Source organism: Bacidia gigantensis (assembly GCF_019456465.1).
Source record: "Bacidia gigantensis strain McMullin 20006 chromosome Unknown contig_245, whole genome shotgun sequence".
NCBI classification, from domain to species: Eukaryota; Fungi; Ascomycota; class Lecanoromycetes; order Lecanorales; family Ramalinaceae; genus Bacidia; species Bacidia gigantensis.
The window spans coordinates 411705-661548 of record NW_025408601.1 but is presented as its reverse complement, the minus strand read 5'-3'; the positions used below and the strand labels follow the sequence as shown (position 1 = coordinate 661548).

At 36.2% G+C, this 249844-nt stretch overlaps 53 protein-coding genes across 53 annotated transcripts; 29 read left to right on the top strand and 24 right to left on the bottom strand.

The window, feature by feature from the left end:
* Nucleotides 1-499: 499 nt before the first annotated feature.
* Nucleotides 500-1631, top strand: KY384_005278 (uncharacterized protein; the record flags this gene model as incomplete). Its single annotated transcript, XM_044813779.1, has 4 exons — nucleotides 500-541; nucleotides 749-838; nucleotides 895-1155; nucleotides 1224-1631. The coding sequence occupies 4 exons, from the start codon at nucleotides 500-502 to the stop codon at nucleotides 1629-1631; spliced, it is 801 nt and encodes a 266-aa protein (XP_044669080.1).
* Nucleotides 1632-7364: 5733 nt separating this feature from the next.
* On the bottom strand, nucleotides 7365-8610 carry KY384_005277 (uncharacterized protein; the record flags this gene model as incomplete). Its single annotated transcript, XM_044813778.1, has 3 exons — nucleotides 7365-7516; nucleotides 7578-8105; nucleotides 8154-8610. The coding sequence occupies 3 exons, from the start codon at nucleotides 8608-8610 to the stop codon at nucleotides 7365-7367; spliced, it is 1137 nt and encodes a 378-aa protein (XP_044669079.1).
* A 78807-nt stretch (nucleotides 8611-87417) lies between these two features.
* On the bottom strand, nucleotides 87418-88956 carry HAT2 (Histone acetyltransferase type B subunit 2; the record flags this gene model as incomplete). Its single annotated transcript, XM_044813777.1, has 5 exons — nucleotides 87418-87595; nucleotides 87649-88134; nucleotides 88186-88653; nucleotides 88707-88881; nucleotides 88926-88956. 5 exons carry the CDS (start codon nucleotides 88954-88956, stop codon nucleotides 87418-87420), a joined length of 1338 nt encoding a protein of 445 aa, XP_044669078.1.
* Nucleotides 88957-97355: 8399 nt separating this feature from the next.
* Nucleotides 97356-101607, top strand: KY384_005275 (uncharacterized protein; the record flags this gene model as incomplete). Its single annotated transcript, XM_044813776.1, has 3 exons — nucleotides 97356-97599; nucleotides 97650-98957; nucleotides 99008-101607. 3 exons carry the CDS (start codon nucleotides 97356-97358, stop codon nucleotides 101605-101607), a joined length of 4152 nt encoding a protein of 1383 aa, XP_044669077.1.
* Nucleotides 101608-102440: 833 nt separating this feature from the next.
* On the top strand, nucleotides 102441-103305 carry KY384_005274 (uncharacterized protein; the record flags this gene model as incomplete). Its single annotated transcript, XM_044813775.1, has 3 exons — nucleotides 102441-102589; nucleotides 102641-102714; nucleotides 102767-103305. The coding sequence occupies 3 exons, from the start codon at nucleotides 102441-102443 to the stop codon at nucleotides 103303-103305; spliced, it is 762 nt and encodes a 253-aa protein (XP_044669076.1).
* Nucleotides 103306-103516: 211 nt separating this feature from the next.
* KY384_005273 (uncharacterized protein) lies at nucleotides 103517-105457 on the top strand (the record flags this gene model as incomplete). The annotated part of the gene is made up of 8 exons (XM_044813774.1): nucleotides 103517-103610; nucleotides 103717-103990; nucleotides 104062-104253; nucleotides 104313-104499; nucleotides 104547-104558; nucleotides 104725-104909; nucleotides 104957-104984; nucleotides 105188-105457. 8 exons carry the CDS (start codon nucleotides 103517-103519, stop codon nucleotides 105455-105457), a joined length of 1242 nt encoding a protein of 413 aa, XP_044669075.1.
* Nucleotides 105458-105832: 375 nt separating this feature from the next.
* KY384_005272 (uncharacterized protein) lies at nucleotides 105833-107000 on the top strand (the record flags this gene model as incomplete). The annotated part of the gene is made up of 3 exons (XM_044813773.1): nucleotides 105833-106148; nucleotides 106201-106533; nucleotides 106903-107000. The coding sequence occupies 3 exons, from the start codon at nucleotides 105833-105835 to the stop codon at nucleotides 106998-107000; spliced, it is 747 nt and encodes a 248-aa protein (XP_044669074.1).
* Nucleotides 107001-107261: 261 nt separating this feature from the next.
* KY384_005271 (uncharacterized protein) lies at nucleotides 107262-108812 on the top strand (the record flags this gene model as incomplete). Its single annotated transcript, XM_044813772.1, has 1 exon — nucleotides 107262-108812. The coding sequence occupies one exon, from the start codon at nucleotides 107262-107264 to the stop codon at nucleotides 108810-108812; it is 1551 nt and encodes a 516-aa protein (XP_044669073.1).
* Nucleotides 108813-113379: 4567 nt separating this feature from the next.
* Nucleotides 113380-113901, bottom strand: KY384_005270 (uncharacterized protein; the record flags this gene model as incomplete). The annotated part of the gene is made up of 1 exon (XM_044813771.1): nucleotides 113380-113901. The coding sequence occupies one exon, from the start codon at nucleotides 113899-113901 to the stop codon at nucleotides 113380-113382; it is 522 nt and encodes a 173-aa protein (XP_044669072.1).
* Nucleotides 113902-118159: 4258 nt separating this feature from the next.
* KY384_005269 (uncharacterized protein) lies at nucleotides 118160-120258 on the top strand (the record flags this gene model as incomplete). Its single annotated transcript, XM_044813770.1, has 2 exons — nucleotides 118160-119988; nucleotides 120042-120258. The coding sequence occupies 2 exons, from the start codon at nucleotides 118160-118162 to the stop codon at nucleotides 120256-120258; spliced, it is 2046 nt and encodes a 681-aa protein (XP_044669071.1).
* A 932-nt stretch (nucleotides 120259-121190) lies between these two features.
* KY384_005268 (uncharacterized protein) lies at nucleotides 121191-126206 on the bottom strand (the record flags this gene model as incomplete). The annotated part of the gene is made up of 5 exons (XM_044813769.1): nucleotides 121191-124229; nucleotides 124295-124475; nucleotides 124530-124629; nucleotides 125108-125897; nucleotides 125946-126206. 5 exons carry the CDS (start codon nucleotides 126204-126206, stop codon nucleotides 121191-121193), a joined length of 4371 nt encoding a protein of 1456 aa, XP_044669070.1.
* Nucleotides 126207-126813: 607 nt separating this feature from the next.
* Nucleotides 126814-130798, top strand: KY384_005267 (uncharacterized protein; the record flags this gene model as incomplete). Its single annotated transcript, XM_044813768.1, has 9 exons — nucleotides 126814-126822; nucleotides 126914-127037; nucleotides 127084-127218; nucleotides 127313-127706; nucleotides 127756-127864; nucleotides 127914-128859; nucleotides 128912-130431; nucleotides 130504-130633; nucleotides 130689-130798. The coding sequence occupies 9 exons, from the start codon at nucleotides 126814-126816 to the stop codon at nucleotides 130796-130798; spliced, it is 3477 nt and encodes a 1158-aa protein (XP_044669069.1).
* Nucleotides 130799-133339: 2541 nt separating this feature from the next.
* On the top strand, nucleotides 133340-134486 carry KY384_005266 (uncharacterized protein; the record flags this gene model as incomplete). Its single annotated transcript, XM_044813767.1, has 2 exons — nucleotides 133340-134267; nucleotides 134320-134486. The coding sequence occupies 2 exons, from the start codon at nucleotides 133340-133342 to the stop codon at nucleotides 134484-134486; spliced, it is 1095 nt and encodes a 364-aa protein (XP_044669068.1).
* Nucleotides 134487-134604: 118 nt separating this feature from the next.
* On the bottom strand, nucleotides 134605-135250 carry KY384_005265 (uncharacterized protein; the record flags this gene model as incomplete). Its single annotated transcript, XM_044813766.1, has 2 exons — nucleotides 134605-134723; nucleotides 135001-135250. The coding sequence occupies 2 exons, from the start codon at nucleotides 135248-135250 to the stop codon at nucleotides 134605-134607; spliced, it is 369 nt and encodes a 122-aa protein (XP_044669067.1).
* A 522-nt stretch (nucleotides 135251-135772) lies between these two features.
* KY384_005264 (uncharacterized protein) lies at nucleotides 135773-137225 on the top strand (the record flags this gene model as incomplete). Its single annotated transcript, XM_044813765.1, has 3 exons — nucleotides 135773-135887; nucleotides 135933-136962; nucleotides 137021-137225. 3 exons carry the CDS (start codon nucleotides 135773-135775, stop codon nucleotides 137223-137225), a joined length of 1350 nt encoding a protein of 449 aa, XP_044669066.1.
* Nucleotides 137226-137484: 259 nt separating this feature from the next.
* On the top strand, nucleotides 137485-139676 carry KY384_005263 (uncharacterized protein; the record flags this gene model as incomplete). The annotated part of the gene is made up of 3 exons (XM_044813764.1): nucleotides 137485-137602; nucleotides 137628-138773; nucleotides 139129-139676. The coding sequence occupies 3 exons, from the start codon at nucleotides 137485-137487 to the stop codon at nucleotides 139674-139676; spliced, it is 1812 nt and encodes a 603-aa protein (XP_044669065.1).
* A 325-nt stretch (nucleotides 139677-140001) lies between these two features.
* Nucleotides 140002-143352, bottom strand: KY384_005262 (uncharacterized protein; the record flags this gene model as incomplete). Its single annotated transcript, XM_044813763.1, has 1 exon — nucleotides 140002-143352. One exon carries the CDS (start codon nucleotides 143350-143352, stop codon nucleotides 140002-140004), a length of 3351 nt encoding a protein of 1116 aa, XP_044669064.1.
* A 781-nt stretch (nucleotides 143353-144133) lies between these two features.
* Nucleotides 144134-144791, top strand: KY384_005261 (uncharacterized protein; the record flags this gene model as incomplete). Its single annotated transcript, XM_044813762.1, has 2 exons — nucleotides 144134-144593; nucleotides 144676-144791. 2 exons carry the CDS (start codon nucleotides 144134-144136, stop codon nucleotides 144789-144791), a joined length of 576 nt encoding a protein of 191 aa, XP_044669063.1.
* A 2396-nt stretch (nucleotides 144792-147187) lies between these two features.
* Nucleotides 147188-152397, bottom strand: KY384_005260 (uncharacterized protein; the record flags this gene model as incomplete). The annotated part of the gene is made up of 2 exons (XM_044813761.1): nucleotides 147188-148280; nucleotides 148331-152397. The coding sequence occupies 2 exons, from the start codon at nucleotides 152395-152397 to the stop codon at nucleotides 147188-147190; spliced, it is 5160 nt and encodes a 1719-aa protein (XP_044669062.1).
* An 852-nt stretch (nucleotides 152398-153249) lies between these two features.
* KY384_005259 (uncharacterized protein) lies at nucleotides 153250-154359 on the top strand (the record flags this gene model as incomplete). Its single annotated transcript, XM_044813760.1, has 1 exon — nucleotides 153250-154359. One exon carries the CDS (start codon nucleotides 153250-153252, stop codon nucleotides 154357-154359), a length of 1110 nt encoding a protein of 369 aa, XP_044669061.1.
* Nucleotides 154360-154503: 144 nt separating this feature from the next.
* On the bottom strand, nucleotides 154504-155084 carry KY384_005258 (uncharacterized protein; the record flags this gene model as incomplete). The annotated part of the gene is given in 2 exon segments (XM_044813759.1): nucleotides 154504-154904; nucleotides 154919-155084. The coding sequence occupies 2 exon segments, from the start codon at nucleotides 155082-155084 to the stop codon at nucleotides 154504-154506; spliced, it is 567 nt and encodes a 188-aa protein (XP_044669060.1).
* Nucleotides 155085-158792: 3708 nt separating this feature from the next.
* Nucleotides 158793-159611, bottom strand: NDK1 (nucleoside diphosphate kinase; the record flags this gene model as incomplete). The annotated part of the gene is made up of 4 exons (XM_044813758.1): nucleotides 158793-158924; nucleotides 158978-159033; nucleotides 159214-159392; nucleotides 159460-159611. 4 exons carry the CDS (start codon nucleotides 159609-159611, stop codon nucleotides 158793-158795), a joined length of 519 nt encoding a protein of 172 aa, XP_044669059.1.
* A 228-nt stretch (nucleotides 159612-159839) lies between these two features.
* Nucleotides 159840-162889, top strand: KY384_005256 (uncharacterized protein; the record flags this gene model as incomplete). Its single annotated transcript, XM_044813757.1, has 4 exons — nucleotides 159840-159912; nucleotides 159968-160772; nucleotides 160823-161952; nucleotides 162000-162889. 4 exons carry the CDS (start codon nucleotides 159840-159842, stop codon nucleotides 162887-162889), a joined length of 2898 nt encoding a protein of 965 aa, XP_044669058.1.
* A 417-nt stretch (nucleotides 162890-163306) lies between these two features.
* Nucleotides 163307-169528, bottom strand: KY384_005255 (uncharacterized protein; the record flags this gene model as incomplete). The annotated part of the gene is made up of 5 exons (XM_044813756.1): nucleotides 163307-165584; nucleotides 165637-167139; nucleotides 167195-167309; nucleotides 168380-169374; nucleotides 169452-169528. The coding sequence occupies 5 exons, from the start codon at nucleotides 169526-169528 to the stop codon at nucleotides 163307-163309; spliced, it is 4968 nt and encodes a 1655-aa protein (XP_044669057.1).
* A 267-nt stretch (nucleotides 169529-169795) lies between these two features.
* KY384_005254 (uncharacterized protein) lies at nucleotides 169796-173918 on the top strand (the record flags this gene model as incomplete). The annotated part of the gene is made up of 2 exons (XM_044813755.1): nucleotides 169796-170155; nucleotides 170205-173918. The coding sequence occupies 2 exons, from the start codon at nucleotides 169796-169798 to the stop codon at nucleotides 173916-173918; spliced, it is 4074 nt and encodes a 1357-aa protein (XP_044669056.1).
* Nucleotides 173919-175314: 1396 nt separating this feature from the next.
* On the bottom strand, nucleotides 175315-179398 carry KY384_005253 (uncharacterized protein; the record flags this gene model as incomplete). The annotated part of the gene is made up of 4 exons (XM_044813754.1): nucleotides 175315-176268; nucleotides 176321-179044; nucleotides 179156-179266; nucleotides 179327-179398. 4 exons carry the CDS (start codon nucleotides 179396-179398, stop codon nucleotides 175315-175317), a joined length of 3861 nt encoding a protein of 1286 aa, XP_044669055.1.
* A 469-nt stretch (nucleotides 179399-179867) lies between these two features.
* KY384_005252 (uncharacterized protein) lies at nucleotides 179868-181027 on the bottom strand (the record flags this gene model as incomplete). The annotated part of the gene is made up of 3 exons (XM_044813753.1): nucleotides 179868-180081; nucleotides 180134-180943; nucleotides 180999-181027. 3 exons carry the CDS (start codon nucleotides 181025-181027, stop codon nucleotides 179868-179870), a joined length of 1053 nt encoding a protein of 350 aa, XP_044669054.1.
* Nucleotides 181028-182044: 1017 nt separating this feature from the next.
* Nucleotides 182045-183625, bottom strand: KY384_005251 (uncharacterized protein; the record flags this gene model as incomplete). The annotated part of the gene is made up of 4 exons (XM_044813752.1): nucleotides 182045-182219; nucleotides 182523-182654; nucleotides 183126-183229; nucleotides 183314-183625. The coding sequence occupies 4 exons, from the start codon at nucleotides 183623-183625 to the stop codon at nucleotides 182045-182047; spliced, it is 723 nt and encodes a 240-aa protein (XP_044669053.1).
* Nucleotides 183626-185019: 1394 nt separating this feature from the next.
* Nucleotides 185020-189730, bottom strand: KY384_005250 (uncharacterized protein; the record flags this gene model as incomplete). The annotated part of the gene is made up of 4 exons (XM_044813751.1): nucleotides 185020-186449; nucleotides 186911-187208; nucleotides 187271-187459; nucleotides 188648-189730. 4 exons carry the CDS (start codon nucleotides 189728-189730, stop codon nucleotides 185020-185022), a joined length of 3000 nt encoding a protein of 999 aa, XP_044669052.1.
* Nucleotides 189731-190262: 532 nt separating this feature from the next.
* KY384_005249 (uncharacterized protein) lies at nucleotides 190263-191600 on the top strand (the record flags this gene model as incomplete). The annotated part of the gene is made up of 2 exons (XM_044813750.1): nucleotides 190263-190377; nucleotides 190447-191600. 2 exons carry the CDS (start codon nucleotides 190263-190265, stop codon nucleotides 191598-191600), a joined length of 1269 nt encoding a protein of 422 aa, XP_044669051.1.
* Nucleotides 191601-191782: 182 nt separating this feature from the next.
* KY384_005248 (uncharacterized protein) lies at nucleotides 191783-192742 on the top strand (the record flags this gene model as incomplete). Its single annotated transcript, XM_044813749.1, has 1 exon — nucleotides 191783-192742. The coding sequence occupies one exon, from the start codon at nucleotides 191783-191785 to the stop codon at nucleotides 192740-192742; it is 960 nt and encodes a 319-aa protein (XP_044669050.1).
* Nucleotides 192743-193410: 668 nt separating this feature from the next.
* KY384_005247 (uncharacterized protein) lies at nucleotides 193411-193645 on the bottom strand (the record flags this gene model as incomplete). Its single annotated transcript, XM_044813748.1, has 2 exons — nucleotides 193411-193550; nucleotides 193612-193645. The coding sequence occupies 2 exons, from the start codon at nucleotides 193643-193645 to the stop codon at nucleotides 193411-193413; spliced, it is 174 nt and encodes a 57-aa protein (XP_044669049.1).
* Nucleotides 193646-193865: 220 nt separating this feature from the next.
* Nucleotides 193866-195631, top strand: KY384_005246 (uncharacterized protein; the record flags this gene model as incomplete). The annotated part of the gene is made up of 3 exons (XM_044813747.1): nucleotides 193866-194083; nucleotides 194175-194481; nucleotides 194534-195631. 3 exons carry the CDS (start codon nucleotides 193866-193868, stop codon nucleotides 195629-195631), a joined length of 1623 nt encoding a protein of 540 aa, XP_044669048.1.
* Nucleotides 195632-196236: 605 nt separating this feature from the next.
* Nucleotides 196237-197775, bottom strand: KY384_005245 (uncharacterized protein; the record flags this gene model as incomplete). The annotated part of the gene is made up of 1 exon (XM_044813746.1): nucleotides 196237-197775. One exon carries the CDS (start codon nucleotides 197773-197775, stop codon nucleotides 196237-196239), a length of 1539 nt encoding a protein of 512 aa, XP_044669047.1.
* A 451-nt stretch (nucleotides 197776-198226) lies between these two features.
* Nucleotides 198227-199093, top strand: KY384_005244 (uncharacterized protein; the record flags this gene model as incomplete). The annotated part of the gene is made up of 1 exon (XM_044813745.1): nucleotides 198227-199093. The coding sequence occupies one exon, from the start codon at nucleotides 198227-198229 to the stop codon at nucleotides 199091-199093; it is 867 nt and encodes a 288-aa protein (XP_044669046.1).
* A 66-nt stretch (nucleotides 199094-199159) lies between these two features.
* On the bottom strand, nucleotides 199160-200251 carry KY384_005243 (uncharacterized protein; the record flags this gene model as incomplete). The annotated part of the gene is made up of 2 exons (XM_044813744.1): nucleotides 199160-199618; nucleotides 199673-200251. The coding sequence occupies 2 exons, from the start codon at nucleotides 200249-200251 to the stop codon at nucleotides 199160-199162; spliced, it is 1038 nt and encodes a 345-aa protein (XP_044669045.1).
* A 198-nt stretch (nucleotides 200252-200449) lies between these two features.
* Nucleotides 200450-201356, top strand: KY384_005242 (uncharacterized protein; the record flags this gene model as incomplete). Its single annotated transcript, XM_044813743.1, has 2 exons — nucleotides 200450-200467; nucleotides 200532-201356. 2 exons carry the CDS (start codon nucleotides 200450-200452, stop codon nucleotides 201354-201356), a joined length of 843 nt encoding a protein of 280 aa, XP_044669044.1.
* Nucleotides 201357-201501: 145 nt separating this feature from the next.
* Nucleotides 201502-202209, bottom strand: KY384_005241 (uncharacterized protein; the record flags this gene model as incomplete). Its single annotated transcript, XM_044813742.1, has 2 exons — nucleotides 201502-202126; nucleotides 202181-202209. The coding sequence occupies 2 exons, from the start codon at nucleotides 202207-202209 to the stop codon at nucleotides 201502-201504; spliced, it is 654 nt and encodes a 217-aa protein (XP_044669043.1).
* A 327-nt stretch (nucleotides 202210-202536) lies between these two features.
* Nucleotides 202537-204860, top strand: KY384_005240 (uncharacterized protein; the record flags this gene model as incomplete). Its single annotated transcript, XM_044813741.1, has 3 exons — nucleotides 202537-202794; nucleotides 202844-203229; nucleotides 203279-204860. 3 exons carry the CDS (start codon nucleotides 202537-202539, stop codon nucleotides 204858-204860), a joined length of 2226 nt encoding a protein of 741 aa, XP_044669042.1.
* Nucleotides 204861-205585: 725 nt separating this feature from the next.
* Nucleotides 205586-206362, top strand: KY384_005239 (uncharacterized protein; the record flags this gene model as incomplete). Its single annotated transcript, XM_044813740.1, has 1 exon — nucleotides 205586-206362. One exon carries the CDS (start codon nucleotides 205586-205588, stop codon nucleotides 206360-206362), a length of 777 nt encoding a protein of 258 aa, XP_044669041.1.
* Nucleotides 206363-206693: 331 nt separating this feature from the next.
* KY384_005238 (uncharacterized protein) lies at nucleotides 206694-208067 on the top strand (the record flags this gene model as incomplete). Its single annotated transcript, XM_044813739.1, has 1 exon — nucleotides 206694-208067. One exon carries the CDS (start codon nucleotides 206694-206696, stop codon nucleotides 208065-208067), a length of 1374 nt encoding a protein of 457 aa, XP_044669040.1.
* A 3808-nt stretch (nucleotides 208068-211875) lies between these two features.
* Nucleotides 211876-212784, top strand: KY384_005237 (uncharacterized protein; the record flags this gene model as incomplete). The annotated part of the gene is made up of 1 exon (XM_044813738.1): nucleotides 211876-212784. One exon carries the CDS (start codon nucleotides 211876-211878, stop codon nucleotides 212782-212784), a length of 909 nt encoding a protein of 302 aa, XP_044669039.1.
* Nucleotides 212785-213417: 633 nt separating this feature from the next.
* On the top strand, nucleotides 213418-214271 carry KY384_005236 (uncharacterized protein; the record flags this gene model as incomplete). The annotated part of the gene is made up of 2 exons (XM_044813737.1): nucleotides 213418-213615; nucleotides 213792-214271. 2 exons carry the CDS (start codon nucleotides 213418-213420, stop codon nucleotides 214269-214271), a joined length of 678 nt encoding a protein of 225 aa, XP_044669038.1.
* Nucleotides 214272-216367: 2096 nt separating this feature from the next.
* Nucleotides 216368-216832, top strand: KY384_005235 (uncharacterized protein; the record flags this gene model as incomplete). Its single annotated transcript, XM_044813736.1, has 1 exon — nucleotides 216368-216832. One exon carries the CDS (start codon nucleotides 216368-216370, stop codon nucleotides 216830-216832), a length of 465 nt encoding a protein of 154 aa, XP_044669037.1.
* Nucleotides 216833-217562: 730 nt separating this feature from the next.
* On the bottom strand, nucleotides 217563-218006 carry KY384_005234 (uncharacterized protein; the record flags this gene model as incomplete). Its single annotated transcript, XM_044813735.1, has 1 exon — nucleotides 217563-218006. The coding sequence occupies one exon, from the start codon at nucleotides 218004-218006 to the stop codon at nucleotides 217563-217565; it is 444 nt and encodes a 147-aa protein (XP_044669036.1).
* A 557-nt stretch (nucleotides 218007-218563) lies between these two features.
* Nucleotides 218564-219552, top strand: UBX1 (UBX domain-containing protein 1; the record flags this gene model as incomplete). Its single annotated transcript, XM_044813734.1, has 2 exons — nucleotides 218564-218751; nucleotides 218802-219552. The coding sequence occupies 2 exons, from the start codon at nucleotides 218564-218566 to the stop codon at nucleotides 219550-219552; spliced, it is 939 nt and encodes a 312-aa protein (XP_044669035.1).
* Nucleotides 219553-220240: 688 nt separating this feature from the next.
* KY384_005232 (uncharacterized protein) lies at nucleotides 220241-224764 on the bottom strand (the record flags this gene model as incomplete). The annotated part of the gene is made up of 8 exons (XM_044813733.1): nucleotides 220241-220852; nucleotides 221632-221744; nucleotides 221806-221882; nucleotides 221938-222362; nucleotides 222408-222956; nucleotides 223199-223260; nucleotides 223437-223818; nucleotides 224588-224764. The coding sequence occupies 8 exons, from the start codon at nucleotides 224762-224764 to the stop codon at nucleotides 220241-220243; spliced, it is 2397 nt and encodes a 798-aa protein (XP_044669034.1).
* A 1018-nt stretch (nucleotides 224765-225782) lies between these two features.
* KY384_005231 (uncharacterized protein) lies at nucleotides 225783-227232 on the top strand (the record flags this gene model as incomplete). Its single annotated transcript, XM_044813732.1, has 3 exons — nucleotides 225783-226075; nucleotides 226129-226597; nucleotides 226648-227232. 3 exons carry the CDS (start codon nucleotides 225783-225785, stop codon nucleotides 227230-227232), a joined length of 1347 nt encoding a protein of 448 aa, XP_044669033.1.
* Nucleotides 227233-229689: 2457 nt separating this feature from the next.
* On the bottom strand, nucleotides 229690-230334 carry UBC7 (Ubiquitin-conjugating enzyme E2 7; the record flags this gene model as incomplete). Its single annotated transcript, XM_044813731.1, has 2 exons — nucleotides 229690-229943; nucleotides 230088-230334. 2 exons carry the CDS (start codon nucleotides 230332-230334, stop codon nucleotides 229690-229692), a joined length of 501 nt encoding a protein of 166 aa, XP_044669032.1.
* A 424-nt stretch (nucleotides 230335-230758) lies between these two features.
* On the bottom strand, nucleotides 230759-232458 carry KY384_005229 (uncharacterized protein; the record flags this gene model as incomplete). Its single annotated transcript, XM_044813730.1, has 2 exons — nucleotides 230759-231841; nucleotides 231898-232458. 2 exons carry the CDS (start codon nucleotides 232456-232458, stop codon nucleotides 230759-230761), a joined length of 1644 nt encoding a protein of 547 aa, XP_044669031.1.
* Nucleotides 232459-235041: 2583 nt separating this feature from the next.
* Nucleotides 235042-235493, bottom strand: KY384_005228 (uncharacterized protein; the record flags this gene model as incomplete). The annotated part of the gene is made up of 2 exons (XM_044813729.1): nucleotides 235042-235088; nucleotides 235139-235493. The coding sequence occupies 2 exons, from the start codon at nucleotides 235491-235493 to the stop codon at nucleotides 235042-235044; spliced, it is 402 nt and encodes a 133-aa protein (XP_044669030.1).
* Nucleotides 235494-237791: 2298 nt separating this feature from the next.
* Nucleotides 237792-239173, top strand: KY384_005227 (uncharacterized protein; the record flags this gene model as incomplete). Its single annotated transcript, XM_044813728.1, has 4 exons — nucleotides 237792-238136; nucleotides 238163-238308; nucleotides 238359-238828; nucleotides 238887-239173. 4 exons carry the CDS (start codon nucleotides 237792-237794, stop codon nucleotides 239171-239173), a joined length of 1248 nt encoding a protein of 415 aa, XP_044669029.1.
* Nucleotides 239174-240289: 1116 nt separating this feature from the next.
* On the bottom strand, nucleotides 240290-241682 carry KY384_005226 (uncharacterized protein; the record flags this gene model as incomplete). The annotated part of the gene is made up of 2 exons (XM_044813727.1): nucleotides 240290-240844; nucleotides 240894-241682. The coding sequence occupies 2 exons, from the start codon at nucleotides 241680-241682 to the stop codon at nucleotides 240290-240292; spliced, it is 1344 nt and encodes a 447-aa protein (XP_044669028.1).
* Nucleotides 241683-249844: the final 8162 nt, after the last annotated feature.

The following is a 249844-nucleotide window of genomic DNA, read 5'->3' as shown; positions in this document are numbered from 1 at the left end:
TAGACGATCGGCATCACGTGTTCCAAACCAAAAACTTTGGAGCAATCATCGCCGAGCACTAATGCATTCATCATACACAAGGTACGACTCGCTCCATTATCACCCTGCAAGAATTACGGCTACTTATTCTTGATTTGACAGATCAAATAGGAAAGCTTAAAGCTCGCATCTGGTTAGGTATACGATGTTTTGCTTGGCTCAAGTCGAGAGTGAAGCAGACAAGGCTGAAGCTAAATGGTAGTGGTGCGCTCTGGAGGGATGGCTGCCGGCCCTAGCCTTCCCAGTACGGCGGAAAGGGCGTTTCAGTGAAAGTATGCGTCCAAAGATTACTGAATGAATTCGCCGCGGTTGCTGAGAAGAATAAGAGCCAGCTGCCTCCAGGCACGGCTTTGGTTGCTATGAAGTAAGTTGTTGAAACATAAAACGGCCGAAAAGGTCAGTTCCGTCGCTGGATACAAGAGCAGGGAGTCGACGTAACAAAGCAAGAACGATGAGCGCAATGTCCAACAGAAAGTCAAATGAGGCTGAAGCGGTGTACTGGGTGGGGACTGTCCACGTTTCCCCACTCCACATATGGAATCCTATTGGAGAACACGGTCCTCAATCCGGGTGCAAAAAGGCTTTCCATCGGTCACATAAGAGGCGACGTCTTGCTTGAAGGGGAATTAAGAGAATCTTTCTGCGATTGCTATAGATCGTTCTTGAAGAATCGACTACTCAATTGTACTCTGTTGATAATGGCTTCTAGACAAGACAGCCACCTTGGGGATCCAACCCTCCTGGCGAAGATGGACAAATTGCGTGGGAGAGGAATAAGCGAGTATATACGGCTTCCGAAGTGAGGCTTCCTGGCTTCAAATAACGTCGTGCACGATGCTTATTCTTTTGTTCTAGCTCATTGTCGTTGGGGATCAATCCAGTGGGAAGTCCTCGGTCCTGGAAGGTCTCACCGAGCTACCGTTTCCTCGCGATAGTACCCTGTGTACACGCTTTGCGACGCAGATAATTTTTCGCAGGGCCGAGCAGGAAAGTGTAACAGTCTCCATTATCCCATCTCCATCGACCGACGCTGCACGAGAGGCAAAATTGAAAGCTTTCACAGATGATAGCATGAAGGTTTTCTCGGCGGATGATTTCAAACGCCTGCTTGCGAAGGTACGTCGCTCCAGTCACTACGGGCACTGCCTTGATATTTGGACTGAGGAAATTGAAGGCTAGCGAAGCTATGGGCATCCCTACTCCTGAGTGAAATACTCGATATGGCAGCAGAAGTCGACCCGTCCGGCCAGCGGACACTGGGAATTCTCACCAAGCCAGACCTGGTGGATAAAGAAGCGGAACAAGACATCATAGATTTGGTCCGAGGCCGGAAGAAGAAGCTAAAGCTCGGATACTGTGTTGTTCGAAATCGAGGCAAGCAGGAACGAAATCTCACCTCGGCCGAACGCAACCGCGGTCCCACTAAACAGACGTCTGAGCAGCAGCGGAGATATCTCTTGGGAATCGCTACGAAATTTCAGGAAATCACGACCTTTGCGGTAGAGGCTCAGTACGGACGGCACCAATTTTTGAAGGAGAATAAAACTGGGGCTGGCGACACTCATCATCGATTTCAACGCGGCGTTCTCTGAAAGCCTGGAGCAAAGAGGGCACGCGGTGAATTGTCTCACATTTTCTCCCAGTAAGAGTCCCTGAAAGATCAAAACGATGCGGTCTCGCAAGCTGAAGCTCAAAGGATGTTCTTCCAAGTGGTCTGGAGAAGAGAAGCTTGTGGACGGTAAGGATGACAGGTCCATGACGATCGAACCTCTCGAGTATCCTGAGCTAATGAACATTTTGCCCGCTGTGTCGACTCCCCGTCCTCCACTCTCGGAGAGCATATTGGAGTGGATTGAGCGGGAATACAAGTCGTCCAGAGGCTTCGAGCTCGGCACCTTTAATCCGTCGATCTTCCCGACTCTTTTCCAAGAACTCTCAATGAAATGGGGAGACCTTGCAGGGGCATACGTCACCAATGTCATAGCAACGGTTCACTATTTCTGCAACACCATCTTGACACGTCTCTGCCCGGAAGAACGAGTCATGACTGCACTTTGGTCCTTGTTGATCGATGAGCTCCTTCAGATATATCGCAAAGTGGTGGAGCATATCCAGTTTCTCCTGCGGACGGAGCGTTCCGGCAACCTGTTAACGACAAATCACTACTTCAGTGAGACCTACGCGCTGGGGGTGTACGCCACAGAGGTTCCTTCCACAAATTGAGGCAGGGCGTACGCGCTGGGGGAGTACGCCACTGGGGCGTACACCCCAGGGAGTACGTGAAAGACGGCACCATAAAGGCCGGTACCATGAAAGCAGGCACCATAAAAGCCGGCACCTGTGAGAGATGGTACTGTGAAAGACGGCACCGTAAAGGCCGGTACTGTGAAAGCAGGCACCATAAAAACCGGCACAGTGAGAGACGGTACTGTGAAAGCAGGTACCGCGAAAGAGGGTACCGTGAAAGCCGCATCTACAAATATACCCGGGGCGTACGCCCACCGTGTAAGGGGCGATCGAAGCTTCAAGTTCTTGCGAAGGATGCCTGAGGCAGTGTGAGAAATATCCATTTAAGTGCCCCGACTGTGATACCCTCCTTTGTGAACCTTGCAAGACTAAATTATTGTTGTAGGGGGCAAAGAACCTTGCATAATTAGATTATAAGACCTATTAGATAGAGTATAGCTTAAAAACATTATTCCCTAATATGTCGAAATAATAGACATTAAACACTTATATAAACCTATATATATATAAGTACTAGAAATATCTTTATTATAAATTATAAATTTTATAACCCTTTATATCTCTAGTCTCGACGAGCTATATAAAGCGTAAAAAAAGTTTATTAAAGTAAAGCTTTATCCCTATTCCTATACTATTAATAGATCTTTTTTTAGAGGTACTTTTTTATTATATCTTTATCTTATAATCTAATTACTTTAGAGTATAACTATAGCAATAAAAGTATATCTAGAAGTATTAAAAAGGAGATTTAAAGCCTATTTACTAGTAATACTATTAAAATATACTTATACTTAATAGACTTTTAAAAAAGATATTTATATTTATAGAATTAAACTTGCTTATTTAGAAAACCTAAGTCTATTATAATCTAGTATATATTCTATAATTTCCTTTAAAGTACTATATAAATATTAATTATTATAATATATATATTAGTATATTTTTTCTATTCTAATATTTCTGCTTAACCTAGGGTTTTCTAGTACTAGTTAAAAACCAAAATAAATAGTATATAAATTTTTCTCTAGAATAAATAATACTATACTATTAACTATATTAGCGGCTATAAAGGGTTCTCTACTATAATAAAGCTATCTATATCTAGGCTATATAGGCGACTATTTAGAAGCTAAAAGCTAATTATACTAACTTAAAAGATTATATTAATATATAGATTTATATATAAATTTTTAGATAGTACTTCACTATCTATTAATATATAGCTAGGTTATAAAATTAGTATATATAAAGGGCGGACTAGTAAACTAATAAACAATTTAATTGCAAAGAAGTCTATAAGATAACTAAATAGTTACTTAGTTTTATACCTTATAATATAGTAATTAAAATACTATACTAAATTAAGTAGAAGATAATAAATATTAAAATTAGTAACAACTTATATAAATAAAAGAGAGAGAGAGTATTTAAGAAATAAGAATAGGAGGCTATTATTGCAATTCATAAGCTATAAGAGGTCTTATAAGAAGATATCTTAGGAAAGATCTAATACTGCTAAGATGCTATTTATATATAAGGCTAGCTCCCTTTGCCCTATAATAATAATAGACTAAGTAATTTAAATTAGTATCTTATTAGAAAGTTAGAACTAGCTTTAAAATTCAGCATTCTACTCTTACTTAAGTTCTATTACTTTCCTTTTAATTATTATTACTAGAGTTGTAGTTATCTTTAGTCCCTATTATTTAACTTGACCTATATAGAAAATTATAGCTATTTATTTGCTATTTATAGATGTCTTACTAGATTTTTATAATAGATAAAGTATATTATAGCTAAGGTTAGCTGCTTTTACTATATAGAAGATATAAGGCTTAAAGTATTTTTAAATTAGCTTTTTAAGGAGAAAATTATACTTAGTCTAGTAAGAATAAGGAACTAAATAATAAAAGCTAATAACTTATATTTTTTAATATCTTTAATATATTTTATTGTATTATAGTAAGAAAGTCCTTAATACTATAGCTATCTTTTTATATATCTATATTTTTAAATATAACTAAATAAGGTTTAAAAATAAAAGTTTCTAGCTTTATTAACTTTATTATAATTAATCTAAAGCTATAAATATTATTTTTCTTATTATTAAGGTTAAGTTTTTTATTTCTAATAATAGACTCGCTAATATTAGCTAGAGCTTGTTAGCAACATTAATATCCTTTTATAGTACTAACTAATTTTCACTCTTCTATTAAAGTTAAGAAGTACTATACTATAGCTTAGTACTCTATAATAATGCTTAAGTTCTTTATAAAAGTATAAAAGTCTTTTTAATAGTTATTTAATTAATATAAGTAGCCCTTAAGCAATATAATTAAAGATAGCTAACCTCCTTATAGATTATAATAATTTAAAAAGCTTTTAATAGACTTAGTAATATACTAGTAAGCTGTTAGAAAGTAATATCTATAGTTTTAAATACTATAATAATATTATTACTATCTTTAAATATATCTTTAATCTATATAAAATAGTTACTAGTAAATAATATTATTTAATTAATATAGCTTTTGTTATTTTTTTTAACTTTTTTAATTACTACTAAATCTAGGTCCTTACTATTCTCTAATTTAATTATAGTTAGCTTAGCTAAATTAAGCGCTATAAATTCATTAAATAGTCCTTTTAGAATATTTTTAATAAGCTACTTAATATCTTTGTTATTAAACTTTAAAGTACTATTCTTCTTAAAAGATCTAAATTTAGAAAGGGTTCTAAGTTAATCTTTAGGAATAATCTTATTCAGTAAGTAAGTCTTTAGCGGCTTTAATAAGTCCTTTTAGGATAGAATACTCTTCTATATATAGAGGTTTAGCAGCGTTATTACTAAATTATTTTGTAATAGATCGTTGGCAACAGTAGGGCGAAAAGCCTAAAGCTAGGTAATAGGCCTTCTCTATTTATATATGCTTTGCTTGCCTATTACTAGGTGTATAAAAAATTATATAGCACTAAAGACCTCTTAGAATCTACCCTAGAGCATCTATATAGCTAAAAAATAGATATAAAAGCAGCTTAAATATATAGGCGCAGATAGCCAAAACTTGATAGGGAGTAGCTAAAATTAAATTACGCCTTTAAGTATAAAATACTAGTTTAAGCTTAATTTAGGAAAGCTATTTACTTAAAGATTTTTAGAGTAGTTATTTTATCTATAAGACTAGGTAAAAGGCTACTAGCTTTGTCTCCTCTTAGCTAGCTAGTAATTAAGTTCTAGCAGTTTTATATTAATATATAAATATACTTAAATAAAATCTTGCAAATAGTTTTAGATTTATTAATTTACTAAGATTAAACTAATAGTTAATTTTATACTACGTTTAGAAATAATATAAAAATTACTTATAATTAAAATATTTCCTTTATCTTTTTCTAAATATATCTCCAATTAATCCTATAAGAAACTTCCCAAGTCTATTGCACTATTATAGTAGAGAATATAGCAATACTTTCCGGTATACTATAGGTTGGGAGCTAATCTTCTATTTCTAAAGAACAACTATACTTAGAGTATTTAATAATGCTATATTAATTTAATTTAGAAAGCACTTCTTATATATTAAATATTTATATAACTATAGTCTAAAGTATCTTCCTTTAAAGCTCTATTAAGCAATTTAATAGTAGGTTTTTTATTACTTGCTACGTTAAATATCTTCTATTATAAAAGGATTTTATATACTCACCTAGATTAGTTAACTGCTATACTAAATAGATAATATATATATAAACCTGCAATTGGTTGAATCCTTGTATTAGCTCTTTTAGGAAAAGCAATTATACCGCGATCCTAAACCCGGTAGCTACTATAAAAACTTTTCCATAATCGCTAATAAGTACACCTAAGCAGTACAGCCTACTAAAGAGAGCTATGCGGAGATCGGACAGCCCTGAACTATCTTCGCTGTTTCTCGCTTTACTAAAAGGTCTTTTGTCTATGTTACTGGCTTTTGATTAAGGTTTATAGCCTTCTTCCATTCCCTTTAAAGAAACGCTTCCTTTTTCGTATTCGGGGGCGCGGTTAAACAGCTTCTGTGTAAAACTATCCCTCGGCTCTATCAAAAAATCTAGACTAGGTTTTCCGCCCTCACTCTAGGACGCAACAGTAAAAGGATAGCTTTGCAAGAAAGACTACAAACTGACGGACGGGATCTAAACGTTGATGTGTTGCCCTGCCTTCACTTTCTAAGATCGTAAAAAGAAAACTATCATTCTCACCGCGCCATTTTGTCTCGCAATCAAAGCTCTGGAGCAGCCGCGGTGGAGACTGAAATTTCTATACACAATGGCGAAGATCTGCATCACAATTTATGGTCGAGCTATCAGACGAGCGGCTGGAAGCAGTGGCCGGAGAAGACATCACATCCATCCAGCAACGTAAGAGCGTGGAGAAGGAGGTCGAGAGCTTGACGGAAGGGAGGAGAATACTTATAGCTTAGAAGTCTCCCTTAAACCATTTGCAGCGAGCTGTTGATGGCAGACTCAGTGTTCAGATAGACGTCTTCTTAGGAATCCTATCACTTTTCACATCAAGTCCATTGAAGCCTGCCGCGCTCACCGTCAAGCTAAGCACGCAAAAAATGGGAAGTGGCCTCTGCAGGGCTGAGTGCCAGTTCGTCTCATGGAAAGGTAGGTATACAGCACCTATGGGCGGCTCCGAAGAAAATGTAGAGGCGATGGAGGTAGGGGAAAGGAGCAAGTAGAAATTGGGTAGGAGAGGGCTGGGGAGGGGGGGAGGCAGGGGGGCAAGGATATAAGGGGTGGGAAAGGAAGGGGAGGTGAAGAACAAAGTAGGCCGAGATCTTGTGGCCACCGAAGTCAGGCTGTTCTCGAAACTACAACATCCAAGGCTCTGGCAAGGCGTGTTACGTTGAAGCTTGACGTTCTTCCCTCTTTCCGCGAGCGCTTCTTCTTTTCCTTCCACATATGCTCTTCCTTTTACCCCTCGTACGGCCCTGCTTGGCCCGATACGTTGCGATGGCGCCCCGAAGAACGGGGAGATCTTCCTCAGCCAGCTATGCCTCGGCTTGGACCTTGAGGACCCGCCCCTCGCCCGACTATTCATCTCCGGCAATCTTAGTGACCTCCCAGACGGCGTTACCTACCGTAATCGCAGTTCGGCTGCGACAAGGTCTACCACGACCTCTGCCGGCCATGGGGGAGGTGAGGAGTGCACTGGAACTTGAGGGACTTGGGCGTCGGACGGGTCCTGCTCTTCTGGAACTGCAGCGTCAGCTCTAATACGTAGAAGGCATGAGGGTCACACCAACCTTCAACATCGCCGCTAACGCCAGCCCTGTGACCGCCCTTGCTCTGGGACCCATCGCTGTACACCTCAATGCCATCCATCTCTGGATCCGTGATGGCATCTTCCCTACCATGCTCTACCCCATCCTCATCCTCAGCTCTATTAGCATGGTGGTCCATCTCTCGGGAACCGTCTTCAGCCTGACCGTCCTTGGCACTATCAGATCGTAAATTATCCTCGAGGTCTCCCAATTTTTGGCATTTGTCCTCAGCTGCACGGTCCTCAAACCTCAGATCAGTGTCAGGAAACTGGTCGACGTCTAGCCAGCTGCTGTCTTGATGCTCTTGAAGGTTCAGTGCAACAGTAACAGGCCCTTCCGCGCCCCTACCGCCAGTCACGGTCTTCTTTATCTTGTCCTTATCTAAACTGCTGACGCTAGGCGATACGGCGCAGGTAGGGGTGGTAGCGGACGAGGTTTCGTGTCCGATATTGCTGCCCGAATCGTCTGAAGAAGAGGAGTCATCGCCGCTGTCCACCTCGATCAGGTCACCTACCGATGGTCAGTGCCAGCCTTGAGATGTGGTTTCAGCCTACTCACATGCGGTTTTCCCGGCTATGGGCTTGCCGAGGATCCTAGATTTGCAGGGCGGCCCTGGAGGGTGATGGAAGCGGGAGCGATCATCGCCTCTGACGGCGCGTTCACCGGGCGTACTCGTATCTTGTTTGTCCGCCTCGGTGCTGTTGCTTGAACTTCCCCTTAGCGGTCCCGTGCCCCATCCAGGGGGCATCTTGAAAACTGGTGTCGAGTCACCCCTCCAGCCCTCAACACCAGAATCGTTCTCAACGCGCAGAGACACCGGTATACTATTGTCCGAACTCCATAAAGTGTATGCTCCAGGCTTTTTCGCAGATGTCAGAGCTTGGCGGCTCTCGCACTGTTCGTTAACAGTGGGAACGTTGCCGTTGTGTGCTGGAGGCCGCTTATCCCCACACGGACCTGACTTGGATGGGGGTTTCTCGTAGAAATTGATGGCACCCAAATCAACAAAGGCCATTCTGAGATACAACGTGCGAAGGGGATCAGGCGATTTAGACGGATCGATTCGCTTGAGCTGAGGAGGTCTGGGTGGGAATTCGAAATAGAGAGCAAATCGAGGGGAGGAGGGTCATTTATGCTGAGAGGTGCAAGTATCACCCCCGAGCACCTTCCCAGCGCCCAAAATTCGCACCTTCCCTCCGTCACCCTAAGGTACTCGATCGCCGATCGCTCGTCAGTCCTCATATCAGCTGGTATACACTGGCAAAGCTCTCGGCCGTTGCAACCTCGTATTCGACCCAACCGCTCGCGCAGCTAGACAGGGGCGTCCACATCTCTGGATCCACCTGGAGCAAATGGATCTTCGAGCTGAGCCTTCCCGTGACGCATCGGCTGTGTCACTCCTCCACGATCCTCAGCGCAAAGCGGATCGATGTCTCAAAGCCTCCACTCACGTACCCTGCATGCAGCAATCGCGGGACACAGCTACAGCAATCTCCTTCTCCAAGCTCCTTCATCATCCAACCAGCACTCCCCTAGGTTTCACAGGAGACAGGTTCTCTTGGGGTCATGTCTCATCTTCGACCAGCTGACCTTCCGCAGCCGTCTCATCCGTGAAGTTGCTGCCTGAAAGGTCCATGACGCTCGATTCCGAGGAGGTCTCGAACTTGGGAGGACAAGGATATGGCTCAAACGAGCCAGCTTGATTCGTTACGCATGAAGGACGCCGGTTTGAGTCGCGTACGCCTCCTCGGAGGTATTCCTTGATCCAGGCAATGCTTGTGAAGCAGTCGCCTCTCCGGAAAAACGAATCTGCCTCATGAAACTCAAGCGAGCTGAGCTGGACCAGCGCAGCCCAGTCAATCCTTACCGGATTCGATGTAGGAAGGTCAGCAGACTGCCTGACAGCTCAACTTCGAGCTATGCATCGGTGGCGCAGCAAAAGTTTGCTCAGAGGCGTGAGGCATTTCTTCGATTGGCTGTCGCCGCGACAAGGGCAGCACAGACCCGAGATCGTGTACACCAACGATTCCCTCATCCCCACACCGATCGCTCAGCTCACCGCAGGGGTGCGGCAGTGGTTGGCTCCTGCTCATCACCAGTGTTTTAGCTTCAGAACTTAGCCTTTCAGAGGCAGGTCATCTGATCCTCGCCAAAGCAGAATCTGGTGTAGACGCAGCCAGGTAGAGATGTAGAAAGGCTGAGCACTCGTGATGAGGTGTGAGGCATTTTCTTCACTGGTCGTGTTGTGGCCGTCCGGCAATGCCACTGTCTCTCAGCCGTGAGATCGTCGCTTCAAGCTGAAGCTCTTGACTAGTGCCGTTACAGAAACAACAGTCGGTTGAGCAAGGGTGAGACGGTGGCTGGCGAAGGTAGACAGGGTACGACGGTGCAGAACTGCTAAGATTGGCACTTTCCAGCTCCCCCCGCCACCCCCAAAATGGCATCATCACCACGTTCGAGCTGGTCTGGGGCAGTAACGTAGAGACAGGCGGAGGCCAAAGTAGAAAGTGCAGCCCCATCACCAGCTCCGGATGTAGATCACCCTGACCGAAGTGGGAGGGCCAAGGTAGAGATTGAGCGCCGACGATCGATACGAAGATGTCGCATGCCAGGTGGAGGCATGACGATCGGCGATGGTCGGCAGAAAGGGGGGCGTAGATCCCTGAAAGAGCGAAAGGATGGTCGGTATGGGCAGAAAGATGAAGGAGAGTGGGAGCACCGCGAGAGGTGGAGGGTCTTTATACCTCGAGAAAGCGGCGTGCGAGCCAAGGCGCAGCGCTTGACCCGAAGCGGGCGCGCCAAACCCGAAGGGGCGCGCACCAGGCCGGACGCAGGAACGGGCGCCCCTTTCACTAGGACGGATATTATTTTTTATTATAAATTATTAAATATAATAATTTTAAATTATAAAAAATAATTTATTTTTAATTTATAGAAATTAATATACAAAAAGTTAAAAATTAATAATAAGTTTTTAATAGCTTATTACTTAAAAACTAATAAATAAATAAAATAAATAAATTAAAAGATTAAAACTTACTTTTAAATATTTATTAATATTTACTAAGATAATTAAGTTAATTTCTTATTTATAATAAGGTTTATTTATATTAATATAAATTCTATAACTATAAGTATATTATTATTTTTTATTTTAAATATTTTCTATTTATAAATAAGCTTTTTTTAAAATAATATTAAATATATTAACTTTTATAAATACTTATAAATAGCCTATATAAAAGATATTTTAATAAAAATAGAAGCTATTATTAAAAAATATTAAAATTATATTATTAAAACTTAAAAATAAATAATAATTTAAATTAATTACTATAAATAAAATATAAAATATAAAATAAGTAATTATATTTAATTAAAAATAAATAATCTTAAAACTATATAAATAAATAAGAAACTAGATTATAAATAAATTAGTTTTTTTAAAATACTTTATAAAATTAAATATTTATATAAACTAGATTTACCCCTTTTAATAAAATATAATAAAGTATTTTATATAAAACTTTTAAAAAAAATCTTAATATTCTATTTTTTAAATAGATTAACTTAAAGCTTAAACCTATTATTATTAATAATAAAAAGGAATATAGTATAAAATATATATTATAGTCTTATTATAGTTATAATATATTATAATATTATATTAAATAAAAAAATATTAAATATAATAATTAATAGTATAATATATATAGTTTTAATTATTTATTTAAGCTAGTAATAGAATTTTATTATTATTACTTTATAGCTATAAATAATTTTAATAAATTACCTTACTATTATATAAAATATTTTTAAAAATTATAATATTCTAATTTATACTATTTTAATTATATATATATATTATTTACTTTATTAATACTTTTTATTAATAATATTATAATATAATAAAAAAAATTAAAAAAAAAGAAAATAATTTTATTAAGATTTAAACTTAAAGTTTCTTTTTAAAAAGTAGGTAGCTAAGGTAATAGCTACTTACTATTAGTATAAACTAGTTTTTAACTTAGCTTAAATTACTTTTTTTTAAAAAGTATATTATTATTATATTATAAAACTTATAAAAAAAATTTATAAAAAATAAGCTTATAAATAATAAAAATAGCTTTATTAAGATTTATTCTTAGAATTTATAAGTTCTATAGAACTAGAATAATAACTATTTATTATTAGTATAAATTAGCTTCCTATTAAGTCTAAGTTTTAGAATTATATATATATTATTTATTATATTATAAAGCTTATTATTATAAAAAACTATAAAAAAAAATTTATAAAATAACTTTTAAACTTAAAGTATAAAAGTATTTAATATATATATTAATAAAGGTTTAATTTAATAATAATTATAATAAAGTTTATATTATAGTTTTGCTTTTCTAAACTAAAAAAAGTAAAATCTTAATTATAAAAGTATATAAATTAAAAAACTTAATAGCTATATAATAATAATAATAAAATCTTAATATTTTTTACTTATTATAATTATAAGTTTATTATTTAATAACTTTTTAATATAATTTTTAATTATTTTTAATTAATTTAAATATTTTTTTTATTAAAATAAAAATATAAAAAAAATATTAAAATAAAAAAAAGCTATAATTAACTTAGTTTTAAATTAATTTTTTTTAATAAAAAATTAATTAAAAAACTAAGTTATAGCTATTTCTAATACTAATTTTAAGTTAAATTACTTATTTTTTATTATTAATAAAAAAGCTAATACTATAGGATAAAACTTATTAATTTTATTAAAATTTAAATTTAATTTTTTAATCCTAACTATATAAAATACTAATTAATAAGTATTCTACTTATAAAACTAGAATATAATTAACTATACTATAGGATTGCTTAACAAAACTAAAAACTATTAAAAAAATATTTAAGTTAAATAGAAAAATATAATAAAACTAAAAAAGGATTATTTATTAAAATACTTAAATATAATTCTTATTTTAGTTTAAATTTTTTAGAAATATAGTTTCTATACTTAATAATAAAGCTATTTAGTTATTTTATAAAAAAATTAAAATATAAGAATAAAATATATAATTATTAAATTTTTAATAACTATTAAAAAGTTTAACTTTTTAATTAATATAAAATTTTACCTATACTTTAGACTATTTATAACTAATATAAAAATATATTTTAATAGAAAGAGGGGGTATTATTATAATTTAGATTATATTTTTTTTAATTATATAAAAATAGTAATATTAAAAGCTTAATAAGTATTATAAACTATTCTTATATAAGGGTAAATATATATAAACTAAAAAGTTAATATATAGTAATATTTATTAGATATATAAGTAGGGTTTCTACTTAAGATAGAGCTAGTTCTCTATCTTAGTTCTTTTTATCTTTCCTAAGCCTTAAAAGCTAGTTTTTACCTCTAAGTAAACTCTTAACAAGTTTATTAATAATAATATTATCTTTTCTTAATATATAATTAATTTAGAATTTATATTATATTAATAACTTTATTTATCTTATTTATTATTAATTTAGTTATTTTATTATTATAAAGTATATTAAGTTTTTATAATCTATAAATATTTTAATATTTTTTACTTTTTCTATATATATTCTTTAATATTAAAATATATTAACTATTACTATTAACTCTTTATTATAAATATTATAGTTTTATTTTATATTTATTATTTTATATAAATAATATATTATAAAATACTATTTATTATCTATTTTCTATTATAAATATACTTTTATTATTATATTTAATATATTAATTTTAATTTAAATTATTTTTCTTAATTAAAAAGTTCTTAATATTAAAGTTTTTATATATTTCTTTTTTAACTAATTAAATATTTATTATTATTTTTTAATTTAATTATATTTTATTTCTTTTTTTATTAACTTTATTAAAAGTAATATAATTTATAAAAACTTTTGTATAAATTTTTTATTAAAGTTAATTATTTTAAAAAATAATTAAAATTCTTTAACTATTATTAGTTTTAACTAATCTAGTATTATTTATATTTTCTTTAAATTTATTATTAAGCTTTTAATATTTATAATATATTTTAAAAAAAATACTTTTTTTTATAAAATTTATATTTTTTTAGTTTAAGTTTAAGGTTTACTTTAGTTAAATATATAAATTATTTTTTTAATATCTTTTATATATTATTATATTACTTTTAAAAATATTAATATATTATTTAAATATATAATAATATATTAGTTTAATAAGTTCCTTAAAATATTATTAATTAGTTTCTAATATAATATTAATATATTAATTAAATTTAAAAAGTATAATTATATATTTATATAATTTATACTTTATTTTAAAAGCTATTTTCTATTTATAGCCTTTAACTAATTATATTAAATTATATACTTTATATATATTAAGTTTTAAAAACTATTCTATTTTTTATAATTAATTTCTAAGTTTATTTATATTTAATAATAAGTATTAATTTTTTATTATAATTTTATTAAGTTTTTTATAATTTATATATAGTTGTAATTTATTATTTTTTTTTAAAATAAAAAATTAAATATTTAGTTAAAGAAAATAATAATTTTATAAATTTTTTTATAAAGTTTTTTTTAAATATTTATTTAAAGCTTTAAGTTTTATTTTTAATAATTAATATATAAATTTAAATATTAGCTACTTATTATTAATTAATTTAATTTAATAATTTTAAAGTTAATATAATAATAATATTTCTTTTCTTTATTTTTTTTAAAAAAGTATATTTATTTTTTATATTTTAATAGTATAAGAGCTTTATTAATAGTCTTTTTTCTAGCTTTATAATTAGTTAACTTTTCTTTTATATTTACTAAAGTTAATATATTATTTAGCTATTTATTTTTTAAGATTTAAGATATATAAGTACTTATAATATTTTATTAGATTCTTTTATCTAAAGTTATAATTATAGATTATTTAAGTTTCTAAACTTTAATAATAAACTTATTTTTAAATCTTAATTTTTTAAATAGCTAATTAATAATTAGGTTGTAGCGGTTACATTATTGCAAAGTAAAAAAAGACTAAAAGTAAAAACAGACTATATTAAAAGTAATTCTTTATATTATTATTATATTGTCTTAAGGAAAGTCTCTCTAAGTTCTACCTTAAGTAAAGATTACTTTTATTATATAATAGGTACCCCTATTATAAAGATTAATATGTCCTTATAATCTACCCTTAGTAGTATTCCCTTATAATTAACTATTATTTATAATAACCTATATAATACTTTACTTTAAGTAATTGTAACTAAGTAGCAACTTCTTTAATCTCCTCCTCTTTAGCGCCTTCTTTATTAGAGTCTTCTTTTAACTTTTCTTTATTAAATTAGTTTAAAATATCTATAGCCTATATTTATTATTATATTATAAGCCCTATACTTAGATTAAATTTATTATTTATTACTATAATATCCTTTATAGTTAAAGATAATATTTTCTAAGCGCTAGCTTAGTTTATATCCTTAAATATATTTAGACTTTAGAATATATTTATTAATAAATTTAGTTATATTATCTTTTTTCTTATCTAGTTCTTTTTTATATTATTTAATTTTACTTAGTATAATATTAATTTTATCTAAGACTTAAAGTTTAGCTTAAGCCTTTTTATTACTACTAGCTTATTTATATACTTATTTATATCTGCTAGCCTCTTTAATATACTTTGCTCCTTATCGCTTTTAATAGCTAAATAAATAGTATAAATAAAAGTAGCTTTTATTCTTTATTAGTATTTATAATTTTTTACTATAATCCTCATTTCTATATCTATTTTAGATCCTATATTATCTACTATTATTTTTTACTTATACTTGTTTTATTTCTTAGCTAAAGTATCTTCTTTATTAATTTATTTTTAAGTCTTAATAAGTACTATAATACTAGAATATAGGCTAGATTTTAATATTTTTTTTTAATACTAGCTCTTAGGGTTTAGAGTATAATATATTAAAGCCTAATTATAACGCTAGCACTTTTTACTCTAAATTACCTTTAATACTTATACCTTTATATATTATAAATTTAAAAAGTTTTACTTTTTTAGTTTAAGTAACTTTTAGTTTTTAGTTAACTAGCTGCTAAGAATTCTTTACTAAACTAAGTACTAGTAATATTAAAATTATTTTAAATAAAAACCTACTTTTATTTTTTTCTAGCTTAGAAGCTAAATACTATTTCTTAAGTTTTTTTATTTATTGCCTTATAATTATTTAAATTTTTTATTTTTTTAAAATACTGTAATACTAATTCATCCTTATATTAGATTTTTTCCTAAGCTACTTACTCCTTATTCTTTATTATAAATAATTATAAATTATATTTAAATACTATTATTCTCTACTAGTTAATTATATTATAAAGTATTTTTATTTTATACTTAATTATTTAATTATTAGTTATTAGTAATTTAAAATCTTATATAAAATAGCTTTTATTAATTTATTCTATATTTTCTATAAAGAATTTTTTTTAAAAAAGTTTTATTTTAATTATAAGTTTTATTTTAGCCTTTAACTAATCTTAATATTCTTTTATACTTTTAAACTTTTTATTAATTAAAGTTAAAAAATTAAAAATATTATTATCTTATAATAGATTTCCTAGCTCCTTTATTACTAACTAGATATATATATCTCTTAAGTTCTTGCTCTAGTTTAAGTTAATTATTCCTCTTCTATTATCTAAAACCTTATAGTTAGGTTAAAGGCTAATAAAGTTCTTATACTATGCCTAAGCTTTTATTAAATCCTATATTAAATAAAATTTATATATATAATATTAAATACCCTTACTAGGCATATAAACTAGCTTTTAACTATTGTAATAAATACTGCTAATAAATATTTCTTTTATTTCTTTTTATTTATTTATAAAAATAAATAAATAATAATATAATTAGCTTTAAATAAATTTATTTAAAGAAATTAATCTTTAATTCTAATAGTAGTTTCTAATTAATATAGTTTTAAAAACAATATTTTCTTTGCTAAGCCTTAATTAATCTTCTATAAAGATAGTAATAGTTCTTTTTTAAAAGCTATAAAAGCTAAGCTTTTACTACTTTTATTAAACTCTACTATAGGCGGCGATAACTCCCTTTTAAAAGCTAAATTTACTATAAGTATATTTCCTATAGGTAAATCTATTTTTATTATTACTCTTATAGAGATATTAGAAGATATAACTTCTATTTTATTTTACTTGCTATCCAATTTAGTTCTAATATCTACTAGTAATTTTTTTTTCTTTCTCTTATCTACCTTTAATTTATATATATTTATCTATAAAGTAGTATTATAAGTATTATATATTAAGTTATTCTTACTATTTAGATTAATAGGGTTATCTATTAATACCCTAGCTATATAATCTATATTATCTTTATAATGCTAAACTTTATCTATTTTAGCTTTAGCGAAATTATATAAGTTATATCTTTTTAAAACTTTAAGTCTTTAGCCTAGGATATACTTAATACTTTAGGTTTTAGTTTTTATTAGGAAAAAAATATCTAAAGTAAACTTTTTATATAAAGCTCTATATATTATATATATACTATTTACTATTATAAACCTTATTAGTTTACCTATTATTATCTAAATAAAATCTTAACTATATAAATAGTAATAAGCTTTTAGCCCCTTTTTTTACTTAAAAACTATTAAATATTAATTAAAAAAATCTACTTTATTAATATTATTTACTTAAAAGGTAACTACCTATTATAATAAAAAATAGAAACCCTTAAGTAACTATATCTTTTTATTCTTTAAGTTAAAGCTAGGGATATTATTATCCTAACATTATAAAATTTACTTTAGTAAATCTTTATTAAATACTAAGTTACTTAGGTTAGTTAATATTTTTTTATCTTTTAGGTAATACTTTATAGGCGAATTATTAATATAATATAAATACTAGCTAATAATACCTTAAGCTATATTTAAATATTAATGTAACTCTTCCTTTATATTTTAATTATTAGCTAAAAATTCATCTATAAGCTATTCTAAGTCTTTTTTTTTTAAACTAAATATTTTAAAAGTCTTTATTATTTAGGTTAAAGAAAGTAAAAGTAATATTAAAGTTCTTAACTATAGAAAATCTAACTTAAGAAGTGCCTACTACCTATAATATATTGTTTACTAATACTAAAGGCTAATAAGTTATAAAATAAAATAATATTTTAACTATTATATATAAAGTATTATAGGATAGGGATCCCGCTAACTTTTATATAAATTAAATATTATTATTATTAATTAACAGTAAATAAAATTCTAAATAACTTATATTAACTTATTAAATATTAATAAATAAAAGCTAAATTAATAATACTAAATAAATAAATACTTATTTATAGTTTTAAGCTTAACTATAGGAATTAATTTTTAATAGTTAACTTATAGTTAGCTTTAAATTCTAATTATAATTACTTACTAAATTTCTTAATATAGTTATTAATAAGTTTTTTTATACTCCCTAAGTTATTTTTATTATATTATATATTATATATAGGGCTAAACCCCTTCTATTTTATAAAGTACTATATATGCTTTTTATTTCTTTTTCTTTAGCTTTAAGATCCTATAACCTTTTAGTTAAAAAAAACTTTGTATTTATTTAAATAGGTCTTTACCTAGGGGCGCTAGCTCTAATATTATTATTAAAATAACGAAGTATATTTTTTAAATTAAAAGTAGCTTTAGTTTATAGGCATTTTTACTTATAATTTAAATAATTTTAAATAGTCTTACTTACTAGTTAGCGAATTTTCTATTCTTAACTTTTTTAAAATTATATTTAAAGTATAACTTAATAAAAGCTTTTTTACTAATATTTATTTAAAGTAGCTTATAGCTTTTATTATAATAAAGCTTAATTTATATAGCTATAAATATAATTATATTTACTACTTCTTTATATATTTTAGCTTTAGTATTTATAATATTTATCTAAAGTATATTATTATTTAAAATCTATAACTTTTTATTTAATTTTATATTATAAATAATTTTATTAAAAGATTTCCCTATTATAGCGCTTAAAAAATTATTAGCTAAGCTAATTATTAGTTTATAGTTTTAATTTTATTTAGCATTAGAGTTAATAGTTAAATAATAATATAAAGCTATTTTTAATAATTAATTTATTTATTTAAATTAGTTATTTATTTATAAGTAGTAGCTAATTAAAATAAATATCTTTATATTTAGGATTTTAAAGATTAATATTAAAAGTATAACTATAAATTTAGAATTATAATTAGTTATTATAGTAATTAATATTCCCTAGTCTATAAAAGATAGAAATAATACTTTTACCTATTCTTTTATTATTTAAATATCTTTTCTAAGTATACTTTTAATTACTTTTATAAATTTATAGGTTATAGATAAAAGTTAATTAAAACTATTTAATAGAATTAGTAGCTTTTATATAAAATTAATTATAATTATATAAAACATATATAATAGTATTAATATAAGCTATTAATTAACTATATAATATATACTTTTTAGTCTAGTTTAATTAATATTAAAGGTAATATATAATATATAGTTTTAGTTATTATAAGAAATATTTAATACAATATATTTTAATAATTTATTTATAGCTACAAGTAAACCTATAATAATAATATTAATTATAAACTTAATTATATATTTTTTTAAGCTTTAAAGAATATATAGTCTTAGTCTATTATTGCCTAAGTTTTAATAATTAAATCCTTCTTTATTTAAAACTATAATAACTTTTTTTAAGTTTTTTATTTTTCTTTAATTTAAAAGAATTATATATTTTGCTTTAGCCTAAGTCTTTCCTATATACTTTAATTAGTTTAGCTTTAAATTCTAGAGCTATTTTTATATAAGTTATTATATAAATAAAAACATTATTTAAAACTCTATTTGCTTTATTATTTTTAAGTACTAAACTCTTATTTTGCACTAAGTATAAAAGCGTATCTAAAATAATATTTAATCTACTAAAATATTAGTATATATCTAATTTATATTATCTAATATATTGCTTAGCTTTTATAAAATAAAGATTAAGCTTATCTATAGATAATAAAATTAAAGTAGTTGCTTAGCAAATTCCTAATATAGCTATATAGTTTATATAAATAATAGGCGGCTTATTTTTATTTTATTTTATAATATAGTTAGTTTTTCTTAGTATCTATACTAAGTAAGTAACTTCAAGTTCTATAGGCTAATATTATTTTTCTACTTTATTAAAAAGCTTAAATAGAAATAATATAAGTTAAATATTAGCTTTAATAAAAGTATTACTATCTAGGTTACTTTTTATATAATATAATATTACTATAAACCTATATTGTTTTAATGCATTAATATTTATATATAACTAATATATATAAATTTTATACTATAGATATTCTTTTAAAGTTATAGCTTACTATAGTATTTTAAATAAAATTTATTCTCTTTTTATACTTTAATATTTTATTTTTTTAAGTAAGTTTTTCTTTCCCTACCCCCTTTTATAAAGTATTTTTTAAATAGCTTAGTCTTATATTTAGTAAGCGGTTTTACTATTTTAGAAAACTATATAATATTCTATTATAAAAAATTAGTAAAGCTACAATATAACTTAAATAATTCTAGAATATTAAAGAAAGCTATATTTTTAATAACTTTAATATACTCTTCTATTATATATAGACTAAAACTCTTAATTAATAATTTTAAAAATATTATAGAAAAGTATTTAATAAAAGATTTTTTAAAACTAAAAAATATATATAACTTAGTAAATAAAGAAAATATTAATTTAAAATATTTTAAATACTTTAATAAAGTCTTTAAGAAAATAATAATATTATTAATATAATATTTTATAAAATCTTACTATAGTTATAGCTAATTATTTATCTTCTTTTAAATATATAAAATAGATCTTTTATAACCTATAAAAGCTATATTAAAATACTTTAATCCTTTATAGGAAACTATTATTATTTTATATTATTTAGAAATTTTAAGTTAAAATAAATAGAATATACTAATAGCTTTATAGTAAATATATAATTTCTTTTTACTATAGGAAAAGGTAGCTATTAATAAAAGCAATCTTATTAAGCTTTTAAATATCTATAATAATTTTACCTTTCTAAATTAGCCTTTTCTCTAGCCCCTTATAGACTATTTTCTATATTATAAAGACTAGGGAGCTAAAAGGTATAAAATATTTAGTTTAAAATATTTTACTTTTTTAATATATTTTATTATATTTTTTATTAATTAAAGCTTCAAACTTTATATTCTATAAATAGACTTTATAGCCTATTTTAGCTAATAATACTTTTTAATCTTTAATAAAAAGTATTTTTATTTATTTATTTTTTAAAATATTAATAATATTACCTATATTTTTAAAAATATATAGAAATATCTTAATTACTACTAATAACTGCTTAGCAGTATTACTATCTTTATAAATAGTAATATTATTATCTAATTTTATTTTAAGCCTAGTATTTACTTTATTTTTTATAAAACTACTTTTTAAAATATAATAGTTGTCCTTCCTACTTTCTATATTATTTTAGACTTATTTTTCTAGGATTTTTATATTAACTAAGTATACCTTCTAATCTTTATATTTAACTATATATCTAACTTTTCCCTAGGCGGGGATAACTATAGGCTTATTTATACTATTATATACTATAATAAAGTTTACCTCTAAATCTATAAAATAATAGAAAGCTCCTTATATTATAAGTTTAAAAAAAAATCTTAATTTAAAAAAATAGCTTTCTTTTTTAAAGCTATTAAAATATAACCTATAGTATATAGGGGAATAATTTACTTTTATTCTAAGTATAGGGTTCTATATACTTTAATATTATTATAAGCTATAGAATATATATCCGTTATTATCCTTTAATAAGTATTAAAAATAATATACTATTCTAGTACTTTAATTATAGCTTGTTTAAGACTTAAAAAATCTATCCCTAGGAATATATTTACTTTAAAATTATCTACTAAATAAAAAATCTTTAAAAATTTAATATAGACTTTATTTCTTTTTAGTACTCTTTTAATAAAAAATAAAAATAAAATATCATTACTAGTAAAATAGTAATTAGAACTAATACCTTTTAAAGTTACTAAATACTTATACTTTAAAATTTTTAAATTAAATATATAGAATTTAATAAAATAGTAGTTTATTAAGCTTATCCTATAGCCTATATCGATATATACTTAGTTACTATTCCTATTAAGAGCAAAATAAATAGTAGCTATAAAGTAGTACTAAATTCTAAAAGCTAGTTTATTACTATAGACTTAAAAAGCTATAAACTCTATAATTTTTAAAGCTAAGTTAAAGTTTACCTCCTTTTACCCCTCTTTTATAAGAATTATTTATAGCTAAGCTTTAATTTTTTTTAAATCTTAACCTTCTATTTTTATAAAACTTAAACTAAATTTAAATTTCTTAATATATTTAGTCTTATGTTAGTGCTTTTTATCTTTAATATAGATATATAAAGTATTATTAAACCTAAATTCAAAGTTATATTATCTATATCTTAGCTTATATTTAAATTTGCCTATATTCTAAATAATTTTACTTATAAAGTTTATTAAAAATAGAATTAATAACCTTTTAGTTGTTTTTTTAAGCTAATAGATTTAAGCTTAATTTAGCTTATAAATCTTTTACTAATTATTAATAAAAAGAATTTTTATTTATTATTCTTAAAAAATTCTAACCTAATATCCTATATTTTTAAATAAAAATTTATAATTTTTAATAATACTTTGTATTTATAATATTATATTGTCTTCACTATAAATTATAATATTAAATTCTAAATAAGATTTTAGTTTTAAAATTTTAAAATTTTTTTTAAATAATATAAAATTAATTTTAAAATTATTAAAATATAATAATAAAGTAAACTAAATTAAAAGATTTAATATAATAATAAGTATTTTAATTATATATAATATTAATACTATAGCTAAAACTCCTTTTAATAAAATTTTTTTTTAAGATTTATATTTTTTTTTAAATACAAGTGGTTTAAAATTTGCTATAGTAGTAAATATACTATTTATTTCTATATTATTAATAAAATTAAGTTTTATATTCTTAGAAATTATAATTAATAATAATATAAAATTTTAAGTAGAAATACTTATAGTTAAAGTATTTATTAAAGATATAAATAATATAATAATAATATTTATAAGCTTAAATAATATATTTTATTTTCTAAAATTAAGATTTTTATTAAAACTAAATATTATAAATATAGTTTTTATTTAATAAGTTCTAATTTAATTTTTATATTTAAATTTTTAGTTAAAATAACTATTTTATTTAATAAGTTTAGAATTTAGCTTTTAGGAAAAAAAATATCTAAACCTAGTAATATATTTATATTTAAGTTATTTATAATATATATCTCTTTTTAAAAATAAATAATTAAGCTATTTATAGTTAGAAAGAAAAAGTTAAATTCTATTTATTAATTTATAATATAAAGTCATTTATTTATACTTTTAACTTTTATAGGCATAAATATAGTTTTAATTTCTAAAGTAAAAAAATAATATTTAAAAAACTTCCTATTAATAAATAATATTATATACTTATTATTAATATATATAGTAACTAGTAAATTTTATATATTATAAATTAATATAATAGCTATAATATAAGTATAACTTTTAAAGCTATATTTAAAAGCGTAGCTACTTATAAAAGCTAATAATAAAATAATTAAAAGTAAGAAAGTATTAATTTTAATAGTAAATAGATTTTTTATTAAATTTTTTTTTTAAATTTTTAAAAATCTTAAAATAGCAAAATAGTTTAATAATTTTAATTTCTTTATTTTAATAAAATTATAAAACTATCTATTATAGTAATAAACTATAAATTTAATATTTTTTAATAATAATACTCAGTAAGAGTATTTTATCTAGTTTATTTATTTAGAAGTTTTTAAAAGAATTAGATTTAAAAATTTTAAAAAAATTAAAAAAGATAAAATTTTAATTAAATTTCTTTAAGCTTTTATATAAAATAGAAGATAATTTCTTTTAAATAATAATAAGAAAAAGTACTTCCTCCTTTATTTAATAGTTTTTAGAATAGGTAAAAGAAGATTTATTTTAATAAAAATAAAACTTAAAATATTTATATAATTTATTACTAGATAAGAATCTAGTATTATATTTCTAGTATAACTAAGCTAGAATACTACTAAGTTTTTTAGGCTATAAAAGTCTAGTATTTTTTATATTATTAATAATTATAAAAAAATAATTTAAAATTTTATCTTTTTTAGAAAATAGGATATCTAGATTATTAGTAAGATTCTTGTTCTTATAAAATATTTTATAATAATAATCTAGATTCTAAATATTATTATTATTTTTAATAAAGTTTTTATTATTTTTAAGATTATTTTTTTTTTCTATTAATATAGAATAAATACTTTATTTATTTTTTATTAGTATTATATCTTCCTTTATTAGATTTACTTTAATTTTTTAATATAAATATAGCTTAATCTCAATATAATATACTAGGAGATTACTATACTATATATAGTGTAAAAGCTTTTTTTAAAAGAAATATTATAAAAGCTAAGTAGCAAAGGGGGAAGAGGCTTAAAAAATATTCCTAAGCAAAAATAGCTTAAAAATAGTGGTAAAATAGCAGGGAAAAGGAGTATATAGCTGTGCAGCAATATAAAGTATTTATAAGCCTATTTCTTAGGCTAAATTAGGCTTAAAAATAGTGAGGAAAAAGCTATATAGCTAGCTAGCGATATAAGCTGCTTGCAAAGCAGTTTCCCTAGCTAAATTAGGCTTAAATTAGGCTTAAAAACAGTGGGGAGGGAGCTATATAAGTATATATTACTATAAGCTATTTGTAAGCCTGTTTCTTAGGCTAAATTAAGCTTAAAAATAGTAGGGAAAAAGCTATATAAGTATATATTATTATAAGCTATTTATAAGCCTATTTCTTAGGCTAAATTAGGCTTAAAAGCAGCTAGGAAAAGTATATTTTATAAGCTATTTATAAGCTTTTTTACAAAATATTTATAAGGCTATTTTCTATATATTTAAGCTCTTTTCTAATTAGCTAAGGGACTATTTAAACCTATTAGTAGCTATATATATACTTAGTAAGCTTATTTATATAGGAGTAAAAATAGGAGTAAAAATAGGAATAAAAAGAAAAATAGGAAAAGAAACTTAAATAAAAATAATGATAGCGGCTTTAATTCCGTACCGCTTAGTACTTACTATAAACTATTAAAAGATAATTCTACTTATTAATTAGTAATAAATAGTTAGAATTATATATAAATATATATATAAGTTTAATAAAGCTTTATAATAAAGTACTAAAAATTTTAAGCTAATATAAGTAATATTGAAAATATTATAAAACTATTAAGATTTAATAGTTAAATATTGCTAGAAGCTAAAATTAAAAGCTAATTAGCTTTGCGTAAATCTTTTTCAACTAATTAAGGCTATTTGTTGCCGACTAATTAGAAGTATTAGAAAACTTAATAATAGTATATATTAGATATTAATAGCTTTCTTTTAACTTACTTTTTTCCTATTTAATAAGTTTATTAGAGTTATTATATAAGAATATAAAAATAGATTTATAATTTTTTATAATTTATTTACTATTAGATATTAGTTATTTAAATAAATTAAAATAAAATTTTAATAAACTAAATTATCTATTTCTATTCTATTTACTATAAAAATTTAATAAAGTATAGCTACTATAAAAGTTTAACTTAAAAAATAGTTTATAAAAATTAAACTAGTTAGTTTTTATTAATTAAATTTATTAAAATAAATTAAAAATTATAAAGGTAAATATTAACTATTATAGTAATAAGATTTATAGCTATATATTTATATAGTTATATATTATTATAATTTAAGTATATTCTAAAGTTACTATTCTAGAATTTCTATTATTAAGGATAATTTATTAAAGATAATTTTTTAAATCTTTATAATTTTAAATATTAATAATTATATATTTTATTAATTTTAAGTAAATAAGTATAATATTAAAAGGATTATAAAATTGTTTTTCTAGTTCAAAGTATTAAAGTTTTATAGAAGTTTATAAACTAGTATAAGCTATATTTAATAATTTTTTAGTATATTATTTTTTAGTTTTTCCTTAAAAATATTAATTTAAATTTTAAGTAATTATTATTATATTATTACTTATAGCTTTAATTCTTATCTTTAAAGTAAAAAAGAAAATATTATAATATATAGTTTTTTTATTTAATAACTCTACTAAAAAAATATTATTTATAAGCTTAAATAAATTAATATTATAAATATAAAATTAATTAGATTTTTAGAAACTTAAAAAAAAAGTAAAATACTTAGGAGGTATAGGTTAAAATAATATTAAAAGTTATTAAAATTAATTATTAATAAAAACTATTTAATTTAAAAGTTTTTAATTTTTTATAATAAAAAGTATAATTATAAAAGGAATTTATACTATAATTATTTTTAAAGCTTATTGCTTAGGAATTAAAAGCTAATATAAAAAAAGGTATAAACTTCTTTTTCTATATTTTAAATATTAGTTTTTTTAAAACTAATTTAAATTTAGCTAACTTTAAAGGTAAAATTCTTATTAGCTAGAATAGAAGCTTATTGCCTAAAGTTTAGTAATAATTTAAATAAAATTTAAAGTAAAGATTTAATATTAAACTTAAATATTTCAATAGTAAAATTAAAATTAAATTTATTTATATTTTAAGCTTTTAAATAAGAAAGCTAAAAAAGAGGAGTTTCTATTTAAAATTTATAAAAATAAGGTAGTCTAAAGCCTTATTTCTTAATAAGTTATATAATTAGATTTTTAGTATTATTATTAACTTTTCTTTTAAATAAATATTTTAAAAATATAAAATCCTAAAAATTAAAAGCTAAAAAAATAATATATTTAACTTCTAAAGGTATTAATATTTTAATCTTTTTCTCTAAATTAAAAAGGTTAAAATCCTAATATATTTTATAGTTATAAAAAAAGGTTATAGTAAAAAGCTAATAGCTAGGAAAAATAAAGTTAGAAAAAATAGCAGATTTTAAAAGTAAAAAACTTTCTTAGAAAGTAAAGAATAAAAATAAAAGTTAAGTATATATATAGTATAGGGCATTCTTACTATATATTATAATTATATAAAGTGACTTTTAACTATTACTTTATTAGTTTATTTTATTTCTAAAAAGGAAGGTATACTATTAATAAAATTAAGAATTCTTAAAATCTTAAAATCTTAAAATTTAAAAAGAAATAACTAAGTAGAAAAAAACGAATTATAATAAGTTTCTTTTCTTTAGGAGGAGCTGTAGCGGAAGTTTAAAAGAAAGTATTAGAATATAATTAAATCTTTCTAAATTATAGCAGGATTATAATAAAATAGGCTAGAACTAAAATATTATTTTCTAAGCTTAAAAATATAAATATATATTAATTTTACTTTTTAGATATATAAAAGTTATAATAAAAATATATATAAGTATTATAATAAAATAATATTCTAGTATAAAAGCTAAAGAGCTTTTCTAGTTTAATAGTAAAAAAGTAAGTTTTTCCTTAGTTAAAACTTTAGTAGCTAATATATTATTTCAAGAATAAGATATAAATATAATAATAGTTTTTAAAATTATATAGCAATATTACTACTAAATTATAAGTATTTATTTATAATATATAATAATTATTTATTAATTTAGAAGATATATGCCCTAAAGCGCAACGCGCTAAGATAGCGCTAGCCTAATAGGGCTAGCCCTTAGCCTAGCTAACAGGCGAGTTAAAAGGCAAGTAGCTAATATATATATATAAGAAAAATACTCTAATATATATTATAAACTATATTATAACTTTTAGTTTTTAGTTAAAAAGAAGAGTAATAAGTATTAGATTATAAATATAATAACTTATATTAATATAATAACTATATATTTACTACTAAATATAGAAAAATTTATAAAGGAATATATAAGAATATAGCTTACTTCTTTAATTAATTTCTTTTTAAGATATAACTAAATAAAGCTAGCTTAATAATTATAAAATTTAATAGTAATATAGATATTACTTAGCCTATTATATATAATTTAGCTTCTATAAAAAGTGACTAACTTAATTATATAATTTATCTATATTATAATATATATTTTAATCTATATTATAATATACATTTTAAAGAATTTAATTTTATATATTATATAATAATTTATTAATAATATTAGTATAAAAGGTTCTTATATATAATATAATAAAGAAGAAGCTATATTTAGTATTTATTATTTTATTATAAAATATATAAAATATATTAAAAATCTTAATTAAGTATTATTAAATATTAAATACTTTAATATAATTATTTCTAATAAAAAATTATAGTTCTATATAAATAGAGTTAAGGTTATTAATTATATATATAATATAAATAGGAAATCCCTTAATATAGTAAAGATTATTAAGATTTTATAATAGTTAAATTACTTTAATACTATAAATATATATATGTTTTTAAGAGTCTATATTTACTACTAAATATAAATAGAAAGCTTCTTTTTAATTACTAACTTAATTTATATATTATTATAAAAAGATATTTTATTTATTTAGAAAATAGAGTAATAAAAGGTAATAAATTATTTTAAAAAAGCTTTAACTAGTATGATTACTTTTGAACTACTTAACTATACCTTAGTAATAATATAAATAAGATTATTTTAGCTTTAAATACTAACCTAAAAGGCTAGGGAGGTATACTTATATAAGTAGATAAAGATAATAAAAAATATTATCTTTTATAATATAAAAGTAGCTTATAAACTAATATTAAAATAAAGTATAATACTAGTAAATATAAATATTATAGCCTACTTAAGATATTAAAATAAATATAATTTTAGTTATATAATATAAAATTTATTATTAAAATTAATATAAATATATTAATTATATAATTAAATTATATAGCTATAGATTTACTAAAAGCCTTTATAACTAAACAGCTTATATAGATTTAATTATTTAAATTTAATATTTATTGTGTATCTAGATTAAAATATATTATAATTAATAGTTTATTTTAAAAACTAGTTATTATAGAAGATAAAAAAAAGCTAATAAAAGAGGAAAATATTAATAATTTTATTATTAAAAAACTATAATATATCTATATTTATTTTATATATATTAAGTTAGCTTTACCTCTATTAATAAATAATTATAAAGAAATATATTAAAAATTTATATAATATTTAATAACTTTAAAGTAATTATTAAGCCTAAAGAATAAGAATAGATTTTAACGCTTTAAATTAGATACCTTTTAGTATATACTATTTTAAAGAGTAAGAAAAAATATACCTTTATAATAAGTAGTTAATTTATATAAAAAGTAGCTAAAGATCTTAAAAAAGCTATATAATTAAAGTAGTTACTAGGGATATAAAGGCACTTACTATTATATTATAGATAAGTATTAATAGCTAGATTTATTTTAAAATATCTTAAAGTATATTATATTTTATAATACTTATTAGAAATATACTTTAAACTATATATATAAAAAGCTTTATCTTATATAGACTACTAATATATAATTATTATATATAATAATTTTAGTAGTTAAGCTAAAAATAAAGTAATTAATAGTAATAATTTAAAAATTATTATTAAGTTTTTTTATAGAAAAGTAATAATATAGTATAGCTATATAAAAATACTTATTCATAATAAAAAACTAGAAAATAGAAGTTATATAAATAAGCTTATAGTATATTTTAATATTAAGTATAAATTTATTATATTATAAATAAATAGAATAATTAAATATAATTATAAACTAATTATTAATATATTTATAAAAATAAATAAAAGTAATTTCTATTAATAAGTATAGTATCTATTAGTAGTACTATAGGCGGATTATATAATTATTTAAGTAAATACTAGGATAACTTTATTTTATATTTTATATAATATTAAATGAATATTACTAATTAAGCTTATTAAGCTAACTTAATATATTTTTTATTAAAGTAAAATTACTTTATAAAAAGAATTACTTATAATATATACTAGATAATTTAAATAATAATAGAAAAATTTAAATAAAGCAGTACTTTATCTTTATTATATATAGAAGAATAATAAGTATTTATTTAATAAAATATATATAGTTTATTTTATATTATTAATATAATAGATAGTTGTAATATATATAAGATTATAGAACTTAATAAAACTTTTTTCTCTACTATTATTATTAATTACTATTTAAAGAAAATTATTTAATATAAAAAGCTAAATATTCCTAATTAAGCTAAAAATAATATATTAAATTATAATATAAATTTAAATAATAAAAGTAATTAAGATAAAGCTATATTAAAAACTATATTAAAACTAAAGTAAATAATAGTAAAGAAAGCTATTATAGTTATATAAGAAATATAGTAAGCAATAGCGGAGTATATAAGCTAAAATAAAGCTTTATATATAATAGAATTAGCTAATTATACTATTAATTATTTAAGAAATAATTATATTACTATTAGTATAAATACTTCTAAAAACCTAAAAAATTAATATCCTTTAATATAACCTTCTAAATTATAAGTATAAGTACTTATATTAATAGATAAGAATATAAATTATATTTACTTAAGTAATTAAATATAAATTAATTCTATTTATATAATAAATATATATAGTATTAGCCTAAAACTTTAGCTTCTATAATAATAAAATAGCCCTATTTATATTACTACTTAAGTAATAAGTATTAAGAGTATATCTATTCTATAAATATATAAATAAATACTTATTATATTATATTTTATATATAATATAATAAAAGTATAATATAGTAAAATAGTTAGAGAAATATAAAAAAATCTTTTATAATATATAGATTTTTTTATATATTATAGAAGATATATATACTTACTAAGAATTAAACTTAGGTTTTAATATTATTAGGGACTAGATACTAATTATTATTATTAGAGGACAGATTATACTTAAATAGAAGGAATTAAGGTTTTTTAATAAAATTAAGTTTTAGAAAAATGTTGGAGCTAGCCTAATTAGGATATATAGTTTAAAACTTATATTATAGGTAGGGGTAATAGTTTAGGGCGTATATTTGAAATCTTAGATAATTGTATTAAAAGACAATTAAGTAATATTAAATTAATTAATTTTTTAAGGAGGGAGGACCTCCTTATTTATAGATAAAAAACTATCTAAGGATTTATAATCTTTATATTTCTAATTATAGATTATAAATATAATTACTAATATTACTATACGCTTATATTATAAATCTAAGGGATTTATAATAAAAGCTTATAATCTTATATTAGATTTAAGGCTTATACTTATATTTAAAATTAGTTTTACTACTAGTTTCTTATAATAGCAATTTAATTCTAAATATATTTATTAATAGTTTTAATTACTAAGCTTATATAATATATATTTTATTATATATATTTATGTTTTTTAGCTTAATTATATAATTAACTTATTTTAAGTTAATAAGTAATTACTATTTTAATAAAGCTCTTTAATTCTTTTTAAAAGTAGGTAAGTAACTTAGTTAATTATAATATAACTAGCTACAATTATAAAAATAATCTCTACTAAAGCGCTAGGGTATAAGTAGCCTAGTATTTTAGCTTTAATACTCTTATTTAATTACTATATATATTATAACTTATTATATTATTTATATTTAAAGTAATTAAAAATATAATTTAAATTATTATTATATTTTTTTATATATATAGAATTAGTCTTGTATTTTATAGAAGTAAATATTAATTTTTATTAAAATATAGTTTTTTAAAAAAAAAATTTATAGCTTAGTATTTATAGTAAAATATATTTAAATAGCTTATATAAGGTATAAATAACTTTAAGGTATTTAGTTTAAAGCTAAGCCCCCTATAGCCTTTATAGCTTTTAAAAACAAAGTAATTTAACTTAAAATAAGCTTATTTTATTTTAAAATATAAACTAGTTTTAAAGCTAAAATATATAATCTAAGTAGCTAAATATTAGGAGGATAGGCTTTTATTATAAATAAAATAACTATAGATAGCTTTTAAGCCTAGCTTCTTTAAAGTAGGTAAGAATTAATAAAAAAAAATAAAAATAAAAATAAATCTAGTAACTATTAAAGTTAAATATATTTAAAATTATTTAAGCTAAAAGCTCCTATTAAAACTATATATAAGTACTATTTAAATAAGTTATATTATAATAAATATAATAATAAAAAGGCTATAGAGTTAAATTTTAGTTTAATTTAAAAATTTTAAGTAAAATTATACTTAGGTATTCCCTATTAATAATAAAATAATAAATAAAGTAAACTTTTTATAAGTAATAAAAAAGCTAGACTTTATAGAGTAGACTATTTAAATTTTTAAATAATAAATTAAGAAATTATATTTTATATAATAACTATAATATAAAAGTAAAATAAACTTTTTATTAATAATAATAAAGCTATTTCTAAAGCAGTTTTAATATTAAAATAATTAGATATTAAATTATAAAACTACTAGAAAATCGCTATACTATATATAGTGTATATAGATTTTTTTAAAATATTTTTATTTTTAAAGTTTTTATTTTTATAATAAAAATTAAAATAGTTAAATATATATAATAATATAATTTTTTATTTAATTTTTATATATAATATTAAATAAATATTTATTTAAAGATTTCAAAAGTTTTAAAAGTAATATATAAATTAATATTTATTTTTATTATTAAAATTAAAATTTTATATTAAAAAGTTATTTAAATAATTAATATATATATATTTATATATTAAATTTTATATAACTTAAATAGAAGTCTAATAAAAAGTAATATTAATAAAATTTATAAAACTTTAAAAATAATATAAAAAATAATATTTTATATTATTATTATTTAGTTTTAATTTTTAAAATACTATTATATAAAAGTTAAATAGAATTTAATAATATTTAATATATATATTTTAGTTTTTTAATATATTTACATTATATAGCTTAAGCTTTTTAAATAATAATATAATAAACTTTAAATTTAAAAGAATTTACTTAATATAGTTTAGTACCTACGTTTTTTTAAGTATATAAGTCTATTTCTAGCCTAAAATAACCTAATTAAGAATATTTTACTTTAGTATATATATATTTAAGAATTATTAATTTTTAGATATAATTATAGCCTAAAACTTATTTGCTATTAAATATTTAATATTTAATTAAGGTTTTTAGTACTATTTATTACTTAACTTTAAATATTTATAAACTAGTTATATTTTAGTAATATTTAATTTTATTATTAATTTATAAATTATTATTTAAGGCTATTAGCTTTAAATTAAAAAGATTTAAAACTAACTTATATTTTTTATAGGTTTTCTTATATTATATTTAATTATACCTAAATTTAAACTTTTATTAATTTTTCTTTTTTTCTTATCTCTATAATTAAAGCTAATTTAGCTTTAGTTAGAAGCTCTTAGAAATCTATATTAAAAAAAGCTTCCTTTAAGCTTAGCTTTAAAACTACTTTATTTGCTTCTAGCTCTAATTTAAAAACCTTTAAATTTAATAATATAAACTTATTTATCTTTAAAATAAATTAATTATAGTAAAAAATAGTATATTTTTTATATATTAGTACTAATTACTAGCTTAATAGGATAAAAAAAAACTTATTATTAATTAAAGCTAAATATAAAGTATTAAGTATATTTAAATATAAAAAAAAAACTTTTTAGAAAAATATAGATTTGCTTACTAGTATTAATTAGACTTGTAATATACCTATTTAATAGTTGAAATCTTTTAATAAAATAATAAAAATAGTTTATATTAAATTACCTATATTTTTATTTTAATAGCTACTAATTAAATATATTTAAAACTAGGACTATAGTTATTAGTTTTAATTAACTTTAACTTTAAACTTAAAAATATTTAAAGTTAAAAAAAAGCTATATACTAGCTATTTAAACTAGATAAATCTAAGTAGCCTTTAAATAAAGTATAAATCCTATAATATATTTATAAAAGCTTATTTTAGCTATAAATATAATAAAAATTATAAATAATATTCTTTTTATTTAAAATATAGTTAGTATTTAGTTATTTATATTTAATCCTATTAACTAAGCTTAAATTAAAAGTTAAAAAATATATAATAAAAAAAGTTAAAAGTAAAAAAAAATATAGTAAAAAATTAAAAGTAAAAAAGGTTATTTTAAAGTATATTTCTAAGTTAAAAAAAGAAAAATATAAGTATTATTAATTTATTAAAATTTAAAGCTAATTAGGTTAGATTTACTTAAAAATATTAGTAAGTATTATTAAAAGCTTTATAATACCTTTAAATATAGCTTAAAAAAACTTAATTAATATTATTTTAATATTATTAAAAACTTAGAAGTATTAACAAATAATAAATTAGAAGTTAATTCAAATGTATTTAATAGCAGTTTAGTATTTAAATTAGTAGTAGATAATAATAGTAGCAACTCTTAAGTTAATTTTAGCTATATTTTTAGGGAAGCTTTTTAAAAGTAGATTTTATTTTTAGCTATATTTTTAAAGGCCTTTTAAAAGTAGATTTGTATATATAATAATTATTTTTATTAAAATAGGTAAAATTAAATATAAATACCTTTAAACTTTTCTAATTTAATTATTATTATTTTTTATTTAATTTTATAATAATAAATTAATAATTAAATAGATATTTATAGTTTATAAGCTATATTTTATTATATAACTATATAACTTTATATACTAATAAGTAATAAATTCTTTATATTATATATTTTATATATTAATTTAATATATTAAACAATTAATAATAATATTAATAATAAATATAAAATAAAGATAATAATAATAATTATTAATAATATATATATATATATAAAATTAATATTAAATAATATAGTTTTTAACTTATATTTAAATAGTTTATTTAATAATTAAAATTTTATATTTTTAATACTTATTTTAAAGCTATATTTTAAATATATATTAAATTTATATTTAAATATTATATTAAAAAATTATATTAAGAAAGAATATTTTAAATTTATATTTAAAGCTTATATTTATAGTTTATATTTAAAATTTATATTTAATATTTATATTAATAACTTTAAATTTAAAAGCTATATTTAAAAGCTATATTTAATAATTATATTTAAAAACTATATAGAAAAACTATATTTAAAAACTATATTAAAAAACTATATTTTAAATTTATATTTAAAACTTATATTTTAAACTTATATTTAAGACTTTTATTTTAAAATTATATATAAAACTTATATTTAAAACTTATATTTAAAACTTATATTTAAAACCTATCTTTAAAACTTATAACTAAAACCTATATTTAAAGCCTATATTTAAAATTAATAAAAGAACTTATATATAAAACCTATAGTTAAGATTTATATTTAAACCCTATCTATAAGTCTATATTTAAAAACTATATTTAAAATTTAAATTAGAAACCTAAGATTTTAATCTATAATAAAAATTTATATTTAAGAACTATATTTAAAGCTTATATTTAAGATCTATATTTAAAACTTATATATAAAGCCTATATATAAAGCTAAAACTTAAAGACTATATTTAAAGACTATATTTAAGGACTATATTTAAAGACTATATTTAAGGCTTATATTTAAGACTTATATTTAAGACTTCTACTTAAGAACTATATTTAAAATCTATATTTAAAACTTATACTTAAGAACTATATTTAAAATCTATATTTAAAACTTATATTTAAAGCTTATATTTAAGGACTATATTTAAAACTTATATTAAAAACTTATCTTTTAAAATTATATATTAAATCTATATTTAAAAGTTATATTTCAAGTCTTTATTAAAGTCTATATTTAAAGCTTATATTTAAAATTTAAATTAAGAATATATATCCTAAATCTATATTTTAAACTTATATTTAAAGCCTATATTTAAGGTCTATATTTAAAGCCTATTATTAAAACTTATATTTAAAATTTATATTTTAAACTTAGATTTTAAATTAATAAAAAAAAATTATACTTAAAATCTTTATTTAAAACCTCTATTTAAAACTTTTATATAAAACTTTTATTTAAAATCTATATTTAAAACCTTTATTTATAATCTCTATTTAAAACTTTTATTTAAAATCTATATTCAAGACTTATATTTCTAGGCTTATATTTAAAGCTTATATTTAAAATTTATATTTTAAATTAATATATAAAACTTATATTTAAAAGCTATATTTAAGACTTTTATTTAAAACTTTTATTTGAAATCTAAATTTTAAAGCCTTTATTTAAAACTTATACTAAAAGCTTATTTATTAACTTTATATTAAAAAGCTATATTTAAAATTTATATTTAAAACTTATATTTAAGATTTATTTTTTTAACTTTATATTAAAAAACTATATTAAAAAGCTATATTAAAAAGCTATATTAAAAAGCTATATATAAAAGCTATATATAAAAGCTATATTTAAAAACTATATTTAAAAACTATTTAAAAAGACTATATTTAAAAACTATATTAAAAAGCTATATTTTAAATCTATATTTAAAACTTATATTTTAAACTTATATTTAAGACCTTTATTTTAAATTTATATATAAAATTTATATTTTAAATTTATATATAAAATCAATATTTAAAATTTATAGTTAAAATCTATATTTAAAGCCTATATTTAAGATTAATAAAAAAAACTTATATATAAAACCTATAATTAAGATTTATATTTAAATTTTATTTATAAGCCCATATTTAAAAACTATACTTTAAATTTAAATTAAAAACTTATAATTTTAACTTATAATTTTAATTTATATTTAAAAACTATATTTAAAGCTTATATTTAAGATCTATACCCTAAACTTATATATAAAGCCTATATATAAAGCCTATATTTAAAGACTATATTTAAGACCTATATATAAAGCCTATATTTAAAGACTATATTTAAAGACTATATTTAAAGACTATATTTAAAGACTATACTTAAGGACTATATTTAAAAACTATATTTAAGGCATATATTAAAGACTAGATTTTTAGGCTTATATTTAAGACTTATATTTAAGAACTATATTTAGAATCTATGTTTAAGGCTTATATTTAAGACTTATATTTAAAGACTATATTTAAGATCTATATTTAAGATCTATATATAAAATTTATATTTAAGATTTATATTTTAAACTAATATATAAAATTTATATATAAAATTTACAATTAAAATCTATATTTAAACCCTAACTATAAGCCTATATTTAAAAACTATATTTAAAGACTATATTTAAGAATTATATTTAAAAACTTTAGCTTATATTTAAGATCTATATTTTAGATTTATAATTAAGATATATATTTTAAATTAATATTTAAAAATATATTTAAAATCTATATTTTTAATTAATATATAAAATTTATATTTAAAATCTATATTTTTAATTAATATATAAAATTTATATTTAAAACTTACCTTTAAAATTAATATTTAAACCTTAACTATAAGCCTATATTTAAGAACTATATTTAAAGCTTATATTTAAAACTAATATTAAAACTTATATTTAAAATCTATATTTAAGACTTATATTAAAACTTATATTTTAAAGTTATATATAGAATTTATATTTAAAACCTATATTTTAAGTCTCTATAAAAGTTTATATTTAAAGCTTATATTTAAAACTTATATTAATAATATATATTTTAAATCTATATTTTAAACTTATATTTAAAGCTTATATTTAAAGTCTATATATAAAGCCTATTTTTAAGACTTATATTTAAAATTTATATTTTAAGTTTAGATTTTTTAAAACTTTTATTGAAAATCTTTATTTAAAACCTTTATTTAAAATCTCTATTTAAAACTTTTATTGAAAATCTATATTTAAAATATATTTTTAAGCTTATATTTAAGGCTTATATTTAAAATTTATATTTTAAATTAATATATAAAACTTATATTTATAAACTATATTAAAAAATTGTATTAAAAAGCTATATTAAAAAGCTATATTAAAAAGCTATATTAAAAAGCTATATAAGAAAACTATATTAAAAAGCTATATTAAAAAGCTATATATAAAAAAAACTTTAATAAAAAAATAAATATTTAATTAATTAATATTTTTAAATATATAATATTTATAGTATAACCTTAATTACCTTTATTAAAAAGAATACTTAGCTAAAATATATCTATAACCTTAGATAAAGTAATATATAATTAGCTATAACTAAAATAATTTATATATAGATTAACTTTAACTATACTAAATATTTATTTTTAAGCTTTATTAACTATTATTATAAAATAGAGCTAAATTAAGAACTAAATATATTAAAAAATATAAAGAAAGTTTCTTTTATTTAAAGTTAGTTTTATTTAGAATAAAAGACAATATTAACTATTAAACCAACCCTTTAAAATCTAGCTTTTAATATAATTATAATAAAGGTAAGTTACTATTAAATAAGTCTTATTATAAAGGCTTTTTTTTAAATAAAGATTTTTTAATAATATAATTAAGGCTCTAAGTTTTAAATATAAAGCTAATAAAGGTAATATAGTATAGTTTTAGCTCTAAAGAACTTTAATAGCTATTTAATAAGCTATATTTTTATTGTTTAGAATTTTATTAATAAAGTATATAACTTGTTTAGTTCTATTTATATAGTTGAAAATATATTAATTAAAGTTTAAAATAATATTATTCTTAAAAGCTAGGATAGCGCGCTGCTAAAAGAAATTAAAAGTATTATAAGCTTATACTAGCTCTATATTAAAATAAATATTCTAAATAAAATAGTTTAAATTATAATATTAATAATAGATTTAAAATAATAAATTTATTATTTTAAATAGTTTTAGATTATAGAATATATAATTAATCTATTAAGTAAAAGCTTAATTATTAAAGCTTAAATAAATATATATATTTTAATAGAGCTAAAGTATATAAAATAAGGGCTATAAATCTAAATTTTATAAATTAATATTAATCTAAAACACTTAATTACTTCTTTTAATTATAAAGATTATTTAAGTAAAATTACCTTTAAATATAACTAGTATATTACTAAAAAGAAACTTATTAATATTTATAATATTATATTTATAATATATTAAAACTTTATCTTAAATAATTAATTTAGCTTTTTAAATTATAGCTATAAGCTAGCTATTTATAGAGATATTATAAATATTAATAGCTAAATAAAAAAAAAGATTTTAAATTAAAAATAAGATATTTGCCTACTAAAGAATAATAGGGCTATAATATTAAAAGATATTATATATAGAATAATATTATTTTTAATATAGTAATAATAATAAAAAATAATATAAATAAAAGTTTTATTAATACTAGCTAGCCCCTATAAAAAAATATATATATTTATAAAGTTTTAATTAATAGTATCTATAATTATTTTAAAAATAATATATTATTTAAAGTTAAACTAAGCAATCTAAATATTTAATTAATTAAGTTTATTAATAATATTATAGATTATTTTAATATTAATTAAAAAGTTTATAAAAAGCTTTTACCTTTATTAATTAATAAGCTTTAAAAGTTTAAACCCTATAAAATCCTAATTTAAATTTATAAAAATCTTTTATAAGAAATATAAGCTATAATTATATTTAAAGTTAGGAATATTAATTTAAAATAAAAGTTTAAAAATATATAAAAGTAAATTATTAGTAAACTAGCCTTAAAATTTTATCTAGAGAATTAAAAAATCTATAATATTACTATAAATTAAAGCTATTATAAATAATCTTTATAAACTTAAGTTACTTGTAAAAGTAATAGCTTTTTAAAAATAAAGAAACTAATATTTTAAAAAAGGTTTAAAGCAAAATAAGCTTATTTAAAAATTAAATATATAGTATCTTCTATAATATAAATATTTTTAAACCTAATAGGCCCTTATATAATAATAAATAATAAATAAAAATAATAATACTTCCCTGCGGTTATACTAATGAAATATATATATTTAATAGAAAAGTCTTACTACTATATAGCCTAGAATTTATAGTTTTTTATATTTTTAAAAATAAAATATTATAGGAAATTATAATATAAATATATTTAAGTTTTAAAATATTTTAAATTATATTTAAAAAAAGTAATTAAAGTTAATCTAAACTTTTTAAGCTTATTTTATAATTTATTAAGTAATAGATTATTAGAAAAATATATTAATTAATTACTTTTAAAGTAGATAATAAGTACTTAAATTATAAGTAAATACTTTTATATTAGATTTTTAAATATGTATTATAATACTTATTATAGCTTAATATAGTAGCTATTTAAATATTAAATAATCTTATTATTTTTATTTTAGAGTTTAATAGTAATTTAATCTTTTTTTTATATATATATTTATAAATATATTTAATTATTTTAACTAAAATATAAACTTTAATATTAATATATATATTATATTTTAAAGTTAGGTAAAAACTATATAATATAATTTAGTAGTTATTTATTAAAATATTATAGCTATAAATTTTCTTTAAAAATAATTAATTATTATTTTAACGCTAGTAAATAAAGTATTTACTATTATTTATAATTATTTTAAAATTAAAAAATTTTAAAAAGTATTTTAAATAAATATATATAGCTTTATTTCTAAGTATTAAGTTGTTAATTATATATAAAATAATAAAATTTAAAAGCTTATATAAACTATAAATTATCTAATACTATATAATACTAGTTAAATATTTATTAAAATTAATCTCTTTAAAAAATAATTCTATAAAAATAAAATTATTAATATAAGTTTAATTAAGCTAATTAATTTTTTAAATAATAAAAATTAATATATAAATATAAAATAAACTATATTTCTAAAATTTTAATATTTAAATATAGCTAAAAAAATAGCTAAATATTTCTTAAATATTTTTAAATAATATTTTATATTTAATTTTAAAAATATAAATAATTATATTAAAATAATTTTATAATTAATATCCTTAAAATTCTATAATTATTTTTAACTATTAAAGATTTATAATAAAAATAATAAATAAAGTTAATTAGCTAAAATATTAAATAATAATTATACTATCCTAATATAGCTATTTTATATAATAATTATTTTTAATAAAAAATAATAATAAAATAATATAGTAACTAATCTTTATTAATTAAATATTACTAGCGCTAAAAGTATCCTAGGCATTATTATATAGCTTTATATAAAGCTTTTTCTAAAATATATAAACTTAACTAAGCTGTTACTAATTAAAAATAATATAATAATTAATTATATATTATTAAAAAAGCTATTAACTTTTAAAAATAATATTAAATCTTTTTAAATAAAAAAAGAAATAATAATAAAACTATTTATATTATATAATATAATTTTATTAATAGTATTTAAGATTATTATAAAATTATAATAACTAATTTTAATTTATTTTACTTTAAAAGAAAAGAAAAACATAATATAATAATATATATATAAAGTTAAAATAATTAATTTTATAAAAATAAAATTAATTAAAATTTATGTAATATTATATAATAATAATATCTTAGATTTTAAGCTTTAAACTTTTATTAAAAATAATAACTAATAATTTAATAGAAATTAAAAAATTTATATAGCGCTAATTAGCGCTTTATTTAAAAATAAATTTTATTTAAAAATTAAATATTATTTAAATAGCCTCCTAAGACTATTTATAAAACTTTAAATATTTTTATATAATTTTATAAAATTAAATAAAAAGATTTTTATATAAATAAATTATATTTAAAAGCTATTAAAATAAAGGCTATTAAAATTAAAAAAATTAAAAAAAATAATATATAAAAGCTACTAAAAGATTATAGAAATAAAGCTAAGTAAATAATAATAATTAGCTTTAAATAATAGTAAATAAGCTTTAAAAATAATATAATTTATTTTTAATTTAAAAAAAATATATCCTTTTAATATTAGCTAGCTATTTATTAAAAGTATATATATATAAAATAAATATTAATATATTATTATAAATTATAATATTTATTAAGAAATAATAAAACTTAGCTATATTATTACTAAGTAGGCTTTATAATAAAAGTAGGGGGTTATTAAACCTATTTAATATATTATTACTTTTATTATAATAAATAGAAAATATCTAATTTATAAATATTATTATATTAAAGTTAATCTGCTTTATAGTTTAATAAGCAGTATTATACTAGCTATAAAGGTATACTATTATCTTTATATTATAGGGTTTAACTTCTAATAGATACTAAATATATATATAATAAAAAAAAATAAGTTAATAATTTTAATTAAGTTCTAAAAAAATAAGATTAGTAGTAGGCTAGGCTTATTTAAAATATTTTTAAATAATATAAATAATTAAAAAAAAACAATATATATTCAAAAGTAATTTATACTTAGTCTTAGGGTAGAAAAGGTATTTAAAGCTATAGAATATTAAAAGAAGAAAAGGGAGGCTAAAAGATTTAATTCTAGGGTTAAACTTATATATAAATTATTAAATAAGTTTAATTATATTAGAGTATATTAAAAGAGGAAAAAAATAAAAAATACTTAATATATTTAAAGCTAATAAGGGGATGAATATATAGTTATTTATATAATTAGCCTCACTAAAGCCTTTAAATATTAAAATTAAGATTACTTAATAGTATTTAACTAAATTAATATATTAAGTAAATATAAAAAGCGTTTTAACTATTAAGTTTAAAAATATAAAAGTATTTTAAAGGTTTTTATACTATAAATAAACCTATATTAAAGGTATAATATAATATAAAAGAAGATAAATTTTTTTAAGGGAGAATTTTTATAAATAATATATAATTTAAAAGAGAATAAAGGTAAATAATAGTAATAGAAATTATTCCGCTTTAAATAGTGTATTTAATATAGTCCCTTTTATTTCTTTACTATTATAGGCTAGATTTATATATAAATTAATATATAATTTAATTTAATTAAAATTAAAAATATTTAAAAATTTTAAGCTAATATAAGTAGTATTAAGGGTATTATAAAACTATTAAGATTTAGTAGTTAAATACTATTAAAAGCTAAAATTAAAAACTAATTAAGTTATTATAAACCTTTTTTAACTAATTAAGGCTATTTGTTGCCAACTAATTAAGGCTATTTAAATCCATAATATTAATATATATTAAATATAAAAAGTATTAAATTTTTATAGCCTAGAAAACCTAGTAGTATTTTAGCTTAGTTATACTAGAAATATAATACTAGATTCTTATCTAGTAATAAGTTATATAGATATTTTAAGTTTTATTTTTATTAAAATAAATTTTTTTCTACTTATTTTAAAAACTATTAAATAGAGGAGGAAATACTTCCTCCTACTATTATTTAAAAGAAATTATTTTTTATTTTATATAAAAGCTTAAAAAATTTTAATTAAGATTTTATTTCCTTTAATTTTTTTAGAATTTTTAAATCTAATTCTTTTAAAAACTTTTAAATAAATAAACTAGATAAAATAACCCTATTAAATATTATTATTAAAGAATTATTAGATTTATAGTTTACTATTATAGTAGATAGTTTTATAATTTTATTAAAATAAAGAAATTAAGAATATTAAGCTATTTTAGGATTTTAGGATTTTTAAGAATTTAAAAAAAAAAATTTAATAAAAAATTTATTTATTATTAAAACTAATACCTTTTTACTTTTAATTATTTTATTATTAGCTCCTATAAGTAGTTATACTTTTAAATATAGTTTTAAAGGTTATACTTATACTATAGCTATTATATTAATTTAGAGTATATAAAACTTATAAGTTATTATATATACTAATAATAAGTATATAATATTACTTATTAATAAAAAGTTTCTTAAATATTATTTTCCTATCTTAGAAATTAAAACTATGCTTATACTTATAAAAATTAGAGGAATAGGTAATTAACTCTATATTATAAACTAATAAATAGAATTTAATTTCTTTTTTCTAACTATAAATAGTTTAATTACTTATTTTAAAAAAGAAATATATATTATAAATAATTTAAATATAAATATATTATTAAATTTAGATATTTTCTTTCTTAAAAGCTAGATTTTTAATCTATTAAATAAAATAGCTATTTTAACTTAAAATCTAGATATAAGAATTAAACTAGAAGTTATTAAGCAAGGACTATATTCATAATATATAATTTTTTTAAAAAATAAAATAATTATTTCTTTTTATAGTTAGAAATTAATATTAATATCTAGTCCTAATAAAAATCTTAATTTTAGAAAATAAAATATACTATTTAAGCTTATAAATACTATTATTATATTATTTATATATTTAATAAATGCTTTAGCTATAAATATTCTTATTTAGAATTTTATATTATTATTAATTATAATTTTAAGAATATAAAACTTAGTTTTAGATAATATATTTACTATTATAATAGATTTTAAACTATTTATATTTAAAAGAAAATATAATTTTAAAAAAAAAATATTAAAAGGAGCCTTAACTATAATATTAGTATTATATATAATTAAAGTACTTATCGCTATATTAAATTTTTTAATTTAATTTACTTTATTATTATATTTTAATAATTTTAAAATTAATTCTATATTATTTAAAAAAAATTCTAGAATTTTAAAACTAAAATCTTATTTAAAATTTAATATTATAATTTATAATAAAGATAATATAATATTATAAATATAAAGTATTATTAAAAGTTATAAATTTTAATTTAAAAATATAAAATATTAGGCTAAAGTTTTTTAAAAATAATAAATAAATTTTTTTTATTAATAATTAATAAAAAATCTATAAGCTAAGTTAAGCTTAAATCTATTAGCTTAAAAAAACAACTAAAAAGTTATTAATTCTACTTTTAATAAACTTTATAAGTAAAATTTTTAAAAATAGATAAAAACTTATATTTTATTTTTATTTCTATATTTTATTATATAGAAAAATATATTAAATAGCTATAAAAGCTAAATAGTAATTAATATTAAAGCTTTAAATTAGATTATAGTTTTTAATACTTACTTTATACTTATATAATTAAATATTCTTATAATAGTTTCTAAATATAAATATATTTTAATAATAGATTATATTAGTTTCTTTTATTAGTTTCTTATTTAAAAAAGATTATTAATTTAAGTTTATAATTTTATTTTATTATAAATAAAAAACTTTTAAATATACTTTAATAGGATATAGAAATTTACTAACTTATATTTAATATATAATTAATTATATATTATATACTTAATATATATACTAAAGCTTATATAAATAATATTATAATATTTTTTAATTCCTTAGAAAAATATAAAGATTATCTTTAAAATATTTTTAAAAAATTATTAAATTTTAATATTTTATTATTAGCTAAAAAGTTATTTTTTAAATACTTATTTATATAATTATTAAGTTAATATATAAATGCTTTTAGCCTTGCCTTTAATAAAGATAAACTAGCTATAATTATAAAAATTATATTTTTAAAATTTTTTTATTATTTAAATTATTATTTAAAACTAACTAGATATTTATATTAATATATTCTATTCTATACTAATATTATAATACTTTTTTAAAATTAAAAAATAATACTTTATTAAGTCTTATATAAAAAATATATATAAAATAATATTAAGAAAAAAGAAATAGTAAGAACTTAAATACTTAAGTTAATAAAATTAAAGTTTAATTTATTTAAAACTTTATAGAAACTATTTATATATTTAGAAATTTTTATATATTTTAATCCCTATAGAATTTTATTTATTAATATTAATTTTAGTATTTTTATTTATTATATTAAAAACTTTAATTTTTATAAAAAAGTAACTATTATTAAATAAATATTACTAGAATTTATTATATTTCTTTTTAAATTATTAACTTAAGCTAAATTAAAATATTAGTTAACTAAATTAAAAGTTATATATTTAATATAAATAGTTAAAAAGTTATAGTACTTAAATAAAGTATTATATTAATTTATTATTATTTTTATAAATTATTAGGTAATAGTAAATATAGTAAAATAAAGTTTTTTAAATATAATTTTTATTATAAAGTTAAATCTATATTATATTTAATTATTAAAATACTTTATATATTTTTATTTTAATATTTATTATAAAATAGAAAAGATAAATATTATTTTTAATATACTATTAAAACTTTTTATTATTAATAATATATATAATTATTTAAAAACTAGATCTAAGTAGATTATTAAGGTATATTTTATTATAGTTATTAAAATATTTTTAGAATTTAAAACTTAAATTAAAATTAATTATTAAAATAATATAAAATATATATATATTTTAAACTTTTTAAAAGTAAATAATATTAAAAATTAAAATATAATATATTTTTTATTTAAACTTTTAGACAACTTTATTTATAATAATAATAAAATTAAAAGACTTTATCTTATTCTGCTTTTAAGTTTAGAATAAGAAATCTTTAAAGTAGTATATAATAATTAAAGGCATCTAAGTTTTAATTATATATATAAAAATTTTATAAAAAAAATTTATTTTTTTAATATAACTAAGTATTTAAAAAGATACTTATTTTATTATACTTTATATTTAAATAATAAAACGCTATATTATATTCTTTTTAAAGCTTTATAATTTATTTTTTTATTTTTTTATCTTTTTAATACTTTAATTATTAATTTTATTCTTATTTTATTTATATTAATATTAAATAATTTTAATTATATAATATTAATTATAAATAAATTTTTAAAAGTAATTATAATAATAGCTAGGAAAATTATATAAGTAGGCGAATAGTAAATTATTATATTTATTAAAAAGTTATATTTTATTTTATAAAGTATTTTACTTATAATAATTTTAAATTAAAATAGAAAATTTATTATAAATCTTTAGAAAATTATTATATTTTAGCTAGGAGTTAAGCTTATATTTATTACCACTTAGTATTTTTAAGCTAATAGTTAGTTAAAACAATCTAATTAAATAATAAAAATTGCTTTTTAATATATAATTACCTCTTTAAAAGATATTAAATTATAGCTTTTTATTTTTAGCTAGTTTTCTATTTTAGTTTATAATTCTACTTCTTAAGTAATAGGAATTATACTAACTTAAGTTTTATTTAGCTATTATATTTATAAAGTCTTAGATTTAATATAAGTTCTACCTTTATTTTAAATACTTAAAATTAAAGAATTAAATTCTATAGTTTTAGCTTTTTTATTTTCTATTAAGGAAGGATCTTTTTATTATTATATATATATAAATATATAAGATATTATTGCTTTTACTATAATAATAATAAAAAAGTAATATAATAATTACTATTTTTAAAAGTTTTTTAAAGTAAGTAACTAAGTATTATTATATTTATATTATAGTTATAAATTATTTAGCTTAAAAAACTAGAATATAAAAATTAAATAATAGTTTACTAGCTTTTATAAAATTATTAAAAAGATTAATTTAGTTTCCTATTATTTATAACTTTTACTTTTATTAAGTTAAATTTATTTAATAATTTTTATTATTTATTTTAAGCTAGCTCTACTTTTATTATCTAATCTATATTACTAGAATTTAATAATACTTATTTTAATAGTAAAAAAAAATCTTATATATTAGTTTTTAGTTATTTTATAAAAACATATATAATATTATTATAGTAGTAAGTCTTTTATTTAATATTTTATATAATTTAAAAGATTAGAAAATAGTTATAATTAATAATTTTATTTAAAGAATATATTAAAATTATTAAAATTATAATTTAATTTAATTTATAATAAAAATAAAATTATTAAAATATAATAAAATTTAATATAATATTTTTTTAAAAGTATTTTTTATTTTTACTTTAGCTTTTAAAAAATATTTATTTATTCTTTTAAAACTATATTAAATTATACTAAATTATTATAAGATTTTATTAAAATTTTTTTAAATTTAACTTTTCCTTTTCTTAATTTATATTTATAGTTATACTTTTCCCTTTTTCTTTTTATAAAAGTAGTATAATTATAAGTTATATTATATTATAATTTAAGTATATTATATATAAGAATAAGATAGAAATTTTAATATTATAATTTAAAAATAATTTAAAATATAGTTTTTAGCTTTAGCTTAGGCTATACCCCTTTAATATATAAAGTTTTTATATATATAATACCTAGTATTAGCTTTCTTTTATTTTTTAATAAAGTAAGCTTCTATAAGTATAAATATTTTTTTTAAGAATAGTAAATTATTAGAGTATTTTTTTATATATATATATATTAGCTACCTACCTTTTAGCTTACCTATTAGCTAGGCTAGGGGCTAGCCCTATTAGATTAGTACTATCTTAGTATATTATACCTTAGGGTATATATTTTCTAGATTAATAAATAATTATTATATATTATAAATAAATATTTATATTACTTATTAATTAAGTATTTTTATTTTTATAAATTAATATTATAATCTATAAATTTTAGCTAATTAAAGTTTATAATATTAATATAGCTATATATATTTTTTTAAAATTATATTATATTTAACTTCTATATTAAAAGCTAAAATATTAATAGTCTTATAATAGTATATATTATAAGAGATTTTTACTTTATTAATAATTTTAAAGCTAAAATACTTATTAAAATAAATATATTAAAACCTAAAAAAATAGTTATTAATATTAATAGGCTTTAGCTAGAAATTAAAAGCTATAATATAATTATACTTCTTTATATTATTCCTAAAAGCTAATAAGTTAAATATATTATTTATTTATTAATTAAAATAATTATATTAACTTATTTATATTTAATAATCTTTATTAAAATTTAAGGCTTTATACTTCTTTATAACTATAATTATAGCTTTTAGTTTTACTCTTTTATACATTTACTACTTAGAGAAAAAAGAAGTATTATCTAATATATACTAATATTGCGCCTAATCCCTGTCGGCCCTTACCGCCCCTGATTGGTCCAAAATGTTTTACGAAAACCTAATTGGCTCCTGATTCTTGGCGCTCAGCGGTGTTCAATCACCATCCTAACAGTTTTGCGACACCCTTAATATTGCTTACATCAGCTTGAAACTCTCAATACTTTGTCGCAAGGCCCTATTAAGCTTATATATGAATTTGCATACGATTCTAAGCGTTCGTTGCTGATCAAGAAGGGGGATCATCTTTTGGTGGCCTGCACCAGCTGGCCAAGGAGCGCGGAATCAAAGCCGCTATTATTGTTTTGATTTAAGCTCCTACTCCTCCTACTCCTACTCCTACTCCTACGTAAGCTCCTACGTAAGCTCCTACGTAAGCAAGCCTACCAATCATATGCAGCTGCTAACAGGTCTAAACAGCCCCTCAGCCAATCAGAAAAGAGCTTGGATACATAGAAAACGGCCCTGCAAACGGTTTGCAGGAGGGTTTGCAGGAGGGCTTGCAAACAGCTTACAAAACGCGCTTTTTCCCAGCTATTTTTAAGCCTGATTTGGCCTGAGAAACAGGCTTGCAAACAGCTTGCAGTGATGTATGCTTGCAGGGCTCCCTCCCCACCGTTTTTGGGCCTGATCTGGCCTGAGAAACAGGCTTGCAAACAGCTTGCATCGCCAGCTGGCTGCATGGCTCCCTCCCCACCGTTTTTGAGCCTGATTTGAGCCTGATTTGGCTGGAGAAACTGCTTTGCAAATAGCTTGCAATGCTGCACAGCTGCATGCTCCCTTTCCCCGCTGTTTCACTATGGGTTTTAAGCTGTTTTTGCTTGGGAATATTTTTCAAGCCTCTTCCCCCTTCGCTGCCCGGCTTTTAAGATATTTTTTAAAAATAAAGCTTTTAAGCTGTATATAGCGTGGCGATCTCCTAGTAATATATATATTATAGATATTAATATTGCTACTATCTAAATAATAAATACTATTAATAATATTATTATAATCCTTTAAAACTTTAAATTAAGCTATATTAAAAATTATAAGGAATAAGGATATTACTATATTAATATTTTAAATACCCCTCTTACTATATATTCTATAACTATATTAAAGCTTTAAGAAAGCTAGCTTTAAAAGTACTTTTAAAATATTATAACTAATATAGTAGCTTTAATTAATTTTTAAAAAGGATTAATTATTAAAAATATTAATACTCTTAGTATTAGTAATAAAGATTTTAATATAGTCTTTCTTTCTAAAATAATAATCTATAGGAATATATTATTAGTTAAATAACTTACTATTACTATAGATACTTATCTTATAATCTAGTAATTATTAAATAGAATAGTAAATATTTTAAAAAATAATTAAATATTTATTAATATTATTTTTAATACTAAAGTAGACTTTATAAAAGTTTACCTAGCTAATATATAAAATTAAAAAGAAATTAATAGTATTTTTAATAAGCTATATACTTAAAATAAAATATTATAAACTATTAAACTAATATTTTATACTTATCTAGTCTTTATTATTTAAAGAACTCTATATACTTTAAATAAAAATTCTATTTATAAAGCTTATATAGTTATTAATATATATAACTTTAATAAAATAATAATTATTAATATATATTTAGTACCTCTATAATTTAATATTATTACTACTATATTTAGCTTAAAGTATATTAGTATTTTTAACTATATAAGCTTTTTTTATTAATAGTTTATAAAATATAATAATTATAATAAGTTTATAGTTATTAGCTATTATAGATTAAAATAATTTAATATAATAGTAATAAGTTTTTAAAATAGTCTACTTTATATTTAATAGTCTATAGATTTATTTTTATACTTATATTATACTTTTATATAAAAATATATAAATAATATTATTATTTTTAATAATATACTTAATAAGTATATTAAATATTTTTATTATATTTTCTTACTATATTATAAAAAAAATATTAGTTTAAAGCCTTTTAAAACTTTTTTTAGCTATTTTACTATAATACTACTAAGCTAAAAAGTTAATAGCTTTAGAATAATTATTATAGTAGATAAGCTTTAAGTAATTTAGTTTATTACTTTTCTAAAGAATTTTAAAGCTTTTAATATTTATTTTAAATTAATAAAATAATTAAAAAACTATATTCTATATTATATTTAGATTTTAGAACCTTTATAGCTATATAAAATAATTATATTCTATTTAATACTAAAAAAAAGTTAATTTTAAAAATACTTTTTAAAAAGAAGCTATATTAATATTCTTATTAATTATAAAATTATATTATTTAAAAAATAATAAAAGCTTTTTTATTACTTTTCTTTATTAGTTTATTACGACTTAACCAAGCTTTTATTTACTAATATAAATGCCTTTAAATATAGTTTTAGCGCTATAGTCTATTATATTAAAACTAATTTTTAATTATTTTCTAAAAATAATATATAATTAATTATATATTTATCTAAATACTTATCTATAGCTAAAAAGAACTATTAGCCTATTAAGCTAGAAACTACTAGTATTATTTAGCTTATAAAAAAAATTAAATATATATTATAAGTAATAAATATATTATCTATTATTAAGCTCTATATTCTATTAATATAAATTATAATATATATTAATTACTTAGCTATAATAAGAATTATTAAATAAACTAAGCTAACTATAACTTTTATAGACTATTAAAACTAATATCTAATATATATATTTATATTTTTTTTAATTTAATATTAATATTTATTATAAGTTTAAAAAGCTATATATAGTCCTAGATACCCTATTATGCCTATAAACTACTATACTACCTCCCTTTAAATATAATAGTATTCTTAATATATTAATAGCCTTGCTAGGCTATATTTAGCTTATTAAGCTACTTTTTATCTATTATATAATACTTATATAAATATTTAATAATTTTAAATTAAAACTTAAAAAAGTATACTATACTAGTAAGAAATATTTATAAATACTTAATCTCTTTAGCTTTAATAATATTAATATACTAAGTTATTAAAGTTTTTAATTTATTTACTATAATAGCTTTATCTATTATATTAATAACCTTAATAGCTATAAAAAGCTATATATTTTTAGTTAAATAGCAAAAATACTTTTTAACTTAGTTTATAATGAATAAGGCTATAGAGGTTTAATTTAAACCTATAATTACCTAGTTTTATTTATTTATATATATAAAATATCTTATTAGTTAAAAGACTATATTTATTACTGCTAAGCTTATTAGCTTAACTAGACTATATAATACCTAATATATAGTTTATTAAAGTCTATTCTTATATTTAATATTTTTTATTATATTATTATTATTAATTTTATTTTAGTATTATTATTATTTTATAAAAAAAATATAATATCTTTTCTACTATTAGCTGCAAATTTTTCAAGAAAATTGCCTTAATACTTAGTATAAATATATAAGGTGCTAAAAAATAGGCTATAGAACTTATTAAAGTTTTTCTTTTATTTAATTAAGGTTTTTTTTACTTAATTATTAATAATAAAAATTATAAATTTATATTTAATTTTTAGAAGACTATTTTTAAGAAACTTAAAATAGAAATACTAACTTTAACTACTTATTATCTTTAAATAAATAGATAATTAGAATAAATAAACTAAGCTATAAAAATCGCTTTATATTATTACTTTATAGATCCTAAAAACGATTTTATTACTATTATTCCCTATTTATAATTTATACTTAATAATATTATTAGCTCTATTATAAGTATATTTCTTAATAAGGTTATATCTAGTTTAAAAGTAAGTATTAGTTTTAACTTACTATTTAATATTAAAAACCTTAATATTCTTAAGATTAAAGAAATAAAGTAGGTATAAGCTAAAAAAATAATAGTATAAGTTAATATAGTTTATAAATAGTATTATAATATAATATATTATATATTAAATTTTAATATAGATAATAAAGTTCTTATATATTTATATTATAGATATATTTTTTTTAGTCTAGTAAATTATAAACTATTATATTAATATACTAGCTTATTTATTATATTAAAGAAAATTAATAAATTTATATATTATTTTAAACTACTTTTTATAATAAAAATTTATATTATTATTTTTATTATTTATTTTAAGCTAGCCCTTAGTAGTAATAATTTTTTTAATTAATTCATTAATAATAATTTTATTCTTAATATTAAAATAAATAATAATAATAATTAAGTTTATAAAATTAAATAGTTATTTAGAAAATATTTTATCTAAAGAAAATTAGAATACCTTATTAAATAGATTAAGTATAGCTATTATTATAATACTTAATACTTTATTAAAGAACTTAAAAATATTTCTACTAAGTTTATTACCAACTATAAAAGGCTTTATACTAGTAGTTTTCTTCGCTATAGTTAGCCTTATTATTAACAATCGCTTAGCCCTATTGTTAGCAATTGCTTAGTCCTATTGTTAATAATTGCTTAGCCAATTTAGCCCTATTATTAAAAGTACTTTTAGAAGTATAAGATAAGGGTGTTTTAGTATAATTCTAGAGCAATAGATATTATTATAATTGTTATAATTATTATAATTAACTTATATATAATAAGATACTTAATAAAAGTAGGATAGCGTTTAATATAGGTAGGACTTATATCCTACTTAAGCGCTTCTATAGCTTTAGATTCTATAAGCAATTATATTACTATTATTAAAAGTTCTTTTCTAGTTCCTTATTATTTAGATTATTATACTTAGCTTAAGCTATTATTAAAAATACTTAATCTATATAGCTATATTCTTAATAAGTATTTACTTTTAATTATAAAAAATAAATATCTTAATAATAATATTTTTAAAATTAAAACCCTTATTAACTATTAGATTATACTTATTAATATTATTTAATATTTAATTAAATAAAAGATATATAAATATAAAAATAATTTATAATATAGATAAGAGCAACTTTTAGAGTCTAAGGACCTTATTAACATTTATAATTTATATTATTTATTATTAAAAGTAAAAATAAAATATATTATTACTTAGGAGGAATAATAATATATATTATATTCCTAAGATAATCTTATTAAAAGCAATCTTAGCCTTTAATAAAATAATAAAAACTTAGTTAAAACTAAAAAGTTAGCTTAAGTCGCTAGTAGCTTTAATTAATTAATATTTAAAATACTTTAATAGTTTAATTAATTATATATCTAAAGCTAGGAAGTTATAATAAGCTAATTACTATAGGCTATTTTTATAATAAATATTAATTAGTATTAATAAATAATAATTATAATATATAATATAATAATAAGATACTTATATATTAATAGTATAAAGAGTAAGGACGCTCTCTTTTTTCTCTTTTAGTAAGTACCTATTAAAGGAGTATAGTAAAGCTAAAGCTTAGTAGCTTTGTATATAACTTCTATATAGATAAGAGAAAATCTTCCTCTTATCTATATAAATAATTATAGAATTAAAGAATATCTCCTCTACTGAGCGCATCTCCTCTTCTAGTTATTACTTTCTATTATATTTTATTTACTTTTATTATTACTATTAGTAAAAGTACTAAAGCTTTTTTATATAATTAAATAATAAGTATTCTTTTAATTCTTATATATTTTCTTCTTTTAAATAGTTTTTCTATTTAATAAAATATTATCTATTATGTTTTTCTAGTATTTTTTTAACTTTAAAAGTATTATTTTCTTTAGGTTTATACTTAAATAATATTAATATTAATTTAATATCTTTTACTTTTTTAAAAAGTAATATATAAAATACTAAGTATATTTTAATATTATTTAATAGTTCTAGTTTATAGTTAATAAGTCTTTTCTATTTTTAAAATTTAAATAAGCTAACTTATAAGTAATCTAGTTTTTTACTTAGTTATTTTATATTCATTTTCTTTTTTTTTATCTTAATTTATACTTTTTCTAAAAAATTTATAATATCTTTATATATTTCTTTAAGTCCTAATATATATTTAATAGTTTTTTATAATCTTAGTAATTCTTTTAATATATTATTTATATTTAAATTTCTTTTATAGCTTATATAGAATAGTATTATTTTTATAGTACTTAATATTAAATTATTTAATATTAGTTTTATTATAAATAAAAGCTTTACTTAATTATTTTAATTCTAATTAATATAATATTATAAATATATTTTTAATATTTAATTTATTCTTCCTATTTAACTATTTATCTCTAGGTAATATATTATAAAAAGCTTTAGTTTTATTTTAGTTTTTATTATAATTATTTTCTAAAATAAAGATATAAATAGTTTATCTTTATTTAAAATTATTTCTTTAAAAAATTATTTAATTTTAATTATTTTATCTAGAAATATATATACTAATTATATTATATTATATTATATATTAAATAATATTATTATAGTATATTTTATATATTTATTAATTATAACTATTATAGTATTATATATCTTTTTAGTTCTTAGGTTTTATAATAATAATAATTTTATTATAAAATCTATTATAATATATTGCTATAGAAACTTTAATAAATATATTTTCTATAGATAACTATATTTCTTATAGTTTTTAGCTTTATTTCTTTTATATAAATTTTTTTTTTTAATATATTTATTAATTACTATTTTTATATTTAATAAAATTTAATTTTATTTAATAAATTTATATATTTTAACTATTTTTAAATATTTATATTTTAAGTTATTATAATATTTTTATATTAATTTTTATAGGAGTTTTTTAAATATATAATATTATTATTAATATTTTAATAACTTTTTCTATTTTAATTTAATTTATTTTTAGGCTATTTTATTATTTAAATATATTTTTTATACTTAGTTAAGAAAATTATTTTTTATTAATATATTAACTTATATTAAATATAATATTTTATTATTACTTTATTTATATATTATTACTAAGTATTTATATTTTTATTAGTATAAATCTAGTTATTTATTTAGTTTATCAATAATAATATTAATTTTTTTAATATATAATTAATTTAGAATTTATATTATATTAATAATTTTATTTATTTAGTTTATTATTAGTTTAATTATTTTATTATTATAAAGTATATTAAATTTTTATAGTTTATAAATACTTTAATATTTTTTATTTTTTTTATATATACTTTTTATTATTAAAATATATTAACTATTATTATTAATTCTGTATTATAGATATTATAGTTTTATTTTATATCTATTATTTTATATAAATAGTATACTATAAATATATTTTTATTACTATATTTATTATATTAGTTTTAATTTAAATTATTTTTTTAATTAAAAAGTTTTTAATATTAAAGGTTTTATATATTCCTTCTTTAGCTAATTAAATATTTATTATTATTTTTTAATTTAGTTATATTTTATATTTTTTTAATTAGCTTTATTAAAAGTAATATAATTTATAAAAAATTTTATATAAATTTTTAATCAAAGTTAATTACTTTAAAAAATAATTATAATTTTTTAATTATTATTAATTTTAGCTAATTTAATATTACTTATATTTTTTCTAAATTTATTACTAACTTTTTAATATTTATAATATATTTTAAAAAAGATACTTTTTTTTATAAAACTTATATTTTTCTAATTTAAATTTAAGGTTTATTTTTATTAAATATATAAATATTTTTTTAATATTTTTTATATATTATAATATTATTTTTAAAAATATTAATATATTATTTAAATATATAATAATATATTAATTTAATAAATTTCTTAATATATTATTAATTAGTTCTTAGTATAATATTAATATATTAATTAATTTAAAAAATATAATTATATATTTATAAAATTTATATTTTATTTTAAAAGCTATTTTTTATTTATAGCTTTTAGCTATTTATATTAAGTTATATACTTTATATATATTAAATTTTAAAAATTATTTTATTTTTTATAATTAATTTCTAAATTTATTTATATTTAATAATAAATATTAATTTTTTATTATAATTTTATTAAATTTTATTAAATTTATATATAATTATAATTTATTATTTTTTTTAAAAATAAAAAGAATTAAATATTTAGTTAAAAAAAATAATAACTTTATAAATCTTTTTATAAGGTTTTCTTTTAAATATATATTTAAAGTTTTAAATTTTATTTTTAATAATTAATATATAAGTTTAAATATTAGTTATTTATTATTAATTAATTTAATTTAATAATTTTAAAATTAATATAATAAATTTTTTTTTTTTTTTTTTTAAAGAAATATATTTATTTTTTATATTTTAATAATATAAAAATTTTATTAAAATTTTTTCTTTTAACTTTATAATTAATTAACTTTTTTCTTATATTTATTAAAGTTAATATATTAATTAGCTACTTATTTTTTAAAATCTAAAATATATAAATATTTATAATATTCAATTAAATTTTTTTATTTAAAGTTATAGTTATAGATTATTTAAGTTTTTAAGCTTTAATAATAAGCTTATCTTTAAACCTTAGTTTTCTAAATAGCTAGTTAATAATTAAGTTCTATTTCTTTAACTAAAGTATTTTTAATATAATATTATAAGTAACTATTTTAAGTATATTAAATATTATATTCTTATTATATTATTAAATAGCTATTATTATTTATATAGTTTTTTTATAATTAGGTTAGTTTTTATTATATTTTTTATAGCTATTATAATTATATATAGTTTATTTATTATTTATATTTTAATTTATATTTCTTATACTTTTTATTTTAAAATATAGTTTCTTTTTACTTTTATATTTATAAATATAGTTATTAATATATTATTAAGCTATATATTTATTATAATATATAAGTTAAGTTTTTTAATATTTTATATTTTATTAAAACTATTAATTATTATTTTAAATAATATTCTTTATTATAGTTTTTTATTTTAATATATTTTATATAATATACTTTTATAATATTACTATATAAAGCTTTATTACTATATTAAAAGCTAATTTTCTTTTTATAAAATATATAGTAAGTATATTTTATTTTTTAATTCTTTTATTAGAAATTAATAATATAAACTATATTACTTATTTTTATATTTTTATATTTTTATATTTTTATATTTTTATATTTTTATATTTTTATATTTTTATATTTTTATATTTTTATATTTTTATATTTTTATATTTTTATATTTTTATATTTATTAACTAAATAAGATATATATTAGTTAATTATATAATTAGTTTAAGTAGTTTTTTTATAAGGTTCTTAATAGATAATGTATTATATTACTATTTTAAAAACTTTATTTTCTAGTATATATATAATATTATTTATCTAATATCTAAGTTAAAAATTAATATATAAGTATAGTATCTTTTTAAAAAGTTATTTATTATTATCTTTTAATTCTATATTTCTATACTATTTTAATTTATTAAAAAGATTTTATCGTTTGTTTTTAAAATAGTTTTATTTATAATTATATTATTTATATATTTATTATTTTTATTTAAGCTATTCTATTATTTTATTAAAGTTTATATTAAATAATTTATATATTTCTTCTATATATTATAGAGTATTATTTATTATATTAATTTGTTTTTACTTTTTATATTTAATTAGTATTTATTTTTAAGTATTATTATCTATTATTATAAAGGATAATATATTTAAATTTATATTACTTATTAAGCTTTTAGCTTCTTTATTATTAATTAATAATAAATATAATAATAAAAGTTTTTATAAAATATTTAATTATTTTTATTCTTAGTTTTTTAACTAATAGTTATATAAAATATATTTTATTTTATTATATTTATAATACTTTTTTTAATTAAGTTTCCTATAATTATTTTTATTATTATATTATAATATTAATATATCTAGTTTTATAGGGTTACTTTATAGATTAATACTTCTTAGCTATTTTATTTTATAGTTATAGTGTTTTTAGTATTTTATTATATTATTATTATATTTTATAATAACTTATCTTATATACTATCTTTATTATTTATTTTACCTTATATATTATTAATATAGCTTATTATTAATTTTAATTACTACTTTTATAAAATTGTTAACATTTTTAATTTCTTTATTATAATATATAAGCTTGTTTTAAATATTGTTTTTTAATTTTTATTTAAATATATATATTTAAGTTTTATTTTTCTATTCTATTATTACTATATAATATTAGAAAATAATTATATAATTAGCTACTTTTTTAGTTTATTATAGTCGTTTTATTACTAATTTAGTATACTATTTTTTATCAGTAGGTCTAAATATTTATTAGATTTGTTTTTAAATTTAAAATAGTTTTTAATCTATTTACAAGTTTCTATACTAGTAATTTTATCTATATATTTTTTAAAGTTTAAATTAATTTATAATAGTATTTTATCTTTTATATATATTGCTATAAAAGCTATTTTAATTTTACCTTTAATATTAAATATTAATTTAAAATAGCAATTTAACTAAAATAACTAATTATTAAGCTTATTTTTTTCTTTATAAAAAAAATTAAGCTTTAAAGGTTTAATTTTATTCCTTTTAGTAGTATTTAATATATTATAACCTTAGTATTTAAATTAATAAATAACATTAACTAATTTAATTATAAATTAATAAATTAATTCTCCTAGAATATAAATAGTAGTTTAAAAATAAATAAAAATAAAATAGTAAAATAGAATTAAATTATAATTATTTTAAATCTTATAATAAAAAATAAAACTTATATTAAATATAAAAAAACCTATTTAAAAAAAAATAAAAGATTTTATATATATAACTTTATTTAACTTACTTAATAATATTCAACCCTTAATTACTTTAAATTTATTTAATTTAGAGGTTACTTAGTACTTTTAACGCTTAAGTATATTTAAATATTTTAGCTATTTTTTCCTTCTTTTAGTTATTTTTCTTTATAACTTAGTATAGCTATAGTCTCTATTCTATAGCGGTTACCTAGTTATATTTATTATATAAGATTATAATAAAAGGCTTAGTCTTTTTAGAAAATAAATATAAATATATAAAAGTTTAATATTATATTAAATTATATATATTTCTACTAGATTTTATTAGATTTTTCTATATATAAATTTATTACTAAGTTAAATTATTAGGTTTCTAAATTTAACCTAATCATAGTTAAGTTAAGTTAAAGCCTCTATAACCTAACCTAATAATTTAACCTAATCCTACTAGTTTAAGTTAAATTACTAAGTTAAACCACACTAATCTAAAGCGTATTTATTAGTATAATAAATATAAATAAGTTAAAAAATAAGAAAGCCTTATAGGCGCTTTAATAGTAAAGCTTAAAAAAGATTTAATAGAGGTAAAGTTAGTAATTTATATCTAAGGCTAAATAGATTAATAAGGCGATAAACGCCTTATTAAGGCCTTAGTCGACCTAGGGGCCTACTTAAATCTAATTACTTAAAGCTTTATAATTTAATAGGATTTAAGACTTATTATTACTACCTTATTAATACTAGAATATTTAAATAGTAGAGATATATATTATTATAAAGTATATAAACTTTATTATTATCTAGTTAATAGCTAGGGGTAAAGTAAAAAGTACTATACCCTTTTCTATATTATTAATACTATTAAAATAAATCTTATATTTAGAATACTAATATTAAATTAATATTAAATACTAATAGATTACTAGACTTTAAAGTAGCGATTTAAAGTTAATATTAGCTGCTTTAAAATTACTAACTTTAAAACCTTTATAAAAGAGATTAACTTAAACTATAATATCTTTATAGTTGTTTACGCTAGCTCTTTACTAGTATTTAAAAATAATTAGTTTTAAGTTCTATTAGAGCTTAAATAGTACTTTAACCTATTTAATAATAATAAAGTTAGTATATTATTATAATTTAAATATAGTAATTATGTTATTAAACTAGATAGTTAGGAGCCTCTATATAGCCCTTTATATAACTTATTAAAGATAAAGTTATTAAAGCTATAGTAGTACTTAGATAATATTCTTATTTATAAGTTAATTTAGTATTTAACTTCTTCTACTAGTACTTTAATACTATTTATCTTAAAGAAGGATAAAGGGCTATAACTTTATATAGATTACTATAGTTTAAATAATATAATTATTAAAAACTATTACTTATTATTATTAATTATAAAGACTTTAAACTACTTAAATAGGTTTTAATAGTTTATAAAGTTAAACTTTAAAAATACTTATTACTATATTTATATTAAGCTTAATAATGAATAAAAGATAGTATTTTATATATAGTATAGTTAATTTAAGTATAAAGTTATACTTTTTAGTTTAGCAAATACTTTAGTAGTATTTTAAGCCTATATTAATAAGGCTTTAGCTAGCTTAATAGATATTATATATATTATTAATTTAAATAATATTTTAATTTTCTTATAAAAGCTAATAGACTATTAGTAATATATATAAAAAGTTTTAAAATATTTATAAAACTTTTAATTATATATTAATTTAAAGAAATATTAATTTAATATAACTAAAGTTAAGTTTTTAAGGTTTATTATTAATATTAAAGGTATTTAGATAAATAAGTTCTAAATAAAAATTATTTAAAAATAACTACTACTAAAGAGCTATTAAAATATTTAAATATTTTTAAGCTTTATTAACTTTTATTACTATTTTATTTATTAATACTTAAAGATTATTATACTCTTTACTAGCCTACTAAAAAATAATAAGGATAGTAAGAAAGCAGGACTATTCAATTAGATTAAAAAGATTAAACTAGTTTTCTACTAGCTTAAAGAAATCTTTACTTTTATTTTATTATTCTAATATTATAACCTAGAGTAAAAGTATAAAATAGAGACTAATATATTATAATTTATTATAATAAATATCTTTAGCTAATAAAATAAAGATAACTATTAGTATTTAATAGTATTCTAATTATAAAAAATAATTTTAATAAAATAAAACTATTAAATATATAATTAAAAACTTTTTATTATTATAGTAATATTTAAATAGTAGCGCTACTATCTATAAAGTAGCTAATATATTATTTAAATATATTATAATTATAATAACCTTAAAAGGGTTTTAAAATAAAAAAAGTTAATTAGATAGTAAATATATTAGGCTTTAAAGCTAGCTATTTATAATTTTAAAATTTTTTATTACCTAGGGAGAACTAATTCTATTAATATTTTATTAAAGTATTTTAACTATAAAAAGGCTTTACTATTAAATATATCCTTACTGCCTACTTTATAGAATAAGTTAGCTTTATAGAAAGAAAGCTTTAAATTAAAGAACAGAAAAGCTATTAGCAAAGTATTTACTTTAGATTTTTTAATTATAAAAGTATAAATAGTTATTTTAAAGAAAGAAGTTAATAGCTTAACTAATCCTACTTATAAAAATATATAGTAACTAATAAAATCTTTAATTAATAAACTTTAAATTGAAAATATTTAAATAAAGAAATTTAAAGCTAGTTAAAATATATTATTATAGCGCTATTAAATTAATATTATATAGGCTTTAAACTTTAAAAGTTTATTAAAATATAATAGGTACTTTTATATTCCTAGGGATAATATTATATAAAATTAACTTATTAATAAATATTATAATAATTTTTTAATAAAATATTTTAAAACTAATAAGATAAAAGAGTTACCAGCTAGAAAATATTATTAAAAAAGCTTAGTAGCTTAAATTAATAAATATATAAAGTTCTATAATATCTATCAGTATATTAAAGTATTATACTATTATCTTTATAATATACTTTAACCTTTCTTAAAACTTTATAATTTATAAAAAAAAATATTATAGATTTTATTATTAGCTTGCTTTTTAGTAAATATAGAAATAGTATTTATAATACTATTTTAATAATAATAAACTATTATACTAAATATATATTAATAATAAAGAAGATTAATAATATATTATTAATAAAAGTTCTTTTTAAAAAAGTTATTTTATAATATAATATATTTAATAAAATAATAAATAATTATAGCTCTTTATTTATAAGTGTATTCTAGTTATCTCTATACTATATAGTAAAGATTTATAAATAGCTTAGTACTACTTTCTACTTATAGATAAATAAATAAATAAAATATTAAAATTAAATACTAAAATATTATTTAAAGAGTTTTATTAATAAAAAATATAATAATTAAGTAAAACTACTTTTTATAACTAAGTATATATATATAAATAGCTATTATAATAGTATAAATATAATACTTTTTAAATTTATATATAGCTATTACTTTAAAATATACTAAGAAATTAAAGATAATTCTTTTAAAAGGAAAGTACTTATTATAAATAAGTATATTAAATATTTATAATTATTATAAAATTAAATAGTTAAGTACTAGTATACTATTAATAAAAGCTAAGCTACATACTATAATTAGAAGTATATTTTAAAAAAGTACTATATAAGGGATTTAATTATATTAAATATTAAAAACTTTAAGTAGAAACATTTAAGTAAAAAGCTTTATTTAAAGTTTATTAAATTATTTAAAATTAAAATTAAAAATAAAATATAAATATATTGCTTAACTTTACCCTTAATATACTAAATCTATTCTATATTCTATATATTATTATTTAAATCTTATACTTATTAAGATAGCGCTAAGACAGTATTTATATAAAGATTAAAGCTAGTTAATAATAAAGAAATATAAAAGATTAAAAAGGTAGTAAACAAAGTTAAAAATAAGGATAGGGTCTAGTATAAAGTAAAATAAATAGGTTAAAGTACTAATTATAACTAATAGCTATTAAATAAAGAATTAAATAAGGTACTATAGAAAATCTTTAAAAAAGTTTTAAAAGTAAATAATATATAAATAAAAGTAATATTTTATAAGCTAGCTAGGGTGTATAATATATATTTAGCTAAGCTTTTATACTTAATTACTATTCTTTATTTATTTTACTTCTTGTTCTATTTATAAGATATTATTTTTATTTATAGCTATTCTACTAGTATTGTTAGCTAAAAAGAAGGTAGAGGTAATAAATTAAAAAATGCTTCTTAACCTATAGATTAAAAGACGCCTATAGTAGCTTATAGTTAAAGAAGGAAGAAAAAAGAAGGATAAATAAAAAATACTTATATTTAAAAAATAATATTACTTTTAAATTAAACTAGTATATTAATAGTAGAAGTAATAGAAAGTAATTAAATTATTAATAATTAAATATAGTTAAATACTATCCTTTTAAACTAGTTAATAAGGATATATTAAGCTAATACTTAAGTATTACTATTAAACTAAAGCTTAATATAGATTAGAAAGTACTTTAATATATAAGTTAAAAATTCTAATTCTTAATACTATTTATAATTATATATTAAGATTAGCTTAATAAAAGATAATTTCTAATTACTAATAATATATTAATATAAGTACTTTATTAATAAAATTATTTTATTACTATTTTAAACTTTTAATACTTATTTTATAAGTAATATAACTAATAAGCTTATACTATTAAAAATATTAATATATATAAACCTAGAAGAAAAGGCTTATTTACTAGCTTATTATTATTTTCTTTTTCCTTACTCTCTTTATTACTAGTACTATTACTACTATCTAAATTAAAGCTTAATATTATCTTATTTATTAGTACTAGTAAAGAGCTAGTAAATATAATTTACTTTATTCTCCTTATATACTATAATACCCTTTATATTTTCTATATTTTTTATTATTATTATCTCCTCCTTTAGCAGCTATTAACTTTATACTAGCGCTATTATCTATCCTATAATTAATTATAAACTTATAGTCTTTTTCCTTTTAAATATATAAGTACTAGTATAGTAATAGTAATAGGGGTAACTTATATTTTAATATTATATAAGGTAGTATTATATAAAGTTATACTTATATATAATTATCTTTAACCTTTCTTTTATTAACCTTACTTTTTTTATTAACTCTTTAATTTCCTCCTATTAATATACTTAGAATATTATTACTATTACTAAAATAAAGTTCTTAGCCTTTTACTAGGCTTAATACTTTTTAAAAACTTTATTAATATAGTATTAAAGCCTTTTTTAAAAGTAACTAGTAATATGCTAGTAGTTTATTATATTTTAAACTTAGTTTTAAAACTTTTTAATAAACTATATTTATTAGCGCTAATAGTATATTAGTGCCTAGAGGGACTCTATATTATTGTAATATAGAGTCTTAGAGATATAGAGAAATTAATCTAAAATTTCTATATTTAGACTTATATATATTACTTTCTTATAGAAGTCTAAAGGCATTAAATATAGTAGTATAATATATTAAAAAACTATAGCCTTTTATAGAAATATATATAGCCTAGGCAAAATATATATATCCTTAAATATAAATAAAAAAAATATATATTTAAATTACTTATTAAATATTAATAGGCTAAACTGCTAAAATATAAATCTATTTTCTTTATTATACTAGTATAGCTAGTTTAATATAAACCCAAAAAAATACTAGTAAATATATTAATATATATCTAAAACTTTTAAAAAAAAAGAAAAATACTTAGCAGCTATAAAAAGACTATAATAAAGATTAATAAAAAAATAATAATTAAACTTTTTATATAGTTAGCTATTAAATAAATTTAAATTATATTTTAATTATATAATTAAACTATTTATAAAAGATATAAAACCTTATAAATAGATATTCCTCTTTTTAAAATTTAAATATCTAAATTTATTTTAAAATTATACTTAGTTCCTATAATATTTGCTTTAATAATATTTATAGAACTTAAAATATAAAAAAAAGGATAAAAAATATTAAAGAACTAACCTTTCTAGATAATTTAAATATTAAAGATAAATAACTTATTAAAATCTTTTTAAATTAAGCTTAATAAAGAAAAATAGAAAATATATATTAAATTACTATTTAAATAATAAATTAAAATAATTTAATAATATTATAATTATAATAAGAAAAATAGTACCCTCCCTAAACTTTAAAAGTTAAGTATAAAAAATAGAAGCTTAAAAAGAGTCCTAAGAGGCTAAAGCTTCCTAAAAGGCTAAAAAAATAAAAAAATAGAATATAAAAAAGAAAAAGAAGCTATTAAAAACAGAAATAGCAAAGGCGGTAAGTAAAAAACCGACTAAGCTATATAAATATTATAATAATAAATACTAGTTAAAAGACTATTTAAACTATAACTATAAGAAAGATATATAATTAAAAAAGGTAAAAAATAAAAAGAAAAAAGATAAAAAAAAAGAAAAATTAAAAGAAAAAAAAAAGAAAAGCCCCCCTTTAAACCCTATTTCCTTTTTTTCTAACCTGTATTAATAAAATAAATATTATTAAGAACTAGCAGCTTTAAAGTTAGTAAAAAAGCTTTAAGCTATATACTTTAAGAATATATTAAAGTCCTTTTCGCCTAGTAATATTATATTATATAAAATACCTTAGTAGCTAGTAGCTTTAATAAAGAAAATATAATAAAAAAAGTAAAAAAAACTAAAAGACCTATAGCCTTTTATAAAAAATATATAAATAAGATATATTTTTATCTTTAGATAAATACTTAGCTTAAGTAAAAGCTAAGCTTAAAAATAATAATTAAAGCTTTAATAAAAATTTTTAAGCCCTTTAAGATCTTAATTATAAAGTTATATAATAATTACTTTTAAGTAGCTTATATATTAATAGCTAAGTAAGTAAAAAAAGTTAAAGAATATAGTTATTAGATTATAATATTAAATAAAAAAGTAAAAATAAACTTCTATTTATTAAAAAGCTTAATAGCTTTCTTTTATAAAAATTATAATTTTATTATAGGGAAAAATAGCGAGCTAGCCGCCGCAATAGCTAGTAAAAAAATATAATTTTAGCTCCTATATATTTATATAATAGCTGCCTAAGGGTTAAAAATTTTTATTATTTTTAAATAAGCTTTTAGTAATAAAGACTTTATAATCCTTATTAGTATAGTTAGCCTAAAGTATAAAAAATTATAATAAATAAAGTTTATAGCAGTAGACTAAATAAAGAATTATATAATATACTTTAATAAAAGTGAATATAAATACTATATTATTAATTATATTATTATAAAGATAATTCTTTTATTTAGTAGCTTTAAGGTACTTATATTTAAAAGCTGCCTAAAATATTTAAATAATAATAAATAAAGTTAATAGATTTAAGATAGTTTTGCTTAATATATAATTAATAATAAATTTTATTAGGTTTAAAGCTATATATAATATAATATAGACTTTAAATATTAATATTTTCCTAATATAAGAGGCAAACTTATCTAAAAAAATAATTTTATTTTATAAAAATTAATACTTACTAATTACTATTATTATAAGCTATTTATAAAGTAATAATATTAACTTAAATGCCCTTAAAGTAGGGGTAGCTATTATTATTAATCTATAAATAGCTATTTAAAGTAAGGGGATAAATAAGTATATTATATATAAAATTAAAAAAATTATTATTTATTATATTAGGATTTATAATAAAGAGGTTATAATAAGCTATATTTATATCCTAGCTAAAGCTAATTTTTAAGGGCTTTAATTAAAAAAATTAAATAAAATACTAAAGCTAAATTTATTATATTTTTATTTTATAATATAGTTAAAAGCAACTAAAATTTAATACTATAACTAATAAATAAATAATCTCTCCTCCCCTTTAAATTAAGATAATAGAGGTATATAAGACTTTTTTATAATATTTAATTAAAGGAAATTAAGAAATAATTAATAGCTAGAGGGTAAAATACTTTACTCTAAAAATTTTATATTTTATAGTAATATTATTACTATAAAAATCCTAATCTTAAGAATTAACTAACTATTAGATTAAATAGAAAAAATATATAAATAGACTATAAGCCTTTTTAACCTTAAAATAAACTATAAAGTAATTATAATTTATATTAATCTACTAAGTAAAATCTATAGAAGCCTAGGGAGGTAGAAACTAAAACTTATAATTCTTAAATATAAAGCAATTAAATACAACTATATAGACTTACTAAAAGAACTCTTAAATAAAAACCTATTATAAAAATAGACTACTTATAAAATTACTATAAAATAATATTTAATAAATAAACTATTTATTGCCTATAAAGTAGATATAAAACTTAAATAGAACTTATATAAGTAGAAAATAAAGCTATATAAGAAATAGAAGGTTTAAGCTTTAAGCTTTAAATTAGAAGCTAGAAAGCTTAATTATTAATATTAAAATATATAAAGAATACTTAGTAGAAGCTAAGAAATTTAAATATATATAGCGCCCTAGCGAAATACTTATTATTTAATAAGAAACTAACTAAATAGTTCTATATTAAAGTAAAATAAATATTAACTATATATATTAAAGCTTTAATAAATAGCTATAGAAATTTATATATAGAACCTAAAGCTTTATTAGAAATAGTATTTATATTCTATAAAGACTTATACTCTATAAAATAATTAAATTTAAAAGTAAAAACAAAGCTTTTAAGCTATTTTAAAATACCTATCTCCTTTATAGTAATTATAAATCTTAAGAAAAATATAATAGTTAAGGAAGTAAATACTATAATAAAAAAAATAGCCTTAGGGAAGTTGCTTAATATTAATGATATTTCTAGTAAATACTATAAAGCATTTTTTAGACTTAAGAAGAAAAATAAAAAATAACTACTATCTATATTTATTAAAAGTCTAATTCTCTTCTATAACTAGCTAATAGCTATAGGTAACTTATTTTAGAATTAAATTAATAGTATCTTAACTATTTTATATAAGAAAAAAAATAAAATATAAATAAATAATTATTATCTTTTATTTATTATAAATATTAATTATAAGATCTTTATAAATATCTTTATATAATAGTTAATTAAAGTACTAAAAAAAGTTATTAATATCTATTAATTAGCCTTCTTACTAAAAAGGCTAATTAATAATAATATCTATATAATTTAGTATTTAATTACAAAGTATAAAGTAAAGGTTGTTTCTCAATAATAAAGAATAAGCTTAGCAAATTTTTTTTTAATTAAAAAAAAATATATAATTATATTAGCTATATATTCTTTTAAAAAGTACTAGCAACCCTAGGAATCCTTATTAATTTTATAGGCTAAGTATATATATTATATAAAAAAGTAAAAATAAAAATATATATAAATAGCTATATAAGGAGAGAAATATTAATATTAAGCAGTATCCGCTAAAACGACCTAATTAATTATCTTTTATTTATTATAATAATAAAAGTCCTAGTATAAATACTCCTTTAAACCTTAGAACTATTTAAAGTAAAGGTAGGTACTTATATAATTAAAATAATAATATATATAGATAATATTATAATAATTTTTTATAACTAAGATAAAGCGAATCTAGTAGGGTAAATACTTATAACTTATTATATAATATTAAGAACTAAAGTAAACTAGGGCAAATTATATTTATTATAATTTAAATTAAATATTAAAGTTCTTAAAACTTAATTTATCTTTTTATAAGTATTTTATAAATACTTAAGTATACTTATAGGGCTAAATATTAAAAAGCAAATAGCAACCTTCTAAGATAATATATTATGAAAAATAAAATAAATTAAATTAAATTAGGTTAAATACTATTTATTATTTAATTTTTTTATAATATTTAAAACTAGATATACAATTCGCTTCTTATTAATACTAGTATAAGTTAAACGCGATTTAGACTAGGCTTACTATTAAATAATCTAGGATAATAAAATAAAAAATATAATTAAAGACTTTTATACCTACTATATAATTAAGAATAATAATATAAGAAACTTTAACTTAGATATTATTATTAAAGTTACTATAATTATAATAATAGTTAGGGCTAAACACTAATACAACAAGCTCTTATAAGTATTTTTATTTAAAAAAGCTCTCCTAAATAGCTACTAATTATACCTACTATACAAGGAGGCTATTAGGCGACTATAGCTATTAAAATTTAATATTTTAAATTAATTCCTATTAGAACTATAATTTTTATAGAAAAACTAGTAAGACTTATAATTAAAGAAAATCATAATTTTCCTCCCCCTAAGAATTTTATAAAACTAATATAGATACTATTATAATATAACCCTTAAATAAGATATAGTATAGAAAAAAACGTAAAGAAGTTTAATTTAAAAATCTAAATTTAAACTTAATAATATAGAGTTAAAACTATTAGCTATATTTAAGATTTAATAATTAATATCCTATACTTTCTTTTTAATAGTAACCTTTATCTAAAAAAGCAAAGTAAAAAATATAATAAAATAGCTTAAAGTAGAATCTTTATTTAAGTTATAAATATAATCGCTAGTAGAACTAACTTCCTATAAGAATAGTATATTATTTTTTAATTAAATAAACTATATTTATTTATTAATTATATTAAGCCTAAGTAACTTCTAATAATAAAAAGCCTATAAACTTAATAAACCCTTTTTATAAAGATATTATTTAAGTAAGCCTACTTATATTTATTATATTAATATTTTAAAAGTATAAACTTTATAAATTATATTATAAAATTAATTATAACTTATAGGATATAGGTAGGCCTATAATAAAGAACTAAAAACTTTTAAAAAATAGCTTAAAACTAGTTTAGAATATTTAAAACTAGCAACTTACTTTAAAAACTTTTTTACTAAAAAATATAAACTAGAAGTAATTTAATATAAATATAAAATAAATCTTTAAAAATTTATTTTATTTATCTAAAATATATATATAGATTAAATATTTAATAGCGAAAATAGTTTAAAATTTTTTTTCTAGAATTTAAATATATATGTCTAAGTTTAAATACTTATTAATTAATAAGATAATTATATATATCGTTTTAAGCTAAAAACTATAAAAGTTAAAAAGGAGGAAATTTCTTTTTATATATTAAATTATAGTTTAGTACCTATAGAAGGCTTATTTATTATATTCTTTTAAGTACTTAATAAAGTACTAATAGCCTAAAGCTGCTGCGAATTACTATTAGATTATACTATAAAATATTATAATAATAGAGTATATAGCCTATCTTTATAAACAATATTAAGGAAAGTACTTTAACAATACTATGTTCTAATTAATATAGCTTAAAAGCCCTATATAAGTAAATATTTATAAAGGATCCTAGTATTTTATATCTAATAAAGCGAATAAATTAAAATTATTTATAAATAGTAATAATAATAAAAATATAAATATAAATAATAAAGATCCCTTTAAACTAGATAATTCTTTATTAAGCTTTAGGTTTAATAGGTTGCTAAAATCGTTAGAGTAATAGGAGTTTATTAATAGTTAAATAAATATTTTTATTTTTAATTCTTTTTAATATAAGATAATTCTAATAGGCTGGGCTAAATAAACTACTTTTTTATAATAATTATTACTTTTTATAGTAGCTTAAATAGAATAGGAAAAATAGTAAATAAATTTAAGTCCTTATAAGTTTCTAGGCAGTATACCTCCTACCCTTATTATATATTTAAGTATATAATATAGATAAGTAAAATAACTTTAAAGCTAAATAGTATATTAGTACTTAATACTTATTATTAAGTAATAACTATTACTATAATAGCTATATTTATATATAGTATAGGTACTAAAATTATAGTTATAATTAAAGCTATTATTATTAATTAAATAAATAGTATATAGAAAGTTATAGTATTTTATCTTTATTAGACTTATACTAGCGCTAAGCTAGTATAATTTATAATTATAAAGGTAGATATAATAGGTAATAATAATATTAGTTATAATATAGTTATTTTTATAAATAATTAAAATAAAGTACTAGCTATAAGCTAGTAAAATAATAATTTATAAAATAAAATCTTTAAAAATATTAAATTTATATTAGTAGTTAGTTAGTAATTATACTTATAATAATAAAACCTATAAAAAATAGCTATTAAAACTATTAAAAAAAGAAAATAAATATAATAATAATTCTTTATTATAATAGTAATAGTACTAGCTACTTAATAGTAAAATATTATTTTATAGTTCTATTAACTTAACTTCCTACTATTTATATAATAATAAGAGAATTAGGCATATAATACTACTATTACTCTATATTAATATTTATACTATAATTGTATATAATAATAGAAGACTTTTTTTTCCCTTTTATTTTTTAATAAGCTTCTGCCCTTATATACTAAAAACTAGTATATAAAAAAAGAGGCAACTATTAGCTACTAGCTCCTTATAGGCGCTAAGAGGGCCTATAGAAGCTAAGGTAAAAAGGGCTTAGTAAGTTAAGCTTATTAGAAAAATTTTTATTTACCTTAGTAAGTAAGGTAAAACTTTTTATAAAAAGTATTAGCCCTTATAAATAGTTCTATAGTAATTAGTTTTTATATATTACTATAAGCCTATTTATACTCTATATCTTCTATTATAATCGCTAGCGAGAAGCTAGTATATTAGTCTTATAATTAATATATTAATTTTAATACTACTCTTTTTAATTTAATACTTAATTTTAAAATTATAGTTTATAAATATTTTAACTTATTTAGCTTATTTTTAGGATAGCTTCTTATTAACTATAAAATACTTTAAATTTTTATAATTAATAAGGATTTTAATTAAGATTTTTATTCCTTTTAGTTTAAGTTTTTAAAACTTAAATACTTTAATAATAGCTATTAATTCTTTATTATAAATATTATAATTATATTTAGCTAAATTAAAGTTCTTATTATAGAATACTATTAAATAGATATAATTATTAATATTCTTTTATAAAAGAATTTCTTTATTAATATAATTTAAGGAATTAATTTTAATAATTAATTCTAAATTTAGGTTAAAATATTATAATATTAAAGCTTTTATAATTTATTTCTTAAGTTTATTAAAAGCTTTATTTTTAAGCTTTATTTATTTAAACTTTAAATCCTTTTTTATTAATATATTTAAAGCTTAAGCTATTTTATTAAAATTTTATATAAAATATTAATAGAAATTATAAAAGCTTAAAAAGCTTTAAACTTATTTAATAATTATAAAAGTTACCTACTTTTAAATAATAGTGATTTTATTAAGATCTATATAAATATTATTATTATTAATAATAATATTAAAAAATTTAGTTTCTTTTATATTAAATTTATATTTATTAATATTTACTTATAAACTAGCAGTATTTAATTTTATAAAAATACTTTAAATATACTTTTTATATTTTTTTAAAGTTTTATTATAAATAAAAATTTTATTTATATATACTTAATAAAAGTTTATTAAATATTTTAATAAAATATTATTAATATAGTTTTATTAAATAGCTAGTCTATTAAATAGTCTAAAAAGAAGTATTTTATATTTATATATTCTAAGATAAATTATAAAAAAAATATAGTTTTTACTATCTAAATTTATATATATTTTATTAAAAGCTAATATAATATTAATCTTTATAAAATATTTATATTTAACTACTTTAGCTATTATCTTATTAATTAAAAAAAATAAATAAATTTTTTTTAATAATTTTATTTAACTTTTAGTAATTAATATATATCTTTAATAATTTATCTTTTTTTAGTATAAATAAGATTAATAATATATAAAATACGTTTAAAAATATAATAAATCTTTTTATAAAGTATATTTAAATATATTCTTTTAATTTTTTTCATTTTAAATAACCTAGGTTATAAAGCTTATTTTTAAAAAGTTTTTTAATAAAGCTTATTAATTTAATCTTATAATTATAACTCTAATAAGATAGAAGCTAGCTAGCTTTTTTTTTATTAAAGATTTTTAATATATTATATAACTATTCTAATATTTTAGCTTTAAGCTCTTCTTTTATTAAAGTAAAAGCTATTTTATCTAAATTTATTAAAGTCTTTAAATATAATTTTATTATTTTAATTAAATAATTAATATTTAATATAAAGATTTTATAATATTTATTATCCCTTTTTTTATTTTTTATTTTAATTAAAAAAAATAATAATATTACCTTAATTATTTCAATATTAAAGCTATCTTTAGGTATTATATCTTTTTTTATTATTAATTATTTTAAGATTAATTTTAGTTATAATATTATTTTTAATAATATAAAAATCTTTATAATTATAAACTTTTAATTATTTCTTTTTTATAAATCTTTTAAATACTTTTTTAGTTTTAATAAAAATACTATAGAAGAAGTTTTTTAATAGTAAGAAATTATTATTATATTAATACTTTATTAATAGTTAGCTATTTTATTCTTTTTAATAAAAATTATATTTTATTTTTAAAATAATTTATAAATACTTAATTTATTTTTATTTATTAGAATCTAATAATTAAAAAGTAATTACTAAGCTCTATAATTAAAAATAATACTAAGAGGGATATTTTTCTTTAAATTATAAATAATAAGTATAATTTATATATAATAAGTTTCTTATTTATTCTATTAAAAGCTTTTATTAATTTTAATTTAAATAATAAAATAGTAATAATTAAAAACTAATCTATTAGTTCTTATATAAAATGTAAATTAATAAAAGTATAGCTTAATATATTAGTATTTATTAACTTATTATATTTAACTTTATTTTATATAATACTTAGTATATAAACTTCTATAAATAGTTTAAGTATAAAAGGATTAAAATACTAATATAAAAGACTAACTAATAATAAAATTATAATTTCTTTACCTTTATTTATATCTTTAAAGGAAGCTTTTAATTTTCTATTTATTTAAGCTTATTATCCTTTTCTTCTTTAAATATTTTTTAATATTTTTTATTTTTTAAGTTAATTTCCTAAATTTTAATAATAGGATTATAAAGGGATCCTTTTTATTTATATTCTTTAATAGTTTAACTAGGCTTATAATAAAAAAAATAGTTTTTAATATCTTTATCTTATTTAGCTTAAGTTACTTAAGAAGGATCCTACTTTATAGTAATAATATATAATTCTGTTTTAATAAATAACTTTAAGAAATTAACTACTAGTTTAGAAGGGTGATTATAAAATATATGTTTTTATAATAATAAAATATAAATCTTAACTAGGAAGCGTTTATTACGCTTATATATCTTATTATCTATTTTCTTAAGAAAAATTATTATTTCTTTAAGTAAGTATAAGGAAACATAGTGCGTAGAGACCTTAATAAGTAATATATATAATATAGTTAGTTAATAATAGATTAATTATAAGCTATTTAATAAGCTATAGTAGGAGTAGGGCCTTATACTAAGCTAGATAAAGCTAAGCTAAGCCTAATTAAGATATTCCTATTTTACTTATATTATAATCTATAATAATATACTATTAAAAATAATAAAAAATAACATCTTTATTATTAATATAGCCTTATCTTTATCTATATATATCCTAGCTTTTAAAAGAAGTTATCTTAGCTTAATTTAGTTAAAATTTAATTAAGTTTTAGCTAAGATTTAATTTTATTATATTAAAGAAAGTTTTCGTCTAAAACTATAATAATAATAAGGTTAAGCTAATTAGGTTAAGGATTACGTTAAAAAAGTATTTTAATATATAGAAGGAATAATAGTAAGTAGAAGCTAATTAATTAAAAAGAGTATTAAAAATTAAAAATTAAATAAAATTAAATTTAAAAGTTATAAGATTATAAAATAACTATATAACTAAAAAACTATAGCTTAAATTATTTAGAAATAGTAGAAAAGTAATTAATAAGCTAGGAGCTATATAAACTATTAACTATTATTATAATAATAAGTATAGTCTATATAATTATAGTAATAATTATTTCTTATAGTAAACTAGGCGTCTATAAATATATATTCTTTATTATTATATATATTTCCTATATTATATAGTATATAATTAGAACTATAAGCTAGAAGACTAGTTATATTAATATATATATTTATAATTAAATTATATTCCTATTCTTACCTAAATTTATTAATAAAATAAATAATAATAGATAATATTCTTTCCTTTATATTTATATAGTAAGCTAGCTATATTTATTAATATAGTAGCACTAATTAGTATTATTAATACTAAGGCTAAAAATTTTAATTTTAAGGAAGAGGATAATTTTATAATTATATTTAATTTTAACTAAAATAAGTAGGAAAAGTAAGAAGAGCTTTTATTAACTAATTCTATTACTATAGTAGATAGTAAAGAAGCTAGTTACTAAGAGGACTAGATTATTATTATTACTTATATATATAGATATTATACTAAATTAGCTAAAGACAAATTAACTCCTTTAAGAAATTAGTATAGTTTACATAAGAATATAGAAGTTAGAGGCTAATTTTTAGCTTATTATTAAAGCGATTATAAGCTATTATAATAGTATTATAATTTAGGAGTTTTAAGTACTTAATAATAATTATAAAGGAGTTAGTCTACTTAATAGCATTCTTATTACTAGTGGTATCCTATTTTATATAATAATTTTTTAGTAAATTATTTAAAAGCTAGCTCTTAGTCTATTTAAAACATTTTTATAAATCTTTAACTAAAATACTTAAATTATTTATATTTAAAACCTAGTATCTATATTTATTAATAAGTTTATATTACTATTAAATATAAGCTTTATTTAAGCTACTTATTAAAGGATCTTTACCTAAGAATAAAATTATAATATAATCTAATATTACTTTTAATTCTTTAACTTTTACTATAGCTTTAATATATTTAATAAAGCTATAGATATTATTATAATTATTTCTATTAAAATAGCTAATATCTAATTAGCGAAAGCAGTCTATTAATAATATAACTATTTTCTTTATCTTTTTTATATATATTTAGTTTTAAGAAAACATATTTTAAAGTAATAAGCTTAGAGGAGGAAGAATAATTATAGCTATTTTCTTTGTCTCTTTTTAGCCTATTTAACCCTAGGAATTATATTTAAATAATAGCTTATATAATCTATACTTTAAAACCTTTATATCTAGCTTTTATAGCTTATTTTTAATTAGTCTAAGCTATTTTAATATTATTACTTCCTATTTATTTAACTTAATATTTATTACTTTTATTACTTTTAAAAGCTAAGTATTTATTATTATAAAAGCTTCTAATTAGTTGTCTTCTAGTTACTATAAACGTATTATTATTACTCTCTATATTAGTTTTAAAGCTATATTAGAATAGCTATTTTTTTCTATTATTTTTAAGCCAACTAGCCTAGTAAAAAGGTTAGGGAAAAAGCGGTTTTTTAATAGTAGTCTACTAAAATACTAGGGCTACTTCTAGATACTAATATTTAGTAAGATAATAATAATATTTAATCTTTTAGTGTTGCTACTATTTATAAGGAAACGTAGTATATAAAGACCTTAATAAATAATATATATAATATAGTTAGTTAATAATAGATTAATTATAAGCTATTTAATAAGCTATAGTAAAAATAAGGCCTTATACTAAGCTAAGTAGGGCTAAGCTAAGCCTAATTAAAATATTCCTATTTTACTTATATTATAATTTATAATAATAAGCCTAAATAATTAATAACTAATATATTTATATGTTATAATAATAAATACTCCTTTAAATTATCTTTTTATTAATTTAATATTTTTTTTTAATTTCTATACTATTTATTTAAATTCTATATAAAAAGCTTAAAAAAATAAATACCTTATTTAAAAGCAATATATTTTTATTTTATAATATTAATATAATTATAATTATAATATAAGTTATTAAAATGCTTAAGTAATTTTATTAATATAATAAAAAAAATAGAATTATTATATTTATTATTTAAAAGAATAATAATATAGTTAAATATATTATTACTTGACTAACTTTTAATATACTTAATTTAATTATCTATATTAAAGTAATTATCTATATTATAAATAAGCTTATTTAATAATAAGCTTTTTTATAATTAATAAGTGACTTTATTATTTAATATTACTATAAAATATTTAAAATTAATAATTTTTCTATAATAACTTAATATAATTTTAGCTATTATTATTTTATATTTTATTTTTTATTTAAATGTAGTTTTATATTAAGGATTTAACTTAAGCTTTAAAAAACTTCCTTTATTTTAAATAAAAGTTTATAAATTATTAATTTTTTATTTTATTTCTTTTAACTCTTTTTAAGTTTCTTCTAGCTATTTAATAATTTCTATAATATTAAGTATTATTTTTTTATACTTTTTAAAAGAAAGATTAATTAATATAGATATTTTTTAGAAGAATTTATATTTAATATAAAGCTTAATATTATATTTTATATTTTTAATAAAATTATTTTATTATTTAAGAATATTAATATTTTAAATATTAAGTTCTTTTAATTCCTTTTAAATTATACTTTAATAAAGAATATCTTTAATTTCTTTTTATTTAGTTTAAATATCTTATATACTTATTTATAAATAATATTAGCTTCCTACCTTTTATAATTATATTTTATTTAATTATTTTATTTATTTAGTCTTTTTATTAATTAATATATTAAATATTTATTAAGCTTAAAAACTTTATTTATTTTTACTTAAGTTTATTATTTAATTACTATTTCTTTTAGATATAACTATTATCTTTTTTTATTTTTTTTTAAATATATAAGAATTATTTATAACTATTTCTTTATTTAGCTATATAATAGTAACTAAGGTTAAAAATAGGAACTAATTATTATTTAGCCTCTAGTAAAGTTTAATTTTATAATATTATTACCTAGATATTATGATAATACTAATAATTTTAGTTTTAATATTAAAAATTTATTTAAAGGTAAAAATTAGCTCCTAAGGCTTAGGAAAAATAAAGAGAATTAAGATAGAAAATTAGCTTTATTTTAGGCAGAAACCTTATTTATATATTTAATAAATATTACTATATATTAACCTTCTAGTCTATATATATTTACTCTTATATAAGCGTAATTTACAATACTTGCTAAGCTTTTAATATTACTATTTCTATATAACTAGAAGAGATATAATCTAGATTATAATAGTTAAGAGCCTTATTTTAAATATTATTAAAAAGGTATTCTTAGTTTATATAGCTTAATTAATTTCTTTATATATTAATATATAATATATATATATATTTTTATTAATAATAATTTATAAATAATATATATAATTAAAATATTTAATATATATATAAGATAAGTTTAATAAATATAAAATATATAAACTTTTTTAAAACTTCTATACTTAGCTAGTATTTAATCTTATATCTTATTTTAACTTAATTTATAATATATTATATTTAAAGTATTTAAAGATAGAATAATATATATTTCTTTTTTTTCTTTTTTCTTATAAATTTTTAAAAGTTTTTAATAAAATATAACTAAAAAATATAAATAATTTAAATTAAATTTTAAGGTTATATACTTAAGTTTCTAAACTATATTATATTTATTTATATTATAATCTAGATTATATCCCTCCTAGTTATATAGAAATAATAGTATTAAGAGCTTAGTAAGTATTATAAATTAATCTTATATAATAGTAAATATATTTAGACTAGAAGGTTAATATATAATAACTTTTATTAAGTATATAAGTAGGCTTTCTACCTAAGATAGAGCTAGTTCTCTATCTTAATTCTCCTTATTATTTCTAGGTCTTAGAAGCTAGTTTTTACTATTAAATAAATTCTTAATAATTTATATAAATTAATATATAAATATAAAACTTTTAATAATAATTTATTATAATAGCTATAGGCCTAGCTTAGCGCAAGTATTCGCTTAGAGCGGGCGCTAAGCCTAATTAGGCTTAGTATATATATTTATTTATATTTTTATCTAATTCTTAGATAAACTTCTACTTATAGTTAGAATTCTATTAATCTTTTAAACTATTGTTCTAAAACTTTAATATAATTCTAACTATTACTTATATAAAAGACTTAATACTTTTACTTATAATAATAGTAATAGAAACGCTATTTAAATACAATAGAAATATATAAAAAATTATATTATAATATTTTCTAAATATTATATAACCTAATAAAGCTATTAGTATCTATATACTTAAAATATTTAAGCGTAATAACTTATAAACTAAATAAAGAAAAAAATATATAAAAAACTATTAAAAAGACTATAAATATTATATACTTTATAATCTATAGTTTTAGCAATACCCTATTTTTAAGTAGCTACCTTTTTTATATTTTATTTAATATTAATAAAACTTTTAAATAATTCTTTAAAAATAATTTTAATATAAAAAATAAATATAACTTTAATTATATTATTATAGAAAATAAAACTTTATAAAAACTAATTATAGTTATATATTAATTTAAAATATAAAAGGTAGATATTATAAAAAATAAAAAAAATTATAATAAAATTTAAAGAATTATAAATTAAGTTAAAAGTATATTAATAATATTATTAAAATATAAAATTATAAAGAAAACTTATTTTACTTTTAATTTAAAATAAAATAATATTATCTACTTAAGCGAAATAAATAAAAATATTATAACTTATATATATAATATAATAAAGTTAATAAAAAGTATTAAAAATAAGCCTATTATATAGTATAATATTATTATTAATATAATTTCTATAATATATAATTTTAAATGTAAAAATCAACTATTAATAACTAATAAGTTAGATATAAAATTAGCTTTAATATAAAAAAAAGAAAAAAGCTAGAAGCTAAAAGCTTTAATATTTTAAATAAATAAAATATTTTATAATAATAAAAAAATTATAATTATAGTTAATACTTAAAAAAAAAAGTTAATTAATAGCTAAAAATAGTACTTTAAAACCTTATTAAAGTCTAAGCTACTTATAAACTATATTATAATAATATAAATAATATATTATATTAAGTTAAAGCTTTAGGAAAAAAGGTATAATATTTTTAAGTTAATATAAAGAAAGTTATATTTATACTTAATAAAAACTATAACTTAAAGCTTAATAAAAAAAGTAACTTTATACCCTAATAAGTAACTTATAGAGTAAATATATATTTATATACTAAAAATATATTTTCTTTAAATAATAATAAATATTATTTTAATTTAAATAAGTTTAAAAAAATAAATAATTATAAATAATATAAAGCTTAGTAATTATAATACTTTTTTAAACTTTTTTATAGTATAGTATTATACCTTTTTAAATACTATAAGATTAATTTTATTTATAATTACTATAAAGAACTAGTATTTAGTATTATTAAATTTTATATACTTACTAGTATAGTAAGCTTTTATTTTATTATTAATAAAATATAATAAAACTTAGATAACATATTTAGAGAAACTAATAAAATAATTAAAGCTAATACCCTACTATATAATTCTAAGTTTCCTATAAATTTAAATTTAAATAAAAATAAAAATTTTAATAAATTCTATATTTATTTTATTATTACTATTATTTTTTTAAAGTTTAATAATTTCTTTAAGGTTTAAGACTTAAAAAAATAATTATAAAAAAGTTTTACTATAAGCTAATAGATAGTATAATAACTAATAATTACTATAAATATATAGAATAGTATAAGCGTTATAATATTAAAATATATTAAATTAATAATAATCTAAATAGTAAGTTTAATAAAAAAAGCTTATTTTGCTTTATATTTAAAAGTATTAATACTTTAAAGTCTAATATAAATTTAAATATAAATATATATTACTTTTAATTTATAATCTAATAATTAAATAAAAAAAATACTACTAAAAGTATAAAAAAGTAGAATATATTACTAGAGATAAAAATATATTATATAAGAAAAATAAATAGCTTATTAATAAAGAGGTAGTTATATAATTAAAATTCATTAAATTCATTAAAATTATTAAATTTAATATAAATTATAAAGAATTATTAAATTAAATATTTCTAAGAAAAAATACTTTTAAAAGCTAAAGTAAATATAAAAAAGAATTAAAAAGTTAAAATAATAAATAGAGTTATAAAGTAAGCTAGCTATTATTAAACTTTCCTTTAGCTATATTAACTTTAATTAACTTTTATAATATAGTTAATAGTTTAACTTTAAGGGGGAACTTTTTATAAAAATAAATAGTACTTTAATTAAGTACTTAACTAATACTAAAGTATTTATTTTAAGTTTTATAAATTCTATATTAGTTAAAAAATATAAATTAAATATTATACTTTTAATAAAGTTTTATAAGCTTAAGCTAGCTAATAGTAAGCTAGCGTTAAATATTATTTATATAGCCTATATAATATTCTAGTTAAAAGATTATTTAGATAAAATATAGTATATAATAATAATTTTAAAAAGCTTTAATATAATTTTAAATATACTATAGCTAAAGCTATATAATTTAGATATTAAGTTTTTTATTTAATATTTAATATTTAATTATTATATATTATACTATTTAAAATACTATAAACTAGTAATAATATTAAGTATAAAATATATTTAAAATATAATAAATACTATTTAATATAATATTATTAAAATCTTAGTTAATACTTTTATTAAAATATTTATAAATTTTAAAAATAAAGTTATAGCTATATAACCTAAGTACTTTAAATAATTAAATATTAATAAGAAAATATATACTATATTTATTATTAATATAATAGCTATTACTATTAAAAACTATAAAAAGTTTTTTAATAAAATTAAAAAAAAATTTTAATTAAAGAAAAATTATAAAGTAGGATTCTAGCTAAGTATTATAACTAGTTAAAAGTTTAGAATCTAAAAAAAATTAATAAGTTACTTTTATAGTAATTAATAAATTATTATATTAATTTAAAAAAAAAAGTAATACTTTTTTTAAAAAAGTATATAATATATTTTATAAATAAATACTAATTATAAAGAAGTATATAAATAATATATTAGGGAAAGGCTATATCTACCTAAGTACCTTTTTATATACTATATTAATATTAATTATAAAAAAACCTAATAATAGCCTATATATATATATATTAATTATTAAGTATTAAATATCTTAATAATAAAAAATTAAAATACTTTACTATTAATTAAGGAAACTTTTATAAAACTATATTAAATAAAAGTCTTTATAAAGTTTAATATTATTATTATATTTAATAAGATTTAAATTAAAAAGGGCTATAAGGAAAAAACTATTTTCTTTATAAAATATAGTTTTTATAAATATAATATTATACTATTTAACTTATATAATACTCTAAATATATTCTAAGCTCTAATTAATAATATTTTTTAAAATATTTTAATAAGTTTTATATAGTATATTTAAATAGTATTTTAATTTATAATAATAATAAATAAAAGTATATTAAATATATTAAAGTAATTCTTATAAAGTTGTATACTATTTATTTGTTTTTAAATATAAATAAATATAAATTTTATATAATAGAAGTTAAGTATTTAAGCTTAATTATTATAATTAAAAAACTATATATAAATTTTAAGAAAATAGAAGTAATTTTAAGATAAAAAACTCTAAGATATATAAAAAATATATAAGTGTTTTTAAGTTTTATAAACTTTTATTATTACTTGATATTTAGCTACTCTAAAGTTATAATACTTTTAATAGTCTTAATTAAATTATTATAATAAAAGGATTTTAAATATTTATAATTTTTAAATAAGTTAAAATAAAAAACTTTTAAAGACTTAAAGTATACTTTTATTATAATATTTATTTTTATATATTTTAATTTTAATAAAAAGTTATAGCTTAAAATAAATACTTTTAATTATATAGTAATAGTAGTTTTATTATAAAAAAAATAGTACTAGAGTCTTATAACTAGTTATATTCTTATTAAAAAAAATAACTTTATAAGAATATAACTATAAAATTTATAATAAAGAATTCTTAATTATTATAAAAGTATTTAATAAATAATATCTAGAGTTAGCTAGTATATTAATTATAAAAATTTAAAATACTTTATAATAATAAAGTAACTAAATTATAAATAGATATAATAAGCTAAATTTCTTTCTAAATTTAATTTTTAAATTATTTATAAACTAAGTAAATAAAGTATAAAGCTTAATAACTTAATATACTGCTTTAACAATATATTAATAAATAATACTAATTAAAAGTATTAGTATTAAAATTAAATTATTATTAAGTATAAATAAGTAGACTTTAAGCTAAAAATTAACTTAATATATTTCCTATTAAATAAATTAAAAGAAATAATTATAGATCTAGCTATACTAATATACTATTTAAATAAAAAAGAATTAAAAAGGGGCAAAGAATTATTAGAAAATTTATAACTTAATAAATCTAAACTAGCTATAGGTAATAAAAAGTTAGAAAAAGAATTATTACTTAAAGCTAAAAGTAAGGCACTTAATAAGGAGTTTTAAGAAGAATTACTAAATAAAAAACCTACTTTATTTAAGGAAGAATTAATATATAGGATTTATAATATATATATATTAAATAGGGTAATTTAAGTAATTATATATATAAAATAAACTAATACTTATTAAATACCTTTAGATTTAAAAAAAACTAAGTTATTAAAACTTAATTTAAAATCCTATAAAATTAAAAACTATTTATTATATATTAATAGTTAATTTTTTTTACTAAATAATAAAAAGTATTTTTATATTTATATTACAAAATAAGCTTATAACTTATTAATAAAAAGTTATTTTATATAATATTAATATATAATTATATAAATAAAGAGTACTATTAGCTTAGAATAATAGATACTATTATAAGGTTTATAAGAAGTTATTATATATATAATAAGTTTAAAAGTTATTATAAAGGAAAGTAAAACTTACTTAAGCTATTACCTATACTTAAATACTATTAAATAAATATATTTATTAATTTTATTATTTTATTCTTAATATATATCTATTATAGACACTTTTTTAAATATATTATAGTAGTTATAAACTAGCTATTTAAAAAATATAAGTTTATTTCTTTTAATTTAATTAAAGTTAAAGCTATTATATAAATATTATATAAATAAATTTAATGTAAAGAAAATTATTTATTAAATATCTTATCTAATAAAGGGATATAATTTATATTATATTTTTAGAAGTATTTATATAAAAGAATTAATATATAATTAAAATTATTATTAGTATTTTACTTTGAAATAAATAAATAAATTAAAAATATAAATATAGATTTAAAATAATATTTAAAAGCTTATATTAGCTATAACTAGAATAACTAAATAAACTTTCTAGTTATTACTAAGTTTAAAGCTAATTTAGATATTAACTATTTAATAAAACTATTATTATTCTTAGCTATTAAAAGTTATTTACTTTATTTAAGCTTAAAAGCTTTAAAAGAGATACTTAATAGTATATTATATTTATAAAGAAATAAAGTTAGAGCAGTAGACTAGCTAATATATAAACTAGATAAAATATATAAATATTTATAAAAAGAGCTAAAATAGGCTTAAGTAATATAAGAAAAATATACTAATTATTACTATTAACTATACTTAGAGTTTAAAGTTAATAATAAAATAATATTAAATATCTAGAATATTAAAATAATAAGGCTATTACTATTACTAAACTATAAAAACTTAAATTTATTTAAAATTATCTAAGTTATTAATAATATAGTATATAAATTAGAGCTTCTATAATTAATAAAAAATATTTTCTTAATATTCTACTTATAGTTGCTCTACTTAAATTGCTATAATCCCCTACCTAATTAAGTTATACTGCTTCTACTACTAGTCTTTATAAGTAAAAGGTTTAAAGATAATAAAGTGCTAAAAATAGTTAACTTTTATATTAATTAATATATAAATAACTTTATTATTAAAAGAAAAAATTGTTTATAGTATTATATTTATTATTATAAATATTTAGAATAAAATATAAACCTAGAATAGTAGGTATAAATAGATACTACTAACTATTTATAGTTTATAGTTAACTTTTATTATAAATATTTAAAGAAAACTAAACTATATAAGTTATTTAAAGCTTTAAATAATTAGAGCCCTATATTTACTAAATTATTAGCTAACTATAATAGTTATAAGTTTTAATTTATAAGCTATATTACTAAATTTACTTGCTTAAAGAAGTATTTTATACGCTATAGTTAGTATACTAAGTTATAAATAGTAATAATAGCTTAATAAAGCTTACTTTTAAAAAGAGGGTTATATAATAGCTATAAGCCTAGCTTAGTATAGGTATTCGCTTAAAGTAGGCGCTAAACCTAATTAGGCTTAGTATATATACTTATCTGTACTTTTATTTAATTCTTAAATAGACTTCTACTTATAGTTAGAATTCTATTAATCTTTTAAACTACTATTTTAAGACCCTAATATTTATTATTAAAAGAATAATAGAACTTTAATAAAATATTAAAAATAATATTTTTTAAAAAAGAAATAACTATTATATTATAATTTATTATATATATAAAAGTATAGATTAGTAATTTAATTTATTAAAAAGTAAGAAAATATTTTAAAAACTAATTATTAAAAATAAAGAAATTTATATTAAATAATAAAATTTTTTACTTTTTTATAATAAAAGTTAATTCTTTTTTTATAATTTTAATAAAATATTTAATATATTATAACTTTAGTATTTAAATTAATAATTTTTATTAATTAATTTAATTTATAAACTATATAAATTAGTTTTTTTAAATTATAATAAAAATAAATATAATAATAATAATATAATAAAATTATAAATATTTTAAATTTTATAATAAGAATTAAAATTTATATTAAATATAAAAAAATTTATTTAAAAAATAAAATTAAAAAAGTTAATATATAATAGTTTTACTAGCTTTACTAGTCTTATTAGTTTTAATTTTTAAAATTATTAAGAAATTCTTTTACTAGTTTCAATATTCGAGAATGTCGAGATTTCCTTAATTAGTTGTTCCTACTTATTTAGCACTGCTTCCGAGCTTGTACTAGCAGTCTCAAACTGGTTAGTTATCGTGGTCTCAACATACGCGTCCAAGTCTTAACAGGGGGGTATTGGGAGGGCTCCAGTGCAAAAGCCGCTTACAACGGCGTTGAAGTAGGCTAGAAACGGCCACCATCTCGCCTGGACTGAGAAAAAGAGTCATGAATTATCTGGAATTCTGTTGACTTTCGCAACTTGACTTTATTTTTTCTATGGAGTACGCGTGTATTTTCCAATTGATCAACAAGACTCAAGCTCTGGCCGTTGATTCATTCAATGTATTCTCTCTACGGACAAAAGCCTTTCGATCTTGATTTTCCAGCTCGGGTCTGTTATCACACTTAGCGAATTGCAGCTGTGCCATCATTTCCGGTGATCTTACGTGTCTTCGTCAACTATTGACCCAGCTAAAAATTTGCAGCGCGAACCTTGCAATCAGCTTTTGAGGTGTCTTTAGATGGCTTGCTACAGCTTATCAAAGTCCTCTTGTACCATCGTTAGGGTTAGCAAAGCTCAGTGATTATGAAGTGTGCCTGTAGTCATTCAAGGCAGAGTCAATGAGTATGTATCAGCGTTCTTCCAGTTCCTCTATGGGTACATCCTCCACGTCCTTTCCCACGATAGCGTTCGCGACCTTCCATACCTGAATCAAGTTATCTTCGGCTGCGCTACACAGCACCCATGGATCATTCATATTCCACGAGAAATCCGAAATTCGGTTGGTATGCCCGCCGTGCATAAAGAGTCTGTCACGACCGTAAGCACTAGATCGATAGAAGAAAACATCGTCACCGCTTACAGTTCCGGTGGTCCGTCTTCTGCATCATCTGGTGTTTGTTCCTCACCAACACGACTTAAGTCCCAGAAGCAGACTCGCCGGTCGTAACTTGAGCTGCCAAGAACTGCTTCTTCGAAAGGGTGCCATGAAAGAGATGTAACGGCATCGTTGTGTCCAATAAGGGCATGTAATTTGACGTTGAGGTTTCGTAAATCCCAGACTCCTATCGTCTTATCTGCTGATCCTGTCGCGAGGACATACTCTGATGCGGGGTTGAAAGAAAGGGCATTAATTGCGTCGCTGTGACCATGAAATGATGACACAGCCGCTTTAGTAGTGGAAGAAGACCTGAGATCTAGCACTTGAAGCGTGAGATCGTCTGATACAGTGCCAATTAAAGAAGCGTGTAATGGATGATATTGTACATCGTTGACGATGGCTGCGTGATGTGTATACGTTCGATTGGGATGGATAGCTTTGTTGTTATTGGTGAATTGGGTTATATCCCTAGGTGGTCAGCATCTGCAGCTACAGTGAAGATTTCGGAGATCCACTCACCAGATTCTGACTGTCATATCCTCACTTCCAGTCGCCAGATGTCCAAAATGATGCGGGCTCCAGCTCAGCCCATAACCCTCCCCTTCGTGCCCAAGGAGCTCCATCTGAGGGTTGATTGATCCAGTCGGAGCGCTTGGGTGTTTTGTTCTGTCAAAAATCAACACTCGACCGTCTGTGCACATTGTCGCTACTAAATTGGGATTTTGCGGTTGGTATCGCGCCTTATTGACTTCCCCAGGGTGATCTATCTTTTGCATAATCTCAAACTTCACCTCCGCCGGTGGTAATTTTTTGGGTCCTCCACCACCATAACCACCAATCTCTTCCCGCTCTTCGTCATAATCTGCTGTTTCTGGTGTGACTGGTTTTGGGAGCTGAACGTGCGCTATCTGTAGATAGTTTTGGGCTTCATTCGAGGTGTGTGTGCCCAATAAAAGTCGATGTGTAGAGTAGTCTTTGTCTGGCATACTGCAGGACAACATTCTCAGCAAATATCAAGCTTGAACGAGGCTTCAACACACTCCTGTTTGTCCGGAAACCATTGTGTTGTCAATGTCGGCCATTCTAGTGCCGTACTGAGCATCAAATCGTAAAGAAAGGGCGCATTTTTCTTCCATGTTTTGTATTCCTCGTTGATGATTTTCTCGTCCATAATTTCATCTTCGCGTTCATCATCAACGGTCACTGCACCAGCAGCTATTTAGGACACAATCATGTGCTATGCAAGGTCTCCAACTCACCACCCAATTCGTGGTCCCCTCCATTTTCCATAGTGTGAGCTTTCTGACCGACCAATTTTGTTTCAAAGATCTATATGACCAACAAGTCTGCCTTGCTGGTCGAGTAAAGGGAAATGAATTGAATAGCGGTGTCACTTTATCGTTTCATTAAAAACCGCTCAAAGCAAACGCGGGTCGCGTCGCCGCCGCTTCGGCACAATTCCGTTCTGCCTTCAGAAAAGCAAGACAACTTGATTGGACGAAGGATGGTGTTTTGTCTAACTGCTACTACGGCTAAAATATCCCTTGTCCGTTAAGCTTTTTAGCTCCTATCTACACGACCATAAAGAAACAACAGGAGCCCCAACGCCCTTTATACTACAGATAAGAGCAAAAACCGCCCTAGGGTATTATATAGACTAAATATAGAAGACTATCTAAAAAAGCTTTTTCCCGCCGACTATTTCTACTACGTTTAAAACCGATTATATATTCCTATAACTATATAAAAAGTCTAAATAATAGCGAAAAATACTAAAAGAAAATACCAACGAAAGTAAAAACTAATAATATATATTATTATAGAAATAAAAAAGCTTAGATAAGAGATTTTCCGCTATATAGAAGTTCTAGACAATATGCTAATAAGTCGGAAAGCGGTTTACGGTTTTCTATATATAGACCTCCTTAGAAAGGGTTAAAAAAAGAAAAAACTAAGTACTTTAATTTCTTTAATTATAATAAAGGTTCTATATATAGTAAGGTTGGAAAAGTATTAAGAACTATCTATAAAGTAAAAGTAAAACTAGCTATTAAAAAAAGGAAATAGTTAACTATATTTTAAAAACTAAATAGAATATATATTAAAGTAAATAATAGAAAAGGTTATAGTTTAGGCAGTTTTATTAGTCGGATAGTCTATTTTAATAATAGTAAAAAGTTGTTTTTTAAATATCCTATTTTAAGCTTAAAAAGCTTAAAGAAATCTTTATAAAAATATTTATAAATTTTTTTCCTATTTATTTAGACTAAAGTAAAGGAAATTCCTTTTTTTCTTTTATATTTTGCAATCTAAAAAGGTCCTTTTTAAGTAGGTTTTAGCTTTTTAACGTTTTTCTAGTATTGCTATAGTATAACTAAACCTCCTATTTAATAGTAAATATATTTAACTTTTTTATTATACTAATATATTTGTTTTAGCTTTTTTTTATTTAACTTTTAAATAACTAAATTATAGAGTTAGGCCTAATAAATATAATATTACTATATTACTAAACAATAAATATTAAAATAAAGTAAAAGACTAATCTATTAGATAATAAACTATCCTAGTAGAATAAAAAGTATTAAAGTTACTACTAATATAGGGTATATATTACTAAATATAATATTATATAAGGAAGTATTAAGATAAGCAATAGATTATTTATTAATATAAAATATAAAACTAGGTAATTTTTTATTTTACTTATTTATATTAATTATAAAGCCGCTAACAACTTTAGTTAGAGCTTACTTCTATAAAACTTTTTCTAGTATTCGATTATAAATTTCTATTATTTTAATAATATATTTTGCTTTAAATAGTAAGTACTTTTAAACGATTTTATAAGCTTTAAAGAATTTTTTAAAATTGAAATTATTAAAGTGCTAGCCTAGATTAAAGTAAAAAGCTTGCAATTTTCAGTAACTAATAAAAAAATCTATTAAATAAAGAATAATATTATTAACTATATAGTCTTTAGTAGCGTAAGCTTTAAGAAACTATATTAAATAGTAAACTATATTTAAAATATAGTAGTTCCTAGAAATTATAGTTTCTAAAAAACTAATAAAGTTTATATTTATAAGCTAAAAAGAATAAATAACTTAAATCGGGTAAAAAGGTTGCGAGCGGGTTGCAGGGTTATATTTTATGCATTTAAAATAGCTTAGAATATACTATTCTATATTATAAGTTTATTTAAACTAATAATACTAACCGCGGAAGCAAGTTATAGTTCCTACTTTAGCCTAATAGCCGCTTTTATTATAAACCTTAATAAAAATACTCTAGAGTTTTACTTTAGGTATATAAAAGAGATAAATACTTTTGTAATAATATTAAAAAACTTTACTTTAAATATAGTACTTAAAAAACTAGTATAAAAAGTTAAAGGAAAAAAGTAATAAATTATCTATTATTAGAAGAGTATAAATATTTTTAAACTAAGCTAAAATCTAATAAGTATTTACCTAAAACTAAAAATTGTTAGAAAAGAAAAAAAAATTACTTTAGTAAGAACTAAATATAAAAATAGCTTAGAAGTTGAAAACTAATATACTACTTAAGCTATTTTAGTTAATTACTTTATTTTATTGCTTAAATAAAAAAGATTTTAAAAACTAGTTAAAGCCGCTAGCATTATTTTTCTATACTTATTAAGGACTATAATTTTCGATTTTTTTTTTAAAAGTTCTACAACTAGTATAATTGTATAATTTTAATTAAAAATAGTCTTTAAAAAACTATTAGCAACTTTATTCTAAAGGCTAAGTATATATTTAATCTAAATATTTAATTTTCTAAGCGAATCTACTTAGTAACTATAAATACTTTTATAAAAATTAGACTTAAGAAAATAGGTAAGAAAACAATAATTAGTCTAGACAATTATAAAGATATATAAATACTTATATAAGTAATTATACTTTTTAGTGTATTTTATTATAGTATAAAGCTTTTTCTTATAAGTTAGATACTTAATTTAAGTAGCGTTGAAAACGAAAAAATTATAAAGGATTAGAAATTTTTTAGGCTTTTTTTTATAAATATTTTTACTTTTTACTAATAGATAATCTATTACTTAGTTAAGTACTGCTTAAGTAATTGTAAAACTAGTATTATAATAAAATGTATTAGTATATATAAATATTTAAAGGCTAATATTAATTTTATATATAGATATTCTAGTTATATATTTGATTTTTAAGATATTAAATAAAAGCTTTTCTGCTAGTAACTATTTCTATTTAGCGTTTTTACTTATAAATTTAAATAATAGTTTAGTAATTTCTATAAAGTTTTTAACCTAGCGATAAGTAATTTTAATTGTTTTTAGAAAAGCTTTAACTATAGTATAATCCTTTAATATAAGTTATTACGTAATTTTTTTAATTTTATATTTTAGAATTTTAATTTTTCTTTTAATAAAATAGGTAATATTAAGTATATTAATAGTATTTATAAAAAGCTATAGCTTTTTAAATAATAAAAACAACTTTACTTACTTTACTTTTAGTAAAAAATAGTACTTAAGAAAATAGAATTAATTTTTAAAAGATTTAAAACTAGTAAAGAAATTATTTATATAAAAGGTTAAAAGCGGCAGCGCATCAAAACTAGAGTATAATAAAGATAGCTTAAAGCAAAGAGGCAGAATAAAACTAAAAGCTCTATAAATATATTTAGTTATAGTAAAACTAACTAATTAAAAACTTTATTAAACTTAAGTAAACTAGTATTAACTAATTCCTAGAACTAAAAAAGCGAAAAAGTATTTATTATCTATATAAAGGGGAATAGTAAAATAAATATACTTTAAATTAGCTAAAAATAAACTTTTATACTAAGGATTAAATAGGTAATTATAGACTTTTAAGCTAAGTTCGAAATAGTAGCTAAAAAGTAACTTATTTATTTTAAAATAGTTTATTATTATTTAAAGCTTATTCTTAGGAATAGGATTTTTAATTTTATCTATTATTTAAAGTTAAATATTCTACTCTAAAAGCTAGCTAATTATAGGTTCTATTAGTTTATAAATATTACTATATAAGTTTTAAAGTATAAAATAGTATATCTAGTTCTAAATATAAAATAGCTAATAGCGTTAACGCCTTATAGTAAAAGGTTTTATTTTAGGAATAATTTTAATATAATATATAATAAAATTAGTATATAGAAAATTAATTAAGTTTTTTTTATTTAAGTATTAATATTAATATAAAAATTATAAAATTTATATCCGATTTTTATAAGTAAAGATAAAAAAACTAATAACTTTATTAAGGCCTTTAATAATTGCCTACTTTTTAAGCTATACTAGGGTAAGATTTTATTTTACTTTTTTTAGGCAGAAAATTTTTTTAAAAAGAAATAACTTAGTAAAACTAGTTTATAGCTAAAAAGTTCTTAATATATTTAAATAAGCTATTAACTATCTAGGTTTAAAAACTAATTTTAATTTAAATAAAACTACTTTAATATATAATAAAGTTAGAATAAATAATATATTTCTAGTACTAGCGCTAGTATAATTATAGTTAAGTAAAAATTTAACTAGGCTAGTTAGTTTTAAGTCCTATTAAGAACTTAGTAAAAAACTAAATTAGGGATATTATTTATATTATTGCTTTTATTACTTTTAAATTTAATATTACTATTAGTACTACTAGAATTTAATTTTTTTATTATTAGAATAAAACCTACTAAGCTACTAAGTATAGCTAATATAAATTTAAAGTATATAAGTAAATTATAGTTATAATAAAAAACTATTTTTAGTTTTTTTACCTTATAAAGTTTTTTTTTTAAAAATTTATTATTAATTAAAATAAAAGATTCTTTAATAGATAAAAAAGTATTAATAGAATAAAGTTATAGAATACTTAATAGGAAAGAAATATACTTAACCCTATTTTCTTAGTTTATAGTAGTAAGTTCTAGAGTAACTAGGCAGCAGATATTACGCCGAATTTTTTTAACTTCTATTATAAGCTATATATAATACTAAAATAAATTTTTTTTATAGTCTACAACCTATATAAATAGTTTAAAAAAACTAATATTAAATAATAAGCTAAAATAAAAGCTTAGCTAGCGAGCTAAACTAGCAGAAAAAATATTTATATTATTGCTTTAATTAGTTTAAACTATAGACCTATTTAATAAAGTTATAATTCTATTTGCTTTCTTAATAATATAAGGAATTTAAAAAGCTTTTCCTTTTTTTAGAATATAACTAAAGAATTAAGTATAACGTTTAATAAAAACCTAAGTAGGTTTTAATCTTAAAATATATAGTATATTAACTTAGCTAACCTCTTTTAACTAAATAAGCTAGTCGACGGCAACAGGGTATAATAGTATTATAATATTCTAAAATAGATTTATTTATAGAATATTTTGCTAAAATTAAACTAGAATTAATTAAAATTAAAAAGGAATTTATTGCAGTAGAATAGGAACTATTTATAAAAGTAAATAAGTTATTAGAAGCTAGATAATAGGATTAAATAAAACTTAAAATTTTTAATTTAAAATAAATTTTTTTTTTTCTTTGCCTTAGATTTATTGTATTTTTTAACTATTTAAGTTAAAAAACGCTTTACTTTAATATAAGCCGCTAGAGACTAAGTAAAAAGATTTATAGTAGTTATATTATATTTTTCTAGTATTTTATAGACATTTAAAGCTTTATTATATAATAAAAATATAGAATTATATATTTTAATTAAAGGTTATAGTTTAGCTTTCTTTTTATAGTGCTTCTAGCTTTTTTTTTTCTTGCGGTTATCGGCTTTAAATAAAGGTAGAAATAATAAAAACTTTACTAGAAAAATAAATAGTATTGCAAAACATTCTTTTTTATTTATATAAAGGCGTTTCCTAGCTATAAATCCGTTTTTATAGAAAATTTCCTTTATTTTAGTATAAAAAACTACAAGCAATATATTATCTATTAATAGATTTAAGCCTAAACTAGCAACTCTAAAAAAAATAAATTAGATATTAAATAAAGCGGTTTCTAACTTATTACTATATAGCTTTAAAGTACTATTATAAAAACTATATAAAGTTTCGATAAAAACTACTTTAAAGTTGTTATTAAAAATAATTTCCCTTAAGTAATATACTCTTATATTAGTAAAATAAGTTTAAAGTAATTTTTTAATATATAACTAAGTTTATTATATTTAATATATAAAGCTTTTATAATAATATTCTAGATTTTTAAGCTATTAATAAAATTTTTTTAAAAGCTAACTTTTCTAGAATCTTTTTAATTAGAGGAATAAGCTTTTAATATAAGTTATAAAAAGGATAAATATTTCTGAAATTTAGATTCGAAAACAATAAACTATATAATAATTCTATAGCTTAAAGTAGCGGAGCTTTAATATATCTAGTATAGCGAAAAAAAATAGACTAATTTTACTTTAATATATAGTTATTTATATTAATATAGATTAGCTAACGAAAATTAGTCTATAGGGCAAATCTAAACTTTAAAAATTAATAGTTAGCTAATAGTACTTTAACTTTATATTTTAGTAAAGACTAATTAGAAAAGTTTTAAAAAAACTTAAACTAGTAGTAATATTATTCTTTATTAACTAGCTTTTTTAACTTAATATTAGTAAAGTAAGCTATTTAAATAAAAATATAAATTCCTTTAAGTAATTTTTTAGCGGCAATAGAACTGTATATAGCTTCTTTTTTAAAATTAGGATTAACAAAACCTTTAATAAAGCTATAGATAGTAGTATCTAGAATAGCTAATTCTAATAAACTTAGAAGTAAAGTTCTAGGAACTAAAAACTAATTTCGACCGCTATAGCGTTATATAATAGTTATAACTTTTTAGTAAAAAGTTAATAAAAGCTTATTTTTCCTTTAATAAAAAGCGGCTAAGTCTATATTAAAAAATACTAATAAAAAGTCAATAACTTTTAATAGAAACTAATTAATAAATAAGCTTTTAAAACTTTTAACTAAGTTTTAAGTTAGTTCTAATAAAATTAAAAGCTATATAATATTTAAATTATTATTATACTAATCTCTAGCTTTTTTAATTAATAGCATTTATAAGTCTTCTAAATATAAATAAACTAGAATTTATTTATATATATTATAGTATTTTTTTATTTTATATTTAAATTTCCTAAACTATCTAATAGCTAGTTCTTTCTTATTACCTATAAAAGTACTATAAAAAATAAATATAGGTCTAGTTTATTTATATTTAGGCTTAGATATAATAAATAATAATAGACTATATATTAGTATTATAGGTAATAGTGTTTCGTTAAAAAAAATAAAAAACTATTAAAATTAGTAGAAAATAATAAATACTAAAATTTACTAAAAAAAGGTAAATATTGAAATAGTAATTATAATAGTAAAAAAGCACTAAATTATAAAATAAATAATAATATAAAAATAAAGTTAAAAAGCGTTACTAGGCTATTAGTTACTAAGGTAAAAAATGCTAGTAAGCTAAGTATTTTTTCTATAGCTAAAAGTTGCTTTTTTTTGTCCTAAAAGGGGGTTTAGTAAAAAGTAGCAATAGAACTTTTAAATATAATAAAAAAAATAATAACTAGTTTTTTATAGAAAAGTTTAGATTATAGTAAACTAGCTTTTAAAATAAGTATAAGTTTAAGTAAAACCTAACCTAAGTTTCTAGCTAGCTAGTAGCGGTTTTTAGCTAACTACTATATAGTTTTAAATATAATATTTTTTTAATATAGTATTAGTTTTTAATTTTTTATATTCTAGTAAAAGACTTTTAAATTAACTTAGATTTCCGAGTATAGTAATACTTTATAGCTTTTAACTTTATGCTTTTTTAATATTAAAGCTGAAAGTGCTTAAGTAGGGGAATTAAAGACTTCAAGTAGGGGACTTTTATTCCGGAACAAACAGTATATTTGAAAAAGGAAACAGCTTTAATAATAAAAAATCTAGAATAGGTATGTCCAAATACTTAGACAACAAATAAATTTATAGTTGAGTAGGTTTAGACGGAAAGGTTAGTCTTTAGTAGTAAAGTACAGAAAATCGGGCGTCTAAGGGCGATAAGGATGGAATTTGACGGGGTATAGAGAACTGGAATAAGCAAACAACAACTAACGATTATAACGCCTGGGATCCCGTGCAGGTTCACCAGAAAAGCAAGATAACTTGATTGGACGAAGGATAATGTTTTGTCTAACTGCTACTACGGCTAAAATATCCCTTGTCCGCCAAGCTTTTTAGCTCCTGTCCACACCTTCTGTCTTTCAAGCTCGAAGACATCTACCACTCGTCGACTTGGGACTTGATCCGGAACATTTTTGTCGCAGGTGAAATCACACTGAAGTAAACTTTAAGTGAAGCTTATGTAAGGTCTTGGCTCAGGAGACCGAGTTTGATTCACACTACGAGGCCTTTATTCGAGCTGGAAACGTTCATTTTGATTTCTCTCCGTCAAGATGGGTGTTCCCAAATTCTTTCGCTGGCTGAGCGAGAGATATCCAGCAATCTCTCAACTGATAGCTGAAAATCGCATACCGGAATTTGACTGTCTATACTTGGATATGAGTGGGGAAGCAGCACCTGTATGTGAATGGCAAGACTAACCTCGCCTTGCAGATGGTATCATACATAATTGCACCCACAAGGACTCCGATTCGCCCACTTTTCGAATGACTGAGGAGAAAATGTTCATCAACATTTTCAATTACATTGAGCATTTGTACGGCAAGATAAGGCCAAAGAAACTTTTTTTCATGGCGATCGACGGAGTGGCACCACGAGCAAAGATGAATCAACAACGAGCACGACGGTTCAGGACTGCACTGGACGCAGAAAGAGCAAGAGAGAAGGCAGTCCGTGAAGGTGTCGAGATGCCTTCGGAAGACGCATTTGACAGCAATTGCATTACCCCCGGTAAATGAGGCTGCACGTCGACAGCCGGATGAGATTGCTTATGAAGCTAGGGACTGAGTTCATGGCAAAGCTGACCAAGCAATTGAAATATTTTATTAACAAAAAGATCTCAGAAGATGCGGATTGGCAAGGTGTTGACATTGTGCTGTCTGGCCACGAAGTACCAGGCGAAGGGGAGCACAAGATCATGGAATACATCAGACTAGCCAAAGCTCAGCCTGACTATGACGCTAATATCCGTCACTGCCTGTACGGGCTCGATGCCGACCTTATCATGCTTGGTCTGTTGAGCCATGATCCTCATTTCTGTCTCCTTCGGGAAGAAGTCAGCTTTGGCAACCGGAACAAGGAAAAGAAATCGAAAGAGTTGGAGCATCAGAACTTCTATCTTCTGCACCTTTGCATCGTCCGAGAGTACTTGGAGTTGGAATTCCAAGGGCTTAAAGCGCCTGGCATAATGAAATGCACATTTGACATGGAACGCATTATTGATGATTTCATACTTATGGCGTTCTTCGTCGGAAACGACTTCCTGCCTAATCTCCCTCACCTGCATATAAATGAAGGCGCTCTAGCGCTCATGTTCAAGATCTACCAGACTGTACTGCCAAAAGCTGGTGGCTACATTAATGAACGTGGCGTTATCAATTTAGAGCGCCTGGGCATTCTCCTAGATGAACTTTCCCGCGTTGAATATCGCTTTTTCGAGGCGGAAAATGCGGACGCTAGCTGGTTCAAAGGAAAGCAGATTGGCAAGGCCGATGTGATGGAAAAAGAAGTTAAGAACAAGAGTGGACCTCTTACTTTCTCCACGGCTCAAAGGGACATTTACAGGAAGGTAAAGCAGTATATCAAATCCCATTCTCATGACCCATCCGCTGCCAGGGATTCGCTAGATCTCTCTCCAAATATGAATGCAGCAGATCGCAAATTTACTCAAGATCTTGTTGGCGCTCTGCATCTTGAATGGAAAACCGAGATAAATGAAGACGGTGATCGGCGCCTGAAGCTTTGGTTTCCAGCGAGACTCGAAGGCGATGACGAGGAAGAAGGAGAGGATGAAGAAGCATCCATCGCTTTGAGGAGAGTTCTGAAGCACTACGACAATGCGACAATAACTGATGTATCAGCCCAAGACACCAAATTTCAGTTGGAAAAGAAGTACGAGGAGAAATTTTCGAAGTGGAAGGATGTCTATTACAAAAGCAAGTTTGAGTGGGGTCTCGACAACGAGGAAGAAATGCGCAAGTTGACGGAGAACTACGTACAGGGTCTGCAATGGGTGCTGTACTATTACTACCGCGGTGTCGCATCTTGGCCCTGGTTTTATGGTTATCATTACTCGCCTATGATCTCCGGTAAGTATATCACCAGGTCTGACGGTAGACAAAACACTGATGTGCTGCAGACGTAAAGCAAGGCCTCAGAGCTGATATGAATTTTGAACTTGGCCAGCCATTTCGACCCTTTCAACAACTGATGGGTGTTCTGCCAGATCGGAGCAAAAAGATTGTCCCAACGCCTTACCATGAACTGATGACAAGCTCCGATTCCCCTATTTACGATTTCTATCCACGTGACTTTGAGCTCGACATGAACGGCAAGAAAATGGATTGGGAAGCGGTTGTGAAAATCCCTTTCATTGATGAAACCCGCTTGCTTCGCGCAATGAGCAGCAAACATCATATGCTGTCCGAGGACGAGAATGAGCGAAATGATTTTGGGGTCTCTCTTAAGTTTACATACGGGCCTGACGTAGAGTATGTGTATGGCTCTTCTTTGGTCGGCATTTTTCCAGACATCCCGCGCTCGCATTGTGTCGAGAACATCTTCGATTTGCCGACCATGGAAGGGCTTGATTATCATGTTGGCCTAATGCGAGGAGTCATGCTTGGCGAGTCTGCGCTTTATGGGTTCCCAAGTCTGAATTCTCTCCCTTTCTTTGGGAGTTTGGATTTCCACGGCGTGAGTGTCTTCCAACAGGACAGCCGCAATGAGAGTATGATAATCACCCTACTGGAAACAGAGGCCCGCACAACAATCACATGTGCCAAGAGGCTCCTAGGTCGAAAAGTGCATGTCGGCTACCCGTATCTGTCCGAAGCTAAGGTCATGAGTGTATCTGACGAAATGTTTAACTATAGCCTGCCACCAAACGGACAAGGTCCACCAATCGCTGCTCCACATGGTCCGCAGGAGCTTCAAATGTGGCATAAGAAGGCCACAAGGATTGAAAACACCTATAGCAAGAGATTGGGCACAATCATTGGCGACGTGCAATCACTGGTGCACGTCGATACTCTGAAAGGTTTGAAAAAGACCGACGACGGAGCCACTATCAAGGAATATGCACAAATCCCAGGAATTGAGACGGACTACGCTGCCCAAGCTGTTGTTGAAAATGTCCCTCATGAAGACCAACGTTTCATCGAAAAGGCTGCATTGCCTGTAGAAGAAGAGTTTCCGATCGGCTCTAGGGCTTTCTTCTTGGGTGATTACAATTATGGGCGACCGTTAGAGGTTGTAGGTCATACTGGTGACAAGATTGATATATGGGTATCGACTGCGGCCGCTAAAGTACCAGAATTTGGTCGCAAAGTCGCAGCAGATGCCGATAATCACTCGCCATACACGCCATCATATGCAGTCGCAAGAGTTCTTGGCCTAAATCCTTTAGTGCTAAGTAAGATCACTTCATCCTTCTCCGTGGTGGTCGAAAAGGACCGGGTGAACCTCGGTCTGAATTTGAAATTTGAGGCAAAGAAATTGAAGGTGCTGGGCTACTCGCGGCGGAACACATCAGGCTGGGAGTTCAGTGAGAAAGCAATCGAACTCGTGAGACTCTACATGATGAAGTTTCCCGAATTCATTGCCGGTATTCAGCGAAAGCCCCAAGGCGACTTGTTCGAACCCACCGACTTTTATCCAGCTTCAGAAGCCTATTTAAAGATTAAACAAATCCAAACCTGGTTGAAAGAGATCTCATCCAAAAATTTCGAAAAAGTGCCATTGGATGCCGAGCAACTTGATTCGGTTGTAGTCCACAGGCTTGAGGAAGAAGCTGACAAAGCCTTCCAATTGGATCCACCGGGCAAAGGCGTAAACAAGAAGATCAAAGGAGCACCTCGCAACGCTCTCATGAGGCCTTCTGACGCAGAACAGCGGCTCAATCACCAAAGGTTCTCGCTGGGAGATCGTGTTGTGTACGTGCAGGACTCCGGTCGAGTGCCGATTGCAACAAGGGGAACCGTGATTGGTAAAACACGCACAACACGGACAACACTCTTGGATGTAGTTTTTGACGTCACGTTCATGAGTGGAACTTCACTTGATGATCGATGCTCCCCTTTCCGTGGATCTACGGTTCCGTTGCACACTGTCTTAAATCTCACTGACCGCCAACTGACTGCCGGATCTAAAGCAGAGGACAGCCATCGGCGTCAACCCCAGAGTCAGCCTCTGAGTACTTCTGGATTTCCTGCTCCGGCGGGGATGCACGGTCAAGGTCAATTGAAGCCTGCGGCCGCCCCTCTACCCCTCCGCGGTTCGTTCCGAAGGGCGGTGGCTGGTACCAGAGGCATGTCTCAGGCTGGAGTGAGAGGCGACTTTGGTCACGCAAACAGTCAATCTGCACATCATAGCCTTCCCATTCGAAGCGGGCTTCAGGGGACAGACGTACAAGGCCAAAGTACATCACAGACCGAGGGAGTACTGCCGCGGGGAAGAGGAGCGCAGCAGTTGAACGTGATGTCTTCACGAGGTCGCGGAAACTCGGCCCTGACACGAGGAGGATACCACCGAATTGATGACGGTTTATTGGATTGGAGGCCGCAGAACAACCCGAGCTTCAGGCCCAAATCATACTCGAATGTTCCACCCCCCGCAATGCTCGAATCTCGTGGCAGAGGAAACCGTGGTGGTAGAGGAAGTCCCTCGCGTGGGATTGCACCAAGAGGGAGCAGTGGACCACAGAGCAGAGCGATCGCTGTCGTCGTTCAACAACAGTGACGGTTTTACGAATAATCACGCATAGCGAGGGTTTGTACATAACTATCTACGTAGACTCATGACCATAAGAGCTTAAGGGCGCCCGTAGTATACAGCAGCGAGTAGAGGGTTACACGGTCCTAGAAGCGGTTACCGCCAGCTCGGGTCTAGAGGGCGTAATTTGTAGGACATCACCCTCGTCAGTCAGACAATCCGAGCTAGCGGTGATCCGTTCTAGAACGGTGTGGCCCATAGGACTATGAACCCTTCTACTAAGAGCCTCTTTAGATAAGTTATATTTCCAATAAATCTAAACATTTAAGAATCTTTTTTTAATATTATAGTATAGTAATCAAATATATATAGAATCTCTTAAATATTTAAAAATTATTTATTATTTATATTAAGAATATTAAATATATAAGTTTTTAAATTATTTAAATTATTTATAATAATACTTCTCTTTATATCTCTATAAACTAAGATATTTAACTTATTATAGAAGTAAATCCTTTTTCTTAAAGCTTTTTAAAATAAATTATATTTCTAATAAATTTATATATTAAAAATCTTTATCTTTATTAAAATAAAATTATCAAGTAAAGTACTTATATATAAAATATATTTTTTAAAACTTATTTATTATATTAAGAATATAAGATAAATAAAGTTTCTACTTAAGTATTGTTTAAGGATTGAACTAATAAACCTATTTCAAGCCTCTCCTAAAAAAGTTAGAAATATGATTCATCTAGAAAGCCCTGAGTAGCGCCAAGTCCTCGGGAGATGTGTCCACCTAGTCGAGGATCGTGACTTCGCTTTATTGTTAATTTGAACGTCAATCCGGTGACAAGATGCACTCCACGGTTGTCAGGATACAAAACTCCTTTGGATTCTTCACTACAGTCGCGTTCTTTACAGCACTCTCTGCAGCAGTCTCTGTCCTTTTTATCCCGCAGACCCCTTCAGCTAAGCTTGAGCCAGTACTTCGAAATCTTCAAGTGTGAGCTGTCAGATAAGAGGCTTCCTTGGGCGCAGTGCTCACGAGAGACAGTGTTAAGGGACGACCAAATTATTATTCCCCAAAGAGAGAGGAGTATGCGCACATAAAATTTGACCTGGATGCTGGTACGATGGAACCTTTTGTGAAAGACGTGTTTAGCTTACCTAAAAGTTGCAGACTTCACATCGCTGTTCAATTGGAATACTAAGCAAATCTTTGTATGGATCACAGCTACGTACCCTGTGGCGGGGAAGCTATATGAAGCACCCTTCTCGCAAGCAGTTATTTGGGATACTATCATTAAGTCGCAAAGCCAATTGCAGCCTTTCAACCCCTTGACATACCTCAAGAAGCAGCCTCTAAAATCGAGGAAAAGCAAGTCTCAAAAGGGCATCAGAAAGGAGGAGCCGAGATTGGACACGGGCATCATCAGACTGAAGAATTCCAAACCCAAGTACCAGATTACAGATATTAGCGGCATCATCTCAGAACGCCAGAATGTCACGCTTGAGATAGGATGGAACGTTCAACCCTGGGTTGGAGCACTACTCTGGACTATGGAAGATGGTCAGGTGCTCTGGAAATGGAAAGGCGTACAGGGTGGAATGAGCAAGAGCTTTGACATGCCGGCTTTAAAAGGAAAGTCAGCTTCCTCCGAGACAGTCATTGGGTCGGGGGGGACTCCTCAGGCTGCAACAGCATCTCCAGTGGTATAGATCAACTGCAAAGATCAATTGAGGCCCAATGACAAGTTGCCCACCTGGAAACTGCACGTCTTACTCTGGCAGGGGCTGACAAATCAGCTTTAGCCTCGCTCGGCTAAGATGTCATTGGAGGGCCTCTAGTCATCCTTTGTTCGAACAATGCACTGTAGACGCCGTCAATTCCCTTCGTGGAGACAGGTGGTTGCGCATTTTTACCTTGAGTATGCCGCAACCGAAAGTACCAGAGCCTGCTTATGCTGAAATTGACTCCATGCTGTCGAGCAAATTTGGAAGAGAAGTCGCCAACTATTTCAGCGGTAAATGAAACGTCTGACCTTACAATGAATATGATTATTGATCTGGAAAGGCTCCCTCTCAATCGAGTATCATTCCTACGTACCAATCATTCATTCCTTTCCGCAGCTCTAAATCACCCGTCGACGAGGTTCCTGCTTCTTGATAACCTGGCGCCTCTTGCAAAAGATCCTACTTGCCTTGAATATGCCTCGCATGAAGATGTGGTTTCGCTCACTGGAGACAATCCTTATAAGAAGACAGAAGAGGAGCTGGTGGCGGATTATAACTCCTCTACCGCAATACCTCAACTGGTCTTTCTCGGACTTTACGAGCAGCAAAATTCAGATTTCGAATGGCATATGTACCGTGGATCTCCGTACTTTGCACTTGATATCACGCCGTAGGTTCAAATGCAGACCACTTGTTGCTTCTCTGCATAGAAGATTGATATTCATTTGCGATTTTGTATAGAAAAGGTAGTACTGCTTCTACCGCAGAAGCGCTTATCAACTCCATGAAGTCGAAGGGTCTACAATTCGTCCAGGGCCGTATGCATATGTCACTGCCCGCAACCCAGGCTGCAATTTATGCCCAAGCAAGAGCGCTGGTCGATTGGAATGCGCGAAATCCATATTGTGGGCAATGCGGCCAGCCAACACTATCGTAAGTACTGTTTTGTCGTCCATCAACGACTGCTTTGATGCACTTATTGAAGCGAACAGCTTCCGTGCAAGACTTGTTTCTGACGCTCAAATTAGGATCAATGCGGGGACCAAAAGGACTTGTCCACCTAAAGACAAGGCCCTTTTTATAGGCAGCTCAGCAACAGGGTCAATGGTGGACCGCAAGCTAGTAGATCGTCCCAGCTGTGCTACGCGAAAAGGCATTAGCAACCTCTCCTTTCCCCGGGTAAGCCTCAATGAGTCCTTTGCCTCTATGGTGCTGATTGACAATAGACCGACCCTACGGTGTGTGTTTCTGTTTCTGGCTCTTAAACTTTTATGAAACACTCGCCGTCGATTCATGTATTGGCCTCTACGGCTCTGACACTTCTTTGTTCCCTCGCATTGTCCTCTAGAGGGAACCGAGGTGGGGGCAAAATTGCCCAAGAAAAAGTCTGATAATTTTCCTTAGGTGATAATGGCGGTGGTTTCTGCAGACGGCGAGCGAGTCCTTCTCGGTAGTGATCCAAGCTATGTGCCTGTTTCTTTCACTAAATCTTCTCAGGTCGCCAGAAGAGGTGGCCACCCTACTGGTACAGTACCCTCGCCGGTTTTGTTGAGCCCGCCGAATCCGTCGAAGAAGCTGTCAGACGAGAAGTTTGGGAGGAGAGTGGGGTCACCCTGGGACGAGTGGTGATTCATAGCACCCAACCTTGGCCATATCCCGCAAATGTGAGTCGGTTCAGAATTGATCCGTGCAGGCTTCCTCGACGTGTTCAACATTAACTTACCACTTCTTCGTTCTTGCGCCGGACTTGATAGCCATGGGATTCCTTCACATCTCCCATTGACTGAGCCTCTTCATTTTGAGCATTACCTTTGAGTTTCGGGTTTCCTGCTTCATGAGAGTCACTGCTGACATCTGAGCCCGTCAGTTAATGATTGGGGCTATTGCACAGTGCGTCCCCAACAAAGAGAAGATTGTTTTAGAACACGATCCGGAGTTGGAGGACGCGAAATGGGTCAACCTCAAGGAGGTCGAGGATGCGTTGGTCGTTGGAACAAGTGGCCTTGGAGAAGATGCACCTCTCGGCTACCAAGAAGGTGGTCTAAGGTTGCCGCCCAAAACAGCGATTGCGAACCAGCTTCTCACTGCCGTTACGTCCGGCTTCTTACATAGTTCAATCAGCGGAAGTAAAATGTAGATCATAGAGGACAATAGTGTGCATGGACTGAAAGTAATCATTGGATCCAAAATTTGATAAGATACTCGGGTCCTCCAAGAATGGTCTCCTTTTTCAGGCATTCAAAACTCTGGCCATCGGGCCGGTTCCTATTTTGTCCTCAAAGGAGCAAAATGACATCCTCTAAGTGCAGCGACGTCCAGCGTCCCAGGGTCCGAGTTTGGATCTCTAAACATCATGGATTTTTGGGCTGATCGTTGCCTCACCTGACCTTGATTGCAATCCCCGGGTTGGTGGACCAGCTTACTCTTGAATCTCGATGTGTAAAACGGCGCCACTCCCCGTGTAATTGCATTCATGAATAACGCAACTGACCCTCCATTACCCTGGGCCACGATGCCAGCTCCCCTCCTCAACGGCAAATCTCATAAAGCCCAAATTAGCTCCCCTCTGCGCAGAGCCTCAGTGAATACCAAAGAACGAGAGGAGCTCGCGGCGTCCATCAAATTATCAACAACGCGGCGGCAGCCTGTCGTATTTGATGGCGAAGACGATTTGTCTGACGGGCAGAACCATGCTAGGGAAGTAAATGGAACAACGAAAAGTCTCGTGAATCATGCCTTGGGTCGAGATATCGAAGAAAGTACATCGAGACCTGCAAGTCCGATAACACAGAACCCCCCAATCGACTTCGACGGTCTGAGTTGGCCGAGTACGTCAAGTCAGTCTATTGGAGGGCGCGGGTGAGCTGACTCTAAGTACAGGCTTGGGTACGAGAGAAAGACGAGAGGCTACAGAGGCACAATCCCTGCAGCGGCTACAGAAGCTGCAGGGTGCCATCACGACAATATTCGAGTGCATTGGCGAAGATCCAGACCGAGAAGGTCTACGAGGAACGCCAGAACGGTATGCAAAAGCTATGCTTTTCTTCACGAAAGGCTACGAGGAAAATGTAAAGGACTTGGTCAATGGTGCTGTATTCCACGAAGATCACAATGAGTTGGTGATAGTGCGAGATATCGAGATCTTTTCGCTGTGTGAGCATCATCTGGTGCCGTTCACGGGAAAGGTGGGCAATGTTGCTTTTCATCTGCTGGGTTCGCCTACGGCTAATTGGATTTTTAGATGCACATTGGCTATATACCTAATAGTAAATTCCCATACCACTGGATCTCTTACAACGGCTGACAAAGGATAGAGCGAGTTCTGGGTCTTTCCAAGCTTGCTCGACTAGCAGAAATGTTCGCTCGCAGGTTACAAGTTCAGGAAAGACTGACAAAACAAGTAGCACTCGCAATCACAGAGGTGCTGCAGCCGCAAGGTGTTGCCGTTGTCATGGAATCAAGTCATCTTTGCATGGTTATGAGAGGGGTCCAGAAATCGGGCGCCACAGCAACGACGAGCTGCATGCTGGGTTGCATGCGGTCGAGTGCGAAAACGAGGGATGAATTTTTGACATTGATCAGCCGGAGATGAAACGGGTCTGATTTCCGTTGAATTGGAGAAGTTCCAGTCGTCAGGTTTGGAGTACATCTGCGAACGGCACATTAAATTGGGATTCTAAAGTGGGGATCAAGAGCAATCTATGTAATGCCGTTTTTCACCTGGCAAAGAGTCGGGTAAAATCTCCACCATCATAATTGTACACTATCGACATGAAATTGCCACAGATGCTGTTGACTCCCGAACTAGGTTAGGTTGCAGCCTTCACGTGTCGTTCTTCGCAATCATCCCCTTGCGACGTTGTCCAATCGAAATGATTATTCACGCTTTGTTGACATGCACAGTTCAATAGAAACCTTTAGTCTTGCCTGTAAAGACCGCCATGGCCTGCTCGCTGAATAGCGTACTAAATCCGACGGATCGCTCACCTCGACTAGCAGGAACAAAGCCTGCTATCGCTCCAAATGCGACTGAACGGGATGACTATGGGCAACAAGCTCCTATTGTACCCCGGAAGCGCAGAAGGATTCCATCACGTATGGGATTGGAGCCAGATCATGCGCCTTGCGACGATGCTACCACGCGGGATCCTCGAAAGCGGAGGAAACGACCGTCATCACTACCCTATCGGCCGCAAGAAGACCTACCGTTCAGTATCAACGGGGATCGAACATTCCATCGAGAATATCTCCCAATCAATTCATTGGAACGATCACCTATTGGCACTTCATCATCACGTTCTCTTTCTCAAACAAACCTCAACCACTTCAGCATCTTCAACGCCCTCCTCACTCATCCAGAACTCCTCTACGAAATGACCAAGCAACTTGAGATCGACGACCTTGTTTCCCTCTATTCCATCAGCCGCGACTTCCACTTCCTCGCCAACGGGCGCTTAACCGCTCTGATCCTGGGACAGTCCGTCACGAAAGCGCCGGAGTCTTCTCGAATCTTTGTCCACCGCTGCTACCGCAATCTTTGTATGCGAGATCCAGCTGGGCGCTTGAATGAGAGTGTACCAGGGGAGGTGCGCTGGGTTCCCAGTTTTCGGTGGTTAAGAATGGTGCTCTTCAGGGAGGAGGCTGTTAATGATATCATTGATGCTTTGGCTTATAAAGGGCATAGGATGCCGCCCCGTGCTAGCCTAGTCATTAAGAAGCTGTGGTTTACACTGGATATCCCTGATAATAGGCGTCGGATTTACCTCTTTCACAATGAAAGTTTCTGGACCGAGAATGATATCTTCGTTCTGCACCTCTTCATTCTGAAATTGGACATGCGGCTCACAAATCCGAGCACGGGAAATTATGGAGAGACACGCTTTCGGACGATGTTATTGAACCAGCGGAGTTTAAGCGTTTTGAGAGGAGTATTGAAACGGGAGCACATGCTGCATCAGAAACATGTATTAGAAATGTTTGTGCGGTACGCTTATGTGCATCCTTACTGGCCGCCGTTGAACCCAATCATGGGCATTCCGCCGGGAGAAGTTGGGAGGCTAAAGTATGAAGGATGGGGTGCTGGACATACGCCGTTTGTGCCGGTAGATAATCTAGCGCAGAGGGAGGCATTCAGAAGAGGGCTTGGATTGCAGGATTATTACTATGATATGTGCCTTTTTGGGTATATTGATAGGGAGACGATGAAGGATATTTTGACGGCAGTGGCGCCTGAAGGGTTTTTTGGTTATGAGAAGGTTGTCAAATCGGTGGAGGAGCTTGAGCGGATGGGCTCGGAGGTAGACTTTGAAGAGAATGACTCCGAGGGGTATGGGAGTCAGGAAAGCGACATTGAAGACTGGGCTTTAGGCAACGACGAGATGGAGTCAGGCAGTGAAGAGACCTCACTTAGTGACAAGGAAGGAGAAGGTCGGGTGACTGAGTACAATGGTGAAAGTGAGCTTGAAGATGAGTGCGAAGAGAGAGGTGGTTGATAGCATGGATTATGACGGAGAAAGGAGCGGCAACGGAGAGGTAAGGGGTTGAAAGATACGAGGGAAGTCAGTTGAAGGCGTTCAGTCATGTTGGACCGAGTTTGGAATCGTGAGTGACAGGATAAATCCAGCGACTATCGAGCAGCAGTCGCATCTGATATTAGATTTTCGTAGCTTTAATGCAATAGGAAATACTCCCTCGCTTCCAAAGTCGCAGTGCTCCACATCTTGACCGGCTGCGTGAGCCATAGGTGGATCCTGAATGCATCTTGAGTATGTTATCAAGGCCACAGATTCTCGCATTTAGAGATCAGCAAGAGCGTCCAAACGAGCCACGAGAGGAAGGTACAGCTGCCCGGTCGTTGTGACGAATTATTGAATGGGACGCCCTCAATATCGTGAGGACTCCCTCCCGATACTTCGATTGAGAACACGGCCCTTTGCGAAATACGAGTTCCTACATATGCGCTGGCAGGCGGAGCGCCACCCTACTCGCAATGATTTGTCCCCAGAGTCCAGGCTTGAGCATCAGAGGGCACCAAGACCCTAAACCCATAAGCAAATTGCGATTGTAAGCAGAACAAGGGAACTGAGAAGCCAAGATGCTGATTTATTAATTGCTCCCAGCCAAGACTTTTCAGGGGAAGTTTATATATGCGCTGCGCGTGGGCTATCAGGGACAATCATGGTTCTTGCCTCCGTATGTCAATATATATACAGGTTGGGTGAATGCCTGGTATTTTCCCGCTTTGGTTAGAATTTAAAGAACATAATAATGGCGAGAAGCCGAGGGTCAGCGGTTTGAAGGAGGGGGAACGGTGCAGGTGGAGATTGCACCAAGCTACACTACTACTACCTTACCTTTACTCGGTACATTCGAAGTAGTAGTGAAAGAAGTTAGAGTAGAGTAAAGAGAAGGCAAATCTACTCGGGAGATCCAGATCAGCCCGGCCGGCCCACTCCAGCCAGCGGCGCAGTAATCAGTGGCCGTAAAGGCCCTGCAGGACCTCCAACGGTGCATTGTTATTAATGCAGGTACCAACGGTCTGCCATTTTTTGACAGATGATCAGGTCATCACAGCCAATCTGCACAGGAAGAGAAAGTCTAGGCCGAGTGTGTACACTCACCAGAGTCACCACACTGTGAGCAGGATCGCGATTCACATCACGCCATGCTTGCTCGGAGTTGCAGCCCCCATCATGCAAACAGGACTTGCAGATGATTGGCACCACTTGCAAGGATTCTGTTAGCTGGTATCTTGGGTAGTTAGGGTTACCTGATCAGGCCTGAAAAGGACGGCCCCCTGTGGAAGGAGCAGGGACCGTCTTGCACCGTCCAATTGTTCCCGCACCATCGCCGACGCCTCAGCCGCACGCGCGGTTCGGCAATGCTCTCAACCTCTCAAAATGTGATTGTAATCCTCGTATACCAGCCATCAGACATTTCCCCTTTCATTCGACTCCAATCTATGATTTGTGCGACGCGGCCCCTTGGCCCGCCAGGCTTGCTGTTCATCATGATATCTCACGCTTGCTCATCATGGGCTGACAGACGTTGAAATCCATGGGACATGCAACAAGCCATGCGATGCTGCTCGTAGTTATTAGCTCGTCGTGGCTTTGAATGATGGTATCATCAGGCCTTATGCAAAGGAGCAGTGAGTCACTGTAGCCTTCATCCTAGACCTTGTCACCTGGGTCGCGAACACGTCTATCTTGTCAGCAAAGCCCCACAGAAGATGGCCGGCAAACGCTGCCAAGGGAGCCACTACAGCCTTATCACATTTTCATGAGATGAATTGAAAGCACGACAGGGCGTCTATCTTAAAATCATGGCTCGTGCGCCATCTGTCAAGGTTGTATTCATTTCGGATCCTGGCCCGAATACAAACGAACATCCCAAAGGGGGTGCTTGGGAAATTACGCTACCTCTTGTAGTATAGGTCGTATCTGAATTCGGAGAATTCAATGACCATCACCCTTTCCGCTAGTCTAGTCGGTCCATGGCATTCTGCCATACTAGCGTCTCTACCACGAGGAAGATGCTACGGCCAAAATTGGCATAGAGAGCCTGGCCAGGAAACAAGGCGTTCCTGTTATCGAACGCGTCGTTCCCCACCTATCCTCCTATTACTCGCACCCTTCTCCTTTGTTTCTTGTATTCTTTATATCTCAGTCGCTTGCTTGTTTGTCGTTTTCCTCTTCCGCAGCACGCTCGTTTGGCTCTCTATGCCATTGTCTGTCGTTTCTGACTTTTCTTAATATTAATACATATTTAATCATATAAATCTATAATTCTAATACTTCGCTCTCTGAGTGTCGCAACATCACCTCTATCACACTCGGTATCAATCAAAGATGTTGGCTAGATTTGGGCTTCTGGCCCTTGGTTCTGCAACCGTTATCTCGGCTCACACTTGCTCTGACGCTTTGTCGCAACACCCAGAGCAAGCCTTAGCTCTCTGCCACAAATTTGAGGAATCTCAGCAGCCATCGTCGTCATCTGCGGCTGGCTCTTGCCCATCAGCAGGTTCTCAATGCGTCTGCCCACCCTCCACTCCTTTCGCCTACCCCGAATTCGCAAGCCCATGCTTCGAGCACCCGAATTACGTAACGGTGCTTGAATATGCTTGCGAGTCTCTGAAAAACTCGCCAGGCGGATCCTCGGGAAGTAACTCGGGCAGCGGATCCCAAGGTCCTGGTTCAAGCAGTGGCTCTGGCGAACAAGGTGGACAGAATGGGGGCAACGGTGGGTCAGGTGCCTCACCAACCGAAGGCGGCTCCTCTGGCTCTTCCCCAAGCTCGGGACCGATAACGACTACGAGTGTTGTGACAACGGAGATAGTTTACACAACAGTCACAACATGCCCAGTCACCAATACATTTACCGCGGGCCCGTCGTCCGGACAGGCTGAGACAACGACTACAGTTTCAACGGTCACAAGTACTGCGACTATTACAATCTGCACACAATGTGCTGGTCCAGGGCAAGGGGGTCAAACTGCCCAGCCATCGACTGGTGCTACCCACGGTGGAGCCTCTGCCACTGCTAGTTCTACAGGTAGACTTGGCCCTGCGCCCAGCCAATCTCACAAGACCGCGCCTTATCCCATCTCGGGCGGCTCAAGCTACCCAGCAGGCACAGGTACCGGGACAGCTCCCGCTTCAGGTCAAACAGGTCAGACTGGCCCAAGCGGTAGTGCACCATCAGGGGGCCAGGGTACTACTGTCCAAATTGGCTCAGGGACTGGCAAACCAATTTCGCCCTCCGGTGCGAAACCTACCTACAGCTCTGGAACCGCGACACCAATCTCACCCTCTGGAACTAAGCCTGTTTACAGTTCTTCAGGAACGTCCGCTCCACATGGTTCTGGCACCGGCACTCCCATTTTGCCATCTGGAACGAAACCTGTCTATAGCTCAGGCACAGGAACGTCAGCTCCCCACGGCTCTGGAACAGGCAAGCCTATCTCTCCTTCAGGCACGAAGCCAACCTACTCCGCTACCGGTACATCATCTCGAGGTACGGCAGCTCCCAGTGGCTCTGGAACCGGCAAGCCTATCTCTCCTTCAGGCACGAAGCCAACCTACTCCGCTACCGGTACATCATCTCGAGGTACGGCAGCTCCCAATGGCTCTGGGACCGGCAAGCCTATCTCTCCTTCTGGCACGAAGCCAACCTACTCCGCTACCGGTACATCATCTCGAGGTACGGCAGCTCCTAGTGGCTCGGGAACTGGAAGACCTCCCATCAGCCCCAGTGGAACCAACCCAGTTTATTCAGCAACTGGCTCTGTCTCTTCCAAGCCATCTGGCACAGCCACCGGTACCGCACCCGCCGGAACTGGCAAATCCTCTTCGGTTTCTGGAGCTCCTCACCCGAGTGGTACCGGTGCCTTCCCAAACAGTGGGACAGGCACAGCGCCTCACCCATCTGGGACAGCCTCTTCGGGTTTCGCCCAGCCTACCCTGCCCCATCTTCGATATAGGGACGCTCCCATATTGAGGCGGGCAAATCGTCAGCGTCGAGTGGCTGAGTGAAGGAATAGAGGGTAATGACATAGAACTTTGGCTTGGCTTGCAAACTTAGCACGGCGAACGACATTATAGACGGACGGACAATGTAGTTGGATTTGTTACTTCTGAACCATGGCAAGCCCATGACAACATTCGGCTTCGTGCCAACAATAATCATAATGTTAGCTCATAATTGAAAGCTTGTCGACAATCGAAATAATTTGTCACAACGTCCTGATGTGTTTCGTGCTCTTTTCTCCGTCTTTTATGAGTACTCCCTACCTCTGCTACCCTTGACTGATTTAAATTGCTCGGCCTCCCGTCCTGCCAATGCGATATTCTCAAAGCATGAAACCTGTCATCAATTGAGTAAGCAATGATTTAAGTGCCCGCCTTGGAGTGTTCTTTCATGGCTGTTAGCTCTGTCTTGTCATCTGACACTAATAAACTTTCAACAAGGAGAACGAGAGCATTGCAACCCAAAGTCGAAGCATTCCAAAATACTAGGAGACCTATGCCTTCAAAATTTTTACCACACCCATACAAAGTTCTAAGAGACAGCTCCAGGTACACTAGGAAACGAGTTCGTTTCCCCATCTTTCAACACTAACGCCCCCCAGAACAAGAATCCCCCATATGGACCACCAAACTCATCAACGGCGAAACATGCTCTGGCTTCGGATTCGCCCAATGGCCACGTCGTAGGCCTCAGCGCATACCACCCCGCATCCTGCTTACAATCCTTATCCTTGAAAAGGCCGAGACTCCTCATCTGTTGGGCCCCGCCATCTTCACCCTTCTTGCTTCCCCAGTTTATGCCAATAAACTCGCCGGAAAACTTGGTGGCGTCCAGGCAGGTAGGGACAGCACTAAGCGTGTTTGGGGCGTATGTGCCTGCGTCCCACCCGCCCACGGGGTCACCGCTGCAATTAGGGTTGCTAAAGGTGCCTATAACTTGGTCGAAGGCGAAGCCGGGATTTACTTGCTCGGTTTTTCCCGCTGAGCCAGGGAGAGCGGCGGCATCGAGGAAGTGGATGGTCGAAAGGAAGAGGAGGAGCGGCTTAAGGGCCATCGTGATTAATTGGAAAGCTTGTTCGTCTGTTGGGCCGGGATCTTGGTGATTGACTGAGTTGGGTTATTGAGATATGTTTGCGGAAATCGACGTGCTAGTCGGGTATGATTTGAGAATTGGCTGTTACTGATGGACGTTTTCGATGTCGTATAGAGGTATTATGACTGTGGAAGAGTCTCATTTGCGATAATACTAAGAGGGAATTTGAAAGGGCCATAGACAGTACGACAAGAGAATATTTGGAACAAAGGCTTCATATCAATGGGTGGCTTCGAGTCCTACGCTCTGGTTGGATTCTTGAAACAAGGCATTGAAATGGCCTTTGTGCAAGATTTTCAGCCAAATTCAATGCTATTGAAAGGCTTCCTTTCTACGGACGATGAAAGATGGAAAAGCACGCCTGGAGGTGAAGGAGGCAGCGGGCAAGCGTTGTGCTCTTACCACCCAGCCTGAGCTCTAGGGACCTTCTTCATCGATTAGAAATGACAAGTACGGAAGAGTGGCAAACGTTTTAGGAAAGAGTTCTTGACTCATTCGCAAGTCGTATAGGAGCAGCGTTGAAAGAGTGGTTTTGCAAGCTGTATGCCATTAACCGTCGGCATGCTGGTTTGAATGTGATTTTTGCCCATGGGACTAGCTCTTCGGAGTCCTATTACCTTGTTTAGGTAGTTAGATAGAGCATATCTATGTTTCGGGAGCATGTCTTAGAAGTCAACATTGTGTGATTACTCTCAAGACATCTTAAAACAGTAAAAAGAACTCGGAAAAGACAGTCATAGGACTTCGAGACTTCGAGCCCAAAGCACACTCTTGCATGCTGCGATATCTTCCATTGGCGGAGACATTGCAGTTGAACCAATCATTTGAAGCTTGCTGTAGCGGCAATCACGTCGCGCAATGAAATCAATTAATTGGCATTCGAACAAAATTACAGCGGGGGACAAAGTTGATAGAGGCAAAAGGCTTGTTCTATGACGTCATAGCTCGGCGGTTACTCGAGCGCTTTTTCTGCCGCCTGCTCGATTCTCATGTTATTTGAACACTTCACTTACCATCTTTCATTCTGAACTCTGCAGGAGACTGGAAGGAATTCGAAAACTCGTTGAAATTTACGACCGTGCAAGATGGCAGGAAGCAGCCCTGTGTCTGCTCTTCTCATTGTCCTCATTACTATCATCTGTAATTTTTCTGTTGCTTGACGGGGCGTAAAAGCTAAAGCTTCGACTAGTACCTCCTGTTGGCGTCTTTATGATATCAGGTTGGTCTGTTGACCTATTCATTAATATTTGCTTGACGATCCTTGGGTCAGTGTTCACGAAGCGCCTTTGGTGTCAACGAACTGCCGCTGATCAGCCGTAAAAGCTACCTGCCAGGTCACATACATGCGTGAGTAACATTACCCAGCTTTTCTTTAGACAACATGGACGAGCATTTATTTCCACCTCTAGCTTTTACCTTGAATTTGTTTATTTCGAAAGGAGAGACAGCAGTTCACAGCGGCCAGCACCGGGTGTGTACTCAGAAGACATTCAAAGAGGGTACGTATAGAGCTCTCAGCCCTTTACCATTTGAACGAAGCCGATTCTGATAATCATGCAAGTGGACGGACGCAATATGGTACCGTCGACAACTGAGGCCCCCGCCCTATTCCGGTTTAAGACCAGAGATACCTGGCTCAAGCGTGTCTGTCCGAGGTGTGCGAACACACGAGAACCTCATGCTCACAGATATGGAGAAAGTGGTTCGCGTTTCTATGCTCAAAATCACCACTTACGGCATCATGAGAACGCTGAAACTATCACGATAATGTGTAGCATATGGCCCCGGGGGAGGCCTTGGTACACAAGTGGCATGTAAATCTGTAGAGCCCTGAGCATACATGACTCCTTACGGCCTTCGAGTAGAATACAAAGAAAAGACCTTTTGCTCGCGCCATGCTTCCTGATTGCAGACGGGTATGGTAAAATGTGAGGGATGTTATCTATTGTTCCACTAAGGCGTATCATTGCAAGCGCGGTAATTTCGACGCTCCACTTCACTTTGTCCTAACGTCTTCCCTACCATCATTTATGATCGCCCCACCTAATCCCCTCGCAAGCCTAACATGCCTTCTAACACATCAATCCACATAGTTATCCGTAGACCTGACTTACCGCTGATATCATCTTGACCGATGGAGATTCGATGGATGAGGTTGGCTTGACATCACGGTCATGGGACTTCGGAATTAGCAGAACTTTTTTGGGCGGTGATTTCGTGAGGCTTTGTCCTGCTGCTAGCATTGGAGTTTTGGCCTCCAGCATTCTGGATATCTTGGCTTGATAGTGTTTGTTTGAGCGATTGCGACAACATGGCTCTGGAGCATAAGAAGCTTGCCCAGTCGTGGAATACCTCACGTCAATTTTCAAGCAGAAATTCAACCAACCTGTTGGAGGGCCTGTTCATCTAGTATGTTTCGCACCATGTTATGGATTGGAGGGCAAGCGAACAAGGCTCACCGACGGAAGCTGTCCAAGATCTGGTCGAAGGACGAGAAGTTCGTTCAATTCTACAGTACTACGCAACGGAAGCAACGTATCGAAGGACAAATGTTACTTTGTAGCGTCGAGACGAGCCTGCAGTGCCAGTTGACTAGCGACCGAGCGCCTTTAGGCTGAACGATGGCAAAACTAAAATATCGTGGTGTGACAGCCGGTCGTGAAGCGAGGGAGTATCCATTCTCATGAAAAACTTCCTGTTCGCGAGGTTTTCGCTTGATGGATGGATCGAGAGGAGTCAGTTCTCGAAGGGGTAGGGCTTTGTTGGGCTGAAAACAGAGTGTTTCTACAAACGAGGATTTGCGGATGTCTTGAGCCGTTTTCCAATGTGACACTGACCCAGGAAGTATCACTTTGGTCTCGTAGATAGCCACTTAAAGTGGAGGATACCTCTCAGGGAGAAAGGAAGTTAGAAGCGGAAGGGACCGAGTGAAAAGTGCGCGCATCGTAGAATCAAGCGTCTATCCGGACGAGATCTGGAGAGGTCATCGATATATCCATGAGGAGCAGACTACGGAGTAAGGTAAGCCGATATCCCCCTTCTCCCTCAGGCTCACTGGAAGCTCGCACTTTCCGTGATGCGGAACGGCTAAACATACATAAAGTCTTGGCAGTCCCGCCCAAATTGAACGGGATGAAATTTTGCGATGGCACACACAGCTTTCTGACCAAATGACTGCGATCAATACATGGCTGGGTCGCGACGGAGCCCATTGATGAGAGACTATTGGAGGGCCAGCGACGATTCCAGTGTTCGCCCCAACGACAGAGTCATTGAAAAACGACCCAAATCTCCATCAGGTTCAAAGAAGAGAGATCGCTCTAGCGAGGGTCTCCGCATTAGAGGCAGAGCAGACAAGCCATCAGCACTTTTGTCCGAAGATACAAGATTGGAGAAGAATCGGGAGCCTAGAGCGGGGCAGGAGGCCGCAAGAGACAAGAGCCCTGCTACCCGGCAACGGAGGGGTGACGAGCGATTCCTACCTGCGCGAGGCACAAGCAGTGACCGAATCAGGGGGAGGAGCAGAGGAAGAGCAGGGGAAGACCACACAAGGCACGGGCGCAGCAGCCATAGTAGATCTCGTCTTGGTATCTTTGATTTCCGTGATAGGGACGCAAGACGACTGCCTCCTAGCCCAGTCTTGAGTCGCTTTGAGAGGGGCCCTCGTCCAAGTAGCAGACGCCGAGAGCATATCCGTTCGCCACCCAGAGCCACTCACCGGAATCGCTACCCATCTAACAGCCGATTCAACGACTCATATATTCCCTCGACAAGACGCCACTCTCGTTCGCCTGTGCCAAGAGACCGTCGCTATCGCGAAAGAAGCCCCGTCCGAGGGCGTTCAAGATCTCGGGAAAGGGCAAGCAAATACCAAAAAGCTTCACTAACATTTCCACGTCGCTCATCACATCGGCGCACGGGTCGCAGTCCCATTAGAGACGTCGACCGCGCCTCTACCTACCGACCTAGACAGCGATCGCGAGAATCTCGAAAGGGTTCCCCTTCAAGGCCACGTGCTAATAAATCTCCATTAAGAGGAAAATCCTCTTCATCCCCATCTCGTAAAAGACGCAGGCGGGATAATTCTCGTGACACTGAAATGCAGCATCCGCCCTCCTCATCCCCCCACAATTTTGTTCCACCAAACCAGCATTCTACTTCAGTCAATTACCCACTGCATGGAATGAGAGCGAACGAAGGCCGTGGTTCACATCGCCCAATGCGACCGCCTCGTGTTGATACACGCCTCCAATATTCTAGCTCACCTCAGTGGACTCCAACATCATCACACCATGGATCCCCTCATTCCGCTTCCCCCTATGGACCTAATCGAGGAGGCTGGAATACGAATGCCTACTCTCCACCACATCGACACAACAGCTATCCTCCACAGCAAAGCCCTCAGGCTTCGTACTACCCAAGTGGTCAACAAAGTCCGTATGGCCCACCTCAACAACAACAGCAAACTCACCATCATCACCAACAAACCTTCCACCCAAATGGCTTTAGAGGCGGTCATAACACTTATCGTGGGAACGCTCCAAACAACCCATCTGATCGTCGCTCCTCTGGCCCCGGACCTACAGCTCAACGTGGTGGCCGTGGCCGACCTGGATTTTACAATCTACAATGGACTGCGAACAGCCGTCTGCGTGATGATGAAGTCGTCCAAGAAGTGAAGACCACCCCTCTTGACGACGACGATAACCCTTTTCGTCCATCAAAAGATCTTCGGGTCGATGACGAGACGGAAGTGAAGTCAAAGGACCTACTGAGTGAGCCATCAAAGGAAAGCTCTAAAATCAGCTTTGCCTTCAAGGCAAAGGCTTCAACAGCAGGGTCAACCAAGCCTCCTCCAGATCTAGCCTCCAGGATCAAAGACCCTGCTCGCAAAGCAAATCTTCCGGATAACAGGACGAAACGACCGGATAAGAAGGGTACAGATGACCGGGCTGGTCGAAACATCCACGAGAAGTATCCCACCAGAGACGATCGACATAGCCTTGACACTCGCCACGAACGGGATCGAGGTCGCGATCGAGCCCGAGAGCGTTCGCCACAATTGAAAGTAGAAAAACAGACGATCAGGAGAACGAAGCCGAAGCGAACGCTTTCCCCGGATCTTGCCGAGTCTACGTCCGTCTATTATCGCAAGCCTGGCAACGAGTCGGTCATCGGCTCTGGTACCTATGGGAAAGTTTTTCGAGCCGTCCATGTGTACACCAAAAACATGGTAGCCCTAAAAAAGATCCGCATGGATGGAGAGAAAGATGGCTTTCCGGTCACTGCAGTACGGGAAATCAAACTGCTCCAATCTTTAAGACACGAGAATGTTGTCTCTCTACAGGAGGTCATGGTGGAGCACAACGACTGCTATATGGTCTTTGAGTATCTTTCTCACGATTTGACAGGCCTTCTGAACCACCCAACATTCAAGCTTGAAGCATCACACAAGAAACACTTAGCCAAGCAACTGTTTGAAGGACTCTCCTGCCTGCATCGCCGAGGTGTCTTACATAGGGATATAAAAGCTGCGAATATCCTCATAAGCAGCGAGGGCCAACTTAAGCTAGCGGATTTTGGACTTGCTCGATTCTACTCGAAGCGTGGAAAGCCTGACTACACTAACCGTGTGATCACCATTTGGTATCGGTCGCCTGAATTGCTTCTTGGCGAAACTCAGTACGGTCCTGCTGTTGACATTTGGAGTGCTGCTTGCGTCATGGTTGAAATCTTCACTCGACACGCAATCTTTCCAGGCGATGGAGGCGAAATCAATCAGCTTGACAAAATATACAACGTTCTTGGGACTCCATCGCGCTCTGATTGGCCTGGTCTGCTTGACATGGCCTGGTTCGAGCTTCTACGTCCGACGGACAAGAGGCCCACCACATTTGCCAACAAGTACCAAGAAAAACTAACGCCTGCCGCATTTGAGCTGCTCACTGCGATGTTCGCTTACAACCCAGACAATAGGCCTGCAGCAGCCGATGTACTAGAGCATCCATACTTCACAGCGGAGGAGCCGGCACCGAGGCAGGCTTTTGAGTAAGCTTCTTATCTACAAGCAAGTCTATTCCTTGACTGACAAAACCCTCTAGGCTCAAAGACCTCCAAGGTGATTGGCATGAGTTTGAATCGAAAGCACTCCGCAAAGAAAACGAGCGTAAGCATCAGGAAGCAAAACGGGCAGCGCGAAATGAAGAGCACGAGCGGGAGAGAGCCAAAAGACGGGCAAGCGGTGGGGCTGCTGACAGAGAAAGGGAGCCTAAAAGGCAACGGCCTGACTCTAGTCACGGTGCTAACGGATCTAAATGATACGTGGAGGAGATACGCAACCCTGTAAATGATGTAGTGATCATGTTGTGGTCCCCGTGGGAAGACATGTCTGCATTGTATGGTTGATTTGCAAATTACTGTACATATTTCAAACAAGAGAAAGGAACAAATCATCCTGAGCCTCACAAACGCATAAGATGTCTGTCGGTATTTGAACATAGATGCCCGTGACCTTTCACCATCTTCTTTCAAAAATGTATAAGGCGGCATCATTTCAACATCAAATAATGCGGATACCGCGTGGATAGCGTCAGTTCTATAACCTTCTAATATCAAACATGAATGTCATTGACTAAACGATGCTGGAAATAGACCAGGGCGAAGTGAACATTGAGAAATTATATTTGGAGCAGCCTGATAATTATGGTTCCCTTTTGATATCTGCATTTTGATGAGTACTATGTCTGATCAGTGCAAGTCTGCTTGACTATTGACGGGCTGTCAATGGATCTGGTTGCCCTTGGTAAAGTGGATTTGCTTGAAAGGGGTCGTCAAACCAAATGGTTGGCAGGGCCTCATGTAGCAGGAGTAAAACCTAGAGCAAGATAAGTCGAGGCAGGCGTAGGTAGTTATGATGATTCAATAGCAGTCACGACTTTCCACTGGAGCATTTCAATTGTCCAACCCATCTAGTTTCGGTTAACAACGAAGTTATACTATGAGGAAAGATCATAGCATTTAATTTGGTTACAAAAGTGATTTGACTCGTAGACCCTTAACCGCAGTTTTTACTAGCCCTCTTTAAAGTAATCATAGCGGATTGAAGAACGTATACGCAATTGATATACACTGAATGAACGATAATCAAGCTTTTCCCGTGGACGGTCTCCATTTTCATTTTGTTGTCCCAGCTTATCCCTATTCACCTTCTCCACACCTTTTGAATTTCCCTCTTTCCTCCCTGACGCCGTTCATCTACCTACCCTGAGACCGCCTGCTCTTGCCTCAACCTCCTGTGCTGGAGTCATCTTCACGACCCTCTCGACGTCGGAATGCGGCCAGGTCCATCCGTCTTGAGCTGTCTTCACGGCCGGCTCCTTCACAGCGCCTAGGATACTTGAAGTGACGGAAGGACGCTCATCAGCGGTTGTAGAAGAAGCTTCATCGAAGCTGGTGGGGTCACTGCCGTTATCTAGAAAGATATCGTCGTATGTACTCGGAATGCCGGATTTCGTCATTTTTCTCTCGAGTTCCTCTTGCAAACTCTTCTTCTTGGCTTGTTCAATTTCCCATTCTTCGTTGTCGTAACCATGCTTGCAGTCGAACTCACCTTCATGATCGAAAGCACCAACACCGTCTCCTTGCTGTCCATGTCCTAACTCTGCTTGACGACGATACAAATCGAATTGGCTTCGTTGAAGAGGGTCATCCGACAATACTAAGAATCCGGTACGCCCAGCGCCACAGGCAAGGTCTTCCTGGAGAGATGCCATTTTTGGCTGGCGCAGATGAGGATGGAATCTCTCCGCATACTTTGAGAACTCTTTTGCCAATTCATTACCATACGGATCGTCGCGATAGGCTTCTCCGGATTCAACATCAGACTCGTGTTCCGACTCTTCACGTTCTGAATAAGACTCGAAGACTTGGTCGTTGAGGGTTACAGAATAGTCAACCATTGGCGGAGCGACTACTTTTAGGGCTGATACCATTGATTTTGTACCGCGCTCGAGTGGCCACTCCTCTTGCTTCAGAGCATCACTTGCGAATGCACTTGAATAGCAGGGATTGAGCATGTCATCATCGGAGATGTCTTGGTAAGAAGCCTGGACTATGCTCTGACATCTACTATGTAGAATTTTAGCGTCCTCGTCTGACAATTCTCTCGGAGTGAGCAGCCCCTTGACATGAGATGCCCTAGCAGTAACACTCTTTGGCAGTCTCGCGCTTTGAGCTGGCTGCCTCACAGGTGATGGGCTTGATTTTGCAGGCTTTCGGGTGCTGGTGTCGGAGCTAGCAATAGAATCCAGATCGCTAGCCTCTGATTCTGGGACAATGTCGTCGCTTTGGTAGCCCGCGAAAAATTGAGGGGAAGTCTTAAAGTTCATCGTCGAGTCTTCGTCTTTTGGTTTCCCGATGGTTCCTTCGCATTGAGCACCGTCTCCCCAGAGCAGCTCATTTTTAAATGAAATATCTAGACAACAAAGAAAATCCCCAAGAGGATTATCAATCTTCAGGTCGCGCGTTCGCGGCATCTGCAGCTCCCACCGAGGAGACTCTTGGGATTGCCATCCTGATGTCGATGGCCACTGGCTTGACTTAGCAGCGCGCAAAGCATCGGCCAATTCAGTATGCTTCTGAGCCATTTGCGTCAGTTTTTCGGACAATTTCTCATGCCTGTCAGATAATTGCTCGAAGATGAAACGAGGCTTCGGCCCTAATGGATGTCGTGGAGCAAACTTGTCAATGACTGCGTTGTAGATAAACTGGAATGGTCGGGGGTAAAGCATATCTAAGCATTTATCAATCGTAGCTGGATAGAGCTTGTCCACTTCAAAGCCAGCGGCAGCTTTGATGGTAGGCCAGTCCTCCACTGGGAGCCGGTGAAGGGTGAGATTGCTGCCTATTTTGGGTTGTGTGACATCAAGTCGAATTCTAGTGTAGATTGTTCTCTCAAAGCCTGGATAATTCTCATTCTTTGAAGCGTCCCCAGCCCGCACCAACATTACAGTTTCAATTTCAAATTCCATCGGGTAAGACTTATGTTCGGAAATCGAGCCTTTGTGCTCTCCGTGCTCTTCCTGCAATTTCTCTAGGGCAGGAACCCGACCCGTGAAGCATTTCGATTTACTATCCCAGCTAAGCCAAGATGTATTCTGGGTACTCCTGATACACATTTGCCGATCTTTCGACAAGAACGGAGAGTAGCACTGAAACTGAGGCATAATCCTGAGTTCCTCACCAGGGGCAGGCTTAGTATTAAACCCATTGAACGTAATATGATCGGCAACCCACGAAGTCTGGATACGTGGTTTGGCTGAATAATTGGCCTTGTTGGATGTGATCGTGATGTCTATGGCCATTTCACCCTCATTCAAGGTTCTATAGAAAAAATCGGTCGACGCAAGATATACTGCGAGCAAGCCACTGGGTGTCATTTTCACATCCTGGTTAGAAAATTGTCCGTGAAGCGTTTGTATAACAGTGTCTGTAAATTGTTGGCAATCTATGATAAGCTGATGCTCGCTGACGCGAGCAAGGGCCCCATCCAAGCTGCTTGCGTATCGAGTTGGACCTTCGTGCACAAGATCGCTCAGGTATTGCATTCGGGTTTTGATGACTGTTTCTAGGCTGCCGATGACACACTGGTGGATGAAGTATAGCCGCTCGACCATAGAGGGATTTAGATCCCTCCAAATAGTCGTAGATGAAATGTGCTGCACCGGACCACGCCTGACAATCGGTGTCGCGGCCACATGGGAATCCAACGTTCTTTCTTTTGTGTAACACTGAGTGATAGGCATACAGAAGTCTTCCGCTCTTTGGATGTCACAGCTCATTCCAGAGATGATGAGATGTCCCATGGACTGAAGACAGTGGGGGCCCATTTGAGATTCTGATAAAGGATCGGTTTCTGGTGCCTTTGGTTTCTTCATTTCGACGTTCTCAGGAGGTACTATTGCGGAATTCTGCCACCGGGTGGTGAGTTTAGTTGTATGTTGTGCAGAATGTTCGAGGCTGTGTGCCATTGGGTTGGCTTTTACCACCTTCGGCAGTGGCGTCGAGTTGAGATGGGAGGGGGTGCGATCTTCCAACTTTTCTTTCCAATCCCGTTCGGCCAGACGAAAAGTCGAATTGACAGGTGTCTGTGTAGAAAGATTCCCACTAACAACTCTAGAAGATGCTGCAGGGAAATGGTGGACCCAAAGCCGTGGTTCCGAGGAAGGACTTTCGCCTAAGGAGAGCTTATGGTCATTGCGTCTAGTAGATGAAGGGAAAGCTGAAGCCCCCTATCAGCGAAAGTTCTTGCTTTTGTCTTGCCTGCCTGAGCGTTCGGTAGCCTCATATTTGCTACTGTCTCGCGACGGCGTAGCGGCTTTTGAGGCGTTGTTACAAATTCTTTGGATGGCATTGTCTGTTCGCTCTTGTAGGAACGAAGAAGGGTTTCCTTGGCTGACGTGCTTTCTGGACCTGGGGAAGACGGCAAGTGAGCTCTTTGGCCGTTAGAGATATTCCTCATTGGCTTCCTTAAGACTCTGTAGAAACGTCAGAATCTTTCCGACTTTGATGGCTTGTAATGCATGTCCTACGAGGATTTGCCGGTAGGCTTCGGCGGAGGTCCGATGAGGACCATGACTGCAATTTCCTCTCGCACGGGGGTCTTCTTAGTGTGCATGAAATTATGTATACCTAACACGATGGACTGAAAGCATATGACTCAGAATGCAAGTCTGTCTGGGAACAATGCAGAGTTGTAGAAAGAAACAGTTGGCGAGGACCTGACTAAGAAAAAGAAGGGTTGCTCTGCACACAATCTGAAATTTTTTAAAAGACAGAAGTCGCAACGAGTCACTGGACGTGATTACCACAATGTAAGATGACAAAATGTACGTACGTGCTGGCAATCCATATTGTACTCTTTGCAGATTTCATTTTGCAGCGACCGTACAGTTCAGTGAGTGCTCTTCGGCAAGCCTTTTTTGGGAGTTTGCGTGAGGCCACACGACAATTTGACCCTTGTGCATTTGAGCATACGACGGGCAGCTATATTAGCCAATGGATTGACCTCTTTCATGCGAAAACCCAAATACGGATGAATTCTTGGTCCTGCATGGGGGGGTTTACAAGCCAGCTTACTCTCTTGTAAACTTCTAAACCGAGTCCATACTTGCTCTGGTCGTCAGTTGTTCATTTTTGTTGCCCAACTTGGAGATTTGTAAAAACGCATCTACACCGTAGCCATCCAGACTATGAAGCTCAAGACTCCCAGCCCAGTACTCAGCATACGCCCTGCTCGTGGGTAGACCCATTCCAAGCCTCAGGTTTGGTGGCCTAGTGGTCAAAGAGCTTAGCGACGCGTCCTGATTTGCGTTGGGTTTACCGTGGACTTCATCTAACGGTTCGAGACAAGGTTCCTTGACTTCTTGCATTGTTGCTGCCATTTTGGGCACCTGAGAAAGATTTTCGAGATGCGTCTGACTCCGAGCGCCCTTGCTGAAGGACCACAAACGGGGCATGACCTCTGTAGGGATTCCACCACCCTGATCCGAGATTCTGATGATCACGTGTTGAGATGCCTCGCATACAAGGACTTGGATGGGTGGGGGCTTCAAATGGGGTGCTTGTTGCACCTCAACCACAGCCTGAAGAGCATTGCGCAATAATTCGGCGATGATATATTGAAGATGCGTCAGGATGTAAGGAAATGTTGCTTCCAAATTCCCTTCAAGCATTAAATCTGGCAAAGCACATTCAGCGCCGTAGGCAATTTTAGCAAGGGCGACAACTCTGTCCCAACAGCTTTGTACGACCTCCCGAGCGTTGCAGCGGAGAAATACCTCCCCAATGAAGTCGGCATTGGAGTCAATGTCCGCTTTAGCATCTGGAAAATGCCACGGCGCATTGAACATCTCAGTCAATGCTAGGTGCTGCTCAGCGATGACTCGACGGGAAATGCGCTAAGAATCAGTGAGTAGTTGAACGTGCAACAGCATTGTCAGATATACAGATTTGAGTAATGTGTGCATGAATTTATCAATCTCCGTGGGCTGCAACAAATCTCGACATTCGAGAATGCCCATGGTGAGCCTCGGAAGCACAGTTAGGTGCTCTCTCAAAGTACCTCTGATGATCTTGCAATATTGTTCGTTGTCCTCGGTAGTAACAACCTCACGGACTTTCCTCAGCTTCTCGAAGGCATCGTAATACAACTCGTAGACGTGTAGCATGTTTTTATTCGTCACTACTGCGTAGGGTAAAGTCTGCATGTCTCTGAGACGGTGTGCAAGCCGCGTTGGCAGCTCCGTGCGGACATAATTGGCAGATTCTAGCAACCTCCTTTCGGTCAAAGTCCGACCAAAGAATGTCAGCTGTCGTAGACTGATGGGCCTGGCTTCTTTCCGAACCCAATCATCCAGTGCTATTGGTTGTCGCCATGTTGTGGTCGCAAAGCAGCGGCGCGAGCTGTGTCGAGTCCAACTTCCCCGAGGCATTGCCGGCAACCGCTGGGGTTGAGAGGCAACATGACCCATCCACCATGTACATTCAAGGTCTGACCCTTTTCCCTAGCCCATTAAGGAAGGGAAAAGGCTTGCTCATGCATTGATTGTTGACTAGAGCGGCGTTGTAGCGAAGAACTTGTCGTGTGGGTTGAAGGGAGGGGGAAGGGAATGTCAGAGGGTCTTGGCGTTTTGAAACTTGCCTGGTGATGAAAGAGGGCAGCTTTTGCTGGAACCAGCAATCGCACTTTGACGAGTGCGCCACCATATCTGTGCACTGTGCAGACTTGCACACTTCATATTTACCTCAACCCTTGCCTGATGTAACATCAGCTCTTCCATCTCCTTCCGTTCTCACATCCCTATCGACCGCATCATGGACCCTGTAAGCTAATTACCCCATCTTTCTCACTTGCAATGCGGCGCGTTTGATGAGGACTCCCCTCTGACCTGCACGCCATTCTTGGCGATCCTAGAGCACCACCGATCCCGATATGCTGATCGCGGAGTATGACGCCGTCGATGAAAAGCCAGAACCAGCTGTCATACATCCTGATGATGCTGCCGAGGAGCCGGAATCAGAACCTCTTGCCAACGACTGTATGTCACATGGACTCATGTTTTGCCTTGGCTGAGTTGTGCGCAGATGAAGCAATGAAGGCCCGGTTTCTGGCCCCGTTTCCAGATCTAGAGATAGAAGGCGAAGCAGTGTCCACATGGACCGTCGAGAACTACAGGAATCTCCAGCAGAAAGAAAGAGGACCAACCTTCGAATGTGAAGGTCATTCATGGTATATTGACGCTGAATAGAAGTCACCCCGCTGTCAGACTGTGAAAGAGTTGACCTGTGGACAGGAGAATTTTACTTTTCCCAGCTGGGAACAACGTGGAAGCCGCATCTCTATATCTAGAGCAAGGAAGGGAGGAGGGCAATCTAGAGGACAAGCCGCGAGAAGAAATGACAGCTTGCGTGCAATTCACCCTGGTATTATGGAATAAAAACGACCCATCAATTTACACCCACCACAGTATGCAGGCTCACCTTGGTGTGAAAAGTGGAGAGACTGACCGAGCTTTAGCGGCAAATCATAGATTTACAACAGAAGAGAGTGATTGGGGCTTCACGAGGTTTGCAGAGCTGAGGAAAATGTTCGCTCCTCAATGGGAAGGAAAGGGCCGACCGATGGTCGAAAACGAGTCTGTAAACGTGACAGCTTATGTTCGCGCCTATAAAGACCCTACGGGTGTCTTGTGGCACAACTTTCAGAAGTGTGTAGGTTGCGATAATTGCTTCGTGCCATGACTGACACGACTGCAGCTACAACTCGAAGAAGGAGACTGGGATGGTAGGGTTGAAAAACCAAGGTGCAACGTGCTATCTGAACTCTCTCTTACAATCCCTATACTTCACAAACGCATTTCGGAAGGTTAGTACGGCCCAATTGCCATGCTTGACAGAATCTTAAGCACCTGTAGGCAGTCTATCAAATACCTACGAACCAAGATTCGGATCGGGCCAAGAGTGCTTGGGCACTTCAACGACTTTTCTATCAAGTGCAGACAAATGAAGACGCAGTCTCGACTCAGGAATTAACGCAATCCTTTGGTTGGGAGACAAGGCATATCTTTGAGCAACAAGATGTCCAGGAATTAACGCGAATTCTCATGGAACGTATGGAAGAAAGAATGAAAGGCACTGAGGCAGAAAATGCTTTGGCCAAGATGTTCAGTGGCAAAATGAAAACTTACATATCTTGTATCAACGTAGATTACGAATCCTCGAGGATAGAAGACTTCTGGGACCTACAACTGAATGTGAGCGGGAATAAGAATCTAGACGACAGTTTCAGGGACTATATCCAAGTCGAGACTATGGATGGAGAGAACAAATACTACGCCGAGGGGTTCGGTCTCCAAGAGGCTAGAAAGGGTGTCATTTTCGACAGCTTTCCTCAGGTTTTGCATCTGCAATTAAAGCGTTTCGAATATGATCTGAACCGAGACGCAACGATGAAAATCAACGACCGCTATGAGTTCCCAGAGACTTTCGACGCAACACCATATCTATCAGACACAGCCGACAAATCCGAGCCCTACATCTATAATTTACACAGCGTCCTAGTCCATAGCGGTGATTTCAACGCGGGTCACTATTATGCCTTCCTGAGACCAAGTGCAGAGGATCAATTCTACAAGTTCGACGACGACCGTGTGACGCGGGCGACCTTGAAGGAGTCAATGGAGGAAAATTTTGGGGGTGACTACACAAATAAACCTAATGGAGTGCCAGTGCGAAATCCTTATACAAGGACCTTATCAACCAAAAGATCTATGAGTGCTTATATGCTGGTGTACATACGACAAAGTCGAAGGAAGCACGTTCTCCATGAGGTTTCTGAAACAGACCCTCCACCACATCTTGGTGAGTGTCCATCCGCATAAATTATGTTGATGACGGCTGATAAGTGACTTAGCGCAACAACTCCAAGAAGAACGTGCGGCTGTTGAACGCCGGAGAAAGGAGAGGGAAGAGCAACATCTGTACCTATCAATCTGGGTGGTCACCGAGGACAATTTTAGAGCCCATCAAGGTTTTGATCTTACGAGCTGGGATGCCGATAACGACACGCCGTCCAAACCGCTCCTGCATCGAGTTCTCAGAGCTTCCACAGTCGCTGAACTGACGCAGAAGGTCGCCGAGAGCCAAAATATTGCGGCAGACCACATTAGATTGTGGGTCATGGTCAACCGGCAGAACAAAACAGTTCGCCCAGATCAACCTCTTGAAGATCCAAATATGACGATTGAGAACACCTACGTCAAGCATGGAGCTAGAGATAGGAGCTTTCGCTTATGGGCTGAGCAAGCATCAGTATTTGACAACGGCAAACCTGTATGGCCTGACTTACAGGTTGTGAATAAGAATGATCCCCCTATCTTAATTTTTTTGAAACACTTTGATGCAGAGCAGCAGACCTTGATGGGGGTAGGGCATGTCTACCTGAAAAAACACTCGAAAGTTTCAGACATGTTCCCACTGATTTCCCAAATAATGGGCTGGACTCCTAAATCAACCAACCTCACAAATGGGCTAACGAATGGCGCCATCTCAACACCGACTATCGCCTTGTACGAAGAGATCAAGAGCTCAATGATAGAGCCAATGAAGCCAAAAGCAACACTGCAACATGCTGAAATTCAGGACGGTGACATCGTTTGCTTTCAGAAACAGATTTCAGAGAAGCAGACTTCTATGATAGCCGCTACGGGAAGCTATACGGATGCAAGAGAATTCTATGATTACCTTCTGAATCGAAAGCAAGTCACCTTTTCGCCAAGAGGCTTGGTAGAAGACCCAGAAGCCACCTTCAAGCTGGACTTGAGCCGGAGAATGTCTTACGAGCAATATTCTGCCAAGGTCGGAGAGAAATTGAAAGTCGACCCAACACATATACGCTTTTCTACTGTCAACTCGGTCACGCTGAAACCAAAAGCAATTGTCAGACGCAACGCAGCTCAAAGTCTAAGCCAAGTCTTGAGCCCTTCCTTTGGCACGTATGGCAACAGCAACCAACGAGATGACGCGCTATATTATGAGGTCCTTGAAATGAGTTTGAGTGAACTTGACACCAGGAAGAACCTCAAGGTAGTATTCCTCACAGAGGGTCAATCTAGAGAAGAACTCCATGATATCCTTGTGCCAAAGATGGGCGTCATTTCCGACCTAGTCGATGGGTTGGCTAAGAAAGCCTCCCTTAACAAAGAGACGATGCAGAACTTGCGAATATATGAAATTAGCAGCGGAAGAATCCATCGGGAATACAGAATGGACACACCCCTGACCACAATCACGGAATATAGCAGTCTGGTTGCTGAGGTCATACCTGAGGAGGAGCGCAATCTTGAAGATGATGACGTTCCTATCTGTTGCTTTCACTTTGACAAAGAGCCAAACAAAGCACATGGTATCCCTTTCAAATTCGTCATCAAACCGGTGAGTCAACTCCCGAGTATTGAATATCGTCCCCTTGACCAGACTTCGTGCTTATCCGCTAATTATATGTAGGGTGAGGTATTCTCTAAAACGAAGGAGCGATTGTCAAAAAGAACAGGTCTTAAAGGCAAACAGTTCGAAAAAATTAGATTTGCAGTCATACAACGATCTATCTACGCTAAGCCGATATACCTCGATGACGGTGAGCTTTCTGTCTTGATGTTCGCCTGTCCTTTTTAGTACTAACCGTTCGTTAGAGAATATAGTCTCCGACGTCGCGCGGCCTCCAGACGATTGCATAGGCCTGGATCATGTAAATAGAAGCAAAGCGTTTGGAGGCAAAGGGGACTCGATGTTTATCCGGTGACTATAGATCTTCACTGGGGTGTTCATGAGATTTAGCGTTTTGTTTCCGCATGGGCTTAGCGAGCATACTCTTTGGAAGGACTGCTTTTGCTGGAATCGCTCTCGATACCACGGCTTATCAGGTCATGAATGTACGCTAAAATGAGGAGTACGCGAGGGCAAGTACATCTAGGCAATCGAATGGCGATGGTAAAAACGTGACAGAGCTACATACTGCAAGCCTGCAAGTTCTATCTGCCAAGCTCGCCTTCTTTCATGCCTGTCCGCGGCCCTTCACCATACATATAATGCTGTGCTCCTAATCCTACGTCGCATGCAGCCTGAAAAAGGCCACAAATTTTGAATGCCCAGGGGATCTTTCCTTCCTCGGCCAGAAAAAAGAACCCCATCTTCATTGCATCGCCTACCAGCCAATTTGCCAGAACAGAGACTCGAAAACCCTTGCACGACCTCGCTTGCTGATTCGTCAGGAGCTGTGGAATTGGGAGGACAGCTTCGATCGCTAGCCCTAAATACCCAATCACATTCGTATACAGCGCATCCGGTCCTTGGCTCACAAACGAGTGTAGGGTAAAGAGCCCCAAAGTGAGCAATGCCAGATACTCCCAATACGGCCTCTCGCTCCTCCATCTCCAGAAGTTCCATGGTCTCTGCCCACCCAGTCCCTTGAATGGGCCCTCGCCCCTCCAGGCCGGGCGATTGTCCAGAGCTACTTTCAGTAAGATGACTTGGACCCCGACCATGATCAAGGCTTGGAGAAACAGCGCTGCGTCGTAGCGGGCACCAGGCCAGTAGAAGATCTTGAGTATTGACGCTGTCAGCATTATCAGGGGGATGTCGAGCGAGAAGCCTGCGGAGGTGCGGGACCGATTTATGGAGAGGATTTGGTCGGCGTAGGATGTTACCGGGGAGACGATGAGGAATATGGGCGCAAGAGAGGAGACGAGAGGGGCGAGGAAGGACATGCTGAGTGGGTTTGGGCAATGGTGGTCGTGGACGGAGATATGGCTCGTGTCATTGCTGCTGGGACATGCTTGTGATGGCGGCTTCAATTATCAATGCACGAACTCGTTCGATAGATTCGAGATGGCAGAATTTTGCATTTGACGGAGGGCGAGGGGTAGCCAAGTCCGATCCCTCTGGTGCCACAGGCTTGGCATGGGCATAAATGGTACATGAACGACTTTTGCCCTTTCACTCTTCCTCAGTTGCAACGATCTGACATGCACACTTGTATGCTGGTCATGACTGGCTCGTTCAATGCATCGGAAGGGGTCACTGCAGCTCAGATCTGAAAGTAAAGAGATCTCCAGCACAACATGCAGAGGGCTGCAGGCGATCCGAGGTGTCTGAGGTAAATCAGAAGCAGGATGCACGCCTTCTCCTATGCCTCACAATCTCCCAGCGGCGGTCCGGCCACTTTCTGGTGCTTGGTTCTTGTGCCGCACAACGGGCCTCATGCGGGTCATCTTCAAGGCTGTTTCTCTACTCCGTATGTGTGTCGACGATGGCAGCCTTGGCCTGGCATGGGGTCCCCCAACTTTACCTCGAAGCCCGGCCACGCATTATGATGCTTTGTGAACCTAGGATCCCTGAAAACACTCGATTTCATGTAGCGTGTCGCAATGATGCAGCCTATGATGTGCTTCAACCAGGAAAAAGGGACCGGCTTTCCCCTCCGTTCAAGCCGCCTAAACTGCTGAAGGTGGTTTGCGCATTCTGATTGGCTGCGCGGATCGCCCACTTATTTCGGCCATGACAACTCGAAGCGGCAATTCCTTCGACGTGGCCATGGCCAGCATCCTTGAGCACCCCAGTCTTTTGCTGTACACATGAAACGTTTGTGGCCTTGTTGACCTTAAGACTCTCCTTCTGCGCAGCTCTCATAGCATCCCTTTCGACCATCACGGTTGCCGGCAGGACCACTACCTTCGTGCCACGCACTTGGTCTAGAGATTCGAGGCACACGCGTACAGGTCTCAAGGCTTGTGTGAGTTGAAACAGACTACTCGAAACAACGTATCCTTGTCGATGTGCTGCATCAAAGTTTCTTTGCCGCCGTCGAGCTAGGAAATACAGCCGTTCGATTCGTTCTAGCCTATCTCCCATCTCTGCTGTGCCTCTCCTGATTCCTCCTCCTGGAGATGGAGGCCATCAAAGCTCAGCTCCACTACCTGTCAAAATTAGGGATCAAAGCAGTGCTCCAATTGCGATGCTGCCTGACGAATCTTGCACCTTTTGTCTGTCTTGATTATCCGCCAAATCTTCCAGGCGCGCTGTATTGCAATCTGCTCCTGCTTGCTTTAATATGCTCCGTCCGCGATATTCTGTCTTTTCCTGCTCTTCTCACAGCTTTGGTTGAATTCAGTCACTCCTTTGACGTCTGCTTCTTGTTTTCCTCACACTCCTTTTGGTCCTTTGAACGCGTTTCGCAATTCTCTACACTCCTTTGAATAGAATTTGACAACATTTCGACTCCTTTGGAATCAAATAGCGCTTCGATAAGCAGAAGATACCCATTTTACGCAACACGAAACCCAGGATGAAGATCACGATTCCACTGATCCTAACGCTCGTTCCTCTTCTAGCCCATGGCTATGCCCCAATCGTGAAGAGCGATGGATCAATTGTCAGGGGACAGGATCCCAATCAGCAACAGGCTGGTCAAGGCCCCATCGAAGTGGCCGTCGACACCCAGCACCCGACTCCAGGAACTTACGCTGTGGCATTTCCCGTGAATGGCGGAACTCCACAAACCAGCAGCACTCCTCCACCTAGCAGCACACCCGCCCCCAGCAGCGCTCCTCAACCAGCTCCTCAACCAAGTAGTGCTCCTCAGCCCGTCCAACAGCAGGATAAACCTACAAGCGCGAGCGCTACCCCTACCTTGAAGCCTGGTGAGCCAGTCAAGGAAGCTGCTGTTGATCCCACTCCCGCCCCGCCTCCCCCGGGAGGATGTCCAGCAGTAGGCAATGGTGTAATGACATGGCGCATTCAGAACAATTATGGCATCCCGCTGTCTGTCTCCTACCTCAATAACGCTGACTCGCCTTCGGCTATTGGGTGCCCTGGTCCAGCACAAATGACAGCTTCCGCAACCACCGACATCGTTTTTCCTACCGGCTGGGCTGGGCGGGTCATTGTAGGCAAGGAGACGAAAGATGGGGCCAGTCTGATTGAAGGCAGCACCACCGGTTGGAACGACATCGACGTCTCATATGTTGACGGCTATAGCGTTCCAATCACCTGCAGCAATGACAAAGAAGTGCTGACAGGTTGCAACATTGACCTTTGGAAGACCGGCAATTGCCCTAACGCCGACGGTGATCAGTCTATCTGCCACAATCCCACTGTTAGCCAGCCGAACGGACCTGCCACTCCGTTCTTTCAACCCTGTCAAGGCGCCGCATATACCTTTCCAAATGACAACATTGCCAATTCTGGGAACACACAAAGCGCTCTTGTTACTTGTAAGTCCAAGAACAATTCCTGACATGAGTAAACGATCTTAATTTCATCTAGGCTGCATCGGCACCGCGGAACAAGGCTGCAAAGCACCCAACCGTCAAGGTAAGGGGAACAACCAGCCTAGCAAGAGGGAATTTTTCGCACAGGAGAGCAGGCCTGCACATTGGCATAAACACGCAAAACGTCACGCGATCCGCGCAAAAATCAATGCTCTGAAGTGAATACAGTATCCCTAGACGGGGTCAGCTAGCCTGACAAACACTTACACTTCAGCTGGTCGACGAGGTCTTTCTTGCAGAGCAGGAAATATACATTGAAGAAACGAAATCCTCAATTCCATTAACCATCCTTCATGAAATCATAGACCATCTTACCCCTTGCCTCCTCGCCTTCCTTGTTCCACACCTTCACACTTTGCACCCACCTTCTCTCCCCTTCAATCTCCTGAAATCCCCACACTCTCAAAGCTCCCCATTTCCCATCTTCCTTGCCTCCCTCCGCCAAGAGCACTTTCCCTCCGTCAGCCTCACTGACCTCCCAAGTCCCTTCGACCCCTTCGATCCCCTTCGCCTGCTCAATACTGACCCACCTAGCCCTTCCCCTAATTTTGCCAAAAAAAGCATCCTCGTTAGTGCGCCATACTTCATCAAATCGGAGTCAGCAATGCTTCTTTAGACTGCGAGCAGGAGTCGCGGGACACGTCTCTTGAGTCATGACTCCGAAAACATCACTCACCGTTGTCTAGATGATACTGCTCGCTTGTCCCCGGGATAGCGGCGGCGGAGGCGGTCTGTTTTACATGATATTCATTGGAATTGGGCTGGGAGATTTCGAGGGTTACAGAAGCTGCGGCTATAGCATTGCGAATAATGTAGGATGTTCCTTGCAGGGCGAGGATGGAGGTTATGGGAATGGTGCAGAGGGTTTTGTTCAATTTATATGTACCGGAAAGCGAGGTGAGAGATTTGGAAGAGGATGCTGCCATCGTTGGTGTTCAAGAATACTCCTGCGGTGGACGTGAAGGGGTCTCAGCTACTCTTTCCTGAGCTTGTTATTCAATGAAAAGTCATGTCGTCATTCCAACGGCCTCGCTCCATGTGATAACAAGCTTCAATTCGTCTGTATATCTGCAGGGCCGTAGACTGACCTATATACCTACATGACCTCAGATGACATCTTCTAATCGCGAATGTTGCACGTAGCTCGCTAATAAAGGGGGGCTGTTTGCCACCTCCTTTTTCCGCGCGAGGGTCTGACGTCGGCACGTGACCGATTCACCTCAATCTGCCTCAGGTACCCACTCAAATATCAATGGAAATCGAAAGCGCACCAGCAGCGAATTACTCTTCCAGTCATCACGATCGCGGGGCCCTTACTCAAGCGTGCCAGCCTTCGGGCAATGGCGTCCAGAGCCTCGAAGTCAGCGCGCCCTTTGACATTTGACCTGGAATCTCCTTCTCATCATGGCCCTCGTCTTGGAACGCTGTCGTTCCCCAGCCGCACAACCATGGCGACTCCAAACTTCTTTCCTGCCAGTTCGCGTGGTGCTATTCCACATATCTCACAGGATATGATGCGTGACCACATGTCTGTGCATAGCATGTACACGGCAGCTGAAGATTGTACGTTGGCTTCGCACTCTTGCCCACTGAAATGGCGTTAGATAGCTGACTCGAGTGCTCTTTGGAGCCTGCAAGATATAGAGAAAGCCCCCGTAGAGATGCCGCCAGTGTACGACTTCCCTGCCACTCGAGATGAGTCGCCTCTTCGGAAGTTCATCGCCCTGCAAAAGGAAACACTGCTCGTGCTTGGCCCCCGTCGTATATCCCCATTGCCATGCCCAGCCTCGAGTACATCTACATCAATTGGTATAGTGACTTCTTTGGGATTCAGCATGCTTGAGTGTGGAGTGTACGTGCAAGCCATCCAAAAGCTTCGGCCAGATATTGTCTTGGGCATGGGTGACGTGCTGTACGGCCATCAACCTGGAGTGAGGCGGGCGGAGCGCATGGGCGACAGAACGCAATCTTGGCTTAATGCTCTGGTCGCGGGTATGAATGATGTAGAAGAGGGAACACCAAATACCGCTCTATTTGCCCCTATATTGCCGCTCGAGGCTGAGAAGCAACGGTGGTACCTGGGCGCACTAGAAGATGATCTTCATGACCACATTTCAGGACTCGTCCTGCACGAGATCGAGTCCGCTGATGATGTCCCTGATTCACTGTCGCTGCTGCCACGGCTTTATCTTGGAGAGGCGAAAGACCCACATGAGCTCCTCCATGCCATTGAGGCTGGGTTGGACATATTCACAATACCATTCATAAATGAAGCAAGTGATGCTGGGTTGGCCCTTGACTTTTCATTTGTCAGGCTTTCAGATGCTTCGCAAGACGATCCCCGACCACTTGCGCTCGATCTATGGTCAATCTCATATGCCACTGATATTTCGCCACTGAGCAAGGATTGCAATTGCTACACTTGCACCTATCACCATAGAGCTTTCATATATCACTTGTTGAGTACCCGTGAGATGCTAAGCTGGGTTCTACTACAGTTGCACAATTATCACATTATGGGTGAGTTCTTTGCTCAAGTACGTCAAAGCATAATGCGTCACACTTTCGGAGAAGACAAGCTTGCTTTCGGCAATGCATTTGAGCAAAAGCTGCCAACTAAAACAGGGCAAGGACCTCGGTATACCTGCCAGTTTCAATTGTATATTTCTGCTGGGTTTGTGCTGACGGTTCACCAGAATAAGAGGCTACCAGACAAAATCCGAGGGGAAAGGAGAGCCCAGGCAGAACCCTAAAGCCTACCGTTCGCTCAACGAACAGAGTAGGAAGCTTTCGGAAGCTGCGCCTCTAAGCCAAACGGCAGGTGCAGTAGATCTTGAGCAATTGGGTTTTGCACAGATGTTCGAGGATCCTGAAACTAGTGCAGATGTGGGAAAGGGATGATGGATATTGCATGTAGCATGAAACGGACATTGTGTAGACAACAGGTAGAATGAAAAGTTGATTGCCGTTTGCCTCAACAGTGGTTCCTTTGTTTGCCCTGTCGCTTTTTTCGTCATAACAAGTCAATATCAAGACTTGCCGGGACCCGAGTTAGATTTGTACTCGAGCATATTTTCGCAAATATCGAGATTCTGAATTATTTCACCATGAGATATGAGGCTTTCTGGTAGGTCCATATGCTTTTCTCACTCACTTCATCATGTCAAAGATCACGGATAAGATCGCTGCATTGCCCTACGATGCGACCTACCATTCACTAGAATTCTTCCCTCCCAAAACTCAGACTGTGCTGTACCTACGTCCATACCTACTCTATAGTATGCCCTACTAATACCATGACAGGGCTTCTCCAACCTGCAGACGCGCCTCGAGCGCATGTCGACTGCGCTGCGGCCGTTATTCGTCACAGTGACCTGGGGGCCGGTGGCTGCACGTCCACTCGGTCGTTCGAACTTGCAGAGATCTGCCAGAGGCAACTTGGCTTGACAACATGTCTCCATCTCACTTGTACCAATATGAAGCGGCGTCTGGTGGATCAAGCGCTGGAGGAAGCAAAAGTCCTGGGCGTCCGAAACATCCTGGCTCTGCGGGGTGACCCACCACGGGAAGAAGAATATAGATTAGGAAACGAGCGAGACGAGGAGACGGACAGTAATGAGGAGTTTGCGTGGGCAGCGGATCTTGTCAGGTATATAAGACGCAAGCATGGTGACTATTTCTGCATCGGTGTGGCAGCATACCCAGAAGGCCATTCGGATCTCTCGCATCCTACAGATCAGGATCCAGCCAAAGATCTGCCATATCTTGTCGACAAGGTCAAAGCGGGCGCAGACTTCATCATGACCCAACTATTCTATGATGTCCACTCGTACATAAGGTATGAGAAGCTGCTTAGAGTCCATGAATCCGGCGTCTTCAAGACAATGCCAATAATTCCTGGCTTGATGCCCATTCAGAGTTTTGAAATACTGTCGAGAACTACTAAGCTATCACATGCGAAGTTGCCGGAGGATCTTCACCAAAAGCTCCTGCCAGTCAAAGGAGACGACGAAGCTGTGAAGAGAGTGGGGTTGGACGCTATCAGCGATATGGTGGAACAAATTAAAACAGTCCAGATGACCGGTCCACGAGGTTTTCATTTCTACACACTCAATCTGGAGAAGGCTGTCACCGAGATACTAGATCGTTGCCAGCTCATACCGCAAGATTCTGATTGCGCCGTATCCGACCTTCCACCCATGATCAACGGACCAAATGACCACGATGATGGCCATAATCGCACTTTCTCATCCTCTTCTACCACAGCCGCCGCACAGCTGACAACGAATGTCCATAGGCCGTCCTCGCCTATGCGGCTTGTACTTCCCAGTACGAATCAGAACGGGAACCAGCTCTCTCGTGAAGCAACCTGGGATGATTTCATCAACGGACGCTTTGGCGATGCTCGATCTCCTGCTTTCAATCCTCCCCTGACGTATTCTCCAACATGTAAGTCAAATTGGTCCTAGCATCTCGTCTTGCTCCATGTACAAAATTGTTTACATTCATCGTTATTTCCTTGTTTCCTGATCTCCCTCCGGGAAAAGCATAGCATACTCTGCGTATCCTTGACTCTGGCACAGAAAAGACCTTCTTAATAAAGCAGAGCTGAACTCTTCTCCCCACAGCAATGAACGTAACACCAGCCCAAGCGCTTGACCTATGGAGTACTCCAACTCTAGACCGCGAAATAATATCTCTTTTCTCTACCCACCTCACAAACCACACACCACCACGCCTTCCCTGGTCCGAGTCAGCCACGCTCTCCCCAGAGACCCTCCTAATCAAAGACCAACTAGCGCAGCTAACCCTGCACAAAAATTTCTGGACAATCGCTTCTCAGCCCGCAATCGACGGCCTGCCCTCTTCAGACCCAACCCACGGCTGGGGGCCCCCGGCGGCTTTGTCTTCCAAAAGGCCTTCGTTGAAGCCTTCGTCCCTTCCATCACCTTCTCCAGTACTCTCCGCTCCCGTCTCCAGCAACTAGCCTCCGATGGCGAAATCTCCTGGTACGCGGTCACGAGCTCGAACGATTTCGAAACTAGCGAACCCGCGTCTGCCGTGCATGCGGTGACGTGGGGAAGTTTTAAGGGGAAGGAGATTGCGACCGCGACGATGGTCGAGGAGGTCAGCTTTCGGGCTTGGGGGGAGGAGGCGTTTGGGATTTGGAGTGAGTGGGGAAGGTGCGTGGGAGAGGTAGGAAGGGGGTTGAAGCCTGGGGACGAGCTGAAGGAAAAGTTGAGGGGTTGTAGAGAGTTTTTGCTGGGTTTGCCGAGAAGGCTGGTCTTGGTCAATGTGATTGGACATCGTTATATGAACGCGGAGAGATTGTGGGAGGTGCTGATGAAGTGAACTGTGGGACTTGGGAGAGGACTGGTCTAGGGAGCTCGTACAATGGTAGCAGAATGAAGTGAGCGGTAAAGGCCGTCGAAGTAGTGAGAAAGTCGCATTTCCTCGTCAAAGATATGTCTATTGTATATCCTTCTCCCTCATATACTTCGTTTCCTTCAAGTCGTTTCCTTTTAACTCAACAGTACGGAGAAGTCTCATTGGATCCTCAAAACAAGACAAAGAGTTCTCTACCATATGCGATCCTCTCGGTCTATGTCCAAGAGCATACTTATGGTCTCCAAACTAGTATCACCGCTTCCTTTCGTACAACTACTAATCAGGCTACTCAGACACAATCCCACTCCCCGAAAACGCACCACCTCGCGCTTCGATCCGCCAACACCAGTCCCCTCCAGACACCTCGCTCCCCGACCTTGATGATCGTCTCCCATACCCCTCCATCGGCAGCCTCATCGCTACTAATGCAATTATCACTTTTCCTCATCAATCGGATGATCTTGCCACTGGGAGATTGAATTGCCAATTTAGCAGGTTTCTCCTGTGCTGCCTCTTGCCTCTGCTGATTGCTACTGGCATTGCTACTGTTTGAGCTCGTCTGTGAGAAATAATCTGATTGTACGCTCGAGACCATTGACATCGCGGAAGAAGGCCTTGTGAACGGATTTGGCGAGTGAGAACGCTGCTCAGCGGGAGATAGACAGCCGAGGGAAGAGGGATGCTGGCGGACTGCGAAGACAAACGTGTTGTTAAGCGCCAGGCGTCGGCATTGTGGTTGTGCGACGTAGAGGTCGTGACGCAGAGCGTGGGGCGTGGGATGACGGAGTAGGAACTCGTAAGGGGGATTCTCGCCTGTGTGAACGATGGGCAAGGTGAAGGCCAGGGGATGTGGGTTGGTTTTGACCGAATGCATCAGGCCGCGTTTCCCGGCGAAGACCTTCAATGTACCTTGGCCCTCATCGCCGGGGAGGTGAGCTTTGACAGTGAATCGTTTCTGGCCGTTGACCCATTCCGCTTGTACAAGAGCACGGATCGTAGTTGTATCGCCACTCTCGAAGAAATCACCGTCTGCGTCCCGAGCGAAAGAGCGTGCTTCCACTTCTGCTACACATTCGACATCTGATGGTGCTGTGAACTGTACGTGGACCAGCTCGAGATTTTCGATTCGATAGAGGCTTGTGTCGTAATTCACGAGACAAAGACCTTCTTTGAAGTAAGGAGGACAGCAGCATGGGAGGGCGAGAAGAACCTCTTCAGCGATTGGTGGGCATAAATGCTGTTGCTCGAAATGTGATGGGATGTGGGTGTAGCAAGCCTCTAGTGGTCTGGCCAGGAAGAACCCATTCTCAGCAACTTGGGCTCCAGCTCTGGAATAGAGACCCCTTCTGGGGTTTGTGGGACTCGATAGAGAGCAATCCATCAATCTCCAGCATCCATCCACTACGACAGCATTCCACCAGTGATTTGGCCGTACAGTCTCGGCAATCTCACCTGGTGACTTAAGGTATCCTCTGACTACCTCGCATTGAAGACCGACAGCCGCGCACATTTCAAATACAAGGACCGCAATCTCTTCAGCGCAGCCTCTTCGCCCTTGAATCACACGTTTTGTGTCAACGTCTCCCTCAAAGTCTTCTTCCCATGCCAATTTTTCACTCGTCCAAGTGAAAATAGCTCTTAGACGCTGGATATCGCTGCGATAGGGTCGACACAGATATCCCTGGGCTAGACTGATTGCATTGGTCATTGGAGGTAGACTATTGACGAAGCGTGCACTCTTGTCAACAAGCTGCACGTTTACAGACTGATAATCAACGGGCTGCTGCACCGGCATTCCTTCAACGTCTTCGTCTCCTTCAACGGTTTCGACCAACTCGTCAACAGACGCTATGACAGGGTAGTTCATCATTTGGCATTTCTCGATACGTTCTGTCCTCTCGATGCGGCTTAAAGAATTCGATCTGTTGACATCACGTCTCACCTGAACCCAATCAGTGTCATACTTATGGCCACCGAGACCCATGTCTCTTGCTGCTGTTCCCCCGGCGATCGCTGTAACACCATTCGGTATCAGGCTCTTCACCGGTGACCGCTGCGACTCGACTCGTCCGTCAGCTATTGTGCTTCGAGTGCTTGCCGCGCCAGCTTTTGCTGAATCGACAAGTTTTTTGAAGAAACCACTCCTTTTCTTCTTTGGGGTCATGAGTCCTCCGAGAGGTCTACTGGCGTCCATTGCACTTTCAGAATGCTTTTGACTTGCTCTAGACTCTGGTCTTGAAGGATAGCTTGAGAGGTGATTGAAGCCCATATCGCCAGCGGCACTGCTCGCATGCTTCATATCAAGGGGTGCATCGTGCCTTATATCAATGACGCTTTGCGGCCGACTCCCACTAATGCTACCCCATTTACGCCGAGCATAGCTACCAGCACTAGTCGCGCTGAAACCTCCGGCAGAGTGGCCGCTCATGATGCTTTGGCTTGTTCGTCCTGTACTTGTCGTGCCATTTGTGGATACGCTTTGGACTCCGCTCGAAGAGTTAGTGGTGCTCGTTTTGGTAGAAAAAGTTCGACCCAGAACGTTGCGTCCAAGCTCGTAAGCCGATTTCCGAGCACGTAGTCGTCGACTGGAGCTGACGCTAGAAGTTACAGATTCTCTTGCACCAAAAGATGACAACGGCCTTTCTACGTGACCAGGGTTTTTTGGTGGCACCGCTGGAGGCTGATCGACGACGCCCTGTGGTAGGAATAGCTCATTGGAAGGCCTTGCGCATCCAATCTGCGCGTTTGGGAGCCGTTGCTCTAGCGGCTCTACTTCGTCACCGTTTTGCGGTAGCTCATTTTCATAAGGTTCGTTCTCCCTTTCCTGGTCGCCATCCCCAAAATCGCCTTGACCAAGCTGAGACGAAGCAATGCCTAATGATGATCGCGGTCGTCGCTTTGCTCGAGGTTTTGCACTTCTTCGAAACTCTTCGAAAGCTTCGGGTGACCAAGGATCTATTGGTTGATGTTCTTCCTCGGGCGAAAGAGCGTCTTGGTGTGGACGCATCTGCATGTGATCAAGAGACGACATCACATCATCCATAGCATCTCGTAATGGCGACGGTGTTTGTCCACTTGTTCTGGCAGAAACTGGTGCTGGTGAATGATTTTGAGGCATATCTGATTGGTTGTTGGATGGTGTTGAAGGTCTGGTACTGTATGCGACTCGATGAGGCGGAGGTGGGGGAGGTGGTGAGGATTCGTCATCCTCTTGCGTCTCGGGATCTTCAGGATGAAAAGCGTGGGCAGGAGTCGGGGGCTGAAAGGTGTGTACCGAATGCTGACGGGGTGAGCATGATCGCTGAGGGCGCGAGAGATGAGTTCCTTGCCTAGTCGGACTCATATAACTTAGTTGTCTTGTTGGACTTGAGTCAGGCTCAGCATGACCAAACTGCCGGCTGATAGTTGAAGACCGATTCAGATGAATTGATCGTCTTGACGGCGTTTGCGGGTCTTGTTGAAAGCTGGGCCGCCTAGAGGCATTAGGTGACGGTGCGAGTGAGCCGTTAGCTGAATATGATTGTGGTACCGAGGCGTTGGGAGACGGAGCTTTGGAGTACGACTGAAATGGTTTGCGATGGGTCTTTGTTTTGATAGGCGTAGCTTTGGGGGTTGATAGACTGCCATTGGGGCTGGCCATAGGACTAGTGCCTCGATTCACTGGTTGGAAACCAGCATCAAGGACTTTCACAAAATTCGAGGGAAAGGAGCCAGTTGTTTTGTTTCTGCGCAATCTTCCCACCCACCAAGAGCCATCTCCGGCATTCAAGCATTCTATTAAATCTCCTTCAATGAATCCCAGATCTTCTTTTGATTCTCCACCCCAAGAATAAGTTGCGCGACACCAGCAAGGAAACCTTGTGGGCAATGGAGGAGAGACTAAATTCGTCATTGTATCTTGTGAATGCGAAAGAACTTCCGATTTTTGGTGGTGTGAGGAGTCAAGGATCGAAATCGTGCGCCGGTCTTAGCAGATGCTGGAATGCATGTCTATATCTTGCACCTTGGCTTCTCGGTGCATAGCCTCGAGGCTCTGTATAATTTGACACCGGAATCGATGCCTTCGCATTTGTATAGGGTGCAATGGTGGTCTGTTGTTGAGATCGAAGCCAAGTTTTCCATAGTATTTACTTTTCACCTAATCGGGGTGCGCTTATTTAGCGCTGCGCTTTTGGGGCGTGTGAGATAAGGCTCGATGACGCAGGCATCGATAGGCACAGATGCCAAATGTTTATCATTGTTTGCCTTGTAAGTCTTTTGCCATGATTCATTGGGGAATGCGATCCTATGTCCCTAGTCGCATTGCGCTGAAGGATTCCTTAGTCATCATGTTTTCCTAGCTTTACAAAGAAGATCGAATATCCGTGCACTGTGACTACATTTGCAACCCCTCTTCTACTCGATTTGAAAGATAGCAAAATATGGAAGAAAGGACTGCATTCTTCTATGGGACTCTCATGGTCCCCCAAGTTCTCCATCGTGTCTTGTACGGCTCCACGCAGCCACATCAATCACAAATCCAAGCTTTGAAAATCCAACCCGCAATGCTTTTCAAGTATGTTCGCCATCGCGTCGTCGATGCCGACTATCCTGCTATCATAGCGTCTTCAGAAGTATCAACATCTGTTCGTGGAACATATGTGCAGGGTCTGACCGCGGCTGATATCTGGCGCTTGGACATTTTCGAAGGCGACGAGTATGAACGCGTCAAGGTTTGCCCTCGGATACTGGACGCCAATGGTGAGCAAGGTGATACAGTGAGTGCAGAAACTTACGTTTGGATCGATTCAAGGGAGGACTTGGAGCAGGAAGAATGGGACTTTGAAGAATTCAAGAGGGAGAAGCTCCATCGTTGGGTGGGCGTTGGCGAATGGTATGAGGGTGAGTTAAGACCTTCTATTGCTGGTGTGTAGATCATTGGATCGTCGTTTCTGGCAGATACAGCGGGTCTAATGCATAATAGAGGTAGACGAGGCTGTCGAGAAGCTAGAAGATCAAAGGAATCCGACAGGTGGACGGTTTGTTGACGGCAAGATGACTGCAGAGTATGGTGGAGGTGGAGAGATGCCGGGCAGCTAGATATGAAGCGATTTGAAGCTATATTCAAAGCCCTTGAGAGCTCTGTATGTTGACTTTTTTTTGGTATCATCTCTCACGATGTTATCGATATCCTCATACGCGACGTGACTTTGCCTTTGAGATGGGAAACCCTGGCTTTGTCCTCTACTCTGTGGGTCACATTTGACTTCCTCAAGATCGTTCACCCGACATCTCTCTAACCTCATACCGGCTCGAAGTCCGTGAGATATTCAGATCCGACGTCTCGAATCCTCATGAGCATCGGTCATGAAAATTCGTGTCAGCGCTGACGATTGGGGCTGAGTAATGCATTGGCGATATCATCCATACTGACTCGGAATGCACGATTGAGCTCTGCAGTCGGATTTCCGAGCAATGGACAATTGAGGCTAGTCCTTCCCCATGCTAACTTGATAAGTCTTTGAGCGCAGGGTCCACTCCGTGTTCGTTCTCCACGGTGGCCTAGGAGTACCTAAGAAAGGAAACCGCAGATGGCAGCGCAGCAACCGCTACAAAATTTGCAGCTCCCGCAATCATCCAGTGCATCGTAGCGGCGATTGCTGAAAAGCGAACTCTTTTCAAAGGGGCAGTCGATGCATCTAACGAGGCAGAAGTGGTTTGGATTGCCCTCGTCTTCTTTTTCCTTTTGCGAGTTTGACAGTGAATTGGTTGGAAATCCTGCTGCGCGTATTCCATTGGGTTGTGTTCTCTCAGGGGCAGAGTTGAGTCTGCGCTGGTCGACATTCTTAGAGCTTGAAGATTGATGGGTTTTCTAGTGTTGAGGATGAAAACGGTCTGCAAAATCGTTGACTGAGAAAACCGAGGGACTTGAAGCACAAAAGCAAGGTATAAACGGAGCAACAAAAACGAGTCGCGTCGTCATCAACTTTATATAAGGAGTTGAAAGGATACGCAAATGTTACAAGAACCAAAGCACCAGGGTCTAGACCAATTGTGACCTTCGAGCAGAGGCGCCGGTGTCACGCCCAAGTCAATGTTGTATCAGCCCGTCCATATATGTGATGTTTGGCGTTTAATCTACTCCGAAGGAGAGCACCATGGTCCCTCCACCAATTTTAGGTCTTTGCTTTACTTCGATGATATGGCGGAACCATTGAAGACGGCTCAATAAAGTCTTCCCTCGGATATCGTCGATGAGTAACGATGATGGAAAGATGTGAAGAAAGCAAACGCCCAATGATGGCTGCCAATTTAGTTCCGTAATTTCCGCCCTCGACGACGCGTCCGAGGTACCATTATTTTTATTTTCGTCCTATCTGTGCTACTGAAAACCCTTCCCCTCACCATGCCGACCCCAGTCATAGACACCACAACAGTCCTCTCCCTCCTTTCCACCCTCATTCTCCTCATCCTCGCCTACGCCCTCTCCCTCCGTCTCCTTCCCACCTCCAGCACCACCAAAACCCGTTGCCTCTTCATCTGGCACGCATTCGACGCCCTAATCCATTTCCTTTTCGAAGGGTCCTTCCTCTACAATTGCTTTTTCACCTACACCAGCATTCCGCACACTTCAGACTACCCCCACCCTGCCCCTCTCCCCCCGAGCTACTTCCTCGGCCACAGTGATCGGAGGTACGGGAGCGACTACGGGACCAGTGCGACGGCGAGACTATGGCAGGAGTACGCGAAGGCTGATAAGCGGTGGGGAGGGGCAGATCTGACAGTCATATCGTTAGAGTTGCTCACGGTCTTTATTGGTGGGCCGCTGGCGTTATATGTTTGCTACCTTCTACGGAACAAGAATGAGGAAGCAAGCTTGTGGTTTTGGGCGACTGTGCTCGCGACAGGGGAGCTGTATGGCGGCTTCATGACGTTCTGTCCTGAATGGCTGACCGGGAGCGTGAATCTGGATTCAGGGAATTGGATGTATTTGTGGGTTTACTTGGTGTTTTTCAATATGCTATGGGTTGGCCTTCCAGTATGGGTATTGTGGGAGTCGAAAAAGGCCATTGGGGTGGCCTTTGCAAGAATAGCGGCGAAGAATAAGAAAGTATAAGAGGTGGCAAAGAAAGGGCAGTACCTTGGGAAGGGTTGATGAAACAGAACCTTTTGAGCTCAGTGGCCCCAGCATCGAAAGAGACAGACGCCTGGAGTGCGAGGACATTGCATGCGCAGATGCTCGCATGCTCTATTCACTGTGATCTTGCTAATTTACAGACATGGCCCAAGCCGTCTCGCCCAACGTACAGTCTTCCGCACGTACTTTCATAAGCATGCAACAATAAGCAAGCCGCCGTTGTTAGGGCCCTTCTTTCTCTTCGTGGCATATTCTATACTTCGGAAGCTTTCGTCTTCAGATTAATGCAAGCCATTACTCCAGCAAAGTCTTGCAAGTCGTTGCCTTGTCATGATGATGACGGAGCCAATATGAGATCCTACTCAGCGTCGTCTTTGTATCCATTAGTGGTCTCAGCTTCTTGTTCCCGGCCACGGTCTTCCAGTGCTTCGGCAACCTCATTTGAATCATTAATGTCGTCTTCAGGGTGAGTCACAAATTCGTCGAATATGCGGTCCACGTCTGCCGGGGGCGAAGTATCACCTGGAAAATTATGCTCGGGCGGCGTACTTGGCAGACGGGCATGAGGGTGCTCAAATGGGCTTTCTGCGCCAGTGTCAAAAAGACTTGTATCTAAAGGCGGTTGGGTGGCAGAAAGAGGTGAGGGTTGGTGTCCGAAGGGCGATTGGGTATGTTGACCGTTTGAGCTAGCGAAGTAAGGACTTCCTGCATAACGCGGCGACATGGAGGCTGAGTGTGGATCATGAGATGGTGGCACGGGGTAGTCCGCCGCGTAGTTCGCGTCACGATAGCCGGTCGATATTGGCGGCGGTGCTCGTCTTTCCTGCGCTTGTGGATTGGAGGACTGATCTGTAGAAGCGGAGTGGGAGGATGTCGGACGTTTGACTGGAATTGGTCGAATGGTGGGATCGCTGCCTTGTCGAGATTTTCCTGGTTGGTAATAGGCCTTTGTTCGAAATTGAAGGGGCAGCTCCTCTGGGCTGCTGACACCATGCTGCTGCATCAACTTCTGCGCTTTCGTTGGGCGAGGCTTCCGGGTGGAAAGGGACTGCTCTAGCACAGGAGGAGGTTCTTTCGCAACCGGCGCCCATTTATGAACCTCTTGGCGGAAGAAGTTCGTCTCGAAACTCAAGAGAATCTCTGCACCTTCAATCTTCCGCAAATAAAAGCGCTGCGTTGTTACCTCGGATGGTATTGTCATCATAGGGTTGATATGAGGGCGTAGAAAGTCGCGGAAAGCTTGTGCAACGTTTACAATCTCGTCTAAAATGCCTTCCTCCTCAGGCTGGAACGGTAGATCCGGAATTTCTTCTTGCCATTGAGTCAGATCCTCCAGTTTTGGTCGGGCTGCATCACGCGGTATCTTGACTCGGTAATCACAGATTGGACAATTGTACTTATCGTCTTCTTTAACTTTGCCACGCGCGATTTTGAGGCATTTGCTGTGGTACCTAGGAAGGGATCAGCACTTGGGAAGTAAGATAAAAGGAGATAGACGAACCATTCGAGACATAGCTCACATTCGAGCATTGTCCCTGACTCAGGCTGCCGACACATGCAGAAGACATTCTTCTCGGACCTGACCCCTTCATTCTCTTCGCCCTCCACAGGTGTGTTCTCCCTGGTGGCTGGCTCCACAGGCATCCGTGGTTTATCAGATGGGTCGAAGCAGAAACTATTACGCTCAGCAACATATGTCAAATGCTGGTGCAGGATATGGAGAGGCGCATTTGCCTTGCCAAAAAGTTTCTTTCCTTTTCGCATCCAGTTTTCGTGCCGCTTCAGTGCATTCTCAAGGTCCATAGCTCCGTGTGGTTTGCTATTGAGGACATTCAGGCCGTCTAAAGCCTCCCGAGCCTCTTTGTACTTTGGACGCTTGCTTGAGTCTGATTCCTGACTGCGATCGAAGAGGCTCTTGATCATCTTCTGCGCTTCACGCTGTTTGCTAAGAATAGAATCAATCTTGGCCCGAGTTTCTTCTGTTATAGGAAGATTTTCAGCTTGCGCTGCAAGAGCTTCGAGTTGCGGATGGTGAATGATATCCATTGCCATGACGTCGCACACCTTTTCTTCCCAGAGCTCACCGCTGGTTCGCAGACTCTTAAGATGCGCCAAATGATCGTCTTCTTCGGCTACACCCACTTCGAGGCCTTTCGCAATGAAAGCTTTTACTTCAGTCAAGGTCTTGAAAGTCTGCCCCGCAGTATTTCGACGCTCCACAGCTTGGTCCGTCCATTTCTGCTTCTTCACAAATGCCTCAAGCTCTTCGACTTCTGGTACATCGACGTTAAACCCCTTTCCAGATTCAGCCAATTCCTCGAGTTCCACGGTGGTGCGAAGTTTTGGATTTGCCAATGCAGCTCTCGCGTTTTTCTGGAACTCGGCAATCGCTTCTGACCGGTCTCTAAGCGTAGTGATCTGGGGGCAGTCAAAGCCAAGACTCTCAGCTTGGTGCAGAAGCCTATTGACATTTTCGATCTTTCTAAGATCCTTTTCACGTTCTTCGACTTCGTCGGCTTTGGCTGTTTTTCCTTTACGCCATGCCCTTTCGTTCTTCCGACGGTTTTGCTGCTTTCGAGTGATGTAATTTTGGGCTTCTTCGACCCATTCATTGCATTTGGTGACAAATGTCTTGAGATCCATAAGACCAGGTAAATCCCAGGGTATCTTCTCCCCCTCATTTACAAGCGATTGGAGTGTCTTCAACGACGGACTCTCTTCGCCTTCAAGTACCTTGCTGACCTTCTCCTGCCATGCCTGGGGCTGGTTGGCTTTGTCAATAGCCCTTTGTACAAGCCTACCTAAAGCTTGATCACTCAGTCGGTATCTCAAAACATGACGGGCCCCTCTGTAGCGCTGCTCCTCGCTTGTCTCACAGCACTCAAAGTTGCCAGCATGAAGCAGACACATGACTTTGCCACTCGCCGTGCATCGAAAAGTGGAGAGATAGCTGTAGGCCTTACAATGAACACACTGGTAGTCGGCTTCAGGTACATCAACATCTAAAACCTCGAAATCTAGCTCGCACTCAGGTTCAGAATCGCCAGTCCTGTCAACCTTGCAATGATGGGCATGAGAGCACTCTTTATGCCTTTGGAGAAATTCAAGACGTTGATGACACTCGCGGTCACCCAAACGCTGTAGTGCAGGCGCCAACCATCTTGCAGTCTTGATCGTTGTATCACGCTGAGCTGCAGTTGTGAGTAGCTCATCATGAGAGAAGCAAGGCTGCTTCCGGAACTCTTGAAGCCGTTTGACCCCGTCTTCACCGAAGTGCTCCCAGTCATCGGGCGCAAAATTGACGGCTTCGTTGAAGTTGAAGCCGTGATTGAATCCAGCATGGTAGGCTTGAGGAAAGGTAATGACGAATTGCCCAGCTCGCTGATCTAAAGCGTACACATTCACGCCCGCCTTTTTGAGGCGATCTGGTGGAAGTAGCGTCACAAGCTGGAAAAGAAGATCCGGCTGCGATTCGAAAAGTTCCGGCACGGCTTCACGCATCGCCTGTTCGAAGCGTACTGCGTCGGCGCCAGGTATACCATACCAAGTCTTTGTGGCGCCAAAATGCTGATAATTTGCGGAGTACGCATAGTGATCCTCATTATGCCAACAAAAGGTTGAGAAGCACATGCCCACATAAAGCCAAGGAATAGTCATGCCAGAGATATCCGAGTTGATGTGCTTGAAGAGCGAGTCGGGGTGATATGGTAGAATATTAAGATTCCAGTGATCAATGGAGTAGGGATCAAGGGGGTGTTTTTCGATAATAGGGAACCCACTACCGTGGGTAGTAGAATGTATGTCAGCGCCGTATTCTACTTCAACTTCCTCAGAAGGACTCTCTACGAGTCTCCAGAACTCCTTTTCAACATCATCCTCAGTAATAGTCTTCTTTTTGTTCGTCACTGGGTCGTACTGCATCTTGGGCTCGAAGTAGCTTTGTTTAAAGTGACGAGCCTTTTCTTGGAATTGACGTAGCGAGTAAACACCACCCTCCTGGAAGCCAAAATCGCCGGTTCCGACGAGGCATTTTGGGCAGTGCCAATCCACCAAAGGATTCGTCTTCGCAGGAGGATCTAGACAATTCTTGTGATAGCCGTAGTCACACCCATCGCAAACGAGGAACAAGGAACGATCGTCCTTAGTACCACAGACTTCGCAAGCCTCACCTTTCTTGCCGTTGGACTGTCCACTCGAAAGCCTAGGCGTAACAGGTCGAGGTTGATTCATGTGCGATCCAACGACCGTTGGTGCTTTCTTGACTCGTTTGCTTCGACGCTCATCCGAGTCGGTTGAATCGAAACTGATACTACCCTCCATTGGCAGTAGGGTACTCTTCCCTTCAGTTCCAAACGATCGCTTCAAAGGGTTTGGATGGCCGTTTGGTAAGTGAGCAATGAAAGAGTTTTCATTGATCTGGGGCTGCGGCAGTCCACCATTGAATGGTGGCTGCGGAGGGCTCCTGTGACCACCATTTTCCAAGTCGTATTTCTGAGAACCGTTTACGGCTGCAAAACGGAAAGAAGCTTGACTAGCGTTGACAGGGGTAAAACCACCAGGATTGACGGGAGTAAATCCGGTTGACACAACCGGTTGAGATTGTGTTGGAGGCTGAGGCTGATCAAGAACCAAGGGTTTCTGTTCAACAGGTTCATTTTGATCGTTTAGCGAAGTATTCAGAGCAGCGGAGGCTTTGATTGCGGGGGATTCGTCGTTCAGACTCAGAGGTGTGCTTTGCTGGGACCCATTCAGAAATGGCTTCAAGCATGAAGGTGTGAACGGGCCGCCGTTCTCGAATTCTAGTTGCTGCTGTACGCCTGGCTTCGCCACCTTTAAGTACTCTTCGTAAGGATTAAGCCACTTAGCATAAGAATTTTTCAGTGACGTGGACAGCGAGGACATAATCTTCCCACTGTAACCCAGATCGCGGCCTATTTCAGCCCACTTCTTCAGCTTGCAAACCTTTTCAAAGCCACCACGACACTCTACGGCTTTCTTCAACTTGTAAAGGTCTAGCGGACGTTTGTCAACACTCGGGAAGCGATTGAGATTCATGCCATGCTGTTTGTGGAATTTAGCGAGCTGATCGAGATACTGTACATTTTGACGGGACCCTCCCTCAACTGAGTTCAGCTGTTGGAGCCGTGTTTTGAAGAAGAAACGTTCTGTGTTGATAGCGAATTCCGGCGACCAAGTGTCTGGAGGTATGATCTTGCATATTCCATACTTTTCTGCCTCAGGTCGTACTGTGCGTATGTAATCGAATGGATCTTTAAATTCCTCTTCCGTTGGGCGAAAGGTGGGTGCTTCCTGGAGGCCATGTGGTCGAGCTCTTCTTGTCTCTCTCGCAGCCGACGGCTGACCACGCCGTTCAACCGTCGACAGGTCTAAAGGCGGAGCTCGCCGCTGGCTGAAGGGAATATGAGGGGCATAAGCAGTATATATGCCATTCTTGACTGCGCTGAGATCGAGTGGATAGTTGTTGGTGGATGGGCCTGGCTCAGAGGGGAGATTGATGGTCGCAGTTGCCCCTCCCGTGCTACCTCCAACCCCAGGTGGATTCACCATGCTGTGAGTAGCTTACTCAATTAATCATGGCATGGATATAAACCGATGACGAAATTGACGAGAAGTCGTGTAGGACAACGGCTTTGGGGGAGGCCGCAGATTTCGATTTTGCTGTACGGAAGTTTGTGTTGTCAATTTACACAAGAAGCGAGGGATATTACAAGGAATGAGGCTCCACCCGGCCTACTAAATGGTGAATTTTGAGCTCAAATGGTCAGGTTGATCAATTAGAGAGTGTCAGAGCGGTGTTTAGAAAGCCCCGTGATAGAAATACGAGGGGGCGATATGATCGCTTTCAGGTGTCATGAGTGAATGAAGGAGTGTTGCAGCAAGGCACTGCTAGCGAGGGAGTGGCCATCACATGCGGCCATGCGGGAAAGAGCAACCAGACTCATATCAAGCACCAAGCCACAAAGCGGCACGCTAACGAAGGCTAGATGCATTATGCCGACGAACTAGCCGCTTCCAGCCTCCGATAACTTTATCGAGACGTGCCCCAAATAAACAGCATCATGATCCCCATGAATGAGCGTTGGTGGCTTCCGCGTCGAGGAATCTGGGTCAACACTCGCAAAACCCATCATGGACCGCATCTCAGGCTGCTGGAATTATCCATATACATAATTTGTCCGAGGCTCTGACTGCTACAGGCGATCAAATAAACCAACCGCGGCAATGGGGACTAGGCCAATTCCAGCATTCTATTGTTGCTATCTTCTTCGCTCGTCTAGAACTAAACGTGGTTCCTACGTGGGTTCAACCCCCAATCCTCGCAGACGGCTGGGCCAACATAATGGGCTGTCCAGAGGCGGTGCTCTAGGAACCCACAATGATAATCTTCGACCGTGGGAGATGGCCTGCATAGTCACAGGATTTCCCTCCTCCATTGCAGCTTTGCAGTTCGAGTGGGCGTGGACCCATGCGCACAAGACAACTCATATTTCCGAGGATGAGCGCATCACGCGCCCACCTCCATCAAAGGGAAACAGGACTAGAAAAGCAGAAAGCCCCAAATCAGCCAAGGCGCAGACGCACAGAAAGAAGAAACCACGGAAGCCGAATTGGACGATGAGAAGCAGACTCATGAATCTGCACTTGCTTCTGAGGGTGCCCGCTTTTAATCGTTGGCCCCTTTCGCTTTCCTTCTTCTGCGATGACGTCTATCATGACTGGCAACGATTTAACAAACAGGCGAGTGGCGAGATCCGAAAGGGTGTTAAAATATTCGTAGACGATCACAGCCTCTCACGGACTACTCTATCCACCACGGCAGAACCTTCGGATACCAAGGTCAAGCAAGTCCAAGACAAGGAACCTGCGGGGGTTGTTGGTCCTCAGAAGCTGGAGATCACGTATAGGAGCATGAAAGATCATCTCGAGAAAAGCCTGTCTCTCATCGAAGAAGGTGAAGTACTTGTATGTTCGGTCTGCTCTCAAAGTCTTACCAATTGCACGTCTACCACGCTCTTCTGTCCACACGAGAGCTGTAGAGCTGTAACACACATCTCATGTTTGTCAAGCAAATTTTTGCAAGACGAGGGTTCTGGAGGGTCAGTAATTCCAATATCAGGTCATTGCCCTGCTTGTGAGCGGGAAACCTCTTGGGTCAGCCTCGTGAAGGAGATGACTCTCCGACAGAAAGGTCTTAAGGAGGTGTCGAGGCTTTTGAAGCCAAAAAGGCGCAGAGTCGAGGGTGAGGTTATCACGGCTGCCCTAGCAGCAGACGATGCAGATCTATCTTCTGCAGAAGAAGAGTCAGAACGCGATGATGTCCCGCTTGCAGATAATTGGCAACTACTAGATGATGATGATGATGCTGCTGATGACGATGCAATGAGCGTCTCAAGTCTCGCTACGGACTGCACAAGCGATATGCCTCGTCCGCACTTCCGGCCTCCGACATGGCGGTTGGATAAGGTCGTGGAGGACAGTGATGGAGACGAATTTTTGGCATTGGAGTAATACATCAGCCTCAGTTCTCAGTCTTCGATTCTCCTCAATGGCTCATTAAGTCTTTTAGCCTTGAGTGTGTCGTCTGCAATTCTTGCAATCACGCTGGCAACCTCATCCATGCTCTTGCTGGCGTCTACGATCTTCGTAGTGGCCTCACCTTTCCCCTCCACTCGAATGACTTCGAAAAAAAAGCTCCCTGACCCTCTTCTGCATCTCCTCATTTTCATATCTTTCTTCGCCATAGCCACCTCGAGCCTTTGCTGTTGCTTGATCAAGGTCTAAGAAGACAACCAGATCGGGCTTTGGAAGTCCCACATCGGGTGCCTTCGCCCATTGTAACGAGATGCCTGCGGCTTTCTTAGCAGCCGAGTAGACTATGCCGCTGTAGTAGTATCGGTCAACTACAACGCTTGTGCCGGCTTCAATAGCTCGAATGATGCCCGGCGTAGCTTCCCAGCGATTTGCCGAGAAGAGGAGATGGATTACATGATCTTCGAGGTTTGAAGCGCCTTTCAGATAGGACGAGATTGACGTGCCGATGGATGTGTCTCTATCTGGCTAGGGTCACCTTGCGTAGTGGTGGTAGCGTGGGTTGGATTACCAGGAAATCTCAATTTCTTGACAGAATGTCCAGCAGACTCGAGATGCTCGCACAAGCGTCCATGCTGAGTCGACTTGCCGGCTCTGTCAAGGCCCTCAATTACTATGAGAGCTCCTCTTGAGTCTGATGGCATGGTGGAGGGGCGCGCCACGCAATGACGTCAAAGCAAGGGGAATTCAACGAGGACAGTTTACTTTACTCTAGGGGTCCTCCGGCGCGGCTATGCCTCCGAGATCCCGGCGCTCTCAACCTTAAAGACGCAGCCCTCGGGAGCTCAAAAAACCTGATCACTTTTGGGTGCAGCCGCCAAGAAGTGATCAGTTTTTTCTGCCAACAACCAAGGCAGCCCCTGGCCTGAGGGATTTACTTAAGGTAAGGAATCATGCTTTATTCAATTCATCCCATTGACGCCTGATTGTCTTGTACCAGTCAGCTTGATTGGCTGTCATTGGATGACTTGAGTTCTATGAATCGTGCCCTAGCTCAAGAGATGATCTCCTGGTGGTCAGACTTGAGGCTGGGCATCGCTTGGCTTGAAATCTGACGTTTCATGCGATTCCTAGAGACATAACGATTCTAGCTACAGAGTCGTCGATTCCGTATGAATTTTACTTGGGAGCCAAATGAAGGCTGCTATAAGCATTATCGCTTCGCGTCAATCAATTGCGTCGATGAGAACCCGAGAGATGATCCGAATTGGATGTGACATGTGAGGAGGCATGAGATGATCGCAATGACTGGGGGATTTGGTCAATTCGTCGAAATGGCTTTCGATTTGGAGCCGGCTTGCGAATAGTCAGCAATCAACATGTGATTATGAGTGTGCAGCGCTATTGCCTAAACAGAGGCGGGAGAAATCGGAAGTGCATCGCTAGACCGGGTCTTGAAGCTCCAGAAAGGCCCCAAATGGTATCACGAGGCCAGCCTTTGAAACGTGTGCTGACCCAACTGTTCTGCGACCGAGTCACGATAGATCGAGCAATGTTTTCATGCGTCCGTTGATTCTTTCGAGTCCGCGTTGTTTCCTACCTGTCGAGCTCGTGTGAAGATTATGGCTTCCTTCTTGAAGAAGGGAAAGAAGTTTGTAGATGAAGTATTGGCTCCGCAAGACAACCGGCCTCAGCCTTCATATTCGCAATATTCTTCCTCTTACCAGTCTCTACCAAGCTTGTCTCCACAATATCAACCTAATCAATATCAATATCCGCAACAGTATGGTATCTATCCTGACAACCAAACAAACCACCTCGTTCCTCAATATCAGAACCAATTGACAGCGTACCCTAACCAGGAACACCGTCAGGCGAGTTCATCTCCACTTCAGCAGCATTCCGTCCCTCTTCCTCTTCCACCACGGCTTAACGGATTTTATCCTAGTTCTCAAAATGCTTTGCGTGCCAGTTCTCCCTCCGTCATTCCACCCTGGAGGACAAGGCCAGAATTATCTGGATTCAGTACCACCTTCGAGATCGACCGCCGCCCGATCGCCACCGTATTTTGAGACTCCGTACTTTCCATCACCTCCCAGACCTTCTGCATCCCCACTCGCAGGAATCGGATTCTAGCCAGATGGGCGTTATGGACGGCCCTCACATAGCCCTCAATTGACCACGCCCTTGAGTGCTCTGACTTTCACGCCTCCGCTTCAGGATCAACCTGAGTTACGACCTCAGAGCGACTTGCAGCCTCCTCAAGGTAAGTCAGCTCAATTGCTTAGCAGCCAAGTGATGTTTCAGACTCATCCAAGCTTGTAGGCTATCCTATGTATATACCCAACGAAACACAGTCTACTTCGGTCAGTACTCAGGCTCATCCGACTGGATTGACGGGAATGACAGATTCTACCTTCACGTCCGCCCAGTCGCCGTCTGTGTCTCGTCGTCCTCTCACACCAACGGCCGCGTACCAGCCTTACATTTCACCTGTTCATCAAATTCTTGACTCAAACAAACCCCAAGGTTTCGTCCAGACTCAAACCTCGCCTTCGACCCCATTTGATATGCGAGTCTTAAGTGAGTCCCTGGAAAACCCCCATCAGGATCGCGCATTGGTCCTGCCTATATCCCAGTGGAAATCTGTGTCCCAGAACAGCCTTGTATCTCAGCATTCTCCAAAAACTATCCCACAAATTGGTAAAGAAGACTCACAATCTATGTCGAATGCACTAGCGAGACCAACCTTTGTAACTGCATCACACGAGGCCGCACCTAACGTGCTGCGCGTTCAGAGAGAGTCTCAAGAATCGAGAAGTCGAAAACTACTGTCGCTCGATGGAGGTGGTGTTCGGGACTTAGCGATCTTGATCATGCTGCAACATCCTACGAACAAACTTGAAGACGAGCGCGGAGGTCGTCTTGAACCATAGTATCAGGTATGTCGGAAAAGATGCCAAAACATTAAATGAACTCATGGAATCAATATGGGGCTGTGAGCAGTGTCCAGGGCTGAGTGCGTTCAGATGCATGGAAAACCCATCAGCTAATCGATATCCTAGGAATTGCAAACGGAAGAGAGCATTTACGTGAGCATTTGCAGCTACAATTGATTACTACATCAATACTGCTTGAAGTTACTCGAGCTCAGAGTTACCTGACATGCAACAGACGTGCCGCAAAGTCGGGATCCGTTGCCTACCCAGATACTACAACTTTCCCGTGATTTCTCTGTGAAAGAAGTAAGTAGAAGACGTTGTATTAAAGAAACCCCGCTGGTAAAAAAAGCCATGACTAAGTACTGAGAGTCATCATAGTCCTGGCCTTTGGTCAAATCGGCTCTGTATGCCTATCATCGGGTTGCCTACTTGCGTTTTGTTCATCATGTACGACGGCACAAAGAGCCAGTCATCGCCACCCACTTTACAAAATTGTGCTCACTAGGCCGCCGATAGGCGGCATAAATCAAGTAAAGTGCTGCTACTGTTCTCAATGTAAGACACCCTGAACTTCGAAAAGAATTAGAGACGTGCTGATTCATGTATGGCGTGAAGCCTACTTCGTATCCTTTGTACAGGGTCCCTGCTGTGAAGATTGTAACGACCACTACCCTGTGTCTTGTTTGTATGGACAGAATCAGCAAGGGAAGCTTTGACGTGCCTGTAGGACTTCCACATCAGAAGATATTGAAAGCTTGCAAGATGAAAAAGGACTGTTTATTCTATAGACTAGAATCATAGCTTTGCAATGTTGACATTTCTTCATATCAATCTTACCACTCCGAGTGACATTGAAAAAGTCTGAGAATTCAATGTTGTATTCACTTGCAGACCCAGAGTATCAAAGCCACAATTCATGTTCCCTCCATCTGGTTTTATGGTACTAAGACTCTATTTGGCTTGATGTTGGCGTTTTATAAATCTCAAGGACATAGTACATTGAAAACACTGCCAGTCCTGGCCTGATAGGGCGTTGAGATTCTTGATTGAGCATAAGAAATACGCATTCGCGTATTAGCTGAGTATATTCACTCAAACGATTGACTAGTTACTTGTAACAAGAGGATGATGGAAAGAATGTGTCTTTGGAGTCAGTCAGATACAGTGTCTTTTAGCTTGTGATGCCTCGAGGGAGATGCTCCTGCTCCTGTCAAAATTTAACATACAACCTACAGCTTTTAAGCGTGTTGGTAATAAATATCACAGCTTCAAGGGACTAGATGAATAAAAGATCCTTTGGCTCCCAAAAAATACAAGTCCCAAGCAACGACCTTGAGGTAGTGAATGGCATGTAGAACAGAATATCATCAAGTATGTATTCTCTAATTGTCATGTCCCGAGTACACGATGATAATCATGGTACGATCTTATAAGCTACCATGGAATTCTACATTAGAGTCACGCACATGTCTATGCTTTTTCGTAAATCCAGCCAAACTGAGCGGAATCATATTTCACCGTTGCTTCCGCAAACCAAAGCTTAATCTCTTTCTTTGCATTCTCAACCGAATCAGATCCATGGCAGACGTTGCGACCAACGTCCTGAGTCTTTTGTTAGCTACAACAGATATACGTGGGAGAGGAGCTGGACGTACAATGGCAAAGTCGCCACGAATTGTACCTGGTAGTGAGTCTAAGGGGTTGGTAGCGCCTAGCAAAGCTACTCTCATATTTTAGCTCTCTGACTTGAGCGCTCATATAGGGTAGAGTGCTGCTCACCTCGCCCGGTCTTGACAGCGTCTCTCCCCTCCCACACCATTGCCAGAATGGGTCCGCTATTCATGTCTACATGCTAGTAAGCTTCGATTCAGCACAGTATGACAGATCATACATGTGACAAGGCCCTTGAAGAATGGCTTTTCACTGAGATCCGAATAATGTTCTTTCAGGTGCGCCTCGCCGGGCTGGCACATCTTTATAGCAACCAGCTTGTACCCTCGGTTCTCAAATCGAGAGATTATAGGACCAATGAGGCCGCGCTGCACGCCATCGGGCTTGATTGCAATAAAACTAGGTGAGCACCGGGTCAGCACAATTGGCGGCTTCATTACGTGGGGCGTGTGTAAGGGAGACAAACGTCTGTTCCGTCGTCATTTTGGAGGGTTCTCCTTTCTCTTCTTTGTTTTTGGAGGATGTAGCTTGTCGCAAGTAGCCTTGAGTTTTCAGGCTTAGTTTCTCGAATATGGGGGGATCTGAGCTTGTCGAATGTGTGGGATTCTCGTCCGACATCATTGCATTGACTTTTGTGCTTAGGGTGGGGTGCCTTGAAGTGGGTGGCTTGTGGGAAGAAGGCCCGACCCGCGAGTGGCAGCTCTCCGCGCTAGTGTTTGGAAACGCGGCAATAGGAAACGGCGAGTTGGCCAATTCCGGAAATACGAATGTAGAAGGACCGACGGCAGAAGCAGTAGCAGAGGATTGAGAAGCCTGGCAGTCAGGATACTCAATAGCTCACTGATCATGGCGTGGTTTCGCCGCTATTCCACGTGGCTGTCCCTCGTAGTTGCCGTATTCGCCCTCTTTGGGCCAGCCTGTAAGCTTAAACTTTGGCCTTATGAAGCAATGAGCTAAGAAATGAATGCATCTAGCGAGTGTCAAACATGAGAACTTCAAGACATGTGACCAGTCGGGGTTTTGCAGGCGAAACCGCGCCTATGCCGACCACGTAGACACGACTGGTAACTCCTGGGCGTCACCCTACGCACTTGACCCCAAAACCGTAAAAGCTGGCTCAGGACGATTGACTGGAACGATACTTAAGACTGTCAATCAGGATAAGCCGGTAGTCGAACTCCCCTTGCTCATACAGTTCCCAGAACCAGGAGTTGCTCGAATCACCATTGACGAAGCAAGAAGACAAAAGGGTGATATCGAACTTCGACATGGGAGTCAATGCAGGAAAGAGCGCTACAATGAAGTTTCCTCTTGGGCAATGGTCGGACAGCCTAAAGGGGATGAAGAAATGCAGTATGAGACCAGAGGAAAGGAGACTGTCGTGCTGTATGGGACTGGAAAGAAGTACAAAGCGATCATAAAACATGAGCCATTCTCAATCGACTTTGTTCGCGATGAACAAGTTCACGTGAAAATCAATGGAAAAGGGCTGTTAAATTACGAACATTGGAGACCGAAAGTGGAGAGAGAGAAGCCAGCAGAGGAAGGGAAGCAAGAGGGCGAGGAGGTCAAGCAAGATGAGCAAGCGAAAGAAGATTTAAAGAAGCGAGAAGAAGAGGATGAGAACAAGTGGTCATGGTGGGACGAGTCTTTTGGAGGAAACACTGATACGAAACCAAAAGGCCCTGAGAGTGTCGCTTTGGACGTAACGTTTCCAGAGTATGAACATGTTTATGGCATCCCCGGACACGCAGGTCCACTCTCCCTCAAGGAAACGCGGTATTTTTTCTCTGTCATGTCCAACATTTGATCGTACTAACTTGGTCCAGAGGAGCTTCTGGAGGATATAACGACCCCTACCGGCTGTATAACACCGATGTCTTCGAATATGAGATGGACAGTCCCATGACTCTGTATGGCGCAATCCCTCTTATGTATGCCCAGCGCAAGAATTCGGCTGTCGGTATATTCTGGATGAATGCAGCCGAAACCTGGATCGATATTGTTAAGGAGAAGCAGTCTTCGAATCCACTAAGCCTTGGTATTGGTAGCAAACTGAATACTCGAACCCATTGGATATCTGAAAGTGGCCTTATAGATCTCGTGGTGTTTATGGGCCCTGAACCCAAAGACATAATCCAACAGTACACAGCTCTGACGGGAAAGCCACAACTTCCTCAGACTTTCTCAATTGGCTATCACCAGTGTCGCTGGAATTATGTTTCCGATGAGGACGTAAAAGACGTTGACAAGAAAATGTCACGGTACAGCATTCCCTATGATGTTATTTGGCTGGACATTGAGTATTCTGACAGCAAGAAATACTTTACCTGGGATAGCCACTCTTTCCCAGATCCTATTGGAATGGAAAAACACTTGGACGTATCTCAGCGTAAGCTAGTAGTCATCATAGACCCGCATATCAAGAATGAGGGTGGTTATGCTGTCAGCGAACAACTGAAGTCCCAAAACCTCGCTGTCAAGAACAAAGACAATGATATCTATGATGGATGGTGTTGGCCTGGCTCTTCCAATTGGATCGACTGCTTTAATCCAGCAGCACGCAAATGGTACAACGCCCTCTACACCTACAAATCATTCACAGGTACATCCCCCAACGTCTTCCTCTGGAACGATATGAACGAGCCCTCCGTCTTCAACGGCCCCGAGACCACCATGCCAAAAGACAATCTCCACCACGGCAATTGGGAGCACCGCGACGTTCACAATCTGAATGGTCTCACCTTCCATAACGCCACGTATGAAGCCCTTCTCGCTCGAGACAGTCCTCCGAAACGTCCCTTTGTCCTCACCCGCTCCTACTACTCCGGCTCCCAACGTGTTGGCGCCATGTGGACAGGTGACAATCAAGCCTCCTGGCCGCATCTCGCTGCCTCAATCCCTATGCTACTCTCCATGAACATCGCAGGCTTCCCCTTTGCTGGTGCTGACGTGGGGGGTTCTTCGGCAACCCCTCCCAAGAACTCCTAACTCGCTGGTACCAAGCTGGAGCCTTCTACCCCTTCTTCCGAGGACACGCGCACATTGACAGTCGTCGACGCGAGCCCTATCTCGCAGGGAGTCCTTACACGCAAATCATCACGCAAGCGATACGGCTGCGCTACCAACTCCTGCCCGCCTTCTATACGGCATTCCACACCGCGCACACGTACGGCTATCCTATCATGCGCCCGAATTGGTACGTCCACCCTGACGACGAAGCGGGTTTCGCACTCGAGAACCAGTTCTACTTGGGTGACACGGGATTGCTAGCCGCACCCGTCCTCACCGAAGGCGCTGAGAGCGTAGACGTCTACCTCCCATCCGGGTACACTTACTATGATTACTTTACATACACACCACACGTAGGCTCAGGCAAAACCGTCACCATACCCGCGCCGCTAGACAAGATTCCCCTGCTCATGCAAGCAGGGCATATAATCCCCCGTAAGGACCGGCCTAGACGCAGCACAGGCTTGATGAAATGGGACCCGTACACACTCCTCATCGTGCTCGGTGGTGAGGGCAAAGCAGTAGGCGAACTCTACGTCGATGACGGGGAGAGTTTCGATTATCAGAGCGGAGCGTATATACATCGTCGATTCGAGTTTGAAGGGGGGAAATTGACGTCGAAGGCGCTGGCGAACCCGGGGGCTGGAAGGAAGGTGGCGAGAGAATATGTGAAGAGTATGAAAGATGTGGTTGTTGAAAGGGTCGTTATTGTCAATGCGCCGAAGAATTGGGAGGGTGGAAAGCACGTTAGTGTTACGGAGGAAGGAGGGAAGGAGAGAAAGGTGGAGTTGCAGTGGTTCGAGGGAAATGATGGAGGGGTGGCTTGGGCTGTTGTTAAGAATCCGAGAGTCGCGGTGGGAGTGGAGTGGGGGATTCAATTCTAGGAATCTCAGAGGCCGAGGGAGAGAATGGCGATCCCATTTGAAAGAGTAAAGACTGAAAAGCTGCATTGTGTTTGTTATGTGAAGCGAGCATGTAGAATCACTAGGCTAATATGGACTATGTAAGAGTATATCAAGCCATGTCACCTTCAAGATGCTCCGCTTTCCCTAATCATAGCCGGCGCGAATTGTGCAGAGATGGTCTTCTTGCTCCAACCGTTTCAGCCATATCGAAAGTCTATGACCAGAACTCACCCGCTGCATTATCTCCTATCACTTAATGTCTATACTTCTTCAGGAGCTGTCATGCCGGAATTAAGATTCATGCTTGGAGTCAAGCCATTCATGTATGCCGCGCAAATGTCGCAGAGATGGGCGTGCTAAAAATGCAGATCAAAAGGTGGCTTGCGTGGGATTCATTCAATCGTCAATACTGATGACAGTGTTCATCTTTACCAGTGCTGGAGGATCATCTAATGGCTCTTTTTGGTAGCGCTTTCTCCGTCGTTTAGGCTCGGGCTCCGCAACATTCCCATTCTCTGCGACGGTCTCAAGGTTTGGGGTGCTGTGAGGTTCTTTTACTTTTTGTGGTTGAAGGATAGGCGAAGGCGTCCTTGGCACAAAAGTCGCATCAGGAGTCTTTCGTTCCTGCTGAGGCTCTTGGGAATCCTCGATCTGAGAGGGTAGATTTGGGAGCTCTGCGTTTTCTGTTGGAAATCCTCCAGGCAACGAAGGCTGGGTTTTTAGGACCTGTGATTGCTCTTCTTGATAGGGACGCTCGTCAAGAAGAATTAGAGATGCCTCTTCTTGATTCATGAACTGAGCGTGCGGCTGAATAGGAGCTTGATCGTCATCCAGCATTTCTGTCGCCTCAATCTCGGTAGATTTTGCAAGTTTTTCCTTGCCAGGATTTTGCTCCAACGCGCTATCAAGAGGCTGTGCTTGCTCAAGAGCCTCTCCCCTGGTGAGGAATGGTGGCTTTGACGGGATGCTTGTGGATATGGCCTTCCCAGAAGCATGCACTGGAGGTTCATTCGTCATGGAGTGTTCCAAGATCTTAGCTGTCTCCTGATGTCCCTTATCTTCGCTTTTTCGTCTTTCCCCTTTTGCGTTACGGTACTCCTCTTCCTGGATTTTGCCCAGATCCAGCAAAAGCTCACGGACACTGTTTCGGATTTGACTCGGTACGAGAGCCGACCAGTCCCCATCCACAAATTGTCTTTTGATGGTTTTCGAGATGAATTGCTGCTGATCTCCTCGCATGAATTTTTCCAAGTATCCAAGCAAGTAAATCCCGCAATCTGAAAAATTGTTCTGCTCGGGAATGCCCTTCGCAGTGATACCTTTGATGGAACCAGCATCAATCTCCATCCCACCTCTCTTGGTCTTACCCTCTTGGAGCAGATAGTCCTTCAAATGCCCGATAGGGCGGCTATGCGGAGTACCGAATGAATCAAACGTGATTATGAGTGGTTTGGTAGGATCGGTACGCATGATGGGTGCGAGGGATTGCCGCTTTTGCTTTTTTGAGCTCAAGGGTGATTTTGGCTTGTTTTCAAAAACGTCTCCTGAACGCTCCACCGTCTCAGGCTTGGATTCAAAAATTAGTTCAACAGACTCCTCGGTAGTCGCTTCTGCATTTGAATTGACATTTTTTGTTTGCGAGATCGATTGTTGATCCTCACCATCAAGGCTTAGTTCTGCAAATGATTCTCGAGTACCCCTTTCTGCTAGACCCTCTCCGTTCGCTACAGACTGCTGCTCTTTGGCCTCAACAATATGGGAGCCCTGACTCGTCACAGGCGACGTGTTGACATGCTCATCTTGCTGGGGGTCAAAGGAGCCGCCCTCTGGCAAATTCAACCTCCGGTTGAGTGCAGGCAGATTGCATATGATTGCGACATACCAGTGGTAAGCCTCATTGACAGGGATGATCAGGTAATCGTAAGTGAAGATATCGACGTTCCTTGTCCATTTTTCGACAGCAGCGTAATTAATCTCCCGCTTACCTGTAGAAAAATTTGTAAGCCGCTCATAGAAATACGTGCTGAAGAAGTATATGCGCTTCGCTTGTTCTGGATCTCTTTGCTCCAGGTCGTGTTCAAGGTATCGCAGATAGAAGGTGACTAGACTATCGTTGAGAAGCTCGCCTTCGTCCAGTCGCTCGAGGTCCTGAAATTCAACAGTCGCTTTCTTCTTTCCAATTTTAGGATAGCTGAGGGGCCTTTTCCATTTCGATCCGAGGCCATGAATTTTCGAATACTTTGGTGGCTCTGGTAAATTAGCTTTATCGGCTTCGATGTCGTCTGATTTCAATGCATCATTAGAACTTCGCGTAGATCTTCGAGGGGTCTCTTTATCATTGAAAAATCCAGGTTTAAGATTTTTCAACACTCCATCGACTCCTGACGTGGTCTTCCGCTGAGGTTTAGATGACGTTTCTTTGCTCAAACGCTCCTTAGAAAGTTGTGCGATTTCAGACGACTTACTACTAACAAGGCCGTCCACGATGTTAGGTTTCACAGTCGATGTAATCCTTTCTCGACCGAGCTTTCGTTTTTGGATGTTGTGGCGTCTCAATTCATCTACTTGTAAAGCTGCAGCACCCGAGCTTTCGGCCTTTAATCTGGCAAGGATCCGAGTCTCAAACTTTTTTGTTTTCTCGTAAGTCGTACTAAACAGTTTCTGCATCCATTCGCTTCCGACTGAAATTAGCTATGGCATAATTGGAAAAGGGTGAATGTTTTTACCTTTCCTTTCCAACGACTTGTGGAGAGTCTTTTCGCTCAAGGTGCTTCAACAGCGGATCCATATCTTCGACTCTAGACAGCTGAATCTCGAGTGTACCTTTGGCGCCTCCGACAAGAGAGGATTCGAAACGAATTCTCTTACCACGCATTTCGTAGACTATCTTCTGCAATTTTGATCGGATCACCTGACAACCCGAGCCAGAATACTTTAGTGTACCGCCGTTGTGGATGACATTGTAGATGTCTTCCTTTGGATGATGGCTGAGACCTAGTGATCTAAGATCTTCTAACCCTGGCAGATTGATGCTTGTTATGCCCACAGCAAAGGACTCTGGTGCCTCTCTTTCTTTTACCAAACGCTTTGTCTGAAACTTGGCAGGAGGTATGTCGTTTTCTTTAGCTGGCAGTCTGATCAATCTCGCAGAATTTGTATGTGTTCCTACAGCATTTCGCATTGTCTTGGTTGGAGACTCGATATTTCGATCCGCCCTCCTACCAACCGTGGTACCTGAAGCTAGCTCGTCAGGGCTGGCGGTTGAGGATTGCAATCCTCTATTTTTACCGTTTATTCCAACGAATATTGAATTAAGTCTTAAGTCGCGTGTCGGCGTGTTGCTAGTAAGTTTAGGTTTCTCTGGGGATCTCCGAAGTCTTTTGCTAACTTCAGTAGAGAAGTACTTTGATGTTTCAGTACCGTTCTGTAAGTCATGTTGCTGCATGTCATTGTGTTGCCTCTGTAATACAGTTGGTTTGGGAGAAGACATCGACAAATGATCCGTCTTGTCACCGGGAACAGCATCAGAGAGCTCGTCTTCACCTCCCGTAAAGTCCACCTGGCCATTGATCTGGCCAATGCTCGTTTGGACGCCGGAATGAGGAGAGGAAGAACCTGAAAGTTCAATGCCGCTGGAGTGGCTTTTGTTGCTTCGCCTCCGTTGCTTTCTGCGCTTAATCTTAGTGCTATTCATCGTCTCTTCGACCGCTCGGTATTCATTGACCCCACCAAAGGTCCCGTTTAGCTGTCTTTGAGCTAATTGTTGACCGGATCCTGAGGGCGTCCGACTCATGCTTGGACTTTTGGCAATTATGATGAGATCATCTGGCGGCTGGCCTTTCATTGGGTCCTCAACTGACACATCTGAGACGGGAGAGGCGCTGTTGGCGACTCTTTCTATCTTGCGTCTTTTTGCGGTGGGTTGATGTGAGCAACTGCTGGACTCCGCAGACAATTGTCTCCCAATATTACTTCCCCGAAAATATTGTGTTGGGAGTTGATTTGGCTTAGAAAATAGAGTGTTGTGTGCGGAATCTCGAGCTTTTCTTACGTTCGGGAGTGAGTTGTTTGTATCAAGGGTATTCCTAGGCCTAGGGCCACCAACGGGCATCTTCAGTCCGCAATGAGCGGCAAGCATTTCACTACCAGCAGCTTTACTCACGTTAGGCATCCTGACTACTTCTCGACTGCTTCGTGGCTTTTGTATTGGAACTGCTTGAGCGTCATTCCTGCGTGTACATAAGCATCAGCTTGCTACTAGAGTATGCTTTTTTCTAGACTTACCGTTTGGTGCCAAGCAATCTCTGCTCCGCCTCTATCTCCGGATCCACCTGCCGCCCATGCCTTGGTTCATGTTTCGTGAACGGACGCAAGCTGACCTCAGACTGCATATGTCGGTCTGCACGGATACAGCACCCGTCATAATCACTCCTGAAGCTTCACTTATTCTGATGATAGGTCGAAGGACCGCGTGAGGTAGTCTCGCTTGGGTCGGTGTTTGAATGAATGCCTAATAAGGCAGGCGACTTGATAATGGAAAGTTGATGGATTTTAAGGCAAGGTACATTGGCGGGCCGAGACGAGCCTTCCCATCCGCCTAGTTGCCTTAAGCTGCCCCTCGGGTACTAAAATAAATGCACACTGTAGCCGTCTTGGCAAGTATTTTGCAGCTCGATATCTTAACAAGATTTTCACTCATAAAACGAGATTTTACTACCAAATTTATAGAATTAAATAAATCCATAAATATCTTCCATGCAAAAGTTTGTGAAAAACTTCCTTTTTATTTAGATATTGCTGGTTTTGAAAACCCACCAGTGCGCAATCATTTTGGGTACCCGCTAAACCTGCATGCAACCGGCCACCATGGCACGCTTTCACACTGCTTCAGGTCTGCAATGAGACGAAAGGCGCTGAAGACACCTCGTTTCTTACTCACTCGCTTCCAATAATGACCTCCCATTGATTTCAGACTATCAAGCCACAGTTGCTACACTCTCTGATTACGGAAAAGCCTATATGGCTAATGGAAATAAATTTCAGCAAATCTTCTGCTTACAGCTAATGCTAGTAAGCCCCACAAGAGGCAATGGGAAAATTACAGTGGTGTGCTAGCCGTCTCGTTAGGGTCTATCCCTAAATCTCTTAAAGTCTCAATGCTGTGTCTGCGTTCGCCCTTCGAGATGAATGCCTTCTTGACAAGAGGGATGATTTCTCGTACCCGATAATCTTCCTTTGACCACTTTGGTGGTATTTTGTCAAGTCTTGCATTAGCAGTACAACTAGCCCACTGGACCAATTCGTTGTGATAGTCAAAGTCTTCTGGAAAAGGGAGGACATGGAACGGTCTACCACACCCGCGCTCTTGGACGCGGCTCCTTTCCCAAAGCTCCATCTCATGCTTTGGGGGAAGCTCAAGCCTTTGAGACTAGACCCTTGCCAGAACAGCTGCCTGACTTTCGAAGGTACGGAAAGGGATAATCTTGGACGGTAAACCAACGAAAGCAAGGGTAGGATGGTCAATGGAGAATAAGTGTTTGTACAGTCGTTCCACACGATCACCGCTGGATACTAACGGAGGCTTGAGAGAGGAGAGAAAAGGCAGGGAATAGAAGTAGCCGGTACAGAACAAGACTGCATCAATGTCTTCTTCAACCCGACCATCTACAAATCGTACGGCCCGTGGTCTCAAAGACGGCGACAGGAATCCAGCGATTTCTGGGACGTCCATTTTGATGGGTATTGGATACTCTGTAGATGTTGTTGACCTTTGAGACACCAGAATGGGAAGCCTCGCTGTGGCACCGATCTGCCATGTAATGTCGAGGCCAGATGCCGAGAACCCAACGACTAGAACCTTCTTATCTTTAAATGACGCCGCATTTCTGAAGAACTTCGAATGAGAGATAAGTCCTGGATTGTGGAGATTCCAACCTCTTATTCCCGGAATGTTGGGAATGCTGATGATGTCGTAATGGCCGTTTGCAACAACAATCGCGTCGTACTCCTGTTTAATTCGAGTGTGAGAAATTAGGTCCTGACCTTCAACAGTCCAGATGTCATGCTCATCCTCACTTCGTAGGCGAACATCGGTGATTTGCGTACGAAATTTGACAAGGTGCCTGACATCAGAGGCGTACTGTTTCAGATACTCGAGGACTGTCTCCCGCTTGGGAAATAGTTGATACTTTTGTAATGAGTAAGACTCAGAATGCTGCATCAAATAATGTGGAATGTTTGTTTCAAGGCCATCGTACATAGGCGTAGGGAAGATCGGGCTTCCCCTGCTTCCAACGAATCTTGCTCCAGTTGAAAGTGGCCATGTCAAATCTTGGTGAGCATCAATCTGAGGTGCGGGAATCTGTTCTTCAGCATCGTAAGAGACGTAGTTCCAGACACCCCCGGGGCTACTTTGCTGTTCATATATGTCTATGGTCTCGAGGAAGGCTTCAGCCAATAAGTATCTATGGGAGACTTAGCACTGAATGAATGGATTAGCGAATGAATTTGAACAAGGAGACGGTGTGGGAGTTGAATTTACTTTGCAGCGGCCACTCCTGCCGGACCACCCCCAACAATCGCAACTTTTCTAATCAGACATTTGTCTGTAAAGCTCATACTGTCAGCCCTTCTCATTCATAGAATTTGCGAAGAATGATAAACATAATGGTTAATGTAACCAGCCAAATTTTTAGGGGAAAAGAAAGGTTCGGGTTGATCTAGAACCTAGTGCCGCAAGCGGAGCGGGGCGGGGGCAATTTCTACCGTAACTTCGAAGCTTGTGCGACTTGATCAAGACACATCAAACAGGAACGCAGCTATTAGGCCTCATGATCGCGTGCTGAACTGCTACCCAGACTATGACTGTCATTACGACGCGAAGCAATGGCTCATGCAGACACCGGGACCGTACCAATCGCAGACCTCCAACCTGGCCTCCAGCGTGTAGACGATAGCACGGTGGAAGGCATCGTTACTCTTACTTGGCCCTACTCATCCTCGACGAAATCCACAAGCCTTCTACTTGTCGAGCCGGACTTCCGATTGCGCGCGCGACGCGGACAAGTTCGGCTTTTCTTCCACGGAGCGATCGCAAAGACAGTCTCACTGGCAGCTGTCGCGAGTGGTGACAAATTGTTGCTCAAATTGAGGGGTGCGCAATGGGCGAAAGATGACTCTGCAGCTTCCACGCCTGGGAAAGGTATAGAATGGAGACTGGAATTTCGTGAATACTTGGATGTCAAGGTATTGGTAGATGCAAGGTCATACGCGACTCCATTGTTAATCATTGTAGATTCAAAGAGAAAGTGGGGACGTCATCCCAGTGTTTATCGACCATCCTTCCTCGTCGTCCGAAGCCTCGTCGGAGCACACTACAGCCCCGCACTCGCCCGCTCCCATTCACGATGCTTTGCCACCATTTCAGAAGACGCAGATCCAGCCTTTTGGAGCTGGGGAAACGTGGTATTCACCCGCAATACTCAAGCGAGCTCACCTTTCAGCTACGACATACGATCCATTCTCCGACGATGAAGAATTTCCAGATAACGGCAGGCAGAAAAAGTTGAGATTTGGACGTGGCAGCGGACAATGGAGGTTTGCAGATCGGACTCCTAGCCCTGTGAAGGAACTGGCAGATGTCGTCATGGTTGATGAAACTCCCTCTAAAGGAGCACCCAAGTCACCAGCCGCTGCTTCTCCCGAGCAAGATGTCGAGAGGCAAATTGCGGTTGAGATTCCTGCGGAGGACCAGATGGTATTCGTAGACGTTCAGGGCACGGATCCGAATGAGCACTCTACCGAAGCTACGCTAGAGGGCGATGAAAAGCAGATTCAAGTGGCTCCAAATGAAATTGTTGTAGAGGTCGGGGCAAGCCAGGATTTTGCCGACGAGTCGACTCTTCCTCGTAACTCAGAAGCTTCGAACGGGGCAGGCAGCAAAGGTCCTCCAGGGCAAAAGAACGTGGAGACTGTTGATAATCAAAGCCAGTTGTTGGATGCAGGACAACCGGGCCGGGTATCATTGCCAGCTCGTGACATTTTCGTAGATGAGTCGACAAAGTCTTCGCCTCCTTTGGGACAGCCTGTTGACGATGGCTCATTGCAAGTAAAACAATACAATAGCCAAGCGTCCAATCTTTTTGTGATAGACACGAATACGACTGCCACGGGCGGCGACGATTCTGAAAGCGTCTCAGGGGATACAAGCGTAGATGAAAAAGCCGCTTCTATCGCCGATCTGGAAGCCAATAAAACTTCTATCAATGAAGACATGCGGAGGGAAACGCAAGTGGACTCAGGCCTTGAAGGGCGGATCGTCCATGACAGCTGGCGCGAGGATGCAGAGCACTCGGACGAAGTGATTACATACAATGAAGACCCTCAAAAAGGAGCTCCAAGTCCATCATCTTCTCCAGGAGATATCAACATGACGGGTGCAGAAGTGTCTATGTTCGAAGCAAGTCTGCCACCAGAAGATTTGCTTGCACATAAGCCCCCGTCTGATCCTGAAATTTACTACGAGCAAGATCATCTAAACAGTGAGATCCATTCACAGCCAGATGACCTCTTCAATCATATCGACTCTTTCGGAGATGAGTCTGTAAACGCTGCCTCATCGGAGCCTGCTACTCAGCAGCAAGCGACCGATTATGCAGCGGTTGAGAAGGATCCATCTGATATTGAGATCGTGGACTCTATGGAACCGAATGAGAATGTACAGGAGCCAGTCAATCTTGATGAGCCGACAAGAACCTCAACGCAACCCGAAGCTCGAGATGACGCAAATGATCATGAGCAGCTGGTACATACTTCTCATCAAGAAATGAGAGATGCAAACGTAGGTGAAAGGATCGACAGGGCGATGTCTATGGATCAGCTAGATGCTGAGGATAGCTTCGGGAATTTATATTCTGAACCTAAAAAGCAAGATGAGCTCAAAGTTGAAGACGAGGGGCCGACCCACAGAGCAAGCACTGAGGAGACTTCGCAACAGGATACAACTGTTGTTTCAATTTTGAAACAGCCGAAATGCTTTGACACAGAAGACGATCAAGCATATCGGCCACGGACAACGCGAGAGCTATCTCAGGACCCGAAGGAAAGTGCGGTCGAGACATTCGTAGAGCCCCCAGCGACTATTCCAGACTCTGTGATACCGTCCATGAAGTCTCAGCTTCTGACCCCAAGTACAACTCAAAAGACGAGCTTCAGATCTGAGCCCTCCACTGTATCACTACATACGCAGCTGGAGGATGACACCCTGCCGACGCCCATCGCAACCCAACCAGTAACTCAAGACTCAATGGGAGAAGGATCTGGACATGTTCCTGAGAGCCTAAGTATAGCAGAGCCGCCGGCTAGGCAATCAAGTGTAAACATCGAAGCTCCAAAACAGACCTCTACCGACAAACTTCCAAGCAGTCCGCCTATCTCTCCAATCACCCCCATGAAACCCACGAAAATGAAACAGTGGGCCGATAAGGCTAGGGCTGCCCGACGAGCATCTCAAGGCACTCCAAGATCAAATCGAAGCACATCAGTAGCCAGTCCTTGGTTTGCCCCTCGTCGCTCGGTCCAAATCGTACCAGATAGTGATGCATCTAATGCGCCCAGTGAGCCCGACGAGCAAGTCAAAAGTGTCGCCCATAGGATACCACGACTGATCCCGGCAACACCAGAAAGGTCGCTTGGGAAGACGTTCATTCGCTCATCACCCTACGTTGAAGTCGAGACCCCGAAATCCACAACGTCAACCCAGTACGAACCAGATTCGCAGCCAATCCTCGGCGGTCTTCGAACAAAATACTCTTACTACGTGCCTCTGAAAGACTTGCATGAGCATGTTGGCACCTTGACCGACGTCCTAGTATGTGCTTTGAGCTCGTCAGCCATCACGAGAGCTGCAGCGGGGCCAAGAGACTTCGTGCAATCGATCTATTTGACGGATTGGTCCTTGCCAAACACCAAGAAATTAGTGACGACAGCTCAAATCTTTCGGCCAAACAAGCCTTGCTTTCCTCGTATCCAACAAGGAGATACTATCATATTGCGGGAGTTTAAAGTCAACCCTTTCCACCACAGTTTTGCTCTTATCAGCTCCGAGACATCATCGTGGGCCGTGTTTCGTCCAGGTGAAGACGTTCAGATGAATGGCCCTATTGTCGAATATGGACCTGAGGAGCGTGGATATGTTTCAGGGATGAGGAAGTGGTGGGGCAAGCTTGTCAGTGAATACAAAGAGCGCCTTATGGATCAAGTGCCTCGGCACGATACATCTCCGTCCGTTCAATCTAGGAAATCAGAAGAGACAACGTCAAGCACCGGTCCACCTTCACGTGTGAACCCTGAGATCTCAAAGGCCGCGTTGTCAAATCGCGAGCCAGCAATTTCAGCTAACATTGGACCATCCAATATCGTCACAATGAAGGAACAGCCAGTCAAACCTACCACGACCAAAACATGGGCAGAACGGGACGGAAAGCACCACAAGCAGGCCAAGTTTGCAATACCAGAAAGGTGGACATCTGCATCCTTCGAACCTGGAAGTCCAACAGCCAATGATCAGGCCTTCAACTCCATGGCATCAGAAGAACATGCAGCCCAAACGATGCAACCGCAGTCCCCACGTGGTAAAGGCAGAGGCAAGACAATCAAGAAAGAAGGCATCAATGGCATGGGCGTGGAACTACCTGGCTCACAACGTAGCCAAACCGCGGAGATGGACGACAATGTCGCCAAAAAGAAGGGCAAGAAGACAGTCGACCCATACAGCACGCAAGGACTTGCCAAAGAATGGATCGGTGACCTTTCAGCCGACGAGGACAGCGAGGATGAGAAACCTACAACCAGGCGTAGAGCTATGAAGACGAGAAATGCTCGGGCTAAAGCAAGTGAGAGTACGGAAACAGAGGACGTAATAGTCAAGACGAGACCGAAGCGGGCTACAAGAGGGGGAGAGTCAACTGTCGACGGAACGATCAAAGGAATGTGGTGGAAGAAGATGTAGAGAGTAGTAAGCGCGGTGTATATTATGATCGCGAGGCCTCGGTGCAAGGATGAAGACCCAGTCAATTATAGGTGGATGTACAATGGACAGCACAGCTTGTTATCACCATCATGCATACCGAACTGTACGGGTTGAAGGTCGTGTAAAATTGCAGTTTAGACTCCGCCGAGCAGATCTCGATTATGCAGCCTTGGCAGCTTGCATAAAATAATCGATCAAAGCCCTTCCGCTTTTCATCGCGATCGCATCCCCTCATTGGCCTGTCACACCTGACTCAGCGGCGGTTTGACGGCCCGTAAGCTTCAAACAGGGAAGGTTGTGGCGATCAGCGTCATAATAGCGTAACAGCGATGTCACTATCACAAGAGTTGGTACGCCCTGTGTGGCAGGTTTAGTGAGTATGATGGTAGCGTGGGGAACAACTACTTCGGGTTTTGTTTAACCATACTCGTGTCCCTTCTCAATTGATCTTACATATATAAACCATCTCTTATTTGCACCACCCTCTCTGGAGATATCTCTGGTAAAAGTGTCCTCCCCCAATCGTTTTTTACAACAAACATAAATAAACTCCGCCTTCCCATCTACCACCAAAACAAAATAAAATGGCCACTACACACCACACACCCGCCTCCTCCTCCTCCTCCTCCTCCTCCTCCTCCTCCACCTCCTCCTCAGATATCCCAACCACCTTCTCCGACCCCACCCTCGCACTGACCGACTATTCACGCTTCATCCACGAACACACCCGCCGCCAGATGTCCGTCTCCATCCCCCAAGGCTACGAATCACAACTGCAGAAGGGCAATTTACGACGCGGTCGAGACAGCAGAAGTGAAGGCAGGGGCGTGAACTCGATGGCGCAGTTGAGCCCGGAGAGCAGTATGGAGAGTAATGCGTCGAGTGCGTGAGCATTGGGCGAGTTGGTGTGGGAGCTGTCGGACTGTATGTGTATATATGACTATGTATGTGTTTGTGGTGGTGATGGTGATGGTGATGGTGATGGTGGTGGTGTATAGACCTTTGAGCATTATGGCCTGTCTTTACTGCGAGGTATTAGCGTTGTATGTATAGAAGCGTGCTGCATTCCGCGGCGTTGTGATGTGCATAGCAAACGTTGACATAAGTACTCCTCGTTTTTACTGTCGACATGTATTCAAGTGCTTGCCATAACTGCCTTGGGGGACGTACTTAAATGATACAGCAAGTGCGCTGCAGCCATCAGTCAGATGTAGGTGCCAATAAACAGGGACTGAGTGCACAACGATCAGATTGACCAACCGTCCCAATGCAATTCAGTATCCATACACCTAGCAATGCCCAAACAAGTACTATTTCCAACCCGCAACCAATAAAAGCCTCTCTAGATCGGACCTCGTGCAAATGTACCTATATATCAGTCGCGAAACCGTGCACCAAGGCCACTTCCCGCCCGAGCCATCGCATGTCCGCCTTGCCCCAGTAGACCCGGAGCGGGGCTGACTCCTCGACTTCCAGGACCTCGCGGGCTCTTGGGCTGCACCGAGCTACCTCTTGTTTGTACACCAGCCCGTCCACGCTTGATTTCCACCATTTCCCGCTCTAATTTTTCCACGAAGGAGTCTCGCTGCTTGACCGTTTGTTTCAGCCGCTGCACTTCCTTCCGGAGGCTCTTCGTTACGTCCTCATCACGCAATCTGCGATTCTCCACAATATTCGATTCTTGCTTCTTGCGTAGCTCCCCCACTTCGGTCTTCAACGGCTCGAGCTCGTTGCTGAGATCTGCCGCGGCCGAAGATGCTGCCTGGTATTGCTGACGGACAAACCCAACTTCGGATTCATGGTTCGTGATAAGTTTGTTCAATCTCGCAACTTCGGCCTCGATTTCACGTTGGTGTGTTACGTTGCGCGCTGCAGCGGCGATCTCTGAATTCGAGTGATTGTTCAGATGGGCTTGTTGATCGGCTATCTCTTTCCGAAGCGCAATACGGTCCTCGATTAGCGTTCGATAGTCTGTCTGAAGCTTTTCGAATTTGTGTGCAAATTTTTCCAAAGCGATTCTGTCTCCCTCATGAGATATCTCAAGGTCACCGTGCTTCCGACGAAGCTTCTCGAAATCGTGTTGACGAATTTCCGCCCATTCTTGCAAGTCTTTCACCATATGAGTTTTCTTTTCAAGATCACGTTCTACCTCTGACGGTTCACGTTCCTTTGCCTGCCTCACTAGCTCACTCGGCTGCGCCTTGATCAGCCAGAGACCCCGCACGAAACGATCAAGACTCACGTCAAATTCATCTGAGATAGCTGCATATTGTTGCCCAATCTTCTGCTTCTTACTTTGCACTGCTACCGAGTCACTCCATTCAAGATCCTATAGTATTAATCAGCCGTATATTGATAGCATTGGAGCGGAATCTCCTAACAAAAGGGCGTTTTCCCATCTTAGCGCTTCTAATCTTCGGTGCGGCTTTGCTGGGCCAGTATCTCAGCTTTGGCTTGTATTCATCAGAAATGTCTGACCGAGCATCTGACAGGCTAGAGTCCGATTCCATATGTGCAATGTCATCAATAGGCTGGAGCGGAGGGAGAGGCCAAGTGTCAGCCGATCTATCTCTGATCAATTCGCTGGCGTATGGCGCGATCCGCTCAGCTGCGACGTTTGGAGTCAGATCTGGTGGCACGACAAGGCCGACTCTTTTCTGTGTTTGCAGCAACAAGTATACTAACTTCTGTAATCGCTCAATCGGATTTAGCGTCCTCGGAACGCAAAGGTCGATGTGTTCTAAAGATGCGTATACCAATGGACGAAGGACCGGGATCCGAGACGCATTCCAATGAGTAGCTACGAAAGCCTCTTTCTCGAAGGTTTCGTCAAAGCCAACAATAAGATGGGGTTCGGGCAATCGCAAAGGATCGCATTTGGCGTTTTCGTCGGACCGTGCCAAAAAGACCGTCAGACCAGTCTCAATGTTAGGAGCTCTTGCTTTAAGATCCTCTCCAACTCTGTACCACTTGACTTGTTTGGCGTTAAGAAAGATTTCGATGATGCTCATCAAAGGCCCAGGTTTGGCAACAATATATAGATCAAGCGTTAGGTTTCCGGTTCTTTTTAGCAGCTGGCCGAGGAAAGCAAACTTCGCGCTGCATGATTCGGCATACTCAGCCTCACCTTGAGGATCTAGATCCTCTTGACTTGCCGGTCCACTCCCTTGTAAATCAATATGAGTGCTTACTTTGCTCACCTCCTCAAGAAGGCGGTTAATCGACTCTACCGTATCTCTTTTACACGGCTTCTCTTCGAAAAACTTTTTCATTGTTCTTGCATAATACCTTATTGTAGTACAATACTGCTGCTGAATCCGGGCTTGCATTGGAAGGGGAATGACGTGCTCTCTGTCGGAAATGTTGCAGAGCCTGAGGATGCTCTCTTCCGGCGAAATGGATACTTCTTTATGTAAAGAAAGCTTGCTTGGAGTTATGGGCGTATGCGGGACTGATTGGGATTGTATTGCACGATTGAGCGGCACTGGTGCTGTGTCAAGTTCCAATGGCTTTGCCAGCAGTCTACTCGGCTCCTCTGTTGCCTGATACGGCAGTCTGTCGGGGATGATAGAGGGCGATTTCACAGCCCTTGACGAATTAAAGGCCGATGAAACTGTTGACATAGCTGGAGGGTGTCTTGCTAGTGGAGATGAAGGTCCTGGAGACGGTGCCATTTGTTTTGCAGAAGCTAAATTAGTAGGAGAACGGATCTGAGGGGTAGTAGGCAGACTTGCAGGCCTCGGACGCCTTTGTGCATCTCGATTTGCGTTCGAAGGAGTATCAAGACGGTGTGGAGATCGCAGGCCTGCTGTATGCTGCGTTGGTGATCTTGATGACGAATTGGAATTTTGTGATCCAGTGGAAGCCCGAGAATGTTCGGCTCGAAGTTGGGCAAGTCGGTTTTCCATTATCTCGCTATTACGTCTCGTAGCTTCCCAAGCGGACCTATTTGAGGAATTTTGTTGTCCATTGTTATCATCTAGGATGGGACTCTCCATCACTAGAGGAGGAGAGTAGAGTGAAGTGGTATCGTCTAGACTTGAAAAATCTTGAGGCTTCGGAGGCGGAGGGCTTTTTTGTGACTCTAAACTCGACTTGTTGGCAAGTCGTTGAATTGCACTCTGTAGAACTTCCGACAGTGGGCGTATATCACAACAGGACAAAAGCCCACTGCTATCGTCGGTGGTGGTAGCTTGAGAGATCTTTTCTTCAGTCGATTTAATTGTCTGTTGCAGATTTGGTGGGGAGGGACACTCGGCCGCTTTCCTCAACCCAGAGCAATGACGAAGACCTAGAGGGGACTCTGCGATATATTGGGTAGCGGAAGGCGAGCTCACTTGCTTTACAATTTGGACCAAACTCGTCGATGAAGCAGAAGCCTTTCTCTCTGTGGAATCGGGTACCTCAAGACGAATACTTTCCTGGCTGTTCGACAGTACACGATTCACTCGGCCTGTATCCGAGAAGGTCCTTGGTAACGATGGCGGAGTACGGGACAAAGATAGAGTTTGTGCACTGTCAGGGATAGTTGATGGAGGTGCAGAAATTGATCTTCGAGATTTATACCTGGTGGCGCGACCAGCAGAGAACTGAGCTGGAGTACTTGCTGGAACTTCGCGATTGGATGACTGTGGTAAAGCCTGTGAATCCGGCACAATGCCTCTGTTCGTTGCGGGTACTTGAGAAGCTACGTTAGATGACGGAAGTTGCGACTGTGTTGGAAGGAGCTGATTACTAGCTGTAGCACTAGCCTGCGTCGACAGAGAAGACTCGTAGGCAGTGTAGAGATCCCTGTCGAGACTGCTATGCTGCGAAACACGAACTATCAGATCGGAAAGGCTTAATGCCTCAAGCGCTCCAGAGGAAGATCGATGTTGTCGGGAGTCTGAAGATATTTTTGAGGGCTTCTCGCTGGATTCAGTCCGATTGCTGGTGGGTGGCCGGTGTTGTCTGGTAATTCGAGTCCTGGGTGCTGAGTATGAAGCTGCTGTAGAAGAATTGTCTGTGGCGAATGTCTGGCGGCCACTGCTTGCTGATCTATTGCGTGGCGCTTGTTTGGATTTCCAGACTTCAACGGCGGTAGTACTCACATTCGCTTTAGGTTGCTGGGATGCATGATCAGCCAATTATCTATTCAGGTTTATTGGAAGAGGATTTCAGTTTTCGGATTAGGGCGGCAGACTTCGAATATACTTAAAGGATCTCATTTGACTCACCCAGTCTGGCGTGAAGGTACGTCCAGTCACGGAGTCGTCGGCCCAATCAATGAGATAATGGTATTTCGTCTCATCAACAATTGCTTTAATGTCGTAAACAGTACCTGAAGACTGGGCCGAACAACTGTAGCTACTCGTAACAGGTGATTGAGAGCTCCAAGTCTCACTCACGATCCTCGACCGTTTGGGATCGGATTCCTGGGAATCATCTATAGTGCTACGTTTGCGTTTGCAGGAAATCATTATTTACTGATGACATGTTGCAAAAAAGAAACCACGAAAAGTCGGCCGTAAGTCTACAGTCGATCCATCGACCTTCCAAAACTGGTACACCGTAAGGATAAGGAAACAGATGAGCAATGACGGAGGATGGTGGGTTAACTGGATGCTTCTCCGTGCTCGAAAACAACCAGTCAGACGAAACAGGCTAAGTTCCTGTATTATATACGCTAGCTCCCTAATTTGCCTCTAAGCCTCCTTGGGATAGCGGCGAAGTCGTGAGCGCGTCCGGGAAACGAGTGAGCGTTTTATGAATGAACCACGAAGAAGGGACATAATGGTCACAAAGCTGAGAATGTTGGAAGATTATGCCTCATCTCATTGACTGTAGTATACAGCGGATTTCCAAAGACAATGCCGCCAAGATTATCCAGTGACAAAGAACGCTAGACGCAAATTCATTCATAGTCATACATTGGCATTCAACCACCACTCATGTCTCTTTAGCTTGCTCCGACAAGGCCTCTTCAGTGATGGTATCCCGCCTCTTATTATGGCCATGATGCTGGCCATTCCCAGTGTGTTTGTCTTGTCGCGCCTGGTCAATTGCGGAGCGCTGCGCGATGCTGTCGTCGTGACTCTTCCAGACTATGGCAGTGTCTGGTGGAAAGGCGAGGAGGCGCTTGATAGTCTCGCTGTAATCAGAACTGAATCAGTACCCGAACCCAAAAAACCCCCAGAAGTCTGAAACAGGCATACCGAATCTTGATGTTGCGCCCACCATCAATTCTAGTCCACACGCTGAGAACATCCTCGCCACTCCTGATGCTCAATACTGCCCCGCAAACTTCTTCACCTGCTTCGGCAAATTGATCACCAACAACGGCGAGTAAGAGATCCTCCCAATAGCGGTCTGCTACACCTTTCTTTAGCCTAACAATCCACTTCCCTCCCTTTTTGTTCTCTTCGTCCTCCCAAACCGGGCGAACGCCTTTCTTGAAGATGTGATAGTCAGAAACCGAGGGCAAGCTCGACGGGCGTTTCAGATGCGAATATGCCGTCCAGAACGCTTCAACAGATGAGAAATGAGCGATCGGAATAGTGGATTTTTCGTAGTCCTGATATTTCGATGTAGGGGGTCGATACCAGATGACCCAAGTGTATTTGATTAGATGCTCGGAGGAAGTGTTTGGTGTCTTATTTGTTATAGACGTCAATGATGCCTTAGGCTTCACCGCAATGCCGTTTGAGCCTTTCGGTGGCTCTTTGTCTTTCTTGTCAACTGTGACAACTGAGTTGCTGAAATCCAGCGCTGATCCAGGAGTCTTCGGCGTCTTTGCGGACGTACCAAAAGATGCAAAAGCGCCTGATCCTAGGCCGAATGCAGAGGAAGCACCGCTTGTGGGGGAAGCGACATTGTTGGTAGAGAGCGGAGTAATGCCGTTCAGAGGGTTTGTTTTGGAGCTAAAGGAGTCAAATCTTTTGGCAGGTTGATACGTCTTCGGCCCTCCCGTCTTGCTCTCGTCTTTGGTGCTTGCATTGATACCTGAGAGAGAGAGCTTGTTGGAGCTACATCCCATCAGGTCAGTCGAAGGAGTCAATGAAGGATGGAGCTTCCACTTACTTCGACCTGCGTTGCCATAAGTTATCCATTGATGGTCAGATTATGGGAGAGGTATATATGGGCGACTGGGGTCCTCAGCAACGCTTGCATCAAATATTAGGATTTGCAGGGAAGCTCTCGGTTCTGTGAAGAATATGGATTGAAGATGAAGAGGTGCTAAATTGTACTTGGAGCGGAGTTCAGAGGTTGAGTACAGGGGATGCAGCGGTAATTCAAGTTGGAGACCAGTGGAAACAGCAAAGAGGGATGAACGAATGGAAGCATGAACCCTTTGTAGTGGTCTTTCTGTTGCGGTCAGGTACGGCGGGCAAATAGCGGCTATTCGGCGCTAAACGCCCGCCACAAGTCCGCAAAGCTACTGTTTCACCAGCCCGGAGAAAATCCTCTTCCTTTTCCTTCCTTCCCACACAAGACCGCCAATTCAAATCCTTGCCAGCCTGAATATACCACTCCTCAGCTGGCAATTCCAATGCGCTGGTCGAGAGTAATCACTATCCGTTCCAAAAACAGTCGCTACGAGGGTTCCTGCTGTTGTGGGAGCCGCCAGGACTGGGGACAACCTGTCGGACGGTACATATGAAATGTGAAGGTTCAAGACCTCAAATTCATATGAGTCTGTTTTTTTATGGACAATGAATGAGGCTTTATGCAATCAGTGAGGTTCGTTTACATCTCATAAGCAGTTCCTGTTTCTATGACGATATACAAGAGCTTCTTCTGGTAATATGAGTTTGCTAGCCGCGTAATACACTCTTTTTGGCGCTGGTTAGGCATGAGATCAAAGGCAAAGACTGATCAACGACTGAAGATTCCTTTAGTACTTGTGTATTGCACCAAAGACCGATGCTAATAATCCTTTTGGAGTAGTCAATGAGCTCGTCGGCCTCTGGCTACGTGCCTCACTGTGGGACCCGATTGCCCCTGATGTCTCTGGCATGTCAACACGTAGCCCGTTTTTCTAAGTACGCTGCTGTTTGAAAAATATACAATGCAAATTTTATAGTTACACCTGCACATCGCACCATTCCAAGAGGCACACCAAGCCCTTATGAAACCTCTAGGGAGAGCGCGTTTTCAAATGCGAGTCTCGCAAAGATGTCTTTCCGTGTATCGTCCTTTAGTGCTACCGAGAATACCCGCTTTCCATAATCCTTTGTCTTCTGGTTCCACTCTGCAATGGCATTCACACAAGTAAGAGCTTGGCCAAAATTGAAGTTCAGGCTGTTACACAGATTCGTCACGTAGAAAGTCACTTGATTGCTATGGAAGTAAAAAGGAGGTGGAGGTGGAAACTGTTGGTCTCTTGGGTAAGTAGTAAAATTCTGAAGGGCGAGCTCCAAAACTGCGAAAAAGTCATTTTTTGAATCGACCTTTGTTGTCAGTCGTGATGATGTTGTCAAAACCAAAGGAGGATTCGAGGTGGGCACGTTAATAAGACTTAAGATACCCGTCAGCGAAACTGCGGATGATGTGGTGCCTCTCCCAGTCCGCGTGTTGATAAAAAGGAGTACTAGGACGGCTTACATTCCATTCTCCCCCTGAACAATATCCATACATCTTCCATTTGCCGACGCTGTGTCACTGGCATTCGTTGTTGCGAGATTGTCACCGCTGATGTCCAAATTGTTCGTTGAAGCTGGAACGGCGAGTGCTGATCTGATTATGCAAAGCAGGCACCAGATGACGAGAGAATGCATTACTACATCTTGCAACAGACTGAAGGATGAGGTCCGACGTTGGATACAAGCTATTTAAGTCGGGTTGCCACCTCTGCAACGGCATCCTAGCCGATGCACAATGTCGTGCAAGGCAGGTCCAATTGCAGAGCATGCGTAGGAGATTAAGGTGGTCTCAAATTTTATCTATTTTAATACCCGGCCTCTAGACCCTGTCTTGCATTATTTTCACCCCATTTTCGAAATCAAGAGTCACGGCGAAGCAAAGTACGCAATCGTTCCAGATCGTGACTTCCTTTAGGAGGGACTTGTTGAGCTTTTAATCTAAGCCTGCTAAAGTGTGCTTGCATCAAGTATTCCTTGTTGACAATCTATTCTGCTGAGATCTGCTGGATGCATCAAGTATTCCTTGTTGACAATCTATTCTGCTGAGATCTGCTGGATGCATGACATCCCATTCTCGACATTCGCGGCTTCGTTCACACCTTCACTCGATCCATGATTCGGGTCGAGCTGAAAAGTCCCCACGAGCGCAGGTCCGTGGATGGGCCTGGTCTGAAAGCGAATAAGCATCAGTAATGCCTCTTGGATGTGCCGATCATCGAAATCCTAGATGTCGAGGGCTCATGTGGTACTTACATTTTCAATCCTGAACGAGCGAGTCCCCCAAGCATCATTTTGAGTGATCCAATGAGCGATAGTCTGCCCACAACGCTTCGCAAGGTTTGCGTTATAAACAGCGCCGCATGGGTTGGTCACGTAGAGTTTGGTACCACCCCATACGTATGGGATATGTCCCTCTCCTATGGGTTCTGCAGGGTGGGCATTGGCATAGATAAAAAAGAGGCCAAAGGCTCTCTCTACGTCGCCTTTGACAAGCATGCTCCGACTCCTAGTCTGGACCCTTACGATGAGCTCTGTGCCACGTACGCGAATGGGTCTGCCATCCATCAGCTCCAGCTGTTAGCTACAAGCAATACGATGGCCTGGTAGAGCGCAACTGGAGAGTTGGAAAGCCTTGACGGCCTTACCTACGGTATCGTATCGCCCAACTTAGACTCATTTTCGGTTACAAGCTGGGTCGTATTTCCAGATAGTGTGGCAGGTGTGGATTGAGGCAAGGCTGCCGCAAAAGTCGCGATTTTAAGCAAGCATAACGCGCTCCAAAGAAGCTTATGAGCCATGGCAAGTGTTGTGGGAAGTGCAACAAGTCCTATGATGGAACGAGTACGTATGCGTTTTGCCCCTTATGATTGTCTTGATGATGATAGTTGACGTGTCTGTATCCTGGGGTTGAAGTAAGTCATGACCTCAACAGGATATTATACACAGCTCCAGCTTGTAAGATGGCTTCACAGTAAATCATTTAGCGTCAATTCACGCAATTGGATCAGAGACGATCATGCGCTTCTGTTTTGTGTATTAATAGCGTGCAGCGTAACCTAGGCTGTTTCAATGCTTTTGACATCAAAACTATACGCGAAAAAACCGTGCGGAAATCGAAGAGTCAGATATGTCTTTGGGACGAAGAAGCCAGTGTGAGGATGAGACGAGCTTCACACTCTCCGTCGCCATTCTTGTATTGCCCAAGGTTTTTGATCAGTCAACACGGAGTCCAGCCTGCGAATAGCATTTACTTCGACTCGCAATGACTTTTTAGCAAGAGCAACTGAGAAGAACGTGGTCGGAATCTAGAAGATACCTCAAAATGACAACAAATAAGTCAAATCTTCAGGATCAACTCAAGTCTAGAATTCCTGGAAATTGAAATCCTCTTGAAATGTCAGTAATTTTTCAAAGCAAGCGTTTTGAAGAAGGGGTTCATGAACTGGAAAAATAGCGCTAGGAAGGAGAAGTCATCAACATATAACAAATAGGGGAATGAATTCGAACATTTTTTTGAAGTAGTATTGCTGCCTCTCTTCGAGTCATCTGCTTATTCTCCACCTGTAAATCGTGGGTCCGAGACAGAGAATTGATCGCTGCCTGCAAGATCCTGTTTTCTCAACACGCTTACTTGAGACGCTTTTAAGCATGATGTTTCCGAGACTATCGGTCTCCATACACTGTAGACTGCCGTCTTGGACAAGTTGTATACGTGACTGCGGCTTCCTTACCTTGATTGATTTCTCAGCCCCTGAGGTTGGAGGGAGTGCTGAGATTCGTGTCATGATAGACAAATGACTGTAAATTGAATTATGCATTCCCAAATGCTCGAAATCAAGATCGTGTTGTAGAAGAAGACGATCTAGCGCGAGACAAGCTAGATGAAGTGTGGAACGTACTCGTTCTACAAGTGTCTTCTGCAGCTTGGAATACTGTAGATACCTCCTCTCAATTATTTTTCATCTCCTTTCCAAGAATGAAGCGTCAGGAATGTCGATGTAGTCAAAGACCCTTGACTCAGTAGTGACAAGCATCTCGGCTTTCTTCCCAATCACTTCCCTGATATTCCCTTGCCATGATCTACACAGGGGCTTCGGCTTCTGATCTTGCACAAGGATCAATCCTCCAACTCGGTGCCCGCACCCAACGCCTCTAAGTTCCAGTCGCTTCAGACATGGCCACTGTACCTGGAGCAGCTGAGGACCAAGGCGTAAGGTAAACTCGTAATCCATCACCCGATAAATATTGACCTTTCGGCCAAAGGCTGGTTTTCTAAGAGGTCCTTGTTCATACACAAAAGTTTCTAAAGTTCTGCTGTTTGCGGCCACGAGATTGTTGACTATGGTGTGGTTCATGCCCATGGCCAGCAGGTACAGCCAAGATGTTTCTTCGGAGTATCGCAGGCCAGCGACTCGGACAGTAAGGTGCTTTAATGATGGGTACCACAGAATAGATCGATCTCGCTGGCGTGCTTCCCCAGCATCAAGCATTCTCATGATCTCGCGCTGGAGCGCAGGTCGTCTGTGGATCCAAACGTAGTCATAAATAGGTGCCTCGCCATGTGTATCGATGATGTGACCCCTTAGGTATTCCAGTGATCTGAGATGCAACGAGACATTACTATATGTCAAGCTCGTCAATACATCTGTTCGAAAGGAGCAGCGTATCGATCCAGAAATGAACGGCTCCAGAGCTCCATTCACATGTAGGGATATTAGTTGTGGCTTGCACGCCAGCTGCCCTTGGGGAGTCATTATGCATAGTGCTTTGTTAGAATTTGGCAGCTGTCCCAAGTTGAGGTGCCGGAGATGCGGCAATTGAGCCAGTATCTCCCATGTGTTGATTAGAGGTCGCCATACACGGTTATAATCTTGACGCCATCGCGCGAAGCCGTCCCCCTTCGGCTCTTCATCGTCTACAAGCGGCAAGTACGTCCAGCACAGACTGCGCACCCAAGAAGCAACATTCGGTAATTTGAGAACAGTTCGCAGGAAGCTCTTCTGTTTTCGAATAAGGGATTCGGGTACTACTTGATGGTCGACTGAGGGGGACAAAAATGCGGAGTCGGCGGCATGCATGCTCAAATCGACGTGACGATAGAGAGATGGTATGACAACCACCAGGAAATTTGTCGACACCTGGCTCAGTTGAAAACGAGTACCTTGGTCGCAGTACTTCGCAATTATGTAGAATATGTCCTCTGGTAAAGTAACGCGTGAGCCGCATCTCACACGTTTGATGCGGGGTTTGGAGGCGTTAAAGTCTTCGGCGAACTTCCGTTTCGAAGCTCTTGGAACGGAGCCAGCTTTCACCGCTAGGCTGGATAGCTGATGGCATAGCAAGCCGAGCCCATCAGATGTGCCTCCAGTGGTGGCGTCGGGATGGGCGTCTTTTGAGACGCAAGTCTTCCTACGGGTTTGTATATCCATACCAGGATTGTCCCCAGTTTTACGTTGTATGTTCCGTGGTTAGAAATGGGACGTGGAGAATTAGGGTTGTACGTCGAAATATAAGTGTTATGTCAGCATTGTCGGCCAAAAGAACAGTGCAGTCACGGGTAGCCACAGCACGTGGTATGTACGTGTCGCACCGAATCATGGCGATTGCGAGATCTCGACACGCAGTTGTACCAACCATCACCATTCGGATAAGTGTTGTATTCATTGTTCGAGGGTACCAGAAGGCTCGCTTAGAGTATTTGAGGGGGTTAAAAAGGAATGGTAGCAAAGACAATGGCTGGGGCAGACTGTCGTTGTCAAGAAAATCGTAGATCAATTACACTGACTATACGTAACCTACGTCGAACATTAATCATGATTTCGGTGGCACTTACATCCAAGCAGAGCTTACCTTTTCTTGCCCCCTGGAAGAAAAACCTAACAATGAATACTTGCAACCCAGCCATACATACCATCAGCCCGCTTTCTACAACGCTGAAATTGAATATTCTTGTCTCCGTGCTCTTCACAGTACTGAAGTTCCTGTTCTCTCTCGTCCTGAAGTATTTCTGATTGCGATTGATGGTTGAGAGGTCACGCGACACCTTCAATATGGACTCTTCAAGCCCAGACGTCTGTTCAGGCGAAGTGGTTTGCTTTGCGGGCAGAAGGGCAGACGGGCCTTCTCCCTCAACCTGCCAATTGAAGACCTCGTTAGCGACGTATCCTAAGGACAATCCTTTGAAGGATACAAAAGGATTGGGGCCTGTACGGCAATCTCAAAGTCCACCATCTTCTCCGTATACGTGCTCATCTCATTGTCAAAGCAGAACCTGTATTCACCCGTCTCCTTAGCTGTAAAGACTGCATCGACTTGGCGCTCTTTGTTGTTGCCCATTATCACATTGTCGCTGGGACCAAGAACGCTGTAATCGATATCAAAGGAGCCGCCAGATTGTACCTACGATATCCACTGTCAGCACAACGCGTGAGGGTAGATGCATTGCCATTTACAGCAAAGTAGAAGGCAATCTTTGCTCCTCGCTGCTGGACATCGTTGAAGAAGCAGGCCCGTTCCCCTGCGGAGAGTTTGTAGGTGAGTGCTGTGCTAGAGACAAAGCCCCATAGAGAAGCCAATGTACCGCACAAAAGCAGTAGCGTTGACTTCATCATGCTATGATCGCGGACTTCCAATGTAGTTTAAGGTCTATTGTTCAGGAGAAAGGCGCAATCCCGTCCTCGTTTGAAGGCAGGTTGTCGCGCCATCAAGGACTTGGCGCTAGCCCCTGAGATCTGGACCTCGTAAGGTACGTGACGGTCCATCCTCCATATCTGACTCGAAGCCATCGCCAGTAGTGGACCAACTATGCGTTCTCGTGGCGTGAGGATGGTCATCCGCTTACAATACCCTAATACTGGTAAATTTACATCACATTGCACCTTCCTTGAGAGTGCCCTAATAGCCCGCTGGGTAGTCATTACAAGGTATATGTAGGCACGTCTCCACCTTCGCAGCAACACATCAGCTCAGGTAAGGAGTTTTGTATGACTGGGGCAAGTCGCCCTAAACTTTACTCGTCGAGGTTCGGAGGTAAGTGGAGTGAGAGCGACAGCAAGCAAGGTATGTCTGAATTAATTCTGGGATTAAGACAGTAAAAACATTCTACATGATATCGTCGCGTGCAAAAAGCTGGACTTGAGCAAAAGTTGGCACATGGTGAGGCGCTGATTGAGATACTATTTTTATCTTCGCTTTCTTCGGATGGTTGAAAGGCAATCCTAGCTGGCTTTCCCTGAATTACAGTCTTTTACCTCGAGTTGTACTCCAAAACATCCGGCGCTGCATGGAATACGTGTTTATCAACAGTCCAAGGCCTTTTCAATACATTCCTTCTCTAGAGTATAATGATTTACTGTTTCAACTCAATCGAATTTGGGGTAAGTCATTCTTGACAGGGAGTGGAGTTGGCTAGCGAATCACAAAGAAACCAGCTCTCAGTCTCTACCTCCCAAATTCGTACTCGGAGACACTTAGCTCATTGTCCCCTCCAGACGCTAAGCGCGAAATCCACTTGAGAATCCCGCTCCATGCCATAAACCAGACAATCCAATTCAACACTGAAACACCCCAACCACTATTTGGACTCACCAGTCTAGGGACTCCTGGAGGAATTTTCTGCTTCTTCTCGACGTAGGAGCGAAGTTTCTCTTCGTATGCCTGAAAAGCGGCGACAGGATTGTTCCAAGATTTGACGATCTCTCCAGCAAGTACGTACGCTCCTAAGATAGCGAGACTAGTTCCCACGCCACTCAGCGGCGAAGGGCCATACGCAGCATCTCCCACCAAAGCTAGCCGGCCGTTGTGCCAAGAGCGTAGCTTGACTTGTGCTATATGCTGGAGATAGAAGTCGTCTGCCTCCTGCATAGCTGAGAGGAGACGCGAGGTTTGCCAGCCGGCGCCATCAAAACGTTTTGTTAATTCGCCTTTTTGTTCAGCAGCGCCGCCTTTCAAGATGTTTTGGAATTGTGCTTCGTCTTTTGGCATTATCGACAGGTATGCACAAGACTCCGTGTCGTTTTTGGGACGTGTTGTGAGGATCCTCGATCCCGGTGCCGTGTGCCATTTCCATAGCTTGCCGTCACGCTCCTCGCGAGGAAGGCTGAAATAAGCTGTGTATTGACCGAGTGAACGTACAGCCCCCTGATCCTTATCTTCTTCAAGAATCACCTTTCGAGTCGATGAACCAAGTCCATCTGCTGCAATCACCAGGTCGAAGCTTGCTATCTTTCCGCCGTTGAAAGTTACGAAAGCTTTTTGCTCATCCTGGGTAATGGCTGTTACAAAAGTTGCATACCTAATTTCGACGTTTTTGTCGTCCATGACGGCCGTGGTAATAAGCTTTGCCAACTCGCTGCGCATGATCTCAATCTCAGATGTTGGATTTGTCTCAAGACTATTCTCATCGATGCCGAAGAACGCAAAGGTGTGGTCTTTGGAGTCAACGAACGCTATCCCTTCCTCGCCTGTTGTCCGAGCTCGGACCTGCTCTAAGATTCCCATGCGTCGGATGACTTCGACAGCAGGCCCACGTACGTCTACACCGAGTCCTGAATTTCGTATCTCGGGCGCTCTCTCTATGAGGGTAATTTTGTGACCGGCTTGAGCTAGCCAGTATGCGAGCGTCGAGCCCGCTATACCAGCTCCACATATGAGGGTGTCAAGCTGTGACATGCTTGTTGTAACGTTGATGTAGAAAGTATCAATCAAGTAATCTTCGCTTAAAAATTGAGGATTTGATGGCCCTATATATTGTTGTCATGAGACATCTTCGTTGGAGGCAAATCTTGACCTAGCAAAGTCCTGCAAGAAATTGGACAGCGTCTAGTACAAGGTCCCTCTATTGCTGTCTACGAATGTTTGACCGGTCCTGCACTGTAACTCAACGGATCGAAGTCTATCACTGAAATGAGCTCAATTTCAGCGGGAATGAACTCATGCTTCAAGCTTGTGGCTGAAATTGGAACAGAGTCCATACGCTGTTTGGTCGTCAAGACCGCCGTATTCGTAAAGCTGCTTAGTCAGAAAAAACCCCTTTTCCGGCGTTCGTTGGTGACGTCCGTCGTCATATGTTTTGCACGTGGAATTCAGCTGCAATCATTTCCTTGAATTTGTGCAAGGAATCCTTAAAAACCTTTCAGTACTGACAAATGAGTGAGATATGTATTGATTTCCCACTTCCCCGATCAAATTTCAATGACTGAGGATGGCCTTCCCACGAAACTCATTGCGAGCGTTTTTGGGCCACGTAAAACCTAGACTTTGGCATCATGTTGAAGCAGGCCTTAACATAAACATTGTGGTCGGCAATCAATCTGCAGGTGCTGACTGCTTGAAGTTCATCTAAACCCTGTCTCTGATTACAGCTCTAGACCTTGACTCGTTTACAGCATCAGTTCTTTACTCTTACATAAGATCTATCTCTCCGCCCCAAAACGCACATTCACCGGTCTATGTCCCGTTACTGAACCTACAGAAAAGTGGCTTACGACTTCGCCCTGAGTTTAACGTTGTATGCCAACACGCTGGCATTGAGCCCAGTGCACTTCTGACTCTTGAAGACTTGCCTGAGACGGCTATAGAGAGCGAATATGTCCATTGGATCCTTGTAGACCATAACAAACCGACAGGAAGTCTTGAGACAATACCGAGCGGTAAGTTTGAGGGTGTGATAGATCACCATGAAGATGAGAGCTTCATTCCATCATCATGCAAATGTGAACCTCGAATTGTTGAGAAAGCAGGATCTTGCACCAGCCTTGTGACTCGCTATTTCAGATCAGCATGGGATGCAATATCGAATGATGATTTATCTACTGGCGCCGCTCACGGCCAAGGTGAGACAGCTATCAATGACCGGGCGTTTACACGCGGATGGGACGCACAGCTTGCGAAGATGGCACTTGCAAGCATACTAATCGACACGGTCGATTTGACTGCATCAGGAAAGGTTGAGGCAGCCGACCGGGAGGCTGTCGACTACCTCGAGGCCAGGATTAATTTGTCCCCGCTAGCGGCAAAATCATGGGACAGGAAAGCGTTCTTTAGCGAGGTCAATGGTGCAAAATCCAACATCGGAGGGCTCTCTTTCGGAGAAGTGTTGATTAAGGATTACAAGCATTGGACCGTTGGACGAAGTGACATCGGAATCGGCAGTGTAGTGAAAGATTTGGGATTTCTGCAGCATAAGGCGGAACAAGAAAGAGGAGTTCGTAGCGATCAGGGCCCATCTTTCCCAAAAGCGTTGGACTTTTTCATGGAAAAGAACCAGCTTCATGTCTTCGCAGTCATGACAGCTTTCACGGAGGACAACACATTTCAACGGCAGTTGCTTTTGCAGGCTGATTTGAAGATAGAGGGGATGAAGGAGAAAATCGAGGGCTTTAGTCAAAAAGCGGCGAGGGAACTGAATCTTGAGGTTCTCAAATTGGACTGCTTTCAAGCTTCCGTATCAGACAATATTTGGAGGAAAGCCTGGTCGCAGAAGGATCTTAGCAAGAGTCGAAAGAAGGTTGCACCCATGCTCAGAGCAGCCATGGAATGAAAAGAAACATGCAAATATGAGGATCCCGATGTGGTGCATGTGCATATGTCACTGAGCATGAACCACTTGGTCCAAGAGCCCCACTCGTCTCTTATCAATCCACAGCCTCTATTTCCGAACATTTCTCCTTCTTGCACTCACTATCGAGCCTCCATCACACCACCCCATCTCCACCACTCACCATGGCCCCAGAACCCCTCCGCATAGGCTACGTGCCTGAACACTTCTCTACTCCCCTCTACTTCGCCAAAACCAAGCATAACGCGCCATGGACACTCATTCCCTTCCCCTCGGGGACAGGCCACATGATCGAAGCCTTGAAATCGCAATCCATCGACATCGGCATCGGTCTCACTGAAGGTTGGATCGCGGGGCTCGCCCGTAACCCCACTCAACCCCCACCCTATGCCCTCGTGGGCACCTATGTCGAGAATCCCCTGCGCTGGGCGATCAGCACGGGTGGAAAACGTGAGGACTTCGCCACGCAGTCTGATCCGGGAGAATGGATGAAGGAGTTGAAGGGGAAGCGGATGGGGGTCAGTAGGGTAGGCAGTGGGAGTTACGTCATGGGGTTTGTGGTGGGGGATAAGATGGGCTGGTTGGAGGAAGGGGAGGAGCCATTTGAGGTTGTGGTATTGGAGACATTTGAGAAGTTGAGGGAGGGAGTGAGCGGCATGAGCGGTGCCAATGATAGTGGTGGTGGGGGAGCAAAGGCGGATTTCTTCATGTGGGAGCATTTCACGAGTAAACGGTATTTTGACTCGGGAGAGATCAGGAAGATTGGGGAGGTGGTGACGCCGTGGCCGAGCTGGCATGTTGTTGCTAGACCGGAGGTCGTTGACAAGGACGTGCTGGAGGAATTCTTCACGCTCTTGGATCAGGGGGTTAAGTTCTTTCAGAAGAATCATGGGGAAGCGGTGGAGTATATCTCTACCGAGTTAGATTACTCGAAGGAGGACGCAGAGGAGTGGTTGATGGGGGTGCAATTTGCGAAGGAGGTAAAGGGAGTCAGGCAGAGTGTGGTGAATCAAACAATTGAGGTGCTGAAAAAGGCAGGCGTTGTGGGAAAGGACGTCGACGGAGAAGGGATGATAAAGATCTCCCGACAGGAGCCAGGTTTGCTTTCTGCTCTAATCGGCTAATATCGTCTTCTTGGATTCCTGAGCAACCCACCATCAAGCCCGCCCTTGACCGGTCGTCCTTCCTCAATGGAGAGCACCTGGCGGCGCCTCCTCGTCCATTTTGAAGCGTCAGTGTGGGAATGCCGACCTAATGTGCACCAATGGCTTGAAGGGCAAGCGGCTCTTGGTTAGGTGTCGCCATCGCCTTCGTTACACGCTTGCTCGCCGCCATCAAGCTCCAAGGAGGGGCATCAGGTTGACCAATTGTCACGTAAGGTAGATATTACATTCGCGATACGGACCAAAGGTGTAGCGGCAGAGGAGCACTTCGGTGGCATATACTGGCGTCTTACGACGATCACCTCGCTCGCTTGTTTCGACTTCTCGTCTAGGATTGGCAATTGTGAAGCCCATGTCTAGGGTGCCCGCTTTCACTTTTTGCTCCGCTAAAGTCACTTGCTTGCAAATTTCTTGTCATGCTTGGTAGCTTGACTCGCAGACCATCTAAATCCCTCTTCATTTTGACTTGACAACCAAGTCTCGATGTCTCCGTCAATCCGAACGCAAGGTCGAGCATATCATTCTCGTCGTCGTCTGGTTCGGGAATTTTGTCGTACAACTCTTCATCTTCAACAATGACGTGACAGGTTGAGCATGCACAAGACCCCCCACAAGCACCTACTCAAGTATCAAATTATGCCCGTCTTGTAATTGGACGAAACGACGTTACCTTCCATCTCTAGATCATTTGCCTGTGCGATATCAAGCAGATTGTCTCCTTCTGAGACTTTGAATCGGTGTTCATCCCCATCTTTATCAACAAAGGTCACTGCAATCCTTAAGCACTCTTAGTAAAAGCGTCACAAGCATGCTGGAGCAAATGCTCTTACTCTTCGCCCGGTTTCGGAGGATCAATGTGGCCATGATAAAGAGTCGCAGTAGTACTAAGCTTCCGCCGACTTCTAGGAAATAGCCAGTGGTAGTCTGTAGTATTCTTCTTTATCCATAGCTCATTTGTTGGTCTCCGCGCCGGGCCAAGTGTATTGCTGAAAAGCCTCAACCGTAAGAAACTTCTACCAAGAGTCTGATGGGTTTGCGTTGAGGAATTCGCTCTCCGAAAGGATGATGAGCAACATGAGACTCTATGAGCTATACTCATGCTCGGCACAAAACCTTTCAAGTGAGAATCAAGTTCAAAACAGTCAAATTCGGCCATGACGAACTTTTCCACTCGGAGAGCGCTCGCCTAAAGTTGCCCTCCGCAAAGATCGACATCATGGCTATCGACAGTCAAGTAAACTCCATGATCCATTCTTCCCTCCACAGCGCCGCCATACCATCAGCCCCTCATGACAACAACCCGTGAACCCAACCCTCTAAGACCGTACTACAATGCTCCTCCGAGCCGCTATTCTACGTCCACCCAAGCCAATACTATTCCAACAACAACCAGTCATATCTCCAGGCATGTCTCGCCTCCAAGTAATAGCTTTGGATCCTCCGCACGCAATATTTTGGCGGATATGGATTATTCCGACTACGTTTCCGATCCCTCTCCGGCGGCTACAGATTTACTGAAGAGGCTGGTAGAGCAGGCAGTGTGGAAGTACGCCATTGTCTCTCTTGGCCAGCCTTTTGAGGTTGCGAAGACCGTCCTTCAGGTCTTTATTACATCTGGGAAGCAAAAGCGAATCGAAAATCTACCTTCCCTCAACGACTCAAAAAGAAGACCTGCAGGTCACCGGCACCTGCCGTCTGATGTATGTCTTGCCGTTTGCGATTTCCTGCCCGCAAGTGCTAATCCAACTGCAGGACGACTCAGAGGATTCGGCTTCATACTTCACCTCTTCAGCTCCCCTCCCCCATAGCTCCACACATCCGAGAGGTAGACGACGTCGTCTCTCATCTAGTCCAGACGGTATCCCTCGAGTTCATCAACCACAGTCACCGCCCAGAAATCCATTAGGTCCTCACATTTTGGATCTCAAATCCTCCTCGTCCGTCACAAGTGCGCTGTCCTCTTTATGGAATAGAGAAGGCGCTTGGGGTGTGTGGAAAGGCACTAACTGTACATTCGTATACTCAATTCTTCTTTCTACCGTCACAGCATTTGTACGATCATTTCTCTCCGCCCTCCTTGGGCTACAGGATCCAGGATTATCTGGATTCCTCACAGCCTCAGGACCATCTGCCTACGCGGGTGGACTGGATATCACTTCATCCTCATCGCCACTATCTTCGTTGGCTGTAGCCGTCTCAGCCGCCGGCGTGGCCGGAATATTCCTGGCGCCCCTAGACATTGCGCGAACAAAGCTCATTCTAACCCCTTCTACTCATCCACCAAGATCTATACTGACAACTTTAAAGACGCTACCCAGCTGGCTCTTACCTTTCTCCATCGCACCTACAGCTATTCTTCACGCTGCGCTTCCGACTTTGATCTCGGCATCTACTCCACTCTTTCTGAGAACGAAGCTAGGTATCGATCCGGTATTGACCCCTAATCTCTATTCGGTCTCGACTTTCTGCAGTCAAATGATCGAATTGGGTGTCAAGCTACCTCTCGAGACCGTGCTCAGGAGAGGCCAAATGGCAGTAGCACGTTCAACGCCACAGATTAAATCCATGGCAACAATCGTTGAAGTGGGACCTTATAATGGTCTGTTTGGCACCATGAGCTCTATCCTGTACGAAGAGGGTGACAGTAGAGCCCCTTCATCAGCAAGCGAGTTATCCAAAGGAGGTAAAGGCGCGCCCGGCATGAAAGTCAACAAGATTGGACAATCGCAGCGGAAACAACAAGGAGTGGGAGGGCTCTATCGAGGATGGCGAGTAGGCATGTGGGGATTGGTAGGGGTATGGGGAGCCGCTACTATTGGGGGTGCCGGTGGAAAAGGGGGTGAATTTTGAGCAAGCGGGTTGGTTTTTGGAAACGTCGTTTTCTTGCATGGTGTCCGGCGTCGAAGAACGGCAGATACCACTCTATTCATCTGACGGGTTAATCAGAGTCTCAGCTCTTACATTTTTATGAAATAGTCGATTCCTTGTTGACGCTTGCTGCAATTGGCAATTCTACAACTCGCACATATTGAGAGCCGGCTGTATTTCATGACGAGCAGTTTTAATGCGGCATTCTGCGTCATTTACTAGATTGAATCTGACTTATTAGTGGCCCCGAAATCTTGACAGCTGACTGAAGAAAATGGTGGCTTAAGGACTAAAACAAGGTAGATGTTAACTATTTCTAAAGAGTCATATATTTCCTAAGCCTCCTTCTCTTAAAGGTTCTGACTTGCTAACCGCCATTGTTAATTGATATTATAGAGTATAAAAGCATTTTCAGATTCTCTCGCTTTACCTGTAGTCGCAATATATTTGATTGTAAGTCGAGCCAGGTATCCCTTCCTTTATGTAACTTTAGCAAAAGTGTTAGCAGACGGCTCATTCACCTCATCAGTCATTCTCATTAATAATAATACCTCTGTAGGTAGCTGACCGTTCGCCGGAACCAGTGACTACCTTCTCGCACCTCGCCCTCCGCCGCTACCGCCGGCGCCGGCAGCGCCGCCCATTCCCCCAAGCATGTTCATCATAGATGCCATATCAGGCATTCCTCCACCTGCCCCTCCGCCGCCGCCACCTCCACCCCCTATATTGCCCATCATCTTCATCATTGAAGCCATATCGGGCATCCCACCACCACCCATGTTAGGCATACCCGGCATCCCAGGCATTCCGCCCCCGCCTCCTCGGCCCATACTCTGCATTCTCTTCTGCATAGCAGCCATCTGCTGCTGCCGATTCCCACCTCCCATCATACCCTGTGCTTTCTGCATATTCTTATTCATACCTCCCATCTTCTTGGCCATCCCTGCCATGACCTTCTGTTGACTCAGCAGCTCCTCCACCTCCCTGACACTCGTCCCACTGCCTCTCGCGACCCTCGTCATCCGCTCTGGCTTCTCCACAAACAGCTTCCCATCACTATCCAGCTCCTTATCCGTCATGGAATCGCAGATATAGATCATGCGTTTCATCTTCATGCTCCCCTCTTCATCATCCATTCCACCCATCATATTACTCAACCCTGGTATCATCCCCGCCATTTTCGACAAAGGGCCCATTTTCATGATATTCTGCAGCTGATCCCGCAGATCTCTGACTGTGAAGACCCCTTCCAACACATGCTTCATCGTCTCCCCCTTATCTAGCTTCAGCGCTTGTACGTGCTCCACCAAGCCCTGCATATCCCCCATCCCCAGCAGTTTCGAAATGAACGGCTGCGGCGCAAACCGTTCTAAATCTAGTTGATGCTCGCCAGTTCCCAGAAATACAATCGGCGTGTGCGTCGCCGCGACAGCGGAGATGGCTCCTCCCCCAGACGCATGCCCATCTGTCTTCGTAATGATGATAGCACCGTAGTCTGCAGCGTCTTTGAACGCTTTACTCTGCGCCTCTGCCTGTTGACCTATCGTCGCATCGAGCACCATGATGGTCTGATCTGGCTTGATGGCCTGCTGGATCTGCACCATCTCATCGAAGAGATCTTTCTCCTGCCTGTGTCTCCCCGACGTATCCACTATTATAATCTCGAATCGCTCTTTCTTGAATTTCGCAACGCCTTCGCCTGCCACTTGTGCCGGGTCCGTGGACGTCAAGCTGCCGAAATACGGTATTCGCGCTTTCGTTGCGTTCTGCTTTAGTTGATCGAAAGCCCCGGCTCGAAAGGTGTCCGCGCAGACGAGTGAGGACTTGAAGCCGCGTGCCTGGTAATGTCGTGCTAGTTTCGTACATGTGGTGGTTTTGCCGGCGCCTTGTAGGCCGACGAACATTATGACGCTACTTTTGCCCTTCTTGGGCCGGAAGGGTTCGGCGTGTGGGTCGACGAGTTTGACGAGCTCATCGAAGACGGTCTTTTGGATTAAACGCTTTTTGTTGACGGCAGGGGAGAGGTCTTTGAAATTCACTGTCGACTTGATAGATTTGCGGAGTTGGCGTACTAGGTTGACGTTTACGTCGGCTTGAATAAGGGCGTTGGAGATTTCTTTGATCATGTTGTCAAGGGCCTAGGGTTGTGTTAGTGGGGTGAATAGGTGGCGTCGAGGGGAGACGTGCCTTCTCATCGAGGTTTGGAGACCGTGTGAGATCTGAGACAGCGGCATTGATACGCCGTCCTAGATCTTGGAGAACCATATTGAGGAATACTGTTGGGTTGATGGGAGGCGTCGAAAAGGAGAGAGGAATTGGAGGAAAGTATTGTAGAGGTGTCACCTTCTTTTAGTCATGGTAGAGTTCTTTAACCTTTACGTGAGTCCTGAAAAAGCATCCGACCAGCTCTAATGCGTTCAATATGTGTGTGGAAAAGATCGCTTCACCTGTTGGAGGCACGAAATGTACGGGCGGGGCGGGGATGAGCGGAGCTGAATTCCCCACAGAAAAAGGGTTTTGCGATCATCTTCAATTTTCTGCAGCAAAAATCATTTCCGCCAATTGGTCTAATCTGCGATGGCACCCTCAATTTTGAAGAAGCGTAAAAGGGACGATCAATCAGCTACGAAAGCCCCAAAGAAATTTCGCAAACAAAAGCATTATACAAGCTCTTCTTCCAGCTCTGCTTCAGAAAATGATGATCACAGCTTTCCCGCCGTTGACCTCGCCGATTCTGACGGAGCTGATGATCCTGAGACTGATGCCTCAGAACCATCTACTGCACAGGAAGTTTCCAAATTTACTGACTCGGCAGAGCAATTCTCAGACTCCAGTTACGCCTCCGATTTCTCTATCTCCAAGACCCCCTCAAATACCCACTCTTCATCCCTACCAAAGACAAAATCCAAGCGAAACGATCCGGCCGCTTTTGCGAATTCTATCTCCACAATTCTCTCCTCAAAGCTCACGACTCAAAAGCGTTCCGACCCTGTCCTCTCCCGCAGCGTGACCGCAAAAGAAGCCAGCAAATCTCTGAGTAATAGCAAGCTCGAGGAGAAAGCAAAGCGAAAGCTCAAAGAAGAGAAAAGGGAAGCGTTCGACAAGGGAAGGGTGAAAAATGTGCTGCTTGGCACAGGAGGAGGGGCTGGAGTTGTAATGGATGCTGACGGGAAGGGGGAAGGTGGAATGAGTATAGGAGAGCTACAGGAGCAGGAGAAACGGTTAAGGAAGACAGCGCAGAGGGGTGTGGTGAAGCTCTTTAATGCTGTCAGGGCAGCGCAGGTGAAGGCAGAGGAAGCGAGAGCCCAAGGTGGTTTGAGAAATCGGACGGAGGAGCGTGTAGGTGAGATGAGCAGAAAGGGCTTTCTGAACATGGTTGCTGCGGGTGGTGCAGGGAGTAGCGGAGGTAAGAAAATGGAGGGTAAAGAGATCGAGGAAGCGTGAGTTAATAGGGTTGAACGCAGCCACCGAGAGCTCTTCTCAATCGACGGAAGCCTTGAATGGAGTATATCATCTGAAGAGTCTCCTACCCTGCAGCCGCGCGGAGCCTGTCCCTGATACACCAAGACCGACACTGAACCCAGTCAAACCAGTGCTATTTGCCTCGCCGTCTCGCCGGTACCGTCTCAGAGCTTCTCGCAGATGATCAGGAAGAAGAGGACCAAGATCTTCGTGTGGTTTGTGCTCTTCTGCGTTTACATCCTCTCCGAACAACAGCTCAGGATCAATCGATCCGCTACTTGCTCTTCGAATGGCACTATTGTTCTTTGGTTTCTCCACACCGAGATCGGGAGGATCGGGAGGAATCTGCGTCGCTCCTGGGGTTGCTGGTGGTGTCTCGATAACAGCCCACTGCTGCTGCACTTCTCTTGCCCTTTCAATCAGGGTACCTACGAAGGTCTTGGTATAACCGTTGATCGTCGTGATTACAGCTGGTGGGACAGATTGCGCAAGCGTAAAGTTTGCAATCTGATTCCTCTTATCAGTCATCGCCCCTTAATGATTGAGAATTAGGGTACATACCTTCCTCACCGTCTCTTTCTTCAATTTGACTCTCCGAAACATCTCGTACCGCTCCGCCTGTTCTGGACTGAATGCATCCACAAGCACGCTCAAATTCTTCTTTTCCGCCGCTTTGTCCATTTCTCCCCCATCGTCCATCAAGCCTTCTCCTCCATCCTCATCTTCGTCTTCCTCATCCGCAATGTCCCCTGTAGCACTTCGCTCACTTTGAGCGCCCCTGCCTTTGACGCTCGCACTGACTTCCCTTTTGCCTTTCTTCCCCCGCTTCCTCCCTCCCTTAGCGCTCGTTGCTGTGTTGGCGTTACGAACGCCATCGCCTGTGAAGCCTGTGATATCGCTCTCAACACTAGGGCTAAGGAGTGCTGATTCAACTGCGATCTCGTTGGGGGGGAAGGATGTTTGACGGAGTGGGTGTGCGGAAGAGGCGCCTGAGGCTATAGAGGCTTGCTTTCTGCGCTTCTGAGGGCCATGACTTTGTTGCAGATGTAGAGATGGTCGTTTGCGTGGATTGTTAGGTAAGGGCACTTGGGATGGGTAGGTTGGTGAGGTCCCGCCCCCAGAGCGGGGTGGTGAGGACATCGCGTCACGCAAGTAGGGACGAAGAAATATGAAGAGGTGATCAAAACCGCGACAGAGTCTCCATGGAACTACGTTCTGATGCTCTAAGGGAAGCGGGAAGGATGGGGTGAAAAGTGAAGTTGCGGAGCAAAGTCCGCAAAAGGGTACCTAGAAATTTAAATTGGGTTTCACTTGTACGAGTGGAAGCTCCGCACAGCAATGTCACGCAGATTCTACGTAAGTCTACAACAATACTCGGCAGCTGAATCTTCCAAGGAACAGCTAACATGATATACTTCAGTTCGACGACGATGACTCTTCCACCTCCTCCAATGACCTCTCCTCACTTCCCTATCCGAAGCCGCTCACACGTGCCGCCTTCCTCGCTCCGGACTTCGACCCCACATCCTTTCTCTCCTCTCTTCAGAACAGACACCAGTCACTTGAAGATCTTCGCAGTGAGCTGCGTCAGCGATCACAAGACATAAGCAAGGAGCTACTCGACCTCGTCAATTCGAATTATGAAGATTTTCTTAGCTTAGGCAAGGACTTGAAAGGGGGAGATGAGAAAATCGAGGAGATTAGGGTGGGTCTTCTGGGCTTTAAACGGGAAGTTGAAGGCTTGAGGGACAAGGTCAAGGAGAGGAGGAAGGAGGTGGAGGTTTTGATAGAGGAGAGGAAGGTCATTAGGCGACGTACTATGCTAGGCAGAGGATTGTTAGAAGTCAATCGACGACTGGAAGATTTAGAACGTCGGTTGATGCTGACAAAGAACGGCGACAAGCGTCAAGAGCAAGAGGATGCTGCGAGCGAGGACGAAAGTGAAGAGGAGGCGGAGGCCGCTGCGGATATTGGGAGGTTGAAGAGACACGTTGAACAGTATGGTTATGTCACGAGGCTCGTAAACAGGCTTGGTTCAGAGCATCCGTTCTTATTGAGACAGGAAGACAGGATTTTGCGGTTGAAGCAGACTGTGTTACTGGATCTGGGCAGCGCACTCAAACAGGTCATGGCTGATCATGACAGGAAAGGAATGATTCCGGATATTCTTGAGCTGTACAAGATCATGGAAGCGCAGAGAGACGCTGTTGCTGTACTGCAGGAGACTCGATCTCTCAAACGGTGATGAAAAAGAAGCAAAATTACCGTTGAATGACATCGCTATGCATGAAATGAGGCTATATTACAGATAAACCTTTGGTCGAGGGACTCTCCGGACTCCTGAATTCTCCACTCAAGGTAAAGCCAGGGGAATTCGTTGAGCTCAATACCTAGAACATCGTAAGCCAAGATCTTGAGAGCAGTGGCCGGTGCTTCAATGAAATACTCACCACTTCGTGGACATCTTTGCTGATACGATCGCTCAACTGCGCAATATCTCTCTTGATTGCGCTCATGAACTCCCTGATATTGCTCTGCATCTCCTCTGGTGTAAATCCTAGCTGACCGACAGCACACCGTATCACCCCTAGTTTTTCTCTGTACTCGCTGCCTCCTATCATCGCCCCTACTGCTGCTTTGACATCCTTTGTCACGGTCCCTAGTTTTTCACTTGGCATGAGACCTCGAGGCCCCAACATTCGCGCGACGCCAGCCTGCTTCAACTTTCGTTCCGAGTCCACATGGCAGATACACTTATCGAAATCTATTCTCCCGGCTTTCACTGCGTCGAATACGGTCTCTTCCCCTACTAAGCTTGCGCCTGAGTCGACGGCTTGTTTTGCATGTTTTGAGTCTGGTGGGCAGATGACGCAGACTCGAGTTGAGGAATTGACCACGTGAGGGAGCTCGACACGATTGCGGACTGCAGGACCGTTCTTAGGTGTGCGTAGACGGATAGCAAGGTCGTATTTAGATGATGTAGGTGGCCGTCCGACTTCGTACGCTTTAATGTACCTAGAAAATCGTCATGAGTAAGTCAATCGATTTCAGAAAGTCTTTCCGTCTCACCGCATAGCATCGCATAATGAGAATTTCATGGCGTCCTTAAGACTGTGGTTTATGAATTCAGTGCGGGCTTTCTTCTTCTTCGTTGTTTTTGGTTTATTAGATACATAGCGATGGGAGGTAGAGGAGAAAAGCCTCAGGGCGAGCTGCGGTCTCAATGAACAGAAGGTAAGGGTCTGAGGTATCCTTAAACGGTTTTGTCTTATAGACATGTTGCATTGAGAACAAGAGCTCGAAATCTGCATGGAGCTGGGCAACTCGAGTGAAGCTTCTTAAATCCGCTCTAAATCCGATATAAACCGAAGTGATTCGCTCATTTCAACGACTTCACGAATACCGCGTTCCATTTCTCGCGAAGTATGGCCACGCTGAAGATTGCCGCCAAGGCGAGTCAATCCACGACTTTTCCCGCCTTGTTGGTGGCTCACTTCACCAAAATATTAGATGATAAGACCAGTATCGATTTTATCTTTGAGGATGTTGACATACTTGATCCTCTAAAGAAGTCCACTGTTGAATTGCTTACAGGGTCAGGTGACCCGCTGGTTGGCTCTCAACAGGTCCTGAACAGTCTGTTTGAGAGTAATCCACTTCTCAGAGGAAAGAATGATGAACTCGTATTTGCTGCCTTCCATTAGTCATGCTCATGGTTGACTTAATGAGAAGGTCAACGAGTGGTTTGATCGATCAACCAAGATTAGTGCTCCGGACGTCCGCGCAACAGAGGCCCATCTTTTAGAGCTTGACGCGCATCTAACACTCCGCTCGTACATTGTAGACTATAGCGTGACCGCTGCTGATATCGCAGTATGGGGTGTGATACGTGGCAGCAAGATCGGCTATTCATCGATGAAGAAGGGAGCAATGCTTAATGTCACTCGTTGGTATAAGTTCATTGAAGAAATCTGTCCTTGGATAGCAAACGCCATTCACTCGGCAAATGCCCAGGCACAAGCACGGACATCAGCTCAGAGCTCGAAAGGTGCAAGCTACGGGATCGGACTTCCTGATACTGACAAGGGGGTTGTAACGAGATTTCCTCCAGAGCCGTCGTAAATATGCTGCACTCTCGGTTGGTAGGTCTATGCTAACGAAAGTAAGGGGTTACTTGCATATTGGCCACGTCAAAGCTGCTTTGCTTAACGACTACTTTGCTCATGAGGAATATCGCGGAACACTCTTGTGCCGTTTTGATGATACCAATCCATCAAAAGAGAGAGAAGAGTTTCAGAACGCTATTGTCGCGGATCTCGCCCTGATGGGGGTACGACCGGACAGAACGACTTTCACTAGCGACTACTTTGACGAGTTATATGAGTACTGTATCAGGCTGATCAAAGACGGCAGAGCGTACGGTGATGACACCGAGAAAGAAAAGATGCAGCATGAGAGATGGCATGGCATCAAGAGCGAGCGGCGTGATGCTAGCGTAGATCAGAATCTTGCGCGTTTTGAGGAGATGAAAAAGGGGACAGACGAAGGCCTAAGGTGGTGTGTGAGAGCAAAGATGTCGATCGATGATCCAAACAAGGCTTTACGTGACCCCGTCATATACCGATGCAATCCGGAGAGGCACCACCGTACGAACGACAGATGGAAAATGTATCCCACTTACGACTTTGCTTGCCCCATTGTCGATTCAATTGAAGGCGTAACCCACGCTCTCAGAACTATCGAGTACCGGGATCGAAATCCTCAATACGAATGGATGCTAAATGCTCTTCAACTACGAAAAGTTCACATCTGGGACTTCGCTCGCATGAATTTTGTCCGCACCGTCTTGTCGAAACGCAAGCTTACAAAGCTCGTGGACAGAGGCGTTGTCTGGGGATGGGATGATCCTCGATTCCCCACTATCCGTGGCATTCGCCGCAGAGGCATGACGATACCCGCTCTTCGTGAGTTCATTCTCAAACAGGGGCCAAGTAAAAACATAGTGAATCTTGACTGGACCTTGTTCTGGGCGACAAACAAGAAATACATTGATCCTGTGGCACCTCGACACACTGCCATCACTAAGGAGCATGCCGTCAAAGCTACAGTAAAAGGTGCACGCTTAGCACCGTGGACAGAGGACAAGCCCAAGCATGGCAAGAATCCCGAGATTGGGACCAAAAAAGTGGCGTTTAGTGAGGAAATTTTGATTGAACAAGTTGACGCCCAAAACTTCGCGCAGGATGAAGAGATCACCTTGATGAATTGGGGCAACGCGATCGTCCGTAATATCAAGCACTCCTTCAATCCACTCCACCTCAAAGAGGTGACCGGCCTTGAACTTGAGCTGCACTTACAAGGTGACGTCAAAACTACTAAACAGAAAATTACTTGGTTATCCCAACAAGGACAGGAGCTGATCCCAATCGAGCTTGTGGATTTTGACTACCTCATCACCAAAGATGTCCTTGAAGAGGGTGATGAGCTCGATGATTTTCTCAATGAAAAAACGGAGTTCCGCTCTGAGGCCCTCGCGGACTGTAACGTTGCCGAACTGAAAGAGGATGATATCATACAATTTGAGCGGAAAGGATACTTCCGAGTTGATCGAGCATTTCAGCACGGTAAGCCTGCTGTGCTTTTCAACATACCAACTGGTAAGGGGGCAAGTAAGCAAGGACACCTGATGATACCGGCAAATGGCAATACTTCAAACAAGAGAAGAAATGACCAGAGTATCAACATCTAGGCAAAGCTTTCCTATATCAAAGTCCCTTGTCGTTCACTACCAGCGTACTCCTTTGGCTTTTAGTAAAGATCAGCACAGAGCGTGACTCACTGACGTCGGCAGAAGACCGAGTCCTTCTCACTCAAGGGGGGAAAGTATTCGAGCAGCGATCAGCTTTGGCTTGCATTATCGAAATCGATCAGAAAGTTGGACCACCCACCAGTGCAGCCTAGTCGGCGAATAAGACCGACGTTGTCTAGGTGAGCTGAACTGCTTGCGATTTGCGTGTGTGTGCTCCCCTCATCGTTTTACGGCTGGAAGAAGTGGGCGACATGAAGCTCAAAGCTGTACGCGTTCGCGAAAGATTCGGCGGCCTTTTCTTTCAGGGGTTCTTTGACCCGACGCAGTAACACTTGTATTTTTTCTTTCTGCTCTGTCCAATTGCAATACTCTGTACGTGGAGTGGTCTGACTGGTATATCTTGTGCTGTGCGCTAAGCAGGATGATTTTCCAAAGAGCTGAAGCCTTCAAAAAGCCCAGTGCTGCCAAACGGTGGACAGATTTTGCCTCGGACTAATTCGGAGCGACCGAACGTCATCGCCTAGACGTCATCATAGCCCACCGCAACTATATAATTACAATGCTTATCCATTCCTTTACGATCTCTCTCTCACAATAATACGCACTCTTCTTGAACCCTCGCATAATCATCTGTGCAGCGAGTGTCGATAAAAACAAGGGTTGCAATGTCTCAACAGAACCTGTCTTTCGAGTGTGCGATTGTCACTGGTGGAGGTGGAGGGATAGGACGAGCCATCGCAGAATGGCTTGTGAAACAGGGCAAGGATGTGGTTCTCGTTGGACGGACGGAGTCGAAGCTTCAGCAAGCGGCTAGGGAAATGGGAGCCTCAACCACGTATTACACCCTGGACACCGGAGACGTCAAAGCAATACCACAATTTGTCCAGAAAGTCATCAGAGAGCACCCAAAAGTCGACTGCCTTATCAACAATGCTGGCGTCCAACGTCCACTTGATGTACACAATTTTGATCTTGCTAAAGCAGATCAAGAAATCGACATAAACATTCGCGGTCCTATGCATCTTACAATCAACTTTCTTCCATATTTCAAGACCAAAAAGAATTCCTTGATAGTCAATGTGACCAGTCTATTGGGCTATCTTCCTACAAGCGTCATCAACCCAGTTTATAATGGTACCAAAGCTTGGTCGCACTTTTGGACAATGAATTTGCGAACGCAGCTGAAAGGTACCAACATAAAAGTCATCGAGCTTGCACCGCCAACGGTAGCCACAGATTTGCACCGAGAACGCGAGAATCCCGATGACAACAAAAAGGACAATAACGCGAATACTTTGAGTATGGAGGAGTACATGAGCTTTACCACAAAGGACTGGATAGCTGGCAAAGAGGTCATAGGAGCTGGCATGAGTCAGGGCGTCGTCGACAAATGGTATGATCTGTTCGGTGAAGACTACGAGAAGGCGACTAGTACGGAGTAGAAATTAGAGAGTCCTCCATAGTTTATAAGTTTTTGCCGGTGACTACTCATCCAAATGAAACCGAGTAGATGGCACAAGCAATTGGTAAATTTTTTTCCGGCTCTTTCACATTTCAAGAAGAGTGATGCAATTTTCGTCTTACACCCAGCAAAATGACAAGAGTCTAATCTTATCGGAGGCGACATCGGAAAGCTTAATTTTTGCGGAGCAGGCGGAGTCCAGCCACAGATTACAATGACATATCAGAGAGTTACTCCTTCACCTCGCACCATCATTCAAGATGGTACTAGCTTGGTGAAGAGTGAAACTTGTTCTTCAGTCACTGAAGACCATGGCATCGGCGCAAGCCTCTGCCACGCCACATCCTCCGCACATCCTGACGCCTTCCAGTCCAGCAACGGTAAATAAGCACACTCCCATTGCACCAACGCCAGGTTCAACCATCCCGCAGACTTCCTTTATAAGTAAACAGTGGAGTATTCCACCACGGCCAAAGCCGGGTAGAAAACCAGCAGGAGATGCCCCACCGACCAAGCGAAAGGCTCAGAATCGAGAAGCACAAAGAGCCTTTCGCGAGCGACGAGCAGCTCGGGTTGGTGAGCTCGAAGAACAACTCAAAGAGTCTCAGGACGATTTCCGGAAGGAGAATAGTGAGCTCAAAGAAACAGTACACCGGCTGCAGAACGACATTCAATATTACATCAATTTGGTCGCATCCTATGAGCGAAAGACCGTAGAATTAGAAGGAACTTGCCACAGAGAGACATGGCAAAGACAGCAAGCAGACTCGGAGATCGAAGTGCTGAGGACAAGAAGTCGAGAGATCAGGGAGAACATCAGCTCGCAGAATCAGGTCTACCAACCTGGCCAGGCTCTAAATCAGCAAGAAAATACGGATGTCACTGATGAGGGCGTGACTTGTGGTAGGTGCACCGATGACAACGACCGCTGTCGGTGTGTCGAGGAATTCTTAACTCCGGTTGGGCATGCAGAGGATGGAGCACAATTCAATGCCAAGCGGACTCACTCACCTTTCAAAGAGGCGGAGACGAAACGGGCTCGTCTGAGCGACATTCACGAAGATTTCGAGAATAACGAGATAGACTTCACTGCACAATTTGCGTCTCGGAAAGCTACAAAGATTCCATCGTCAACCGTAAACGTTGCTTCCGAGCCCTCCAATATGGCTCCGGACCGATGTGGCTTCTGTAACGACGAGACTGAGTGTATATGTGCCGCTATCGCTACAGAAATATCTCAGCAGCAGGGATCAGCTCAGCAAGTGGGTGATCTCGATCAGACATTAAATGCAAGCTCTACCAATGAGATCTCGAATTCTTGCACCAAAAACCCCGGTAATTGTGCCCAATGCCGCGCTGATCCTCAAAGCAAAGTCTTCTGTCGAACTTTCGCGGCGACCAGAGCAACTGTGACAGATAAGTCTGCATCCACAACAGCCCGAAACACCTCAAATACAGCGACAGAGCGTACGTTCTCCTGCGCTGACGCCTTTACTCGACTATCACAGCATCAGGGGTTTCCGCAAGCAAGTCATGACCTTGGCTCATGGGTTTCCCAATTGGCAGCAGTGCCACGCACAGACGAGACAGAAGGCAGAACTGCGTTTGAGATTGAAGCTGCAAGTGTTATGAGCGTCCTCAAGTTCTTCGACAAACGGTTTGGTCAGGATCCTCAGCGACAGTAGAGCAATGGAGGTATGCCAGGACTTGAGCGAAGATGATTTGCGCTTTGGAGAACGATACATGATACCCCGATCTTGATGTCTTTACTTGCAAAGGCCAAGGCCTTATTTATGTGCAAATTTAGCTGATGCAGTCACCCTTGCAACGGACTTAAGATAATACTTAAGCGTGCTTCAGAATAGATTGTGGACGGAAACCACTGACCTTATTTTGCTTTGAAGCATCCTGGTCGCTAAAGGAAAAGGATTTCCCCATACTCTAGCAATATAAAGGGTCATATTTTAGAGCATGAATACAGCAAGGAGTCCTAGAACTCGCTCTTAGGGGATTCTTCTTCATTGTAAAAAGAGTCCGATGCGTATCTGATAGGCGCTGAAGGGCGGCCTGGGCTTAAGGGGCCGAACCGACCCGCAGCGGCCTCGAAAGAAGCTGCCCAGCTGCTACCCGGCTATTCGTATGATTCCTTATTGACCGAAATTTGAGGCCAGTTGCTTCTTGCGAATTTAACAAATCAATTGAGCAATGCTACAGCTTCGTTGCCTTCAGCGAGTCGGCCGTAGAAGCATAAAGTATGACGCTCAGACACCTGTTGGCAGTCGTCAGCGGTCAGATGCAAGTACACCTGTTTTATCTCCCTACCTTCATGATTGACAGAAGTTTCAGTTCTCACTTCTCTCGAGGCCATTGAATCCATCTATCCGGGGCCTACCTTCATCTTGGCCCCCCAAACCGCAACCTTGGTCCAGACGTCGTGGTCGTGCTAGCTTACTGAATTCTTCTCATCCACGGTACGCGTCCTATTTCAATTTCTTCGGCAGCCGCGGTGACACCGCGGTGACCACTCCGCCTCCAACGTCCGAGTCGGTCACACCGGTCGCTGAAATCCAATCTACCGACCCGACAACTATCGCAGAGCCGAACCTTGAATTCGACCCTTCTACCACAGATGCTTTCGATCCTTATTCAGACCTGACATGGGAAGTTGACGAGCATGTTGGCTATCTGAAAGAGCTTGGTCTGGACTATGGCTGGGGCACTACCTCGATGATGCAATGGACTTTAGAGCATCTGTATATATATTCTGGGCTACCCTGGGGCATTAGCATTGTATGCATTGTGGCAGGATTTCGGCTGCTTATGCTCCCAGGCTACATCGTGTCGAATGACATGTCTGCAAAGTTCGCAGGCACTAAGCATCTTCTTGAATCGGAATTGGCGGGGACGCAGGCTGCTAGAGCCAGTGGTGACCGCAATGCACAAATGATGGCCAATCAAAAATTAATGGCAAAAAGGAGGGAGTTGGGCTTAAGAATTCTTCCAATGGGGTTCCCAATATTGCAGATTCCAATTGGATTTGGGACATTCAGATTATTGAGAGGAATGGGGTCTTTGCCCGTTCCTGGCTTTGATACCGCCGGGTTTTGGTGGTTCACAGATTTGACCTTGCCAGATCCGCTTTTCATCTTGCCGATATGTACGAGTCTAATCTACTTCGTGTCCTTCAAGGTAAGCGAGTTTCCCCTCAGATATACCCTCGATTATTAGCTCACCAAATGCTTTGCCAAGTACATGACTCAAACAGCTGAAGTCGCCTCATCAGCTTCGATTACGCTATTATTTCGATACGTAATGCCGATCATGACTTTGTGCTTCAGCGTGTTCTTCCCGAGCAGCTTGCAGATATCGCTATTCACTACGGCTTTTTTCACCGCATGGCAAACAATGATGTTCCGAAAAACATGGTTCCGACAGACTTTCAAGATGTATCCTTTGAAAAAACCAAGTGATTCAAAGGAAATTTCAGTCCCTCGCATCAGAACCACAAAGTCTACACCGGTCGATGATCGACCACCATGGGGTATCGCCAGAGTGAGACATACATTCAAGCAAGCGTGGCGGGACCTCGTGAAACAAACAGAACAAAAAGCATCCCAGCAACAGTCTGCACAGAGTGGAATAAGGAAGAGGACGGAAGCGGAGATGAAGAAAGCAAAACAGTACGAGGAGAGGAGGCGGCAAGAACTCGCACGGAGACGATGACCTCCAAGAGTGATGAGTGCAACAGAGATCGCAAATTTCAGATACCCATGTAAGAGCCTTGATCTGTACATATGCTCAAAGATTTACCGTATCGGCCAAGGCAATCCAATGAACAGCCTTGTGGAAGAGCCTTGTCTTCTTGTATGCCGATTTCACTTGCCGGGCAATCGATTCTCAGCTTCTCTTAAATGTCAGCACGGCCGGCAGGAAACGCACACCCAGCCCGTTTCAAGATTGCTTACGTTCGAATTATAGTGAACTTGGTGCGACAGGTTAGTTTCAGTTCCAGCTGGAGTAATCGATCCAAGATTCTCATCTTCAAGACCCTAATTCTCCGAACGAGAACTTATTCTGCTACGCCACACACCTAAAACGATCTCCTATAAGCGTGGCATCGCAATTGGGGAGCCTTATGGTCACCGTTTACTTGTTTTTCATTCTACGATAATGACAGCTATGGGGTCAAGCTTTTGGTGCGGTCAAGGCCTTCCAGATTTTGACTATTCGAAAGGTGAGCAACACTATGCGCCAACACATGCAGACAGACCTCGCTGACAACAGCACGATGTTGCGCTATCGTAAGCTTGATTCGTGACACATTGTTCACACACAAGAATGCCTGAAGATCGTCTTGCCCGCTGCAAGGAACGAGCACAAGACGATCGGGGTTGCTGGCCCTCTCTCGCAAGGCTTCAGCAAGCCTACAATCCGCAGCCCAAAGTCACCTAGCAATTTCTCAGAAATTGCGAAGGGCTTGAAAGAATGCACCAAATCTTGGAGAGGGGTCGACGAGAAGGTCCAATCACATTGTTCCCATTCTTCGCCCATTCAGCAAAGCCTGGGCTTCCCAGAAAGGCAAGTTGATAGAAAGAGATCTGAAACTGCAAATGTCAGAGAAAAGCTTTAGGCTTCCCGGTCTTGCTCTTTTCCGTCACACCGGTCCGCTTTGGAAACAGCGACGGCGTGCTCTGGCTCCCTTAGCTGCAGATGTGGGCATTAGTGGCCAGACCACGAGTACAGACAGGGGTACCAGCATCATGCTAAGACGGCAGCCTGCAGCAACTTGCTTGACTTTGCCAAAAACAATTCATCCATGCTAAGTACATCATGGTATTTGCGAGGAGAACATCAGCCGTTCACTGTGACCACACAAATTCTACCCAAATTTCCCCACTCCGCCACCTCTCAGATCGTGCGGGTACCAGTGGCAGATTTTCAGCATGGTAATCTCTGCGCTAGTTGGTGCGATGGACTGTGGCTGGCGTTTCCCGATAGCTGCACTATTCGCACGGAATGACCATTTTGCAGGCTTGCTTGCGAGGGAGGGATCACAGACAATCGATCACATTACGCCATGGCTAGGAGAAGGATCACCCGACTATTGTTTGCTTGTTATAAGCTAAGTAGATTGGGCTAGTTCGAAGTGCTTTACGTACAAGTCCCCTTGTGGTTTTCCCCTTCAAATACGTGTACCATGAGCTCGTGCGTGGCTGCGTGAAAGGAAGAGGCCTGCCCAAACCCACTGGACACCATGGCTATTCCGCCTCCTGGCCTTTAGCGAACTTTTGCTCCACCTCTCGACCAAGATTGGTCTCGACGTGTCTTTCATTCCTGTAAGTACCATTCGGGTCCGAACCATAGGCTTATGCTTACAAGAATAGCCGTTGTGGTTGGCGACTGAATTTCCTTGTGGGAGAACAAAGGTCACCAAACACATCTTGTCACGCTAGTTATATACTACTAGACATATGGGCGAAGTTGCCACAGAAAATGGACCATTCTCGAATAATGTCAACGACCTCCCTCATACGTAGCAAACCTTCCGACACTGTGGCTGTCCCAGCAGCCAATGACTATAAACCTCCAAACCCAGACTTCGCTTCGTCTCATCAAGTTGGCATCATTGCAGGCGCAACAATTGGTGGCCTCCTTGTCATCATCCTCCTAACGGTCATCTATGTCTACTTCTTCCGAGACAGCAGCTTGCATAAAAAGCTCTTTATCGTCCCGGAGATAACTGAACTCCCCGGCTCTCATCTTCACCCAGGCGAACTGCCCGTCTCCACCAGAATCCAATGGCCTCAGAATGCTGCAACTCGTGCAGTTTCTCGCGTCCGAGGTGACCAATGGGGTGGTAGCCGAGATCACTCTAGGCGCAGACATCTGGCTTTGGGGCCGAAGTCGATGGTGGAACTGAATGCAGGAGAGTGTGTTGAAGAATTGGGTCATTCAACACCGTGCCTGTGCTCTCCACATAAATCACACAAGCTTGGCACACTGGTCAGTGGAGGTGAAGCTACAGACTATTTTTCATTACTGAGCCCTCGAATTTCAGTGAGTCCGAGAGCAATCATTACACCTGGGGCGAAAGAGATACCTGCCGCAATCATACCAAAGATATTGCACAGTCAACCAGTGCCAGAGAGGAGCGGTAACAATGGGAGCGTACGCTGCTTCTCTACTCATGAAAAGCGGTCACCGCCCCCGCCAGTACCAAATATCGGAGACGACTATCTGGCTTCATCGAAGCCACCAATCTTCATACGACGAGCGTTATCTAAAGCTGGATTTGACATTTCATCACCTTCCGAAAGTGAGGTAGAAGAAGGAGCGGCCTGGAGTGAACAGACGATCAGCCGGCAGACAAATGGCGAGACGACTGATGGAGTTGAGAATTGAGAATGCGTAGAATTTTGCTAGGAAAAACAGATTAGGGTTCGGAGTGTTGTGCCCTAACCACCCACCAGAATTGCTCCAAAGCTCTCTACCTACACTCTAGAATGGCATCTTGCCATGACCCAGCGAATAGTAAAGCGATAATGTCGATAGAAAGTGTTTTCGAGAATATCGTCGATTCTCTAGAAAGAGGTGACGGCATTTCAATCCCCCTGAGATGCAGGTCGAAATCTTCAGCTGTATCAACTCAGACCAATGACCATGGTGCACCACCGGAGAAGTGCTTTAATGTGTCTTGGCCAGCAAAAACAGCCAAAGAAGCTGAGAGATTCAGTAAGTACTTTTGGATCCAGTCCTCCCCTGTACAACTGCTGACTGGATATATAGCCGTGCTGCTGAGGATACTCGAGCTCATCCACGAAGCCTTGGCTACAAACACTCAAATCTCGAAGAGGTAATCGATCTTTGTTCCCTCATTTGAGATTGTGTGTGTAATTAGACGCCTAGAAACATCTATTACCAGGACGTCGAACTTTTCAAATCTCAAGGCGTAGTGGACCGCTGTGTCGATAGTCTTGCCTATACTTTTGGTCTGCGAAGGGTAGATTTGAGAGTGGTAAGCCCAAATTGACTTCGATGTCTGATTTCTGGCTAACGAGGGTATGGACCGCCGCAGCGAAGGGCCTCGTTGCGGGCAAATATTCGGTCAATTATCGTAATGGCTCGTTTTCCAGCATGGGCGACGACGGCAATGCTCTTCTCATTCCTGATTATCAGTATGTGCAAACGATCAATGCAGAAAGTGCAGCTTGGGTAATTGTGGTTGAGAAAGAAGTATGTGATTTATCTTCTACACTGGCGACGGACTAAAGGGACGATCTTAGTCAACATTCAGAACCCTAGTCTCCAGTTGTTTGCACATGAAGCTGCTGTCACATGAAGGCATAATTGTGACAGTCCGTCGCACGGTTCTCGTACTATGGCAGGGCTAATATTCACACCCTTTTTAGGCCAGAGGATACCCCGACATATCAACCAGATCGTTCCTTGGTCATCTTTCGACTTTCTACGCTGAGAAAGGGGTCGAGCCCCCAATCTGGGCATTAGTCGATCTTGACCCCGATGGTATTGCGATCATGTCTACCTACAAGTACGGCTCAATCAACCTCTCGCACGAAAATGAGAGCCTACAATTACCGTCGCTTCAATGGCTTGGTCTTGAATGGAAGGACATCTTCAATTCTATCATTGCAGACTCTGCGCAAATCAGTGACCGTCGTCTGAGCCTCAGCGGCAGAGATAGAGCCAAGGCTGTCAAGATGCTGCAAAATAGCCCACCTCTGGCCGAGCATGGGGCTGAGCCTAAATGGAGGCGAGAGTTACAGGTCATGCTGTTTACGGGTGCTAAGGCTGAAATGGAGATACTCGGAGACAATATCACGAGTCTAGCTAGCAAGCTAGGTCCTGTTAATGCTCCAAGACGGTGGTGATCTCGTAAGGCGGTATAAGTGGATCAAGGTCAGGGCGAGCAAGGGTTGTCTCCTCGCTTCTCCACATGTTGATCTCGCATTTACTCACATTGTCTCAAACCAAAATAGATCGGCTTTCAGTCCAGCAAGCATCCCAAATTCTCGATCATGTAGCCGCCAAGGCGAACCTAATGTTGCTTTGTTTCACCGCGGCTACCAACTCCCTCAGCCTCAGACAGCGGAGTAGATGTACCGCATAGGCTAAGTGAAATGTCTCGGTTGCATTTGAATTCCTGGAAAGTGATTGGTTTCATTCAAATTTCTTTGTCCTTCGTTGTCGGCATCCAAGCAAGATGCAGGCCTGAATTAGCTGATACGGATCTATGGTGATTCTGTACTTCATGGTCTTGGCTTTGGCTTTGGCTTGTTTTGTTCAACATTTCAAGCCTACTTTGCACACATTACGAGCATTAGGCGTCCCGCATATTTGAATAATAGACTTGTACGATTGTTTTATAGCGAACATATCTGCCCTCAGATGCATGACGAGATCAAAGTACGAGTGCATTCAGCTTGGTTGACCCGTCAATATCATTCGACTGCTGGAAACATGTTGTTATTCATTCTAGCGCCAATCTTTTCACTCGTATACTCAGCTTTCGCCGAGGATTTTCAGATACCTGAATCATGGAAGAACGCGCCATTGGCAACAGTAGGACAAAACACGACTCTTAGTGACTCCAGCCAAAGGGGCATTAGATGCCAAGGCTCAACACGAACCTACGCAGTGACAATATGGCATTGCGTCAATGCTCTCCTCGCAATGAACGAAGCCGGTGATCCAACGATTCAGCGATTCCGTGGTCCCATGGGTGGTCACATTTGGGCTTCAAGATTCAAATCCTGCGAGTTCGTGGTCAGTCTTGTGGATACAGAGCAAGAATACAGCTCGTGGTTATATTTGCAAGTAGCAGCAACGCAATTGCTCACTACTTGCGCTCTTGCCAACGCCGACATCGCGGGTTCTGGTACCATCAGGGTTGGGGTGAGCGGAGGTCTGCTGATATCGCTAGCCAAACCAGTAGGTCTAAGTGGAGGTGGCGAAGACGGAAATACTACTTTTCCTTCGACTAGTACCGATGCCACGGCGAGCTTTTCGAATGGAACCAACGCGGGCACCATAGAAACATTCTGATAAGGAACACCTGCTTGTGATTCTAAAGGCTTGGATGAGACACGAGTTTCTTGCAAGGATCTCTACGCTTCTAAGGAGCTGCTAAGGGCATCTTACGCAAACAAAAATTAAAAGCATGCAAATCAAGATTTCAGAAGTTGAGTCTTACAGAAAATTTGCTTCAATTCCAATTTCAGTTGCAAATTGCCAAAACATTAATGCCATATTCTGCCAAAACATCTTTACAGCAAAAACCACGGCGTCATTCGTGTGTTTCTTGTTGGTAAAGAGAGACTCATTACTTGAATCGTACTTATTGGTATGCAATGATTGGCGAGAGACTGGTGTCTGGTCGAATGTCACAACTCAATGGCTGCTTGTGAAACGTTTTCAAGCTAACAGCATCTTTTGAAATATGCATTATCCTCCTGCCCTAGTAAGTTCAAAGAACTGCATATCAAAAGCGACCACGGCGACTCAGAGAATGATGGTGGTAGAAGCTGGCCTACATTATCTGCAACGCTGTGAGGACCAGCTTAGGCCTGGTGGAGTCTCCAAGATGCCCAAGGGTCTGAAGGATGCCTAGAGAGCCGCCGACGAGAAACAATTTTGAATCCTTCGTCCAAAGACACGATCCCATTATTACGACACGATCTGTGCGGCAAGTAGTTTCGCCTTGTGTACGCGCAATTCAAATTTGCCAATGCTGTTGGTGGTGCGGGTCCAAAAACGGATTGCGGCTACGCGGTAGAAATGATTGAAGCACGGTGAAGTAGAACTTGAGCCTCTTTCGGGAAAATAATGGAACCAGCAGGAGCACTTTCCAAAACATTCGCCTGTGCGATGGCCGTTAGCGCTTGTTTGTGTGTTCACTATCAACTTGGCACAGCTTATATATCATTTCCTGGATATTCTCGGCTCAGTATGAAGCAATCAACTCACAATGTTGCCCTCACTCATCTCAGCAGTACTGTCGCTCCTACTCGTCAACCACCACGTCGCTCTCATCGCCGCCCAAGATACGAACCACACCAATACCATCAAATCACCCAATGCCAGCGGTCGATCAGTCGATTGCTCCTCGGGCCATGGCATGTCCACCGATCGAATCCCCACCAAAGACTGCATTAACGCCATCCTGCAAATGGATCAGGCACCCGACATGTCGATAAGCCAGCCTCTGAGTTTTGCAGATGGTAAATGCGCAGTATCGATCGCCGGAGGCGCCAGCACTTCTTGGATCGCTATACACATCGCCGTGGGCCAAATCGCACAGAGCTGTACCACTGGAAACGGCGATACTATTGCGAATGGAGGGAGTATCATTACAGGCCCGCGGGCAGATTTGAAGGTTACCATTCAGAAGGCCGACTCTGCTGTTGTGGCGGACTCGACGGCGACTTCGTAAAGGTGCAGGCCAATGGGCGATGGCGAAGACCTGCGAGTGAGTCGTCCCAAGCAAATTACGGACAATTGGAAGGTCCTGGTAGGACATGTATATACGGCCGTTTGGAGAGTTTTGGTTGGGCATGTACATACGCCTTGATTGTCATGCTACTGCATTTAGCGACTGGGCGTCAATTTGCGTAGACACATGCTTTTGGAAATTGAAGACGATTCACCTCACAGAATGGGAACCACTTGCAGAACTACTCGCGTTGCCTGCCACTGCCGAATGGTCCCCTCCTTGTCTTTCCTCCAATACCAAAGTTGCACTAGACCATCTAGCCAGGAAGAATTGAACGATTATCACGCCTGATGCTTGAGATATTGAACGCCTCGTAATCAGCACAAGCTCGTCAAACATCATCAACATAATTCATGCGCCAGCATCGGAAAATGTGAGCACCATGCCGCAAACCCCAACTCAAATTGCACTACCAGGCGAAAGCGCGAAACCCGGCGGTGCTTGGGCCATGAATGTTTTTGGACACGATACGGAATTAAGAACTTTGATGATTATGACTCCATGCAATGCTGGCTTGCAAGGACATGAGACCAACATGTGAAAATTTTGTTTAGCACCAACCTGCCTTCTACGGCATTTCCAACCACTTAACGAGCCTTGTCATTCCAAAGAAGTCATATCATCCATCTCGCGATCTCTTCGTCTCCTCTCCAACGGATCTTCTCTGACCTCAATTCCTGGCCCCACCGGCCGCGCTGTCCGCCCGCTTGGGAATATCTGCAACGAAAGTCTCATCAGCCACGGTCCAGATCGCCCTGAATGTCTGCAGGCTCGTGAAGAGGTCTTGTTGAGGTTTTCGAAGACGAACCTTCGTCCCACTCCACCCTAATTGAAAGGCAGCTTCATGTGCCAACAATTCCCCGAAACCTAGCATCAGCCCATTCACAAACGGTAACAGCAAATTGATGGCTGCCCCGCGCAGCAGGCCCCATATGGTAGGCGGCGAGTAGAGTATTAGTGGAGGCGGTCGCTCCTCTGTGGAGGGTTCTGGGGAAGGAGAGAGATTGTTGGAGGGGTCGGAGGAGCTGTAGCGCTCGCTGTCGGAAGGGATAGTCGCGGTAGATTGCGTGAGATCGGGCTTTGGGTTTGAGGGTGGCGGAGAGGAGGAGGACATTTCAAGTGGTACGTGGGGTCAACAGAGCTTGCTGTATCGCGTCACCGACACATTGTGATAGCTGTATTATCATTCACTGGTACCTGAGAAGTGAACGGTGTTGGAAAGACGGCTAAACTCCGGCGGATTGAATGACAAATGACATAATTTGCACCTTCTGTTCTTGTGCCTGCTACCTAACACCCACCCTCCTTCAACAACTATCTCTACTGAAAACGTCCCTTAAAGTACACCACTTGGCTGGTTTTTACCAGTAAGATGGAGCCAGAAAAGGAGCATATGTTAGCGCAATTCGTGCAAATATCAGGAAGCACCACACAAGTCGTGAGCTTTGCTAAGCTGTTCTGACAAACTGCGCTTTACTCATTCGATTATCAGGCCCAGCAATTCCTCGAAGAGAATTCGTGGGACTTCGCCGCCGCAGTCACCGAGTTCTACGGCTCAAATGAGCAAGCAACAGGGCCAAGGCAGCCCCCCCAGCCCATCCCGACCACCTCAGATTTACCAAATCTGCCCCCCTTCCAACTCGAAAATCAACAAGAGAAAAACCACCGAGGATGTTCGCGACCCTGAACGACCTCAACGCAGTGGCTGCTGGTGGGCATGCAGGCCACAGCCATGAAGACGATGATGAGGATGACGACGACGGTGGGAACCCAAATATGTTCGCTGGCGGAGAAAAATCGGGTTTGGCAGTCCAAAATCCTGATGACCTGAAGAAAAAGATTCTTGACCGGGCGAGGCGGTACTGGTCCTTTTCTAAATGTTCAAAGAATCATCTAACATTATGTTCAGTGGCTTGCAACGACCCGGCGGTGATGATCCTCGACAAGCTGAATCAAACTTTAGAGGAGCAGCACGTACACTTGGCGGAGATGACGCTCCATCCCAAGAAATCCCCGACCCTAATGCTGCCGCTCCACGCCGTCCTGAGCTCGTGCAACGGCGGTTGCACTTCTGGGCTGACGGCTTCAGTGTGGATGACGGGCCATTATATCGCTTCGACGACCCAAAAAATGCTCAGATTTTGGCGCAGATCAAGCTAGGCCGGGCGCCAACACATATCTTGAACGTCACACATGACCAGGAGGTAGACGTGCATCTGGAGCAACATAAAGAGAAATACGTCCAACCCAAGAAAAAATTCAAACCATTTGAGGGAGGCGGGCAGAGATTGGGCAGTCCATCGCCCGCTGATAGAGAGACGGTCACTGAGACAGCCGTGCAGCCACAGCAACAGACACAGGCTGCGAAACCGCCATCAACAGGCTCGGAGCAGCCGAGCGTGGATGTCAATGAGAGTGAGCCGACAATCTCTTTACAGATAAGACTTGGAGATGGCACGAGGATGGCGAGTAGATTCAATAACACACATACGATTGGGGACGTCTATAGCTTTGTCGATGCGGCAAGCCCGCAGAGCAGGACGAGGAGTTATACGCTTATGACGACCTTTCCGAGCAAAGAGTTGGGGGATAAATCTCAGGTACTGGGTGATCTATCGGAGTTCAAGAGGGGCGGAGTCATGGTGCAGAAATGGACGTAGGGACATGATAGAAACTGAGGACCATGCAAAATTATAGACTTTATGCTCGGAGGTAATGAATGCCTTTAGTTGCATGACAAAACAGTGTGAAAATTCAAGAATAATTGTGAAGGCGGTTTTCAATAGGTAGGTTCTTGATCTCATTGATAACAGTCATGCTCATTATTTCATGGCATTATGGTCCCTCTACTATACTAATTACCTGCCTCGTAATCCCCCCAAAGCCCTCGCTAAGCTTACAGCTCCTATACCTTTGCACCAGCAACGCTTCCTCCTTCCTCCTCGCCCTCCCATCATCCTCAGCACCATGCAGCCCCTCTTCCCTATGCTCTTCTTCCCCCTCCCCCTTCCCACCTGTATTCCCGTCAAATGCGCTTCCACCCCCATCCCCCTCTCGCTTCCCCCTCTCCCATCACCATACGCACCCCACCCCCCTCCTCAACAACAACCCCCCACCCCAAATCCAACGGCACGCCCCCGAGAAACCTTACCCCAAACTCCTCACTCATCACCCTCCCGCCGCCCTTCCCAAACAAATCCGTCCGCTCCCCGCAGCACTCGCACACGAACCCGCTCATATTCTCCACAACGCCCAGGACCGGGATGGCGGTTTTCCGGCAAAAGTTTATCTCTTTGCGCACGTCTGATGTTGCTACTGCTTGTGGGGTCGTTACTATGAGGGCGCCTGCTAGTCTTGGCCTCCCTCTCCAACCGTTCGACCATTGATTTCTGTAGACGTGGTGGAAGTGATGGGAGGGGGCAGGGTTTTCAGCAGCGTCTCCGCGAGAGAAATATGTTCGTCGCTTGTCCCCGGTGGGGTGTCGATGAGGAGGTAGTCCAGCGGGGGCCACTGCACGTCTGTCAGGAATTGTCGCACCATTGCCGTTTTCTTGGGGCCGCGCCAGATTACGGCTGAAGAGCGTGAGGGTAGGAGGAACGCGAGGGATGTGGCGTGCAGGGCGCCGATTCGTATTTCTTCTGTAGCTGGGAACGGGTGGCTCGGAGGGTGAGTGGAGTTACCATTCTGATCGTTGTTTGGGCGTGAGGACGAAGGTGAGGGAGAGGGAGGCTGGTGTTCAGCTGGGAGAGGAGGGAGGTTTTGTGATGGATGGACGAGGACCGGTTTCCAGCCCAGGGAGGTTTGGGTTATCTTGGCGTCTTCGAGGCCGAGGAGGCGGGGAATTGAGGGGCCGGTGAGATCGATGTCGAGGATACCGACGGTTTTGTTGGAGAGGGAGAGGGAGAGGGCGAGTTGGGTTGTTATTGAGGATTTGCCGACGCCGCCTTTGCCGGAGAGGACCTGGGGATGGACGTTGAGTGGGATGTGGGGAAGGTAATAGGGGCTAGGGGAAGGCTTACTAGCAGGATGTGCTTCACATTATCGAGGGACATACAGGCGGTATGCTCATGGATGTAGAGGATGTAAGAAGATTGAGGTAGAAGGGAGTCAGGCATGTATTATCAATCTACACATTGCGTCATACTTGGTTATGTCCGTCTTCTCCGCGATCGGTCTCGCACTCATTCAAAGACGCAGTTGTGCCTTCCTTGGTGCTAGAATCAGGCATCTTAACGGGAGATCGTCGATTCAAGCTGAATACACTACAGGAGCTCCAAATTAATCGTTTGAGTCTTCGATACGTGAGGTCAACCAGATGTCATTGATACATTTCATCTGTCAATGATTATCAAAACATCCAAATATCCAAGTATCAAACAGCAAGGGCCCATTCAATCTGGTTACAGTTACAAGGGCTGGTCATACAATGGCCCACGAGGAGCACAGCCTTGGTCTTTGATGTCTTGTAAAACCCTCTGCTTAGACCTTCTAACATGCAGGACTATCGGCCCTTGCTCATCCATGAATTCTCCCAAATTGCGATCAAGCCTTGAGGCTGGCAATCGATGAAGGCAGGAACACTACCTCGCAGTCTCTGCACGAAGCTATTAACGAGAATCATTTTGTTTCCTTGAACATTGATCTCCCAGTCTCGACCTTCAATGGACGGCCAACGCCAGCCAAAAATCGCTGAACCAGTGAAACAAGCTCCAGATCGGACCCTGTCCTGCATTAATTACTTGATAGTTCGGATACGCCATACGGAGCATACCAGGTTGACTGAGTATTTGCGCTGTGACGGGTAAATGCTCAATATTACCACTGATGCGTGACTGATACGCAATTGTACCAGCTGGAGAATGCTTAGCATTGATCCCCAATTTTCGGTGGACGGAAGCATGGAGACATCTTACCTGGGATCACAATTTCTGGGGCTCCTAGGAAGGGCGAGATCCACCATTGGTGCCAAGCGGGCTGGATGGAATATTCTCTGTGTTGATACGTTAGCAATCTCTGGAAATATAGAAATATTTGGGATAACTCACAGAGGAGGGTCATCTCTATATTTCGGCGTCACGTCTTCGCTCTGCATGACGACAAACGTGTCCGTCTCTCCAACCCGCATCACGATGTTGAGGAACCAATTCTTGTATACACTCACACGACGCATTGCTTCCATGTGCATCTCGTCGGAGATTTTTGAGCCCACCTCCCACCGCCATTGTACCAATTTGGTGACAAACGGATTCTTGCCGAACTTTTCGCGGTACGTGTAGGGAAAGCCTGTCCCACTGTGGTAGTTCGCATACAAGAAAGTATCGCGACCTACGTCCTTCAAATACTCGTGCAAACTTTGCCCTTTAGCTTCTTTGGGAGGACTTTGACCCCATAGCTCACTCAGCTTTATCCGCTCTGCTTTGATGTGGAGAAAGGCTCCGAAGTCTTCCAAGAAATCAAGCACGACCTTCTTCTAGGCATTATCTTCTTCAGGCAAGAAATCTGTGGGAATGATCACCCTGGACGGAAGACTTTCTGTGATTCTTTCTGTAAAAGGCTCTCCGTACCACATTCTCGCAAAGGCTGCCAATTTACCAATGTCTCTGGCAAAGATGCCGGGAACGTCAACGTGATTGAAGATGGTGAACATGCCGTCTTGCGGGAAGATCCCCTGGCTAGGCCGAAGCCCAAAGACTCCATTGCACTGAGCTGGCCTTCTGATACTGCCATTGGTATCTGTGCCAATTCCGATATCGGTCCAGTCATATGCAGCAACAGCTGCGGCACTTCCACTACTGCTCCCGCCAGTAGTCTGATATCCATCTGCGCGAGGGTTCCATGCTGCCTGAAAATCGATGGACTCGCTGGGCTCTTCTCTAGAAAGGAAAGAGCTGAGTTTTGTTTTCCCCAAAATGATAGCGCCTCCTTCAATGATGCTTTTCACAGATGACGCCGTAGCAGCCACGGGAGGATATAGCTCAAGAAAGGCCTTGTTACACATCGATGTTCTCAAGCCCCGTATATCAATATTGTCCTTGATAGCAACCCGCCATTCCGCAAATGGCTTCTACACAACCATTCATGTCAGCTGACCGTCTTATCACGCAATCGGGGTACACCAATATATGAGCAAATAATGACGAAGGATAATTCTGCGATTTAGAAATGTTGCAAAGCTTCAAGAACAGCGTCCGGTAAGGTGTTCATTTCGTACTAATGTGCGTTACTCGGCCTTTGGCACGCCTGCGTTGAGTTCATTCCAAAAAAAAAAGCAACACAAGCACGAGGGAACGTTTTCAAAGTACATACCTCTGCAGTTGCTCTCACGGACAAGCGTGAGGGTACCGCAAGGGCGTGAGAATTCAATACACCTGCGGTCATTGCAGAATCAGCATAGCTTTCTTCAAAGTACTCAAAGTGAGTGTTTTCCCTATCATGGTTGAGTCGCCCCAAACTCATTCTCAAAGACGAGTTGCTTTGTCATGATCACCGAACGACCAGAACATGTCCTGTGACCAGCGAGAACAAGGCCCGGGAGTCTGCATACCATACTTGCCGTCTTCGTCCGTTGCTTTGGTAGTAGCTAGAACGAACGCCCCTTGATGATCATCATAAAGCCGCAAGGCTTTCCACAAGGCGTTGTTCTTGAAGTAGTACGGTCCTGGGGGTATGGCTACACCACCCTGCAGTGTGTCAATCCAGTGGTTACCCCATGAATTGAGCAGCGCCTTCGCTTCTGGAGCGATTTCGATTTCAGTGCCATTCGATGTCAGTAAAACACCTTGGGCAAAGCTCTGGCTTAGTACATCATCTTTTGATCCGTCAAAATATTCCTTGAGCCAGTATGCATGCAAAGTCTTCTGTGTTTCCGTCGGCAAGACAACAGTTGGTCCATCCTCTCTCGGCCCTGATAGAAGATCTATCTGACCCTTCAATTAGATCTTGCCGCACTCAAAGAAGAATTATATTCATTACGTATGGGGTAGGCCACGCAGTGTGCTTGACCGATCCGAGGTTGAAGAAGAGACTCTCATCGATACACGGTGGATCAGACATATTGCTATGGTTCAATGGCGCATGGACTCGGCTTTTCAGTAGCTGGCGCAAGTTCTTCAGAGAAGGACACTCGTTGAAGGAGGGTATTTAGCATTCGCTGATTTCAAAGTCTTCAATTTATTTAAACTCCCTTTCAAAAGCTTACAGACGGGACCCCACTATTGCCACCGTCAGAACCAATTACGACGGGGCGAGGCATATTCACCACGTTTGTTTCATTGTTTTTGAAGCAAAGTCCCGCCAATCAAGTTCAGACAAATGAGAGAGCCTAGTTTCACTGATGTCGTACACACTCTGGAGGCCTTAGTTTTGCCTGCATAACGCCTCTATGCTAGTCGTAATCTTCCAAATGGATCCCGTAGCAATCCTTCGCTGACTTCACAAGGATCATCTCTACGATGACTTGATTTCACAGGGTTGAAGGATTGAAAGCAAATTAACAGGTAGGCGAGAATATGATCCGAAAACTTTGACAGAAATTGGTAATAAGTAAATAATCATCACGAGATGGACTCGCCCTGGCTTAGATCAGCAGGTAGGCTTCGTGACATCGAGCGGCAAATGTGCTTGCTACATTGTCAAGTCAACTTCGACGCCTAGGCTTCATCGTGAAAGACAGGGTGATGCATTTAGGGATAGTACTTCCTGGTGGAATTGAAATCCATTGGATGTCAAGGTAACATCAGCTAGGAAGTCCGGCTCCTTAGGGGTGCCGAAGAAGAAGTAGTGAGCTTTGTCCTCCAGCTGGATGTTTTCTTCCATGGTGTATTCTGTGGTCAACGAATCAAGAAGCACATTCTTGAACTTCATTTCCACCATGCTATCAGATTCTTGTATTACTCGCGATGGGGGAAGAGGAGGACGTGGAGGCGGTGAAGGGGGAACACGGTCCATTGCTTAACATGGAAGGTTCGTGGGGAGGGCATCGTCAAGAACTAGAACTAAGGGAGCCAGGTCCATTTTGGGATGTTGTCAGGATCCAGATCATTGGGGAGAAACTTCACAGAAAAGTTCAAGTCCATCTCTGGACGCGCCAAGACAAACGTCGATCGCTGGCACCCCATTAACCTACACCATCTGAGGTGTGCCATTCTCGAGATGACATCTTGAGCCACGAAGCCAAACCACGCCAGGCCATTCTGCACACCTGCCAGTCCGTCACATACAGACGTGCTCTGTATGACGGGACAAGAGCCTAACAGTCGCCATCAATGCAGCAAACGCACTATGCCTTGACAACACTGCTATCGTGAGTCTTTACTGACGAGACTCCATGAGCGACATGCAGGAACGCAAGTGCTTTGCACGACCGCTTCCCGGCATGATTGTACGATCAGCACCTCGGATGTGAAAGAAAGCCTGGGCTCACTGCACTACTACTACTGGGCTGCAGCCTATAGCCCTGAAGCCCACCAACGGTGCCGCATGCATGCACAGCGGGCACTACCCAAAGACACCCAATGGAAGCCGTCAAAGACAGATGCTAGCAAGAAGTCAAACATGCCAAACCTTTAAGCTTCTAAAGAAAGCACACCCTAGGCTACATCTAGACCCATAAAGCGGAGGACCTTCCGGCCTAATCTACATAGCTTCCTGCCAAGCTGCTTTGCGAGTGGGAAAGGGAGAGCTAGCAAGGTTTGGGGGCGAAGCAACAGTGGCACCATTTCGGCTGAGGGAAATGAATGGCAGTATTTATCCAAGGGGACCGCTGGTCGGTGACTCAAGTGTTCAGGCTCCTGCTCGCTCGTTGTCCATTGGCCTTTTGGTTGTATATCTCTAAAGTACGCGTACTTGCTTCTTATAATTTCGCGTTAGCATTCGGTAGACAAAAGCAGTCATGGCACCAAAAGGCGGAGGCGGTCATGGAGGCGGTGGGCGTAGCAGCTCAGGAGGAAGTTCATTCTCCTCCGGGAGCTCAAGTCCTTGGCTTCGAAAGACAGAAACCCTTGGCTCGGGTTTCCACGATGGCCTTTCTGTCGCACTGATCGTCTTTGCGATCATCTTCTTCATCGTCCTTGTAGGCATCAAGTTTTGGGCAGCGTCAAAAAAGAAAACCTTCAAAAATGTCGAGGTCGGGAAGCGTGTGATGAACACAATTGCTTGGAGCCCTGCCGTATGGTTTGGAATAATGTAAGACTTTCAGCCTGCCTCATTAGAATTGGACTCTAATGGATGTTTGACAGCTACTACGCTTTCGAATTCACGTCAGGCATCATCGAAGAGAACCAAACCGTAGTGGCCACCGTCTACTACCTAATACGCTTCATCATCCTCAGTCTGGGTTTCTTAGCTGAAATATTCCTACTGGTGGCAGTATATGCCCTACTCAATCAATTGTTCCTCCATCCGAATGGACCGAGTGACGCCAAAGCCTCCCTCAAGCGCAAGGTCTTTATCATACATATGTTGGTCTGTGCTATTTTAACGGCGCTGTACATCGCCTTTTTCGCCTACGGTATCAAGATAGTCATCGACGCCGTGAACCATTCTTCGGGCAGGTATCTCAGTTATGGCGTTAACTCTGATGACTCAAATACACAAAACAACATTGATTTGGCTTATGAGGCTATCTACTTTGTTTGTAGTGTGGAGATATTTGTCGCAAGCATATTCCTCCTCATAACTGCTTCAAAGCGAGGGTTTCCGCAGAAGGTAGGTCAAGTCCTTTGAACATTTAGCACGCTCTGACTGACGCCGAATAGGTCGCTGCCTTCTTCGTCGGACTCGTAGCGTTCCCTCTTTTCGTCCGCACAATCTTTATCCTCGCCTTCACCGTTGTGTTGACGGAGACTTCCTCTGGAATCTCTAGCCCGGCGATTGGGGCGGAGAGCTTCATTGTAGGGTTAATGAACATGCTGACGTACGCCGGTATCGTCGTGGTTTGCAGTCAATTAGTCGAGCTAGCTCAGAAACCTTGGGGTGCCGCTCCACCGAACAGTCAGCCTGCCCCAATGGTGCAAAATGGGACTATGCCTCCTCAGCAGTACGCTGCTGCGCAGCCGTACCCACAACAACCAGTCTACGGAGCTCCGCAGCAGTACCCTGCAAACTCTACAAGTCCGCAGCAATACGGAGCGCCTCAGCAGTATTCATCCCCTCCATCTACGGTGTACACACCGCCTCCTGGTCAACAACCGGCCCCACAGCACTACTCTCCGCCTCCTCAGCAGGTGTACCAACCACCGCCGCAACAACTGCAGGGACAGCCACTCTATGGCGCTCCGCAGGAAGTCAAGCCTCACAACACCATGGCTCAAGCTTATGAAATGCCACATGCTCGCAGTTAAGCGATGATTGAAGCATTTGAATTGGGTTATAATCTTTCGAGCGCATCCTTACCACGAAATGTTGGAGCAGTTTTGGTTTTAGCTCTGCTTTGATACCCCTATTTGTACTCAAAATTGGTTAATGCATGTCTTTAGCAAGTAGCATCAATGAAATTATGCCTTCCAACTATCTTTGACCATGAGGATGTGAGTTTCACGATAATGTCCAGTGCGAACACCGACCCCCGGTCACGCGGCTGGCGGCCATAAAGACTTGGTTCTCTAAGTGAGCCTTCTCTGATGTGTTAGATCAAGCTGCGCGCCGTCTTCTTAGCCAGCACCCATATTTGTTGAGGCACAACTTAAAGGGTTCTCTTACTAAGAGGGTTTAATCTATATATAACCATAAAAGGCAATCCCTCCCTGTAACAACGTCGCGCAAGGAGATGTTGATTGCAATAATATGCAATTCGCAGAGAAGGCGCCTGAGGTTTATTAACAGCTAGGATTTGGACTTATTTACCTTGAGAATTTATTAAGTCCTACCATTTCGCCTTCTCTAGCTGTCTCTCCTCGTTGAGAAGCCTGTTCTATTAAGATCTCATAGTATTTCTTGCCTTCTCTCATGCTTCAATCTGGTCTCTAGGTCGAGTGGAACAAGTCTGTGAATGACAAAATGTGAGAATTTGACAGTCTTATCCAGGTGAGTGAAGTTATGGCGCTTTGACATTGGTGATGAGTTGTGTTGGTCTGCTACCCTCGTTCTTTACTTCGGTTCATCAAAACCTGCTTGGTACCATTATAACACTTGATTTTTGCGGTTTTATTAGTACAAGCATGGTTTGGCAAAGATCAAACGAATTACACTCGGTCGGCTGAGAAGCGAAACTGTTATGGAATAGGAATCTTAGAAAGATGTTTTGTTGGATAGGCACTGTTATCAGATAGGTTTGTGAAATAAGACTGCTAAAGAGGAAGTCTTTACCTCACCTGCTATCTCAAGAAATGAAAATATTTGGCACTATCTTCCCAACCTCTTGCTGATCCTTATTAAATTTTTTTCACATTTTAGCACTTTGCAACGTGCCTTCCCCTCTTCTGCCTAATATTAAGAGCAATTATTTAAACTTTCTTGTTTTTATCTAGGAGGCCTTCTCCTGCGTTGCCACTTTAATAAGATGCCATCTCCAACCTCAAGATTTTTGCGAGAGTCCTCCCGAGCCATATTAGAGGGCTCTAGGACCTTGTCAATAATCTAACAATGTGCGTTTCTGACATCATAGTGAGTTGTGTCAACTTGTTGCAACGCAATCAACTAGCATGTCCAAGAGAGGGATGTGTACTCTGACTATTCCAAGAGAAGTGTCGTAGCAGTCTCATCGTAGATGCCCTGAAAATGACACCTATGTTCGAACGAATAAGTCACAAAGCCTTTGACTCGGATGGTTTGCTTGGGTTGGTTTGAACTGCTAGTAAGTTGACCTTTAGCATGAGATTTCATGTTTGAGCATATCTTGGAAATGCAGTGGTCACTGTTTGAGCCATCAAGTAAACCTGGTGGATTCATGCTCATTCCCTATCTCGGTCCTCTGCAAGGCATTGTCAGATTACAGCAGGTATGACCAGGATTTTCTGAGATAGCTGATTCGATTTCGAGGACCTGATTGTTGCAATTCAACACATGCATTTATTGTAATCAGAAAAGGCACGGTGAAAGGACATGATCGAGCCCACTGAAATGCATCTATCAGATCAAACGATAAGTAGATTCAAGGCTTTGTTTTGCTCCTCTTTTGACCTGGTGGATCATTTTTTATGTTTGAAAATTTATGAAACATTGTATAGCAGATGAGAACGCTCGGAGATAAATGAGGGAAACTCACAGCCATCATAATGTCTCGAGCCTTTTTCATTGTTGGCCTGCCACCGCCGTACCTTGAGGTTCCTGTTGCTTCTTCACAGCACCCAGATGTGAATCGCTTTTAGTTCATCCGCCACCTGGTCGTAGATCAAGCTAGAAATTGGGTTGTAGTAGCAGCCGCATAATCGTGTACTGGCATCTGAGCCTGGTTGCAGGATTTTCTTCCTGGCCACTTAGGAGCCTGTTAATACCGACATGTCTCGTCGTCAGGATGAATGCTCATATGCCAGCGACGGCATCAACATAGCAACAGACATGAAGATAGCCAGTCTTGAGACCAAAAGAAATTCTTTTCAATGAATTGGAAAAGCAAGCACGGTAGCGATTTGCCCGTACATCAACACAAGAGCCCACATCCAGCTTATGCATCCAGGGAAAAGGTGACCGGCCCACCAAGCGCCTTGCTAAAAGGACCTCCCATACCAATATTATGCTCTCTTGACCCACAACCCTCTGTGCCCCTCTCCATCATGCCGAGCAGCAAATCACGCCCATTGTCTATCCAAACCCACTCCCACTTCCACCCCCAACAATCCCACACCTCTTTTCCCCCTCCCTTACAATCCCAAACTAGCCCTCACACTCTCCCTAACCCTCCGATCAAACTCCGGTCTTCGCTCCCTCCACATCTTGGCCGCCTCCACATTCGCCGGACTCTCATCATTCGGTTCTGCCAGCATGCTCATCACACTAATAAGTATCTTCTCCACGCTCTGTATCGGTGACCACCGCTCCGACGCCTTCTCATAGTGCATAGGATCGTCGCCGGGCGCGTGGAGGATCGAGATGCAGACTTCGCCGTTGGGGTAGACTGTTTCACCGACAAAATGATCAGCAAGTTTCTCTTACCCCTTTCCCCCCAGCCCCCTTAACCACTGCTAGAAGGAGAGTATATAAGAGCAAAGATGCGGGGAAGGGGAAGGGGCGGGGAGCGGAGGGGATGGGACAGATGTACCATTCGGATGCCACAACTTCCCCACGAACGTCATCTTTGGTGGACTGAGCGGGTAGTCTTTCGGAAACTTGAGCTCGGCGGGGAATATGCCGCCCTCATACGGTGTTCCCTCGGGGCCTTGTATGAGCGCTTCCCAGAGGAAAAGGTTTTCTTCTGAGACGGGCCCGGCGGTGATACCCTCCACGCTGCCTTGGGATAGAGTGCGGTATTCGTGGAAGAGGCGCTTGGAGGCGAGAGCGGAGGCCATTGTGGCTTGATGGGGGAGGGCTGGTGGGGGAGGAGTATGTATGAGGATGAGGGTGGGCGGGGGTTGGTGTCAGCAGTGGGGCGGGGCGGGGACGGATGCTGCAGGTCTCTCAATGATGAAAAGTCGCTCGGGTGGCTCAAAATTGGTGTAATGATAATTGACCACTTCTACGTAGCCTAGAGAAGTTTACGGATGTTGGCCATACGTGTCAATAAAGTCAGAAACATTCTTCAGTGAGCCATATCAATGAGTGCTAATACATGATGATCCAAGCGGAATATCTCTATAACAATGATTGATTTTCATTAAATTGACCATATTGGTCTATCATTTACGAGGCAATGCAGCCATTTTAGTTCATGCCCCTCTTTCATCCAATTTCCAGCGCCGACGCTCAAACTTTGGTTGGCAACACCACCCTCAATCAAGAATTTAATAAATCATCAAACCAGCTGCCTCCGCCGTCTCCTCCCCCAGCTCCGCCAGCATCACCTGAGTCCTGACTCCAAGGATTATTGTCCCGACCCCACATGTCTGGGGAATCTTGGCTATCTTCACCTTGATAGGGTTGCTCTTGTTCCTGTGGCGGTTGCTGCTCCTGCTCTCCATAGGCGCCTCTCTGCATAGCTTCGTACCCCGCCAAACTCCCTGCACCAGCAGCTGCGCTGCCCTCCTTCCCCGGAAGACCGTCAACCTCATATCCGGTCAGGCCTTTATCTGCAGTCCCTTCAACAGCGCCTGCCTCGGCTCCAGCTTCTGCTGCGCCGGCTTCGGCAGCTCCAGCGCCGGCAGCTTCTCCCCCGCCAGGAAGCCAGACCGGCCACATACCACCCATCAATCCGCCGCCTCCGGCCTTTCTGCTGAAGTAGTCGAAATCGATACTGACAGCAGTGGCAAGCATGACAGCACGCTGGTCGAGTGTCATACCCGGCGTCTCAGCTGGCTGCATCTGACCCGTTTTCGAGATTAGATGGTTTGGTTCCTCAGCTAAGCCTGCGGCGTCCATGCGCAAGGCGTATACGCCGGTGTCGGTGAATATTTCACGACCAAAGCCTTTGAAGTTTCTGTTGACGCTGCCCAAGAGCTTTTGGTCGGATGACATGAGTGAGAAGTCCCAGGACAGCCAGCGTTCATCCACGTAGGCAAATTGACCATACTCGCCCCCACTGTTTGGGGCTTCCGATGAAGATGGCTCCAGAGCCGTTGTGTTGGACAACGGTAGCGTGCCAGAGGTAAGCTGCTGTGTCGACGGATCTGGAGAGTTACGATGGATGAACAAATTGTATTTTCGACGTAACGGGGCCCACTGTTGTTGGGCTTCGCCAATGATCTGCATTTCTGATAGTGGAAGTTGGGAGATCCTTGCAGCGTCTGCATTGATGTCCGTACTTAGGCCGCCTGGGGTTATGGGTGATACTGCAGTAGATGATGACGGAGCGTAGTCGCCAGGCTTTACTGGATCATATATGCCAATGCGACTCGAGATCCAGGAGAAGGGTCGATGGAACTGTCATAATAGCATCAGCCAACGACTCCTTTGCCATTAAATACACCTTGGCTCACCCTCAAGACTTCCTTCCCATGGCGGTCGAATACGTGCGTTTCAAAGCTCCTGTGTGTGCTGAAAAATTGTCTCTTCATCATGTTGCCCATGCCTAGATCTTTCTCGGCCATGAAACCAATATGCTGCCCTTGAGGATCCATAATCACATATTTGTTTGCTTGTTCGAAGCCGATCATGATGTCCATCAGCTCCAGCTGTCGTGTTACTACTATGGAGGAGTTCGCCAGTATGCCAAAGGCGGGATGCTTTTCATTGAGGACGCCATTTGGGTCTTCTGGTACATGTACAGGAGATAGCAAATTGATTTTAGCGGGATCTGCATCTTGTAGAGCTGAGGATAACGCCTCAGATGGCGATGGTTTCTTTTCTTGAGGTGGCTGCGACTGGCTCGAATTATTGAAGCGTGGCGAGGTCGAGTATGGCAACCGTTGATGAGGCGCGTTGACCTTTCTCCAAGTAATAGGCGGCCTGAGATCTGGCAGCTTCCGAGCTGCAAAGCCTGCTTGCAAAAAGGAGCTCGATCGCCTGATCGTCCCTGAGTGTATATTGAGGGGAGGCATGGAAGTGCGTAAGAGGTTGAGGATGGGAGGACCGGAAAAGATCATTTATAACACCTTAAATATTACGTTACAAATGGACATGCGATTGTTCAAACTTCAGAATGATGAATTGGGATAGAGCTTCACGAATGTCTACAAATTATGTTTTACCTATTAGAACATGTGAAATTTATTGAGAAATAGCCCTTAATTTCCGACTTGCAAACTCTCCCCCTTGCATTCTAAGTACAATCAGGGGAGGTTGATTCTGGAATAAGGCATGATCCAGACCATCCAGATTCGTCTATTGTACTTCAGTATGTCACCCTGGTATGAAACACATCCGTTCATTGCATATGCTCAAAATGTGCGATTAACTGCAGGTGTTTCTCTTGGATACCTTCTCAGATCGTCCGAAGACGACCAGGCATTCAATCACCCATCATGAGAGTCTCCAGGCGAATGGTGATGTTGAGGCTCCTATGTAGCGAAGGAGGAAGACAAGCAAAAGCAACATATATATTTGTGCTGGGATCAACGAGTTTTCATTGGTCAGAAGGCCGAGGTTGCCGCGCTCCTCCGCTCCGCAAAGCATCATCGAACAACCATTATCGTGCAACAGATGCATTGAGACCAGGGAGCAACAATGCTCATCCATAGATTGGCCCAGCAGCCTACGCGGAGGCGTATGTTCTCCGATACCCTTTGCTTAAACATTCAGTGCTAATATTGTGCAGTCTTTACCGCTCCACCACTCTCATCGAAATCCCTCCTCCCGCCCATATTGTCGCAAACAGCCTGCCTACAGAAGCGGTATGCTCATTGATTCTAAGTCTCATTTGCCTTTCCGATCAATTGACTGATTTCTTGTTGCATAGTCACGCAGCCTTTGCTCCCTCCAAGACCCCATCCCAATCCACCACTCCTGCCTCCACAAATACCGCCTACGACATTCTCGCCAAACAACGCCTGAACCGGCCCATATCCCCCCATCTCTCCATCTACCGACCGCAAGTGACTTGGTATCTCTCAGCTTTGAACCGCGTGACCGGCTGCACTGTATCAGGTGCCTTCTACCTCTTCGGCTTCTCCTACCTCGTCTCCCCACTATTCGGCTGGCATCTCGAGAGTGCGCATCTGGCTGAGATCGTAGGAGGATGGAGCCAATGGGTGAAAATCCCGGTGAAATTTACGGTCGCGATGCCGTTCGTGTTCCATAGTCTGAACGGGGTTAGGCATCTGGTTTGGGACACGGGGAGGGAATTTGGGAATGTGCAGGTAATGAGGACAGGATGGGCAGTCGTTGGTTTGACTGTCTTGGGAAGTGGGATTTTGGCGTACATTTGATTAAAGTGATTGCAAGACAAGAGTGCTTGGGCTGCTTTATTGCAGGGATTCAGTGTATATATTGCAATGAAGCATGAATGAACAATTCAGTGAGAGGAATCAGGGATCTTTTTGCGAGACTTTCGCGATCCAATTGCGGTTACATACAATCCTTTTTGTTTTCTAAATCACCGCTGACTGGTCACAGCTTCCAGTGCTACCCCAAAGTCTAATACCTCTGTTCAGATACCCTACCGCCGCCTGGTATAGAAGTGAAGTCTGTCGCGTACATGAACAAAAATGATAAATGGTAAGATTCAACACGAGCAGTCATCCTGCGAACACTGCGCCCCACATTCGACATTATCAGGCCATTCTCTATTTCCGTGCTGTTCTCGATTTTGGCAGAAGTACATGCGCTTGTGGTGATGCACACCCCGAGATGGCGTTAGTGGTGTCCTAAAGTGAAGTGGGAGGCCGCCGGTATCTTGGTAGGGGATATGGCAGTGGGCAAGAGATGTTCGCTTCCAGGCGTCGTTGGAGGTCTTGGAATGATCAAAAAGCATTGGCGACAGCGAGATCGCTCAGGACTTGGAGGTGGGGCAGGAGGTGGCTTTGGCCATGGGCCTTTTGGTGGTCGTGGATCGCCCGCTGCCATTGATCTTCTTGTGATGGGTTCGGCTGAAGTAGTAAGCGTGATTGGAGTGTAAAAGGCGCAGGCGTTTCAAGACGTAGATGGGAATAATGGAGGAATTGGAAGGGCTTTGATATGATGAATAGAACCTAGACAGCCAGAAATATTGCCCCTTGATATACCTTGTTGAAATGAGAGACCACTTCGTCGGATGCGATATCTTGGTGAAATCCAAATAATGAGGTATGTCTGCATAATCATGAGATGGAATCTTTTAGACCACCATTATTTGAGCATTGTCATTTGAAGCCATTCGATGTTGTCCAAGTGAGTGCCCAGCGGGTTGCTGCTGCAATCACAACGTCATTCAATCGTAGCAAATGGGATCGAATGCCGTATCCACTGCGAGATTGACAGCTGCAGGAGGGAAAAGGCCATGAGAGCCTGAAAATACTGGAAATATTGGAAAATCGAGAACCCGCAACGTGGAGCTTTTGTTAGCAACCGGGAATAAAGAACATGCATAGCCTCCACGCAATGATTAAGTTGCCCTTGAAACGGGTCGAGAACCGATTGACGTTAAGAGCGAAGAGCACAGGTTTTAATTTGTTTCTATTGGCAGAAGCTTAAGGCTGAACACTGTTTTAGAAAACATCTGGAGAATCGTAGATAACAGGTCTGACTAATGTTCCTGTGTCAAATTTAGCAGCAGCCCACGTGCACAGTTCGAGCTCCACTCACCGTGGACTGAGGCAGCCTGCCGCTTGGATACCATTAATGATTCCGAAAACTGGAATGATGCACGCCGCCGCATCAGGTCTTGATCAGGAGGAGGACTTGGCGGTGGGGAGATTGGAAGCTCAGGTCCGACGCTGTTGGCTGTCAAGGCATCTTGTCGCATTGTGGCTGCAATGATCGATGGCGTCTGTGGCGTCGGAGGTGGGTTGACCGGGAGTGACGGAGATGATCTTGCTTTCTCTTGCGGTTTGCCGTGATTCGACCCGTCACGCTGCACATCCGAGGTTGGGGGCTCGGCTAACGGGCTTGGTGGACGATCAAGGAGAAGCGGCGCTATGGCCTTTGATTGCTCAGACATGATCGTTATTGCTTCCAGAGCTGTCCCAGATGAATATGAATGATATTGCGACGAGAACGTCAGCCTGGAAATGTATGACGGTTGCTGGGTTCTTAAATCCCAGCGTCTTACTAGCGCGTCTGCCCGTCGTCTCCTCGAAGCCTCATACCGACTTGCCACGTAAGGATGCGCTCAGACGCATGTCGTTCAAAGAGGAGATTCTAAACGGTGCCCGAGATGGCTTATGCTAGTGCCAATGGCAAGGCTCGGGAGCGACAGGCACCCGCTGTCCGGTCGTAGGGGGAGTGCGGCTGTCGTAGACAAGGCCACTCGTCTGAGCCACAGGTTTGCTGCAGGTTTGCTTATGTATGTACGTATGGTACTATGGTTGCTTGGGACGCTTTGCCGAATAGTGCGAATGAGGTCGTATCCCTGGCTTGCATATTGGTGCCCGATGTGGCGGGACGCGGCACGATCTATGCAGGTCAGCATGCAGCTATAGCAGGGCAGTAGGATCCAGGCACGGGCGATAGAAGTGCTAGGGAAGAAGCAGATCGCTAGTATATTGTGGTCGATAGCTCTGTGGAAGCGAGAAAAGTCTGATATGCGGCGCTAGGGACTATAGTCGACCTTCGTTGGGGACGCTTGATAGTGTCAAAAGTCAACAGCCAGCGATTCCCGGGTATGCAAGTGTTGAGGTAGATACGGAAAGATATGTTGATGATGCCCAAGTGTGTCAAAGCACACAATCACCATGGGCTTTTACCACCGAACTTTTGGCTAACAGGGAAAGGGAGGCAAAGGCTGGTCTGCATCGAGGTGCGGTAGAACAGGCACGGCTTGCCGCCCGCCTTGTTCTTTCTCAAGTGTTCCAAAGCCATGGCGGCAGTTGCGGACTGCGGTACGGGACCTTGCAGATGATTGCCCGTTTGACTTCCTGATGGTGAGGACAATGCGTGGGTTCTAGAAGGCGAGCGGTGAAGTCGGGTAGTATCGGCCTCAAAATCATATCACGCGAATACACTGATAGCAGAGACTACGATGCTCATGCCAGCGCAGTGGTGCACGATCACTGTCGTGGGGGACGTAAAGTGAAGACAAGAGTTGACGTTTAGGATGATTCCAGATAGACTTTGCGCCATTCCACAAGAGGCTAGAAAGAATCCCCCTGAGCCTTTGGGCTGGACTGCACGAAAATCGCTTGCTATCTCGTTGTCACTAAGGAGTCTACGAACATTTCAAATCCGGGTTAAGTGGGAAGCCTTCGACAGTTGTAATGTGTTTACGTAAGGCCCATGGACTCAGATCAACGCCTTTTACACAGGATGAGACCCCAGGAAAGAGCCACATCTTCAGGCTGCACGAATATGAGCCCTTACCACAAAATACCAAGAAACATGCCCAAGCTTGTATGAGATGACGTAAGTACCCTTTGAGTCAGCTTACATGAAATCGCTGTGCTGTTTACAGCTGTGCTCCAAATTTGCCACTTCACCATGAATCGTCGTTGTCGTTCCTAATGGCTTTAGGTATTAAGCTAGGCCTACAAGCCAAAGTTCGTATTTTGGTCTCACATACTGCCTTTTCCACACTAAAATATCCATTTGTAGGATTTATCCCTAATGTCAAGCCGGAAAGTAACATTGGACATTACGGCATGACATGGAGTGTGCCTTCAATCGCAACATCTTTGAATATCAAACACAGTTCCACGTCAAGCGCATTTACTACGATGACGCTCATGGGTAATCCAGTCTTGGACCTCTTTAAACTGTGCTCTTTCGCAATGTACAAATCCTTATGAAAATTACGTCGCCACTACATCGCACAAGGCGTATGATCGAGATCTTGAATATGTGCAGTCTTCTCGACGTAGGAAGTGGAGGCATACTCGAACATGTGAATCTGATAGATCATCGCGGGTTGGGATGACTTACGGCATATAAAGCTTGCAGAATCACCGTTGAAAAGGCGCTTTCATCCGAAATTGCGTACGATGGGTGTCTTATTGGTAAATGTGAGGAGCAATGGCTCAGAGTGCATTGTTGCTATATAGGGTAGGATCATTCCTTCTCCCTACAAATGCGTGAATTGAGCGGTATCAAACGCTGTGTGATTGTCATAATCTTTGGCAAGTGTCATGTCCAATTGCCCCGCAACATGTTTTCCAATGCCACGCCACTGTACTACACTTCATCTTTGGTTCACCAATGTCAATGTTGTATTATCTTCTCAAGTCACCACATTTAGCGCGAAATCTCCAGCTACAAATCTCTTGATTACGACCTCCTTCAACACTGATACCATAGCTGATCAACCATGGATCCCCTCGTCGTACAGCTGTGCGATGAGCTTGGGTTGACCTATGGAAAGCAGGCGGACCCCGCTTCTACCGGAGACCTGAAAAGCCTACTATCAGCAGTCCGATCACAACCTGCTGCATCGCCCATGCAATTGGCTATTGACCATCGGGAAATGTTGTCTTCAAAGACCTCATCACCAAATAATGCCGCATCCAAGAAGGAAGATGGTAAATCAGATAGGTTATTTAGATATTCTGCAGGTGGAACAAGACGACTAACGCATCTAATTCTCAGATTCATGTCGTTGCAAAAGCTCGTTGCCCATATCTGGCTATACAACGAGAGAGCTCAAGATAAATCCGTAAGACTCATTTGATGGGTTCCCAGACCGAGACCGAGGTAATGAAGCAACAGGACACTTACACCGAAGTAATCAAGGAACAGATAACTGACACCTCGGTAAACAAGCAACCGATCGAAGACACCTCGACCCCACAGCCCTCGTCACCCAGCGCTGATGGTCCCTTGACAAGGTATTACGCTTTCAAAAGCATCAGATACTTGACTGCTAAGTATCTTCAAGGCTCAAGAAGCGACATCCTACGATCATCGAATGCCTTGTTACTGCCGGTTGCGGGCCAGATCTGCCTCTTATTTTTGAATCTGTCGACGACATGAGTCAACATGTGAGGCAAATGAACTGGCATAATCCTAAAAATCAGCCCATTGGAACGAGGTGTCTTTCTTGCTCAGGGAAGTTCCAACGCGTCGCCTATAGTGACTCTCAAACATATTTCGTGAGCACCACAGAACAGCTCGAAGTCGTCAGGTTCAGGGTCCTTGGAAAGTATGCTGGCTGGGCGTTGATGCAGGAAGATGGGCTCTGCATGTACGTGATACCTTCCGATGGCAACGGAACAAAGGGCCGTGGATACCACGCCTTCCTTGGTGAAGATTTGGGGTTCACCATGGAACCAATTGCTGTTTCTTCAAACTCGATCGGGCCGCTATTCCGATTACCTGATGACATTCTCGAGTATAACAATGCCAAAGGTACGCTTCGCAATATCCCTTAGATGATCCAAAATTGACCGAAGGGCTTCGAATGAAGCGCTCACTAGGCTGAAGGCAGAGAATCCGACCGATAATCATGCGCATGATGACCGTGGCTACGTAGACCTCACTGATCCAGCTGACGAAGACGATCGTGAGCATCTCACGGGATCAGAGCGAAAGGTTGCAAGCTCTGACAGATATCCTAGGCGAAATCGCATCGAGCTCACCAAGTTAGATTGGACTGACGACTTGCATTTCGCTGGACCCAGTCCATCCAAAGCTCGCCTTTCAAAGAAATCCCGCGATCGAGACTATCGAGACTATCGTCAAAAAGTCTCATGAGCGAGAGAATTGAGCACGGTGAACTCCCCAATAAGTAAGGAGGTGTTTCTGATACGGATGTTTGCAATGTATGAATATGTTGACTTCAAGATCCTACTATAATGTACATCATACTGTTAATCAATTGTGATGTGCTGCGTCTTTGTCCCATTAATTTCACTGTTGCACTCCTATCACTACCATTCTCGCCAATCCCTACATCAGCATCTACAACTTGATATTTTGAGCAGACCCGATGAAGCGGTAACAGCGGATTCGGCCAAGGATGTGTTGACAACGACAATCAATCTACTGTGACTGTCCATTGGAAGTGTGAAAACAGAACAGGTAGCAACGATTGTGAGTACAAAGACTCCTGACTATTGCAACGCTGAAGTAAGTCATGAGAAAGGGAGTGTGCGTCTGTGAAGTGGAAGTAGCGACGCAGAAGTAGACTGTAAATGCAAGCTCTACGTGTTTATGGGAAGCTGATATGTCAGGGCGCAGGCGTCTCCTAGATCTTTGTCCTTGGTTTTGCGAGTTGTTGAAGGAGTTGAGAGTGTTCAAGGGGTAGTTTTAGAGGAACAAGTGTTTTCTTAAAACTTGGGAGTTATATGCCGCATTGTGAAGTTTATATCTTGCAGTATGGTGAACTTTGTAAGAGTCTTTGTCAGGGAATGCGTCCAATGCCAGTGACTTTTTCAGAACTTGACTCCCTCAAAGTGCTGTTTCTACCATCTTGAAAAGCAGCTAGAGGTGCTGTTCCTCTCGGAACAATGAAATGCCAGCGGTGATCTTTTCAATAGAAAATAGCAGAAACGACCTTTGATGACTTTTGGTGAATTTGAAAGATGCAGAAAGAGTTCTACTCAAACTTCATACTGACAGGTCAGGCGGATCGTGCTGCTGCGAGTGATTCTTTCCATCTTTTGGAGTTGTCTTTTCATGGCCTGCTCCGTATTCCTGGCGGAATTCAGCGCTCCACAAATGAGCAAGCAAATGATAGAATGTGTCTTGATATTGAAAATTGTATCAGTGGTAACACCATAGATTGCCCAATGGACGGGTCTTACATCACCCGATAGCCTCCCATTAAAACCAAAACTCCACGCTATAGATAAATTCTGTCAAAGGCCCTTACTCGCACTGCATGATCGCTTTGACGACCTTTGGCCGCCCCAAAGTCATGACCTTCTCTGCGAAGAGCGGCCCGATTTTATCTTCCAATCCAACCTTCATCTCCATCGCATGGCCATTCGCCATGCCATTCGCTGTGCCAACGATCTCTCCCTCGAGAGAAAGCAAGGTATCTAATAGAGCACTGACTATCATCTCGGCTTCTTTTCTCTTACCGTCGTCATTGCCTTCTATCGCGTCTCTTAGCAACCCTTCGTATTCTCTTAGATTTGGCACGATCAGGGCTCTTGTGACCTCTACGCCTCCCACTGCTTGTAGACCAATCATACCACCGTATTGTGAGCCTAGCGGCTTGGTGGGATCAAGGAAGTATTTGAGACATGTGCGTGCGAGTCGTGGCTTGAGCATGTGCGATGTTTTGCTGTAGCGTTTGGCGATAAGTCTGAGGAGCGATGCCGCTGTTTGCCGAAGAGAGTAAGAGGAGAGAGGGTCGTTTGGTGTGCCTAAGTTACGTCCCACTAGGCAAGTAAGGATGGGAGGGACAAGGGATGCGATCTGCAAACCGTCAGTCAGTTAGATCCGAACGTGAGGAAGAAGATCATACATATGGATCCAGAAAGAGGCTCTTGTTGCTTAGCATGGAATGCGTAAGCTCCATCATTTGAGTCAGGACTGAGATGTCCCTGGTACTATGCGTCACTTTCTCCGCAATGAATTGCACAAAATATGGGACTAGCTGGTGAAGACCAGGGTCGCTACCGACGCTTGCGAGCGCCGCGACACGATAGTCATTATTTCCGTCATCCAAAAGTGCACCACAGACCTTTTCAAAGTACTGTTGTAGCTCCTTAGAAAGCACGTGCTTGACTAGAGGTTTGACTGTCACATTGTCACCGCCGCTCATCGCAGCAAGATTTGGGTTGACATTCGCGCCTTTCGGTGCAAGCTCTTGATTCCGAGACTCTGCAGTGGTGGGATTCTGAGGTATAGAAGGCTGTACGCCCTCAACGGCAAGCCAGTGAGCTGTGAAGGTAATCTCTCTGGGCACTTTGGGTAGAGGCGCATTTATAAGCTTCTCGAATTCCATCTCTTCATCTTCGACGTAGTACAGCGGCTGCCCAGGACCAATAGATGCCTCGCCAAATCTCAACGGTCTGGTAGACTCATATCCGTACAGCGGCTCTACATCTAGAGCTCGTAATGCTTGCGAAATGTCTTGGGTTGTGAGCGTCGTACGTTTGCCATGGCGCATAAACTTGAGGGCTTCTTCGAGGACCTGAGACAATCGGTACTCGAGATCTGAAGTGAGCGCCCTAGAGGCTTCATCGCTGAGAGTGGGTATGCCGATTGACTCTGCAACATCTTTGATGTTTTCTGGATTCCAAACGGACATGATGCTTACACAGCTGCGTTTTTGGAGAGGCTACATCGATAGTAGACTGGTTTACATGTACCATGCGAGGCCGAAGTCCCAAATGACCTTCACTGGATTGCGTCTGGCTATGTGTGCAAATGGTGAAAATGTATACTGGATCGATGGCCATGCGGCGGTGCTTCCGGCAGCTCTTTTCACGTATGCGTAGAGACAGTCACATCTATGTTGCAACTATGCGATACGGAGCGGAATAACCATTGTCCGGGGCAACTTATAAATCTTCATATATTAAAGGAACGACTATTAACCAATAACAACTAGTCTATATATATATAGCTTAATATGCTTTATAGATATATAGCTAATTAATCTTTAATAATTATTACTAAGCTTTATATCTATATAATAGCGATTTGCTTTAGTAGCAAACTAGTAACAAAATATACTAGCTATTTATTACTAAGGCCTAGATTATATAATTACAATATTTTTTTTTAAAACTACTTTTTAAATAATAGGTAAAAGGTTTAATTTTAATTATAAATACTTAAAATAGTCTTTATTTAATAGCTTAGTAAATATATTTATAAGCTAGTCCTTTATATTAATATACTCTACTTTTAAAAAACTTTCCTATATATATTTATAGATATAATAATATTAGATAGCAATATACTTTATTTTTTAATAGAATTTAAAGTTCTTAATAAAAGTAATATTTTTAGAATTATTATTTTTTAATAAAATAAAATATTCTTTACTAAAACTAGTTTTATTAAGCTATTATAAAGCCTATATACTAAATTTACTTTTTTTATAAAGTATTATATATTTAGCTTTAGTTATTAATATAGCTACTATATATTATTTCTAAGTATATTATATATATAATATACTATAATAAGTTATTATATAGCTATAAATTAATTATTTATCTATATAATTATCTATATATAAAGTATTTATATAATAAGTAGTAGTAGAGTTTTATAATAAAAATATAATTATTAAATTAAAAACTTTTTTTAAATACTTAAGGACTTTTATTAATAAATTTATATATTATATTATAAGATTATAATAGAATTAACTAAGCTTTAATATTGCTAGAATAATATTTAAACGCATTATATTACTAATATATATTAGTTCTCTTATTAAATATTAATATTTATATTAATTATATTACTTTTTATTTAGCTAAGCTTATATAATCCTACTATAATTATTTATAGAAGTACTTATAAATTAAATAATAATAAAACTATATTATTTAATTAGTTTTTTAATATAAGAAGTCTAATTTATTATAATATAATTATTATAATATATTATTTATAATTTTAAAATTCTTATTAATAGTTTAGAATCTATAATTTTAAAATAATATTCTAAAAACTTTTTAATTTTAATATAAGTTAATTTCTATTTATAGGCAATAATAATATTATTAATATAAAATATAATTAAATATATTTATTTATTATCTATAGTCTTTTTAAAAATATAGCTATCTATAAATATAAAGAGGAATTCAAATTTACTTATAACTTTATAAAATTTAATTACCTAAATTTAAACTAATTATTTTAATTTATATAAGCCTTTTTTAAGCTTTAAAACTTTTTTTTTTAATTGCTTACTATTTAGTATACTTTCTAGTAAGAATATAGAGATCTTAGTATTAAAGTTATTATTTAAGTAAACTATTATAATATTAATAAAAAATATTTATAACTTGTATTTTACTATTAAGCTAATAAGTAGGTAAAAAGATTTAAATTTAAATATTAGTATAAATATTTTATTATAATTAATTCCTTCTTTTTAAGTAAATTTATAAGCTACTAGTCTAGCTTTATATTTATTTATTATATTAAATAGTAAATTTTTTTTTTAAAAACTTATTTATAATTTATAAGTTTTTATTTAGCTAGTTTATTAATAATCTCCTAGGTATTATTTAATATAAAAGAGTTAAGCTTATTCTAAATAGCTTTATTCTAATAGAATAAGTTTATAAAATTAATTGCTTATTTATAAATAATTAAGTCTTTTTTTATAAAAACTAAGAGCGCTATACTAAATTACTATTTTCTAAATATATTATTAAAAATATAAAAATTATAGGTTCCCCTATTATATATAAAATAATAAAGTTATTATTTATTATAATTACTATTAATATTAAGATTAGTATTAATATTAATATCTATTTTTTTAATAATATTATTTTTAGTTTAATTTTTTAATATAAAAATAAATATTAATAATAGAAAGTTAATTTAATTTTATTTTATATATTTATATAAATTAGACTTAAATATACTTATAAAGTTGCTTTTTTTCTAATAATCCTCTAATTTAAAAAAATTAAAGAAATTGTAAAAAGATTATTTTTATTCTTTTTCTAAAAAAGAAACTATTTATATATAATATTATTATTAATAATAATTTATATATATTTTAATATTATTAATTTATCTATAATAATAATAAAAATAATATTATTATTACTATTTTTAATATTTAAGTTAACTTTACTTATTTATTAAAAAATAAATAATATAATAAAAGCTAAAAGATATATTATAAATACTTTTTCTTTTATATAATAATAATTTTTATTATTAATAAAAACTAATAGTTCTATAATACTTATTAGTGCTTTACTAATCTCTGCTAACAAGTATATTGCTAACTTAATATTAAAAACTTTTATTTTAATAAGTATAATTATTTATTATTTATATAATAAATAAACTTTAGCTTAAGTAGTAGAAACTATTCTAAGATATATATTATCTTTAGCTAAGCTATTAAGCTTAAATTATTTCTTTTTTAATATATTATATTTATATAATATTCTAAATATATATTTAAACTTAATTAATAGTTTTTAACTTATCTAGCTATATATAGGATAAAGTCTTTCTATTAATAGAATATAATTTCTAAAATAGTTTATATATTTTACTATATAAAGCTAAAATCTATCTAGCAAGCTAATATATTATATTATATATTTTACTATTATTATAATTATTTTATTAAACTATTTAATAATATTATTTTATTTAAGTATATAATTTATAATATATTTTACTTATATATCTTACTATTTAAGATTTCTAATAATAGTAAGGAATTTTTTTATATTATTAAAATATATAAATTATATAATTATAAGGAAACGCAGTATATAGAGACCTTAATAAGTAATATATATAATATAGTTAGTTAATAATAGATTAATTATAAAGCTATCTAGGAAATATAATAGAAGTAAAGCTTTATACTAAGCTAGGTAGGGCTAAGCTAAGCCTAATTAGGATATCTTATTTTTCTTATATTCTAATCCATAACAATATGCTACTAAAAACAATAAAAAATAATATCCTTATTATTAGTATAGCTTCATTTTTATCTATATATATTTAGCTCTTATAGGGAATTATCTCTATTTAATTTAGTTGAATTTTAGGCAAAAACTACTTATATTATATTAAGGAACTTTTTCTTAGAGGCTATAGCGATAGCAAAGTTAAGCTAATTAGGCTAAAGATTATATTGAAGGGGCATTTAAATATATAGAAAAACTAATAGCAAATAGAAGCTAATTAGTTAAAAAGGAGTATTAAAAATTATAGGTATAAAATCGTCGTTTTAATAGGGAATTTAAAAGTTATAAGATTATAAAATAACTATATAGCTAAAAAACTATAGCTTAAATTATCTAGAAATAGCTTAAAACTTATTAATAAGCTCTAAGCCATATAAACTGTAAATAGGAATAGGAATAGAAATAGCCTATTTCTTAAGCCATTTTATATAAATTTTAGCCTTAGGAGCCTTTTTTAAATAAAAAGCCTATTTCTACTTTTTTTTACATTATATTTAAGCTTTTTAATTAGTTAATTCTTTAGCTTATCTTTTTAAGCTATAATTAGAAGAGTTGGAGGCTTATTTATAAACTATTTTTTAAAGTCATTTTATATAAGAGTAAGTAAAATAATTAGCTATAAAAGCTTAATTATTTTAAGCGTTTTAAGAGGAGCATAGTGTATATAAAGGTTAAAAATCATAAGGTATAATGTTGGTTTAAAAGCTAAGTATATAGAAGCTTAATTTTAATTTTAATAAGCTAAAGGAAGTATAGCTAGAAGCAATAACATAATAGAAGCTAATTTAATTAATATAAAAGTAGCTGCTATTTCTATATATATTAGTTTTAATAATATAGCTAGAAATATAAAATAAACTTTAATAAATAAATAGTTTAAGTATATCTTTTTATAGTAAATAGCTAAGTCTATATCCTATAACTAATTATATATATATAAATTATATAATAAATAGATAATACTATTATTATATATAATATTAGTTCTATTAGCGTATATATATATTTAAATAAAGCTTGCTTTTACTATATTAGCTACTGTAGGGCTATTTTAATAGGGTTAAAGCTTAAAGATTTTAAAATAAGCTTAATATAAGATAAGTTTATAAGTAATAAAAGAAAATATAGTAGCGTAATAATATCTAGCTAAAAGATTATTAAAAATTTTAATATAATAATAGTATTTTAAAAATATATTAATAATTAATAAAGCTACTAAAGTGTAGGGCTGTTTTTAGATTTTAGCGTTTAAATAAGTATAATAATACCTAATCTTTTAATATTACTATTATTTATAAAGAAATATAGTATATAAAGACTTTAATAAGCAATATATATAATATAGTTAGTTAATAATAGATTAATTATAAAGCTATCTAGGAAATATAATAGAAGTAAAGCTTTATACTAAGCTAGGTAGGGCTAAACTAAGCCTAATTAGGATATCTCACTTTTCTTATATTCTAATCCGTAATAATAATAATTTTTTAGCTATTATATTCTTAGTAATTATAATAATTTATTACCTTTATAATAAGCTCCTATATATATTTCTTATCTATTATTAAAAATAGTTCTATATAGCTATATACTTTATTAATAATAAATATAAAATATAGTTTTATTTTAATACTAAGAATTACTATTTATATTTTATATAGCCTTTAAATATTATAAAATAAATATACTCTTACTTCTATTTACTTTTTATATTTATATTTTTTTATATATCTTATATATTTATTATTTTTATATATATTATAGAAAAAGTCTTTAAAGATTTTAAGCTTTTATAGGCTATATACTATATTATATAACTTCTTTATATATATAATACTAGGATATCTAAGTTAGTTATATAGTTTTTTAAACTTGTTTTTTTAACTATAATAGTATTATTTTTAATTAATTTTATATTATTAACTATTTCTAGATTTTTAATATTTTCTATGTTTTTAAAATCTCTTTTTAAAACTAAAGTAGCTTATATTAATATATTAGCTAGTAGGTATAAATTATTTACCTTATACCTTATTATAATTAATATATTTTTCTATATAATTTCTATTGCTTTTTACTAGAATTATATTAAAAATCTAGAATATTTTAAAGCTAAAATTAATAATAAGTTATATCCTAACTTAAATATATATAAAATATTTTTAATAATATATCTTTTACTATTTACTATTACTTTAATATCCTTTTAACTAAGTAATATTAATATTTATTTACTATTAATTTAAATAATAGCTAGGACTTTATTATATATAATAAAGTTAGTTTTTAAAGTTATTATATATTTAAATACTTTTGAATTAATTATTTATTTTATAGATAAAGTTAAATTAATAAATATAGATTTATTTTTAATTTCTATAATTAAAATATAATTAATTTATTATAATTTTATATTAAATTTTATATAATTTAATATTAATTTATAATTTTTTTTATAATTAAAATAATTAATATCTATATATTTTAGTAATAAAAATATTTAATTTTAACTTAAAGCTTATTCCTTAGCAACCTTAGTATCTTTTATAAAAGATTTATTATTATTAATATTATTAGCTATTATTATAGATATGGCTTTAGAGGGAGGCTTCGCAGCCCTATATATAGTTTCTGCTTAGTAGCCCTATATATAGTTTCTGCGCAAATAGAAGGGGATCTTCCCTTTATCTATATAACTTACTATATAATTAAGGAATATCTCCTTTATTATATATATCTTTTTTCCTAGTTGCTGCTTTCTACTATAATAGTAGTAATACTATAACTAGAGACTAGATCCTCCTTTAGTCTATTTAAGTCTTCTACTAGCTTAGTTTCCGCACTAGAATAATACTAGCTTACTAATACCTTAATCTTTATTGCCCTCTATTATTACGAACGTAGCCTATATTTGCTTAGCTTTAAAAGAGACTAAGTTTACTATACTATTGCCTAAGAATGCTTTCGCCTAGGAACGTTTTTACTTAGGAACGTTTTTAATCTAAAATACTAAAAGCGCTTGCTCCTTCTATATATAATAGCTTTTATTGCCTAGCGCTATAACTAATCTAGACTACCTCTTAGTTTATTACCTTTATAATAATTGTTATTTTTTATAAATATATTATTATAGTATTTATATTTTTTTTTATTTCCTAATTAAAATAATTATCTTTTATTAACTTTCTATATCAACTAAAACTATTTTTAGTTAAAGTATATTTGTTCTTAGTCTTTTATATATACTTATTTAAGGTCCTTATTGCGATTATTTTAAGCTAGCTTTAGAAAACGCCTTTATTTAATTAGATTAAAGTATTATTATATTTACTTTTTATTTAAAAGAATTCTAAGCTTTAGGTTATTTATTAGGTTGCTATAATTTTACTATTAACTATATTGTTTAATATATTACTAATAATAGCTTATAACTACCTCTACCTTATAGACCTCTTTCCTCTAATAAATAAAATTGCTAAGCTAAGTCTAGGTCGCTAGAACTAGAAGTTATTTAGCTACCTAACTAGGCTTATAATCGGTTAGATATAAAGAAAGCTTTGCAAACCTTTAAACGCTAGACTTAACTCTTTTAAAACTAACTTGCTTAGGCAAACTTATTACTAATAGACGATATATTACTATATTATCCTAGCTTAGGACTAAGCTTTACCTCTATTAAGTTAAATAGTTCCCAACGTCCCTTTAGCTAGTCTTTAGCTAAAGAAGCTATTTATTTAAAACTGATTAGTTTTAACCTATTTATAATCTAGGAATAAGAACTTAGTTTAGAAACTAGCTTAACTTCCCTAATTATAGATAAAAATACTATCTATAGGATTATACGCGAAACCTTAGCTATCTAGGCAAGCTAGGCTGCTATACTAGGCCCTTTTAGACCTCCTAGCCTATTAGGCCCTATAGGACTTACTAGCCTATTGGCTGCCCTAGCTCCTTATAATAGTAACTAGTAATTAGTATCTAACCTAGAATATTTTAACCCTTTTTACAATAATAAGTTAGCTAATATTGCCCCTAGGATCAAATATACTAGTAAGGATATATACTTTTAGGACGTTTTTGCCTTTATTGATTAAATATAGGATATTGCCTATACCTATAGCGCTAATATCGTTTGTTCTAACCTTTAGCTATCCTTATATAGCTAAGCTTTAGGATAGTATATATTAGAGCTTACTAAGGGAGAAAAACAACTTGCAATATATAATAATAAAGTTAAGGAATAAAAAACGTTACTACTAGCTTGCTTTAAGCCTACTAGATTAATTAGTATAGCTATATATTTAAAGAAACGCTATATACTATTAGATATAATATATAATAGAGAACTGCGCAAATATACTTAGTATATATTTAGATTAGCTAAAATTGCTGAATTTAGTATTACTGTAGACTAATTGTTATTAATATAGAATAAGCTTAATCTAAATTTCTAGTATAATATCCTAGAGCTAAATTTAAGTATATTAATAAATATATTTCTATAGTTATTAAATACTAGGAAGTATTAATAGTAGGGATTAGGGTCTTAGCAGAACTATATATTACTCTAGCAAAGCAATAATTGTTCTTATTAATTAGGTAGTTAGTATAGTAATATAAGTTATTCTTTTTAGGCTAATAGGGTGCTAGGCTATATTATTCTAGTTCCCTATTTTAGTCTTCTTATAGCTAATAGCCTTATAAGAATAGATATAAGAATAATACTTATTTAAATTAGACTTAGAGGAATAGTAATTAATTCTAACTAAAAATAGGT